Consider the following 270,994-nt stretch of genomic DNA (forward strand, 5'->3'; position numbering starts at 1 on the left):
TCTGGGACCCCCACAGTTTTCCAGGCCAGACTTTCAAGGGGCTCATCTTCCCCCTGCAGGTCCCAGAGGTCAGATTGCCAGACCCTCACTCCTCCAGGAGAAGCACCTGTCTGGTGAGATCCCTCCCAATTTCATGTCCGTGAGCTGGGGTGGGCAGGGGAGGCGGGGGGGGGGGGGGGGGGGTTGCCAGCCTGTGCTCCTGCCTGTCCTATAAGTCTCAATGAGGTCATTTTATTTGTTGTGGAGCAGTTCAGCCAGTTTCAAGATCTTTTCCAGAGAGAAATAATCCATATGTAGCTGTGGTGTGTGGGAGAAGGTGAGTTCACGATTCTCCTACACCACCATCTTGGACGCCCTCCATGTTTACTAACATCAGTGTATAATTTCTGCATCAATATTAATAAATGACAGATGATATTGCGAGTTTTCTATCTTGGTGTGACCTTTCTCAAGTTTAGGGATCAGAGTATACTTGCTTCATGAAACTGGTTTGGAAGTTCTCCTTCTGCGCACTGAAAGAGCTTAAGAGGCATTAGGATTGTTGGGAATTTAAAGGCTTAGTAAAATCTTGAGACATTATCTGGGCCTCATTCTTCCTGTTCAGTTCACTGCCTTGATTTCCTTCTTCAAAGTTTTTTACTGTATTTGTGTTCAACTCCAGCCTATTTTCTGTATCCATCACATTCTCTTCAACCTTTTACATCTTTTTTTATTAAAAAAAAAAAAAAGCTTTCCTCTTTACATCTTACCTTTCTATTAAGTTATCTGTTATATATATATTTTTTTCCTAGTTTGTCTTCATTTCTGAATCCTAAATCCTTCCTGAGTGTTGGAAACTCTCATTTGAAATCTTCCTTTTGGGGCACCTGGGTGGTTCAGTCCATTGAGTGTCCGACACTTAATTTTGGCTCAAGTCCCAATCTCATGGTTCATGAGTTCAAGCCCTGCATCAGGCTCTGCACTGACAGCGTGGAGCCTGCATGGGATTCTCACTCCCCCTCTCTCTCTGCCCCTCCCCTGCTCATGCTCTCTCTCTTAAAGTAAATAAATAATCATGTAAAATCTTCCTTTCCTCACTTCATCTCTGAGGTTTTTTTTAACAGTCCTAATATATGCTGTTTGTTCTTCATACATTATATCATTTTCTTAAATTTTTAAGCTAATTTTGAACTACGGAGTTATGGTTTTCATCAGTTTGAAGACATATCTATCTGTGAGCTCTGTCTATAGGAATACTGTTTGGTTCCTAATCTCTCACATTTATTCCATGAAAACTTCGCATGGGATTTAACCGAGATTATCTCCTGTCACTTACTGTTTTGGATGAAGACAGTCGGCCTCTACTTTCAGAGGCAGTGAACATGCCAGAGTAGCTCTTTATTTCTTTTAACTTCACAGCCATCAGATGCCATCAGACTCAACCCAACTGGGATTGTTTCCAATTTCGGCTGCTCTTTTCAGACTAAGTTGTCAGGCTTTACAGTAAGCACTTTTTGGCAATTTAGGGTTCTTTTGTACCTGGGGACATTAAAAGGCCATGTGTTTTCCCTCCACTCTCTCTTGTGCAGATGCTGATATTGCTCAGAGGCTATGAATGTTGGCAGTCTGTCCCTACAAGCATACTATAATTGGGGGCTATGGGAATACTCTCTTTTGAAGATGGTTTCTGTGGGTCTTCAGTTTTGCATTTTAGTTGCTTTGCTATTTATAGCATTTAGTGAGGTTCAAAAACTCACTGTCACTACCATCATCCCCAAGGTACTTTTGAACTGTCACTCATCTAAGAAGATTACTGACTTGGCCGCAGCAACTTCCTACTCAACGCATCTCCAGAGACAAGGGAAACAAAAGCAAAAATGAACTACTGGGACCTCATCAAAATAAAAAGCTTCTGCACAGTGAAGGAAACAATTAGCAAAACTAAAAGGCAACCGACAGAATGGGAGAAGATATTTGCAAACAACATATCAGATAAAGGGTTAGTATCCAAAATTTATAAAGAACATATCAAACTCAACACCCAAAAAACAAATAATCCCGTGAAGAAATGGGCAAAAGACATCAATAGACACTTCTCCAAAGAAGACATCCAGATGGCCAACTGACACATGAAAAAACGCTCCACATCACTCATCATCAGGGAAATACAAATCAAAACCACAATGAGATACCACCTGACACCTGTCAGAATGGCTAACATTAACAACTCAGGCAACAAGAGATGTTGGCGAGGATGTGGAGAAAGAGAATCTCTTTTGCATTGTTGGTGGGAATGCAAGCTGGTGCAGCCACTCTGGAAAACAGTATGGAGGTTCCTCAAAAAATTAAAAATAGAACTACCCTATGACCCAGCAACTGCACTACTAGGCATTTATCCAAGGGATACAGGTGTGCTGTTTCGAAGGGACACGTGCACCCCCATGTTTATAGCAGCACTATCGACAATAGCCAAAGTATGGAAAGAGCCCAGATGTCCATCGATGGATGAATGGATAAAGAAGATGTGATATATAGATACAATGGAGTATTACTCAGCAATCAAAAAGAATGAAATCTTGCCATTTGCAACCACGTGGATGGAACTGGAGGGTATTATGCTAAGTGAAATTAGAGAAAGACAAAAATCCTATGACTTCACTCATATGAGGACTTTAAGAGACAAAACAGATGAACATAAGGGAAAGGAAACAAAAATAATATAAAACAGGGAGGGGGACAAAACACAAGAGACTCTTAAATATGGAGAACAGAGGGTTACTGGAGAGGGGATGCACTAAATGGGTAAGAGGCATTAAGGAATCTACTCCTGAAATCACTGTTGCACTATATGCTAACTAATTTGGATGTTAATTAATTAATTAATTAATTCCTGAGGAAAATGTGAGGGTAAAAAATGGGTAAAATTAATTAGCTGACTTAAGTAGTATACTACTTACATTTGCTATTGACTTGTGTTATGATATCCCGGAAGGAATCTAAAGTTTCCTTGAAGAGCAAATGCTTTTTATCATCAGTAGGTACTCCAGGAATTGTTGTTTAACCAAATTAATCACCAAGATGACATTTCAGTAATGACTAATTTCATAGTCTTCCCTTTTGTATATCTTTTTCATTTCCAGGAAAAATAGCACAACTTATGAGAGCACAATAAAAACACAGAGGTGCCTGGGTGGCTCAGTCGGTCAAGCATCCAATTTCAGCTTGGGTCATGATCTCACAGTTCCTGAGTTTGAGCCCCACGTCCAGCTCTACGCTGACAGCTCAGAGCCTGGAGCCTGCTTCAGTTTCTGTGTCTTCCTCTCTCTCTGCCTGCCCCCCTCAAAAATAAATATTAAAAACATTTTTTTCATGAAACAAAAATTAACAAAGAATCACTAGTAATTCCAAAGGGATTCACAAAACAAAAACTTAACGTTTCTACTGTTTGAAAAAATGAGTAAGATTCCTTTTTAACTATCTGTAAACCAAAACACGTTCCAGCAAAATCCTACATCATCTAGAGCAGCAGCCTAAAGACTTAAGCGTTATCTGGCTAACACTGACGTGATGGGACTCTAATTTTTCATTTCTCTCTTTACATCATGTGTCTATGTCTTTAAAGGTTCTTAAAAGGACACTCATAATTCCATTTGGAGAAAGTTCTCCCTTTTGACACCCATTTAAATGGTTTTTCACACACTGCTTAGCATTCCCTTTAAAAACCTAACACTATATTAACACGTAAAAAACTGTTTTCACAGCTGACATTTTAATGATAATATTTATTTTACCGAGTTCCTTTAATGAGCACTAAGTAGCTGTCACAACTGGCAACCCAGTGGACAAGTCGGAACTGATTATTCAAGCGAGCGACACCAAATAAATGGATGAACTGACATCATGTGATCTCTACACACCTTATGGGTAACAATTCATGTTCAGAGAATACAAACACATCAGAACCAGAGTTCCCTACACTTACTTTCATATTATAAGGACTATCCACACACAAGGAACCTGGGTGCTAAAAATAGAAGGCTGAACTTGAACCAATGCCACATATCTTAAATGCTTTTGTTTAGAAGCTCCTGATTTTCAGAGTGCCAATTTCTATAGTAGCTCAGGCTGCTTCAACAAAAATTTAAAATTTCTAATGACTCTAAAAGGTAGAGTCTATTCACCGCTCTTATAAAATCCAAACCAGATGTTACTAATGGGTTGGCAGTATTCCTACAAGAGGTGATTCAGGAGCCTAGGGCTGCTCCCTGTTTAATGCTGAAAGCCACAATTCACAATAAAAAATAAATTACGCTGATGAATATTTATGTACCAAACAACACTGTAACTATCATCATGAAGCACAGACCTCCAAGCGTGAGCTGATGAAAAGAAACACTGTGGCAACTCTGTATACACACCCTGGCAAAACAATAGTAAAAGAATAAATGTATAAATGAGTTCAAACAAAACACGCAAACTAAAAAGAACCCAGTTAGAAGAAACATCAACCACAAAAGAAAGACATTTCTATAAACTGCGTCTTGAGAAGCCTGATGAAAATCTCATGTCCAGAGCTCAAAAACAAGATGATTTAAAAAAAAAAAAAAAAATAGAACTAGGGAGATCACTTGGATATAAAAACATGAGCAAGCAAGGGGGGAAAAGAAAACAAAAATCACTACAGAATCGATCAACAATTCAGAAACCTCAGGAAACAGAAAAGGCAAGCCTGAAAAAAACCTCAAACTGACTTTACATGCACAGTGACTCAGGGGACACTAAATGAGAATGTGAATCAACTCAAAGGCATGCAGAGTACGGAAAACAGCAAATATTTGAACAAATATAAAAAGCTCTTTTTCTCATTAAAAATACCTTAGAATTGGGTGTTTAAAGCAAAAGAATGCATTCTGCGGATTACGATAGACACATTAGTAAAATTCAAGACAAAGAAGAAGATGGGAGAAATGTACGAATTCAGTCCAAGTCTCTTCAGATGTGAAGTGGCACATTCTTCGGGGGCCTCCGGGGTGTTCCGATCCTGCTTGGGGCTCACGTCCTGGTGTGACCCCACCCCTGCGTGCGGGCAGGACCTGTGATGTGCTTCCAGTGACACCCTAAGGCAAGGGGTGTGTGTAATTTTGTGTGATGACGTTACTGTGTCGTGTAAGATGTCAGTGGTCACCTTGTCACCATCTCCCTCTTCCTCGCCGGTGGTGAGGGAACAAGGGGCTGTGTCGGGGAAGCTCATGTGGGAAGGGACACGGGGCCGCCAGCAAGGAGGTGAGGGGTGCCAGGAACCACGTGGGCGGGGAAATGGGTCTTTTCCCAGCTCAGCGTGGGAATGAGTCAAGCTGTACCTGAACTCCAGGCCCACAGAAGCCGAGAAATAATAAATGTGTGCTGCTTTCAACTGCCAAGCAGCTATACAAAATGAGTATTATTGATAGAATGTTTTGGCTTAAATCCATCATCTTGCTGCTCATTTTCTATCTGTACCACCTGTAGTGTTTCCTCTTTCTGCCTTCATTTAGATTGAGTATTATTTCATGCTCCACTTTATCTTCTTTATTGGATTAGTGCTATAAATCTCTATTTGCTTTTTTTTTAATCGTAAGGCCTGCTTTACAGCTCAGAATTCTACATCTTAAAATTGTTCTTAACATTTATTTTTGAGAGAGAGAGAGAGAGAGAGCGCACAAGCAGGGCTGGGGCAGACAGAGGAAGACACAGAATCCAAAGCAGGCTCCAGGTTCTGAGCTGTGAGCACAGAGCCAGACGTGGGGCTTGAACTGACAAGCGGTGAGACCACTACCTGAGCCTACTGAGCCACCCAGGTGCCCCAGAATTCTCCATCTTTATCACAGTCTGTGCTCAAGTCCCACCACCCCACTTCAAGTAGAGTACAGCGACCTTATAACAGTATACTTCCATTTGTCCCCATCCCACCTTCATTATATTATCGTCATTTAGTTTTTACATATGTTATAAACCTCATACTAATTGTTCTTGCTTGAACAATAAAGTATCTTTTAAATAAACGTAATAAATAAGAAAAATCTTATATATTTACCCATGTAGTTACCATCTTGTGCTTTTTGGTACTCCAGACACTTTTTATGTTGTGACTACTGGATATAGTTTTATTCCTATGTGTTGTCGAGCTTTGTTCTGGGACACAGTGAAGTTACTTGGAAACAGCTTGATCCTTTTGCCTCTTGCATGTAAGATTTGTTTGTCAAGGTTAGATGAGGGCTAACTCTTGAGATTTCATCACTCCACACTACTCACCACCATTGTGGGTACTCGCACTCCCCAGTCTTGACACCCTCCATTCTAGCTAGTGGGAAGTGTGACCTCTAACCTCTCGGGTAGGTCAACCTTTGCTTGGCCCCAGGTAGCCTCCGCACCTGCACGTAATTCCCTACTAACCCGCCCTGTGGCTCTGAGCCCCCAAGATTCCTAAGTCTATGTCCTTAACTCAGCCTGTTCTATAAGCTCTGACTGGGGTCCCACACCTGGTACCATGAGATGAGGACAGTCTCAGAGCAAGAGGGCAGGGCCATCACAAAGCTTATTTCACTTGTTTCCCGTCACTTAGGGATCATTATACTTTCTTGCTTGATACCCATGTCTTAAAAACCATCACTACATGTATGTTGTCAATTCTTTGGTCGTTTGAGGCTGGAAGATAACGTGGCTCGTTGGTCTCAGGTGGAAACATGAGTCTTCGGCTATTTATGAGGGGAAAAAAAAAGGCTGATTCAGGGATGAACTAAGAGTATGCAGGGCAGAGCACAAAGCCCCACAGAATCACCTCCAAGAAGCAGGACTGCAGTCCTAATCAAGAAACTGGCAACATACACTCGACTTGATGCTGGAACTAGTCAACAGTGATGGCAATGTGTCTCGAATTTTCCATCTTTTTCAGTGAAGGTGCCTAGACTGAAGTTATTGTGTGCTTTTCTCACTATTGTGTGTTTGGGTTGCAGATAATTTGTCTCTTAAACTCACACATCTTCAGACTGAAGCATCTGAAGGGCCTCGTGTATCTGAGCCTGGGTAGATGGGATCCTGAATCTCCAGCCCAGGCCTAGTGCATTCCTGGGATAAGGCTTCCTTGGGAGGACTTGAATGTATTTTTAATGTGGGAGAGTATAAATTGGTGGCCAGAGGGCAGACTGTGGTGGATGAAGGGGGGCCACCAATGATTTGACACGACTCTCAACAAGAGGTAGAGGTATGACCCCTCTTTTGGAATGTCGGTGGGTTCTGTGACAACTTTGACAGACAAAACACAGCAAAATGACACGGTGCTGATTTCCGGTCCCAGGCCCTAACTAAGAGAGTGGCACCTTCCACCTCTTCTCTCTTGGAGGCATCTTTTGGAACAGAAGTCAGAAGTCATATGGTAAAGCCCAACTACACTGAAACTGCCATACGAGAAGAGAGTGTCATCAGTCTGTCCCCAAGCTGTCCCAGGCACCAGACATGTGAGTGAAAGACTATTTCGACTATTCCAGCTCCACGCACACATGGCCCATGTGAAGAACAGAGGCCCTACACGTGTGGCCCCAGTCATCTCCAGACGCTTGAGTCACTCCAGCTGAGGCCCCAGACATCAGGAAACAGAGGCAAATCATCCAGCTGAGCCCTAAACAAAGTCCTCATCTATACAACCACATGGTGTAATGAAATGGTTGTTATAAATACCTGGAACGAGAGGGAAATCAGGAGTTCAGGTAGGATGTCCATCTCACAGATTAGATACAGTAGAGATGTCACCTTGGTATCTGTTTCCGGAGTTCGCTGAAGAGGTCCAGGATGAAGGCATAAATTTGAGAGGCGTCTTCCTTGTCCTGTTCTACTTTTCCTTTTTCCATAGCACTTACCACCTCTGACATTTTCTGGATAATTTATTTACTACGTTTGTCTTCCTTGATACAATATGAACTCCTCAAAGGAGGCATTTTTGTTTTATTCATAGTGTATTCCCTGCACTCAGAACAGTAACCGGCACAAGGAAAACACTCAAATATTTGTTGAATAAATGAGCCAACCTAAAGGTGGTCCATAGGACCATTTTAAGTATGACATCACCTTGAGAGACAGCATGTAACAGCGAACAGATAAGAAGTGAGGATGTGCATTTCAACACGTGACTGGCTGGAGAGGAACCAGCAAAGGAGGCTGGGAGGACGGAGCCAGCAGTGAAGGAGGAGAAATAAGAAACTGCACTCTGGAAGCAGAGAAAGTGTCTCGAGTCTGTCAGTGACGCCGACAGGCGAGCAAGAGGAACATGGGCAGTAATTACGTGATTTACTGATGTGGCAGGTTCACAGAGGACCTTGACACAAGCAGTTTAGAACGAGGCGGGGGGGGGGGGGGGGGGGGGCGGGGTTTAAGCATACTGAGAACAGGAGGAGGAGGGAAGGAGAGGACACAAATATTATTTAAATGAGCTTTGCTGTCAAGCAGAGAAGGAAAATGGCTAGAGGGGATGTGATGGGGGGGTCTGTGATGGACTGTTACAAGATGTTTTCATATGCTAATAGGAACTCACTTCTACAGAGAGAGGAAAATCCTAGTAATAGGGAGAGAGTAGGGCCAACTGAGTAGGTGAGGGGGGTGAAATCCAGGACATAATGGCGTGGATGAGCCCTAGAGAAGAAGAACAAAATAATTTATCTATAGTTAGCAAGAGGGCACGCAGAGCCCATGGGTGCACATGGAGGACTACTGGGAGATGTGGTGGAAAATCTCGTCTCTGCGGTTCTACAATCTCAGTAAAACGAGCAGCAAAGTCACCCACCCAGACAGACAGAGGAGGTGTGACGAGTCCTTCAGCATGGCGCTCGGATACACCTGACACATACCTCGCGTTAGAACTTACACTGTGCTATATCATTGACGCAAGTCTCCTCGTCCGCTAGACTGTAAAATAATTTAAAGTAGGGGAAGTACTTTTTATTTTTGCACTCTACCAGCACAAAACCAAAATTCCCCACGAACTGTTACCTCACTGATTACATAAATGTCATAGATTCCTCTGTGTCTCTGTAATACAGCTTAGCAAGTTTGAAAATAGCAGTTTAAAAAAAATACTATCAAGTATCTGATAATTATACTTAAATTCAATTTGCAAATACTGAGAAAATGAAACCAGTAAACTTCAACTCATATGCGAAATTTTAAAACTACAGGTAGAATATAAACATTTTGTGCCTTACTAAAGAAATAACGAGATGCCGATATTAAAAAAAATAACTGTGTAGAGTTAGGAGTTTCTCCAGAGTATGCATCACACTGATTCTACGTATTCAACATTTCATGACAAAATGTCAAGGATCTTTGAGAAGGGGTTACATCAAAAACATCTCCCATATTAAAAAAATAGGAGCACTCTTACCCCATGGTCATATTTTTTAAATATATGGTTTCGAAACCCCTTGATACCAAGCGTAAGAACAAAGAAAAAGGAAGCTTCGGTCAAGTGCCGAGCAACGGAACGTGCTCTAGACATTCAGAATACTCTAATTACTTAAGCTTTTGTAATACTACAAACCCAAAATGACAATTTGGCTAAATTTTTCAACTTTCAAAACCCAAACAGCTGTAAATTGTGTCATCTGGAACAATGACTTTCAACATCCCGCAAATTCAAAGACACTATCTAAAAATCCAGAATTAAGGGGCGTCTGGGTGGCTCAGTCGGTTGAGGATCCGACTTCAGCTCAGGTCATGATCTCCCAGTTCGTGAGTTTGAGCCCCGCGTCAGGTTCTGTGCTGACACCTCAGAGCCTGGAGCCTGCTTCGGATTCTGTGTCTCCCTCTCTCTATGTCCCTCCCCCGCTCAGGCTCGCTCGCTCTCTCTCTCTCTCTCTCTCTCTCTCAAAAACAAACATAAAAAAAATTTTTTTAATCCAGAAATAGAAACCAACAAATCATGAACATGTGATGCTTTATTTAATTTATTATTCTCGAACATTCTTCTTCCTTTAATAAAAAGAATAGCAGTGATATATCTGCTACTGGTAGAAAATGAAGAGCTCTTCTATAAAAGGCTACAAAGAGAAGTTGCAATTATTACTGAACATGCCAACTCAGTTTAAAATATTCAAGAGAAGCTGGTCAACAGTGTTCACCACCTTGAAGCACCCCCACCTCCCTCTGAACCAGTGATCTGCTATCCCTCCTCGGCAATCCTTCAGGAAAGTCCTTCCCCAACTTAACTGTACTGGTCAGAACACAAAGACGTAGGGACAGAGCGGGAACGCAGGGTCACCCCGTATCTGGTCCTGCTCCCCAATGACAACAGGGAAGGGCGCAGGACAAGGTAGGAAAGGAAACAATCCGGTGATGCACAGGCATCCGAGACCCAGAGCAGGACTTTCTCTCCCTATGGCCTGAGGGTCAGTTGTTGAGACAGAATAGAAATAAAAGTGAAAGGAATCTGAAGAAGACATTTAAAAACTGAAAGGCTTGACTCAACATTTTTTACTTTTGGTGAAGTCGAATGGTTTCCACCACTGAGCGAACTGCAGTGCCTTCTTCCTCTGATCCTCAAAGCTTTCCCGGATCCCTTTCCTCCACAGCCTGGGTTCTATATCCAACATCCCACCAATGATTTCCTTTTAAAGAATGAGAGAAATACAGACACATATATGTATAAATGCTGAAAACAGAATGAAACTATTTATATTTATATTTATACTAAGTATAAAAGTCAGTAGTTCTCCAAGATGATACTCAAATTCTACACACATACTAGTTTCAAGTTAAAAAATCTTACTTTCCAGTATGGAGGTTCCTCAAAAAGTTAAAAACAGAACTACCCTATGACCCAACAATTACACTACTAGGTATTTACCCAAAGGATACAAAAATACAGATTCAAAGGGTACATGTATCCCAATGTTTACAGCAGCGCTATCTACAATAGCCAATTATGGAAAGACCCCAAGTGTCCACTGGCTGATGAATGGATAAAGAACATGTGGTATATATACAATGGAATATTAGTTGGCCATCAAAAAGAATGAAATCTTGCCATTTGCAACGACGCAGATAGAGCTAGAGAGTATAATGCTAAGTGAAGTAAGTCAGGCAGAGAAAGACAAATGGCTACAATTTCATTCATATGTGGGATTTAAGAAACACAACAAATGAGCAGGGGGGGGAAAAAAGAGAGGCAAACCAAGAAACAGATTCTTAACCACAGAGATCACACTGATGGTTACAGCGGAGAGGTGGGCGAGGGATGGGAGAAACAGGTGATGGGGATTAAGGAGGGCATTTGCTGGGATGAGCACAGGGTGCTGTCTGTAAATGATCAATCACTAAACTCTACACCTAAAACTATTATTGCACGTGTATGTTAACAAGCTGGACTTTAAATGAAAACTTGGGGAAAAAAATCTTGTTTTCAGTTAGTTCTAACTATGCAAGCCCTAGAATTCTAGCAGTGCTAGTTTTGTCTCTTGTCCTGTTCTTTGTCCGTTTTGTTGCTTGTTAGCACATCTACCAGAGAGGTGCAAAGGGGAGGAAGGGAGCGTGACATTTAATTAATTTGGTCCTCATGAGCTGTTCTGGTAACCAGCATGGATAAAAAGTTGGCCGACATGCAACAATTATTAACTCTGGTGTCGGACTGCAGTTGAATCTCAGGCCAACATTCTCTCCACTACCCCTTATATTTATAAGCCAGTTTCTTCTACTATTAGCTGGAGATCTTTATTCAGGAAATAGAATATTTTATTTTATTTTATTTTATTTTATTTTATTTTTAATGTTTTATTTATTTTTGACAGAGAGAGAGAGAGAGAGAGACAGAGCATGAGCGGGGGAGGGGCAGAGAGGGAGGGAGACACAGAATCCGAAGCAGGCTCCAGGCTCTGAGCTGTCAGCACAGAGCCCCACGTGGGGCTCCAACTCACAGACCTCGAGATCATGACCTGAGCGAAGTCGGACGCTCAACCGACTGAGCCACCCAGGCATCCCTAGAATCATATTTTAATACTAATAATCCAAATAAACAAAGAATTAAAAATTATAAACCACCTTCTTTTAAGAGTCACATTCCAAACTCCTGTAAGAAATGGATTTTGATTTGACTGCTTTCATTATCCTAGATTACTTCCCTCATGATTCTCTTCCTGTGCTGTTAGCTACAGAAAGTAATGCAATTTATGCCTGTGAGTATCCACGTACACAAGGATACGGGGGAAACGTGCAATGCTTACGGGAGGGCAGTATGGCAACACAGGACAACACTGGGCTGAGGGTCAAACTCTGCATGTTCAGTCTACTTCCACAGGGCTGTGTGGTGAGATCCTGGACACGCTCTTAACATTTTTACCAAGGGGACATACTGTGTACAAGCAAGTACCAAATGTTGTTGGGGATACAAAGATAATTAACATACATCGACCTGTCTTCAGAGAACTAACAGAATATGGGCCTGTGGTAGGAACAGAAGAATGACCAACTACACAAAGAACTCTCTTAAAGAGCAGAATAAGGTAAATGCCATTGCAGACTACATGGAGACTCAAAAAAAAGAAGATTCTAGTTATTGGATACATCAAAAAAGGCTTAGTGTAAGCTCCTTCACTGAGAAACAGAAATAAAGGGCCCAACAAAGAGAGTAATTTTAGAAAACATCAAGACTAAATTTAGATTTAATGCGAGAGTTTTCTTGGCATCAGCCCAAGTAAGCAATGTAGTTTAAGCAAGCCTAGTTTATGAACTGGCCTAACACTGTCTCTGTAAAATACCAAGTTTTGTCTTATGGGTACCATACAGGTACCACTGAGTCTCGGTAACAGAAGCAGCTGTGAATGGAAAGAGACCATCCCCCTCCTGCTCTCTGAACACTCGCTTAGGCAGCAGGCTGAAGGGAGTTCTTGGGCTCACAGGCTGCTTCTTGAGAAGCAAATTTGGGGGGAAACGGATCAGCGATGCCATGCTGAGGAAGATTTCTTTTTAAACAGTATCATTACACATATTTGTTCAGGACTGCAATCTCCCAATTAAATTTACAAAATTAAAAAAAAATGGGTATTTCACTTTGTTTTCAAAAAAATCAGGTTGGAAGGAAGGAAGGAAGGAAGGAAGGAAGGAAGGAAGGAAGGAAGGAAGGAATCCAGAGTCTGAGAGCCTTCAGTTATAGAGTTCTATTGATTAAAACAACAGGGGTTTTCAGAGCAATGAAAACAAACTTCTTTCTAATTAACTCCGTGAAAAAACATTTTGAAAATTTCTCAAACACGTTTCTGTACTATATCTCAACAGTTCAAAAATGCATGTGATTTGGGGCCTCTAACATTTTAAAGGCAACAGAATAAATAGTTCTGAATCCGAACCTCTGGGGTCGAGATTCCTCCTGACGCGAGCCTACTCACTGTAGAGGACGGCCATACAGGGGAGATGAGAGTGAGGAGGGAGACAGGGGCCCCAGGGCAGAGTTCACGAGGGCTCCTCTAGTCAGAGGACGGTATGAGCAGGAAAGCCTGAGCCAGACTCGATTCAAAGGCCACTTCTAGAACTACTACTGCCCAGACTTCTTTTGACTGTTGCAGCGGCCACGTTAGTTTCGTTCCAGCGCCTGACACTACCTCACGTACTTCCCAGATACGCAGTGGACCCTACTTTGTGGCTGCACCCCCAGCAGTGAAACAAATGGCGATCTACGATCGCCACGCAGACATCTGCCCAGAAACCATGTGAAATGACTCAGTCATATACTCTTCTCGGACCACATGGTGCTTCGTCATAAGTGCAGACATGAGGTCATCCGTTCTCAGGTTCAACCAGGAATGAGAGGTACATGGACCAGTTCTGTCCCTTAGAAGCGCGTGACTGGGTCACATAACCTGTCTGCAGCCCCGCTCCCCCATCGGTGAGATGAAAGGAAGGACAGCCTCCACAAAGCGGAGTCACCGTGAGCAAACTCACTGCGGGTGTCTAGAGTGTCACCCTTGTGGCACAAGGCCGGCTGCCTCCATAGGAAAACGGCTACCCTCCCTCTCGACGGTGTCAGAAAATGGTGGGTTCCAAAGGGACATTCCTGACTGTTAGCAACGGTCTGAGGAATTTTTATTGGCAGCTTTGAGGTTCTCTCTCTAAAACTGGGTAGAAGAGCACTCACCAACTTCACTCTATATTGTGCCCCAAGTTTTGATTTCCCTTTGAAAGGAAAGTGTTATTACCAAACTGCTACAACACTCTGGAATTTTATTAAACTTGTGAGCTTACCTTCCCAAAGTAATGAGGGAATTTATGTTGATCTTCAATGACGTGGGCAAACCCTCCTTGGAGGCCAAAATCTACAGAGAAGTAAGGTAAGCCCCTGGGTACCTAAATAAACAGATAAATCACACATGAGTACAGCCTGGAATCGGCAAGTTCTGTGCGATCCCTTCTCCTGCTCTAGGATATAACGGAAGTTAGGCAACCCTTCACAACAAGAGCATATAATAAATTTCCAATTCAAGAATACGTAGTGACATAACTTTCAGAGTCAAACATTTCATTTGGTAGCCTTTCAGCCAGATAGCTCTTTAGCTATAATCAAAACCAATTCTTTTCCTGTCTTTGAGGAAAACAGCAAGAAAAGGTACTGTTTTTATATAGATAACAGTAGAATAATTTTCTTTAAACTACACAGAGAATAAGGGTATCAGTCCTATATTTCCCTCAGAAAACAGAACAGGAAGAGAGGCCTAACCATATACTTAGAGCTTTGCTCATAATATTTTTATTACCATTTATTTATCAAAAATAAATTAAACCCAATCATAATTTTTTCTTAACTGGTCAGGTGGGTATAACAATATTTAGTTAACCAACCTCATTTCAAAGTATCTCCAGGACTAACTATGATCTTTTCCTCTCTCCTTTCTACACACACACACACACACACACACACACACACACACACGCAAATGCACAAACGCGCAAACACGCACGCACGCACGTGCTCATTCTGGCCCTGAATCCCACATGTCTATTTCACTATAAGTAGTTAATGTTGTAAAAAAATCAGTTTATAAAATAGTATATAACATCAAATAGTAGAATATAACATCAAATATATATATATAACATATATATATTATATATATACACACACTATATAATAGTATATAACATCAAATGCAGGGAAAACAGGTTACTGTTTCGTGGCTTTATTTATTTTTCTTACTTTCACATTTTCAGAACAGGATAAACAAGTACACGACCTAGACAGTCAGGAAAAAATAAAGTCAAGAGACTGAGAAGGCCTCTAATCAAAGCTCTGAACCTTCTGCCTATGTAGCCCCAGGCCAGTCATTTACCACCTCTGGGTCTCCTGAGAAATATGAAGAACTGAGAGGTTTGCTGCAAGGATGAACTAGAAGCTGCGCACCCAGGGTAAGCCCGATGCCTCACACAGAGAAGGTCATTCAAATATTACTGTCTTTCCTGGTTCCCAAACAACACGGCTTTGTGCAAACATGGTGGTCAAAGCAAAAAGGATAGAGGACTCCCTAAGAATATTTTTGGTAGGTGACGCAGAGCGTTGTACGTGAGGCATGAACGGGAATGGCTAAAACAAAGTTACGGAACTATGCTGACTACCAGACAGCACTTCAAGGGAGAGGGAACTTGAGGAAGCAATCTGTAAGGATGGGGGCCATGCCCTTTGTCTGTAACATATTGTACCTGGCAGGAAAATGGCCCTTGAAATGTATGCTAATCCTCTATTTGCCATGAATATACTACCTTATACGGCAGAGGGACTTCACACATGCAATTAGTTTATGGATATTCAAATGAGGAGATATCCTGTGTTATCCTCGTGGGCCCAATACAATCACAAGGATACTTATAAGTAAGAGTCAGGAGAGTCAGCATCAGAGAAAAACTGGAAGATCCCACACCGCTGGAACTGAAGGTGAAGGAAGGAATCTCGAGTGGCTTCTAGAAAAGGGAAGGGAACAGATTCTTCCCTAGAGTGTCCAGAAGGAACGCACACCTGCTAACACCCTGATTTGCGTCCAGTGCAGCACATTTCGTATTTGTGACCTCCAGAACTGCGAAACAAATCTGTGTCCTTCCTCCGCCGGTAGGAAACGAACATCCATGCCAAGTGACTGACTCAACAACTCAGGACGTAAGTGCCGAGACGGCACAGTAAACACACCACTGCTCTGCAAGGAGCGGGGGCTGCCACGAGCTTGTCTGTCCTCTCCCTGTGGCTACTGGGGACAACCGGCTGTCTCATCAGGACGGTGGCTCGTCAGCAGGCGCCATGAAGGCTCTAGTATCAAAGCAGGTGCACACTTACCACTTGGCTTTTCCTGCCTTGGCCAGACAGAGGGAACGACCTCTGGTATCGCTCTTGAAAGACACTGACAGAACTATGGCAAAACATTTTATTGATGGTAAACAACAACAACAACAACAAAACAGTAATATTTGAATCTGCCCCTTTCAATATTTCCAGGTATTACTCCTGACTTGCTCTAATTGTCCTTGAGCTTGAAGGTCTCTGGGTGAACCCAAATTTTCCTTGACATGGACTTTCCTCAGTCTTAAAAATCCCTAAATGTGTTAGGTGTTTTTTAATTATAGCTATCACAAAATTAAACTTAAAATCATCACATTAAAAGTTGAGAAAGAATTCACATGAAATCTCAATGTCACAGCCTTGTGAAAACCGAGCAGTGTTGTTGACAAGTTAGTTGATAACACACAAGTGCTCTGCACTGAGCACACAGAGAGATGTGTTTCCCTGTGTACTGCCACGAACTTCACACAACTACAGAGAAATCAGGACCCAGAAAGGGAGCAAGGGGGCACAAAAAGAGAAGCTCATACTCACAGCAGAAAAACATAAATCAACAAAGAATCAGAATAAATCACCAGAAGCCAAGAATTTACTTGAATAAAAAAAATCACCCCACCCCACAAAGCAGGTAAAACACTTTATGAAACTACCAAGGACACAGAGTTTTAAAAATAAGTATAATGAGGTTCTTCCAGAATAGAAATAACATTAAAATAAGTCAAGATTGTTCACTTTGTGCTCAGAAACACTTTTATCATTTTAAAAAGCCACTGAAACGCTTATTAACCTAAAAAGTGACCTCCTTTAGAATTAGTCCTAATACTCAAGTTCTCTTCACAATTCCATCCACATAATTATCGAATCCTAAAGCTAAAAGGGACCAGAGATGTCATCTGGCCCACTCCCTGTCTGCTGTGACTCTCAGATACTATGTGATGACTTAGAAAGGCAACTCTTGGGATCCCGGCAATGCTTCCAAGTAGAATATACAACTACTATTCCTACAAAGGTCTGTATCTGTTTCAGATTTTCCATATTAGTTAAAATATTAAAACTCCCTAGGCATTTGACTCAAGTACTGAGCACGTTTTAAAAAACAAACTTAAAATAGGTACTAGATGGTTCACCAGGAAGAAAACTGCATATGCAGGATAGCAAATAGAGAATAATACATATCTTTAAAAACTTCTACTTAGAAATACTTTCAAATGCCATTAAAATCATGTTATAAAAGAATATTTAATGGCAGGGCACCTGGGTGGCTCAGTCGGTTAAGCGTCTGACTTCGGCTCAGGTCACGATCTCACGGTTTGTGAGTTCGGGCCCCGCATCGGGCTCTGTGCTAACAGCTCGGAGCCTGGAACCTGCTTCGGATTCTGTGTCTCCTTCACTCTCTGCCCCTCCCCAACTTGTGCTCTGTCTCTCTATGTCTCTCAAAAAATAAATAAATGTAGAAAAAAAAAAGAAAAAAAAGAATATTTAATGGCAATGGAGATTATGAGAAGTGAAAAACTCAGGCCTAATAGGTATGTGTATGTTAGGTATTGTTTTCTTTTTTTCTTTTTTAGAGACAGAGGGAGCATGTAAGCAGGGGAGAAGGGCAGAGAGAAAGAAGCAGAGAGAAAGAGAGAGAGAGAGAGAGAGAGAGAGAATTCCAAACAGGCTCCACATTCAGTGCAGAGCCCAACACGTGGCTTGATCCCATGACCTTGGAAACATGACCTGAGACAAAACCAAGAGTCAGACACTCAACTGAATGAACCCCTCAGCTGCCCCCTAGATACGTTTTACTATAGGCTCAGAGAAGACAGAAATGAAAAGGACATTTGTTAAGGGGGGAGTTAATATACTGTCTGGTCAAATTCGCCAGCAAGGGGAGAAAAGAAGACTATAGACAATGTTTTACCTTTGTATTAAACCTATCTTCAGTAAGGCAATGAAATTTCAATCTCTTGAGTAGGACATAATAAATGCAATGAGATATCTTACCAGTCACCTGTATCAGGAGTCTGGCTTTCCAAAAAGAATATACGGAAGAAAAGAGCCTAGTGTCATCTATTAGAACAAGGGTCAGCAAACTTAAGAAAACATAAAAGTCTGAATTTAAATAAAATGTTCTCGGCTTTGAAGATTACATAGTCTCTGCTGCAACTTTCCACTATGCCCTTGCTGCATGAACGCTTCCAAAAGCAGCACCTAACAAACTGGTGTAGCTGCACTCGAATAACGTTATTTACACACGAGGGCAGAGGGATGACCTAGCACACAGGCTGAAGTGCCTGCCCCGCCCCCTGAGTCCACATCCCTGTTCTGTTCCAGCACGTGCAATGCACATAGAAGAGTGCCTGGTAAACAGCTCTCACTCAGTGAACGGCTGTACAGCAAAGTGTGTTTTGAACAGAAAACCAAAAAGGAATCCACAGTTCTAGTATATCTCTATTCCAGTTCATTTAGACGTCTAGAAAAGAGAGAGGTCCTTGTGACAGTACTCAACTTGTGTAACGTGTCTAAGAGTGAGTCTGTGGATCGACTAAGCTGTGAAGCTCGGTTGGGAAACTCCCCTAAAGAAATATGAACCCATAATCTAACTTAGCCACTGTTTTAACGTTTATTTATTTTTGAGACAGAGACAGAGCATGAATGGGGGAGGGTCAGAGAGAGAGGGAGACACAGAATCTGAAACAGGCTCCAGGCTCTGAGCAGTCAGCACAGAGCCTGACACAGGGCTTGAACTCACGGACCGCGAGATCGTGACCTGGCTGAAGTCGGACGCTTAACCGACTGAGCCACCCAGGTGCCCCTAGCCACTGTTTTAAAGATTGTAACAGGTAATCTTTATATGGGGGGGGGGGGGGGGGGGGGGAGCGCGCAGGGAGGGAAGAACTCCAAAATCAAATAGAGCCTCTAGGAAAATGTTATCCTCCTTATAATTTGAGTAACAAGAGGGCCCCTCTCCCTACTTCCACAGAGGCTGAGAAGCCCATTACAGGAGCTCCTACAGCAGAGTCTGATGTGGTCACAGCCAACTGTAGGCACCACAATGGCACAGTGCCAGAAGGTGAGGAAGGCACAGCTCCAGAAGGTGGGGAAGGCACAAGGCCAGAAGGTCAGGAATAAATATTCACATAAGCGTCTGAACAAAGGAGCATTTGCTAGACCAAGTAGAATGAAAAGAATTTCTTATTCATAGAATTACTTACTTCACCTTGGGTCACTCAGCCAAATGGTCTCTTTCTTTCTTTTTTTTAATTTTTTTTTTTTTGATGTTTATTTATTTTTGAGAGACACAGTGTGAGCGGGGGAAGGGCAGAGAGAGAGACAGAAAGACACAGAATCTAAAGAGGCTCCAGGCTCTGAGCTGTCAGCACAGAGCCCGACACGGGGCTTGAACTCACAGATCATGATCTGAGCCGAAGTCAGACGCATAAACGACTGAGCCACCCAGGAGCCCCAAATGGTCTCTTTCTGAAGTAAGATGTGACAATTAATGATCCTAAACATCAGGATCATTTCTTATACCAAGGGCAAGAAAAAGATACTTACAGACTTTCTGATGTCTTTCGAAGAGAGATCGATCAATTTCTTGTTCATAGACCATTCTTCATCAGATTCCATTATGGCTTTCTAAGAAATAGCCATTTATTAATGAAAAAATAGTTTATAAGCAAACACAAAGAGACTGTTTAAAAATAAAGTAATACAGTGAATTAATCACAGATATAGTATACATGGTAGGTGGTTCATTATTTAAAATGGGTTAAGGCTTTAATTCGTTATTTAAAATTGGACCTTAGTTTTCTTTAAAGTCCTATCTTTAGGAAAAAGGAAATATTATTTACTCATTCTTAATTCTTGTACTAACTTCAGCCCAACTTTACACCACAAATACAATCCTTAATAAGTCTAAGCAATTTAATTTAAACGTAAGTTTGTGAACATAAAAGTTCACAACTTCCTTATCCCATTCATAGAAACCTACTCAAATAAATTTGTTTAGTTTTACTGCCCTTTTTGCAAAAGAGTAATTTCTGACAACCAAGTACTTGAACTATTTGGCCCTATAACAAAGAAGTAAAAATGAAGGGGAAAAATACATAGATATGGCATTGTAAGACCTCCGAGCCTAAGCAACAGAACTAGTATTTATGGTAAAGAAATATTTAATAGAAAAACCAGGATGATGAGTATCAAGTACTCTCATTTTTGTACAGTTGTCATCATTAATGAAGCAAATTTTAAACATAAAATTAGCATTCAAATAAGCACAGTTTAAAAGCATCAGATACACTGCTGGTCCATATTTAAAAGGCATATGGGGCACTGGGGCTGATACTGTAACGTAGCACATTCAGTATAAAACTGAAGGCAAATCAAATAAAAGGTTTAGGGTAGAAAAGTGACACACCATTCTAAGTGATGACATTTCTGTCACCCAACATGAGCAACAGTGGCTGCTTACATTCCTATTACCTCAATGCCTGTGGTCACAATCACCTAAGACTCTACTGAGAAGATACAAAAAAAAAGAAAGAAAAAAAAAATGAAGAAAAGAATAATAATCTCTTTCCCAACTGATTTTGCTTAACACACAACTGGCAAGTTGGCTCTTTCTCCTACTTTACTAGTATATTTCTTAAAATCAAATAATCAAATTGTTTTTAGAAATCTGTAGAGAGAAAGCGTATTTTTCACCACCTCATTAACCTCGACAAGTCTCACCATCCTTTGTACTGGGTTGTCCAGTCCACGAATAAACTCTCCCATCCTGTATCGTCTAAATGTTGCATGGGAAAGTCTCCGTGCATCACTTCATAAAACACTGCCTCCATTTTTCACTTTACATGTTACTATTTCATATACGTTTCTACACATGCATTTATATTAGCCTATAAATTATAATGTATTCAGCTCAGCCTCAAAACCATGCTATCTTGTAAAAGCTGCCTGAATATTATAATGACACTTAACTGATTAAAAACTCTAGTAATTATGTCCAAAAACGTATGTCAAGGTTAGATACTAGTTTCTTCTTACAAATAGCATCATGAGGTATTAAATACTAAAAGAACAGTAACTTGTCTCAGCAATTGTAACATGGACTATTTGTATGTAACTCTCTCCAGCTCTTGTGAATTTCAGTGAGTTTTCTAGAATTACGACTATAATTTTGACCGCAAAGGAGTTCAAGGTAAAACACTGATTTTTCATTTTAGAACTGAAAAATTAAAATAGAAATCATAAACTGCCATTCAACAGTATATTCATACTTACAAATAAGCATGCTTTTTTTTTTCCAATGTTTATTTATTTTTGAGAGAGAGAGACAGAGTGTGAGCAGGGGAGGGGGAAAGAGAGAGGGAAACAGAGAATCCAAAGCAGGCTCCAGGCTCCGAGCTGTCTGCACAGCACCAGATGTGGGACTCAAACTCACAAGCTGTGCGACCACGACCTGAGCTGAAGTTGGACACTCAACCGACTGAGCCACCCAGGCACTCCCAAATAAGCATGCTTTTTAAAGGTCAAAATCCCAAATTTCTCTCTACAGAAATTTACAAAGAATTTTTTTGTGTGCTTTACTGCATTTCTTTATATAAAGTTTGATATTAGCATATAAGGACAAAAAATACAAGAAAAAAGATAACCGTATTCATAAAACAGCACTGTTGTGAAACAGGATGCATGCAAAAGTATCCAGAAATACCTTAAAGTAGATGGGAGCCATGTCACCCACTTCCTTCGGGAGAGGAATGCACTCGTAAACCATATGGTACTGCTTCTTCATGTTCATGTTGGTTTCTAAAAAGATGCAGTCCAACCCTTTATCTTCAAACATCTTTACCAATGATTTCCTAAACATCTGAAGAAAATAAAATGATGAGGTAACTAAAAGACTTACAGACAAAATATGGAAAATAATAAAAGGTACACTAAATCCCTTTAAAATAAAAAATAAATGGTCAACAATGTTTAGATTCCGTACTGTTACCTTACCATTACTTTACTTTCTAAATCTACTATAACATTTCACATATTTAAGCAACTTTTCTTTTTTTTTTTTTTATTAACATTTATTTATTTTTTGAGAGTCAGAGAGAGACAGAGCACGAGCAGGGGAGGTGCAGAGAGAGGGAGACACAGAATCAGAAGCAGGCTCCAGGCTCTGAGCTGTCAGCACAGAGTCCCATGCGGGGCTCGAACCCACGAACCGTGAGATCATGACCTGAGCTGAAGTCAGTCAGCCCAAGCGACTGAGCCACCCAGGCGCCCCTAACCAACTTTTCTTTTGAAACTGAAACTTACTCTGCGGAGTTTTGTGTACATATTGGAAATGTTCCAATAGACTACAATAAGACAAGGAAGAGATAAAATCAAACTCAAGGAGTAAAATAGGCAGAACAGATGGTAAAATCAGAGGAAAATAACCACAAAACACAGAAGGTACTTACTCCTGGAAGGTGGGTGTGGAACCCACTTCCAAGTATCTCCCTAGGCTCACAGCATCTTCATCCACTGGCTCCCACACACGTCTGCTGACCCTGCACTTGGACCTTGTATACTCAAGCATCCCCTATTTTCACGTACAATCATGTCCCACCGAGTGTATCAAAGTCAAATGTACTACGGTGGAACAGTAAGAGTGTTTTCTTTTCCCAAAGAACTCAGCGTTATTATAAAATCCCTACTTTTTATTCTTTTCTACTTACTTACATATTTATTATTTCACACCCTGAGTCCTGGAGCACAGACACGCCGTCCAGACGCTCACAGGTATGCACAGGACATCCCCTGTGGTACAGGATGATGTCAGGGCTTAGAAGAAAGGGGACCAGGCTGAAGGCTGTAGCCAGAAGCTGACTCTCCCCACACCACCAAGGTGTCTAAGAATTCAAAATTCAAACTTGGCCTTGTAGAGTATCATATATTTATTCTATCTTTATTAAGTGTTAGTATATTTGTCTAAGTAGGAGGAAGAAAGATTTTTTTTTATTTTTTTTTTAAGTTTATTTATTTTTGAGAGAGAGACAGAGAGTGCACAAGAGGTAGAGAGGCAGAGAGAGAATCCCAAGCAGGCTCCCCACTGTTAGCACAGAGGCCAACACGGGACTCGATCTCATGAACCGTGACATCGTGACGTGAGCCGAAACCAAGATTCAGACACTTAACTGACTGAGCCACCCAGGCGCGCCCCCCCCCCCACCTTATTAAATTTACTTTTGAAACACTTTTTAATCTAGATTTGTCAGCTAATTTATAACTTTCAAATATCTTAATTAAATTGTTCAATTAGGACTATAGATCACATGTAGAAAATAGAGAGATCCCATACACCTCTACCCCACTTTCCCCCGATGGTAGCATCTTACAAAACCACAGTACAGCATCACAACCAGGATATTAACAGGGACACGGTGAAGGCACAGAGCAATCCCAACGCTCCCAGCCACACTCCCTCTCATCACATGGGCAAAACCGCCACTGTGTTCTCCATTTCTTTAATCCTACCATTTCAAGCATGTCGTACAGGTGCAATCACACCACCTTTTGAGGTTCCTGGTCTTAGCTCAGCCTAACTCCCTGGAGATTCAGCCAGGTTGTGGCTCAGACACTGCCTGGCGACTGCCACGTGCAGACAGCTGTTCAGCTTCCCCACTCAGCCTCCACGGACACCCCAAAAGGGGAGAAGCTACTTGTCACTGCTGCCTGGGGGATGGGGGTCCTGGGACTCCGCCAGGCCTCCGATGATCACTTGTCAGTAAAAACTTGTCACGCTTCCGTTTTGTACTCATTTCACAAAACAAGAACAAGTAGGAAAAAAGGAAATCAAATAATTATACATTGATATAAACTACAAAGATACCTAGTAAGCAACAGACACAGGATTTGCTTTTCATTTCTGACCAGAGCTGTAGAGAAGTTCAGCAAAGCCTCTTTTAAAGACTCCATTTGTTGTCAAAGTCTTGGCTAATAGTCTAATAATCTCATTGTCAGGTGACTTGTTAGCTAAATCATTAGAGATGACTATATAGGATTGCTTCCCCTTTAAAAATCCTCTGAATCTTGTACTACATTTCATAAAATCAAATTAACAGTGCACACACAATTGAGGTTAAATTATGGTAAAAAATCACAAAATATAAAATACTGGTATAGGTATCTACATGGTGAAAGTGGTCAAATTTTATAGTTGCCATGGCCCCAATCTGATTTCCGCAGACAACAAACCTTCCCAAGAAAAGCCATGTTCACTAAACGGTTTCATTTTCCTCTTCCTGGGCAAACAAGACTAGATTTCCCAGCCTCTCTGGGACTTAGATGGGGACATATTTAATTCTGGGCAAAGGAATGTATCTAGAAATGATAGGTGTCACTTGTGACAAGTGACTTATGTGTCCCTTGAAACAGTGAAGGGGCAGTGTGCCTTCTTGTATTCATTTTCTTCCATCCAAGGTCCTGAAAGAGGACCCCACCACAGGAGAGCCTGATGATGGAAGGAGCCTGGATACCCAATTAAATGCCTGGGGGCGATCTGCCTTGGGAACTGCCCAACCCACACTGGACCGTGACATAAGAAATGAACTTTTCCTGTCTTGAGCACTGTGAGTTCGGTTCTGTTTGCAACAGCAGTGACCACAATTCGATGGACGATTCAGACATCGGTGCTAAGACTGACACGGCTCACGAGCCAGGAAGTGATAACCGTTCATCCATTCCCGCCTCTACCCTGTCGTTTTTCCCAAAAGTTACCTTCGAAGGCCTAGTAAACACTTAGAAAACAAACACACTTGCACAAAACACTTAGAAAACAAAATGGGGAAAATATACAAAGCTGGTTTTGTAAGATAGTTTTTTAGACTGTCTCTATGTTGTTAACTGCTACCGTTTGTGAATTTTTATTTATTATGAATATTTTCGATGAACTGTTATTTATTTCATTACCTAGTGCAGTGGTAACATAATCTCACCGGCTAGAAAAAGGAAAACCATTGCTGGAGTAGAACTCCGTATTTGAAAACTAAGCTTCTTTGAAGAAAGGAGAAAATGGATATAAAGCAGCAGCAGCACCGACAATGTAACATTGTCTCACAAACTTCCTTGCTTTCCTGTTGATCCACAGCCCTTTCCTGGTTTAACTGTTTTGATGCTTGTTCTAGATACTATGTGGATGACAGTGAGGAAGACAGACTCCAGACGTCATGAATTACAAATGCAAACTTAAAGGTACTAAATTAATAGTGATGCAAGAATAGTTCACCATGATAATATAAACATCAAACAAGCAGGGCACACACAAACACTCAAGTACTTCTCTCTGCATAAAAAAACTGTACTTGAAAAACACGAGTTCAGGGGCGCCTGGGTGGCTCAGTCGGTTAAGCGGCCGACTTAGGCTCAGGTCATGATCTCGCGGTCCGTGAGTTCGAGCCCCGCGTCGGGCTCTGTGCTGACAGCTCAGAGCCTGGAGCCTGTTTCCGATTCTGTGTCTCCCTCTCTCTGCCCCTCCCCCGTTCATGCTCTGTCTCTCTCTGTCTCAAAAATAAATAAATGTTAAAAAATTAAAAAAAACAAAAACAAAAACACAAGTTCAATGAAAGAATTTGAGGTTACCCGCTCCACTAAAGAAGGATCTTCCCGAAGCTCAGTATAACACATACACTATACGTATTTAAATAACATTCATACTTTAAGTTATATGACAACCGAACACTGAAGAAAGGTTTTTAGTTCATTATTATAACATACCAAAACTATTTTATGCTTCACAGAGATATAGATCCCCATATTATGGGGATTATAGAACATTCCCATTTTTCTAGTAGAAAAAACTCTACCCATTGGGTAATCACTATTTTCCACATTTCTAAACTATGACTACTCACCTACATGCCATTCCTCATTTTAGTTAACACATCTAGACTAAAATTCCTTACAATATATTTAAGTAAGCTATACTAGAGTGTTGCAATTCTTAATTTGTATCAAGTCACATTATAACAATTCAGTTGTATATAAGTAAAACTTTTTGAAATGAAAATTAAAGTATTATACTTGGAAATATCAAAGCTATGTAAGATTGATCATATAATATTAATACTATAATTTATTCAGATTTTCTAAATAGAACATGTCCAAAGGTAAAGTTATCCAGAGATAAATGTTATGAGATAGAATACATATATTTAACTCTGTGCCCACCATGGAGTAGCCACTCAGAAATGACATTAAAGTAATTTTTAAAACAGCCCAAATTACTGGAACAAAGAGAACGAGAGAAGCCTCACTGGAAATCAGATCACTCCATAATAAGTGACTTAAACATCAGCAAGCTGGCTCATCCCTGGCAGGTGTGGCGGGAGGGGATCGGCAGGGGTAGCGGAGAAGACAGCCATCCCGCACTAGAGAAAGAACCCTCACAAGGCTCAAGAACTGGTAAGCACCAAGCGGTTACAGAAGGAGAGTGAAGGTGTAGCAAAAAGCAAATGGCATAGATAGAAGTCTTTTGAAAAAAGCAATTAACACGCTGATACCCTCAACACCAGCAGAACGCTGTCGGATTATTCTCTGTAGAAGGTCAACAGTAAGTTTGCTGGGCTGGCAAAACCTGACACAGCTGGAGTCTGAAAACGGGGGCATTACAGGAAATGTTACAGAGTGTTGAAATTCTGCTGCCCCAGCCTTCTTCTCCCACTCCTCTGGCAGAACAGGAGCAAACCGTCTCAGATGCACCAGGTGAGAGATGGGAAGAATTGTCTCTGGAGAGTCTGATCGCCCCCAGAAAAAGCCCTGAGGGTGCAATACTGGAGCTTTCCCAGGGAAATGGCCCCATCACACCGCTCAGCAGCAAAGCCCACTGTAGGCAATGGCCCCACCACCACACCGCTAATTTGGGATATTTAAATAATGGATCCATGGTGTCTGACGATAACATAAGCTCAAACCTATCTGTCAAACTGGTAAGAATAACTTTAAAGGGGACCAAGCTTCACTATATAGTTAATGAAACTAAAAAACCTGGCTTCTATTCACTCAAAATCTGTGATTATTCCCATATGCTGTGCTGAAACTTAGTTTTGCATTTTCTATTAAATATAAGATCCAAAATTAAATTTAAATGTTACTAGAGGATGGGCATAAACATCACTTAGAAAAAGTGGCTCCTGCATTTCCAAACATTATTTTTTCCTAAGTCAAATAATCTTTGTTAAATATTCTCTAGAAGGGGGGAATAACCATAAAGATATTTACCAGGGCGTGATTAACTTGAAGGTTTTTTTTTAAGATTATTTATTTATTTATTTATTATTTTTTTTTTTTAATGTTTATTTATTTTTGAGACAGAGAGAGAGAGACAGAGCATGAACGGGGGAGGAGCAGAGAGAGACGGAGACACAGAATCGGAAGCAGGCTCCAGGCTCTGAGCCATCAGCCCACAGCCCGACACCGGGCTCGAACTCACGGACCGCGAGATCGTGACCTGGCTGAAGTCGGACGCTTAACCGACTGAGCCACCCAGGCGCCCCTAAGATTTTTTATTTTTAAGTAATCTCTATACCCAACATGGGGCTCAAACTCAAACCCCAAGAGCAAGAGTCACATGCTCTTCTGACTGAGCCAGCCAGTCAGTATTGAACTTCTGAATATATTTGAAGGTAAGAACAAAAATCCCCAAAGCTACATTTCTTTAAATAAGCTAGAATTCAAATACTTTATTTGCTCACTGTCTTATACTAATTTACAACTTGTAACAACTAATTCTCTTATCACACAAAAAGCCATAATGCTATCCTCTGTGTAAGATAACTTGGCTTTCCTCCCTCATTCAATTTTCCATAGTGCATACGGCTCCCAAATCCACTGAAGTGCAATATAACCTGTACGAAAATACACCACACCTACGGGCAGAATTAATGATTTTATCTCTGTATTTCTCAGGACACCGGGATTATTGACATTCATGTCCTCAGTATCTACTGAATGAATACATTTCTTCTTTATCCACCTCAATGTTTTCCATCAAGTGGCTTAATTTCTTACAGAAATATAAAACACACAGACTAGATTCCTGTATTACTTAAAATCTTTTTGGCACTGTAGTTTGCTCTAAGTTAAATCAGTTTTGCATGCATAAGTTTTTAAAAAGACATTCCAGAAAAGTCTCAAAATAATTCCGAAAACCAAATTTGCATACTTCCACTTTAAATTATTTACTGCACTGGCATCCACTACTAGAAAAAATTTTTTTCCCACATCAAGTGTATTTGTCCACATTCTTACCCATGCCTGGGCACAGATGTATGGTAACAGTCTGCCCTTTACTTTCACAGCATAAACGTAAAGATTACAAGGAGTAAGAGACTGAATTTCACAATGTGTGGTCAAAATCTCTCCTCTTTTGGCATCTTTATCAACATGATGCAAAGACCAGTACACAGTGTCTTTTACAGTCTTACAATTTTCACATTTTCTAACTAGGGGTCCCTGTAACCCCTATTCAACTGTCAAGTGTTAGAAAAATGAAGAGTTTTATTTTTTTCTTTTTTGGTCATTATGAGGTCTTGAAATAATTCAGCAGCAATTTCACCCCTGTCGTGCCTTCCAGTTTCTTGCAGAATCAGCCACAAAAAGAAGGGGACGGGAAGGGAGGGGAAGGGAGGGGAGGGGAGGGAAGAAAAATCCTGAATCTAAAAGTTGGGCCAGGTAATAAAGGGAAAAGTATAAAAGTAAGGGCTGATAGCAAAATCACAGCAGCAGAGACCAATTCCATTACAGGAAAATATGGCAAATGCTGAATATGAACCTCTGGCTTCCAAAATCTATTTTTTATTATCTGAAAATCTCTTTTCCTTTATTACCTTACTTTGTCAAGAATGGCTATCTCCTGCTCTACAAAAGTAGAGATTAGAAATCTTACATTGATATTTTAAGTACAAATACTTATTACTTTGCCACAGTTTGTTTAGTACACAAAAGCTTTCAGTTGTACACCTGAAACTAGTAAGGCTATACATCAATTGTATCTCAGTAAAAAATTAAAAAAAAAAAAAAAACCTTCAAAACAGGGAGTACATAAGGGAAATAAACTAAAAAGGGAGTGAGTGGTGAAAACATGATCTGGAGATGTACACAACTAGGGAAATGTATACACATGTGTAAGTTCAGAAAGCAAAATCACTGGACAAAGGTGATAAAGAAACCCACTGGCAATTATTTTGTAAAAACTGCTCCTGCGCATTACAATGATGAGATTACCATGCTGACCTGAATTTCCTCCCAGATGTCTTCGTCCAGTAAGGTGGAAGCCCTGTGGTGTTGCAAAGGGACTATCAGGCAGTGTCCCTCAGTAAGAGATCGGACGTTGGGTAAACATAAATAAACCTATGGGGGAAAAGTTGCAAAGAGAAATGTTACTGTATTTATTCTCAGTTGCGACCAATGAGCCATGGGAAACATGGCTGACACCTAATAAAGCACACTTGTTTACAAGCAATATATTTTATTTTAATATTTTTAAAGATAGCTGATATTTTCAAAATACTTTTAAAAGCCATGAACGCAGATTCTAATAAAATGGAAATTTACAGCACAAGTCTCAACTTTAACTGTTCTATGTATTTCAGAGATTGAGTGTACCCAAGGGCAAAATGAATGACACACTTTATCCTTGATCTGAGAAAGTTATATGCTTTCAAAGCCCTTGAAACAACACAATTTGGGGCAAGAATGAAAAGATATATGGCTTGGTAATGAAAGAGAAGTCTAACTGGTGCCTATCAATCAGGTTTTCCTTATCATACTGCCTAAGCAAAGAGAATTAACCCAAGTAAGAGAGAAAGGAAATGTTCTCTGTATGGTTTTACTGCTCTGCTTAAGTTCCATCCGTTTAAATACATGTGTTACCTACAAACTGGTGCTATTTTTCCACTATATACAACTGTCTTAAAAAAGAAAAAAAGTCAATTAGCCTATATATAGTGAGCAAAGAGTGCTCATGAGGAACATTAAAAATATTCTGCAAAGGGGCTCACTCTTATTTTCTACTATTTTTTGTTAGGTTTTAGATAGAAGTATTTTGTATGGCAGACAATATTATTTCACAAAATAATGCAAACTTTTTAAAACTCTGCTGAGAGAGGACAAAGAAGGAATGGATATGGAAATTCACCTAAGTTTATAGTGAGATCATAACCATATTCAAAATATTTTTAAAAATAACATCAGTACTGATTCATTAATTGTAACAAATTTACAACTTGTAAATTTGCTTACTAACGTCAGGTGGTTAGTAAGAGAAGACACTGGATACAGCGTACATGGAACTGTCTTCTTAATTTTTCTGTAAATCTAAAACTGTTCTAAAAAAGAAACAAAGTCTAGTTTTTAAAAAAAAAGTAAAGCACAGTGTTAAGATGAGGGAGACAGATAACTTTTATTTTTAAAAAAAGGAGGAAGAAAGCACGAAAAGCTGACACTCAGAAGTTATTTAACTCTGTGATTCTAATGAGTATTAATATAGTTTCACTAATACATTTGGATTTAAAACATTCACTTTAAATATTAGAAATTCAAGCTGAGTGAGAATTACTGAATTGCTGTGGAATGTGATTTGTCATTTCCACTGAATGGCAAAATAATTCCTTAGAAACTCAAAACCATCTAAGATTAACTTAGGTAATGACTGAAAGGAGTAATTTCTTCTTGTTTATTCAGATTAATTAAATGGCCTATTAGCTACAGTGGATGGGATAGGTAGTAAGATGACGGATAAGGTTCCTTCTAATCAATATTTCAAATATTTCTGTATTAACATAGTCACAGCCGAAAGGCTGGAGGTAGATGGTAGTTTTTAGAGCATATAACGCACAGATGCAGAAAGGAGAGACTCCAGTGGTTTTTTAAGTTAAACTAGAATGAAAAGACTGAGTCCCAAAGGGAAGAAACAGGTCAGCCAACTCTCAGGAAGTGAAAGGCAAAAAGAATTTAATACCATGAGGAAAGACTAGTGGGAAAGAGTGGATTACCTGACAGTGGAAGAGGACCACCGACAAGAACAGGGAAAGACGTGTATGACAAATAGGAGGGGTGGAAGATAAGAACCAGAAAGTGTCTGTTCACAGGCCAGCAGTTCACTTTCACGAGTGAACTGAGAAACGCCTCCTTGGGGAAGCAGCCTACAAGGCAGGAGGTGAACAGAAGGTCTGTGCCCCCCTGGGCCCAGCCTGTCTCCAGTGCACTGGGGAAAACAAAAAACCCCAATGAAAATTCTCCAAACTTCTAAAGCACAGCAGGAAAAATTTACTTTGTTTAATTTGCTCTTACGTGTTTAAAAGGTAGGGATCGGACTGAAGAGGAATGAAATATTTATAACGTCGTAACTAGAAAAATGTAAATGTTTATAAAAGTCTGGAAAAGAATTCAGAAAAATTGATACAAGTAATTGGTTATGGTGGGGTTTTTTTAATTGAATAAATTTTATTTTTTTTAAGTGAATAAATTTTAAATGGAACTTTTACATTTACCTCTTTGATAGTTTGGAAGGGGGAAAAAAGAAGAGTGAAAAAATAAAGTTAAAGAAACCCTAACGTGAACTGATAAGTTGACTGTCTTAACAACAACCTAAAGATACTAAAGGCTAGAGTAGGAATGGAAAAGCCCACACCAGTTCTCTGGACACACAGGTGTGTGTGGAGAGGGGCGGGACATACACAAGAAACAAAAAACTAGCAAATAAACACGTATATGCACAGTCCCTGAACTATGAGTTCCTGAACTAGCATGGCACTCATTCATTCCTCTCCTCTCCTTTTCTCACTCCCTCTGCCCTGGGCCACACTCTGCTCCACGAACCAGCTCTTTCCTCCTCATGGCTCTTCACCTGCTGACGCCCCTTCCTGAAATATCAGTCAGTCATTCACATCCTCATGTTGCTTGCTCCTTCCATCTTTCATACCTGCCCTAAAATACCTCCTTACAGGGGGCCTTCTAGATCACCTTCTCAAAACATACTCTCCCATCATTTTGTCCCATTCCCTTGCTCTATTTGCTTTCTGACAACACTTTCTTCAATCAGGGCAATTATTACTTTATTTTCTGCCTTATTTTACTAGAATACAAGCTCCACAAGTACTTCTGATTCTGAGTCTACTTTTCTCTAGAAACTAATTACGGTATGGTGTATGTCGGGTACACAATAATTAATCAATACAAGAATTAACTCACTGAATATTTATTGAAATAAGTGACAATTATCAGTAATTAAGCAATCATTAATATTTATTAAAATAAGTGACTACGAACATACACTCTTGATATACAATGGGATATATGTTTGGTCAACAATGGAATTCATGCTTGGTGCACAATGATGAGTGAGAGTTATCTAGGTGCTCACAGAACTTACAGCCTATCAGAAGAGGGACTTAATACACAAGTAAAATAAAGTAAAAATTTTCAAATTATCAGATATTCTAAGAAGAAACAAATAGGTTCTATGAGAAAGTAAGGGAAGAAGCAGCAACTGCTTTAGACGGAGTATTTCTGAAGTGACTTGAATACTAAGAATCAAGTGCCAACCATGAAAATGAGGTCCCACGGCTGGCCAATGCCAGGGCCAGAACCTGGGTTCAGGCGGTTGGGCTCCCAAGTTCAGGCCCAGTGCTGTTCCTCTAAAGAGGAGAATCATACAAAATGTGAGCTTCAAGTCACCTAAATTTTTATGCTGCTCTAGGGAAGAGTCTAAGAATCACAGGAAGTCAGAAAAGAAAACTATTTGCAACACAGAGTAAGAGAAGACCAGACATGTTAGAATCCTGTAAGGGTCTGAAGAAAGAGGCAAATCTGGACACAGCACTACGTCACTTCCTCAGGGCCATGAGTGTGGTATTTCTTACCTTAACACCTATTGCAACAATAAGGTGCTTGGGAAACTGAGAGCTGTCAAAACAGTAGGGACATTTTTCCATTCGGGCAGCGAGACTCTGATGCTCGGCAATGGCTTTTTTCCTCTGGTTCTCTTCCTCTGCACCGAAACGTTCTCTCTCAGCTGCTTTGGAGACAAACATGTCATCTAGGGTATAATAGTCTCCATCTGTTCTTCCCATAAACTGAAAAACCAAAATAACAGTAGTGGGGAGAAGGGAGGTGGTTAACGTTTTATTGTATTGCAGCTACCAAAGACATATCTGTAAGTTCCATGGTACAACTTTTAAATTTAAAAAAAGAAGAAGAAAAACGTGATTAAACATTTAAGCTTGATTTTCAAGTCAATCAATCAATCATCATCATCATCATCACAGCTGAAGTTGACTGAGTATTTACCATGTACAATTTTATGCAATTTGTTTTATGCTCCTGTGAGAATGAGACCATCATCATTTCCATTTACCAGATCAGGAAACTGAACCACAGAGGGGTTAAGAACTACTTTCATTTTAAAATTAGCATACGCTCCACAGAGAACATAAACATTTTTCAACTGTTCTCTCCAGGCAGCTTCTCCCCATCTCCCCCAACATAAACTGTAGCCAGGGGGATGCTTTTAAAACACAAATTTTACTTACTTATTTTATTTATGTCCCTGCTTAAAATCCTCAGAGAACTCCACATTGTGAACAGGATCAAGTTCAAACTCTAGTTTGCCTACTACATCATAGACATAGATAGAATGACCCTGGCAAAGTTCTGTCTCCTGTAGGTAGAGCCTTGGGCAAGTTACTTAATCTCTCTGTGCTCTCCGCACGCTTTATTTCCTCATTTCACAATGGTTGTAACAATACTATCTACCGAACAGGGCTATCTTGCTTAATCCTCTCAACGCATGCCTGACACACAATAAGGACTCACAAATGTGGGCCCCCATTATTATTACAATTTTCTTCATAATCTGGCATTGATGACCTTTCCAGTCACATCCAATCACACCCTTACTTGAACTTTATGCTCTGGTCTTCCTGTTTTCAACCCAAAAGTACTGTTACCTTCAGGCTTTGCACATACTGCTCTCTGACCAATTTCTGCCTTCAGTTTAGCCATTTGCTACTCATTTTCCAACCTGAGGCTTAGATTTAGCTGTCACCTCCACAAAAGAACATCCCCGGATCTCCCAAGACCCTCTAGTACTGCACTCCTATCAGTTTCATGACCACACTGTATCATAATTGCTCACTAACTTCTGTTTTTCTCTCATTAGGCTAAGTTCAAAGTTCTATTTAGTCTACTAAGTACCCAAAGTGAACTCTTTTTCTTTTTCATCATCAAATACAAAGCAATAGCAGGATGCTTGGATCTTATCAGACAGTTAAAAAGATTTGAAGACAGCTAGAATGGCTGCATTTATGTCAGAGAAAGTAGAATTCAAAGCAAAGAAATGAAGGACACAAAAGATCATTTCATAAGGATAAGGGGGTCATACCATCAAGAAGACATAACAATAGCAAAATTTATGCACCTAATTACAGAGTTTCAAAATACATGAAGCCAAAACTTGACAGAACTGCAGAAAACTATGCGTCCACAACTGTAGTCAGAGAATTAAACACATTCTCCCAATAACTGATGGAACAAGGAGAAAATCAACAGGCACACAAGACTTGAACAAACTATCCAAAACTCTGACCTAACTGACATCGACAGAAATTCTATCTAACATCCGCAAAATAAACATTCTTCTCAAGTGCACAAAGAACATTTACCAAGATAGAGGGCATTCTTAGTTATAGCACAATTCCTAATAAATTTAAAAGGATTCAGGAAACGTACAGTATGTGCCCTGAACACAATGGAATTAAATTAGAAATCCCAGCAGAAATACATTTGGAAAATTGCCAAGTACTTGGAAATTAAATAGCCCAGGTCCAAATAACACATGTATGGAAGGAAGGAAGGAAGGAAGGAAGGAAGGAAGGAAGGAAAAATCAGAAAGTATTTTGAACTGCCATTAAAAAAAATGAGAATTTGTGGGATGGTGCTAAAGCAGTATTTAAAGTGATAATTACAGCACCAAACACCTATATCGGAAGACAAAAAAAAGAAAGAAAAAAGAAGAAAGGCCTCATGCGAATTAATGATGTCAACATCCACCTTAAGAAATTTAAAAAAAGAATAGAAAAGAGAACAGAATGTAAACAGAAGAAGATTTCTAAGATGTCATTATTGATAGAACTAGGTAAAAATCAGAAACCAGGTACTAATTATTAGTAATAAGGTATCTGTCTGAGCACAATAGTTTCCTTTTCTATACTAGAATTTATTTTTTATCTTCTACTTTTTCTCCATTATTGATCCTTGTTTATACCTCTCTATTGTGTCAACTTTGTCTATTTATGTGAACTGCCCTGACTTACAAATTATTATTTTAACTTCAGACCTTTATCTCAACCGTAACACATAACATTTTCATAATAGTGACCAACTATGTGCTAGGTACTAATAGAGACCTTAAGTACTCTCTCATCCAAATATCCCTACAACATAGGAATGAATTGTCACTGTCACTTGTTAGATTACAATACAAAGCTTAAGGTGCCTGCGTGGCTCAGTCGGTGGAGCATCCGGCTTGGGCTCAGGTCATGGTCTCATGCTTCATGAGTTTGAGCCCCATACTGGGCTCGCTGCTGTCAGCACGGAGCCAGTTTTGGGTCCTTTGTCCCCTTCTCTCTCTGCCGCTCCCCCATTTGTGCTCTCTCTCTCAAAAATAAATAAACATTAAAAAAAAAAAAAAAAGCTTAGGAGAGACTAAATAATCAAAATCACACAGCTATTAAGAGACAGGAGCAGGAATCCAATGTAGGCCTATCTGACTATAAAAACGAAGAGTGTATGACATTCAGGGAGCCCCTCTCACTTAAGAAATCCACCTTTAGGGGCACCTGGGTGGCTCAGTCAGTTAAGCGTCTGACTTCAGCTCAGGTCATGATCTCGCAGTTTATGAGTTCGAGCCCCGTGTTGGGATCTGTGCTGACAGTTCAGAGCCTGGAGCCTGCTTCGGGTTCTGTGTCTCCCTCTCTCTCTCTGCCCCTCCCCTGCTCAAGCTCTGTCTCTGTCTCAAAAATAAATAAAACATTTAAAAAAAAAAGAAAAGAAATCCACCTTTAAAAGACAGAAAGGGTGTATTTTAAATATAGTCTATGAAGCAGAACAGAGAATTCGAAGAAATCTTAAATGTCATCTAGAATAAATACACCCAAATGACTTAAGGTACTTATCAGAGACAACACAGACATCTAACAGGTATCGATCTTTTCTAAAGTATATTAATGAAGCAGAATACATACCTCCACATGCAACTGTCCCTTCACATGTACACTGTTATAAAAACACTGTTATTAAAAACCAGTTCATGAGTGATCAGGGAATTTATTCAATTCAAATCAAATCTTTTGTATACAGAAGATAGTGCTTCTATACTTTAAATCTATGTTTCGTGGACGTGGCCAAACTTCTCTGATTGATTCATAGTATTGAATTAAATAGAGGACAGTCTTGTCTGTTAAATCTGCATAATTTTTTAACACAATACAAAACTGATGCTTCAACACAGCTACAATCCTCTCCTCCTACAGCCTCTAATTATTTGAATTTTTCCCATTATCTTCTCTGTGGGATTTGATCCAAAATGTTTTCAACTTATTAATCATGTACACATCTCCTGTGATCTTCAGCCCACCATCTTCCTATTTGACAACAAAAAAATGTTTTAATGGACAGAATGTTAACACAGAGTGGAGAATTGAGTCTAAGAAGGAAAAAAAGCAAAAACCTTGTCAGAAGAAAGGAGGTGAAGAAAGAAAAGAAGGTATGAAAATAAAACTCTTCATCATTTAAAAAGTCCTAAAGAAAGCGGATGGGATGATTCGAGCTCAAGTTCATACATCATAAATTTTACAACTCTGAGAACCTCTTCCAAATAAATGAGAAAAATGTGGTAAAAGTTACAACATTAAAAAACATAAGATAAAAGAAAGGAGGGGGAAGATTACCCAAGTGATTTAGAGATTCAACACAATGCTTATCAAAATCTCAATAATGTTTTTTGCAGGAAGAGAAAAATCTAGCTTAAAATTCACATACGATGGGTCTCAAGGGACTACAAACAGACAAAATAATCTTGAAAATGAACAAAGGTAGAGGTCTCACACTTCCTGATTAAAAAAAAAAAATTAACATTTATTCATTTTTGAGAGACAGAGAGAATAGAGCATGAGCTGGAGAAGGGCAGAGAGAGAGGGACACAGAATCCAAAGCAAGCTCCAGGCTCTGAGCTGTCAGCACAGAGCCCAATGCGGGGCTCCAACTCATGAACTGCGAGATCATGACCTGAGCTGAGGTCGGATGCTCAACCAACTGAGCCACCCAGGTGTCCCTCATACTTCCTGATTTTAAAATTTGCTGCAAAGCTACAGTAACCAAAACAATGTAATATTATCATAAAGATGGACAAACAGACTAACAGAATAGAACAGACAGATCAGAAATAAGCCCTCTCAAGTATGCTGAAAATACTCACAACAAGGATGCCAAGATCATTGAACAGGGAAATGACAGTCTCTTAAACAAATGGTGTTGGGAAAACTGGATGTTTACATGCCAAAAAAAAAAAAAAAAAAAAAAAGAAAAAAAAGAAAATGTGGACCTTTAATTTACACCATATATAAAAATGAACTGAAAACAGATCATAGACCTAAACCTAAGAATTAGAATTTTTAAACTCTTGGAAGAAATCATAGAGGAAAAGCTTCCTAACATTAAATTTGGTAATGATTTCTCAGTTATGATGACAAGTCACAGAAACAAAGAAAAAATAGATAGGATGGACTTCATCAAAACGAAAAACTTTTGTGTACCAAGGACACTGTCAACAGAAGGAAAGGCCGCCCACAGAATGGAAGTCTTTACAAATCATATATCCAAAATATATAAATAACTCCTAGAGCTCAACAACAACAAAAAACAAAACAAAAAAAACAAGCAACCCAATTTAAAACTAGGTAAAGGTTCTGAGCAGACATTTCTCCAAGGAAGCTACCCAAATGCCCAATTAGCACAGGGAAATGCAAAAAGCAAACCGACAATGAAGTTACCACTTGAGGCTCACTAGGATGGCTAGAATCAGAGTCAGAGGGGAGCCTGGGTGGCTCATTTGGTTAAGCGTCCGACTTGGGCTCAGGTCCTAATCTGAATATTCGTGACTTTGGGCCCCGTGCTGACAGCTCAAAACCTGGAGACTGCTTGGGATTCTGTATCTCCCTCTCTCTCTGCCCCTCCCCCATTCATTCTCTCTCTCTCTCTCTCTCTCTCTCTCTCTCTCTCTCTCTCTCTCAAAATAAACATTAAGAAAAATTTTTTAAAACAGAGTCAGATAATAACAAGTGTTGTCAAGAATGTGGAGACACTAGAACCCTCATGCAGTGTTGGTGGGAATGTGAAACAGTATAGTTTCTTTGGAAAACATTCTGGTAGTTCCTCAAACAATTAAATACAAACTAATAAATATGCAACTAAACATATGGATTACCACACAGCCCAGTAATTCCACTTCCAGGAGGAATGAATCTGGAACATGAATCTCTACAGCAGCATTATTCATAACAGCCAAAAGATGGACACAATGTGAATACCCATCAACTGATGAAGAGATCAACAACGTGTAAAATCTGTATGACAGAGTATTATTAGGCTACAAAAAAGAAATTAAGTACTGACACCTGCTACAACGTGAATTGTAAAAACATCATGCTAAGTGAAAGAAGCCAGTCACAAAATCACTATCAACATGAAATATCCAGAGAGAGGAAATTTACAGACACAGAAAACAGATCTGTGGCCCTTGAGGGTGGGGATGCAAGGGGGGCCGAAAGGGTTAGGGGGTGACAGCTAAAAGTTACACGATTCCTTCTTGAGGTGATAGAAATGTCCTAAAACTGACAGTCTCAAGGGACTAAATGTCTGTAAATATGCTAAAAACCACTGAATTGTACAGTTTAAATGGGTGAATTATACGGTATATGAATCATATCTCAATAAAGCTTTTATTTTTTTTTAATTTTTTTTTTCAACGTTTATTTATTTTTGGGACAGAGAGAGACAGAGCATGAACGGGGGAGGGGCAGAGACAGAGAGGGAGACACAGAATCGGAAACAGGCTCCAGGCTCTGAGCCATCAGCCCAGAGCCCGACGCGGGGCTCGAACTCACGGACCGCGAGATCGTGACCTGGCTGAAGTCAGACGCTTAACCGACTGCGCCACCCAGGCGCCCCTCAATAAAGCTTTTAAATAAAAAAGTCACCTTAACCAAAGAGAGGTCTGGCCTTTGTCTGTGCCCCTGGAAGGTTATCTTTAAACTCCTGGAATGTCCCTTCTGGTAAGAGCGGCTTTGTTTACCTGGGGGCTTTAGAAGTCACACCAGACAGTCTACACTAACAGTGTGATTTATGTTGGGGGCTTTGGGCCACACATCATCAACTCTACCTCAGGAGTGGCTGGAAACTAAGGTCATCCTCACAAGCAACAAACCATGTCTACATGATCAAACCCCAATAAAAACCCTGCATGCTAACACTTGGGTGCACTTCCCTAGTTGATAATACTCTGGCCACATTTCACACATCATTGTTGGGATAAGTTCGCACTGTCCACAACTCACTGGGACGGGACAAATGGAAGCTTCAGGCTTGGAACCTCCTAGAGCAGCTCCATACACCTCTTCCCTTGACTGAGTTTATATCTGTATTCTTTCAGCAAGTGTAACAGCTTTTAGTGAATTCCGTGACTCCCTGCAGTGAAATATCAAACCGAAGGGTAGCCCTGGAGATCCCAGAACTTGCAGCTGGTGTCTTGGGGAGTCTAACACCGTGGAGACATAATAACCAAATGCAATGTACAAACACTGGTCAGATTCTGGATCTCAAAAAAAAAAAAAAAAAATTACAAAAATTTAAATGCAGATCATAAATTTTTTTAATGTTTACTTATTTTTGAGAGAGAGAGAGAGACAGTGTGAGTGAGGGAGGGGCAGCGAGAGAGGGAGACATAGAATCCGAAGCAGGTTCCAGGCTCTGAGCTGTCAGCACAGAGCCTGAAGTGGGGCTCGAACCTACAAGCCGTGAGATCACGACCTGAGCCAAAGTCAGATGCTTAACCAACTGAGCCACCAAGGTGCCCCTAAATATAGGTTATAAATGAACACTTTTCAAGTAAACATATGGTTCTGCACAAGACACAGACACCACCCAACAGTGGACAGTGGCAGCACGGCAGCTCTACACCGAGACGGCCCTGAGGGCAGTGGGGACAGTGGGGCAAGGAAGTCCTCTCAGTGAGAAGAACTCTGAGCATCTGGTTCGTGCAGCCTGGAAGGAGGGATGGGCAGAGCCACAAGTCTGAACTAATCTGTCAACTAGGGCTGATGGTCTGGTTGGATGCTCAGGGACCTGGACGTAACACAATCAGAGAACTAGTAACAAGGTCTGGGGAAGAAATACGTGGACAGATCTCTCTCCAAACTGATACAGAGTACAAAGCCATTTCCAGCCTTTGTGAAAACATTTATGTCACTAGCCACTCCGACCTTTGTCCAAATAAGGTTATGAATGGGGTGACCAGGCTGGGACGGAAGTTGGGAGTGGGCTCAGCAACATGACCTTCCACTTATCAGAGCTGATCTGGCTACAGCCACTGCTTGAAGACCCAATCCATGAACAAGAGAGATCACACTGTGCCCCTGATCGGCACCAGTTACCTGATGACAGGTTGGGCACACTGGACTGCTTCTGTCATGGAAGGGGAAGGACCCTGTACTTGCTGGAAGAGACGCTTACTCTGGATATGCATGGATTTACATGCAATACTTTTGCCAAATATACTATCTCTGGACTCATGTCACCATGGTATCACACACATTCCTGTGACCAAGTAACTAATCTCCTAGCAAATGCACTGTGGCAATGGGTCCACGCCCACTGCATTCATTATGCAATGATGATCACCACATTCCCATCATGCCGAGGTAGCTAGCTGACTGAACAGTAAACTGGCCTTTTCAAGGTTTAACGAGAAATGCTGGCTAGATGGCCCCTAGGGGGCTAGGGCAACGTCCTCCAGAATGCAGTATGTGCTCTAAATCAACATCCAAACAATGATGGGATCTCTCTCACTGCCAGGATTCACAGGTCTGGGGAACTAGGGGAAAAAACAGGAGTGACCCATCTTATCATTACCCCTTATGATACACCAGCAAAACGTATGCTCCCATGCCTCCAACGTAAGGCCCTACTGGTATACAGGTGTCAGTTCCAAAGGGAGGAACACTTCTACCAAGGGACACAACAGTGACTCACTGCACCTGAAGGTGACACTGCCACGGGGCTGCTCTGACCCCTCATTCCACTAAACCAGAAGGCAACGAAGGCAGTTACCATCCTGCCTGGAGTGACTGATCCTGACCAAGGGCGAAATGGGTCGGGCACTACCTCACAGAGGCAAGGCGACGTGTATCTTGAATGTAGGAGATCTTTTAGGGCACCTCTTAGTATTCTCATGGCCTGTGATTCAAGTCACAGATAAACTACGACTCAAATTAAGGCCACTAGTAAATGGCTCAGACCTTCAGAATGAAGACTTGGGTCCACCCCGCCAGGCAAGGAACCTTGAGGGCAAAAGGAATATGGAACGGGTAGTGGAGGAACGTGGTTATACACACTAGCTAAAACCACATAACCAGCTTCAAAAGTTAATACTATAATAATTACAGTATCTCTTCACTACTTTGATACGAATATGTGTGAATCTACATTTAAATATTAACCAAATGTTTTCTTCTCTTCCCTCTCTCATCTCTTTACCATCTAACATAAGTATATTAAAAGTAGCTTTGTGGGGCGCCTGGGTGGGTCGGTCAGTTGGGTATCCAACTCTTGATTTCAGCTCAGGTCATGATCCCAGGGTTGTGGGATCCAGCCCAATGCTGGGCTCCACACTGAGCATGGAGCCTGCTTAAGATTCTCTCTTCCTCTCTCTCTGTCATGCTCTGTCTCTCTCTAAAAACATTTTTAAAAATTTAAACATGTAAAAATTTTTAAAAATCCAGGGGTGCCTGGGTGGCTCAGTCGGTTAGGCGTCCGACTTTGGCTCAGGTCATGATCTCACAGTTTGTGAGTTCAAGCCCTGTGTCGGGCTCTGAGCTGTCAGCTCAGAGCCTGGAGCCTGCTTTGGATTCTGTGTCTCCCTCTCTCTCTGCCCCTCCCCCACTTACACTGTCTCAAAAATAAACAAAAACTTAAAAAAAATTTTTTTTTTTTTTTTAGTTTTAAAAATCCAGAAGTAGCTTTGTGTTCTATTGTGGGGAAAGAGTTAGCATATTTTTGGTTGTATGTGGGACAGTTGTATCATGTTAGACAGAAGCACGATTTTGTTAACTTTCTTTGTTTGGAGATTAAATACAGCTTAAGGAGACATGCCGAAGTAAAAAGCCATGGGTTGTGGTTACTGTCAATTTGACTACTCTGAGAGACATTTTCCAGAATTCCCTTTCCTGTGTGTTTCTGGTCAAGGTGGGCAATGGGAGAAATTCTCACCGGAGACGTGGAAAACAGAGATGAAGTCCAGCCATTGTCCAGTATACACTGTCAACTTGTCTGCTGGTTCGCCTCCTGTATGGGGCAGCCGCTGGGTCTGCACCTGCTCCCCCATTGCCTCCCTTCCCTTCAGCTTCTCTGAGCTCTGAGCCAGATGTGTGTATGTAGCTCCTGGCCTAGTCTACAGGGTATCCACACTACCAAGGCCAGAGGCAACAAGAACGGACGTGTGTTTCCTGCCCACCCTTGAGAGCCCTGGCTCATGCTTATGGGTTCCAGCTTATTCTTGGTCTCAGTCTCTTTACATTCCTTTTTCCTTCCCAAGTGCCTGCCTCTGGCCTCAAAGACACAAAGACACAAACACAAGAGCCTGAAGTGGACTGCTTACCTAGCTCCCACAACTGTACAAGTTCAAATCCCTGTAAGAAGCCTGTGTCTCTGTCTTTTATTAGTTCTGTTTCTCTGACTGAAAAGTGACTGGTACAGATTTAACCTTCTATAAATAGCAGTAACAAGCTGCTTTTGTTCAGAGGCTCTGCTTGTACATTTTTTCAAGAATGTTCCAAGAATAATATTATTTTTTAAATATCATTAACCACTGTGCAAAAATAGGTATATAACAGTATACAGAATTCAGATATTTCAAATGTCAACTGCATAATATGTGATTGAAAATTAATAATAAAATAAAACCACTCCTTTTCAGCTCCAGTCCATTATCTCTAATGACTAAATCCAATAGTATTATTTTAGTCTGGTCTAATCTGAATGTGATCAACCACCTTCCTGCTCTGGTCGTATGCCCTGGTTGCTGTGTTATAGAAAAGTCATTAAATTTTGCAATCGGTTTCACTATAAACTCACAAGCGGAACTGGCTCTTCAACACCATTCTGAAAACCTCCCATTGTGCACAGTGGCTCGATCACCATCGAGCCCTGGATGCTCCACGAATCTTCCTCTCACTCTCGGTAGAAGACCTCAAAGAAAAGTCAGACAAGAACTTCCTCATCTTCCCACTAGTGGACCTACTGACCCCCAGGAAACGCTGGCTCCTCCTCCTTCCCCCCTGCCGCACTGGAGGGCACCTGTGCCTCTGTGGGAACAGCCCCGTCGTCCACTCGCTGGGCCCCGACCCCACTTCATATTCTCTGGGTATGACGCACCCTGCAGGGAGCTTACAGATGGCACTCAGGACTTCCTCTTCTCCCGCACCATTAGTCTTTCTTCCCCTCGCCAACAACTCTTCCAAACTAGAAAGTGTGTTTTAAGCATGTCACAGCTTCTTCTATTTTAATCATTCCTTTCAAATACTGATCACCTTCCCTCAGGAAGCTAAGCCTCCTGAATGAGTTGTCAAGGGAGGAAAAGAAAAAAGTCAGGGTTTTATTAGAGAGTGACTGGTAGTTGACAATAATGTGAGTGATAATCATATTATGACTGATGTTTAGAATACAACCATTATTATAAACTGCTAGAGTCAGCGTTTCTGAACAGGAAATTTCCAAGTAGGTAAGGGTTTTCCATTTAAGTATAAAAAACATTTCTCATTGCAGTCATTTTGAAAGGAAATTTCCCAAATAGTATTATCAACTTTCCTTCCATATAAAACATAATATACATTGACAATGAATTTCATATTTAAAAAAAAGAATGTTATTATGGAAAACAAATAAAACGTAATACATGGAACTTAATTTAATCTTTTCCTGATAATATAGAATAATTACTGGGATAAGTAATATAATGTATCATAACTGAGAAATGACCCTCTCGAGGGCTGGTAGCTTCTATGGTAGTTACATCGACAAAGAGGTCCATGATTTTTTATTCTTTCTCCCCATTCTTCCATCTCATTCTTTGCTCTCTATACTAAGCCAGCTGTCAATTCTCACTGCTATAAGCATTTTTTTTCCTTGTCGTTGTCTGTTTCCTCACTTCCAGTTTGCTTTTATTATTATACTTCTGGTCTAAAACTGTATAACCAAGTACATTAGCATTATTTGTAATATAAAAAAGTAGGGCTCGAGGGAAACCTGTAGGGAATCAATAAATAGCTGTTAAATTTAGAGTAAACATTAAAAAGCTAGCTTACGATCTATAAACGTGATTAGCATCAAGAGATGATACACAAAATGACTTTTAAAACCATGACAAATCATAGAAAAAGGGATTCATAGGTTTGTTTTATATTCTGGTACACAATGACATCCTGGCTAGAAGAAACTTTCTGAATCCTGTTTCTTCTACCACTAATTGCCATTCAAACAAGGCATTATTATGATGCTAAAATAGTCACAATAATTTGTTACAAGAAGAAAATAAGGAACCTGATTCCATACATTTTCAAAATTAATTTCAGATCACTCAAAACCAAGACTAACAAGGAAGTGTTTTTCACAGTGAAACTAAAGCCCATTGGCAAAGACAAAACAAATGACGTATTAAGACGAAATAAATGAACTGTGGTTTTGGCCTTCACCCGATCCTTTCGAACTATGTGAAAGACCATATTATCTACCTCTTTGACAATTAAAACCCTCAGAGTTCATAAAGAACCAATATTACTATCACCTAGCTTATTGAAAAGAACACTAATTTCAAGTATTAGCTTTATGCAATGATGAGAAATATACTCATGTTTCAGTTATTCACATAACCACCACCTAAGTACATACACAATAGAGTTAACACTCTTGATACACTGCCTCCTGATGATTACATAACCATTAAGTTTAAGTTTCAGTTGAGAGAAAAATCTCAAATGAAATACATCCCGCTATAGCAACTCAGCTGACAAACTCTATTTCTAAAAATTGCTCTCTCCGACACTAGAAAGTCAGCAGCTAAATAGATATGCTGAATAGATCATAATTTATCTAACAAAACCTGTTAAAAAAAAAAAAACAGGACAAGAAAACCCAACAGAATTCCATTAAAACCATATTAAAATCTTATGAAATAAAATAACAAATCATTCACTCCCAGATGATTTAATTCCTTATGTTGTTTTCTGACTCATCTTTGCCCCTCACGAAACATCTGAGGATTAAAACTAACTTATTAGAGATAAAAGCTTTTGTGAGACAAAAATGAGTCATTCTTTCATAAGCGATTGTTTTCTTCAAGGAAGAAAATACACATACACACAAGTTATCATGCCATCAGGAAAGAGAAGAAATCACGCTGAATCACATAATTAAGAAAACCTCATCTTAAACACTGAAAATTAAAGTGTGAATATTACTGATGCCATAAGAAGCACTAGAGATTTGACCTATCAGTGACCAAAATCCAGGACAGTTTTTAATTCCACATCCTTTTATTTACTATCCAAGTAAATAAACTTTAATGTTAGCTTTGACAGAAAACTGGCAACATTTTTCATTAGACTATTTCCATGTCTAAAATCTCTAAAAGATCAGGGAACATTTTAGTTACTCCTTGCCATTCTTCTTTTGCTATACAGGTAATTTATTATTAAACTACTGAGAAGCACAGGAACGGTGCTCTGTTTCATTTTGGTCTGTAAAACACCTTTCAGAAGACTATTCAACAAGGTTTGTTTGTTTGTTTGTTTATTTATTTTACAATATCGATATTGCCTAATTATAAGTTTACTTTTCCAGTGTTTCCATCTACAGCTTTCTTAGGTCATGCACACTATGCCAGGAAGTAAAAACTTCCTGATCCCTCCCTAAAGTCTTTGTTGCAAGAAGAACAATGGTAGGAATTACAGGCAGAAGTCAAGATTACTCTCCACTGTAGCAGTGGCTTATGTGTAATTCTAAGTATTTGATATTCAAATTACAAACAAATGTTTTTTTGAAGGTGCCATTAAAACCCTGCTAATTTTATTCAGCCAACTTAATAGTTAATATATTCTCATCATGCTATTTTTTTAAGCATCTGAACTTCCAAAAAAAAATCACTATTTCTGAAATTTAAAAACTTATATTTTAATTCTGGATCCTGCACACTACAAATTACCCACACATTCCAGGAAACCTGTCTCAGGATCTGACTATTTGAGTGACCACACGTCTCCTCTGATAAAACCTAAGCGACAGTTCTCTGCAGATCAATGTTAGGCCCACTATGAAATTTTTTCAAATGTGGTCTGTACTGGAACAAAGTGGAGAAGGTTGATGATAAAAAGGACAACAATTATAAGAGACGCGCTTGTTTTTAACATAATATTGTTGCAAAATCAAAACAATAGTCATTGATGAAAACAACAGAAAATATATGAATTTTCTATGCAATGTAGTATAGTGGTAAAAATGAGACTTCTACACTCAATTTCAAGCAAGCCTCAAGATATGTTATTCTACACAATAAATATTTATCAGGCGCTATCGTGTACTAAAATGTAGAACAGATAGTGAAGACACAATGGGGAGCAGAAGCAGACATGATTCCAATAACATGGAATGATATGAGAAAGACAGGCATTAACTACAGGGATGTTCAATAAAAAAAGTCGAGTTACAGTTGTGATGGCAATCTGAGGCCCTAACAGAGGGGATGACACAATCACAGAGGTAAAAAAGGCTTCCCTGAAAGAATGAGAAAGGTGAGACACGTACAAACAGGAAGTCAACTAGACAGAACAAAAACCGCACGTGTAAAGAGTCCATGTCAGGAGAAAGCACAGCACCCAGGAGGAACCGAAGCAAAGTCAGCATGGCTGACACAGAGGAGGCAAAGCCAAACAGAGCAAGATTTGAGACCAGACAGGAAACCTAAGAGACCACACCAGTCAAGGTCTTGTTAGGTCCTGTTAAAGAATCTGACAGCAACCAAATACCATAGGAAACATTTTCACATAGGGCCAAAGGGTCAGAGACACATTTGAGAAAAAGAAAAACCAATTACTCTGGTTTCAATGAGAATTAAAAAAGAAATGAAGGAAGATAAAAAGAAATGCCAGCAAACCGGTTACAAGCCTATTTTCACAGATCTAGCAGACTGAAGGGAAGCAGACTGACTGGATTGAGGGGAGAGCAGGACTGGCAACAGATCTGATGTGGAAAGGGAGGGAAGGAAAGGTATTGCTGAGGACTCCCAGCTCTCTGACCCAGGCTAGCTAGTAATATTACATACTGATAAAGGAAAAAATTAAAATGAACTGAGTCCAGGAAAGGGATATGTGATCATAAGAAAACCACAGAGTATCTCTGAACATAGGTTTACCATAAGGAGTTAACAATACCAATGCTGCCAGATAATTCTAAGCATCAACGTATGCAAAGAGCCTAACATGGAGCAGATCCTCACAAAATAGTAGTTTTTGTTATTCTCTCCCACACTGTCCCAGAGCAGCGTTCTCAACGGGGGCAACTTTCTCACTGGGAGACATTTGACAACATCTGGAGACATTTTTAGTTGTTCAAAACACAGGGTGGATGTGGATGCTACTGGCATCTACTGAGTACAGGACAGGAAGGCTGTGAAATATCCCATAATAGACGAAGAGCCCTCCCACAACAGTTAGCCAACCCAAACGTCAACAGGGCCACGGCTGAGAAACCCTGGTCCAGAGGGATTATGATCACATTATTGTAGCCTGGGAAGTTCTTCTGGATTCATTAATGGTAACCAGTGTCCACATGAATTGGAAGTTAAATGGAATTATTACTTAGATTCTGTTTAATCAAGCAAATAGTTTCCAAATTCAAGCCTGCCAATGGAAGATGTTAGTGAATTCACAGCCTAAATACTAAGTGTATGAAAATGTTAAATGTTTTCTAACCATGAACACTAATTTGCTTCACCATTTTGGTGTTTTAGTAGGAGAAAAAAAAAAAAAAAGCCTGAACTAAAAAAGACAAAAAAGATGCCATCTTATAAAAAATCAGACACTCAGAAAGACTGCATGAAAACTAAAAACTACGAGCTTTTTTTAGCATCATTATGTAGAAACAATGGTTTGCAACAAATCTGTCTAATTAGTATTGCATTATGACACAGAGATTATCAACAAGAAAAACAGACTGTGCCTAATTCTTAGACTTGAAAAAGCCTTTCAAGTTTTATGACAAACCTGTAATCAAAATTTTGATCAAAATCAAAGTTTTGAAATGATCCTTCAAATTCCAAGCCCTCAGTTTCATTGGAAAAAAGATTAATTAGCTAATGAAACAAAATTTCATACAATTTTAGACCTTATTCTTCTTTAGGAAGAAAAAAAGGATAAAGTACTTAACCAGCATACCCAGTGGCCAACAATTTCAACATAATAGGTCAAAATCTGGCAGGAATGCCTACAGTTCTCATAGAATCTCACAATGGTCAGGAACTGGGACACCTGCTACTGAAAGACAAATCAACAACAACAACAAAACACGAACAGTAAGAATTAGTGAGAATGTAGGGAGACTGGTGCCCTTGCGCATGACTGGTGGGAACGTGAAATGGAACACCTGCCATGGACATCAGTTTGGTGGCTCCTGAAAAGACACACAGGGGTGCGTGGGGGGTGCATTCGGTTGACTGTCTGACTCAGGTCATGATCTCTGGTTCATGAGATTCTCTCTCTCCCTCTCTCTGCACTTTCTCTCTCTCTCAAAATAAATTACATAATAAAGCAAAATAAATACAAAAAGAAAGCAATCAGATTAAAAAAAAAAAAAAAGAAAATCAAACACAGAATTAGCATTCAGCCTAGCAATTCTACACCCAGATAAAAACACAGTAGCATTGAAAGCAGGGACTCAGAAAGATACTTGTGCACCAATGCTCACAGCAGCACTACTCACAATAGCCAAAAGGTGGAAACAACCCAGATACACATCAACAGGTGAACAGATTGCTTTTATTTTTAAGTAGTATATACATATAATGGAATTCTGACTCCTGCTACAACATTGTGCTGAGTGAAGTAAGCCAGACACAAAAGGACAAATGGTATATGATTCCACTTATATGGGGTACCTAGAATAGGCCCATTCACAGAGACAAAAGTAGAAGAGAGGTTTCCAGGGTTGATGGAGATACAGGGGTGGGAAAGGGAGTTACTGTTTCATGGGTACAGGGATTCCGCTTGAGATGACAGAAGACATTCTGGAAACAGAGGATAGAGATGGGTGTACAACATTGTGAATGTACTTAAGGTCACTGAAATTGTACACTTGAAAATGGTTAAATTTCATGCATATCTTAGTATTAAAAAAAGAAATGGGACTTGAACTAAAGAAAGCTAGATAAATTACTTTTCTGGCGTTCTCACCCCTAAGTGATGCTCAGAAAACAAAACAAAACAAAACTATTTTGTTAGCAGCTTGGACTGAATTCAAACCTACATCTTCTGGAAAAATGAACAAACTACATCAGACTTGACTCAGTTACATACCAAAGCAAAATATCACTTCTATCATCTTTTGATGCCCAAATTCCAAACTTTCCGTAGAGGACGTCACAGGACAATATGCATAATTTCACATGCATGGATTAGCCTTTTCCCAGGCTAATTTCGCCCAGGTGAGAGAATGTCTACGAGGATGGGAGTGGCTGTCCTGAGCACCCACACAGCCGGTGGTCCTGCCAGGAGGTGGCAGTCTTGATTCTCCTCACCTTCTGATCGCTCCATTAACAAAGCTGAGCCCCCCAACCTCTCAAGACTTACCCTTACTAATACAGTTTACTGGAAGTTTTTTTAAAAAGGATTCCAAGTTCTACCATCTCTTATGGAAATACGTACTTCACATTTTCAAGACTACTCCATCAAAAAATTATCAAGCCTTGAGTGTCACAAATTCAGAAAAAAATGAACTTATCAACAGAAATGCAGGCATCTTTTATTAGACCATAAAATCATCTTGTTTTCTTACCATATTAAGGTAAAACCCTAATTACTTTTTGAGTCTTTCTCTCCGATCTTATTCTTCTCATGTACCTTCCATCTTCTCTCCCCTCCAGTCCATTTTTAATGCACCGTGAGTACAAAAAGGATAAAATTACTGCCCACGGTGCTAACAAAATTAATGAGCAAAGATGTACAGAGATCTCATGAAGATGCGCCTTAAGTTTATGTTGCCAAGGAAACACTGACGTCTTAGATTTTAAATGGAAAAGTTTATATTTAAAGAAAGTTGGAGTCGATAGGATGTATTTTAAGAAAGAGCAAAGCACACACCACTTATTCACAGACACCAATACATGACACATGGAAACTGTACAAAGACAACTAAACTTAAGCAACAACCAACAACTACCCGTTAACCCGAGTCACATGAAAGGCCGTAACCTTCCAGGGAAAAGCTGAACTGTGAGTCGAGGCTGAGGCTTGTGATACAAGCTCTGCCCCTCACTGGCTGTGGGGACTCGGACACATCACTCAGCCTGGCGCTGGCCATGTGATTCTCTTAATGTCCCCGGTTCCTCTTCAGTAACAGGTGAAAGGGTGAGCAAGATTCGCAAAATCTCTCCCCAGAGTCACATATGCTTCGGTTCTAGGATTCTAGAGGAAGAAACTTCCAAAAAGGAAGTTACTAGGTACCTACGGTCTCCTACCACATCGTAATGAACGTAGTACCAGCCATACTCTAAGACACATACATATGTACGGTAAGAGACGCACATACCCCTCTTTTTCAGGATTTCTGATCCCTTTTTTTTTTTATGAATTATGTAGTAAATATTCAGGAAAACTAAAAAATACAGATATAATTAAAAAAATCATAAATGTCCTATCCAAACACAAAAATATAATCAAATTTGTATTTGGCATGAGATTCCTTTCTTAACCTGGTTATAAGAAAGAAATACTATTAGAGACTTAATGCTAAAATATAAAAGAAAGTAAACATAATCTGAATTTCAGAATTGCCAAAAAAAAAAAAAAAGAAAGGAAAACAAAAGGATGGACAGTAAAAAATATACGATAGGGTAGGAATGAATACTGACCAGAAGCAGCATCAAAACTGCTGTCCAACCCGAAATACTTTCTGACTTCCCAATTTACATTAGGACCCCCTGGTGTTTCTCTCAAAAGACTTTCCACTTGTCTTTCACAGTAATTTGCACATCTATAATTACTGAATTCACTTCTCCAGCCTGTAAGCTCCCTAAAGGCAAAGGCCATGTCTTCCTAATGCACCAGTGAATCCTCAAAAGAACACCTCACACAACCAGTGCGATCAATTAGTATTTGTTGACGGAATAAATGGATAAAATGGATAAACAGGATCTTGATCTAATACCAACTATTCCTGACTGGTTACCTCTCCCAGGGCCTTTTAATATCCATTTTCAGGGTAACTACTGAGTAAGGAAAGTACCCAAATTCAAAGACATTTCCCATAGAAATAACTTATCATTTAGACTCCCAGACCAGTGACTGACAAACCATGGCCCACAAGCCAAATCAGGCCACCACGTGTGTATGTAAGTGAAGGTTTGTTGGAGTACCCCCATATCGCTCACTGCCACTCACTTACCGTACCACCTTCAGCCACCTCTGGTGGCTGCACCGGAAAGCTGAAAATATTTACTATCTGGTCCCGTAAGAAAAACTTTTCCAATCTCTATCCTAGACTAATGCCTTTCAACTAATAAAGGAAGAAATACAGATGAGCTTTTGTGTCTCTTGATGAAAATACTTAACATATCTAGACAATAAGGCAGTCATATGACTGGCTCTAAAAATGTAATAACACCTGTGAATTCAAGGTCTTTTAAGAGTAAAGAGATCAAGCATGGTATTGATAAAAATGGTTAACACCCAAATACTTTGGGGTTTTTTGATATTTTTTAAATGTTTCTTTATTTTGAGAGAGAGAGTGCCAGCAAGGAGAGAGGCAGAGAGAGAGAATCCCAAGCAGGCTCCGCAGTGACAGCATAGAGCCCGACATGGGGCTCGATCCCACGAACTACAAAATCAAGAGTCAGATGCTTAACTGACTGAGCCACCCAGGTGCCCTCAAATACTTTTTTTTAGTAAGCTTTTAGTACTACAGGTTTTTAGCAGAACTGATTTTAAGTGTCATACACACAAAATAAATTGTTACTATGCTAGGGTTAATTATCAGACACAACAAAAAACGGTGTTGGGTGGGTGGGGGAGGGAAATGGGTGATGCACATTGAGGAGGACACTTGTCGGGATGAGCACTGGGTGTTATATGTAAGTGATGAATCACTGGATTCTACTCCTGAAGCCAAGATTACACTGTACGTTATCTAACATAAGAATAAAAAAAAATTTTTTAAGTAATTTCAAAAAAGAAAAAAAAAATCACAGTGCCAAATCAGCATTTTTTTTTTTTACATTTATTTTTATTTTTGAGAGACAGAGCACAAGTGTGGGAGGGGCAGAGAGAGAAGGAGACACAGAATCGGATGCAGGCTCCAGGCTCTGGGCTGTCAGCACAGAGCCCGACGCGGGGCTCGAACTCACAAACCATGAGGTCATGACCTGAGCTGAAGTTGGACACTCAACCGACTGAGCCACCCAGGCTCAGCACCCCCAAACCAGTATTTTTATAGTAACTTGTCATTCCATTAGCTCTACTGCATATAGATAGGGTCTAGCATTACCTTGTGTATTTCTTAAAAAGCGTATCCTTTTCAGGGCGCCTAGGTGGCTTTAATAGGTTAAGCATCCAACTTCGGCTAAGGACATAATCTCAGGGTTTGTAGATTCGAGCTCCATGTCAGGCTCTGGGCTGACAGCTCAGAGCCTAGAGCCTGCTTCAAATTCTGTCTCCCTCTGTCCCTGCCCCTCCCCTGTCCATGCTCTGTCTCTCACTCCTCTCTCTCTCAAAAATAAACATGAAAAAATTTTAAAAAAAGCTTATCCTTTCCTATGAAAAGCCAACCTCTTCCTTCTGCTATCATATACAAATCAATCTTGAGCCAAAAAGAAAAAAAAAAAAAAACAGGAAAAAGCTAAAAGGATTGCGGGCAGGAGGGAGATGGGTGGGATGGTATCTCCTCAGCCGCTAGAACGAAATTAACACCTCCATCAAGTAATACACAGAAGACAATCTGCTCAGAGAAAAACGCCCATGTCACAATCTTAACACCACTACAAATTCAACAATACATAACTGATTTTTTTTTAAAAACCTGGGTTTTAAGTTTATCAGTTTCACACTCAAAAATGCATCTGGCTTGTAAGTTTACTTATTGTTATCAGTTCTGGCTGATTTCTACCAAAGACTATTTGGTAATATCTAAATCATATAATAAAAACAGTATTTATTTATGAAAAATGTAAAAAATGAACAGAAGGTAGGAAATAAACATTTATTATTGAATGCTAACTGTCTACCCTGGGAAGATTTATAAATCCATTTAATAAGGATGATTTTGTACGTCTATTAAATCCTAAATTTGTCATTTTATAAAATTGGGACATTATTTTGGAAGTCAAAAATTTCCATTGTAGCTAATGCAGACCAGGAATGGAATTTTCAAGGGAAATACAATTGATAAAATTCTTTCCCAGCTCTACTGAGATACAGTTCACACATACTGTGTAAGTTTAAGGTGTACAATGTGATGATCTGATACGTACATACTGCATAATGTTTACGACAATACGGTTAGTTAATACTGCACATCTCACGTCACTACCGTTGTTATTGCTGCAGTGAGGTCGTTAAAGCACTACTGTCACGACAGCTTTCACGTGTACAAACAATACTGTTAACTATAGTCACCATGCTGGACATTAGATCTCCAGAACTTATTCTTATAACTGAAACGTAGTATCTTTTGTTCAACCTCTCCTCTTCTTCCCCTACCCCTCAGCCCCTGGCAATCACCACTCTACTCTGCTTCTATGAGTTTGATGTTTTTAGAGCCCACTTACACATGAGATCATACACTATGTGTCTTTCTCTGCCTGATTTATTTCACTTAGAATAATGCCTTCAAGGTCCATTCAACATCACAAATGGCAGTAATGCCTTAGGGATTTTTCATGGCTGACTAATATTCCTCTGTGTGTGTGTGTGTGTGTGTGTGTGTGTGTGTGTGTAGACCAGGAATGAAATTTTTAAGGCAAATACCATTGATAATTTTTTCCCAGCTTTACTGAAACACACACACACACACACACACACACACACACACACACACACACACACAAATACATACACATCACATCTTCTTTATCCATTCATCCATCAATGTACCCTTAGGTTGTTTGCACGTCTTGGCTATGGTGAATGATGCTGCAGTGAATGTGAAGGTTGCAAATGTCTTCCAGAGAGTGATTTCATCTTCTTTGGATGAATACCCAGAAGCGTAATTACTGGGTCGTAGGATAGTTCTATTTTTATTTTTTTTAGGAACCTCCATACTGTTTTCCACAGCAGCTGCGCCAGTTTGCATTCCCACCAGCAGTGCACAGGGGTTCCTTTTTCGCCATATCCTCACCAACATTATCTCTTCTCCTTTCAATAAAGCCATTCTGACAGGTGTATGGTGATATCTCACTGTGGTTTTGATTTGCTTTTCCCTGATGACTACTGATGTTGAGCATCTTTCTGTGTACTTCTTAGACATTTAAAGGTCGTCTTTAGAAAAATTTTGTCTATTCAAGTCCTCTGTCCATTTTAAATTGAACTGTTTGTTATTTGGCTATTAAGTTGTATGAGCTCTTTATATATATTCTGGATAGTAATCCTTTATCAGAGCGATGGTTTGCAAATATTATCTCCCATTCTATAGGCTGCCTTTGTTCTGCTCCACAGAAGCTTTTTAGTTTGATGTAGTCCCACTTGCTAATTTTTTTGTTGTTGCTTGTGCTTTTGGTTTGTCTTATCAAAAACAAAAAAAAACAAAAAAACATCATTGCCAAGACCTACATCATGAAGCTTTTTCCCTACGTTTTCTTCCGGTAATTTTATGGTTTAAGTCTTAACATTTAAGTCCTTAATCTATTTCAAGTTAATTTTTGTGAAAAGTGCAAAACAGATGTCCAATTTCATTCTTTTGCATGTGGATATCCAGTTTTCTTAGCACTATTTTTTGAAGAGATTATTCTTTCCCCATCAAGTTTTTTTGGCTCTCTTGCCAAATAAAGTTGACCATATTATGTGAGGGTTTATTTCTAGGCTCTCAATTCTGTTCATTGGTCTGTGTTTCTTTTTATGTCAGTGCCAGATTGTTTTGACTATTATAGCTTTGTACTATAGTTTGAAATCAGGAAGTATGATGCCTCCAACTTTGTACTCTCAAAATTGCTTTGGCTACTTGGGGTCTTCTGTGATTTCATACAAATTTTAGGACTGCTTTTACAATTTTTGTGAAAAATGGTGATGGATTTTGCTAGAGACTACACTAAACCTATAGATGGTTTTAGTATGGAAAATTTAACATTAACCATTGTAATCCACGCACCTGGGGTATCTATTTATTTGTCCTCAATTTCTTCCATCAGTGTCTTATAGTTTTTAGTGTACAGATCTTTTACCTCCTTGGTTAAATTTATTCCCAAGTATTTCACCGCTCTTCGTGCTCCTGTAAATGAAAACTGTTTATTTCTTTTTCAGATAGTTCATTGTTAATTTATACAAATGCAACTGGTTTTTACATGCTGATTTTGTATCCTGAAATTTTACTGAACTGTTTATTAGTTTTAACAGTTTTTTGGTGGAGTCTTTAGCATTTTTTTTTTTTAATACATGATCACATCTTCAATGGAGAACACTTTAATTCTTCCTTTCCTATCTGAATGCCATTTCTTTCCTTTTCTGACCTACCCATTCCGGCTGGAATTGCCACTGCTATGTCAAATAGGAATGCTGAGAGTGAACCTTCTTGTCTTATCCTGATTATAGAAGGAAAACTGCCAACTTTTCAGTGTTAAGTATGAAGTTAGCTGTGGGTTTCTCGTATAGGAACTTAATTATGTTGAAGTATGTTCCTTCTATACCCAATTTCTTGAGAGTTTTTATCATAAAAGAGTGTTGAATTTTCTAATATGCTTTTTCTGATAGTTAATTATTACTGTATAGAAATGCAACTGATTTTATATATAGATTTTAGATCCTAAAACTTTATTGAATTTGTTGATTACCTGTAACACATTTTTGGTAGAATCTTTATGGTTTTCTATATATAATATGTCATCTGCAAATAACAGAGACAGTTTTACTTGTTCCTTTTCTTTTTCTGTTTGTTTTTTTTTCAAGTTTATTTATTTTGAGAGACAGAGAGAGGAGAGGAGGGGCAGAGAGAGGGGGAGAGAGAGAACCACAGTCAGACTCTGTACTGTCAGTGCAGAGTCCGATGCGGGGCTTGAACTCACGAACCTTGAGATCATGACCTGAGCTGAAACCTAGAGTTGGAAGCTTAACCGTCTGGGCCACCTAGGCGCCCACTTGTTCCTTTTCTTTCTGGCCTTGGGCTTTTAAAGGGAGGTTTTTGATAAATGAATTCAATTCCTTACTTTTTATTGATCTGTTCAGATTTTCTATTTCCTCACAATTCAGACATGGTAGGTTGCTTATTTCTAGGAATTTATCCATTTCATCTAGGTTGTCCAGTTTGTCGGCATGTAATTGTTCATATCAGTATCTGATTTATGATCTTTTATATTTCTGTGGCATCAGTTGAAAGGTCTCCTCTTGCATTTGTAATTAAAAAAAAATTTTTTTAACATTTTATTTTATTTTTTGAGAGACAGAGAGAGACAGAGTGCGAGCAGGGGAGGGGCAGAAAGAGAATGAGACACAGAATCTGAAGCAGGCTCCAGGCTCTAAGCTGCCAGCACAAAGCCGAACGCAGGGCTCGAACCACAAACACGAGATCATGACCTGAGCTGAAGTCAGACACTTAACCAACTGAGCCACTCAGGTGCCTTCATTTGTAATTTTACTTATTTGAGTCCTCTTTCTTTTTTCTTGCTAAGTCTAGCTAATTGCTGGTCAATTTTATTTATCTTAAAAAAAAAAAAAGTTAGTTTCCTTGCTCTTTTGTATTGTATTTCTATTCCCCAGCTCATTTATTTCTGCTCTGGTCTTTGCTATCTCCTTCTTCTCCTTTTAGTTCTTGAGGTATAAGAGGTAAGTTGTTATTTCTGATCTTTACTTTTTGTAACTATAGACGGTTTAGGACTATGAACCCCCTTCTTAGCACTGTTTTGGCTGCATCCCATCAGTTTTGGTATATTCTGTTTAGACTGTCATTTGTTTCCATATTTTTTTTTAATTTCCCTTTTGATTTCTGTTTGACCCATTCGTTGTTCAGGAGTGTGTTATTTCATTTTCACATATTTGTGAATTTTCTAGGTTTCCTCATTAGTGATTTCTAGTTTCATGCCACTGTGGTCTCAAAAGGTACTTGCCATCATTTCTATATTTTTCAATTTCTTAAGATTAACTTTGTGATATAACAATCTATGTTCCATCCTGGACAGTGTTCCATGTGTGCTTGAGAAGAATACATACTCTGTTGTTGTTGGATGAAATGTTCCGTATATGTCTCTTAGGTCCATTTGATCTAAAGTGTCGTTCAAGTTCAATGTCTTCTTCTTGTTTTTTTTTTTTTTTTTTTGGCTGGATGATCTGTTCACTGATTAAAGTGAGGTACTGAATGAAGTCCTCTAGTATTACTGTAGTGCTATCTAGCACTCTGAGATCTGTTATTATTTCCCTGACATATTTAGGGGTTCTGATGTTGGATGTTTATGTATTTACAATTATCTCCTTCTGATGAGTTGACTCCTTTATCATTTTATAATGACCTTATTCGTGTCCAGTTACAGTTTTTGACCTCAAGCCCATTTTGTCTGTAGAAGTAGAGCTACCCCTGCTTCTTTTAGTTCCCGTTTGCATGGACTATTCTTTCCCATGCCTTCACTTTGAACCTATCTGTGTTGTTAAAGCTGAAGTGGGTCTCTTACGGAAAGGAGATAGTTGAGTCTGGTTCTTTATCCATTCACCCACTTTCTGCCTTCTTGGTGGAACATTTAAGCCATTACATTCCGAGTAATTGTTCACAGGTGAGAGCTTGTATCATCATCTTGTGAATGGGTCTGGCTGTTTGGCAGTTCCTTTTTCTTTCCTTCCGTTCTTGCTGTCCTCCTCTGTGAATGGATGATTGGCCACAGGGGGACACACTGGTTCCCTTCATCTTTTCCACTGCAGGCTTCGGTTTATGGTTACCCTAAGGCTGACCTGAAACATCTTAGAGACAGAAGTCATTTTAAACTGCTAACAATTTCTATCTCACAGAAAAACTCTACCCTTTTATTTCCCACAACACCCACATTTCACGTTTTTGATGCCACACTTTACTTTTTATATTGTGTATCTACTGACGAATTATTGTCGCTATCACTATTTTTAACACTTTTGTCCTTCGACTTTTAGGCTTGAGTTAAGTGGTTAACACCCTTCTGTATCTGACTAGATTCTTACCTTTACTAGGGTGTTGTACATTTTCCTATGTTTTCATGTCACTAATTAGCAGCCTTCCCTAGAAGGCAGGCCTAGTGGTGACAAGCTCAAGTCTTTATCTTGCCCTTTCTGAAGGACAGCTTTGCTGCGTGAAATATTTTTGGTTGGTAGTTTCTTTCTTTCAGCGTTTGTACCAAACCCTTCTCTCCTGCCCTGAAAGGACTCTGCTGGGAAATCCACTGTACGACTTAAAGGGGTTCCTTGTAGGAGAGAATTTTTCTTTCTCTTATTGCTTTTAAAATTCTTTTTTTCTTCAATTTAAGTTTTAAATTGTGTCTTGGAGAAGATCACTTTGGATTGAAATTTTGGGGTGGCTTATTAGCTTCATGAACTTAAAAGTGCAAATCTCTCCCCAGCTTTGGGAGGTACTCAACCAGTATTTCTTTATGTAAGCTTTCTATCCCTTTCTCCCTCTCTTCTCCTTTGGGACTCCAGGGATGCAGATTATTTGTTAAGGTGTTCCTTAAGACCCATATGCCTTCTTCCTTTCCTTTTCATCCTTTTTCTTGATGCTCCTCTGATGGGATGATTTCAAACAAATTCTCTGTGAGCTGATTCTTTTTTCTGTTTGGTCTGGTCTGCGAGAGAAGCTCTTTACTGAATTTTTTACAGTTCACTCAGTGTATTCTTCCACTACAAATGTCTGGTTTATTTTTGTGTTCTGTTTCTTTGTTGAACTCCCTATTTTGTTCTTATATTGTTTTCCTGGTATCATTACACTGCTTATCAATGTCCTCACAGCTCTCTGAGCATCTTTAAAACGATTATTTTGAACTCTTCATCAGGTAATGCCTGTTATCTTCTTTTTTGGGGGGGTGATGGTAATTAGATATTTACTGTTGGAGTCATGTTTCTCTAATTATTTACAACCCTTACAACGTTGTGTAGATGTGCATTTGAAAAAGCAGTCCTCTCTTCCAGACTTTATGGACTGCAGTAAGGGAAAATGTCTATCTGCACGCAGGGGCATGCTGGGGTGTGTGGTGACCTCAGGTCTAAAGGTGTAGGGTGCCAAGTATGAGGGCATACGGTGGCAATAAGCCTGGGGAGGGCAGTGGCTCACTGGCTCAAGTCACCGGGGTCCACGCCATCAACAACCACGTGATCCTCGGCAGAATCTCCAGGGGGCCCACAGAGGCTGCAAGGGCTGTTGCAAGAGCTACACACCAGGGCAAGCGGCAGCACTCACTGTTCTCTCCAGAGGCAAATGCTGTTGGTTTGTCTGCAGGACAGACCCCTGGGAACCATAGTCACCCGCAGTGTGGCTGCTCCTGGGGGCCCCTACTTTTCTCCCCTGTTCCTAGCTGTCTCTCTGTCTCTGCTCTCGGCCCCTGGGTGGGCGGAAACTGAACTGGGAACTTCACATGGTGCCACGAAACACTAGGGAAGCTGGTCACTCACCCTGCTCTTTTCCCTGCCACAGGAACTCTTCCTAGCTGGAGCGTTCCCTCTCGGTGCTGAGCAACGCCAGCATGGGGACAGGACAGTCCAAGCAAAAGTGAAGCTGTCCTCTTTCCCATCTTGTGCAGTCATTCTCCTGTGTTTCTGTCCCACTGCGTTGCTGAAGGTTTTATGCAGACTCTAGAGCTCTCCTTGGTCACGTTAGCCACCTGATGGCTGATCTCTGTGAGGGGATGGAGGTGATGGCCATTACTCTGCCATTTGGTGACATCCCATTTGTGAATTTTTACAGTACCTATTATAACGTTCTAGCTTAGTAAACTCAAATTTTCAAAAAGTCAAAGATTTTAGATGTTCAGGGATCATGATCATTGTCAACTCAGTGAGTACTAAAAACAACCCTATCCAATACAAATATTTCTAAAAGATCTTATAATATACAAACAGAGAAAAAAAAAACATAAACATGGTCTAATATCTGCACCCTTAAAGCAAGATACAATGGTGGTAAAATCTGAAAAATACAAAACAAGTCATGATGACTATATCATGATTCAGTAAAACTAAGTCTCCAACCAAACATGATAGAAAAAAAACCACACGAACACCCTGCCATGTTCACTGTTAAATTTATAACTGTAAACCTCAGATGGACCTTCAGTACTGCTTGGCAATCCTGCTTTACTTCACACAGCTTCTCTCAAAAACCATTTCGCTCTTTCTTCTCGACCCTCTGATGTCCCCTTCTTCACCATGACTCCCAGCTGAAAACCTTAGTGTTCACTAAACTAAGGGGAACAGTAAGAAGGGGGGCCCCGTTCCTTCTTCTACCATATTTACAAGCCCATCTGCCTCCGCACATGGACACTCTGCCTTCCCTTTGAGTCTCCAGAAGCCCCCACAATGCCAAACCTAACGGTCACCTCCCCGGCTTCAAAGATCTGACTCAACCTCTCAGAAGCAACTGACAGTTATTCACAGGCTCCTTCCTATCTTCTCCCGCTTCTCAACCACCACGGCCTGTCTTCCTTGTACCTCAGTGGCTGCCCCTTCTCAGCATCAGTTGTGGAACCCTCCTCATCCCCTTCCACACAGTGCTCCAGAGCTCAGTCTTCAGAGCCACTTTAATAATTCCCTGGGTCCCATGGCTCTATATACATTTCAATGTTCAGAGCACCCAAGCGTCTGTGAGAGCCAACACAGACCCAGAGCTCCACGGCAATGAGCCCATGGCACCATGTGAATGTCTCATGGGCATTTCGTATATCACGTATATGTGAGAGAGTATTCCCCATCTCCTACCTCCAGCGATATGTGACCCCTGCAGGGTTTTCTATTTCAGTAAATAGCATCAGCACTGCCCCAAGGCCTAACACTTCTCACCAGTTTACACTCTAATCCCAGGCTCTATCTGAGTTAATGCGAGACCCTCCTAAAGTGATCTCCCTATTTCCACTCCTGCCTCCCTACATCATCTTCTTGAAAGAGCTGCCAGAAAAATCCTTTCAAAAATAAAACAGCAGTTTCCAGCCTGGCATTTAAAGAGCTGAGAAGCTGCCACTCTGCCCCAAAAACAAGTATAAAGCTGAAGAAGCTGAAAAATCAACACCTCTCCTTAGCCTCTCAGGAAAGCGACTCTACCCCAAAGTCAGGGAGCCAGTCAGGGGGGTACAGGGAACCACAATCTATCTGTGTGCACAGAGCAGGGCTCCGTGGGAACCACCGCCAGGCCAGGAAAACCTAAGCTTTAGCTGACAAATCGCTGGAGGCTCAGTGTGGACAAAATGGACAAGTCTGAGAGTTAAAAACTCCAGGGGGACCCAGTCATGGATAAAGTCCCCACAGTTGTGTGAGTTTTACCTCCAGGTGCTCTCTCGCTTCCAGCAGCAGGCAGGGAGAGGAGCACCACTGTGAAATACACCAGAACATTCTGTTCATCTTGAGCCCAGCTCTCAGGAGGAACAATGTTACCAGAGCTGTACCTGCTGGGGCTTCATCATGGCCTAACCCACCTGAAGTAAAGGGAGCCCGTGACTCCAGCCCCCCCAGCCATCCCTTCCCAACTAAGCAGGGAAAACAAACTGACAAGTACGGGTGAGGCTCACAGTCCAGGAGCGTAGGCTCACCAAGAACAGACAGGTAATGTAAGCTGAGAGGTGGAAACTCTAAGAGCCAGAAAGAAATCCTAGAGCCTAAAAACACTACAATGGAAATGAAGAAATGATGGGTTTATAAGCAGACCAGACACAGTGGAGGAAAGAACCTCGGAGCTGGAAGATGACAAGAGAAACTTCCACAAATGAAAAAAACAGAACAGAACACACAAGAATTGTGGGGCAACTACAAAACATAAGCCAAATCATGACACTGTCCTACTACGAAGCTTCACAATGGCGTCCCATCACTTAACAACGAAAGCGTGCGCTCCCACACCACAGCCTGTAAGACCTGGTGTGTCCCCCGCCTCTTCTGCTCCCCTGTCCCACCTCCCTGTGCCCCTGGTCAGGTCACACATGCTCCAAGCTCGCCTCTGCTGTGGACCCTTTGCATGTGCTGTTTCTTCTGCACGAATAACCCAGATATTCATGTGGACCCCACCCCCCGACTTTGTTCACAGGCTGCAGAAACACCACCTCCAGGGAGAGGCCTCACTTCAACTCTCTACTGAAAACACCAGACTATCACCTCCGATTATGCTTTATTTCCTACAAAAATATTTCCTATTTTGTGTAATATTACTTATGTTACATAGTATTTTATACCATCTATTTGTTCATTTTCTGTCTCATCCACTAGAAACATAAGCCTCGGGGGGGGGAGGAACTCATCGGATCCCTACTCACAGCACCAGCATAGGGACTACTGTGCACCCCTCAGCTGTTCAATGAACAAGTGAACAAATGACTATTACAATTTTTAACAAGGTTTTTTTTTAATCTTGTGTATACACCCGAACGTACTACGCTCAGATTACTAAAACTGTATTTAATTCAGAGTTCCACATAAAGTGGCATGCCCCATTTCTGAGAAGAAAACGTTCATAAAAATGAAATTCCAGACCCTAGGGGATTGATTTCTAGTCTTTCCCTCCAGATGAAGAGAAATGAAATGAGCCTATGGGCTAAATTTACAATTCTTAGTGATGGGAAGAATGACCATTTCTATTTAAACCCAAGTTTGTGTCACTCCTCCCAATACACATATACATACACAGATACTTCTAGTTATCTTTATTCTAGTTTCCATTAAGTTTTTCACCAGGCAGGAGAGTTTTCCTCCCGTACCTCAGATACCTGGTCCAAACGCCCACCACCAAAAAGTAACCAATGGTATCACAAAGTCATGGGCAAAGTATTTCAAATATTTCAACTTTGTGGGCTATAAGGTTTCTGTCACAACGATTCAACTCATTCAACTCGATTCAACTCACTCAACTCGGCTGTTATGGAGTGAAAACAATCTTCGACAATATGTAAACAAATGAAGACAGCTGTTTTCCAGGAAAACTGCATCTGCAAAGAGACAGCAAGCTGACGCTCCAGGGGAGTCAAACCCTGTTAGACAGCTGAGCTTAAATATCTCTTGTATCAAAAATGTTAGTGGGCAAGTTTGGAAGGGACTGCAACAAAGAATGCTATCTGCAACAAATATTAATCCTACTAACTATAATGATGTATTAATATACATTTTCATTTAAATATGAAATATAAACACAAGTGTTCAGGGGCACCTAGGTGGCTCAGTCGGTTAAGCATCCGACCTCAACTCAGGTCACGATCTCACAGCTCGTGAGTTCAAGCCCTGTGTCAGGCTCTGTGCTGACAGCTTGGAGCCTGGAGCCTACTTCGGATTCGGTGCCTCCCTCGCTCTTTCTCTCTCTCTCTCTCCTACCCCACCCCTGCTTGCACTCTGTTCTCTCTCTGTCAAAAATAAACATTAAAAAAATGTTTTCAAATACAAGTTTTCATATAAACAGACTTAAGATTATTCTAAAATGCCTCCTCTATAATCCGTAATACCTTACTTCAAATATATTCCTTGTGGTAAACATTATGAAGAACTGGAGGAACATTAAGACAAAACATACTGGTCACCTAACTAGCAGCATGTTGCTAACATTAAACTCTGGCCCAAGACTTTCCCTTAACTGGTAGATCAAATACACAATTAACGTTTTCATGGCATACATAAAAAAACTAAACCAGAGCTTATATTTAAAAACGAAATGGGGTGCCTGGGTGGCTAAGGCTCAGTTGGTTAAGCAATCTACTCTTGATTTCCAAGAGTTCAAGCCCCACATCGTGCTCTGCACTGGCAGCATGGAGCCTGCTTGGGATTCTCTCTCTCTTCCTCTCTCTGCCCCTCTGCTCGTGCACGTACCCTCTCTCTCTTTTTCTCTCTCTCTCAAAATAAATAAACTTCAAAGAAATAAATAAAGATAAAAAATAAAAACAAAATCAATCTCAAATATATACTTCCCAATCAATTCCAAAATGCATGTTCCTAACGTCTTACAAAGGGTTTGACTTATTCAAATAAATCAAGATCAGAAAGAACAGACCTCTGTGAAAAATACATCATTGCTAGATGGGAGTAACCAGCTTCTCAAAACTGAAAGATATCCTAGGAATATATCTTACCTTAGATGCCATTCTCATAAAAAGTTTGTTCTGATTTTCTGCTGTTCCCATCTTTTCGTTCTTGACTAAATCACTTAGGCTGAGATTATCATCATCGTGAAAGTATCTAACCCTTTCTTTTTCTTCGTGAGTTGAAGCCTATGAGAAAATGAACATTATTTAGTGAAAACATGGGTCTGGGTCTCTGAAGTATTTTTAATTACCTGTAAATCTCATATTAAATGCACAACATGCCACGACGTATCACAAGCTTTCCTTCCAGCTTATCCCTTTTCTATGTGTTTCCGGTTTGGAAGAATTTCCATTCAAATACCACTTCCTCTTTCTGCCCCATTACTCTCTTCTTCCCCAGGGATGGCATTATCTGACTTCCGGGTTTGGGGGAAAAGGCAGAATTGCTTTAACCTTCTTCCCTCCCGTCTGCTCTTGTCCTTGGAGTAACTCCTGACTGCTGTGGAGGGAAGCGCACAGCCATCCGGAGATAAAGTGAGCACACTGAAAACAGAGGGCAAGTATGAGCAAACTCATTTCACACAGCTCTGCCAGGGACAAGGCTGATACTCTGATTCTCATCTAAGTCAGTCCTGGGTCTTTCTATCAGTGGGTTCCATACCTACCTGTAGCAAAGAAAAGTGTCATGTATTTTCTCCTAAGTCACATCTCGCTTATCATCACACTCCCTTAGCCAAACAAAACCTGCTCTCCAACCTCTTTGAGACCTTTGGAAGCACATTCCCAGTACTTTTCCCAACATTCCTATTCCTGAAATCACTAGCTTAACTCTCACATTGCGTGGCTTCAATCACTCCTTGGTTCCAGACCCTTAATTTCTGGCCCTCCTATCCTGTCATTACACTCAAAAGGCAAACCTCGGTCCCACATGAATGTGTCTGCCCTCTTTACCCTGTACCTGAAAGTGTTCGGCCGCAGGCAACTCAAACAGAGCCCTTGATGCCATCGGATAATGCATCTATGGCTCCCTAGCCAGTTCTGTCATTCCACAGAATTCAAACCTTTACTATTCTCCTGCCCCATCTCTGCTCCAAACCCTTAATTCTTCCCATTTCATTAGAGGAGGGATCTATCCCGCTCTATTTGCTGAAGCAACTACTCTCTCCAGCAGCAAAGGCACTCAATAGACAAATAGTAAACATATGACAGAAAAATTATGAACAAACAAATCTTCTGTGGACCCAATTACCATTTGTATGATCTTCCAAATTTAAAACAAAAAATCTAACTTGGGAAAACTGAATACACTCTTTTTACCATCTCTAGAGCCTCAGGGTAGTGCTAAAAACTAATTGGTAGAGCTGGAAGATGGAAAAGAAAGTAAGGCTTATAACGGATCACAGGAACCACATAATTAAGACATTATTGTATATCGACACCCCATCACCAGGGCTCAAATTAGCTAATGCAAAATTTTCCCTAAGAGCTACGGTAAATATGTAAAAGGAAGTTAGAAACAATGGCAAAAACAACGTACACAAAATTAAAATTGCTTTAAACACTCCATGTTCGCATTTGAAACCCATAGTTGAATTAGATTCCATTTTGTAAAATGCAAAGGGATATACCTGAGAATAAAAGTAATACTATAACTTACTACCTTCTAATGCTTGTAGTATAAACCTACACTTTAGAAAATATTCTGAAGTAGTCTGATGCAAACAAAGCCAAGGAGGGGAAAGGAATTCCGAATTAAAAATGACATATGGTAAACACACCATCTGCCTCTTCCTTCTTCCTCCTGTAGATTCCAGAGGTTTTCCTGCTGTGCTCACAGGCCACACTCCTCCAGACCGATCTGTTCTGACCAGGACCACTTCTTGATCTTCATTCTATGGAAAGATGTAGAGAGAACTTTTGAAATTCTTGTGAAGAGTACTGAATATTTATATTTCATAATAAAAAACAGCATAAAAATTACAGTTTATCTTAAGTTGCCTGGAATTTCATTACCCACCGTAATGTAAAATGATCACGATCTTTTCAGAGAAAAGGGGGGGGGGAATATCCAAAGTCCATTTTATTTTTTTTTTTTTGAAAAGCAATCACAGAGGGAAAATTCAAATAACGTTTCCATCTAGACAATATTAAAGATGACCAAGTACCAATATTCACACATGCACTGGATAGGAGTGCCCATAATTTAGGCAATAGATATCATGTTTAATGCATGTTTCTTCAATTTAAAGATGCTACTAAAACTTGTTTCTAAGACATAAAGCAACTAAAGGACACAACAAACTGCTACATTAGCTGCTATAATGATGCTCCAGACAACTTCTATTCTTTCCATTAACAGCCCTCAAATGCTTTTCAGTTCCCTGACTCTTCAGAATTTATATCCCACATACTTTCAATCCATAATCTTTTTCCTACAAACTACTGGCCAAATACTTGCCTGGTACAGTACAGATTAAGATTAAACTTTATTCTATGATGAAAATAGAATGTTACTGGAAAGGTTCTAACAAAGAATCACATAAAAAATATTAGATAACTGCTTTATTAAAGATCAATTTGAAACAAGACCAACCAAATTATTCACATTTCAATTTTTTGCTCAACTCAGAACAAATTATTAAAAATCAATTTCGGGGCGCCTGGGTGGCGCAGTCGGTTAAGCGTCCGACTTCAGCCAGGTCACGATCTCGCGGTCTGTGAGTTCGAGCCCCGCGTCGGGCTCTGGGCTGATGGCTCAGAGCCTGGAGCCTGTTTCCGATTCTGTGCTCCCTCTCTCTCTGCCCCTCCCCCGTTCATGCTCTGTCTCTCTCTGTCCCAAAAATAAATAAACGTTGAAAAAAAAAAATTTTTAAAAAAAAAAAATCAATTTCAACTCCATTTAGAGACTTAGTTCCCTTTTTAAGATGGAAGAAAAAAATACAATACTGATCTTACATTCACATACAATACTAATTAAAGTTATCACTTTTCTTCTTCAAATAATTAGCATTAGTTAAGAATGTGTCATATTTTAAATATTTTTATTTATTTTTGAGAGAGAGTGAGAGAGTGAGAGAGAGAGAGAGAGGGAGAGAAAGTGAGCACATGCGCACACACAAGTTGCGGAGGGGCAGAGAGAGGGGATAGAGGATCCCAAGTGGGCTCTGCATTAACAGCAGAGAGTCCCACGGGGGGCTCAAACTCACAAACCATCAGATCATGACCTGAGCCAAAGTCGGATGCTCAACTGACAAAGCCACCCAGGCGCCCTAATGATGTGTCATATTTAAAGGGTATCTCTACCTTAAAAAAAAAATAAAAAAAAATAAAAAGGGAGGGGTGCATGGGTGGCTCAGTTGGTGAAGTGTCTGACTTTGGCTCAGGTCATGATCTCACGGTTCGTGGGTTCGAGCCTCACATTGGGCTCTGTGCTGACAGCTCAGAGCCTGGAGCCTGCTTCAGGGGCTTTCTCTGCCCCTCCCCTGCTCATTCTCTGTTTCTGTCTCTCAAAAATATATAAATGTTAGGGGCGCCTGGGTGGCTCAGTCGGTTGAGCGTCCGACTTGGGCTCAGGTCACGATCTCACGGTCTGTGAGTTCGAGCCCCGTGTCGGGCTCTGTGCTGACAGCTCAGAGCCTGGAGCCTGCTTCAGACTCTGTGTCTCCCTCTCTCTCTTCCCCTCCCCTGCTCATGCTCTATCTCTCTCTGTCTCAAAAATAAATAAACACACACACACACACACAAAATAAATAAATGTTTAAAAAAATTTTTGTTTTAAATACAGGGTATCTCTATTCATTCTCTTACTGGATAACAGAAATGGGAAACACATTTTTTATCTAAGTTTATCATGTCACTAAAGTGATCTCCCTAAGGACTTCCAAATTACTAAATCTAATAAATACTTATCAATTATCACCCTCGTTTATTTGAAAGTATTTGATTCTGTTCATTATATTCTCAGCCTGAAACCCTTCTTATTCTAGTTTTATACATACTCTACTCTTTCCTGGTTCTGCCTCACCTCTCTGACCCATTCATTCAGTCATTAAATATTCTGAAAAGTGCCTGCCTTACGTAGTTACTAAAAGAAATACAGTACCTGCCTACAAGAAGTTTATAGGCTACTGCAAGAATTATCCTGTACATGAATTAATGAGAATCAAGAGTCAATTTCACTTTCTCCTCCACTTAGAGCTACATTTCAAGCATTGATGACTCCAAGGCTCCTTGGTTTCCATCCTTCCACCCAGAAACCTAACTACCACTTGTGCTGACAAAAATTCATTATGCTAAACACAAAAATAACTATGTCATTGTTTGCTGAAAAATTGCAGAGACCCCATATTAGCTAGGAGAGATCAGTACCACTCAAAGTTGGCCCACAGACCAGTGACAGTGTGAGAACTGTCAGCCACGATATATTTGTTATCGGCCTGTGAGGAGTTAAGTACAAAACCTGGGTGCTTATAAATTTTTCCAGCAATCTTAAAGAGTAATTTTATGTTGGCTCAATCTAACTTAAAATTTGGACGTATATTTTATAATATCTTTATTTCATTTTTCTATAATTTTTATTGTATTTTATAAAACTATTAGTTCATAATGGGCTGGAAAATTTAAAAAAAAAAAAAAATCTGATCCTACAGCACAAAGAAACACTGTCCTAGACAGTGGGATAAAGGCCAAGCACCTTAACACAACACATAAGGCCCTTCAAATTCAAATACTATGGGCTTCCTGAAACACACTTCTCTAGTTCCTCATAATTTTTATAAATTTACCATCCAGCTGATAACTGTAGGCATAAGTCTGGGCATACTTGTATTGCCAGACCATCATCTTTTCAGTAACTATCTATTTATTTACAATGATCGGTCTTTGCCACTTTTCCAGGCCAAAGACCAAGCTACACACTACCTGTTGTCTACAGTACCTGGTACAGTGGCAAAAACAATGTGTACTTACTAAATGCCTCAGACAGATTAATTCTACCCCCATAGCTAACCCACTGCCCCATCTACAGTCTTCTTCTCCACGCTTTTCTACTCTCTGTTCCTCGGGCATGCCAGGGGACACCAGGTTTCCCCACTTTGGGTTCCCACGACAGAAACACAAGCAATTCCACATTGGCTACTACAATAATACAGAACACAGCGCTTATTTAAGAATCACACCAGTGCCAACAAACTAAGGCCTGTGGGCCAAATCCAGCAAGCTGCTTGTTTTTGTTTGGCCCACCAACTAAGGATGGTTTTTACACTATTAAATTGTTGAGGGAAAATCAAAAGAATATATTTCATGACAAATAAAAATTACATACAATTCTCATTTTAGTTCCCATAATGTTTTACTGGAACAGAGCCGTGTTCGCCCATTTATATACTGTCTGTAGCTGCTTTCATTCCATGACAGCTTAAGAGATATGTAATTGAGTTGCTGTGACAGAGACTGGATAGACCATAAGGCCTAAAACATTTACTATATGGTCTGTAGAGAAAAAGACTGCTAACCTTTGATCTCTATTGTTCTTCAAGGGATAAAACTAATTCAAAATCATTTAATGATTACTTTACCTGAGAACAGCAAGATAAAAACTTGCAACTGCTTGATAATATCACAGACAGAAAGAAAGGGACCCGGTACGCTTTCATTTTGTTAACATACGCTGGAAATCCATTTCTGGCCAGAAGGGCCACAAGGAAAACCAGATATAACCCGCCACAGTTAAGAAGCTAGACAATATGGAAAAATACATGAAACAACCAGGCCAGAAGAAAGAGCCAAGAACTAAAACTGGGATCTTAGGACCAGGATAAGGTCTGAAAAGGGCCCGAGGCACCGTCATTCTTTCATATCAACCTTTGAGCACTATTTGCATGTAACACGCTGATTAAAAAGAAAAGAAAAGGAAAAAGCATTCAGGGCCTTGCTTCAAAGCTGGTATTTAAAAATTCTAAATGTTTGCTTAAAATCCTTTTGTGGCATCTTGTAAATAAAGGAAAACTTTCACTACATCAGATTTTCCCACCAGTTGGCATTCGGCAAGTTTTTCATCACTGAAGGCCCTACAACACCTGTTTCCATTTTCTATCTTTTAACGTTTCAATAAATAAGCAGTAATTACAGTTCATGGTATTTTCATGCTTTCTAAACAATCCCTATTCTATCTCTAATTATGTCCATAGAGAGCAGGTTGCTCAGTACATACAAGCTCCCAACCACGGCAATGGGAGGATTGAACATCAAGCCGTTTTACATTCACCGACATGTGTATCCTGGTTCAAGGCTATTTTCCAATTGGTACAGACTTATTCACATGACTGCACAGGCTCAAGGGAAGCACCTTTTGCTAAGCGCATAATGGTACCAGACAGACTCCAAGCAGCCTCAGTTTTGTCCACCTTTCAGTAATTCTCAATTCTCTCTTTCTCAATTCTGAATACTCTTTGTGTGTTCTATTTTTCCCCCTTGATCAGCCTTCCTAAAGGCTTATCTATTAATTTCTTTCTTGGTTTTTTGATAACCTCTACTTACTTTTGGTTTGCTATTTCAGTAACTTCATTTGATATGTTTCAATACCTTTGATACGTTTTGTCTTATCTTTTCTGCAATGAGTTCCTGGCCAGAGCCCACCAGGAGAGCATGCGGGCGTGGATCCCAGGGTCAGGAGCCCACGCGCCAATCCTGCCTCATTAGAGAACCTTCCAAGAATACTTAATTACCTCACTTTCCTCCTTTGCAAAATAAAATAACAAGGTATTTATAGGATCAAACATGCAAAGTATTTAAAACAATGCCTAGGAGAATTTACCCAAGGGATATGAGAGTGCTGATACCAAGGGCACATGTACCCCAATGTTTACATCAATATTTTCAACAATAGCCAAATTATGGAAAGAGCCTAAATGTCCATCAACTGATGAATGGATAAAGAAGATGTGGTTTATATATATAATGGAATACTACTTGGCAATGAGAAAGAATGAAATCTGGCCATTTGCAGCAACGTGGATGGAACTGGAGGGTATTATGCTAAGCGAAATAAGGCAGAGAAAGATACCATATGTTTTCACGCATATGTGGATCTTGAGAAACTTAACAGACCATGGGGGAGGGGAAGGGGGAAAAAAAGTTACAGAGAGGAAAGGAGGCAAACCATAAGAGACTCTTAAGGACTGAGAACAACCTGAGGGTTGATGGGGGGTGGGGGAGAGGGAAAATGGGTGATGGGCATCGAGGAGGGCGCTTGTTGGGATGAGCACTGGGTGTTGTATGGAAACCAATTTGACAATGAATTATATTAAAAAAATGAAAATAAAAAAATAAAACAACGCCTAGGAATAAAGTGAGTGATCAATAAATATTAGCTATACTCTTTAGCTCACTTTCATTTATCCAGTCCTTTCTTTATCTGACTGAGGCCTTCCTAGGATTTACCCCTTCTCATCTCTAAAATTCCTAGGACATTATTTCTTCTCCACATTCATCTACTATTGTGTCACTTACTCTTCAGAATGTTATTCTGTACTTGTAAGCGAGGCTACTACACATACTTAGAGTCCTTTTAAGACTGCACTACCGTTTGAAATTTACTGGCAACGAGGGTTTACGTCCCAATTCTTTTCTACCGTCTGTCTGAGGGAAAACTAATGTTTTCTAGTACGCTAGCGCCCGGGGCTTCAGTGGGAGGTGCGTTTTCGTCCCTCCTGCCCCTCCGCCTCCTCTCACCCGTCAGTAATCGGTAGCTCTGACAGTGTGCGCCCCATGCATGGGGGTTCCCGGTTCTTACGATGACCTCGCGCCCTGTGATACTGGGCACGGTTCACAGAGTCCAAGCAAGGGCCGCGAGGCCACGTGTGTTTCTCCCACCGAGAACACCTCTCGCCTTCACAGTCTCCCGTGAGCTAACTAACGTCCGAGTACTCAAGGCCTTTTCAGCCTCCTTCGTCAGGAGGCCTCAGACCGGGATGAGGCAGGGAGAGGCCGGAAGGAGAACTTTAGGGCTCGGCCTCTCGGATGCGCTCAGCTCTCGGCCGCGCTGCCTGTTTGGGGAGTCGGATCCCTGCGAGCCCCAGCTCCTCACAGTTTCGGATTTCTGTTCAGCTTCTCGTCCACAGAGGGCCGTCTCAACTTCTAAGCGCCTTACACGCCGCCCAATTTTCTCTTTGCGTATTTTGTCTGCGATCGCTACCCTCTCGCACGGAGCGCAGGCCTCAAAGCACGACGCACGCGCGGTCGGAGCTCGGCAATGCCGCTCCGGGATCTCACACGCGGCGCCACAGGGGCCACCGGGAGGCGGCGCCTGGACGCCGAACTTCGGAAGACCCGGGAGGGCCCCACACAGACTGAAACGTGCTCCACGAGCGCGTCCCCCGGCTCCCCAAGGCACCCCGTTAATCGTGGAACTCTTCTAGAGCACGCTGTAGCATTAGACCAAAGGCACGTTTTTATCCCGGTTTTCTTTCCCGCCAAATTGGTACAGTAAAGAGGTGCCTAACCTCTTCGCCACGAAGCTGCTGGTGGGAGGGACACTAACCACGCACAAGCTGGAGAAAATCAAATATTAACGTGAAGGATCATTACTAAAAAACTGTAAGTAATACTTAAGACTAGACTCCAGTTCACAATTTCAGCAGTGGATTCTCTGGGACACATTTAACCACGAGTGATTTTAATTTTGTTAGGCACATATTTTGTACAGCCAGCGTGATATCTGGTGCCGGCGGATACGAAAGCCAATTCCGTTCTTCAGTCTCCTTTCCTTCTTTCATCGTTGCTTCTTTGTAAGCCTTACATGTGAAGCCAGCTAGGAAAAAAACACATGACTTTACGCTGTATTTTTAACCAGGTTCCTTTCAGCATTTGCCGGGGTGGGGAGGGATGAGAGGAGGAAAGGAGATTGAGAAATTTTTTTTTAACGTTGACTGACATTCTGGAATCTTTCCACACTAAAATGATAGAGTTCTTTCAGACGTAAGAAAAAAAAAATCTTTATTCTGACACTTATGAAATAGATAAATTTAAGGATAATATATGTGATTTAGTATATCAACAATAGCAAAAAAATCTAAACACTGCCTTAGATTTTTCCTCATTAAAAACAAACCAAGATGGGGCACCTGGGTGACTCAGTCAGTTAGGTGTCCAACACTTGATTTTGGCTCAGGTCATGATGTCATGCTTCATGACACTGAGCCCCATGTTGGGCTCTGTGCTGTCAGCTGAGAGCCTGCTCGGGATTTTCTCTCTCCCTCTCTCTCTGCCTCTCCCCTGCTCACACACTCTCTCTCAAAATAAATAAACTTAAAAAAAAAAAATCCAAGACAACTTTTCCAGATAGAAATTAATATTTATAGGGGCACCTGGGTGACTCAGTCAGTTAAGTGTCTGACTTCAGCTCAGCCCCACGTCCGACTCTGTGCTGACAGCTTGGAGCCTGAGCCTGCTTCGGATTCTGTTTCTCTCTCTCTATCCCTCCCCCCATTCATACTCTGTCACTCTCTCAAAAATAAACATTAAAAAAATTGTTTAAAAAAGAAATTAATATTCATATAATTTTATAAAGTTCTAAAATAGATCTCATGTGATTTCAAGAACCTTGTAACACGGCTATCACTGAGCTGTATTTTATAAGGGAGGATACTAAGGACCACGTAAAATAAATGATGAAGTTCTGGATCCAGTATAAATCTTTGGCTTTAAAATCCCATTTCCATTCCTTTACTAGTTCTATCACGTGCTATTTCTAATATTCCATTTCTCTAATAAAATGAGTCAGTAAAAAGGACATTTTAGGAGCACCCAGATAGCTCAGTCGGTTGGGCACCCAACTTCGGCTCACCTCATGATCTCACGGTTCGTGAGTTCAAGCCCCGCATCGGAATCTCTGATGTCAGCACAGAACCTGCTTCAGATCCTCTGTCCCCTTCTCTCTCTGCCTCTCTCCCACTCTCTCTCTCAATAACAAGTAAACATTTTTAAAAAAGAAGTGTTTTTAAAAAATGAAATTTTAGTAAACGCTAACACTTTAGTAAACACTGACACTTTTTCAAAGAAAAGGTAAGTTGGCAATGCTCCTTTAACTGAAAAAATGATAGGTTTTGTGATTACAAAAAATTTCTTTCCCCCAAATGAAAATCTGCACACTTCCTGAGAATGCCTGCGTACCTTATTAAGGACTTTGAGTACTGGCTTAATATATTTTATGATACTATCCAGCTTTTGGATAAAATTTTGGGCAATCTGAAAAGATACAGCCATAAGTGGCATAAAAAGTAAATCAAAAACATTGCAGACTTTTCATTTTTTTTAATATTCTATTTCATTCCATTCCATCTGATCAATGAATTCCTACCACTCAGAATAACTTTTATCATGATGTGATCCAACAGCATGAATGTGTGAATGTGTCTAATATGATGAACAAGATATGGTTCCAGCTGTTAAGGAATTCATAAATTAAATGTCAGGGAGAGGGGGAGAAAGATGAAACAGGGAGTTGATAGAAATTTCCACTAGACTATTAAGTAAGATAAAGTATAAATCAAGTGGTACCGGATCACACGGGATGGAGAAACAGATGTGTTCTTGGGTACAAATGAACTGCGTCTTTGGAAACAAAGATGAAATGGCAAAGGGTTAAGAAGTAAAGGAAACAACCACAACAAAGCGCAGAGATCCAGTATTGCTTAAAGATTTCTAAGTAAAGGCATATTCATGTTTTAGAGAAATTTTGTACCTATATTACATTTTAAAGTTCTCAAAATTATTTCAAATGCCCTTGTCTCAAGATAACTAACTTGGCTAAAGGAGTAAAGAAGGTCAAACATGACCTGAGGTTCTAACTCCCCAAACCCAGGGCTCTTTTTTTTTTTTTTTTTATGAAATTTATTGACAAATTGGTTTCCATACAACACCCAGTGCTCATCCCAAAAGGTGCCCTCCTCAATATGGGCTCTTTCAACTGTACCACAACTGCACTGAGATGAAGCCTGGTGGGAATCAAAAGGACACTGTGATAAGCAAAGGAATCATGGCAAGAAGATCACTTGGGATGCTACTGCCGTACTCGAAGCAAGAGACGACGGGGCAGTGAACTACGGCAGGGACAGGAGAAATGAAAAGGGTGAGGTGTGCACAGGAGGGAAGGTGGGGTAAAACGCTATTACTTGGTGAAATCTGAATGTGCTGCCAGAAGAAGGAATTAAGGACTTCGTGGCTTAAACTCAGAAAAACAGCAGGATGAGCATGCAATTAAGAGAAGGAAAACTCCATCCGAAAAGGGGATGGTTTTATAGGTTCTGAAGTCATGGTACATCCTTACAAGTCAGGCAGACAACTGAAAACGCGAGGTTAGAGCTCAGCCCAGAGTGCAGAGCTCCAGTGACAGATCATCCACAGAAAGATGAAAACTGGGACCACGAAGTGAAGAGACACAGCCAGGGCGAGAACAGGGATTTGATCCATGTTTATGACCCAACCTCTTCTTCCCCCTCCCTCGCTCCTAGCTCACTGTGCGGCCGTTCAGAACAACACACCGTCTTCAGATCGTACCACCTCGCTCTCACATCAGCACCCTCACCCATGCTCCTATGCCTGGACCTCCCTTCCCTGCTGGTTTGCGGGAGGAGGACAGTGAAGTCGCCAAGAAAAAAGGAAGCTGTTCGTGTCACAGGCCCAGCGAATGAAGGGCATCTGCCAATAACGAGAAAGGGGCCAACAGAGAGAAACTGAAGATCCCATACAAGACAAGGTGGGAACTGTTCCAGAGGCGGAACAGGAAGGAGACCATGAGCACTGGGAAGGAACCTACCCCAAAGGCAATGACAACACTGTCCCCACTGCCAGATGAGAGATACAGAAAGACTGGTTTTCTGGGGACAAGGACAACAGACAGACACTGAAGACATTCAACCCTGTAGTCAGGTACACAGCAAAGTGACTCCTAAGAATAAACCAGGGAATTCGGGGAGAATGGCAAAAATTTTGAGTAACTGCTAAGAGAAAAACGATTTTTTTTTTTTTGCAGGCAAATTTGCAGAGAGAAATAGGTCATTCTGAATTTCTTCAGTCTCCTTTTCTAAAATAAAATTTAGAAATTGTATTTTGGGGACACTAAATATGCTGATTAATTACAATTTAATTTAATAATAAATACTGTACAGCATGGAGAAGTGTTGACAGAATGAATTTTTAAAAAAAGACCAAAAAAGATTACAATTATGTAAATTATGCATGTGTTTACATAGTTATAATGGATAGAGACTTAAGGGAAACATTGAATATTTTTTAAATATAGATTTTTGTGTGTTTTTTGCATTGCTTGCCAATTGTACAAAAATATTTAACATGTCATTACAAAGGAAGGAAAGAAATCTAGAGGGAACTACTTTAAAGTATTTATCGGTGTATAATCACTAAGTGGTAGGATTTGGTGTGATTTTTATTTTCTCTTTTAAGTTTTTTTTGCATTTTCCATGCTTCTACAAAGAATACATATTATACTTTTACTTAGAAGTCACCTAACAATAAAAAAATAAAGAAAAATATACTTTATTTTTAATTTTTTTCTAGTTTATTATTTTAGATGGAAAGGAGTGTGAGCAGGGTAGAGGGACAGACGGGGAAACAGAGACAGAGAGAGAGAGTGAGAGAGAGAGAGAATCTTAAGCAGACTCACACTCAGTGTGGAGCCCGATGTGGGGCTCCATCCCACAACTCTGGGATCATGACCTGAGCTGAAATCAAAAGTCAGATGCTCAACTGACTGAGCGACCCATGCATCCTGAAAACATACTTTACTTTTTAAAGCACATATACAAAATATAGAGAAATTTTCTATTTAACTGTGTGAGCATTTCTAGGCAACTTAAATTTCCATGTTTAAAGTTTGCATAACCGGCACATATGATATCAGTTTCAACATCAGATTTTTTTTTTATATTTCAAACACCAGTTCATCAATTTACATCAAAGCAATTATTTTAAGTAATTATTATTTACTTTAAATAATTATAAATTGCACATACACCTAACCTCATTTCTTGCCACCAAATAAAAACTTAAATGAGACTCAGATCATCCTGCACTTAATTTACCCAAAGAAAATGAAGATAAATGACTTCATAGGATTTTAATGAGAATCAAATAAATTTCTATAAATAAAACAATCAAAACAAGTCCTGACACACAGGATGTCCTCAAAAAATATCCTCTATTACTATTAATAATGGCAGCAGTTATAATACTATACACATCAATCAATATTGCTGTCGTGAAAAATAAACTTCTATCTTGAAATTTAATTAAATAAATTTAGAAACAGAACCTAAATAAAAAATATTATTAAAGGAATTAGAAGCAAAGTGGTTTTCTTAACGTAATAATTCTTTATTACACATATCCTATAATGCTCAGGTGACAGAGACTTCTAAAACAAAATAGTTTATCACTTATTATTTAGACTTAATTCGGAGAATCTCACATGGATGAAACACTGGGTATTTCTGGGCAGACAGGAACATAACAAATACCATAAACTTTTTCTATGATTTTTCTATGATTTTTATTTTCTCTTTTTAAGTTTTTTTGCCTGTGAAAAACCTGTGAAGTGAGGTTTTTTTTGTTTTTTAGTGTTTAGTTCCATTCAACTCATTTTATTTTCTCTTCCACATAAATCTTTATTACCAACCGTCTACTATAATTATTGTATTCAGAATCTGAGTATGGTACATGCGCACTTATTATGCACTGCAAGATTGAAAAGTACACTTTGTTTTCAGGGACTATAAAGCAGGGGAGATCACAGCTGGGCCAAGGACATTGGCTCTCATCCTACCAGTTGTTTGGCCTTTCCCTGAAGCCCCTCAATAAAATGGTTTGATTATTAAAACAAAACAAAATCTTTATTTTTGGCTTTCCACATTAAATTTGACTTTCTTATAACTAACTTGTTATGCATACTACAAGAGTAGAATATAGAGTAATTTTTAAGTACATATAAGGATAAAATTTACTTTGGGGTTGATTTGTTTAACTTAAAATTGTACCCTTAAATTACAAATCTACCATATAAGTATGTGACGACATCTTCCCATCGCCACGCCCTGCCAAAATCTCGAAAACAATGTATTAGAATCAAGCCCTTCAAGAGAACACAGAAGTCTTAGGACTCACTATTGCCCATATGGAGTAGCATTTCATTTTTCCCTTAAATATAATTACACAACAGAAACAAAACAAAACAAAACACACAAAAACAATGAAACGCTGACGACAGCAGACTACTGAGTGTTTGAGGGAACAGAGGAGAATTGGTGCAGGGGAGCTTGTTCCTTGGTCATTCCTCCTTCTCCAAGAAAACCAACTAACTAGGTATGGCTTCGGTAACTTCTGGAGGGTCTTGGTTCAAAATATAAGAGAGTCTTCAAAAGAATTCTTCATATCAAAATTTAATCTGACACATATATGATCACAACTATCCAAAATAATTACAAGTTACTACATTTGGGAGAATACTCTGCACAAAACAATTAAACAAAACAAAACACCTACCTGGATGGCGCTTGTTAACAAATATGGCCGACAAGTCATTCAAGCGGGTGTTTCCTAATCAGTAAATGAAGCCTATGGGTCATCACTCCCAGCTAGGATAATACTTAACAGCCATGGTGAAGATTATTTCTGTGACCTAGTAGTAATTCTTACAGAGCACAGTCATAAAGAAAATAGCTTTTTCTTTGGCAAAGTTATAAAACTAAAGATAAGATCCAAAAATAATGGCTACAGCCTCAAAACATTCTCTGGATGCCCAGACTGCACTGGGCCCTCTTCAGTATCCCCATATTTCTATACTTCTCCTTTACATCAAAGCTGTAATAATATATTTGTATAACTGATCTTATTTATAAGATTTCTTTCCACAGAGAAGGCTTTCCAAAGGAAAATGTGGTATCTGAGTTAAGATGTAAAGGATGAATAGGAGGTAACTACAGGAACACAGGGAAAGAGGAATGACATTCTAAGCAAAGGAAAAACTCTGTGCAAAGACCCAGTGAGAATGGAGAGAAAAGTACTCAGAGGTCCACAGGATGATGATAAAGGGCTGATAGCCATAAAGAGCTGATGCAGTGATAAGAAAAGCAAACAGCAGATTTAGGAAATATTTAGCAAATAATGCTGACACTATTTCAAGAGGAAGTTGATGCAAGATGTAAGAAGAGTGAATAAATATAAGATTCTATGTTACTATAAAACGTGTTTGTATGTATGTATCATCTATGAAATTGTCTGGCTTTAATTTAGCTTAAAATGTTTGCTCTTTAGTAATAGTTTATTTAAAGAAATACGCTCTCTAGTAACGCACGGATGATATTTCTAAATGTAGAGCACAGAAATGACAGATAGTTTACGGAGGGTAAAAAAAGAGGTAGGAGTGTGTACAAAAGAGGTACAGCCACTGCCCTGCTTTGCTTGGCTAGGGAGGAAACCAGGCAAGTTACCAAAGGGATATGACCTCTCCGTGCTCCTGTTCTGTGGCAGGAAAGGCTAAACTACCAAGGAAAGTATATCCATGGTAATGTAACATGGTAAGTCATGGAATAAATGCAAGGCCGCAAAGTTTACTTTAGATTTAAAATATTTGATTCAGAAAACTGAGAACACATGTGACTTCTACAAAGAAAGCAGTGAAAGGTATTTGTTGAATGAAAGTCAAAGTTCACTGCTTAAAAATGAAAGGCAGCTTTTGGAACTACCAGGATGGAACTTGAGTGTATTACGCAAAGCGAAAGTAGTCAGTCAGAGAAAGACAAATATCATATGACTTCACTTACACATTGAATTTAAGATACAAAAGATGAACATAAGGGAAGGGAAGCAAAAATAATATAAAAACAAGGAGGGGGGCAAAACATGAGAGACTTAAATACAGACAACAAACTAAGGGCTGCTAGAGGGGTTGTAGGTGGGGAGATGGGCTAAATGGGTAAGGGGCATTAAGGAGGACACTTGTGATGAGCATTGGGTGTTATACATAGGGTGTGAATGACTGGATTCTACTCCTGAAATCATTATTGCACTATATGCTAACTAACTTGCATGTAAATTAAAACATACATACATAAATAAATAAATAAATAAATAAAATTTAAAAATAAAAAAAGTATATACTCAATTTTTAGTCTTCCTATAACCCAGAAGTTTTGTTTTGTTTTGTTTTTTAATATGAAATTTATTGTCAAATTGGTTTCCATACAGCACCCAGTGCTCATCCCAACAGGTGCCCTTTTCAATACCCATCACCCACCCACCCCTCCCTCCCACCCCCCATCAACCCTCAGTTTGTTCTCAGTTTTTAAGAGTCTCTTATGGTTTGGCTCCCTCCCTCTCTAACCATTTTTTTCCTTCCCCTCCCCATGGTCTTCTGTTAAGTTTCTCAGGATCCACATAAGAGTGAAAACATATGGAATCTGTCCTTCTCTGTAGGACTTATTTCACTTAGCATAACACTCTCCAGTTCTATCCACATTGCTACAAAAGGCCATATTTCATTCTTTCTCATTGCCAGGTAGTATTCCATTGTGTATATAAACCACAACTTCTTTATCCATTCATCAGTTGATGGACATTTAGGCTCTTTCCATAATTTAGCTATTATTGAGAGTGCTGCTATAAACGTTGGGGTACAAGTGCCCCTATGTATCAGGACTCCTGTATCCCTTGGGTAAATTCCTAGCAGTGCTACTGCTGGGTCATAGGGTAGCTCTATTTTTAATTTTCTGAGGAACCTCCACACTGTTTTCCAGAGCAGCTGCACCAGTTTGCATTCCCACCAACAGTGCAAGAGGGTTCCCGTTTCTCCACATCCTCTCCAGCATCTATAGTCTCCTGTTTTGTTCATTTTAGCCACGCTGACTAGTGTGAGGTGATATCTGAGTGTGGTTTTGATTTGTATTTCCCTGATGAGGAGTGATGTTGAGCATCTTTTCATGTGCCTGTTGTCCATCTGGATGTCTTCTTTAGAGAAGTGTCTATTCATGTTTTCTGCCCATTTATTCACTGGATTATTTGTTTTTCGGGTGTGGAGTTTGGTGAGCTCTTTATAGATTTTGGATACTAGCCCTTTGTCTGATATGTCATTTGCAAATATCTTTTCCCATTCCGTTGGTTGCCTTGTAGTGTTGTTGATTGTTTCCTTTGCTGTGCAGAAGCTTTTTATCTTCATGAGGTCCCAGTCGTTCATTTTTGCTTTGAATTCCCTTGCCTATGGGGATGTGTCAAGTAAGAAATTGCTGCGGCTGAGGTCAGAGAGGTCTTTTCCTGCTTTCTCCTCTAGGGATTTGATGGTTTCCTGTCTCACATTCAGGTCCTTTATCCATTTTGAGTTTGTTTTTGTGAATGGCCTAAGAAAGTGGTCTAGTTTCATCCTTCTGCATGTTGCTATTCAGTTCTCCCAGCACCATTTGTTAAAGAGACTGTCTTTTTTCCATTGGATATTCTTTCCTGCTTTGTCAAAGATTAGTTGGCCATACTTTTGTGGGTCTAGTTCTGGGGTTTCTGTTCTATGCCATTGGTCTATGTGTCTATTTTTGTGCCAATACCATGATGTCTTGATGATTACAGCTTTGTGGTAGAGGCTAAAGTCTGGGATTGTGATGCCTCCTGCTTTGGTCTTCTTCAAAATTACTTTGGCTATTCGGGGCCTTTTGTGGTTCCATACAAATTTTAGGATTGCTTGCTCTAGCTTCGAGAAGAATGCTGGTGCAAATTTGATTGGGATTGCATTGAATGTGTAGATAGCTTTGGGTGGTATTGACATTTTAACAATATTTATTTTTCCAATCCATGAGCATGGAATGTTTTCAACAGGGAAAAAATGCAGCCTAGAATCCTTTATCCAGCAAGTCTGTCATTTAGAATAGAGGGAGAGATAAAGGTCTTCCCAAACAAACAAAAACTGAAGGAATTCATCACCACTAAACTAGCCCTACAAGAGATCGTAAGGGGGATCCTGTGAGACAAAGTACCAGAGACATCACTACAGACATGAAACCTACAGACATCACAATGATTCTAAACCCATATATTTCCGTAATAACACTGAATGTAAATGGACTAAATGTTCCAACGAAAAGACATAGGGTATCAGAATGGATAAAAAAACAAGACCCATCTATTTGCTGTCTACAAGAGACTCATTTTAGACCTGAGGACACCTTCAGATTGAAAGTGAGGGGATGGAGAACTATCTATCATGCTACTGGAACTCAAAAGAAAGCTGGAGTAGCCATACTTATATCAGACAAACTAGACTTTAAATGAAAGGTTGTAACAAGAGATGAAGAAGGGCATTATATAATAATTACAGGGTCTATCCATCAGGAAGAGCTAACAATTATAAATGTCTATGCGCCAAATACAGGAGCCCCCAAATATATAAAACAGTTACTCACAAACGTAAGCAACCTTATTGATAAGAATGTGGCAATTGCAGGGGACTTTAATACTCTACTGACAACAGTGGATAGATCATCTAGACACAGGATCAATAAAGAAACAAGAGCCCTGAATGATACACTGGATCAGATGGACTTGACAGATATATTTAGAACTCTGCATCCCAAAGCAACAGAATATACTTTCTTCTCAAGTGCACATGGAACCTTCTCCAAGATAGATCACATACTAGGTCACAAAACAGCCCTTCATAAGTATAAAAGAATTAAGATCATACCATGCATACTTTCAGACCACAATGCGATGAAGCTTGAAATCAACCACAGGAAAAAGTCTGGAAAACCTCTAAAAGCATGGAGGTTAAAGAACACCCTACTAAAGAATGAATGGGTCAACCAGGCAATTAGAGAAGAAATTTAAAAATATATGGAAACAAATGAAAATGAAAATACAACAATCCAAATGCTTTGGGATGCAGTGAAGGTAGTCCTGAGAGGAAAATACATTGCAGTCCAGGCCTATCTCAAGAAACAAGAAAAATCCCAAATACAAATCTAACAGCACACCTAAAGGAAATAGAAGCAGAACAGCAAAGACACCCCAAACCCAGCAGAAGAAGAAAAATAATAAAGATCAGAGCAGAAATAAATATAGAATCTAAAAGAGCTGTAGAGCAGGTCAATGAAACCAAGAGTTGGTTTTTTGAAAAAATAAACAAAATTGATAAACCTCTAGCCAGACTTCTCAAAAAGAAAAGGGAGATGACCCAAATAGATAAAATCATGAATTAAAATGGAATATTACAACCAATCCCTCAGAAATACAAGCAATTATCAGGGAATACTATGAAAAATTATATGCCAACAAACTGGACAACCTGGAAGAAATGGTTAGGAATTTTCCTAAACACCCACACACTTCCAAAACTCAAACAGGAAGAAATAGAAAGCTTGAACAGACCCATAACCAGCGAAGCAATTGAATCAGTTATCAAAAATCTCCCAACAAATAAGAGTCCAGGACCAGATGGCTTCCCAGGGGAATTCTACCAGACATTTAAAGCAGAGATAATACCTATCCTTCTCAAGCTATTCCAAGAAATAGAAAAGGAAGGAAAACTTCCAGACTCATTCTATGAAGCCAGAATTACTTTGATTCCTAAACCAGACAGACACTCAGTAAAAAAAGAGAACTACAGGCCAATATCCCTGATGAATATGGATGCAAAAATTCTCAATAAGATACTAGCAAATCGAATTTAACAGTATATAAAAAGAATTATTCACCATGATCAAATGGGATTCATTCCTGGCCTGCAGGGCTGGTTCAACATTCACAAATCAATCAATGTGATACATCACATTAATAAAAGAAAAGGTAAGAACCATATGATCCTGTCAATCGATGCAGAAAAAGCATGTGACAAAATCCAGCATCCTTTTAAAAACCCTCGAGAAAGTCAGGATAGAAAGAACATACTTACATATCATAAAAGCCATTTATGAAAATTCCACAGCTAATTATCATCCTCAATGGGGAAAAACTGAGAGCTTTCTCCCTGAGGTCAGGAACACGACAGGGATGTCCATTCTCACCGCTGTTGTTTAACATAGTGTTGGAAGTGCCAGCATCAGCAATCAGACAACAAAAGGCAATCAAAGGCATCAAAATTGGCAAAGATGAAGTCAAGCTTTCACTTTTTGCAGATGGCATGATATTATACATCGAAAACCCGACAGACTCCACCAAAAGTCTGTTAGAACTGATACATGAAGTCAGCAAAGTCGTAGGATACAAAATTAATGTACAGAAATCAGGTGCATTCTTATACACTAATAATGAAGCAACAGAAAGACAAATAAAGAAACATCCCATTCACAATTGCACCAAGAAGCATAAAATACCTAGGAATAAACCTAACCAAAGATGTAAAAGTATGCTGAAAACTACAGAAAGCTTATGATGGAAATTGAAGAGGACATAAAGAAATGGAAAAACCCAGAAGTTTAAAATGAGGTTTTGAAATTTTTATCTATTTAAGGAAAAAATACATAGTTGTTAAATCCCAACTTTATTGCATTGTGGTTAGAAAATAAAAGCTTAGTTATAAACCTCCTACTTTGGGGCTTTATCAACATTTTGCCTAAGTAAAATTAATTTTTGTAAATATTCCATGGGTATTTGGAACAAGAGTGGATGCCATGTTTTGGGAATGAAGTTTTATGCAGATATTTTAAATCACACTTGTTAACACTGCTAGTAAAATATTCCCTATGTTTTCTTATCTGTTACATGTCAAAATCTGAAAAAAATCAACTAAAGTACTCACTCTTAGAAAGAAAGAAAGAAAGAAAGAAAGAAAGAAAGAAAGAAAGGCAAAATACTTATTTTAATCCTGTAATTAATTTTTTTAACTACGCCTGTGAGGATCAGGTGCAAAGACTGGGATGCCAATACACAGAAACACAGTCTAGGTGTGTACACACACACACACACACACACACACACACACACATTCTAGGAATCCCAGCAGTTGTAATAATAGACTCACAACATACTAAAGAATCAGAGTCAAAAGACAGTGTTAAGGCCAACTATGGCCAAACTACTCTTGGAAATATTTTAAATCACCAGTCACGTGCCTGACTTTATGTACAAAATGCCACAGATGAATTTATTGGTTTCTTCAATTATTTATTACTTAATGTTTCTCGACAGCCCTCCTAGGCCTTCCATTAATTCCTCAATTTCTTTCAAGAGAATGTCTATGAAACCCTCCCCACACAGCTGCCCAGAGACTATTACAATGTATTTCTCTTTTTTGCCAGTTGTGTAAACAAACTATAAAACTGTAAAGTCACTGCACCATCACACAATGATGATTTCATTATGTGTCATAAATGGGGAGCTGAATTTCGTGAACTACTGTGTAAAAAAAAAAAAAAAAACCTGGAAAGCTGAATTCCCTTAGATTAAATGTGTCCATGATGTGATTCCACTGAAGGATTATTAATAGGTAGAAGTTCTAGAAAGGCAGATTAGGATCTATTATATTAAAAAATTAGCATTCAATCTGTCCTGATAGAGAACTGGTGGTCTTCCAAAATCCATCACTTAGTGTAAAGCATAAGTTACATGGAGATACTGTGCAGCTGGGTTATTGTCTCACTAAGGAAGCTATACTCAGAGGAAGGCCAGACCAGAGAATTTTGAAGTTCATGGATCATTTTTAAGATTTACAACAGAAAACTCTAAGTGATAAAATAAATCAAAGACATTCATACAGCAAATATTTCAAGCACTTCTTGGCTGTCTACAGCCATGTACTACCCAAGGCACTAGATATGAAATGAAACAGTCCTTGTCCTAAATAATGAATAGTTCACCCTCTAACAGGGAAGAGAAATAAGCAAACTAATAATTACAAGTGCTGATGGTTTTTCACTAAAGGCAAAATAATACTCATAGATTGCTGAATCAAGATATTCACCTTGTTCACACAGCCTAACATTTCTAACAAACAAACCATGCAATAAAAGCTTTCCTCCTGGGGCTCCTGGGTGACTCAGTCATTTGAACATCCAACTCTTGATTTCAGTTCAGGTCATGATCTCAGAGTTTGTGAGATTGAGCCCTACATCGGGCTTTGTGCTGACAGCACAGATCTTGGATCCTGCTTGGGATTCTCTCTCTCTCCCTCTCTCTGCCCCTCTCTTGCTCATGCATGCTGTGTTTATTCTCTCCCTATCCTTAAGAGAAAGAGAAAGAGAAAGAGAAAGAGAAAGAGAAAGAGAAAGAGAAAGAAAGAAAGAAAGAAAGAAAAGAGAAAAGAAAGAAAAGAGAAAACAAAAGAAGAGAAAAGAAAAAAGAAAAGAAAAGTTTTCTTCCCTGTTCAACTGTTCTATGAATGGAATTTTCTTTTCTCTCAAAAAGCAAAATTTTTATCAGAAGTGTTTCAGGATTTTCCTCTAAAAAGTCAGGAAATTCCTGTGAGGTAGTAAACAACTTTGCATTCTACTGTCATTCCTAACAAAACTACACTGAAACAGGGCATAGAAGTCAAGGCCCTGGCCCTGAGAGAATCCACTGACTACTGGCAGCAGCGAATCCCTGTAGAGCTATGGGCAAAAGTCTGTTCCACACATATGCCGGGTAAAGCTTGAACAAAATCACAAGTCCATCATCTCTGCAGAGAAGATGAACCTTTTTCTCTGTGTTCAAAGAATCCTTGGAATAAAAATCTTTTTCTGTATGAAGCTTCATGGCTATTCATATAGCTTGGGATTCAAAAGAGTTTAGAAGTGGAAATACAACTTTGTGTACAACTCTGAATACAACTTTGAATCCTATTCCACTGGGTTATGAGGGCCACTGCTCAAAAGCTAGGAGGAGCTAAAAATCATGGACATCAGTAATATTATAAAGTGTGTGCTCAAGGGATGAGATATAGTCTGTCAGTCACTGTATGATATGCTTAAAACAGCAGGAAAAAACGTTATTCCAAAGAAGATCTGCTTCAGTTTTTTCAGTTGAATTGCTTTCAATTTCAAGAATCCCCGGAAGTCCAGCCACAGAGTTAGAACCCTTTCATATAAAGTGACAAGTGTCAGGAAAGAAACGCGTGGATTACAGGGTGATGACAAGAATACAAATATATACCATTTCAAAAGATAGATTCCACAGAGAATACTTCAAGGGTCTTTAAAGTTTCAAAACAAGAATAGGTTACAACTTTTTGAGAAGCTGAGAAAAGACACTTCAAGAAGGAGGTAAAGACAAAGTGAAAAGTGGACAGCACTCAAGAGGGTAGGATCTGGCATGGATAATTAAGAGCACATGTAAATGTCAAAGAGACACGCATGTTATGGATGAGAGAGCCTTGGAGGTGAGGCTGGAAAAGGGGGCTATTCTGTGGAAGGCCACACTGTGGGAAGATCAGTACATAATATGGTTAGCACAAAGAAACCACATGAGAGGTCAATCTCCCTAATCTGTGTAAGGAATTCTAACTTAACCACTTTTTTTAAAACATGAGCTAGCGAGGCACCTGGGTGGCTTCGTTGGTTAAGTGTCTGACTCTTGGTTTCCGCTCAGGTCATGACCTCATGGTTCATGAGTTCCAGTCCCGCATCAGGCTCTGCGCTGACAGTGTGGAGCCTGCTTGGGATTTCTCTCTCCCTCTCTCTCTGCCCCTCCCTGGCAAGTTCTCTCTTTCTCAAAAATAAATAAATAAATATTAAAAAATATCTTTTAAAACATGAGCTGGCACATAGTAGTAAAAACAGCCAATTTCACAAACATACTCTCTCTATATACTATTATCTAAATCATCAATAATGTTAGCTTGAAGACAATTCTATGGAACTTGACTTTGTACATTCTCATCTCACACACTGACATTAAAATGACATAAGTTAATCTTTGAGAACAGTTCTTTAAAATCACTTATAAACCTAATTATAATCCTCTCAACACTGTAATATACCCAATTCAGCCCTTTAACTTTTTCTATCTACCTTTACTCCTGGGCTGATTTCAAGCAGCATCAGGATTTAAATACTGTCTCTATGTTAAGAGCTCCCAAGTTTCCACCTCTAGCTCAGGCTTCCCTAAATTCCCAACATCCCCCTCCCTACCTGGCATCTCCTCCAGCCCCAAATCTAAAAGATACCCAAACGCCACATATCTACAAAAGAACTTGAACCCTCCGCCCCCAAATATACTCCTCCTGTTTCTACACTCCCAAGAATGGCTGCTGTATTCTTCCAGCTGCTCAGCCTAAAAACTTTGAAGTGACTTTGCCTCCCCTCCGTATCTCCTACATCCCCCAACCCATCCAAACCATCGAAAAAGTCCTGTCTGCTCTCCTTTCATAAAACACACAGGAAATATTTATGCATATAAAAACCTAACCACTTCTAACCATCTCCTTAGCTTCTGCCCTTACGATCCTTCAATGCACCCTTAGCAAGGAAGCCAGGACAGTCTCATCAAAATATATCTTCTACAGAAAACCCTCCAATGCCATCTCACCCAGAATAAAAACCCACTCCCTGACCCTGACTTTCAAGCCTCACATGGTCTAGCCTCCCACAGCCTCTCTAACCTGGATATTCCACCCGCCTCCCTTCCATTCATTCATTCCACTCTGGCGACACTGGGCCCCATGCTGTTCCTCCCACACATAAGACATGTTCCCATCTTTGGAACCTTACATCCTCCACTCCTCATGCCCAGAGTGCTCTTCACTCAGATACACAGATCTGCTGTTCCACGGCAAGCCTCTGCATCAAGGTCACTTTTTCAGTAATAACTAGCCTGTGCACCCAAAGCCACCAGCACTGGGCACTCAAGATCCCCTCTAGCCTGCCATAGGATGTATCAGTCTGTAACATGCTACACTATTTATTACTTTTGTTGTTTACTGTTCCTCCCTACCCAAATGAAACTCCATGCAGGCAGCCACTTCTATCTGTTTTGCTCACTAATAGATGGAGGAACGAATCCTGGAACAAAATAATTTGTTTTATGTGAAACACACCAAATTTAAGTCTCTCACTCTTTAAGAGAAGAATTTAAGGACAGTGTGATTTCTATGAAGTCAAACAGTCAGTAAATGGCACAGTCCAAAATAAAACCGGGTCTCTCTCTTTTCCCCTGGGACGCACTGGTGGAGCATAAGAGAATACATATGAAAATCCATTTTTAAAACAAGTAAACAAACAAGCAAACGCACGTATAAACACAGTAACACAGGTATAGAAACACCCTGCATTAAAATATCAGCACTGCCCAGTAGTAGTAGTATACAAACAAAGTTCCGTTAACTCACCTCCACCCCAGCGTTTTTGGATGACGTCTGTGTTACAGTTTCTTTGAATTTATTTGCCTTTGCAAGTTGAGCTTTAAGCTGTTCCGCTAATTCCTTCAGAGGGAAAGACAAGAACAATGAGTGTCATATATAGCTTTATTCCTCAGTGAAGAATACTTCAAATGTATATGCAGAAGGGAAAAGAACAGAGTGAACACTCATGCAGCAGTAAACCTAAATTCAGGGGACTGCTTTTTAATGAATTCATCTCAGTTACATATGTCTCAAATGCCCGTAGCATTCGTTTATGATTTGAGAGTAAACAATTACAAGGACATATATTCTAGGGGAGAGACAGGGATATGGGGAAAACAACCTCAAGAATGACATTTTTATAATTCCTCGGATATTATCACCATCCAGTACTCAAAATTTCAATTACTGTAATAAGAAAGCCATAATAAGATTTAACATATTACCTTCTTTATTGTTAAGTAATTTTAATAAGAACTCTGAACGTATCTCATTTTTACTCTAAGAAGTTTATAGAAATGTATAGAAAGCAAGTGACATGTAAAGAAATAAACAAAGAGGAGCATATGAACAGGCAAAGAACAGTGTTCTCCACTGCAGTGGCTCCGTGACCAAAGGAACAATTCTTTCAACATAAATTAACCTCCAAACTTGGTGGCCTCTCTTTCACTAGTGTGAACTAATTCCTTTGTGCTTTCAAAACTCAAACTTTATTTTCCTGCTTTTATTTCCTGGCGGGTTGTCTCTCTTACCAAACTTCAGGGTTGAGCTGCAGTTCAGTGTTACCAAGGACCAGATTCAATGAGAAAGTGCAGCATGTGCAAGATATGCCTTTTATCAGACACACAAACTAATAAAAAAGAAGCATCCTGTTTGGCAACTTTTATGCTACCAAACAGGGTCATACTGGCAGTACAACAAAAGGGAAGCCTACTTAGGGATCACTTATATTTGGTATTGAGATCAGTACATAATATGACCAGGAGGAAATCTATTCTGTCACACCATGCAAAGCTGTCTGGATTTGCTATTCTGTCATGTATGATGTCACACGTATTAGTATTATCAGAAATGTGATACTAAAATACAGCAATAATAAATAGAGATAGGTGTAGCTCGCACCAAATCATCCATATTTTCTATTCAGTTCTCAGGTCAATCAGTCTTACACCATAACATTATTATGGAAATTAAATGAGTTAATCTATACAATGCATCAAACACTTACCAGGCACAAACGTACAACATTAAAATATGCCTACATGAAACAGCTATCTTTTTTTAGGAGCTCATTTGTTAGGTACCTAAGTAAAGGAATTTAAGAAAGCAGTACATGCTCTCAATAATATGTGACAAAACAAGGGAAAGAAGACAATGACATCTTTATTTCCCTCAAATATGCCATGCTAGAATTGCAAAGTAGAAATTTTAAAAAACATGTCATACCCTGGGATCTCAGACTTCAGAGATCTGACAGAAAAAGTAGACAATTTATTTAGAATTGGGCAGTACAGGATTTAAGAATGTTCAAGAATTTTGTTAAAAGAATCAATAAGCAGCAGTTGGCTACAGCCAACATTGTGAAGAAACTTCCAAAATTACTGGTAAGAAGTTAAACAGTAAACTCCTATTCTCCTAGAAACACCACAGAAGACATACCATATTTCCCATCATCTCTGCCTTGATAATCTTGGCTCCCAGTTTGTTCTTCTCATCAACACTCAAAATGTGGATGGAATCATCTTCAAGACTGCCTCTGTTTGAACAGGACAGATTAAGAGCATATGAAACAGAGGGACACTGCAACTTACAACATCAAGACTCAAATGTGATTTTAATTGACCTCAACAAAATATTCAGCATCAAGAGATCATGATTCTAAAACCTTAAAATTTAAACAAAACAAAAAACAAAGGTTCAATATTCTACCAAAAATCACCAGTTTAAGGCTCTATGTCACAATACCACAATCAGGCAGTTATAATAACTGACCAAAGCCCCAGTAAGAATGAGATAAATACTATGTGAACTATTCTTTACTATCTAATATTCCCATACTCATTCTGAAAAGTAAACAAACAAGAGAAAATTAAAACACTACAATCAGGCCATAGTTCTACACAGCTGGGTGTGATAAATTACTGATAGTCTAAGAAACTAAACAGGAAATGGCATGCTTAACTGCAAAGAATGAAAACAATGAGCATGTGTTCTTTTTGCAACATAAATGCGAAATTACTGAATTAGACAACAAATACTAGTTTATGACTAAGGTCATGGGCCAAACCTAGACTCGCTGAAGACCAGAGAAATTTCCAGCCAAGGTTAGATTCCTGGCACATAAAAAGTTGTCCCAGCTTACTTCCCTAAGAAAGATCACTGCGGTACGGGGAAGGGATGTAGGCCGAGCCTGAAGGACTGACTCCTCAGTGAAGGAGACACAGCTAAGATTCCAAAACTCAAAGACAGACAGACAGAAGAAAGCTGCACAGTGAGAGAAGCTCACAAAACTAAACAGTTCCCCTTGAGTATTTAGCAAGAAACTGCCCGTGGCCGGAGAAAGTCCCATCCCAAAGAGAAGAGGAGCGACATCCAGCATTTCTGGGAAAAGTGCCTGATCTTGCTAGCCAGACGAGGAAAGCTTCAACTCAGAAAGCACTGGGGAGAGCATTAAAGGTCTCGCGTCATTACTGGGAAATAATAAGCTCTAGACTAAATGTTGATCTACGCCCAATGAACCAATGTTAAAAGCAAAAGTCTACAGGAGCAAAGAGTTTCCAATCAACTTAACCATGTTCCCCCAGGGCAAACATCAAGAATTAGTTACAGGAATGCAAAAATATCCCATGCTCAACACAGTAAAATTCATAGCATCTAGTAACCAAAGATAGCAGACGTGCCAAGATGTAGAAAAATAAGACCTACAATTAGGAGAAATAGCTATCAATCAAAATAAACCCAGAACTGACTCAGATGTAAGGAAAAGCAGATAAGAACATTAAAAGTTATTATTGTAACTGCATTCCATATGTTTGAAACGTTACAAACAAGTAAGACAAAATAGATCAGAACTCAATTTCTACAGTTGAACACTGGTGTCTCAGATTAAAAAAAAAAAAACAAAAAACAAAAAAAAAAAACACTAGATAGGATTCACAGGAGATTAAACTGCCAAGGAAAAAGTAGTGAATTTAAAATATTAGAAACTAGGGGGGCCTAGGTGGCTCAGTCAGTTGGGCGACTCTTGATCTCGACTCAGGTCACGATCTCGCAGTTGCTGAGTTCGGGACCCATGTCCCTGCGCTGTCAGCGCAGAGCCTGCTTGGGATTCTCTGTCTCTATCAAAAATAAACAAACAGGGGTGCCTGGGTGGCTCAGTCAGTTAAGCGTCCAATTTCGGCTCAGGTCATGATCTCACAGCTCGTGAGTTCGAGCCCCGCGTCGGGCTCTGTGCTGACAGCTCAGAGCCTGGAGCCTGCTTCGGATTCTGTGTCTCCCTCTCGCTCTGCCCCTAACCCACTTGCATTCTGTATCTGTTTCTCTCAAAAATAAATAAACATTAAAAAAAATTTTTTAATATAATAAATAAACATTAAAAACTATGCAAAATGAAACATACAGAAAAAAAAGAATTTTAAAAAATAAAAAGAGCATCAGAGAACTATGGGATAACCTTAAACCTGACTACTCATGCCATTGGAGTCCCCAAAAGAAATGGGAGACAGAAGAAACAAAGGCCAAATTTTCCAAACACCTGAAAAGCTGCTTAGAGAACTAAAAATTTCAGGGAATCCCAAGCACAAAAAAAAAAACAACAACAACAACACTACATTAAAAAAAAAAACCCTAGGGGCGCCTGGGTGGCGTAGTCGGTTAAGCGTCCGACTTCAGCCAGGTCACGATCTCGCGGTCCGGGAGTTCGAGCCCCGCGTCAGGCTCTGGGCTGATGGCTCGGAGCCTGGAGCCTGTTTCCGATTCTGTGTCTCCCTCTCTCTCTGCCCCTCCCCCGTTCATGCTCTGTCTCTCTCTGTCCCAAAAATAAATAAACGTTGAAAAAAAAATCAAAAAAAAAAAAAACAAAAAAAAACAAAACCCTATTCCCAGGGACATCATAATCAAATTGCTCAAAACTTGTGATAAAGAGAACAATGTTAAAGCAGCCACAGGGGGGATAAAAGAGAGACACACTTAGGCACACAAAAAAAAAGTAGTGTGACAGCAGATTTCTCATCAAAAACAATCCAAGCAAGAAAAGAGCAGCAACATTTCCAAAGTACTTTAAATTATCAACCAAAAATTCTATACCAAGTGAAGGTATCTTTCAAAAACAAATTGAAATGAAAACTCTTTCAGACAGAGTTGAAAGAATGTTAAAGAAAAGCCTTCAGGCAGAAGGAAAATCATACCAGACTGTAGTATGGATTAACTCAAAGAATGATGCCTACAAGGGTAAATGAAGAATACTTTCTCTTATTACATAAGTCTCTGTAAAATAATTATTTAAACAAAAATAATAACAATATATGAGAGGTTTATGACAAAGATAAGTAAAATGTATGACAACAATAAAAGACTGGAGGGGATAAATGTAAATAAACTATTGTAAAGTTCTTATGCCATACAGGAATGGCATAATGAAGTTGGAGAGGTTAAAAATGTATACTATCAAATCTAAAAACAAACAAAAAACCCCACAAAATACAAAAAAAATTATAACGAGAAATGAAACAAAATCATAAAAATATGTAATCTAAAATAAAACACATAAAGGGGCATCTGGGTGGCTCAGTCAGTTAAGCTGCTGACTTCAGCTCATGTCATGATCTCGCAGTTTGTGAGTTCAAGCCCCCCACTGGGCTCTGTGCTGACAGCTCAGAGCCTGGAGCCTACTAAGGATTCTGTTTCCCTCTCTTTCTGTCCCTCCCCCGTTCAGGCTGGGTCTCTGTCTCTGTCTCTGTCTCTGTCTCTCAAAAATAAACATTAAAAAACATTTTTTTTAATTAAAATAAGTCACATAAAGAGGAAAAAGGGAACAAAGAACACATAGGACAAGTAGAAAACAAAGAGCAAAATTAGACTTAAACCTTTATATCACATATATAAATAGTCCAAACGTGTGAGTTAAAAGGCAAAATTGTCAGATAAAAGAGCAAAACTCAATGACAAAAAACATACCATAAAGACAAACACGTCAAATATAAAAGGGGGGAGGGGAAGATATATCATGTTTTACACTAGTCAAAAGAAAGGTAAAGTGACTTCTTTACTATCAAACAAATTAGATTACAGAGCAATAAATATTACCAGGGACAAAGAAAGCTGTTTCACTTCATATGAAAAAGAGGTCAATCCATCAAGAGTACAAAAGAATCCCTAATGTAAGAGAGCTTCAAAATACACAAAGCAAAAACTGACATAATTGCAAAGAGAAAGAGACTAATTTTACAATTACAGTTGCAGATTTTAAGACCCCACTCCCAGTACTTAATATATTCTTCAAGAATATGGAAGACTTGAATAACACTATCACTACCACGACCTAATGGAAATTCAGAGAATACCCTACCACGTAAGAGAATACACATTCTTTCCTGTGCATGCCAACATTTACCAAGATAGATCATATTCTGAGCCATAAAGCAAGTCTCAATAAATTTAAAGGGATTTAAGTCATACAAACTGTGTTCTCTAACCCCAGTGAAATTAAATTAGAAATCATCAACAAAGATCTCTGAGAAATCCTCAACTATGTGGAAACTAAATAGCATATCTGGGAATAACCCATGGTCAATAACAAAATCAAAGAGAAATTAAAAAGTACTGCAAACCGAATAAAAATACAAACATAACAGGGCGTCTGAGTGGCTCTGTTGGTTAAACGCCCGACTTCACCTCAGGTCATGATCTAATGGTTTATGAGCTAGAGCCCCCATATTGGCCTCTGTGCTGACAACTCGGAGCCTGAAGCCTGCTTTGGATTCTGTGTCTCCCTCCCTCTCTCTCTCTGCCCCTTCCCCCACTCACACTCTGTCTCTCAAAAATAAACATGTGTATATGTATATACATATACATATATACACACACATACATACATATACATAACAAATCAGAATTTATAGAATGCTAGTAAAGCATTACTTAGGGAGAAGTTATAGCTCTAAATGCTTATATTAGAAAAGAAAGATCTCAAATCAATGATCTCAAATCTATGTAAAATGATACAATCAATGGGTAAACCATTTGGCAGTTTCTTAAAATTTAAAGATATAATTACCACATGATCTAGCCATTCCTCTCCTAGGTATTTACCCAAGAGAAAAGGAAGCATACATCCACACAAAGTTCTGTACATGAATATTCCAAGAAGCATTATGTACAATAGCTAAAAACTGGAAACATTCTATATGTTCACCAACAGGTGAATGGAAAAATTGTTTTATCTACCAATGGAAAACTACCCACCCATCAATAAAAAGGAATGAATTACTGCAACAACATGGATAAAGCTCAAAATAATTATGCACAGTGAAAGCCAGACAAAAAAAGAGTACATAACATATGATCCCACTTACATAAAACTCCAGAAAATGCAAACTAGTCTATAATTAAAGAAAGCAGATGAGTGAAATCTAGGGGGTTTGTAAAGGTGTGGGGAGAGGTGGGAGAGAATTATAAAAGGGTACCAGAAAACCCTGGGGGATGATGGTTTTGTGAGAACATACATACTTCTAAACTTACCAGATTGTACATTTCTATCTATGTGCAGTTTATTACATGTCAATTATACTTCAATAGTTGTTTTTCAAAACCCTCAAAGAGGAGTGATTTTAAATACTTTCAAGCTAAAAACCCTGTCAGAATCTCACATATCAAGGATGTATCTATGATATTTCTAGTTTTCCTGAATTAGCACATTTCATCAGACTCTACTGAAATCAACTTGCATTTTCAACATACATTCTGAGTGGGTAACAGCAAAATATATAAACAGATCTTCAAATCAAAACTTGACCTAACAAGCAATTATTTCTAAATAGCAAATTCCCTTTTGGAAAAAAAAAAAAAAAAAAAAAAGCAAATCTTTCAGGAGACAGCATGTGAATTTTTTGAAAAAAAGACATTAATATCTGCAGAAATTCTGAAGAACCATTTCTTCTCACAGAAAGAAAAAACACCCTGGTGCTCAGACTAAGAAACCTAAAATATTTTAGCACCATTAGAAATATTAGGTAAAGCACCATTAGAAAGGAAAATGTTTTTGTTCCTCTCAAACTCCTTCAGTCTACATTTTAAAAACCAATTAGGAAGAGCAGTAGGGACACTGCATTCATGTGAGCAGAACATCACTACCATTTACGTGCTGCTAGACGTGGAGGGATTGCTTGTCAGTTAGTTGGACTGTTTTGTATGGAAAATATTTTTCAGTAACTTTTTCCAAATTCAATTCTGAGGCACACATCATTTTTATTATAAATGTAATTTACTTTAATTTCAAGGGTCAATATGTCAACAGATTCATGCCTACAAATAGGGATAAAAATAAAGGTATAAACACCTAAAAACAGATTCAAATTCTAAGAGTTCTAAATGCAACCTTTTCATGAAGCACTAGAAGCCGTTTCTTTAAAATGCCAATGCAGGGGCACCTGGGTGGCTCAGTCGGTTAAGCATCTGACTGTGGCTCAGGTCATGATCTCAGTTTGTGGGTTCAAGCCACGCGTCGGGCTCTGTGCTGAGAGCTCAGATTCTGTGTCTCCCTCTCTCTCTGCCCCTCCCCCACTCACACTCTGTCTGTCTGTCTCTGTCTCTCTCTCTCCCTCCCTCAAAAATAAACATTAAAAAAATTTTTTTAATAAATAAATAAAGAGAATGCTAATCCTACTGTCGCATCATCATTGTAGAAATGAGAAATCCCTGTTAGTGTTACAAGAAAAGGAGTTCTGGAGTCAGACTGACATGGGTTCAAATCCAGACTCTGTCCTTTACAAGCTCTATGAGACTGGGCAAGTATCTTAACCTCTCTCAGGCTATAAAACCAAAAAGATGATCAATACCTACCCTCACATTATCAGAATCAAATGTGACAATGTATAAAATTATAATAAATTCAGTAATAGAATAAAATTCTAAACACAACACATAGCCTGATGCTCAATAATGGTAACTTTTGCCACTGAGAGCCAATTACTGAGTCAAAGAGGAATGTTCCAACCAGTCCTCCGTTCACCACGTTCAAAATCCAACAGTGAAATCTTTTCAAGAAAGGAAAGAGGGGTGCCTGGCTGGCTCAGTTGGAGAGGAATGCAATTCTTGATTTCAGGGTCATGGGTTTGAGCCCCGAGTCAGGTATAGAGATGACTTAAACAAATAAACTTAAGGAAAATTGTTTAAAAGAATGCCCAGAAATGGTACACAGTAAGTAAGCAAATCCTTCCAAGGGGCCACAGAAATAGATGCCTCATCACTGAGCCACAGAAGCCAACTCAAGCTCCCCCTTTCCTCTACATTCACTCCTTTGGTTCATGACTTCTTGTCTCTCAACTAGAGCTTCCTCGCCAATATTTCATCCTCAAATCTGTTCCATTTCCCAAACTGGCCTACACAGTATGTTGGAATCTTTCTAAAATAGAAATCTGGGGGCACCTGGGTGGCTCAGTCGGTTAAGCATCCGACTTCGGCTCAGGTCATGATCTTACAGTTCGTGGGTTCAAACCCCGCGTCAGGCTCTGTGCTGACAGCTCAGAGCCTGGAGCCTGCTTCGGATTCTGTGTCTCCCCCTCCCTCTGCCCCTTCCCCATTCACGCTCTGTCTCTCAAAAATAAATAAATGTGAAAACATTTTTAATAAATAAATAAATAAAATACAAATCTGATCTATTTCAAATCCTGGAGATACTTGTTTCCAATCACCAGAGAATACTGTCCAACTCGGGAGCATGACTTCTGGAGCTGTTTACAAGGCATGTGAGGCATACTCGCTATAACTGCCTACCCATTTTCCTCCCATTCAACTACATTCCACAAGTTATTGAGAGGTGAATTTGTGCTATGCGCTCTACCAGGATTCAGAGACGCAAAGACCATAAAAAGAAATATGCCCTCTCCTCAGGGAGTTACTGCATCTGACACTCCAAAATTCTACTCTCAAATGCTCAACTAGACCACGCTGACTTGTCTCCAAGTTATCTCCATGTCGATTACCCCTTCCCACTAATGAGTTCATCCCTCAAGACCCTATCTTTCCTGGATTCTGTTCCCCCAGTGAGATCTCAGAGGAGTTAATCATCCCTTGTTGTACACAGGAATTGTAATCATAAGGATCTATATTTAGACCTGCAACTAACTGTAAGTATCGTGGCGTTTATGTACGTATTTCTTCACATGCCTACATAACTGGCTCTTTGATACCGTGAGCTCCTTGAAAGCAGAAACTGTGTCATAACTGTTTTTATAGCACTAGACCTAAGAAGAAGGTGCTGAATTCAGTAAATGTAAGATGCACAGCAGAAAGAATCTGTCAAAGCCATCTAACTGAAGTTCCAAGGGACATGTCTGGTACAAAAATCACCTCCCCTCATCACTGCATTCCTGGTCATACCAGAACAGATACTTTTTCTTTTTTTTTCAAATCTGAATAAAAGAGAGTTTGTTTCTCAAACTTTCAACTTCCAAAGATCACTTAAAGAAAATATGACATGCACAGGGACCAGTAATTTTAACTGTTCATCAACATTTTGGTCAAAATAAAAAGCTAATATCACCTCATGCCAGTCAGAGTGGCTAAAATGAACAAATCAGGAGACTATAGATGCTGGCGAGGATGTGGAGAAACGGGAACCCTCTTGCTCTGTTGGTGGGAATGCAAACTGGTGCAGCCGCTCTGGAAAACAGTGTGGAGGTTCCTCAGAAAATTAAAAATAGACCTACCCTATGACCCAGCAATAGCACTGCTAGGAATTTACCCAAGGGATACAGGGGTGCTGACGCATAAGGGCACTTGTACCCCAATGTTTATAGCAGTACTATCAACAATAGCCAAATTATGGAAAGAGCCCAAATGTCCATCAACTGATGAATGGATAAAGAAATTGTGGTTTATATACACAATGGAATACTACAAGGCAATGAGAAAGAATGAAATATGGCCTTTTGTAGCAACGTGGATGGAACTGCAGAGTATGATGCTAAGGGAAGTAAGTCAGGCAGAGAAAGATACCATACATTCTCACTCATATGTGGATCCTGAGAAACTTTACAGAAGACCACAGGGGAGGGGAAGGAAAAAAAAAGTTAGAGACGGAGGGAGGCAAACCATAAGAGACTCTTAAAAATAGAATAAACTGAGGGTTGATGGGGAGTGGGAGGGAGGGGAGGGTGGGTGATGGGCATTGAGGAGGGCACCTGTTGGGATGAGCACTGGGTGTTGTATGGAAACCAATTTGACAACAAATTTTATATTAAAAAAAAAAGCTAATAGCAGTTAAGTCATAACAATGAGAGGACATTTCAACTTTGTGAGCTGTGTGTGAATTAAATTGTTCTGTCACTTTTTCTCTTCTGAAGCCACCAAACTCACTGTGGTGCATACAAAGACTAAAAAGGAACACCAATATTGTGGGGATCCTATGTTGAAAAACACTGACCTGAGTTGTCAAGAATTTCTGTAATTTTCTCCTGTCACTCACAAATTACAGCCACACTCTCCTCTTCTTCAACACCCCCGTCCAAGACCAATCCTTCCACTTGTCTGAGTATATCAGATCCTACATTTATCCACAGTACTCTTGGGATTTTGCCCATAAATTATGCCATCTATCATCACTCTTCTAAAATTGATACTTCTCCCTTAATATATAAACATATTCAAGTGTCTGCAACTTAAAAGAAAAAAAAGGGAAAGAGAAAGGAGGCACTTTACTTAACCCACGTTCCCCATGTACACTTTCCATCTCTACCACCTCATGACCCACAGTCATAACTTAGTCTATGAGATCTGGCTGATAAATCCTCTTTCACAATGATTTTTTTTTATTTTTTTTAATCTTTATTTATCTTTGAGAGAGACAGACAGACAGAACGCAAGCAGGGGAGGGGCAGAGGGAGAGAGAGACACAGAATCCGAAGCAGTCTCCAGGCTCCAGGCTCTGAGCTGTCAGCGCGGAGCCCAATGCAGGTTTCAAACTCAAGAGCCATGAGATCATGACCTGAGCTAAAGTCTGACGCTTATCCAACTGAGCTACCCAGGCACCCCTACAATGATAATATTTTTTATTAAACTGCCAAAGACCTCTATTATTTCTATCCAAAGGCATATCTTTGTCATTTTACTTGACTCTTCCCACCACTTCTTAGTATGCAAGGTTGAAGATTCAATCAAGAGAGGACAGTGAAGGGGCACGTGGGTGGCTCAGGTGGTTAAGCATCTGACTCTTGATTTCAGCTCAGGTCAGTTGTGAGATTAAGCCCTGTGTGGGGCTCTAAGCTGAGCATGAAGCCTGCTTGGAATTCTCTTTCTCTCTCTCTCATTCTCCCTGTCATTCTCCCTCTCTCAAAATAAACATTAAAAAAGAGAGAGAGGACAATGAAGGTATGCTAAACTCCAACCAAAGCTCCCAAGTTTCAAGAAGATAACTGAAATCCCAAGAAAGCTTTAAAAGCAACAACCTTCACTGTCATAAAATTCATACTCGTACATCTTTTTTTTTTTTTGGGGGGGGGTGTATTTTCTAACAGAAATTAAATTGTTTATTAGGAGACAAAAACTAGATAAGGATAAATTAGATGATATAACAAGAATTCTGAGCCTCTCTGATACTAATATTTTCAATATTAACATACACTTCAATTCACTTCATAGAATAACAGGTATCAAATAAAGACTAAAATGAGTTGCTGGGCACACAGTGAATACAGGACACATGATTTCATCTGGTTAACACCACAGCAAAGACACCCCTTGGCAGCAAATGCAAGGAATAGACTCTCCCTTACTTTCTCTTAACAATGACAATAATGAGCAAATGCCCTGAAAGAAACATCGCCATGACATCTGCAATCATCCTGTACGAAGGAAAAAGTACAAGCATTTCTCATTTTCCAGGATTACTGCTACATTTCAGAAGTCTTCTTCATAATTAATTTCTAAAAAACAAATCCCCTTTTCCCATTAAAATGTATTCTCTGTGCAGCACACACACACCCAACTCTGCCTAAAAACTTTTGAGGAAGAAGTAATTAAAAAACCTCCACCCCAATGACATTTCAGAAACCCTGAGTACACTGCAATTATTCTTTGCCTGCTGGCAGTGTTCATAGATCTCCTGCCCTTAATTACTCTCAACGCTTGTTCGCCAATTTTCTCCCTGTCCAAGGATCTCATGACTATACTCAAAACCTTCAGAACCTGTCATCCTTCTCTTGTCCTTCTGAGCTCCCACAGCAAACTCTGCCAAGAATTATACCCAAAGGCTAAGACAGTATATAAAATGGGTTAGTTCCTGATACTAACTTTATAAAATCTAAATTAAGGACAGCACACTAGTTTTTGTTCATATGGCATAATATTCTAGGTTTCAGAATCCAGAAAATACACAACTGATATATTTTTCAACAAAACAAAATTATCCACAAACGCATTTTATTTCTAGGAATAATAAGCTTAAAGTTCTTGGGCATATGGACACCTTCCTTCTAGAGGATGCTTTTCGCCTACTTGAGAAAAATGCAAGGCCTGAAGAGGACAAAGGAAAAGAATGAGAAATGTGATCACAGCAAGAATGAATGAAAAGTAAGGATGAAAAAGGAAAATGAAACAAGAAGAAAAAGGAAATCTACAAGTGATGTAAACACTATATATTACGTGAAAACTACAAAGAGTCTTTACAGAGAACTCAAAGAGTAGCCAAAACAGATGACTAGTTAACAAAAATAAAACAAACACTAACATTTATAAAGATAGCCAAACTTCACTCAGATTTAAAGAAATGCAAATCAAGCAAAGATTCTGTTTCTCAATGATGCATATGACAAAAGTTCAAGGCTAAAAAGTTCAATAATACTGATGGTAAGGAAGAGAAAAGTCATCCTAATATTTGGCTGGTAAGAGAGTAAACTGGCTAATATAACAAGATTTAGAAATATAATCCAACCGCTTGAATTTATTTTACAGCTATATTTAACCAATGTGCAAAGATACACATTGCTATTACTGCTGCACTTTTGTAAGGGCGACAAACTAGAAATCACCTAAAATCCACCAAGAGGGGACCCAGGAGAACTACTAGCTTATACCTCAGTTTTAATAGAATATTAAAGAGCCTTTAAAAAGTACATACATACGGGATGATGGGAAAACATCTTTAAGATATACTGATTAGGGAAAAAAAACACATCAAAGTTCAGAATGGTATATACATTGTGAAGCTATGTAACTTAGATAGGTAATTAAGTTTTTATATAATATTATCTCTACCAAAACAGTCACAAACCCAGAAAATGGCTAAGTGTTACATACAATTGTCAGATAAAAAACATGACACCCAGTCAAATTTGAATTTCAGGTAAACAAAAATTTTTTGGGGTCAGTCTGTCCGCATACTGCAAGGGACTTACTATTTTTATTTGCTCAACCTGGCAACTCTCTCAACACACCACTGTGTGAGCTACACCCTCAACGCCTCAGTTTCTGCATGTGGAAAATACAGGACAGACGATTATTTCTTCTAGTTGTACAATTATTTCTACGATTTTTTTCCCCTACTTCTAAAACTTACTCATTCTAGGGGCGGCTGGGTGGCTCAGTTGGCTGAGCGTCCGACTTCGGCTCAGATCATGATCTCGCAGTTTGTGGGTTCAAGCCCCACATCGGGCTCTGTGCTGATGGCTCAGAGCCTGTAGCCTGCTTCGGATTCTGTGTCTCCCTCTCTCCCTGCCCCTTCCCCACTCATGCTCTGTCTCTCTCTGTCTCTCAAAAATGAATAAACGTTTAAAAAAAAAAAAACTTATTCATTCTAAAGCTCCCTAGAATTCTAGCATTTTATAAAGAATTCAGCATATACCCATAATGTTCAAACTAACAGCTTCCCACAATACTTCAGTGAACCTCTTCAGTCCCTGGAAACAGACATTCCTCAACATGCTTCCTGGTCTCTGACTTTACACCACCCACACGGGCTCAGGAATCTTTTCTTTCACATATATGTAGATGATTTCTAGATTGTTCTTTCCTTCTCCAGTCAATCATGGAATTCATGGAAAGCTTCAAACCATCTGCAACACCAAAATGACACAGCTAACAAAAATACTGCCTTCATGGGGTGCCTGGGTGGCTCAGCTGGTTAAGCATCCGACTCTTGATTTTGGCTCAGGTCATGTTCTCACAGTTTGTGAGTTTGAGCACCTCATCAGGCTCTGTGCTGACAGCCTGCTTGGGATTCTCTCTCCCTCTCTCTGCCCCACCCCCAACCCCTGCCGCTCGTGTGTGCGCACTTGCTCTCTCTCAGAAAAAATAAACATTTAAAATATATACATGTACGTGTGTGTGTGTGTGTGCACGTGTATTGCCTTCAGACCAAAAAAATACAGCTTTTAGTGAGTACCTATATTACAGTATATCTATCGGAAATGTACAATTTAAATATGACCTACAAATATGAAGCAATTAGAGAACCAGATGAAATACTGAGTGTAAGGGTATTTCCCACGTAGCCAAAGTCACAGAAGTCAAGACCTACAGACTGCCCAAATGTTAAGCCAACCCTAAGGATAAAAGTAAGAGTCTCCTCTCATTTTATGAAGCCAGTATTACTTTGATTCCTAAATCAGACAGAGACCCAGTAAAAAAAGAGAACTACAGGCCAATATCCCTGATGAATATGGATGCAAAAATTCTCAATAAGATACTAGCAAATCAAATTCAACAGCATATAAAAAGAATTGTTCACCATGATCAAGTGGGATTCATTCCTGGCCTGCAGGGCTGGTTCAACATTCGCAAATCAATCAATTGATACATCACATTAATAAAAGAAAAGATAAGAACCATATGATCCTGTCAATCGATGCAGAAAAGGCCTTTGACAAAATTCAGCAACCTTTCTTAATAAAAACCCTCGAGAAAGTCAGGATAGAAGGAACATACTTACACATCATGAAAGCCATTTATGAAAAGCCCACAGCTAACATCATCCTCAATGGGGAAAAACTGAGAGCTTTTTCCCTGAGATCAGGAACACGACAGGGATGTCCACTGTCACCGCTGTTGTTTAACATAGTGTTGGAAGTTCTAGCATCAGCAATCAGACAACAAAAGGAAATCAAAGGCATCAAAATTGGCAAAGATGAAGTTAAGCTTTCACTTTTTGCAGATGACATGATATGATACATGGAAAATCCGACAGACTCCACCAAAAGTCTGCTAGAACTGATACATGAATTCAGCAAAGTTGCAGGATACAAAATCAATGTACAGAAATCAGTTGCATTCTTATACACTAACAATGAAGCAACAGAAAGACAAATAAAGAAACATCCCATTCACAATTGTGCCAAGAAGCATAAAATACCTAGGAATAAATCTAACCAAAGATGTAAAAGATCTGTATGCTGAAAACTATAGAAAGCTTATGAAGGAAATTGAAGAAGATATAAAGAATGGAAAAACATTCCGTGCTCATGGATTGGAAGAATAAATATTGTCAAAATGTCAATACTACCCAAAGCTATCTACACATTCAATGCAATCCCAATCAAAATTGCACCAGCATTCTTCTCAAAACTAGAACAAGCAATCCTAAAATTCATATGGAACCACAATACGCCCCGAATAGCCAAAGTAATTTTGAAGAAGAAGACCAAAGCAGGAGGCATCACAATCCCAGACTTTAGCCTCTACTACAAATCTGTAATCATCAAGACAGCATGGTATTGGCGCAAAAACAGACACATAGACCAATGGAATAGAATAGAAACCCCATAACTAGACCCACAAACGTATGGCCAACTCATCTTTGACAAAGCTGGAAATAATATCCAATGGAAAAAAGAGTCTTTTTAACAAATGGTGCTGGGAGAACTGGACAGCAACATGCAGAAGGTTGAAACTAGACCACTTTCTCACACCGTTCACAAAAATAAACTCAAAATGGATAAAGGACCTGAATGTGAGACAGGAAACCATCAAATCCCTAGAGGAGAAAGCAGGAAGAGACCTCTCTGACCTCAGCCGCAGCAATTTCTTACTTGACACATCCCCAAAGGCAAGGGAATTCAAAGCAAAAATGAACGACTGGGACCTCATGAAGATAAAAAGCTTCTGCACAGCAAAGGAAACAACCAACAAAACTAAAAGGCAACCAACGGAATGGGAAAAGATATTTGCAAATGACATATCGGACAAAGGGCTAGTATCCAAAATCTATAAAGAGCTCACCAAACTCCACACCCGAAAAACAAATAACCCAGTGAAGAAATGGGCAGAAAACATGAATAGACACTTCTCTAAAGAAGACATCCGGATGGCCAACAGGCACATGAAAAGATGCTCAACGTCACTCCTCATCAGGGAAATACAAATCAAAATCACACTCAGATATCACCTCACGCCAGTCAGAGTGGCTAAAATGAACAAATCAGGAGACTATAGATGCTGGAGAGGATGTGGAGAAACGGGAACCCTCTTGCACTGTTGGTGGGAATGCAAATTGGTGCAGCCACTCTGGAAAACAGTGTGGAGGTTCCTCAGAAAATTAAAAATAGACCTACCCTATGACCCAGCAATAGCACTGCTAGGAATTTACCTAAGGGATACAGGAGTCCTGATGCATAGGGGCACTTGTACCCCAATGTTTATAGCAGCACTCTCAACAATAGCCAAATTATGGAAAGAGCCTAAATGTCCATCAACTGATGAATGGATAAAAAAAATTGTGGTTTATATACACAATGGAGTACTATGTGGCAATGAGAAAGAGTGAAATATGGCCCTTTGTAGCAATGTGGATGGAACTGGAGAGTGTGATGCTAAATGTAATAAGCCATACAGAGAAAGACAGATACCATATGGTTTCACTCTTATGTGGATCCTGAGAAACTTAACAGAAACCCATGGGAGAGGGGAAGGAAAAAAAAAAAGAGGTTAGAATGGGAGAGAGCCAAAGCATAAGAGACTCTTAAAAACTGAGAACAAACTGAGGGTTGATGGGGGGTGGGAGGGAGGGGAGGGTGGGTGATGGTTATTGAGGAGGGCACCTTTTGGGATGAGCACTGGGTGTTGTATAGAAACCAATTTAACAATAAACTTCATATATTGAAAAAAAACAAAAAAAAAGTAAGAGTCTCCTAGTGCCAGCAGCTGGGGACTAGAAACAGTTACCTTCCAGAGTAGGTGGAGCAAAGCCTGGACAATTATATATGTAGACAGCATAAGACATTCTCTAATCCCTGTCCTGTTTATCCAGTCAGTACAACCAGATTTCTCCTTTGGTTTCCTGGGAACAAAACCCTGCCTTGAACCAGAGCCCATCTGACTGGGGCTCCCATCACTCAGTCCAGGTTTTGCCAGCTTCCTCCCACTGAAAGCTGCACATGGTGCTTTATAATCCACAGCTTCAGATGGGATTAAGAAAAATGATTTGCCATACTCATGACCCCAAACCACAACGTTTATACCTACAACTGCCACCAGTGATTTCTATTATTTCCTAAAACCTCTTCCTTGAGGGTCCTATTCATTTGGTGGTATTTTAAAACATATTTTTTTTTTTAGATAATTTTTTTTTTTAACGTTTATTTATTTTTGGGACAGAGAGAGACAGAGCATGAATGGGGGAGGGGCAGAGAGAGAGGGAGACACAGAATCAGAAACAGGCTCCAGGCTCTGAGCCATCAGCCCAGAGCCTGATGCGGGGCTCGAACTCACGGACCGTGAGATGGTGACCTGGCTGAAGTCGGACGCTTAACCGACTGCGCCACCCAGGCGCCCCTTAAAACATATTTTAATGATCATTCTAAGCTACTCATTATTCTTTGGACACTTTTTTCCCCACTTATGGCTATTTCCAATACAACCAACTCTATAGCTAAGTCAATTTTTCCTAGGTTTGATCCCACTCAACCTGGGTTTCCTGTTCTACTGACTCAACACTGTATATAAGTACAAGAGGTGCAAGAATAGTAACACCAGTGAGTGCTATGCCTAATTACTACAGGTACAACCACTAACCTACCTATAGTTCCCTTTTTTTTCTTTTGAGAGAAAGCATGGGTGCGCACATGCAGGCAGGGGATGGGCAGGGTGGAAGGGAGGAGGGAGGATGGAAGAAAGGGAGGGAGGGAGGGAGGGAGAGAGAGAGGGAGGGAGGGAGGGAGGGAGGGAGGGAGAGAATCTTAAGCAGGCTCCACACTCAGCACAGAGGCCAACGTGGGGCTTAATCTCAAGACCCTGGGATTATGACCTAAGCAGAAGTCAAGATTTGTAGTATGCTCAGCCAACTAAGCCACCCAGGCACCCTTTTTTTCTTTTTTTTTAATTTTTTTTTTTTTCCAACATTTATTTATTTTGGGGACAGAGAGAGACAGAGCATGAACGGGGGAGGGGCAGAGAGAGAGGGAGACAGAATCGGAAACAGGCTCCAGGCTCTGAGCCATCAGCCCACAGCCTGACGTGGGGCTCGAACTCACGGGCCGTGAGATCGTGACCTGGCTGAAGTCGGACGCTTAACCGACTGCGCCACCCAGGCGCCCCCAGGCACCCTTTTAAAACTCTAACATTATCTTTAAAACCAGTCAACTGTCCAAAGTGGATTATTTGTCTGCAAAACAGTCCATTAATTCATGCTTTCCTCTACAGGATCTTCTGTATATCTTTTTCACTTCATATGAGGGCTACCTCCAGACAGGAATGCCATATTTACAATTATGATTATGCTTTACAATTAAGTGATTTCCTTTGAAAGCAATTATGGCAGCAGGAACACAATCTACCAAAATACCTCCTGTGGCATATCCATTTCAAAGGATTATTAACTCATTTAATATTTTAATGTGCAAAAAAGCAACAGATTTTGAGCTAATATAGCTACTGAGTTCTTCCATTTATTAAATGAAACCATGAAATGAAATAAATGCAACCCATAAAACAAAACTACTGATTTGTTAAATGGGCAAATCTTATCTCTTCCACAAAATTTAAGAAACAGATTATAACTCACATCTCATTAATAACTGATTTCTTAAAAATACGGCTCAACTTCTTTGAATCTTCTAAAATTTAACATTTAACAGCTTAATAAACAAATGACAGAATACCCAGCAGAGGAAGACTTTGCGTCCTGCACATGCTCTTTCTTCACAGAATCACCTCTCAAGCTTTCGTCCCATGATTTTTCTCTTGTGTCTTCAGAAATGTGCCCATCGCTGACACTGCCACGGGTGTCCACTGACCGTTGATTTGAATGTTTCCTGTCTCCTTCTCTCCTACCAGATTGGCTCCATGACGATGAACTTTCTTCACTGTTTTCTGTGGGTTTTCGAAAAACACGATGCACAGAATCCTGAGTGACCGGTACTGAAGATGAACTAGATGGGTCAAAATTTCTGCCCCTGCTATGAAATGACAGTTCTTCATCATCAGAGGGTCTTAAAAATTTAGGTTTCAAATTTCCAAGAGAAGAAAACTCTTGATTTTGGCTCGGATTGGATTGTCTTCTATACGTTTCTGAAGACCCAGACCTATTATCTTTTTCATCACCACTAGACTTTTCTTTATTGACACTGTTTGTAATACTTGTTGAACTATATCTATCCCTTGAACTTTTATTATCTTTTACCAAGTCTGATTTTCTACTTTCTTGACTACTTTGTGCTTTATCTGAACATGTTGGTCTCCTCCACCGTTCTCGTTTACACTCTTCTTTTGTGGATGCAGTTTTTTCAGCTTCTTCTAATTTCGACTGAAATATTTCCATTGACTACAAAGGAGAGAAAGTAAACAAGATATCTGAAATTAAGAAAGGTTCAATGACTCGTACCCCCATTTGCCATTGTGCTGTGATACACCATCATGTGGCACAATGCAGAAAAAACCAATAAAGGAGAGAAGAAAGAACCCATACAATCATTCTACCCGATAAGGGCTTAAGTGTGCCCTCTCCCAACTCATATGTTGAAGCCCTAACCTCTGGTACCTCAGAACATGACAGCATCTAGAGACAGACGCTTGAAGTTCAGTTGGGTTGGGCCCTAATTCAACCTGATGGATGTTCTTATAAGAAGAAATATGGAAATACAAAGAGATATAGTAGATAAGTACACAAAGAGAAAATACCATGTGAGGACATAGAGAAGGCAGCCATTTATAAGCCAAAAAGAGATGCTCCAGAAGAAACCAAACATTGTAACACCTTAATCTTGGACTTCAATTTTCCTGAACTGTGAGAAAATAAATTTCTGTTGTTTAAACCACCTGGTCTGTGGAATTTTGTTATGGCAGCCCTAGCAAACTAATATATCATCCTAAGATAAATGCTTAAAAATATATGATTAAGCAACAAAAAATTACCAAACAATGAAAAAAATATAAGAACTCAAATGTGGGGCCACTTAGACCAACTGCCCAGCACTAAAACAAAATATAATACAGAAAACAGCGAAGATATCATTTATGAAAAATTAATTCCTACTGTCACTGAGATTCAAGAGGTCACAACATTACTAAAACAAAACAGATTTTCATGAAAAAAGAACAGTCCAAGAACAAGACAAACTTGTAAATGAAAACTACGTGTCCAAAAATATGCATATATATATAGTGAACAAAAGAAAAGAAAACATCCAAATTAGTGAACTCCACACTAGTCTGGGAATTCTGTCTACTTAAGAAAAGATGGTAAATAAATGTAAGTTATAAGGAAAAAAGACAAGGATAATTAACTCTAGAGAATCTAATATGCATATATGGGTACTTCCAGAAGGAAAGAGCAAAAATACAGCAAAGTAATAACAATATAACAATAATATCAGTAATAAGAATAATATAAGAAAATTTCCGGAGCGAATTTCCACATATGAAGGGCTTATCCAGGAGTGCCTGGGTGGCTCAGTCAGTTAAGCATCCGACTTTGGCTCAGGTCATGATCTCGCGGTCCATGAGTTCGAGCCCCACGTCAGGCTCTGTGCTGACAGCTCAGAGCCTGGAGCCTGTTTCAGATTCTGTGACTGCCTCTCTCTCTGCCCCTCCCCCGTTCATGCTCTGTCTCTCTCTCTCTCTCTGTCTCAGAAATAAACGTTAAAAAAATTTTTTTTTAAAAATGGAAGGAAAACTTCCAAATTCATTCTATGAGGCCAACATTACCATGATACCAAATCCAGATAAAGGCAACACCAAATAAGAGAACTACAGGCCAATATCCCTGATGAACACAGATGCGAAAATTCCCAATACAATACTAGCAAACCAGCAATCCCTATCAAAACAACACCAGCATTCTTCACAGAGCTAGAACAAACAATCCCAAAATTTGCATGGAACCAGAAAGACCCCAAATAGCCAAAGCAGTCCTGAAAAAGAAAACCAAAGCTGGAGGCATCACAATCACGGACTTTGAGCTGTATTACAAAGCTGTAATCATCAAGACAGTATGGTACTGGCACAAGAACAGACACTCAGATCAATGGAACAGAATAGAGAACCCAGAAATGGACCCACAAGTGTATGGCCAACTACTCTTTGACAAAGCAGGGAAGAGTATCCAGTGGAATAAAGACAGTCTCTTCAGCAAGTGGTACTGGGAAAACTGGACAGTGACATGCAGAAGAATGAACCTGGACCACTTTCTAACACCATACACAAAAATAAACTCAAAATGGATGAAAGACCTAAATGGAAGACAGGAAGCCATCAAAATCCTCGAGGAGAAAGCAGGAAAAAACCTCTTTGACCTCAGTCACAGCAACTTCTTACTCAACACGTCTCCAGAGGCAAGGGAATTAAAAGCAAAAATGAACTATTAGGACCTCATCAAAATAAAAACCTTCTGCACAGCAAAGGAACTAATCAGCAAAACAAAAGGAAACAAATAGAATGGGAGAAGATATTTGCCAACAACATATCAGATAAAGGGTTAGTATCCAAAATCTATAAAGAACTTATCAAACTCAACACCCAAAAAACAAACAATCCAGTGAAGAAATGGGCAAAAGACATGAATAGACACTTATCCAAAGAGACATCCAGATGGCCAACCGACACATGAAAAAATGCTCAACATCATTCATCATCAGGGAAATATAAATCAAAACTACAATGAGATACCACATCACCTTGTCAGAATGGCTAACGTTAACAACTCAGGCAACAACAGATGTTGGTGAGGATGTGGAAAAAAAGGATGTCTTTTGCACTGCTGGTGGGAATGCAAACTGGTGCAGCCACTCTGAAAAACAGTACAGAGGTTCCTCAAAAAATTAAAAACAGAACTACCCTACAACCCAGCAATTACACTACTAGGTATTTATTTATCCAAGGGATACAGGTGTGCTGTTTTGAAGGGGTACATGCATCCCAATGTTTATAGCAGCACTATCGACAACAGCCAAAGTATGGAAAGAGCCCAAATGTCCATCAACAGATGAATGGAGAAGAAGATATATACATATACAATGGAGTATTACTTGGCAATCAAAAAGAATGAAATCTTGTCATTTGCAACTATGTGGATGGAACTAGAGGATATTATGCCAAGCAAAATTAGTCAGTCAGAGAAAGACAAATATCATAAGACTTCACTCGTATGAGGAATTTTAGATACAAAACAGATGAACCTAAGGGAAGCAAAAATAATATAAAAACAGGGAGGGGGACAAAACATAGGTGACTCTTAAATATAGAGAACAAAGAGAGGGTTGCTGGAGGAGTTGTGGGAGGAGTGATGGGTTAAATGGGTAAGGGGCATTAAGGAATCTACTACTGAAATCATTGTTGCACTATATGCTACCAACTTGGAAGTAAATTAAAAAAAAAAAAAAATACCAGCAAACCACTTCCAATAGTACATTAACAAAAGCATTCACCACGACCAAATGGGATTTATTCCTGGACTGCAAGGGTGGTTCAATGTTTGCAAATCAATCAATGTGATAATATCAGTAAGAGAGAGGAAAAGAACCGTATGATCATTCCAACAGATTCAAAAAAGCATCTGACAAAGTACAACATCCATTCATGATAAAAACCCTCAACAAAGTACATTTACAGGGAACATACCTCATCATAATAAAGGCCATCTATGAAAAAACCACAGCTAATATCCTCAATGGTAAAACTGAGAATTTTTCCTCTATGGTCAGGAACAAGACAGGAATGTCCACTCTCACCACTGTTATTTAACATAGTACCTGAAGTCCTAGCCTCAGGAATTAGACAACAAAAAGAAAAGGCATCCAAATTGGCAAGGAAAAAGTCAAACTTTTGCTACTTGCACATGACAAGAAACTATATATTGAAAACCCACCAAAAAATGCTAGAAATGAAACACAAATTTAGCAAAGCTGCAGGACACAAAATGAACATAAAGAAATCTGTTGCATTCTATACATCAATAATAAAGCAGCAGTAAGAGATAGTAAGTAATCAATCCCACTCACAACTATACCAAAAACAATAAGATACCTAGGAATAAACCTAACCAAAGATATGAAAGACCTGTACTATGAAAAGCACTGATGAAAGAAATGGAAAGATGACACAAAAAAATGGAGAGAAATTCCATGCCCATGGATTGGAAGAACACTTTTAAAATGTCTATACCTCCAAGTGATCTACACATTTAATTCAATCCCTATCAAAACACCAACAGCATTTTTCACAGAGCTAGAACAAACAATTGTCAAATTTGTATGGAATCACAAAAGATCCAAAATAGGCAAAGCAATCCTGAAAAACAAAAGCAAAGCTGTAGGCAGGCATCATAATTCTGGACTTGAAGTTATATGACAAAGCTACAGTGATCAAACCAGTATGGTACTGGCACAAAAACAGACACACAGATCACTAGAACAGGATAGAAAACCAGAAATGAACCCACAACTATATGGTCAATTAATCTTCAATCAAAGCAGAGAAAAATATCCAATGCAAAAAAGATAGTCTCTTCAACAAATGGTGTTGGGAAAACTGGTCAGCTATAAGCAAAAGGTTGATCCTGGACCACTTTCTTACACTATACACAAAAAGACAAACTCAAAATGGAATAAACCTACATGTGACACATGAAACCATAAAAATCCTAGAAGAGAAGACAGACAAGAACTTCTTTGACATTGGCCCATTAATTTCTTACTAGATATGTCTCCTGAGGCAAGGGAAATAAAAGCAAAAATGAACTATTGGGACTACATCAAAATAAAAAGCTTCTGCACAGCAAAGGAAACAATCAACAAAACTAAAAGGCAGCTTACAGAATGGGAGAAATTACTTGCAAATGACATATCAGCTAAAAGATTAGTATCCAAAATATATAAAAAAAGAAAACTTCTAAAACTCAGGGCACCTGGGTGGTTTAGTTGGTTAAGCATCCAGCTTCAGCTCAGGTCGTGATCTTACAATGCATGAGTTCAAGCCTCACATTGGGCTCTCTGCTGTCAGCACAGAGCCCACTTCTGATCCTCTGTCCCCCCCACCCCCAGCCCTCTCTCTGCCCCTCCCCTGCTCATTCTCTCTCTCTTTCAAAATAAATAAACTTTAAATTAAAAAAAAAACAAAAACTCAACACCTAAAAACTGAATAATCCAATTAAAAAATGGGCAGAAGACCTGAACAGACATCTTTCCAAAGAAGACATCCAGATGGCCAACAGGCACACGAAAAGATGCTCAACATCACTGATCATCAGGGAAAAGCAAATCAAAGCTACAATGAGATATTACATTATTATCTATCAGAATGGTGAAAATCAACAACACAAGAAACAACAGGTATTGGTGAGAAGACAGAGGAAGGGAAACTCTCTTGCACTGTTAGTAGGAATACAAATTGGTGCAGCCACTGTGGAAAACAAAGGTTCCTTAAAAAGTTAAAAATAGGGGCGCCTGGGTGGCGCAGTCGGTTAAGCGTCCGACTTCAGCCAGGTCACTATCTCGCGGTCCGTGAGTTTGAGCCCTGCGTCAGGCTCTGGGCTGATGGCTCAGAGCCTGGAGCCTGTTTCTGATTCTGTGTCTCCCTCTCTCTCTGCCCCTCCCCCGTTCATGCTCTGTCTCTCTCTGTCCCAAAAATAAATAAACGTTGAAAAAAAAAATTAAAAAAAAAAAAAAGTTAAAAATAGAACTACCCTACGATCCAGCAATCACACCACCAGGAATTTACCCAAAGAATACAAAAATACAGATTCAAAGGGATACATGCACCCTGATGTGTATTGCATCATTATCTATAATAGCCAAATTATGAAAACAGCCCAAGTATCCACTGACTGATGAATGGAGGAAGAAGACGTGGTATACACACAATGGAGTATTACTCAGCCATAAAAAACAAAGAAATCTTGCAATTTGCAACAACATGGATGGAGCTAGAGAGTATTATGCTAAGCGAAATAAGTCAGTCAGAGAAAGATAAACACTATATGATTTCACTCATATGTGGAATTTAAGAAACAAAACCAACAAGCAACCGGGGCCAAAAAAAAAAAAAAAAAGAGAGACAGAGAGAGAAAATGAGGCAGACCAAGAACCAGACTCTCAACTATACTGAACACACTGATGGGTACCAGAGGGGAGGTAGGTGGGGTGATGGGGAAACAGGTGATGGGGATTAAGGAGAGCACTTGCTGTGATGAGCAGAGAGTGATGTCTGGAAGGGCTAAATCACTACATTGTACACCTGAAACTAATATTACACAATATGTTAACAAACTGAAATTTAAAACTTAAAATTTTTTTTTCAAATTATTTTAACCAAGTCTGAAAGGTGAGATGGGGGATCAAAATATGGTAAAATTATTATCTTAGCCTAAGCAGAGATAATCCCTAATGTTTCATTTTTTTTAATTATTTAAAATTATAGATTTGACATGTTTCTTAAATCAAGTAACAATATGAACAGAACAGAAATGATGGCAGCCAAGGGGGTTGGGGCAGGAGGGAGGGCAGTTTCATAATGAAAACATTGCCTTAAAGGCAGCTTTTTACTTTCTTATTGATACATGAAATAATGGTGTATCTACCATTAGTGGCTTCTTAGAGTCAATAAAGTATGGTAATGATAAAAAAAAAACACCAATTACCACAATTTATCCAATTCTCATTATATTACCTATTTTACATCATTTAAGTGAGTTTTAGGAGACAATACCTAGGGGTTCAAATCTACTGATTAACCATCTAATCTTGGTTAAGTTATTTAGCCTCTGTCTGCCTCAGTTTCCTCATTTGCAAAATAATAATAGTACTGTTGTGGTATTAAATTAATTATACATGAAGCACTTCAACAGTGTTTGGCACATGAAAAGGACCCAAATTATTATTAATGCTCACAAGAATCCTACGAGGTTGCTATTTAATAGAGGTGTTTTTATAACGGGGAGAAAAGGAAGCTAAGGCCACACACCAAAAGAGGAAGAAAACGTATATTGAAATTAAGGACTATTTGACTACAAAGCCAATGTTTTTACTGTTCTAAAGCATTCAGAAATTATAACAAACTTCACAATTCAAATAATAAACTTATAATAACCCTATCAAAATTTAATAAAAATAACATACGAAGAAAACTGAAGGCCATTACATATGTAAGTGAAGATATAAGTTCAAAATAAGATATTAACAAATTTAATTTAGTAGCATATTAAAGGAAATGCCATGATCAAATAGGAGTCAAAGAATGCAAGAGCAGTCTAACATTAGGAAATGTATTAACACAATTCATCTCATTATCAACTGAAAGAAAAAAATCCTATCATCTCAAAGGACATCACAACAGCTATTTCATAAAAATTAAGATACCCATTTATAATTTTAAAAAAGGAAACAAAAGAACACCTCTACTATCTACTAAACTCTGAATGCAAGGATACTTTTTACAGATGATAATCTTCATCTTAAATGCAAGAAGCTAGCATTTACATGGAAAAACAAGAGAACTAGCTTCCAGGGCTTCTATCAAAGTTCTGAAATTCTATTTTGAGAAGACAAAAAAGATCAAACATCATTAATAGTGAGGGGATAAAGCAAAGAAATCATTTGTATATAACTATCTTTCCAGATGACGCGAGTCTAATTTAAAAAATTAGATTTAATGACGCGAGTTTAGAATAATGGCCTTCTAGCACCAACAGCAAGCCTGAACCCACAAAGGAAAAAAGATTCAATATAAAATAGAAAAAAAGATTTTTAAACCTTAAGGACACATGCATAGTAATTACACAGAGAAATTTACTGAAGAATATAAATGAAAATTTGAATAAATGTCCAACATTTTAGGATGATTCAACATTATAAAGATATTAATCATCCCTGATTTAGTTAAATTTAGTTAAATTTAGTTAAATTCAAATCAAAATTCCAAAAAGATATGTAAGTTTATGATAAATTTTGGGAAAATGTTTCAGTTGAGCTTGAACTTGACAAAACAATTTCTATGCATTTTTTTAACAATTTTTTTACATTTAACAACAACCGAAAAATGTGTAAGAATGAAGAGCTAATTTTTTAATAACTAATAAAAAAAGACTGACCTTGCCACACAGTAGGTGTTCACTAATCATTTACTATCTGCATGAGTTACTGAAAACAACAATAATTATAAGAGTAGGATACTAATTCCAGGAAACAGCAGAAAAATCAACAGAATAGATTTGACAGTAAAATAGACTCATTTTATAAAAGACAAACTAATATATAATAAACGTGTCATTTCAAAGTACTGGGAAAACTTATTCAATATATTATAAATGACTATCTGAAGACATAAAGTTAGAAACCTACTTTACAACATACACAAATATATTCCAAAAAGATGAAAGATACCCATAAAAAATACTGAGCAAATACTCAAAGTAAATACAGACATACATTTTTATGATTTTTGGGGTAACAAAAGCCTTTCAGTGAATTATAGCAAGAATATTAAGTGATGAAAGAAAAACCTGATGGATTTTGTTAGGTAAAAATGTTCAAAACCTACCCATAGCAAATATAAACAAAGTAAAAACTAAACATGAAACTGAGAGAAAAATTTACAACAGATTAAAAGATCTTAAAGCAATCAATATCCCAAAGGGAAAATGGGTAAATGTCATCAACAATCGATTCACTTAAAAATAAAAGTGGCCAACACGCCGGGGGGCTGAGTCACTTGAGCATCTAGCTCTTAATTTCAGCCCAGGTCATGAGCTCACAGTCATGAGTTTGAGCCCCACATCACACTCTGCAATGTGGGATCCCCTCTCCCTCTCACTCTGTCCCTTCGCTAGTTCTATGCGTACTCTCATGCACCCTCTCTCAAAATAAATAAACATTAAAAAAAAAATACAAATGACCAAAAAAATATGAAAAAACATTCCAGTGCATTAGTAAGCAAAAATAAAAGCAAAAAAAAAAAAAAAATCTGCTTAGCACAGTAGCACACTATGAAGACTAACAAAATCATGTGATAAGAGTCATTGTAATGAAAATATAATTTGTTTGATCCTTTTTGTAGAGATATTTGTTAATATACAACTCACTTTAAGTATCCCTATCCTTCAAATAACAATTTTGTTTTTAGTAATTCATCTTAAGAAAGTAACCTGGTGAGTTTACAAAATGCATTAAACAAAGATGATGACTACAATATTATTTAACAGGGGAAAATAAAATAAAAATGTCACTCCATCATTAAGTAAATAAATACATGGCAAATCCATACAAATATATATTAAAATATTAAGGTCATTAAAATGTGTATTTACTGACATCCAACTATGCCTCTATTAGTACATTAAAAAACCCAGAATGTATTCCATGAGCCTGCTCTTAAAAAACTATTTTAAAAGTATATAAAAAACAGGAAAGAAATCTATAAAAATGAATACATTGAAATTTAACAAGCAATGTTTTTTTAATATGAAATTTATTGTCAAATTGGTTTCCATACAACACCCAGTGCTCATCCCAACAGGTGCCCTCCTCAATACCCATCACCCACCCTCCCCTCCTCCCACCCCCCATCAACCCTCAGTTCTCAGTTTTTAAGAGTCTCTTATGGTTTGGCTCCCTCCCTCTCTAACCTTTTTTTTTTTTCTTCCCCTCCCCCATGGGTTTCTGTTAAGTTTCTCAGGATCCACATAAGAGTGAAAACATATAGTATCTGTCTTTCTCTGTATGACTTATTTCACTTAGCATCACACTCTCCAGTTCCATCCTCGCTGCTACAAAAGGCCATATTTCATTCTTTCTCATTGCCACATGGTATTCCATTGTGTATATAAACCACAATTTCTTTATCCATTCATCAGTTGATGGACATTTAGGCTCTTGCCATAATTTGGCTATTGTTGAGAGTGCTGCTATAAACATTGGGGTACAAGTGCCCCTATGCATCAGGACTCCTGTATCCCTTGGGTAAATTCCTAGCAGTACTACTGCTGGGTCATAGGGGAGATATATTTTTAATTTTTTGAGGAACCTCCACACTGTTTCTCAGAGCGGCTGCACCAGTTTGCATTCCCACCAACAGTGTAAGAAGGTTCCCATTTCTCCACACCCTCACCAGCATCTATAATCTGATTTGTTCATTTTAGCCACTCTGACTGCCATGAGGTGATATCTGAGTGTGGTTTAGATTTGTATTTCCCTGATGAGGAGCGACGTTGAGCATCTTTTCATGGGCCTGTTGACCATCTGGATGCCTTCTTTAAAGAAGTGTCTATTCATGTCTTCTACCCATTTCTTCACTGGATTATTTGTTTTTGAGGCGTGGAGTTTGGTGAGTTCTTTATAGATTTTGCATACTAGCCCTTTGTCCAATATGTCATTTGCAAGTATCTTTTCCCATTCCATAGGTTGCCTTTTAGTGTTGTTGCTTGTTTCCTTTGCAGTGCAGAAGCTTTTTATCTTCATGAGGTCCTGATAGTTCATTTTTGCCTTTAATTCCCTTGCTTTTGGAGATGTGTCTTGTAAGAAATTGCTGCGGGTGAGGTCAAAGAGGCTTTTTCCTGCTTTCTCCTCTAGGATTTTGATGGTTTCCTATCTCCATTCAGGTCCTCCATCCATATTGAGTTTATTTTGGTGAATGGTCTGAGAAAGTGGTCTAGTTTCATTCTTCTACATGTTGCTGCCCAGTTCTCCCAGCACCATTTGTTAAAGAGACTGTCTTTTTTCCATTGGATATTCTTTCCTGCTTTGTCAAAGATCAGTTGGCCATACTTGTGTGGGTCCAATTCTAGGTTCTGTATTCTATTCCACTGGTCTATGTGTCTGTTTTTGTGCCAATACCATGCTGTCTTCATGATTACAGCTTTGTAGTAGAGGCTAAAGTCTGGGATTGTGATGCCTCCCACTTTGGTCTTCTTCAATGTTACTTTGGCTATTTGGGGTCTTTTGTGGCTCCATACAAATTTTAGGATTGCTTATTCTAGCTTCGAGAAGAATGCTGGTGAAATTTTGATTGGGATTGCATTGAATGTGTAGATTTCTTTGAGTAGTGTTGACATTTTAACAATATTATTCTTCCAATCCATGAGCACAGAATGTTTTTCCATTTCTTTGGATCTTCTTCAATTTCCTTCATAAGCTTCCTATAGTTTTCAGCATACAGATCTTTTATGTCTTTGGTTAGGTTTATTCCTAGCTATTTTATGCTTCTTGGTGCAATTGTGAATGGGATCAGTTTCTTTATTTGTCTTTCTGTTGCTTCATTATTAGTGTATAAGAATGCAACTGATTTCTGTAGATTGATTTTGTATCCTGCGACTTTGCTGAATTCATGTGTCAGTTCTAGCAGACTTTTGGTGGAGTCTATCGGTTTTCCAGGTATATCATGTCATCTGCAAAAAGTGAAAGCTTAACTTCATCTTTGCCAATTTTGATGCCTTTGATTTCCTTTTGTTGTCTGATTGCTGATGCTAGAACTTCCAACACCATTTAAACAACAGCGGTGAGGTGGACATCCCTGTCGTGTTCCTGATCTCAGGGAGAAAGCTCTCAGTTTTTCCCCATTGAGGATGATATTAGCTGTGAGCTTTTCATAAATGGCTTTTATGATGTTTAAGTATGTTCCTTCTAATCTGACTTTTGTGAGGGTTTTTTATTAAGAAACGATGCTGAATTTTGTCAAATGCTTTTTCTGCATTGATTGACAGGATCATATGGTTCTTTTCTTTTCTTTTATTAATGTGATGTATCAATTGATTGATTTGCGAATGTTGAACCAGCCCTGCAGGCCAGGAATGAATCCCACTTGATCATGGTGAACAATTCTTTTTATATGCTGTTGAATTCGATTTGCTAGTATCTTATTGAGAATTTTTGCATCCACATTCATCAGGGATATTGGCCTGTAGTTCTCTTTTTTTACTGGGTCTCTGTCTGGTTTAGGAATCAAAGTAATGCTGGCTTCATAGAATGAGTCTGGAAGTTTTCCTTCCTTTCTATTTTTGGAACAGCTTAAGAAGGATAGGTATTATCTCTGCTTTCTCTCTGGTAGAATTCCCCAGGGATGCCATCTGGTCCTGGAATCTTATTTGTTGGGAGATTTTTGATAAATGGTTCAATTTCTTCACTGGTTATGGGTCTGTTCAAGCTTTCTATTTCTTCCTGTTTGAGTTTTGGAAGTGTGTGGGTGCTTAGGAATTTGCCCATTTCTTCCAGGTTGTCCAGTTTGTTGGCATATAATTTTTCATAGTATTCCCTGATAATTGCTTGTATTTCTGAGGGGTTGGTTGTAATAATTCCATTTTCATTCATGATTTTATCTATGTGGGTCATCTCCCTTTTCTTTTTGAGAAGCCTGGCTAGAGGTTTATCAATTTCGTTTATTTTTTTCAAAAAACCAACTCTTGGTTTCATTGACCTGCCCTACAGTTCTTTGAGATTCTATATTGTTTATTTCTGCTCTGATCTTTATTTCTCTTCTTCTGCTGGGTTTGGGGTGTCTTTGCTGTTCTGCTTCTATTTCCTTTAGGTGTGCTGTTAGAGTTTGTATTTGGGATTTTTCTTATTTCTTAAGATAGGCCTGGATTGCAATGTATTTTCCTCTCAGGACTACCTTTGCTGTATCCCAAAGCGTTTGGATGGTTGTATTTTCATTTTCAGTTGTTTCCACATACTTTTAAATTTCTTCTCTAATTGCCTGGTTGACCCATTCATTCTTCAGTAGGGTGTTCTTTAACCTCCATGCTTTTGGAGGTTTTCCAGACTTTTTCCTGTGTTGATTTCAAGTTTCATAGCACTGTGGTCTGAAAGTGTGCATGGGATGATCTCAATTCTTTTATACTTATGAAGGGCTGTTTTGTGACCCAGTATGTGATCTATCTTGGAGAAGGTTCCATATGCACTCGAGAAGAAAGTATATTCTGTTGCTTTGGGATGCAGAGTTGTAAATGCATCTGTCAAGTCCATCTGATCCAGTGTATCATTCAGGGCTCTTGTTTCTTTATTGATCCTGTGTCTAGATGATCTATCCATTGCTGTCCGTGGAGTACAAAAGTCCCCTGCAATTACCACATTCTTATCAATAAGGTTGCTTACATTTGTGATGAATTGTTTTATATGTTTGGGGGTTCCCGTATTCGGCACATAGACATTTATAATTGTTAGCTTTTCCTGATGGATAGACCTCGTAATTATTATATAATGCCCTTCTTCATCTCTTGTTACAACCTTTCATTTAAAGTCTAGTTTGTCTGATATAAGTATGGCTACTCCAGCTTTCTTTTGAGTTCCAGTAGCATGATAGATAGTTCTCCATCCCCTCACTTTCAATCTGAAGGTGTCCTCAGGTCTAAAATGAGTCTCTTGTAGACAGCAAATAGATGGGTCTTGTTTTTTTTCATACATTCTGATGCCCTATATCTTTTGGTTGGCGCATTTAGTCCATTTACATTCAGTGTTATTATATGGGTTTAGTCATTGTGATGTCTGTAGGTTTCATGTTTGTAGTGATGTTTCTGGTACTTTGTGGTCCTTGCAACATTTCACTTACAGAATCCCCCTTAGGATCTCTTGTAGGGCTGGTTTAGTGGTGATGAATTCCATCAGTTTTTGTTTGTTTGGGAAAACCTTTATCTCTCCTTCTATTCTGAATGACAGACTTGCTGGGTAAAGGATTCTCGGCTCCATATTTTTTCTGTTCATCACAGTGAAGATTTCCTGCCATTACTTTCTGGCCTGCCGAGTTTCAGTAGATAGGTCTGCTACTACCCTTATGTGTCTACCTTTGTAAGTTAGGGCCGGTTTATCCCTAGTGCTTTCAGAATTCTCTCTTTATCCTTGTATTTTGCCAGTTTCACTATGATATGTCGTGCAGAAGATCGATTGAAGTTACGTCTGAACAGAGTTCTCTGTGCCTCTTGGATTTCAATGCCTTTTTCCTTCCCCAGATCAGGGAAGTTCTCAGCTTTGATTTCTTCAAGTACACCTTCAGCCCCTTTCTCTCTCTCTTCCTCCTCTGGCATCCCTATTATATGGATATTATTGTGCTTCATTGCATCACTTAGTTCTCAAATTCTCCCCTCATACTCCTGGATTTTTTTATCTTTTTCTCAGCTTCCTCTTTTTCCATAATTTTATATTCTAATTCACCTATTGTCTCCTCTGCCTCTTCAATCCATGCTATGGCCATCTCCTTTTTATTTTGCTCCTCATTTATACCATTTTTTTAGCTCCTCATAACTATTTCTTAGTCCCTTGATCTCTGTAGCAATAGATTCTCTGCTGTCCTCTATGCTTTTTTCAAGCCCAGCGATTAATTCTATGACTATTATTCTAAATTCTTGTGCCGTTATATTGCTTAAATCAGTTTTCATCAATTTGTTAGCTGTCGCTACTTCCTGGAGTTTCTTTTGAGAAGATTTCTTCCATTTTATCATTTTGGGTAGTTCCTGCGGTGGCTCCAAACTGTAGGGCACTTCCCCTGTGCTGTCTTGAGTAACTTGTGCTGGTGGGTGGGGCCACAGTCAGACCCGATGTCTGACTCCAGCCCACCGCTGGGGCCACAGACTGGTGTGTACCTTATCTTCCCCTTTCCGAGGGGCAGGACTCACTGTGGAGTGGAGTGGCCCCTGTCTGGACTGCTTGCACACTACCAGGCTTATAGTGCTGCTTGGATGGGACCTGGCCAAGGGCGTATTAGCTGTGATGGATCCGCAAGGTGCATAGGGGCGGGAGGGGCGGGCTTAGCTCGCTTTGCCATCGGTGGTCCACTGTGGGAGGGGCCCTGCAGCACTGGGAGGCAGGCAGGCAGACCCGTCGGAGGGACGGATCCACAGAAGCACAGCCTTGGGTGTTTGCGCAGTGCAAGCAAGTTCGGTGACGGGAACTGGTTCCCTTTGGGATTTCTGCTGGGGGATGGACAAGGGAGATGGCGCTTCCGAGTGCCTTTGTTCCCCGCAGAGCTGAGCTCTGTCTTCCAGGGCTCAACAACTCTCCTTTTGGTTGTCCTCCAGCCCTCCCGCTCTCTGAGCAGAGCTGTTGACTTATAACATTCCAGATGTTAAGTCCAGCTGGCTGTCAGAACACACTCCATCCAGCCCCTCTGCTTTTGCAAGTCAGAATTCGGGGGCTCTGCCTTGCAGGGCAGGCTGCCCCTCCACCATCCCGGCTCCCTCCCACCAGTCCGTGGAGCGCGCACTGCCTCTCCGCCCTTCCTACCCTCTTCCGTGGGCCTCTCGTCTACACTTGGCTCCGGAGAGTCCGTTCTGCTAGTCTTCTGGCGGTTTTCTGGGTTATTTAGGCAGGTGTAGGTGGAATCTATGTGATCAGCAGGACACGCGGTGAGCCCAGCGTCCTCCTACGCCGCCATCTTCCTCTATCCTCACAAGCATTCTTTTTTTTTAAAAAAAGGATGATTTGGGGGTACCCAGGTGGCTCAGCTGGTTGAGCCTCGGACTCTGGCTCAGGTTTTGATCTCCAGTTTGTCAGGGCAGAGCCTGCTTCGGAAGATCTGTCCCCTTCTCTCTTTGCCTCTCCCCCATTGGCACTATCTCAAAAATAAACAAACATTAAAAAAAAAAAAAAAAAATCTCCCAGCCACTGCCTGGCTCAGTGGGTTAAGCGGCTGACTTTGGCTCAGATGGTGATCTGAAAGGTGAGTTCAAGCCCCACACTGGGATTGCTGCTGTCAGCATGGAGCCTGCTTCAGATGCTCGGATCCTCTGTCCCCTTCTCAGCTCCCTCCCCGCTCATGTTTCCCTCAAAAATAAATAAAACATTTTTTAAAAATCTCCAGAATAAATATGATTTTTCTCTCACTTTTTTTTTACTTGCCCATAAATTTGAAATCTTACTACTTTCTACATCTGCTTTTGCTAGAAATTAAAAAACAAAAGGGCATTACTAACAACTGAAATAGAAAGATTATCCACACTTGGTAAATGGGGGAGCTGGTTCTAAAGAATCATGTGTGCACACACTCTCTCTCTTTAAAAAGAAAGCAGGGGCGCCTGGGTAGCTCAGTCAGTTAAGCGGCCGACTTCGGCTCAGGTCATGATCTGCTGGTTTGTTAGTGTGAGCCCCGCGTTGGGCTCTGTGCTGACAGCTCAGGGCCTGGAGCCTGCTTCAGATTCTGTGTCTCCCTCTCTCTGACCCTCCCCTGTTCATGCTCTGTCTCTCCCTGTCTCAAAAAAAAATGTTAAAATAAATAAATACATAAATAATAAAAAATAAATAAAAAGAAAGCAAAAAAACAAAAAACAAGAACAAAAAAAAAACTTGTATTTCAAAACTCTGGAAAATAAAATCTCTGGAATAAAGAAAAACTCTGAAATATACCAAAATTTCAACAGTGCTTATCTCAAGAGGCATATTGGGGGATTTCCTGCATTATTTAAATTTTCTCACAATGAGAAAATGTTATTTTTAGATTAAACACACACACTTAAGTTTTATGTTCATCATATCAATAAAAATATGCTACAGAAGTTTACACAATTAAAAAAAGGCAGAAAATGGCTTCAGCAGTAGACAGAGTTGAGATTTCATACCCATTTAATTCAGAAGAGCTTCATGGCACAAAACACTGACAAAGTTACAGACATTATTTCTCATATAACTTTGAATATAATACATGTCTCCTTAATGCCAGTACTTACCCCATATCTTTCAGCCACAATGTCTTCAAAACATCTGTTCTGTTTCTCAGCTTGTTCCTTCATTCTCTGGTAAGACTTCCTCAGCCAGCTCAATCCACCATCTTCTACCACTGAAACTAAATTCCAGTACTAAATGTCAGTTATACTTTTCATGTAGTTATAACAGAATTAATATTGCTTCTCTAACAATTTCTTAAAGTATAAGTTATTCTTCCTTGAACATAAAAGAACCATAAGTGCATTTAAAATTCAATATATTATTTACGTACCTATATATGCAAGGTACGTATTTTAGGGACTGAGGAAGGCAAAAATTAAACCATCCTCAAAAAAAGTGCAATCTAAAAGTATAAAGATAAAAGGATATAAACAATAACAATAAAGATAATATGTAGTAAAAATTATACAAAGATAAAGAATTATACAACAATGAGAGATGGATTATTTCTAAATGGAAGGTCACGTAAAATTTAAAGATCAGGCTTAAAACAAGGAGCTGGATGTCCACAAACAAAGATAAAAGCAGGGAGGGCATGCCCAGAAATAAAGGATGAAAGTACACACAGAGAAGAGGAAAAAGTTACCTCAGAAACAAAACAAAGAACAAATGAGGAAATTACAGAAGAGAATACTGAAAGGCAAACCAAAACAAATTATTCCATTATAGTCATGACTGCCAGCTATGAAAATCTGAATGCCTTCAACAAACTTTATTAAGCTGCTTGTATTTCCTTCTACACACATCACTTTTACGCGCATAAAATACACAGCAATGGAAATCAATGACTACAACAGTGCATAACATGGGTGATTCTGAAAATGGGAACACAGGAAGCAGGAAACCAAAGGGAACAATGGTACTTACTATGGGATTCCAGGGAAAATGGACTTTGGTGCTAGAAACCAAAGCAGTGGCTATTCTGACAGGAGCAGAGTGACCAGAAGCGCCACAAGGCAGCTTGTGGGATGCTAATGATGTTCTGTTTCTCAAAAGGTGTGCTGATTACACGGGTATTTTCACTTTGGAGTAATGATCAGACTGTATACTTAACGATTTGTGTACTTTTCTGTATGTGTTAGACTTTACTAAAAAGTTTAAAGGGAAAAAAAAAGATTTTTCAATCCTCTAACTGCAGTCTCACTCAAATCTCAAAAATCTATCTTTGTTAAGCAATCTCTTCTAAGAAAAGAAGTCTCTCTTTACAGATCTAAAATACTTCGTACTTCGAAACCTAGATGTCCAGTTAACTCAATGATTCACTTTTCTTTCAAGTTTATTTTGCTCTTACTCCTTTTTTATTTTATACAATGTATGAGTTCAAAATTAACAATGCAATTACTCAAGGAAGTTAGTCTAAATCCTCAATTTACACGAGGATAAGAGAAACCCATTATCAATAATACCTATATTAACATCCCAGTTACACAATTAAGTTTATTTCAAAGAATTATCTACGAAACTGAAAAAATGCTGACGGGCAGAGTGAAGACAAGATTTCCTTAACAATCACCAGTATATTAACACAGTTCAGAGAAAAAAAGCTCAGAGAAAAAGGAAGACTTTTATTCCTCTGTGTTGACATTTACCAAGAAACTCAAACAAGAAAAAAAACTTTTCAGGGCGCCTGGGTGGCTCAGTCAGTTAGGTATCCGGCTTTGGCTCTGGTCATGATCTCGCAGTTTGTGAGTTCGAGCCCCGCGTCCGGCTCTGTGCTGACAGCTCAGACCATGGAGCCTGCTTCGGATTCTGTCTCCCGGTCTCTCGGCCCCTCCCATGCTCATGCTCTGTCTCTCTCTCTCTCTCTCAATAACGTTAATAAACGTTAAAAAAATCTTTTTCTCTAAAAAGAATAAACCTTTCAATGAATTCAGGTATGAGTAAGACTCACAATTTTAGAAATATTTATACAATAATATCATCTTTAGGGGCGCCTGGGTGGCGTCCAACTTCAGCTCAGGTCATGATCTCACGGTTTGTGAGACTGAGCCCCACATCAGGCTCTGTGCTGACAGCTCGGAGCCTAGAGCCTGCTTCAGATCCTGTGTCTCCCTTTCTTTCTGCCCCTCCCCTATTCACACTCTGTCTCTCTCTCTCTCTCTCTCTCCTTCAAAAATATATAAACATTAAAAAAATTATTCAATAATATTACATCTTTAGTTGATTGTATGTTCTATTTCAATAGTCTTATTAATCTTATAATTAGAGATGACAATAATGAAATATTTTTAACAGTAAAAATCACCAAATATTTTAAAAACAAATAAAAAATACCAATTTGCAGCACCATCTATCATGAAATTCATTCTAACAAATATTTAGTGAATATTTACTATAAATATGAAAATGTGTTAAACACAGTAGGAAGTAAAAAATAAATAAAACATAGTCGCTAACCTTTATGCAGAGATAAAGATATATCAAATAATTATAATAAACTCACAGTATACAACATATATACACCTATATCTGAGGTCAAAATGTAAGAGACTAAAAGTACATGCTTCCATCATAATTAAAGGTTATTTGGTATACACAAAACACAACCAAATGAATCCAAGCTCCATTCCCCACATTTCTCATAAGACAAATATAAAATAGCAACAAACAAAATATCAGGAGACCAAGATATTAACCTCACTGTTCCTATAAACTAGTTGTAAGATCTTAACCAAGTCACTGACTGAATCATTGCTTCTTCATCTGTATTACAGGGCAGTTTTGATTTAAACTGCCTATGAAATTTCTTCCAACGCAGAAGATTCTAAAAGTCAAAAAACAGAGGGGAAAACATCCTGGAAAGAACAAAAATACATGAGAACAGTTTGTAAGCAAGAATGTCTACTAACTCCATGGTAACACATCCAGTCCTGTAGTGAAGAATCCAGAGCAACTCAACGTGGGCCAGCAATCAGAAGACCTGGTCCCAGGACCACCCCTCTGACTAGAGGAACGACCCGGCCACTCTGAGCCTTACTCTCCTGCGTTGTAACACTCAGGACAGTAACACCTACTCTGCTACCTTTACACGGTTGTTACGAAAATGAGCTCACGTGTAAATGTGCTGCAGGTACTTTAAAACTGTACAAATACTCCCACTGCTAAAATATGGTTAAAAATAATTTTGTATGAACGCTGAAAACAGTTTACTTACTTGTCCACTTAATTTTTTCTAAGGGGAAAAGATCAAGACTAATGAACTGATTTTTAAAAACATGGCACCTCAATCACTACCAAACCAAACCGTTGAAAACTTCATTTTCCCAAAACATTTCATCATAAGGACAAGTATTTGCCACTGTCATCATTATTTTACTGTATCCCAGATATTTTGCTGGAAGATCTCCTCCCTGGATCCTCACAGCACCCACCTAAGACCGGCCACCATGTTCCCGGGGTGATGGCACCAACAAGGCAAGTGATAAACTTCCTGTGCGTGTCCAAGGAGTAGGACACGCAGGTGCTGAGCAGTCCTAGCTGGTTGGCCCCGCACTGAGAGGTACACCTGTTCCAGTGCACCTGGCGCCACACCGCGCTCCCATGAAGGTGCCCTGGGCACCGCACCTGGCCCGAGACCTGCCGCAGTGGGCGGGGCTGGGCGCTTCTCTAGATTCACAAATATGGTGGTATGGGAAGCTCCCTTTCTAGCTGGCCTTGAAGGTCTCCTCAAAGGCAGCACCGACAACCTCTGATTCTGGACTTCCTGTGGGATTCCCACTGGTTTCCATTTGTATTCTACCCACACTGCCCTGGATGCCTTGAGAGGTCACTTCTGCCTTTCCAGTGGCAAAACGCTGTGCTACCTCTTAAAAACAAAAGCCACAGTAAATGCATCTCAGCTGGGTATTGACAACCTCTCTCTACCAGAAAAGGATGCAGAGCTGTAAGAGAAGATAACGTGAGTGCATACTTGCCTCAGTTCACTGATGAAGATTCTGAAGGAAGTGACTCCTGACCAGCCCAAGCCAGAAAACTGATCCAGAATCAAAGCTTAAGTATCAGGGTCAGGCCTTATTGCTATCTTCAGCAACAGGTGCTGTCTGATCAATTCTCAAGCAAGACTGGCTTCAAAAATGAATGGGAAATGTGGTTTATTATGATTACCCCTAGGTGGATTTTCCAAATGATTTGTGAGGCTATTTCTAGACGATGTGAAACTAAGGAGCCTTCTGTCCAGGTTTTATAGTTATTTGCCTTAAGAATTTACTGGAGCTTGTCAATTTCACAAACACTTATTTCTGAAAACAACTTTTACTGCAAATTTAGGTTAAGAGGTGATGTCCCGTGAATGTTCTGATATAAAGATGCACCATTTTTAAAAAATAGAGTTGTATTTAACATTGACTACTATTATTCCTACACAGAATGGGTATTATGTAAAGACTGAGAAACCCTTTTTTTTCTTACATAAAATACAGGTACATACATATTCTGTAGGTAATATTCAATAAGTTAACTGGATAATATACCATTTCCTTTCTATTTTCATTTCCAAACTGAGCTTAACTGGGTAATAATGGAAGGAATGATAAAACATCAAACATTCACCAAGATGCTGTTTTTCATATTTTGTTTCACATAGCACTTTGGCTCAGCGGCCTGTCACGTTATTCACTTGGGAAAGGTATTGTACTAGCTACTGGGGATAAAAGGTAAGCAAAACAGCCACCCTATCAGCACAGAGCTCATAATCTCATTACAGATGAGATGGACATTCAAATAACCACATGAGTCCATGTAAAATTGCTACCGTAATAGTAAGGGTCTTGAAGGGGACACAGAGCTAGCACACACAGCAGGGAACAGCCCTGGTCCGGGGGTCAGGAACAGTCTCGCAGAGGATGTCACAGCAGTGATGTGACAGAGGAGTAGGGGCTCTTTAGGTAATGGAGGGTAACCTGTCAAAGGCCCTGAGGCCCTTCAATGAAGGCTGCAGGAACTGCACCAGGGGCCAGAAAGCAGAGGGTGCAAGGAATCACTGGCCTCCAGAAGGGTGTTTGTTCTTACCCCAAGAACAATGGGAAGCCCTTGAAGAATGTTACAGGAGGAGGCCTATGACAGGATTGGTTTTACTTCTGTAGGACCTGCTTATGGTCGTCTTGGGGAGCATGGGCTACAGGGGTAGCAAGCAGATCACCGAAGAGCAGGCAAGAGCAGAATCAAGAGATAGCACAGCCAAGTGGTCGTGCAGAGAAAGGCAGACTTGATTCAGGTACAGATGACAAACTTTTTTTAATTCTTTCCATCTTATACTACATAAAGGACATTCCCCTTTAAAAATATTTTGAGCGAGAAAATTCTGATTAGCTTTCTACTTTTGAGATGCAAAATCTGGTTCCATACGCAAGGGTGAAGCCTTGGCAACTAACACCACCACAAAAACTCTTACTTTCTACCCCTAAAGAATGGGACCTGATGACTTAATACCATATTGAATCAGCCTAGGGTTTTTATTGTGTGCGGGTACGTCCTTATGCGGCTATCTTTCTTAACTTCAGGATTTGCCAATTTGGCAGAAAATTAAATGCATGAACTTGACACCAAGTTAAACTGGCTGGTTTCAAATAGTTTTTTTTTTCTTTTTTTCCAAATACAAAATACATGCTTACTCTAGAAAAAAATTCAGGCATAGATGTATGACCAAATAGAGGATGAAAGTACACTTCTGTCTCCAGCTTTGAGAGGCACAGAACAGCATGCTGGGAAGTGAGCGGGCTCTGGAGCCAAACTATCTGGATTCAAACTGTGGTTTGGATACTTACTAGCCATGAACTTGAGGAATTTACTTAAACTCTTACTGTAAAACAGGAATTAAAAACTAGGGCTGTAACTCTTGACTACAGAGAACACAATGATGGTCACCAGAGGGGAGGTGAGTGGGGTGGGGGGGGGGGGGGGGGGGGGACAGGTGATGGGGATTAAGAATGCACTTGCAGTGATGAGCACCGGGTGATGTACGCAAGTGTTGAGTCACTATATTGTACACCTGAAACTAATATTACTCTGCATGTTAGGCAAGTGAATTTAAATAAAAACTTCTTTAAAAATGAGTAAACTGGACTCAGAGAAGTCAAGAAACATTCCCCAAATCACAAAGCAGTAAGTGGAAATGCCAAAATTCCAATCTCAAACAGCCTAACTCCAAAATCTGAGTCCTTAACTCTAACACTGTGACCAACAAACACAACTCCCTAATATTAAAGTTACAACACTTCTGGGTGCCTAACCATTTCAGCCTTACCACTGGTCTAAACAGAATGACTATACTACCTGCATATGTGGTAAAACCCGCAGATCATTTAAAACTTAATTTTAACTCAAGGGTGCCTGGGTGTCTCAGGAGGTTAAGCATCTCACTTCCGCTCAGGTCATGATCTCATCGCTTTTGAGTTCCAGCCCCGCAATGGGCTCTGTGCTGACAGCTCAGAGCCTGGAACCTGCTTCGGATTCTGTGTCTCCCTCTCTCTCTGCTCCTCCCCTGCTTGCGCGCTTTCTCTCTCTCTCTCTCAAAAATAAATACACATTAAAAAAAGTTTTTAATTTAATTTCAACTCTGGGATCTGAACGTCTGATGGAAAGAAGCCTTCTGTCATTTTTCTTCCTTCTAAATAATATAGGAAAGGGGAGCAGTGAAAGCATATATGAAGAGGAAAGAAAGGCTTTCCAAAAGCTTCATATTAGGTCGTTTTTCTCCTAGCGTCTTTGATTATGCTGTTTCAACTGAAAGATACCACGTAAGGTAGAACTTTGAGTCTCCCACACTCAAGAAGTTAAGAACCTATTGACTGCAAAAAACCCAAAGATTAAGTCTGTCAGTTCTAAGTTTTCCCCAGAGATGAATTTATTGACTGCCCTCTGACAAGAGTGCTGGTAAAAGCCTGGATCGTAAAATTAGCCCAACACAATAATGGTTCAGGAAGCTAACTTACTGCCCTACGCTTTCGCTTTTAAGTGTCTAAAAAAAAAAAAAAAAAAAGTATCTCAAAGAGATTCCTGTGTGACTACACTTACTATGATATAACCCAGCAGAGACATTTCTACCAGTGCTGAAAGGCAATAAAGAAAATGCTACAATTACTAATAACTTCAGCAAAACTGCTAAAGAAAAAAATACAAATGAAACTGGAAGGGGGCTCTAGGGACATCTCTACATAAAATATAAGAAGAATTTTTATGAATGGCCACAATAAAAATAAAAGATATAACAAAAAGCAGGAACGTATTCTGGTAAATCACTAAGATGAAAAGATAACACCCTAACTTACAATGCCACTATCTGTACACTGGGTCAATTGTATTTGAATGAACTTTTCATGGAGGTGTCAATGAACACTTAATTGGCATATAAATATTTTTTAAATTATGGTTATCAAGTGTGATTATGTGACACTTAAATATTTTGTCTCCATCTGTTGGAAAATAACAGCACTATCCAAGGTAAATAACAAGTTTTATGAATGCTGGCAAAGTAGGAATTTCTAAAGAACATATGAAATCACATCTTTAATATTTATACGTTATTTTCATAAAAGGTCAGACATACCGCTTTTTTACATTTTGTTACAGGATGTAACAACCCAAAGCATTATTATATCCTCACAAAATCATACTTTGTATTAATCCATTCAAAACAGACACTGAAATATGAAAACATTATCAAGTATAAAAATATAGATTTAATCAATTTCCTCCCCAACATATATAATTAACATAATCAATCTTTCCAGGTACTAAATTTAAACAAGGCCTCAAAAGACCGCACACATTTTATTTACTTTGTCCTATGTAATCTGAACCTTCAATAATAATCCATAGAGGCTCATAATATGAAACCACCGGATTCCACATCAGATGATCAGTAAACTTACAGTTGTTTTTCAAATACAGAAATAAGCACAGATAATTACAGACTTAAAACCACCGCACTACACAGAAACACGTGATATTTAAATAATCAGATCTTCCCAATCTACCAACAAACTCTGGTCATTCCCTTAGGAATACCAAGTTACAAGAAACGCCTGTGTGGCTACAACCAAAATGTAGAGATACCTTTAGTAACTGATGACACGTTACAGTCTTCTGGGGGAAGACCTGTACCACCATCTTTCCAGTATGGATTCAGTTCTCTTTCCAGCAGTCTGGACTAGAACAAAACGTTTTCAGAGGTCATAATTTTTTTAAAAAGCCGCCATAAAATACATTAATCAATAATATATGAGACTCAGTTAACAAGTGTAAACCTGGACAAATAATGAAAACACTCCTAAGACACACTCTTCTGCAACTTGCAAAAATAATGCCTAAATTAACATTCGTCCCATGCTTCCAATGAACGCCTACTATGAATCAAAACTGTGGTAGATGCAGAAGATATAATAATCTGCCTAACTCGTCCCTGGCGAGATTAGGAGATAGTGAGGAATGGAGACAATTAACAAGTAACTGACAAGTGTTTTGAGGACCAAGTGCAGAGTGCTATAGCCACACATTACTTAAACCCCTCTCACACTGGCAAATCAAAGACTTCCTAGAGGAAGTAGTACATGCAGTCTGAGACCTAAAGAGGAGCAGGGATTAGCCAAATCCTCTTTTGTGGGGGAAGAAGGCACAGAGATGCTCCAGCGAGGAGTAGCAGCATATTTATAAAATCCTAGAGGAAACAGAAAACATAACACTTCCAAGGAACTTAAAATAATTGAGACTGTCTAAAACCTAGAAGCATAAGTGAGTAGTGATAAGACATTAGGTTGTAGAATAACCAGGGACAAGGGCCACGTAAGCCAGTTGAAACTGCTACTGGGCTCTCATAGTAGGGCGGTGGTGAATCATGGAAGTGATCGGCTTTGAATTACACAAAGAGCAAACTGGGTTCAGAGTAGAGGAAAGAGTACAGGAAAGCAAGATCAGAGGCAGGAATCCAGTCAGACGACTGTGGTAATAATCAGCAAAGAGATGACAGTAGCCCTGTCGCAAACCAAGTGCCTTCCGAGTCCCAAGCACGGTGGTGGGCCCTGGGGCTGCAATGAAGAAGCCAGAGTCCTTTCCCTCAAAGAAAGGACCGTCTAGAGAAAGGAGAGAGACAATTAAGCAATTCCAATACAGGAAGTGCTATGAAGGTAAAGGGCGCTATAGAACCACATACAAGGGGTACCTGACTTGACCTGAGGAGGCCAGAAAATGTTTTCCAGGACTAACAACAATAATTATTAGAATTAATAATGGCAACTCGATGGAGAAGAATGAAGAGAGTTCAATGTCAGTTTCTAGTAATATGAGCCAACCATATTATTGAAAACAAAAAAATGGTGAATAAAACTTTTTTAAAGCTTTTAAAATACATTCATGAGTTGACAAAAAAAGTAGAGAATCTTCAAAGTACAAAATTTAAGTTCAAGGTTAACGTGGAAGGATAGGCAAAAACATAAGAATTTGACTTCTTAGAGTAGTTTGTACCAAAAAAATAAGAAAAATTAAAAAAAGATTCTGAGGGCGCCTGGGTGGCTCCGTTGGTTGGGCGTCTGACCTCAGCTCAGGTCATGGTCTCATGGTTGGTGGGTTCGAGCCCCGCGTTGGGCTCTGTGCTGACAGCTCGGAGCCTGGAGCCTGCTTCTGATTCTGTGTCTCCCTCTCGCTCAGCCCCTACCCCAACTCATGCTCTGTTTCTCTCTGTCTCAAAAATAAATGAACATAAAAAATTAAAAAAAAAAAAAGATTCTGTCACCTCCCTTGTTAGACTACTACAAAATCTCAAAGCATCTAAAATCAAGGTGTTTCTTCCAGTGGTCTTGTGCAGACACTCAAAGATCCACATCAAAGTCTCAAAAGGCTGACAGCATGAAGCCTCCTTAGGATATTCTGTCTCCTGCTCTGTCTGCCCCTCCCCCACTTGCTCTCTATCTCTCTCTCAAAATAAATAAAAATAAACTTAAAAAAAAAAAAAAAAAAAAAAAAACAAGAGAGGCACCTGGGGGGCTCAGTAGGTTAAGCATCCAACTTCGGCTCAGGTCATGATCTCAACGGTTTGTGGGTTTGAGCCCCACATCAAGCCCTGTGCTGACAGCTCAGAGCCCACTTGGGATTCTCTCTCTTGCTCTCTCTGTCCCTCCTCCAGTCACACTCTCTCTTTCTCTCTCAAAACAAATAAATATTAAAAAGAAAAAACAATGAAATGCCATCTCTCGCTATTAATTAGCATGATGAAAATTTACAAGTCTGACAATACAGATGCTAAGGACGGTAAAGAAACGCACACTGTCAGGGCAGTGTAAGCGACCATCTACACAAGACAGGTGAGTACCTTATAACCTGGCAACAACTCTTCTAGGTGTGCACCAAGGAGAAGTCCACACAAGGACCTTCGTCTGGCACCGTGTGTAACACTGAAAGACAGCAACCAGTGCCAATGTCCACAGATAACCACAAGAAACGGACAGCTACAGGATGGCACAGTTAGATGATGAAAGACTGCACGGTGATTAGAAGGAATGAACCAAAATATGATTCAATCTCTAAAACACACTCAAGCCTTCAAGTCAAAATGGCCTATAAAGGTTCCATTCACTCATCACAACCTCCCTGCTCAGGACAAACAGAAAAGAAACATAAAATATAAAACATACTTCAGTTCAAGACAAGATAAACACCTCCATGGACCAGAAAGGTAATGCAAAGTGGAAACCCAGGCCTTACTGGGCTCTATGTGCAGGCAGAAAGCAACAGCCCTTCCTCAGTTTGTGTAAGATAATAAACACTACGAGTGCCACAGTGAGATGGGGACGGAGCCAGCTTCAGCACACAAAGCTCAGGACTGGGGTGGGACACCTCCTGCTGGCAAAAGAAGGCTGAAAAGTGGGTATTTGTCTGTACAATGCTCTACAGACGAGGTCTACAAATACATGCCACAGGTAGACAGCGTATAGCACAGTGCAGGCAGAGGCGGCCCAGAGGACAAAGACACAGCCGTGAGCATTTGTTTTCACACTTTTTTGTGACCTTCACCCAAAGAGAGATTGTATGTGTGTGTTTATACACAGTCTGTGTGTGTGTGCGTGTGTGTCCAAAATAAAGGTTTTAGGAAACAAAATGTATATTTATCACATGTAAAACTGCTGACATTTTATATTTTAAGTGCTGACTGCAATAGGTCAATTACATGACCCACTTTTGAAGAACACCAGGCTGGAACACCAAAGAAATGACATCCTCAAAAACAAGAAAAGACATAAAATCAACATGCTTCACACTGAAGCTTCCATTCAGGACCATCATTTTAGACTCCTTCCCACTGTCTTCATGTTATCCACACTCTCATTACTAGAGTCAACATCTGATTCTAAGACAAGGGCCTTTTTTTTCCTCAAAATAAACCAAATGTTTATCACATGTTAAGAATATAATCATGTGCAGAGAACAGTACACTCAGACTGATGTCCAGGTGTTTGAAAACTGGCTGTTGTCACTCAATAGTCTAGATGATCTACTTGTGCTCCCAACAGTCTGAATTGTTACCTAAACAAAAATCAGAAACTACTACAGGCTTTAAACATCCGAACTAAATCCAAGGATTTACAGAGCAGCAAGGTAAGTTCACAGGGAAAGGAATAATAAATCTTCTATACTTTCAAATATATTAAAAAAAAAAAAAAGGCACTACACATGGAGTTCTCTTCTAGCTGCTAAGGAAGATATAAACAACACAGTTTCTCAAGAAGTATATAATCTCATAAGGGAAATCAGAGAAAACTACTAAATCACAGTACTTTACAGAAATCTACAAGTACTATAAAGTAAAGGAACAAAGTGCTATGGAAACATAAAGACAGAAGAGATTTATTTCAGTTAAGGCAAACAGGAAAAATTTCATAGTACACATCAAGTTAGGCCTTGAAGGATAAACAAGATGCAGACATATAGACTTTCTAATTCACTTAGAAAGAACCAGATGAGGGGTGCCTGTGTAGCTTGGTCGGTTATGCATCTGACTCTTGATCTTGCCTCAGGTATGATCTCATAGTTCGTGAGATCGACTCCCACATCAGGCTCTGAGCTGACAGTGCAGAGCCTGCTTGGGATTCTCTCTCCCTCTCTCTCTCTCAAAAATAAATAAACTTAGAAAGAAAGAAACAAAGAAACAAAGGAAGGAAAGAAGGAAAGAAGGGAAGGAGGGAGGGAAGGAGGGAGGGAGGGAGGAAAGAAGGAAGGAAGGAAGGAAGGAAGGAGGAAAGAAAGAACCAAATGAATAAAAATACAGAGATAGGAATTTGCAGAGAAATATGAGGGACAGTGGTTAAACTAGCCTAGTTGAGGTACAAATTACCTAAGAGAAAGAGTCCAATCCAATGTGTCTGAATTCTATTTACAGCAGCTTTTGAGGGACAGGGTCTTTAGGGGAGAAGAATAAATACAGCACCTTATTTTTTCAGCCCAGCCTCTGAGCAAGTTAAGAAATGCAATAAAAACATAAGGAGATAAATGACAAAAACTACCTTTATTGCTGGTGAAGGCTAATCGGAAGAGAATTTTTCTTTCAGTAAAAACCAAACGGGCCTGTTAAGTGAACCCCACAATGAGGCACTTTCCCAGGTACGATCAGCACCGAACCCACAGCAACCGATTCCCCACATGGTCCCTGCAGGCAGCCTGTTCCATAAGCAGGCAAGGCTGGGCTAGGCCAAGTATGCCAGGTATATTCTTTCCAAATTCTCCAGAAGAATATTTACTGCAGAGCCTCAAGGACAGAATGAGGAAAGAGGGTGACGTGAGATAACCACTAGTGGAGCTTCTTCCACCCAAAAAGAAACATGAGAAATGGTGAAGACATTCCCCTCAACTCGCATCACTGAAGACTTCTACACAGAGTAACGCCATGACCAGAGCTGTCCTGTCAAACACTTGACCTGACATCATTGTAGGATGCGGAGTGAAAAATGAAGAGGGCACTGAAACTGCCCACGCAAGAGTAAATCAGGGCCGGAACCATAATAACATCTAACCACGAATGGCTCTTAGTCCCAGAGGCTGTCCTCAGTTCGTCACACGCATTAACTCAGCTCCAGGAGAGAGGAGGTAAATGAGGAACGAGAGGCCAAGTCAGACATACAGCTGATTAAGCGGCAACTCAACTCAAGCAGGAGCAGCAGGAATGAAAAACACGGTACAGAGACACAGGACAAGATGTGGGCACAGCAACAGATGCAGACGTAATTGAATCAGAGAAGTTTATAGAAGAATTTGTAAGAAAAGATTATGTTAGTGAGAAATCCTGAAGACAAAGCTGAAAAGGGGGGGAGATAAGCAAGAAAAAACTATTACCATTTCATAGGAAAATGAAGATAGCTTTATGGGACAGAATTTCTAAGAATAACCGATCACTATTTCACTCTGTAAAGATAGTCAAGGGTTTACTATGTTCTGTTGTCTGATATGGAGAATAGGCCAGAATAGGATATGAACAAAACAGAAGACCACAAGCCAGGGTTGCCCCAACATGCCAAAACGTTCGTGCCTGCAAACAGCGGAGCACGATTTCAGAAGCAAGCCTGTAATGACAATGGGTACTACCGGTTCCAGACTTTGCAGGCTCCACTGTCCACGGATTACCTCCCTACTGCTACATGCACTAACCCTTTCCTCTTTTGATACCATGACTCCAACTCCTTCAGGTCTCAAAGACAAAGATATTTTACAGAGCTCAGCCAAGATGCTCCAAAACTCCCTGGACTTCAATGTTCCGTGTGGAGAGCTGCTTAGCTAATAAGCCATTACCACGTGCCACACCCACACTTTCAGAATTAAAATTAGACTGGACAGTAGGACGAGGGAGAAAACAACACCGATCACAGGACTCTCACCATCACTCTCACATTTTTTGTTCATTTGTCTCTCTATGATGTGTTCAAGGTAAATTCTTAAGGATGATCTTCTTGTTCACTAATTCTCTCTTCAGCTGTATTCAATCTGTTGATAACTCATCTACTGAGTTTCTAATTCCAACGGTAGTGTTTTTCACTTCTACAAGTTCTTGTTGGCTCTTTCTCATATCTGCCTTCATAATAATCTTTTCCTTCTTACATTTTCCACATCTACTGGTACTGTATACTGCTATTAAATATCCCAACAGATAAAGCCTTCATGTGTCTGATTCTACTGCTCATTACCTCAGAAGCCTCTCATTCATGGACCAGCCTTGTATTTTCATGTATTTTGTGATTTCACATTATGAGCTTGTTTCTGGAAAACCCGTGGTGCCCACAGCGACACTGCGGTCCTCCAGAGAGCCCCAGGGTTCACCACTGCCAAGCACTTCAAGGCACTACCAACACAAGAGAGCTTTAAAAGAAATTCTCACCTTGAAGATTCTCAGACCACACAGGCAGCAGTGAAACCATTACAAATCCATGCCGTGAACCAAACTCAATACTCAGGCAATGATACATGCCTGGGATTTATAAATCTAGCATAGCATTCAGCTGACTTCCTACAGAAGATTCATTTCACTAGAACTTCTATCACACTTCATAGCTGTTCCCACTAATATTATTAACTACCACAGCAGAGAAAATAATACTTCACAAGCAAAACTGCATTTACCTAAATGTCTCACTGGTTAGTAAAGGTAAACTACAAGTTACAGCATTTGAAATATTCTCTTACCTGTTCTAGCGCTTGGGTTTTCTCTCGCTCTATTTTCCTGACAGTTTCCTTTGCAGCTTTGAGCGACGATGATGACACAGTTTTAACAGACATAAAATCAACAGTCATCCACTCATCTCTCTGTTTAAAAAAAAAAAAAAGTCACTTCAATCTAAATTGATTAGAAGTGAAAATAAACACTTGGTAATAACAGCAGGGATTCTGGGGGCACTGAAACCTGGATCATATCCTACATTCGCCTAACTTAAAACAAGTTTTTTAGTCTCTGTATGCCTTAATCTCTCTCCTGTAAAGTGGAATAAATTCTTACCTTTTAGGACGGTTTCAAGGGCTGTTTCAAGGTAAATTCTTACCTTTTAGGACTGTTCTTTCCACCCCTCTTCGCTGTGGCTCGATGCATTCGCACGTAGGCGGGTGAACTAGGGCCCCAAATTTGTGAACTACCCAACTCTAAATACTGCTGAGAGAAATGATGACATGGTGTGGCAAAGGGAAACTACTCAGTGGAGAAAAGTCACATACAGGTAACAGCACAGAGCTGCCAGGGCAGGAGGACAAAGGGCTGCGTTTCTAGCAACAACTGGAAGCAGGAAACCCTCTGTGGGACTCAAACAGAGGGAAGTACTCACTTTCTCACAGAAGAAGAATGGAAGTCTAAAGACTAAGCAAACGGTACCACTGCCAGAATTATTTGTAAAAGTATACTGTTTTCACAGTCTCATTTTTCTCCCGAAGCAATTCGATCCATCTGTCATTTTAGCATCCATCTATTTTTAGAAGTCCATACTTCTTTCTTTAAAATCGGGTGACTTACCTGGACAACTTGGTTGCCTTCCCTTTCCGTATTTTCACCTTTCGCTTTCCAGGCCTTCTCCCTGCCAGGAGCCTGGGGCGGGACAGCCTCCACCCACTCGTCTTCAGAGCTCTAGGAACAGGCGGCATAGAAGAGAAGTTCTCAAACGCACACTTCCACATAAAAATTCTGTGCTGTTGTTAAATGGTAAATTATTCAGTTTCCTAGAGAAAATTCTTAGAGTATACTTCCCCTTGAAAAAGCTACACTGAAAATCTGAACAAAGAACCTGTAAACCCACTCTTTTGGGACAAGCCCATGAAACACCAAGACTGTTTTCCTGCCAGGGGAAAGCAAAAACAAAAGATCAGAAGTGACAGCAGAGAACTCACTTCAACACAGAGCTGCGGTTCCTACCAACATTAAGTGATATCGACATCTTTGTTTAACTACAACAAGGGAAACAACACCCAAGTAAATGACTCTGCCTCTAAGTTTCGAGTTTTTGGATTTCCCTGGGTTTAAAAATGCAGAGATCGCAGTGAACAGCCAGACTGGTAAGGCACTTTGTTAATGTGTTTAAATACCAGATTATTAAATCAGCTAGGAGGTATTTAGCCAACATCCCCTATGTGCTCAGCATTATGCCAAGTTCTGGATTTTGTTTTCCACAAATACATCAATCAACTCCTTCTATGTTAAGCACTGTAATAAGTACGTTCACATATGTTCTCAAGCTGACTCCTTAAAACAACCCTACATAAAATACTATTTGGTTTTACAAATAAGAAAAAGCTTCCCCAAATTAGGTAACTTGCCCAAGTTCCACGGTATCCAAGCAGGAGAACCAGAATAGAAACCTAGATGTGTCTGGCTCTAAAATCTCTTTGGAGCTATACAATGGAAGTGTAGGAGAGACCCTAGAAATCACCTAGCACAGAACACTTGCTAATGTCCCACAGAGAAACCTGGAGGCCAAGGGAAGCAAAGGTGGGTCTCCTGAATGAGAACAATATTTTTTCATTCCACAAAGTTCTTTTTTTTTTTTTTAATGTTTATTTATTTTTGAGAGAGAGAGACAGAGCATGAGCAGGGGAGAGGCAGAGAGAGAGGGGGACACAGAATCTGAAGCAGGCTCCAGGCTCTGAGCTGTCAGCACAGAGCCCGATGCGGGGCTCAAACTCACAGACCACGAGATCATGACCTGAGCCGAAGTCAGATGCTCAACTGACTGAGCCACCCAGGCGCCCCCTATCTACACAAAGTTCTTGATAATTACCTAACCACAGAACAAACATATGTCTGGTAAAAGGTATAATCTACTCAGAGAAAACATATTTGTCTCTGGCATTTCAAGTGCCAACTGTTTCCCAATACAAAGCAGACTTCATTCATTCATTCATTCAGACCTTGATTTGGACTTACAGAAACATTAGAGCTACTTACTGACATATATACTTAAAACTTTTTAAGATAACCACTATGAACATATTTCTGGTCTAGTCATATTTACATCATCAAACCAACTTAGAAAGGAGTGCACTTGTCGTAATGAGCACAGGGTGCTGTATGGAAGTGTTGAATCACTATATTGTACACCTGAAACTAACAGAACACTGTATGTTAACTAACTGAAGTTTAAATAAAAACTTTTTAAAAAGATCAATTTAGCAGCCTGGTTCCTACCACTTGCTGTTACCCGCTGAAAGGAAGTTTATAATCTGAAAGCACATCCCTTGGGTGCCAATTTGCTAACATCAAGCTAAAAAAAAAAAAAAAAATGTTTACATTAGCTTTCCACAGGATTCTGTTAAAGGCTTTCCTTTAAAAAAAAAAAAAAATTGTTGAAAAAAAAAAAAATTTAGGGGCGCCTGGGTGGCGCAGTCAGTTAAGCGTCCGACTTCAGCCAGGTCACGATCTCGCGGTCCGTGAGTTCGAGCCCCGCGTCAGGCTCTGGGCTGATGGCTCAGAGCCTGGAGCCTGTTTCCGATTCTGTGTCTCCCTCTCTCTCTGCCCCTCCCCCGTTCATGCTCTGTCTCTCTCTGTCCCAAAAATAAATAAACGTTGAAAAAAAAAAAAAAATAGGGGTGCCTGGGTGGCTCAGTCAGTTAAGTGTCTGACTTCAGCTCAGGTCATGATCTCGCACTGAGTTCAAGCCCCGCGTCGGGCTCTGTGCTGACAGCTGGGAGCCTGGAGCCTGCTTTGGATTCTGTGTCTCCCTCTCACTCTGCCCCTCCCCCGTTCACACTCTGTCTCTCTCTTTCTCAAAAATAAATAAATGTTAGGGAAAAAAAATTTTTTTAAATAAAAAAGTATATATAATTTATCGTCAAACTGGTTTCCATACAACACCCAGTGCTCATCCCTACAGGTGCCTTCCTCAATGCCCATCACCCACTTTCCCCTCTCCCCCACCCCCCAAAAACCCTCAGTTTGTTCTCTGTATGTAAGAGTCTTATGATTTGCCTCCCTCCCTCTCTGTTTGCAACTATTTCTCCCCCTTCTCTTCCCCTGTGGTCTTCTGTTCAATTTCTCAAGATCCACATATGAGTGAAAACATATGGTATCTGTCTTTCTCTGCCTGACTTACTTCACTCAGCTTAATACCCTCCAGTTCCATCCACGTTGCTGCAAATGGCCAGATTTCATTCTTTCTCATTGCCAAGTAGTGTTCCATTGTATATATAAACCACAACTTACTTATCCATTCATCAGTTGATGGACATTTAGGCCTTCCTTTTAAGATTTATATTTTTAAGTAATCTCTACACTCAGTGTGGGGCTCGAACTCACAACCCCGAGATCAAGAGTCACACACTCCAGCGGCGAAGCCAGCCTGGCGCCCCTCGAAGGCCCTCCTCTAAAACCACAAATTTTCTGTATCCTACTAGCTGCTAACCAATCACCTGCGAGTCAGTGATCAGAGCCACCAGCTGCTTCACCACAGCTGCAACCGGTGGCCACTCCATATCATGACCTACAACTTCAGTTGAGCTACACTCTCACTCACAACCAGTATTCCTCTTACTGGCCCCTGGTCAGTTCTGCCTTTCATTCCCCTGGCTCACTCCCCTTTGAAGATGTATCACTCTTACATTTACTTGTGTAACTATCTGATTGATGTCTCACTCTCCCACTGGGCAGTAAGTTCTAGGAGGACAAAAACCGCTTCTGCTCTCACCTAGCTCGTATCCCCAAGGACATAGCTTAACACCTTAGCAGAGAGGTGATGCTTATTATATTCTTCAACATCTTCCTCAAGTTTTCTATCAAACCCCATTCACCACATACTCAGCTAGTGGATCTCTCCTCCTCCTTGACCAAGCAAAATGATGCCACCTTAACTTCCTACCCAACCCCCAACAAAATTATGTACACTTGTGCCTCTCCTTTCTTCCTGTTAATTCTTCCTATTCAAGGCAGGTGCTCCTCCAAAGATCTTGGTCCCAACCATTCCTGTTCCTCCAGGACCATGGACCATCAATTATCTCCTTTTCTTGTAGCTTGGTCTACAAGAAGCACTCTATTGGCCTAGAAATATGCTCAAGCATTTTCCATCCTGTGTGTGTGTGTGTGTGTGTGTGTGTGTGTGTGTGTGTGCGTGTGTGCATGTGTGTGGGTATGTGTGTGTAAATGAGTGAAGAAGAGGAACCTCTGTTGACCTTATGTCTCCCCCTGGCAGCAATTTATCTTCCAACTTTTACTCTAAGCCAAAATTTTCAAAGAGTAGTCTGTAGCCACTGCCTTCACATCCCCACAAAACTCTACAATATGGCTAAGGTTCTCACTAATCTGCTGAAATTTCTTCAAAGGTCACCACCGGCTGCCACTTTGTCCAATGCAGCAGAACGTTTCTGAATACAACTCTTGATAACTCAACTTCCTTGATTTCCAGGACCTTTCCCAGTTCTGCTTCCATTCTTGCTTTCTTCTCCATTTCCCTTATGCATTTTTCCTCCTTTGCTCAGCCCCTAAATATCAATGCTGTGTGGGGTTCCTTTCTTGGCACACTAATTTTTTAATCTCTAAACATTCCCCTTTGGCCATTAAATCCACTCTCATGCCTTGAACTACCATCAATTGTGCTGATATCTTTCAAATTGGTCTACCCAAAGTGTCGGTGATTTAACCAACTACCTACCATATTTGGATACCAAGCTGAACTCAATAAACACAAAACATACACCCATAGTCTTCTTCCACAAAACCTGTTCCTCCTCCTGAATTGCTGAACTGAATCACCTGGTACCACCAACCACCCACTTAACCAAGTCAACAATCTTAGGATCAATTTTTCCCCTCCCATCAAAACCTACTATTTTCATTTCCAAAATATTTTCTCAAATACATCATCCAGTGAACACCACATGCCTACCATGGGACCCCACTTCCACCCCTGGCCATAACTGACTGGTTCAAAGGTTAGGATTCTGACCCAGTTGATATCAATCTGAGTTACTCTCCAGGAATTTGAAATCAAAACGAAATGGGGCTGCTCTAAACTAAAGAGAGCTGGAAATGCATTGGCAGAAGCCATTTTTGCCATGAGGATAGAATTCAGCAAAAAACTGATCTGTTACCAAGAAAAAAAGTGAACTCGGAGAAAAACAAAAATGGAAGATGGCAAGACAACTCATAAAAGCATTACAACTCTAGTTCCAGCCATTCCTGAAGGCCAGCTGCAGTCCCACACCTAGAGGTACTACGAGACTTTTGTACTCTAATAATAAATTGCCCCCCTGGAGCACCTGAGTGGCTCAGTCGGTTAAGCGTCCAACTTCGGCTCGGGTCATGATCTTGGGGTCTGTGAGTTCAAGCCCCTACATCAGGCTCTGTGCTGGCAGCTCGGAGCCCGGAGCCTGCTTCAGATTCTGTGTGTCCCTCTCTCTCTGCCCCTGCCCCGCTCGCTCTCTCTCTCTCAAAAACAAATATTTTTAAAAATTAAAAAAAAATAAAATAAAGTGTCCCCCCCTTTTCTGGATAAGCCAATTTGTTCTATCTCTATTGCCTGCAACCAAAAGCCCCAACTAATACACACCTCTCCTGTCCATCCTTGAAGCATCCTAGGTCAGATCTTATCTCACACCCAGACAACTGCAATAACCTGGACGCGGGTCCTTCCTTCTCCAATCTCCAGCCTAGACACATCTGGAGAAACAGAAAGGGCACATATGACCCCTTCTACGGCTCCCTGTCACAAAGCTCCTCTTCTTTCTTACCAACGGAACCCAATCTTATTGGGAGACCTACCGCGCCTCCCTTGCTGCAAAGCAAAGCCCTATGGTCAAGTGTCCAATGACACTGAAATGAAGGTATTATGTGGGACTTTCTGGAAGACAAATTATGAAAGAGAGGGTCCCCTTTCTTGTTACCTAGATGAACAGGTAATGCTATAAAGATGAGGGACGGGCAAAACAGAAGAAGCCTTAGTCCCGGAAGACCACACGAGTCCCAGACTGCCTACCTGATTCTTTCATGAGAGAGAAAAGTTAACTATCTTGTTTAACCTATGGCTACTCTCAGATTTTCTGGTAAATGCAACTGAACCTAATTAGAGGACACACTTCCTACTGAATAGCGCCAGAGCTCTTGGTTTACAGGCCCTATCAACTCTTCCATTTTCATCCCCATCCACTCCCCCCTTGTTTTGTAACCTAGTGCTATCATATTGTTCGTAGTTCTATTTACTGACATATACACATACACACATACACCATGTTATCTCACTTCCAGGCCTCTGCTCTCACAATTCCTTGTGCATGAAATGCCAATAACCTTCTGTGCCTGGCTAATTCTTAGTCATTATTCAGGTCTCAACTCAAATATTATCTCCCCAACAAGTCTGCAGATGAAATCCTCTTTCCCTTAATACATTGTTCTGTCTTGGCATCAGGAGACTGCATATTGAAATTATGTATCTATTTATCTAGCTACAAAATGAGTTCTCCAAAGGCCTGAAAAAAAAACATATTTTTACATTCCGTGTGTCTGTACCAGTGTCTGACAGAGTTGGCATGCAATAAAGGTGAACCTAAAATTAACTAAATCCTCTTTTCCTACCCTTCCAATAGCCCTAATCAGAAACATTAATCGGCAGCCAGCATTCAAGCATTAAATACCAGGCACTGAAGGAAAGAAGCATCAATGATACACTTAGTATTCTTGTTATTTGTTTACAGAAGGGTGATACCTGCACCATTGTGTACAAAGCGCCTGCCTTCATTCCCTGTCTGTTAACTTTGTTTCTCACTTTCACCATTGCACAGTCAGCTCACTACTTCAGCATGGCTGCTATTTCCCTCTCCCCAATATGCTATGACCTCAGTCCTTCTGCGGATTTCAGTGTTTCAATCCTCCATTTTACCTTGAAGAACTCCTACACCATCAAGCTTAATGTGCTTGACCTAACAGAGCTCCCAGAACTCTTGTTCTCATATGCAGCCTTTATAATAACCATACCCCTGATCCTATCAGCCAAAATCTCTAAGATGGAACCCAGACAGCAAAGTGCTACCAGTAAAAATCAAAGGAACTTAAGGACTTCTGTCTCTGTCCGTGACAAAATAAATGGCATCAAAATAGAAATACACAGAAATAGAAATAATAATGGAAAATGTTTGAAGCTGTATTCGGAACACTGAATCTCAGTAATACCAGGCCGTGATCCCTGAAAAGGGAAACAAATGAGGTGAATGTTATCATTACTATCTCCACAGCTTTTTGCCTCAAAGCACTTTCCAGACCAAGGCACAAGAAAGGGTTGACTCGAGCTGAATATGACAATCTTACTGAGCTAAGGAAACAGAATTTGTGTTAGATGATTTTGCCCAACTATTGGCTAATGTTAAGCGCTGTGAGCACATTTAAGGTGGGCTAGACTTAACCGTAACAATCAGTAGGTTAGGTGTATAGAGTGCATTTTTGACTTACGATATTTTTAATTTACAGTGGGTTTGTTGGGACATAACCCAACTGTAAGTCAAGAAAGATCTATAATCACATTAAACATAAGTGATCTAAACCACTGTTATCCAATAGAATTTTTCTATACTACACTGCCCAATACAGTGGGCATAACCTAGCCATAAGTGATAACTAAATACTTAAAATATTTGGCAGAACACCTGGGTGGCTCAATTGGTTAGGCATCGGACTTCGGCTCAGGTCATGATCTCACAGTTCATGAGTTCAAGCCCCACCTCGGGCTCTGTGCTGATAGTTCAGAGCCTGGAGCCTGCTTGGGATTCTGTGTGTCCCTCTCTCCCTGTCCCTCCCCTGCTCGCATTCTCTCTCTCTTTCTCAGAAATAAATAAACATTAAAAAAAAATTACAAAAAATATTTGGCAAATGAGAATGAAGAAATGAATTTTCAATCTAATATTACTTTAATGAATTTTAATTAAAAATTTAAAAACCACATATGGCTACTATATTAGATAGTGCAGAAAAGCCTCTAATTAAAAAGGAAGAAATTGATAGGTTAGATAAAAAAGCAAGACCCAAATATACACTGTCTACAAGAATACTTTCAATAAAAACAAAAGAAATTAAAAATAAAGGAATAAAAAATGAAAAAACAAATAACAAAACTGAAGTTTATTAACATGAAACAAAGTTACCTACAACAAAAGTATTACTAGAGATAAAAAGAAACATTTCACAAAAATATAATGGCCAGTTCATCAAAAAGATATAACAATCCTAAATGTGTACATACTTAGTAAACTTCAAAATACATAAGACAAAAACTGACAAAACTGAAGGAGAAATAGACAAAAATCTACTACAGTTAGAGATTTTAATACTGCTCTCTCAATAACTGACAGAAGAGAAAAATCAAAAATCAGTAAAAATATAAAATACTTAACACTATTAATCAACTTTCCCAAACTGGCATTTATAGAATACTACACCTACCAACAGCTGAATTCACACTTGTTTCAAATACACATGGAATTTTCATCAAGATAGATCACAGGCTGGGCCCAAAAATAAGTCACAGTAATTTTTTTTTTTTCAAAGTCCAAGATTCAAAGGATATTTATTGTTAACCTACACATGAGGGTTTTTTTCTCTTTCTTTTTTGAGTACAGTTGACCTACCATGTTACATTAGTCTCAGGTGTGCAACTTAGTGACTTGACAAGTTTATACATTATGCTGTGCTCACCACAATGTGGCTACCATCCGCCTGGTTACGCTGCTTTTACATCACTGCCTATATTCCTTACGCTCTGCTTTTGATTCCCGTGACTTACTCATTCCTTAACTGGAGGCCTGTACCTCCCTCTTCTATTCACCCATTTTACCCAACCCCCCTACACCCCTCCCCTCTGGCAGCTATCAGTTTGGTCTCCATATTTACAGTTCTTACTCTTTTTGTGTATTCATTCATCTTTTTCAGGTCCCATTTATGAGTAGAACCATACGGTATTTGTCTCTCTCAGTCTGACTTATTTCACTTACTGTCATACCCTCCAGGTCCTTCCATGTTGTCTCAAATGGCACAATCGCATCCTTTTTTTAAGGCTGTGCAATATTCCTCTGTGTGTGTGTGTGTGTGTGTGTGTGTGTGTGTGTGTGTACCACATCTTCCTTATCCAGTCATCCGCTGATGGACACTTGGGCTGCTTCCAAGTCTTAGCTGTTGTTAATAATGCTGCAGTAAACACAGTGGTACATGTATCTTTTCAAGTTAGTGTTTTCATTTTCCCTGGGTAAATACCCAATAGTGGAATCACTAGATAATCACTATGTAATGCCCTTGTCTCTGTTGTAGTCTTTGTTTTAATGTCTATTTTATCGGATATAAATATTGCTACCCCAGTTTTCTTTTCCACTTCCATTTGCACGGTGAATCTTTAGGCCTGAGGTGAGTCTCTTGCAGATGGCACACAGATGGCTCTTGGTATTTTATGCACTCCACCACTCTGTCTTTTGATTAGAGCATTTAGGCCATTTACTTTTAAAGTAATTATTGACGGATATGTACTTACGGCCATTTTTAAAATTTGTTTTCTATTGTTTTCATAGTTCTTTCCTTTCTTCTCTTGCTCTTTCTTTGTGATCAAATGATTGTTTATAGTCTTTTGTTTGGCTTTCTTTCTCTTCACTTTTTGAGTCTATCATAGGTTTCAGGTTTGCGGTTAGCATGAGGTTCATACATAGCATCCTAAGTAAACAGCTGTCTATATTAATTGGATGGTCATCTAAGTTCAAACATTTTCTTAAAAATAATCTTTTTCTCCGTCTCTTCCCTTTCTACACCCTTCCCCACATTTTACGTACGTGCTGTCCTATTTCACATCTTTTTATTCATATTAATCTTATGACTAAGTATGGCCATTTCTTTTCCACTTAAAGAAGTCCCCTTGGGGCACCTGGGTGGCTCAGTCGGCTGGGCTGCTGACTCCAGCTCAGGTCATGATCTCACGGTTTGTGAGTTCAAGTCCCACATCGGGCTCTGTGCTGATAGCTCAGAGCCTGGAGCCTGCTTTGGATTCTGTGTCTCTGTCTCTCTGCCTCTTCCCCACTCATTCTCTCTCTCAAAAATAAATAAACATTAAAAAAAAAAAAAAAAGAAGAAGAAGAAGTCCCCTTAACATTTCTGGTAAGGCTGGTTTAGTAGTGATAAACTCCTCTATCTTTTGTTTGTCTAGGAAACTCTTCATCTCTCCTTCAAATCTGAATGAAAACCTTGCCAGGGAGAATGTTGTTGGTTGTAGGCATTTTCCTTCCAGCACTTTGACTATGTCATGCCACTCCCTTCTGGCCTGCAAAGTTTCTGAGGAAAAAATCAGCTGATAGATAGCCTTATAGGTTTTACCCTGGTAGGTAACTTTTTGTTTCTCTCTTGATGTTTTTAAGATTCTCTTTTTATCTTTAACCTTTGACCCTTTAATTATTTGGTGCCATGGTGTAGACACCATCCTGTGTTCATCTTGTTTGGAACTCTCTGTGCTTTCACTGACCTTTCACTCAAACAACTCTCTCCAAGATATAGTTACACAACTTATTATATATGTAAAAGTGTACACGTTGTATGTTGCAACAAAAAGACTTATCTATTCAGCTGACCATTGAATGACATGACGAGGGGATTATGGGTGCTGACTCCCCACATACTCAAAAATCCACATACAACTTTCACTCCCCAAAAATGTAACTACTAATAGCCTATGGGTGCACTTGAAGACTTACCGAGAACATAATCAGCGAACATGTATTTTGTACGTTATATGAATTATGCACCTATTCGTACAATAAAGTAAGTTAGAGAAAAGGAAATCATAAGGAAGAAAAAATAGAGTACTGTATTATATTTATCTAAAACACATCTGCTTGTAAGTGGATGCACAAAGTTCAAGCCCATGCTGTTCAAGGGGCAACTGTATTTCTAGGGAAGAACAAAGAGAAATAACAGGCAGTGTGCCTCTAAAAGGAAGCAAGCACCCTGAGTCCGATTATTAAATGTTTACTCTGCCTGCCAGATGCATCCCCATGGGTCAGGGATGCCGAACCTGTGATCTCTGCGTAAACCCCAGGGAGTTTCATAAATCCCACTGAAATAAACAACTTTAAATACAAACTTCTTTTCACAAAGAGGATCACTCACTTCTTTCAGTTTCTCAACAGGACCAGCAACTCAACACAGAGCTGTGGAAACACCGTTTCTACCTTCTTTCTGCTCTAAGACTTTCCAACTCACTTCATCCTGAATTATATTTAACAATTTTTTTTCTGTAAAACCTAAATATTCCTACCACTACAAAATATGCTGGCTACCTGACCAAAGTATCCAGCTGTGGATAAAGTATCCACTGTGAATTAATAAACCGCATTCTCACATAAGACAGGCTTCCACGAGCCATTTATCATCTCAAGGGGTACCACCACACGCTCAGTTTCTGAAATGGCAAGAGGGCTACACTTGGGAATTTGGTGATTCACCTGCACATACAACCCTCTGAAGATCAGACCAGAAAACCGAACTATCCCTCAACATCTATAGCCCATAGCTCTCTAAGCACCATGTACCTCTTTCTTCCTGAAAATACTCATGAGAGGCTTTCCCTTCCTCTGTGAGTCCTCCCATCCCAGAACTGGCTAGAGACACAGTGGGGCCACATCCTTTTGACCATGAAGATAAATATATTACCATGTCCTATTTTAAAGAATTGTTAATTTCTATTAAAAAAAATAAACAAGAGTAGTAGACCCACAAATGTCTTAAAACTCTTTTCTCTTATGTGTACACAACTGCTCTTTCCCTGCAGCTCCTTCCAATTTCCAGCTACTTCTACTGAACAGCCTTTACTCCCGCCTGGCTCTTCAGTGTTGTGCCCCCCTTTTTCTTCAGTGTCCCTGGACAATTCATCTATTCTCATGGCTTCACGGAGCAATGACTCCCAAATTCTAACTCCATCCTCCTACCTTTCTCTGTAACCTAAGATCCATGTTTCCAGCATTTCCTAGACATCTCCAAGTCGATGTTTCCCAGGCGTTTTCATACCCTAACTAGTCATGTTTTTTAAGTTCTCATATATTTTAAGTTCCTAAACATCATTCCTTCAAATACAATTTTCTCAAGCAGCTGCTTTGGCTGGCTTTAATACATACTTACTGATGAACTTTCAGTCGACTCCTTGCTTTTTTCATACTTCTGTTTCTTACTCTTTTTTTTCTTCTCTTTCTTTACTTTTTTTGAGTGCTTGTCTTTTTTCTTCTTTTTCTTCACAGAGTGTTCCTATAAATAATCATTTTAAAGAGGTGAGAAAGGAATTTAGTTTTATCTTACTTTAAAACGAGCATTTTGAAAAATCACCCAGTAGAGGAGGGGCCAACATGGCGGAGAAGTAGGGGGATCCCAAGTTCCCTCGTCTATCAAACAAAGCAGTGTTGAAACTAAAGGACTTTGAATTCTGAGAGTCCGGGAGGAAAAGAGACAGTTGCTTCCAGGGACCCACAGGGACAATCTGATGGACCGTAAGTGCGTGATTCTGAACTGGGAGACATGAAACGAACGGAGGAGAGGGATCCCCTTCTGCAGAGACACAAAGGGAAGAGAAAGTGCAGCTGGGGAAGCATAGGACTGTATCTGGACAAGAGAAAAACCTCAAACCAGGACGGAGAAAGAGCCCATCTCTAACTGCAGGGCTTGCCGGGGACTGGGCCAGCTGTCCAGATCAGGCGACTGAGGAGGAGGGGAGCCAGCCCCAGGCTCGGGGACTAGGTCGCGGGTGCAGTCCGCAGCAGGAGAAAGCGATCCCCTCCCTGGAGTGCTGCAGGAGAGGACGAAGCCTGCTGCGCCCGCCAGTCGGGGACCACATATCCAGCAGCGTGCCAGGCGCACGGAGCAGTTTGAGTCCCAGCCAAGCGCCAGGCACGGGAGTCGGCAGAGCAGGACAAACCACCTTGTTTGCATCCACAGCACAGTGAGAACGGCTGGAACAGAGTGGTTTGGGACACTCAGTCAGTGGAGGAGAGACTGGGGTGTCGATATTTTTCTCCCCACCACCACCAAGGGGAGACTGTCTCTCCAAGGGGAGAAATACAAATCAAAGCCTCACACCGGTCAGAGTGGCTAAGAAGAACAACTCAGGAAACAACAGGTGCTGGTGAGGATGTGGAGAAACAGGAACCCTCTTGCACTGTTGGTGGGAATGCAAACTGGTGCAGCCACTCTGGAAAACAGTGTGGAGGTTCCCCAAGATATTAAAAATAGACCTACCCTATGACCCAGCAGTAGCACTGGTAGGAATTTACCTAAGGGATACAGGAGTGCTGATGCACAGGGGCCCGTGCACCCCAATGTTTATAGCAGCACTTTCAACAATAGCCAAATTATGGAAAGAGCCTAAATGTCCATCAACTGACGAATGGATAAAGAAAATGTGGTTTATATATTCAATGGAATACTACTTGGCAATAAGAATGAAATCATGCCATTTGCAGCAAAGTGGATTGAACTGGAAGGTATTATGCTGAGTGAAACAAGTCAGTCAGAGAAGGACAGATATCATGTTTTCACTCATATGTGGATCTTGAGAAATTGAACAGAAGACCATGGGGGAAAGAAAAGGGGGAAAAATCAGTACAAATAGGGAGAGAGGCAAACCACAAGAGACTCTTAAATACAGAGAACAAACTGAGGGGTAAAGGGGGTGGGGGAGCGGGGAAAGTGGGTGACGGGCATTGAGGAGGTCACCTGTTCGGATAAACACTGGGTGTTGTATGTTAGCCAATTTGACAATAAATTATATTCATTAAATAAATAAATATATAAATAAATAAAAGCATCAGAGGTAATTTGAGCAAATGGATCATGGGGAAAAAATTAATTAAAAAAAATAAAACAAGCATTTTGAGGAAAAACAAATCTGTATTCCAAAAACCATATTTTCATGAAATGAGACAATACATTGAAATAAAATCCTCTGAGATTTAGATGTGGGAATCTATTATATATGCCCCACAAATAAGTCACAGAGCTGAGATACCTTATCAGGAAAATATGGGGGATGTTTTAGTTTTAATTTATTTGTAGATTCATCTGACAGATATAATCAAATAAATACATTTATACACAAACTGTGTGTGTGTGTGTGTGTGTGTGTGTGTGTGTGTGTATGTATATATATATATATATATATATATATATATATATATATATATATATATATATTATTCTATGGCCCTGTAAGAATTTATAGAAGATTATTAGGCCATATAAAATGTAGGAGCACCTGGGTGACTCAGTCAGCTAAGCATCTGACTTCCACTCTAGTCATGATCTCACAGTTCATGAGTTTGAGCCCCATGTCAGGTTTTGTACTGAAAGCATGGAGCCTGCTTGGGATTCTCTCTATGCCTCTCCCTCTGCCCCTCTCCTGCTCAGACGTTTTCTCTCTCTCCCACTATCTTTCCCTCAAAATAAATAAACTTAAATAAATTTTAAAAAAATATTAAAGAGTATAATTTTTTAGATCCACAAGCTTGATATAAGTGGGCCAGAAATTTGTTAAGCTTCCTACCCATCAACTCAAGTAACAAAATCTGTCTGTTATAATGTCCAAAAATATTAAAATATATTATTTCTGCCAGGGAGATAAAACCAGTCAGTAATGCCAACTATGTAATACTCATTCTGTAACTTGTGAAAACTGTATATAAAGTTGCTTTTCCACAATCCTAAAATTCATATGGAACCACAATACGCCCCGAATAGCCAAAGTAATTTTGAAGAAGAAGACCAAAGCAGGAGGCATCACAATCCCAGACTTTAGCCTCTACTACAAAGCTGTAATCATGAAGACAGCATGGTATTGGCACAAAAACAGACACATAGACCAATGGAATAGAATAGAAACCCCAGAACTAGACCCACAAATGTATGGCCAACTCATCTTTGACAAAGCAGGAAAGAACAGCCAATGGAAAAAAGACAGTCTCTTTAACGAATGGTGCTGGGAGAACTGGACAGCAACATGCAGAAGGTTGAAACTAGACCACTTTCTCACACCATTCACAAAAATAAACTCAAAATGGATAAAGGACCTGAATGTGAGACAGGAAACCATCAAAACCCTAGAGGAGAAAGCAGGAAAAGACCTCTCTGACCTCAGCCATAGCAATCTCTTACTTGACACATCCCCAAAGGCAAGGGAATTAAAAGCAAAAGTGAATTACTGGGACCTTATGAAGATAAAAAGCTTCTGCACAGCAAAGGAAACAACCAACAAAACTAAAAGGCAACCAACGGAATGGGAAAAGATATTCTCAAATGACATATCGGACAAAGGGCTAGTATCCAAAATCTATAAAGAGCTCACCAAACTCCACACCCAAAAAACAAATAATCCAGTGAAGAAATGGGCAGAAAACATGAATAGACACTTCTCTAAAGAAGACATCCGGATGGCCAACAGGCACATGAAAAGATGCTCAACGTCGCTCCTTATCAGGGAAATACAAATCAAAACCACACTCAGATATCACCTCACGCCACTCAGAGTGGCTAAAATGAACAAATCAAGAGACTATAGATGCTGGAGAGGATGTGGAGAAACGGGAACCCTCTTGCACTGTTGGTGGGAATGCAAATTGGTGCAGCCACTCTGGAAAACAGTGTGGAGGTTCCTCAGAAAATTAAAAATAGACCTACCCTATGACCCAGCAATTGCACTGCTAGGAATTTACCCAAGGGATACAGGAGTACTGATGCATAGGGGCACTTGTACCCCAATGTTTATAGCAGCAGCCTCAACAATAGCCAAATTATGGAAAGAGCCTAAATGTCCATCAACTGATGAATGGATAAAGAAACTGTGATTTATATACACAATGGAGTACTACATGGCAATGAGAAAGAATGAAATATGGCCCTTTGTAGCAACATGGATGGAACTGGAGAGTGTGATGCTAAGTGAAACAAGTCATACAGAGAAAGACAGATACTGTGTGTTTTCACTCTTATGTGGATCCTGAGAAACTTAACAGAAACCCATGGGTGAGAGGAAGGAAAAAAAAAAAAAAACAAGGTTAGAGAGGGAGGGAGCCAAAACATAAGAGACTCTTAAAAACTGAGAACAAACTGAGGGTTGATGGGGGGTGGGAGGGAGGGGAGGGTGGGTGATGGGCATTGAGGAGGGCACCTTTTGGGATGAGCACTGGGTGTTGTATGGAAACCAATTTGACAATAAACTTCATATATTGAAAAATAAAAAATAAAAAAAAATAAAGTTGCTTTTCCAATATTAACTTGAATAAGAGCAAAAAAAAAGACAGATTTGTTACATCAAGTAAACCTATTAGTACTCACCTGTGAGAACTGTTCAATTCGCTCATTCACATCAGGTAGCATCCATGTATCCTCACCCCGAAGTCGTTTAAGTTCTTTACGCCTCTCTTCCTTTTCAAAATTTGCTTTAGCCTAAAACAATGAAAAAAGAAAAATTAACAAATGATCCAATTATTTTTCGCAAAAAAAAGTAAAACAAAGTCATTTTCCACTTTCATATAAAGTCTCATAAATCACTGTCTGTCCCTGACAGGAATTTGCTTCTACCAAAGTATATGTATGTATGTATGTATGTGTATATATATATATATATATATATATATATATATATATATATATACATATATACATATATATATATATATATATATATTTTTTTTTTTTTTTTTTTTAAACCCTCTCCTTCCACATTACTAATCACATCACCAGTCTCTAATGAATCAGGGACAGAATGTTGGGATCTATAGTAGACCGCCCCCTCTGCCCAAGCTCCCTGTCTTAAACAGCACTTGAATCTCTTTTTCTTTCACCATCCCACTGCTACTGCCTGGGACTTCAGTGACTGTTAGGAGAATGGCAATGCCTTCAATCTGCAAAGTCATATTCTTCTACCCATGCCCTCAAATGCTTCAGGAAGAATCATCTTTCTAAAAGCAAATGATCGTGTTGCTAATGTATATTCATCTCAACAATTAGTCAAATAAAATAAGTTCTTCCTAGGAGGTTGCTTTTGCCTTTTCATTCTCTCTCCAAACTCCAAAGCTGGTTTTGTCCTTCTCAAACTCTATGGGTATCTCTACTACAAAAAAGTTTAAGTTTATTTATGTATTTTGAGAGAGAGCGAGCAAGAGAGCATGAGCAGGGGAGGGACAGACAGAGAGAGGGAAAGAGAGAATCACAAGCAGGCTTCACACTGCCAGCAGAGAGCCCAACATGGGGCTCAAATTCACGAACCTGTGAGATCACGACCTGAGCCAAAATCAAGAGTCAGAAGTTTAACCGACTGAAGTCATCCAGAGTCCCCTTTACTATAAAGTTTATCCTAGCTTACAAATCCTACTCCCTCCAAAAACTGCCCGAAATACCAAAAAAGCAAGGATGAAGAATGTTTATTATACATGTATGTTACAGTATGCTGAAATCAGAGAACAATACCAACCATTCACCTGTCCAACACTAATCGCCTACTCTTCCCCTTGACATCCGGCTATAGTCATTATGCCTTTCCCCTCTACCAGCTCTTTCTCATCGGTATTTATTTAAAAGTATTCCATCTTAAGCAAAAACAAAAACGCCCACTTGTACCCCATGCTGCTCTCCAGTCACAACTTTTCCCCTTCATTCTTACATCTTGTCAGATAATACAGTTTACTTCCTCCATTCTTTACAGGTTACCCTCTATGCATCTCAACCTTAGAAATACAATGTGTCTTAACTTTTTTCGAGTCTCTCCTGTCAATCCTTGCATTGATCAGTAAGGATTTACAATAACCCTGCAACTAATATCAACAGTAAGACAAGAGCGTGAAACAGTCTGTTGCAATGTGCCTCACAAGTATTTCTGAAAACGGGAATTTTTATTTCAGATACAAGAGGGGCGAGGACCGAGGCTGTGAAACGCGCTGGGAGAGCCGTCATTAGTGGCAGAGTACCTCAAAAGGGCGCTGCCCCTGGTAGCCAAGTGATGGAAATATCAAGAATGGAGAAATTCAAAAGTAAGTAAACTCAGGAAAGAAACAGGTCTTCCTAAAAAGAGAATGAGCAACTAGAGACTGCCAACGCATCTCCGAGGCGGGAGATAACCAAGACTTTTTGCGCATCCCAAAGGGAGACCCTCACCCAGATTAGGTGAGACATTGAGGTGGCGAAAGAAGAGAGGGGGTTAGGAAGACAGCCAGAGGCCTAGTTCCCAGGAACCGTCCACTCCCAATTCTAAATGACTCCAAAACCCCCAAAACGGAGATACCTGGCGCAACACCTCGGCCCTGGCAATCCTGGTCTGTTCTTTACGTTCTTCAATACTTCTCTCACTTTCAAACCTGCCACTGGTGGCCGCCATTATTGCTGTCGTCGTAAAACTAGGAAGCCGGCACAAAAATCTCAGTTTACGACTGTCGTAATTTAATAAACAAACGGGACTTCCTCCTGGCGGAAAAGGAGGGGCGCTGCTACACCAACGGAGCATGCGCGCGTGTGAGCGTCAGTTAAGGCTCCGGTGCTGACGCAGATTTCAGGTTTCAGGGGAGACTTTGCAGAGTGAAGTTACGACCTGTGCTCTCTTCGCAAATTGGAATCTCCTCGAGCAGGAGAAATGTCACACTGCGTTTGTTACGCGCTTCGCACGACACCAACGGCATTCTCCTCGATTTCCTCTTAAAATCTACGGGTTAAAAGCTCATAGAAGCCTCTACATCTCGAAATTTCCCACCAAAGTGCCCTTGTGGGCAAAGAATTTCCCTGTGCAGGAGGGATGGCCTGAAAGGGGGCAGGAAAGACCAGTTGCTGTGCAGTTTCGGTGCTTTGCTATACAATTCAAGAAAACTTCTTTTTAATAAAAAAGCCATAAACCTACTTACTAAAAGTACGCGCTGTGTACTTGGGAAAATCAACCCAAAACAGCGAGCAATGAGACCTATTATAGGAAAACTATTGGGATTTTAAAGGGAAAACAGTATCTGGAGAATACAGGCAGAAAGATCGATTCAATTGCGTTTTTCTGTTTTGTTTTGTTTTTTATAAATATAAATAAGTGTGGCATCAGTAATCAAACACATGGAGATTAGTCTCTAAAAGGTTGCTGAGGACAAAAAATAGGTTTTCTTCTATGACTTAAGTGAATATGTTTAGTGTTTTTAAATCGTGTTCACCTGTTCATTGTTCGTATATTCCATTAAATAAAAGCAACAATTTCACCTATAAAATAAACTAAAATAATGATAATAAAATGGAATTCGTGTGTGTTATAGAACAAATAGAATGAAGGAAGATTGATTCCGTTTTAAGAGAAAGGAAATCAGATTCGCATCGGGTTTATTAGATCATCTTTCTTTTCCAATTCCTCTCCTTTTCACTCCCTTCCTGTACATGTCAGCCCAGAAGTCATTCATTGGGTGGGCTAAGTAAGGTGTGCATACTTAGGGGGGGCAATGGGAAGGAATGCTCCCAGCACAAGAGGGTTGAGAAGAATGCTGCTGTGACAGAGGGACAGCTGAGACCGGGGTGTCAGGACCCAAGCAGGTGAGGAAGGAGTACATCTGTGTTGGAGGGTGGCCTACTTAACACTGTTGGAACCTGAGTGGTATACCTAGCACAGGATGTCAGGGCTCGAGTGGGGTGAGGAGGGCCTCCATGCCAGGAAGGGAACCATGATGGCAACAAATACTCATTATATCTTGGATACTTGCACAAAGATGTTAATATAGTAGCTTTATCCCTGTTGTAGAATGGAGTTTCAAATATGGAAATGAAGGGGTGCCTGGGTGGCTCAGTCAGTTGAGCCACCAGTTCTTGATTTCAGCTCAGGTCATGGTACCAGGATTGTGGGATTGAGCCCTGGGTGGGGCCCTGGGGTTGAGCACGAAACCTGCTTTGGGTTCTCTCTCTCTCTCTCCCTTTGCCCCTCTCCCCCACTCACACTCTCTCTGTCTCAAATTTTAAAAATACAGTAAAACCTTGGATTGTGAGTAACGTGTTCTGCAAGATGAGCAAACACTGCTCATCAATTTTAATGTGACAAACTAGCAGTGTCTTGGAATACGAATAGTATGTGATGCCAAATGTCACATGATCACAACTGAGCCAATGGTTTTCTCTCTCTCTCTCTCTCTCGCTCTCTCGCTCTCTCGCTCTCTCGCTCTCTCTCTCTGCAGGAATGGGCAATCATCTCCCATGCTCAATTGCTCGGTCTCAGGCCACAGTGTTTGTCAGAAATCAGTGATTTTTTCCAGAACGTTGGAAGGTGTCCACACGGGCACTATTGTATTTTTTGTCACTTCAAAGCACCTATGGGGTTGCCTGGGTGGCTCAGTCAACTAAGCGTCCGACTTGGGCTCAGGTCATGTCATGATCTCACAGTTCGTGGGTTCCAGCCCCATGTTGAACTCTGTGCTGACAGCTCAGAGCCTGGAGCCTGCTTCAGATTCTGTGTCTCCCTCTCTCTGCCCCTCCCTCACTCATGCTCTGTCTCTCTCTCTCTCTCTCTCTCTCTCTCTCTCTCTCTCTCTCAAAAATAAATAACCATTTTAAAGAAAAAATTTTTAAGTAAAAAGAAAAGCACCTATGGACAGAACCTTTGCTTTTCCATACAAGAGTAAGCTTAGGAATGCATTGCTTCATTCTAGGTTATTGGTTCCTTGTTAAAGTTTCACTAAAAGAAAAAGATTCCATTGAGCCAATAGACAGCAGTGATTCCGTTGGTGATAGTGAAAGTCATCCTACACTCTCTTGTCTCCCTCACACCACCCACGTTTTCAAAGGCAAGTTCAGATTAATTTATTTGTTTTTCTTTATATTTTCCATTTTCTTTATTTTTTGTATTATATTACAATATTGTAATCATTTTTATATGGATATTTTTGGGTTGTGGAACAAATCATCTGAGTTTTCATTATTTCTTATGGGGAAATTCGCTTTAATATACAAGAGCTTTGGATTACAAGCATGTTTCCAGAACGAGTTAGGCTCACAAACCAAGGTTTTACTGTGCATGGAAATGAAGCAAACTCTAATGGACACTGTGGTGTTGAATTGGATTTGGAGTTATCTGTAAGCATTCGTGTTGTTAGTATTTATAGGTAGATATAGAAATACAAACATTTCTGTGTATCTATATCACCTGTCTCCCCAGCTCTGTCCATTAAGAGGACCTAGAAACAGCAATCCCCCAATGTTAATGATCATATCTAATGCCCAGATCTTCACTTTGACCATTTTCAGGTTTACCTGAGCCCTGTGCTCCTGGACACAGCTGTCGTTTTAGAGGTCAGGAGTAGGAATCCACCTATCCATTTGTGTGCCAGGAAATGGCTTGCTGTAAAGAACCATCCTTCCCATGTGATTTAGATGAGACTTGCTCATGACATCCTTATTTACAAATAAGACTACAATTTCTCTCCAAATTCTCTTTTTAAAAAATAATAAATGATTAGCTGGACTGTTTGTTCCCACTCACCGATCTGCACAATCTACCCGCTAAGCTGACTTGACCAAACTTAAGTCAGGCTTCTCCCCTCTGCATAGGTCCTTGGACCCTTGTTTGTTTTGTGCCATTGCTTTGACTTTTCTCTTTGGATTCCTTTCGACTCTTCCTTGACTCTCATCTATAACTATCACTTCCAAAAACTTTTATTCCCTTCATTTCTGTTTGATTTTTTTTTTCACTTTTCTTCTTCCTCTGCTTTCCTTATACTTTCCAGGTACCTCTTTCTGAAATGTTTTCTTTGATTTCTGATTTTCTCCAAAGTTCTCTGAGCATTCTTTTTATAGCTTCTGTTTTTCTTTAATTTCCTACAGCTTTGTTTAAAACAACGAATTACTATTTTCTTCTGTTTTATAGCTCTATTTCTCCAATATATCATTCTCTGTGAATATGATAGTCCCATCATTCTATTTTTTCCCCTTTACAATATCTTATCTGGGAGATGGGTTATCTAGGAATTTTAGAAGGAGGATGTGTGGGGCCAGGATTACTTATTTCACGGCCTTTTGTTACTGTTTCCATCACATGAAAAATGTAGTTTCTACATCTTCACCAGCTTTCCCTCAGGTTTTTATACTTCCATTCTCTGACACCTCTTACAGTCTTATCTGACCCTTCTGTCTCCTTTACCAGAAGAGTTCTTGCCCTGATCAGTGTGTTCTATTATCAGAAGCGTCTCCTACATCTTGGCTCTATGTTTTCTGGGTGTTTCTGAGAGCCTTGAGCACCCAGGCCACCTCAGCTCAGCTCTTACTTAAGCCTCTGTCTACTCACTTACAGATGGGAGTGTGTAAAGCCCTTCCTAGGTTAAACTATTCCTTCCCTCGGCGTTGGATGCCCTCATGTTGAAGTGAGCACTTGTTGCAGATCTCCGGGTCATGGTTCTTGGGACACTCAGAAGTGCCCTCTATCCCTCCTCCCTTTGCTCCCATACACCTGTGCTTCCTCGTAGCTCTTGAAGTTGTAGATGATTTGGCCTAACCCACTCAAATTCTCCATTGTTGGGATATTTTCTTGCCTATTTGGGTTGAAGTGTTGCTTTCCTAGTTGTTGTCTATATTCGTGTTCGGAGATTTCAAGGAATTCAAAAACTATGCCACCTCTGCTGAGATTCCACAATCATTTTTTTTTTCAGTTCATGCTCTCTTGTTGGGTTGTACCTTTTATTAACACATAATATCTCTTGTTGATAGTGCCTCAAGAGCCCACATGTCTATCAACTGATGAATGGATAAAGAAGATATGATATATATGCACAATGGAACATCAGCCATCAAAAGGAATGAAATCGTCCCATGTGCAATGATGTGGATGGAGCTAGAGTATATTATGCTAAGCAAAATAAGTCAGAGAAGGCAAATACCATATGATTTCACTCATAAGTGGAACTTAAGAAACAAAACAAATGAACATAAGGGAAGGGAAGGGGAAATAATATAAAAACAGAGAGGGAAACAAACCACAAGAGATTCAATGATAGAGAACAAACTGACGGTTGATGGAGGGAGGAGGGTGGGGGATGGGCTGGATAGGGGATGGGCATTAAGGAGGGCACCTGTTGGGATGGGCACTGGGTGTTGTATGTAGGTGATGAATCACTAAATTCTACTCCTGAAACCGATACAACACTATACGTTAACTTGAATTTAAATAAAATCTTGAAAAAAAACACATAATGTCTCTAATTACTCTATTTAATTGCTCTGTTTAAAGCATATTTAATGTTCCTCACCTTGAATGGATATTAGTATTACCACTGCTAGCTTTGTTTCTGTGTACTTTCCTGGTATAGCTTCCTTGCCTATATCTTTATTTTTTCAACACTTGGGGGGTGGGCAGGCCATGTTTTATAGACATATTTCTTTTATTCTATATGTAACTGGATGTTGATTTTTTAAAACCCTGTCTTTTGGGAGAAATGAGTTCACTCAAATTTGGTGTAATGACTGATAAACCAGATATTGGCCTTCCTTGTTTTATGCTTCTCTTAAATTTTATTTTGTTCTATTTATTTTATTGTTTCTTTTTTCACCTGTTAATTACTTTCACTGCCTTGGGCAAGGTTTCCCTCATTGATTTGATAATCCTTGGTATGTATTCTAGCTCTCTTGTTATCTCACTGCTCTCCCATGATATAATTAAACATTTATATCTTCATTATTATGTAAAAAATAATATCTATTTGTACATCCTCATCTGGATCATCTATTAGCCCAACCCTCTCATTTCCATCGAAATCAAAATGCCTTCTGGACATCCTTTCCCTGTCATCTCTAAACCCACCTCCATACACATGCTTGAGTTTTCTAAATCTTAACAAGTTATTTGTAGGATGTTTTTCCCTTATATTATACCTCTTTGGCTTCAAAAACTTCTTTCTCAGCATTTATAAACTTCATTATCACCAATATGGATTAATTTTATACTGCAAGTTTCCTTGCTTACCAATGTTTCCTTCTCTTTCCAAATATGTTTTGTTATTATACAAAACTGCAATGATATATTTTCCACTGTAAGGAATATTGATATAAATTCTCCCGCTATGTCCCTCCCCGCTAGGAAGCACATTGCTGACAAGGCATTTTTGCCAACAAACAAACAAACAAACAAACCTGTGAATTCAATCCAACTTCTAGATCTAACTAGTTTATTGAAAACACAGGAGCTAGAGAAACAGGCTCAGTGACACAGAAGTGATCCAACCCACCAAGTCCAGAATTTTACTAGACAAGTTATACATCCTAGAGGCCATAGCAAGCTACATATCTCTTCCTGATTCTTTTTCACAGCAGCATAGTATCCAATTATAGGAATTTATTCATCCACTTACAGCCTGTTTTCCCCCATCAAAAACAAATTCTATTAGAGCAGAGATTTTAGTCTGCTCTTTTTTCAGTGCCCACAACAATGCCTACTGTAAATACACATTGTATTTTCTTGTTGTTTCTGTCAGGAGAATTTCAAGGCATGTGGTTGCTCTGCTGGAGGAACCCCTACGTGATCATGACTGTAGGTGGTGGGGAGGGGAGAGGGATGATCTGAGGTCAGCGTTGAGGTTTCTGAAAAGGCTTCCCATAGGCAACAATCCTAAACTGAATCTCGACACACCTTTAAGAACAGAGGACAGGGCATGGGGGGAGAGGGCGACTTCAGGGCAGAGAGCACATTGTAATGAAATGTACAGAAGCACAAGAGAAATGACACCTTGGCAGGGGGAGGGAGGTGAACTGCAGACCCAAAGGTAACAAAAGTAGCTAGGAGCCAATTAGAATGATCCTTTTTTCTAATGTAGCCACTTTGGGAGAATGCTGCCTCTTTGAATAGCACACTGATGCTTGATTCTACTCCTGGGCTTCTTGAAAAATCTACAGAAGTGGAAGGTCTTCTCAAGCCTGGATATGAAAGGAGTTTCCATCGCCTTGAGGAAATATAGCTCAGTTATGAGATTAGCTCCCGCCTGGGGCCTCCTTCTTTGTCTTCTTTACATCTCCAAGAAATAGGTCTTTGCACAGGAGGTCCAGCAGTGTGCTTAGCTGGGCTGGTTCACCTAAAGGTGAGGCCTGCCGCCTGCCCAATGCAGACATTACTGGGTCCCGATCCACACTAAACACAGCCAGTGCTCAAGGGACGACAGAGATGGAAATCTGGTCTCTGAGCGACAGACGGAGATGCGCAGGGCGTGGGAGCTGCAGTGCCCCTATCCCTTCTCTCCCTCTGCACCTCCCACCCCTGCGCACGAGTTCAGGCTTTTTTGCACGTGCTGTTGCCTCTTCTGGGGACTCATGTAACTGGCAACTTTTTGTCATGGATGTCTCAGATCCAATGTCCCTTCCTCGAGGAAGACTTCCCTGACCACACTCGAATTCCCCTGTCCTGACACTGCTCCCCGGTTACTCCATTACACCCTCTATTTTATTTCCAACATAGCTCTTGTCTCCACCTGTAACTGTCTCCACTTGTTTGGGGAGGTTTTGTTTGAGATTTTTTTTTTTTTCTTTTTGCCAATTTGTTTCCTGCTGTCTCTGCAGCATTTAGCAAAGTGTGACAGGGCAGCTCAGCAAATTCAGGGAAGGGATGAATTTATATTTTAAAAAAGTGTATTAATCTATTGCAGTTTTAAAAAAAACTCTTTGCAAACCTCATTTATTTGGAATTTGTATTAATTCTTGCAGGAAAATCAAAAGCTATCAGTTCATACAGAGTCTCTCAAAAGCATCTTTCTGCAAGTTGGCTAACCTGCTAGATAAGAGAACTTGTTTGAAAAATCCTTCACCTAACTGTATAGGGTGGTTTCTTTGTAGGGGTTAAATTCTACCACCCTTGGGTAAGGCAGGCACAGTCAAAATTATCCATCAAAACCTTCAAATTGCCCATGAAATACAGGCACCTCATTTCGTGAAAACAACCGTAAACAGTAATATACACGTATTTGTGTGTGTCAGATTCAGGTTTCTACAACTTCTCCAATACTCTGCAGGTCTTGAAAGTTGAAACTTACCTTGTGAGTAGTCTGACCATATGTCCCAGTTTTCCTGGTGAGGTTATTAATAGTTTCTGACTTTTGGAAGTGTTCCAGTTTGGATGATATATCATACGGCCACTCTACCGTGAAGATCTTACTCCTGCCTATCTTCAGAAGAAGGTAGAGTTGAAGGAAAGGGAAAGAGTCTTCTAACAATATGCTGCAGTCGATCACACAGATTTAAAAGTCCCTGTCCTCCAGCCATGACTGTAATAATTTAAAGGAATTAGCTGGGTGTTAAATGCTCAGGTTCCGAAGCCAGTGTTCTGGGTTAGATACGAACCCTGCCACTGACTAGCTGTGTCAGTTTATATCACCTGTGAAATGGGAATAACGGTCACATATACCTCGCAGAACTTCAGCGAGAATTAGACGGGTTGAAACGTACAATAAGTTAAACCTTAGAACAGTATGACAAGGGGCATCTGGGTGGCTCAGTTGGCTGAGGTCCGACTTTGGCTCAGGTCATGATCCCACGGGTAGTGAGTTTGAGCCCTGCCTGTGTCAGGCTCTGTGCTGTCAGCACTGAGCCCGCTTCGGATCTTCTGTCTCCCTCTCTCTCTCTGCACCTCCCCCACTCAGGCTCTCTCAAAGTAAACATTAAAAAAGAAAAAAAGAACAAGGTGTCAAAACTGCAAGCGCTCAGAGCATGTCAGCAATAATCTTTTCAGACTTCATCCTATCCTTGTCTATTACCTGACGCCACACTAAACCATTCTTTTCTCTCTAATCTTTACTGCATGGGTGCCGGCTAGATTTATCGCATGCACATTTTCGAGTCATACAGGAAACGAAGAGAACCATTTCTTAGTGAGTCCACCCTGCCAGTACTTGTCCAGAACTGGCAGATCACTGTTCACCTGGTGGGGCACCAGACAAAGCGCTACCATGTGGTCCAAAATCACTTCACCTCACCTGGCCCTCGTTAGTTAAATGCTGATGTGTTTCATTTTACTTCATTGATTCTCAATTAATAATTGATTTTTAAGGTGAGAGATGTCACCATGATGAACTCTTTCACTACTGTCTGATGTCTCAGTAGAATTGCTTTGAAAGTATTCAAACACATCTGTCTGATGCGTTCTGACTACCATGAACCCCAGAGCTCTGCGACCTGACAAGTTCATTTCCACCCAGTGGAAAACTAAAGTCTAAATTAGCAGGATACTGGGAGTGCTTCATGTACTAGGGAATTAGGTAGTTACTTTTTGACCCAGCATTTGGTGCTCTTGGGGGTGAATCCGGGACAATGGGTGTTTTGCATTCATCCCCCCACTTGCTGTGGTCTATCTGCATGACTAGTCTGCAGTTTCTGGTTTTCCTCTACTGGGATAAAACTGGAGCTGGATTCTAGGACTGGAGCCTGGTTCTGCACCTCAGCTCAGCCGGAGGGGGCTCTAGGATCTCCCTTACCTGCCAGCCTCTTTCCTGGGGCTCGACCCTGTTTTTGTTATCTCACACTATTTTGCAAGGATCCCCCGGCCTGTAGGATTCTGATCTCTCTACCAGATAACTAAGATTCCCCACAGTCTTCCCGTTGGCCCAGCCCTCTTGGATATTGACCCTTGCTCTAGGCAGAGCAGAACTGGTTATAGTTCCTTATTCTTAGTGATTTAAGAATGCTGTTTCTCCATGGAGGTCACCATATCTTCTGCCCCTGTTACAGTTTCTCCCAATTCCTCCTACTATTCACTTGTGCCCCCCACTTGATGGAAACACTGGTGTACTGTGTGACTAGGGGTCAGGATACCGATCCCACCCATGTCAGCGGGCTTTGGACTTTCACTGTTTTGTCACATGAGGTTTTCATGGGTTTGGGACCTGGGTTGGCTGAGCCTACAGTCAGCAGATTTTTAGTCCTGTAAGCAACAAAGGCAGGGAATAACAAAATATTAATTTCTATTTCCCATGCATAAAGTTCATTGTGTTTTAAATACCAATCAACACTTCATTATCCACAGTAATAGAAGGGAGGAATGACATATTTCTGTAGAGCACTGTCCTAAATAGCATATGCTTTGGAGCTTCATTATTCTCCCCAACGGCAGATGTACTTTGCTAGTTATCTTGCGTTTGTAATTTTATTGAAATGAGTCTGCTTTCCCTGAGCACCGAGCCTTAAAATCATAGGAGAAGACATCACAAAAGCTTTTTTCAGTGGCAGAGGCCAGACTTGGCTTAGATATTTAGACGAGATGCTTACTATAGGAAAATCCCATGCATCTGTGAAGAGTCTGTTATGAGCACTTGAGACATCACGTAACAAGAGCATATGGTGGAATCAGGGGCGCAGGTGGGGTGTAATTTAGAACGAGGCATTGAATATGTGGACAGTTATGCCAATGGAATACTCATGGAATAACACAGGCAGAAAAAAGAGAGAGAACACATTTATCAGCGACGACCTGTTGCGATGGGGACATGTTCAAGCACTATGCTTGTTTACCTCACACTGAAAATAATTTTATAATAAAATAGGTAGTCAAGACGTGGAGAGAGGGCAGGGAAAGAAAAGAAAGAGAAAAAGAGGAGGGGGAAGGAGAGAGGAAAAGCTCCCACTTGCTAAGTGTATCGCCAAGAATTGTGCTAAGCAATTTATGTGTATTAGCTCTGTGAGTCCTTGCCACGACCCTGTGAGGAAGGTACCATCACTGTCCTCATTTCACAGGTGGGCAATGCAGAGAGGTTAGGTTGCATAAGAACCCAAGACAATCTGATTTCAACAGCAGTATTATTCCTTATTTATTTTTTACCACCTTTCACAGTAGAAAGGGCAGTGATGTTAAGTATAACTTGAACAGAACATCAAAGAAGAGGAAACATTGCTTGCAGTGATTGAGATTTTTTTAATCTTGGACAAAAGATGGTGATGGTTTGAGTGTTAAACAGAAACTAGGGGTAGTTCGTGGAGATATATTTATATTTTTGTTTTCTTGATATCCACATTTGTTTATCTGCTTTTATTTCCCATACACTACTTTTGAATTTTTTTTAATGTTTACTTATTTTTGAGACAGAGAGAGACAGAGAACGAGAGAGAGAGAACATGAGTAGGGGAGGGGCAGAGAGAGGGGGAGACACAGAATCTGAAGCAAGTTCCAGGCTCTGGGCACAGCCCAGACCCCTACACAGGGCTCGAACTCACGAACCGTAAGATCATGACCTGAGCCAAAGTCGGACGCTTAACCAGCTGAGCCACCCAGGCACCCCTCCCATACAGCACTTTTTAAAGCTAGGTGCTTTAATCTTTTTTTATTCCAAGATTTTATTTAAATTGAAGTTAGGTAACATATAGTATAGTATTGGATTCAGAAGTAGAGTTGAGTGATTCATCACTTACGTATAATACCCAGTGTTCATCCCAACAAGTGCCCTCCTTAAGGCTGATCATTCATTTAGCCCATCCTCCACTCACCTCCCCTCCACCAACTCCCAGTTTGTTCTCTATAGTTAAGAGTCTCTTATGGTTTGCCTCCGTGTGTTTTTTTATCTTATTTTATTTTTCGTTCCCTTCTCCTATGTTAATCTGTTTTATTTTTAAATTCCACATGAGTGAAATCATATGGTATTGTCTTTCTCCGACTGACTTATTTCACTTAGCACTAATACATTCCATCTAGCACCATCCAGGTCATTGGAAAGGGCAAGATTTAATTCTTTTTGATGCCCAAGTAATATTCCATTGTGTGTGTGTGTGCGTACCACATCTTCTTTATCCAGTTCTACCTCCATTTTAGTTCAATCTGCATTATGTACAACAGTAGGTCAATGCAGATTATGTTTTCTATAAATGCCCCTGCTTCAGCAGAGGTGAACTGAGGGCACCTGGGTGGCTCAGTTGGTTGAGCATCCAACTCTTGGTTTCAGCTCAGGTCATGATCTCATGGTTCATGGGTTCAAGCCCTGCGTTGGGCTCTGCACTGACAGTGCGAAACCTGCTCGGGATTTTCTCTCTCTACCCTCCCCCCCCCCCCGCCACTGCCCCACTCAAGCTATCACTGTCTCTCTCAAAATAAATAAATAAACTTAAAAAAAAAAAACAGAGGGGAACTACATCTGAGGAAAACCACACGATAGAAAGGGAAGAGTCTTTGGGAGCCTAGAAGAGGAAAAAGCTAAGAACACATATCAGCTATTGTTCAAGAGGAAAAAGCAGATAACACTTTGACATGCCAATCACCAGAGTGATGTGACCTGTCAACGTTTTGTCAATTCTTATCATGGCTGTAATATTATCTGGGCTGTGATTCCCAGGCCATCACGAGGCACACATCTAGGAGCCACCGTGTCCATGTTATTCTAGGGATTCCACAAGCATCATTTTAAGACTAACTCTACCTCCCAGGAACGTCAATTCTGACAAGGGAGTGTCTGGAAATACAAGTAAGAACATATAACAAATGTTTTTGGTTGAAGTTTAGGTTCTAGAAAGAAAAGTCTTCCATTAGACAGGAACAAGAGGGGACTTGATCAGCCTCTTATGACCTTGGGTACTGAGACTCAGTCTGCTCCTCCTGATCAACCCTGGCCTTCTGGTCAAAACTGAGTTTCAGGATCTGCAAGCCTGAGGCCAAAACCCGGACAGTGATGATCACCAGCCCATCTGCCACGTCATGCAGACGGCCCTGTCTGGAAGGCAGCAGGTCTCATTGCTTTGTAACTGCAGCAACTTTTATAATTCCCCATGTTGTACTGGTTTATATTAACTGAGCACCGTTAGTGAACAGGTGCAAGGCTTCTTGTAAAGTGAACACGGTCATTCCCCGGTGAGTTCATAATCTAAAGAGGCGACTGTCCAAGGACAGGACGGCAGGAGAAACACAAGAGTCACACGCTAGGAGGCCCTGGTGGAGGAGCTTGAGCTCCACTTCTCTATAGCTTCTCCTCCTCCTTTCCTCCAGCTCTAGCTTCCTTTTTATCATGACCCACCTTCTTGAAGGGAAGTCCCAAGGTCTGCATTGTTTTCCTTTTACCTAATTTCTTACAGAACGATTTCCTATAGGCCCCCCCAAACCCGCCTAATTCATGGTGCCAGTGTATCTTCACAAAATAAATGCAACGCATTTGATAAGAATAACCGAACCCGCTATTGAGAGATTCTGCATCCGATGTGCTAGGGTATCACACATGTTCCCTTCCAAATGCCCTCACTGCATGGGCTGGCTGTGTTGCAGACCAGAATTCAGATTGCAGTCAATACCCAAGCACTTTCATGAAGAAGCGTCTCTGCAGAAGATAGCGTTTACCAAAGCAGGGGTGGGGCAGGGCAGGGGGATATACAACACGGCACGGGGTAGGGTAAGGATGCCTTTTAAAATATTTTCATCCTTCAAGACGGACTTCCAAAGAAGTACTCCTGGGATCGTGGCATCCGGCTTTACTGTAGATTTTCACCGAAGGTTGAAATTTCCTTGACCAGTGCTGTCCAACAGGACTTTCGGTGATGATATAAATGTTCTATATCTTCACTCTCAAATGTATAGTAGCCACCACTAGCCACATGTGGCTACTGAGCACTTGAAATGTGACCGGTCCAAGTGAGGAACTGAATTTTAAGTTTCATTTCATTTTAATTAATGTTAATAACCATGTGTAGTTAGTGGCTACCATAATGGACAACGCAATTCCAGAAGACAGAAATGGTTAAGCCATTGTCTGTGCCAGAGAACTATTGAAAAAAGTCCTCTCCCTGCTTCCACAGCACTCAGCATTGGAGAATAATGACAGTGTGACTCATGGTGATCGGGACCAGGGGGTGACGATTTGTAATTTCTTTCTGTCATTCAGTAAACTGTAGGAGATCAACAGCCGACAAAGGCCTACATATGTTTATGACCCATGGATGTTACCTCATAAGCAAAAGCTTGACCTACATAAAACAGGCATTTGTCTTTCTCTGATTGACCTATTTCACTTAGCATAATACTCTCCAGCTCCATCCCTGTGGTTGCACATGGCAAGATTGCATTCTTTTTTACGGCTGAGTAATATTCCATTATGTATGTGTGTATATATATGTATATATGCATATAGATATATACATATATATATATGTATATATCCAACATCTTCCTTATCCATATATCAGTTGATGGACACTTGCATTGCTTCCATGATTTGCCTTTTGTAGATAATGTTGCTATAAACACCAGGGTGCATCTGTCCCTCTGAATTAGTGTTCCTGTGTTCTTTGGGTAAATACCCAGTATTGCGATTCTTGGATCATAGGGTGGTTCTATTTTTAACTCTTTTGAGACACTTCCACTGTTTTCCAGAGTGGCTGCACACATTTGCATTCCCAGAAACAGGAGGGCAATGACATTGTAATCTTTGGAGTCATCTTCTCCACCTGTCCAAAGAAGGAGGAGGAGGTGGTGGGAGGGAGGGAGGCAGGCATCTCAGACTGTCGAGTCAGTGATGCTGGATTTATCTTTCCCAAGAGCTGGCTTCTCTTTCAGGACGTCTCTCCAGGACTCCCACAAGGGCAATTTTCTTTTGCCCTTGCTCCCGCCCATCAAGGCAGTTGCTGTATCTTCTTTTAGGGGATTCCTCCCATTGATTGCTACCCAACTGCTACATTTTCTTATCACGTGACTGTCAAAGACAATTAGGCAAACAAAACTGTTCTGCACTGTTTAAGATTCAGGAAAACTTTTCAAATCACCTTTGACAACCACTGTGGTAGTTGTACACTGAACACCAACAAGAGAGATGAAACTCATGAGCTATGAATGCCGGCCTCTTAAAGAAAAAGAGTACGTTTTTATATCTTTTAATAAATACATTTTTAAGTCACCTTTAATATTCACACCTACAACTGGTTCCTGAAGTAGAATTATCTGAACAGTGTATAAGAAGCATTGGAAACATTTAAAAGGCCCAAGAGACGCAAGGTCTTTAATCTGTTGGAAGGGAGGAAGGAAAAACAAAAGCAGTGAATCACGAAGCTTCTAAGCGCTGGAAGCTTCTTTTCTTTCTGAGTTAGGCGGTTACAGATCAATTATTATAGTGAAAAAAGGAACCAAAAATACACTGGCGTCGACTCCTTTCCTTTAACCTCCCATCTAGCCAACAAGCACCACAGGGCCTTGAAGCTGCACATCTTCCTTAAAGAAGAAATTCGTTTTTCTGATCTCACCTTTTGTCAAGACAGGCTTATTTGTCTTTCTTTCACATCATTCAGGGACCAGTCTGCTGCGGCCAAACCCCTGCACCCTACTCTGGCCCCCTCCCACCCCAGCCTGATCCAAACACCACCACAGGATACCTCTTCCTGAATTGCTGCTCAGAAAACTATTAGGACTCAGTTCCTATTATATATAAGCTCCACTTTCCTTAATGAGCATTTGAAGCCCACTGTATCCTTATCCCAACCTCTCTCTCCAGCCTCACCACCGGTGCCCCTCCCTCCACGCAGACAACACTGTGTAAAATAGCACTTCTCCACCTACAAGCGCCTGAGCATGCCTACGCCCAGTCCTCAGAGGTTCTTCTCTAGCTGGCCTGGGGTAGCTCAGACCTCTGTATTTAAAAAAAAAAAAGAAAAAATTTTTAATGATTATTTCTTTTTGAGAGAGAGAGAGAGAGACAGAGTACAAGTGGGAGAAGGGCAGAGAGAGAAGGAGACACAGAATCCGAAGCAGGTTCCAGGCTCTGAGCTGTCAGCCCAGAGCCCATTGCGGGGCTTGAACTCAAAAGCAATGAGATCATGACCTGAGCGGAAGTGAGATGCTTAACCAGCTGAGCCACCCAGGTGCCCCATCAGACCTCTGTATTTTTAAAGGCTGCCCAAGTGATGCTAGCGTACAGGGAGGTAGAGAAGCCCTGGTCTACTCAAACCAGACTCTGAAAATGACAGTGTGGACATTTCTGCTTTCACCTCTTTGTGATTAATTAGCCCCTTTACGGCTGTGGAAATCCTACCCGTTCTTTATTGTGCCCCTAAAACACCACCCCTCCATGAATCTCTGTCAGGGTTCCCCTAGCCCGAGGTTATCTCAGACTTTCTCCAAATTCTTACACCAATCTGCTCCACCTACACAATCTCTCATTGTGATAAGTAATCAATTATCACTGATTTCAGGTCTGGCAGTACACAAAGTTCTTCTGCAAATCTCTCCTAATCTTTTCAGTTTACCATATAATGGAGGTTTTATCTCCCCCAAGTTATAGATGAAGAAACTCTGGTTCAGAGAGTGTGGTTTTTTTCCCCAAGCTCACACAGTTGGTAAATGACAAAGTAGCACGCTGAGCCTGGGTCTTCTGAGCATCATGACCTGGTCAGAAATATTTAAAACAGGAACGGAATCAAATCCCTTGCCGTGCACAAACATCACTCCAGGAGCCTGTTAAAACGCACACACCTGAGTCCCAGCCTCAGCGATTCTAGCTTGTCTACCTGCACAGATCTCCTTGGGCACAACCAGGTAATTCTTAGGCAGGTGTTAAGGAGCCACATTTTGAGGAAAACTGCTCTAGGTGAATATACACCATATGGAGATGGTAGGAAAACTTCCAAAGGGCCATATTACCCATGTAAAATGATAATTCTACAATAATTAAGAATTAATTGAGGGAAAAACACTTTTTGGCCAGTTGAGATCACAGCCCTTTTGCCCAAGAGTGTTTTCTTTGTAATTGTGAAAGTTGTTTCTTAAAACCACAGCTGTCAGTCTTCCAGACCAGCAGACAGTGGGTTGACCAGATGACTGCTTGGCGGCCACTGCAAACCTCCTCCCCCTGAATTATGACAGGTGCACTGGCTTTATATTTGTCCTTGGGGAAGCACAGACGTCGCATGCAGCACTTCTCATTCCAGAAGGGCTTTGGAGGAGTTTATTTGGCTTGGAGCTTTCAAACCAAATTTCCCTCATGAGAGACGCTTCACTGACATTCTGCTCAGTTGACCAGGGTAATGTTCTATGGCTTCCTGGAAAAAAAACCCAAAAAACAAAAAAAAAAACAAAAAACTCTGCCTAGATTAGAAACAGAACCACCTGCTTCTGTGGAAAATGTTTCCATTATTTTAAATGAGACCATTTTACAACAACCTTGACATTCTGAAGAAAATGTATCACCAAGAATAAAAACTGACACTTGGCCTTTTGGCATGAAACTTCTTCTGCAGGTCAAATATGTCAACAATATCCTGACTTACCTGTGCGAACTTTGTGTCGTCCAAGACTACTTGGGTCTATTCATTTCTCCAGCAGGACTTTTATCAAGGTTATTCTCTAACTGGAGGAAATAGATCTTTCATTCCTTCAGGGAATCTTCCCTCACCTATGCAGCGTCATGTAGAGAAAGGAGAGAACACTGTATCCGATGAGCCCTTGTGTCTAGTTTAAACTGAATTTTAAAAGAAGGCTCTCTATTCTCTTGAGCACCACTTGATTTTAGAGCTCAAAGAACTTCTGTCTTTTGCCCTTCCCAGTCCTCTGCTTTCTGATGAAGGTCAGGAGTATCTGGCCAGTAATAACAATAATACCGAGGATAAGCCTACAGGGTATTGGCAAATTACCCAGGGCTGTGTCTTGCTCTCTGAAAAGAATTTTTTCCCACTCTCAAAACAATATTGAGGCCTTCTAGTGCTTTGGAAAGGGGAGTGGGAAACTAATTAACTTTCTGATTTCAAGCCAAAAGGGAGTTAGTTGTAGGTCAGACGTGGCAAAATCCAATCCACATCTTTCTTCCCATGCCCCGGGAAGCTGCCCTTCATGGACTGTATCACCGGGCTCCTTTGCTTTCTGGTTTCCTCTTCAGTTCAGCCAGTGAGGGACACAGGCAGAAGACTGCAGACAGGAAAAGAAAGAAGTAGGGGTATTTATTCCCCTGACTCCCTACCTGCTTGGCTGTAGATTAAATAGTCTGTGTTCTTCTATCAAAGGCCACTGCTGCTGTCAAGCAGCCCTCTCCCACGGCCACCCTCTCCTGGTTCCAGAAACTATCCCCTCCCTCTGGTCTTGCTACTTCATGCCTGGAGAGTGTTACGGCTCCCAGCTGTTGCCAGCTATGGGGTACTTCTCTCCGATGGTTTCCCTTAACCTTGCCCACACTTTTGTCACCAGCCCCTTCAGTAAACTTTCCCCCATTACCTAATTAGAGTATGTCATCTGTGCTGTTTGCTGGACCCCAACTTATACAGAGAGTAACCCTTAAATAGGCCATAACAATACTGAACTTCTTAGTAACCTTGGTGTAAAGACACTGGGGCTGCATTGATTCAAATTTGGAAAGTAAAGAAAGAGAGCTCTCAAATAAGGTGATAAATAAGGCAGATCTGACTGGTACAGATCTAACCTTATATCCCTAAAATAAACGCCTTCTTTTCAGATGCTGCGACATTCACAAAAACTAACCGTATGCTAGGCCACAAACCAAGCCTCAGTAAATTATTAAAAAGTAGAAACAGTACGGACAACATTCTATGATCATAAATGCAGTAAGAGGAGAAAAGTAAGGGAACTTTTGTAAAAATTTATTATAAAAGCAGAAAATAAATGTTTCCACTGTGCCTGGGAAATTTAAAGGTCTTTTTTGTAATTAACACTTTGACAAATGCAAGTTGCCAGATTTCTTAAAATCAACCATGATGGAAACGTGACGTTATCAGAATCTAAGGAAGAGCTTAGAGGACAAGGGAAATCAATACAAAAGGAAAATGAAAATAAATGAATTAAGCATGTGTCTCAAAAAGGAAAGCAGAAAGATGTCAGTGAGTTACGAAATAGAAAAACAGTATTAAAGAATAAGTCCAGGGGCGCCTGGGTGGCGCAGTCGGTTAAGCGTCCGACTTCAGCCAGGTCACGATCTCGCGGTCCGTGAGTTCGAGCCCCGCGTCGGGCTCTGGGCTGATGGCTCAGAGCCTGGAGCCTGTTTCCCATTCTGTGTCTCCCTCTCTCTCTGCCCCTCCCCCGTTCATGCTCTGTCTCTCTCTGTCCCAAAAATAAATAAATAAAAAAAAAAGAAAGAAAAAAAAAAAAAAAAAAAAGAATAAGTCCAATAGCTAATTCTTTAGAGAGAGAGAGAGTGTGTGAGCAGCAGAGGGGCAGAAAGAGGGAGATCCAGAATCCCAAGCAGGCTCCAGGCTCTGAGCTGTCAGCACAGGGCCTGACACATGGCTCGAACCCATGAACCGTGAGATCATGACCTGAGCCGAAGTCGGACGCTTAACCCACTGAGCCACCCGACACCCCCCGATAGCTAATTCTTTTAATTTTTTTAATGTTTAGTTTTGACACAGAGAGAGAGACAGAGCAAGAGCGGGGGAGGGGCAGATAGTGAGGGAGACAGAGAATCTGAAGCAGGCTCCAGGCTCTGGGCTGTCAGCACAGAGCCCGATGTGGGGCTCAAACCTGTGAACCACAAGATCACGACCTGAGCTGAAGACAGTCGCTTAACTGACTGAGCCACCCAGGCACCCCCCCAAAATTTTAAAATAACAAAAAGGTTATCAGTGAAAAGGTACTTGGTAGTGAAGCAACCAAACACCTTTTTTGTATTTAAATTTTTCTGAACCATGTGACTATATTACTTAAGATTTCTTGTTTTTTCTTTTTTTAAGTTTATTATTATTTTTTTTAGTAATCTCTGCACCCAAAGTGCAGCTCGAACTCATGACCCCAAGATCAAGAGTCTCATGCCAGGTGTCCCTTATTTAAGTTTTCAAATTAAAAATGCATTTACTTTTTTGGTAATCTCATCATTCTGCAGGAGCTCTCCTGCTTTTATTCTCTATCAGTAAATCCAATTTACTTCTTTTTTATTTTTTTTAAAGATTTTTTTAAATGTTTTTTATTTGTTTTGAGAGAGAGAGAGAGAGAGAGCATGCACGAAGGCAAGTTGGGGAGGGGCAGAGAGAGGGAGAGAGAATCCCAAGCAGGCTCTGCGCTGTCAGCACTGAGTCCGACTTGGGGCTCCATGTCACAAACTGGGAGATCATGACCTGAGCTGTAATCAAGAGTCAGACGCTTAACTGACTGAGCCACCCAGGCTCCCCAAATCAGATTTATTTCTTTAGAGCACTTACAGGATTTGTAATTTATGTAATGACTTGCATCTTAACTTGTTTGTTGTTTTTCTTTTCTCAATACTTTAAACTTGAGGAAGGCAAGGGCAGGTGTGTTTCATTCCCAGTGTAGTACCCAGGACCACCACAGGACCTGGCACACAGCAAGCGTTCGGTAATTATTTGTTGCATTACAAACAAACCAATGAATGATACAAGCATTAAGCGTGACAGTGTACACAGGACAAGAAGAGAATAGATTTGATTACACATATCTTCATATCACAAGGAAGTGAAATAAAGTTGAGAATGAAGTAAAAAAAAAAAAGTGACAATTTATCAACCCAATGGCATGATATAGCTCTTATCCCATTACTCTACTTCTAACCAGATTGTTTTTCCACACCTGTGAGCTTCTTGAGAGATAATTAAACTTTATACAAGTATAACAGGTTTCAGGGCACCCGGGTGGCTCAGTCAGTTAAATGTCCGACTCTTGACGTCGGCTCAGATCATGATCTCATGGTTCTGTAAGCTCGAGCCCCACATCAGGCTCTGCACGAACAGCTCAGAGCCTGGAGCCTACTTCAGATGATGTGTCTCCCTCTCTCTCTGCCCCTCCCCGACTCATGCTCTGTCTCTGTCTCTCTCTCTCAAAAATAAACATTTAAAAATTTTAATAAAAAACAAGTATAATAGGTATCAGATTTATTAATATTTCCTTCCAAAATTTAGCTTCAATATCTTTATTACTTAAAAAAATTTTTTTAATGTTTATTTTTAAGAGAGACAGAACACGAGTTGGGAAAGGGCAGAGAGAGAGGGAGACACAGAATCTGAAGCAGGTTCCAGGCTCTGAGCTGTCAGCACAGAGCCCGACGCAGGGCTCAAACAAACCCATGAACCACGAGATCATGACCTTAGCTGAAGTCTGATGCTTAATCGACTGGGCCCCCCAGACACCTCTAGCTCTAATACCTTTAATTATGACATTTCTTTCAACAAAGAATTACCGATTCCCTACTATGTTCTTATTCCCTACATTCTAAAATAAAGATGGTAATTCATATATACAAATGAATATAATAAGGTACAAAAGAATAAACAGGAGCATCTCAGGTAAAATGCTTTGGAGATTGGAAGAAAAAGATATTATTCCCAACTGGGGTAGGGGAATGGGAAAAAGCTTTACAGAGGAGACAGCACTCAAAGTAGGTCTTAAATAATGGATAAGATTTGAGCGTCTGAAAATAACAGAAAAGAACATCTCGGGAGCAGGAAGAGAAAGAATCAGTAAACAACACAGGGAAAGTGTGAAGCATGCATGGAAATGACCAAGTGGCTTGGTATGAATGGGGCCCTAGGTGGAGGTGGGGAGCAGAGAGAAGTGAGGGGCACACCTAGCAGAGCACTGTTCGATGAAGAGTCACGTCCGACATTCACAGTGGTTGAATTTCATCGCTGGGAAGTAAAAGTCACGATGGAGTTAGGGACAAACAGCTTCAGATGTTATAAAATTCACTTTGGCAGCAGTGTAGAAAATCAAAGAGAGGTGAGGCATGGGGCAGGGGAGAAATCAATGCATGAAATATTCAGGAGTAGGAATCAGTGGAACTTGGCGACGTAAAATGCAAGAAATGACTGAACAGCATGAGACAGAATCTCTCACAGTACTAAATCTGGAGGTTCAGGCAGTGTGTGGAATGGAGTCCAGGGTGGGGAGTAGTTTAAAAGGGCCGGAGAGGGACGCCTGGGTGGCTCAGTCGGTTGAGCATCGGACTTCAGCTCAGGCCATGACTTCACGGCTCGTGAGTTCGAGCCCCGCGTTGGACTCTGTGCTGACATCTCAGAGTCTGGAGCCCGCTTCAGATTCTGTCTCTCCCTCTCTCTCTCTGCCCCTCCCCCACTCGCGCTCTGTCTCTCTCTCAAAAATAAACATTAAAAAAAATTAAAAATAACAAAATTAAAGGGCTGGAGAGGCCAGAGTAGATGTTTGAATACCTAGTTATGAGGTCGTGCCTTCTGGGAGTCCTCGAGGAGCTGTGACTTTGCTGCTAAAGAAGTCACAAGTCCGTGTGGTGTTCTTGGTGTGAAAGACCTATGCTTTTTATTTAAGGGCAGATTGAGAATCCAAAACATGGCTTGCTCCTCATTACTAAAAGAACTAAGTCACTAAGTATTTTTCATTATTCAAACAATACAGTACTGAGCTAGAGTAATTGAAGAAAAACTAAAAAGCGTTGGCAATGTGTTCTGGTGGTTGACCCAGCTGCACGCCAGCAACCAGGGGACAGGTTCAGTGGCCTGAGCACTTAGACCGTGTCTGAATTGGCAGCTGCCATTGCAGTCATGACCTGGGCACGTTTATGACCATCCCCCGTCATCTGTCAAGGTCCGCCTGTTTTCTGCACCAGCCAAAGAAAGGCCAGTGGAATGGGGATGTGGCTCGAGCCCTCGATGGTGACACTGATCTGCGCGGTGCCTTCAGGAATGTGCTGCTGCCTTGGGCTCATTATTTTCCTTAGGGAGGCAGTTCTAGTGGCTTCCACTTGGCCTTTCCTACAATCATAGCCCTCACTCCAGAGGGCAGGGAACCCACACAGGGATTGTGGCAGCTGAATATTCCAATTATTCATTCTGGAACCAGGGAAGTAACTGCAAGTTGGGTTCGGGGGCCCTCTGGGCTCACTGTGAGATGGACCTGAGCTAAAACTCCAATGATCACCTGACCTCCGTGAGCACCTGCTCTTCCTGCTGGACCACGTGCCATCTTGGGTCTCCCAGAGCTATAGCGTCGTGTCCAGTGATCCCCACAAGGTCTGATTATTTTCTTTTTCCCAGTGCGCAGTCGCCCGGTCAAGGCCAGTGTGTCCCTTTGAGGAAGGCTGAGAGAAAGGTTCACAAATATAAATTTTTAGCAGGGGACCAGCATCCTTCCTCAAGGGGAGCTGGCTTCCTCTTAATTCAAGGAGTTCTGGTCTGTAAACTGGCTCATGCCTGGGAACTGACTGAACAGCTGTGACTCTTTGTTTTGGTGATTCAAGTTAGTCTTCAACTGGAACTTTCCTGCTTCTACTGTTCAAGTAAAAATTTAGTAGATTCTCATCCAACTGTCTTATAGGGACAGAATAGTCAACCAGCCAGCACCTGGTCTCCTGCAGCCAGACTCTGACTGCTGCTTCCACTCTGCTGTCCTTCATGGTAACTGTGCCCACCTTGCTTTGGCGGTCAAGGGCAGCCACTGAGCCCCTGCCTCCCAAGAATCCCCTTGCCCCCATTGCTTTGGGGGTCCTAGTTTGTTGGCAGCTCTCACTGTAATTTCAGAGAAGAGTGAGCACAGAGCTCTTCAAGGATCCTCGGGACTCCTCACAAACTTGAGATCTCCTCGGAGGTCCCCAGCCACCAACACTCTTCCTGACGCCATCGTTGCTCCACATGGTTCTGAGGTCTCTCTGGCTGCTGCTTGGATAGTCCCTCTTGCTCTGCCTGTCATTGGGAGACATTGCTATTGTCCCACGGGTATGATGGTCCTGGCCAGAAGATGCTGCGATACCATTTCTGCCCCGCCAGAAAGCCTGATGGTGCCAAGGCTACAAAACCTTATATGATGTAGGTTCACCTGCACCCTTTTCTGGAGGGGTAACGGTAAAATCCTTGTTATGTGCAGCCCAGCATCTATGGTCATTCAGGTTAGTACAGGCCAAATTCCCTTCGGGAAACCTTCTCCCCATTCCCAGCCCCATAGTTTGTGTAGTACTGGTGCTACCCAAAGATACACAGGAGGGTCCTGACTCCTTAAGCCAATCAAGGTACCCCAGTCCTCCGGCTACAGTGATGGGTGTAGAGAATTGCACACAACCCAGGCCTGAGCCAATCAGCACCTCATTCCCCTGGCCACAGTGATAGTGCAACAGATCAGAGACAATCCTACACCACCAGTCTTATGACTGTACAGCCCAGTAGCCACTGATAATCTGTAGGGGAATAGTTTTTGTTTTCTTTTAAAAAAAATATTTATTTTGAGAGATGGAGAGAATGCAAGTGGAGTAGGGGAGGGGCAGAGAGAGTGGGAGAAAGAGACAGAATCCCAATTAGATTCTCAACAGCACAGAGCCTGACGCGGGGCATGATCTTATGAACCCGTGAGATCAGGACCTGAGCCGAAATCAAGAGTCAGACGCTCAACCAATTTGAGCCAACCAGGTGCCCCAGTTTCATCTTTTTCTATAATTGGCTAATGTTGCCACGGGTCTGTCTGAAAGTGGGAGGGTTCCATTACTATTGGTTCAATCGCTCTATTTAACAAGGAAATGTACTAGTCTGGCTTGTTTTATCGTCCAAGAGCAAAAATGGGAGTTTTCTGTAGGAAAATACCCACTATCCTGGTTAATACTTATCATGTCTCTCCTATTCCTGCCCCAAGGTCAATCACAAATTAAAGAACATACCATGTACTCTCTTCATTTTTGCTTACAGTCTTTTCTCCACATAGGACCTAAATATGTATTCAAAAGGGTTGGATCAAGGACTGATTCAAGTAATAAGTAATAATCTTATAGACATACTACCGCCTACACACACACACACACACACACACACACACACACACACACACACCCCTTGGGGGCACCTTTATATCCGAATCTATCAGTGCCTCTGGTGCTTGGACTTTGGGCTGTCTTTAAAATCTCATGAGCATAAGCAAGGTGGAGGGAGGGGGTCACTGCCTAGAGTCTATAGCTTGTGAGTTTTAACTTTTTTTAGAAAAAAAAAATGGACCCTCTCCTAAGAAGATGTGTACATGCACGTGCCCACAGTTATGTACACAATTGTGGGTCACTCACAAACACTCTGAAGCTTAGTCATGGACCACAGGTTAAGAATTCCTTCCTGAACTCTATATAGACCTCTCTTAGCCCTTTATGCTGAACCTTTAAAATGGGTTTTAAAAGCTTTTATTTCCTTACCTGCCCTTTTTTCCTTGCTGGAAACTACAAAAGCCAGAATGGACATTCTTTAAAATTGCATGACAGGCTTATTCACCATTTCTCGTTAATCAATAACCAACTCCACTGGCTTCTTCTGTAAGAGGGAAGAAAACGAGACTTTGCACATGAGAGAGTATCTATCGTTGTTCTTCTTTCACATTTGCTTTTCAGGGTTTTGGGGAACCTGTTGACAGAGGTGCAACAGAAGCAAGGCAGCAACAAAGCTCTTAACTCCCTCTTTCCATCGCTGTTTATTCCCCTTGCTTCTGCAAAGGGCATTGGAAGGTTATGGTCCTGCATGCCTGGCTCTTCTTGGGGAAGCAATTTCTCCTTAGCAACTTACTAAAAATAAAGTGCCCTCCATCACCTGCCTTTCTATTGCTTACACTACTTTGGAATCCCTGGGTGTGTGTGTTTACCTCGATCTAATGGTCCCTAAAGGAGTTTATGATCACAATCCTTGTGCTGCCTTCTATTTCTGTTTTCACACACTGACTGAACATCGAGCTTCTCGGGAGCCTAAAGTACCTGCTGGGTTTATCTGCAGATGTTACCAGGACGACATGCTGGGGGCAGTGCCACGATGGATCTGTGCCCACGACCGAGGAGGGGAAGAATAGGACAAGCAGAAACTGCCTCTGAACGACAGGGCCCACGGGACAGATGGGAATCGCTGTGCAGTGGCTGCCCTCTCACGGGGATGGGGGCATCACTGACGCCTCCTACTCTCCACACCCCACATCGAACCCGTCAGAAACACTGATGCCTCTACCTCCAAATCACACAATCACCAGCCTGTTATTTTTGCCCCCACCTCCACTGCCACCACGCTGTGGCACGCCAGCTGTCATCTCCCATCTGGATTATGGCCACAGCCCTCCATCCTGTCTCCCCGCACCACCTGCATCCTCTTGTCTAATCTCCACCCAGTGGCCGGAGCATCTCTCTTAAAATGGAGCTGAGAACGTGTGGCTGGTCCACCCAAAGCCACTCCAAACAGCTCACTGTCTGAGAGCAAAATCCGGAGACGTTCTGGCACGTCCCGCTTGGTAAGCCTCACCTCTCCAGCAACTCTCGGACCTCACTCACCTCCACCAGCTCTCACACAGTCCCCTGGCCACACCGGCCTCCCGGCGCTCCTTCGTCTCAGGCCTTTGCATTGGTCTCTCCTTCTCTCTGGAATGTTCTTTCCCAGATAAGTACACAGTTAATCCTCCCCCTTTACAAGTCTTCACTCAGACGTCATCTTCTCAGAGACAACTGTCCTGACCACCCTTTTAGAAGCTGGAACTCATGTGCCCTCCCACCATTAACCTCCTTCTCTGCTCTGCTTCTTTTCTCGATGGAGGAAATCAACATAATACACGGTTGACTTACTATGCTTATCGTCCGTTCCACCACAGGCCATGATACTACTCCCTCCAACTAGACTCTAAGCTCCGTGGGCACAGGATCCTTTCATGTTCACTGATGTATCCATTATTTAAAATAGTGCCTGGCACATAGTAAGCGATCGATAAATGAGCCCTGAACTCATCAATGCCTGTGTCAAATTGACCACACACATACACATAAACACACAGGTTAGGGAAGGTAAAGACCAGATTGTTTGCTCTCAGGGATGCGATGAAGCGAAAGATGGGGAAGGAATGACCTGGCATTTACTGACTGTCTAGTATGTAGTAAGTGCCATGAGTATTTTACACGCAATCTCACATAATCCACCCAACAGCCTGCAGGTGGGTATTATTGTTCTCTCTTTGCGGACACATGTTTCCCCAGGGTCTTATGGCTAGTAAGTAGTGGAGTTCAGTTTCAAATCCACGTCTGGCTTAAAAACATTTTATTCATTCTAGAACCACTAAACCAATTTGCCTCAGGTCAGAAGGACACTAGGGAAGAGTATTTAGCAAGGCAGATGCTGAAAAGTAAAGCAGCCATAGTCTCCACCATACTCTGCTATTCACAACTAATTTTCAAAGAGCCAGCTATAGAAACTATGATTCCTATCACATGAGAGCCCTATTCTTATTTCTTATACTTGGGTCTTATCTTATCCAGTGCTGATTTAAACAGGTTATTATTTCTTCTTTTCTAACAAAGGCACTTAGGTTATCTTCCATACCATAAATAGGGTTTTGAAGCCACACGTGGGGAGCTAATATTTCTAACCCTACCTGCAGCCCCCAGACACTTTAATTCAAAGACTAATCAAACAGCAGAGGGAAGAATTATGAGTCGCAGTATATCCTGATCCCCCAACGCCCTCTATTAAAACTTGAGATTCTTCCTCTCATTAACTAAAGAATGATAACTCTTCAAAACTATAGGGTCATAACCACAAAAGCGAATTGAAAATCTTAGTGTATGCGCTCTCTTCCTATATGGGGATTCTTTTATGGCAAGATCAAGACTTTTACTAAAGAAGGTTCTTCAGGAGAATGCCAACAAGTCTGTACCTTGAATGTTCCTCTTCCACTTCAAGTGAAGACAAAATAACCAGACGAAGCTAGGAACCGAGAAGAAGCCGGGAATGCGAGGCGTAGAGAGAAGTAATACATTCTCTGCCCGCTGTGAGTGGAAAACATTCAGGAGGCTGACTTGAGGCTATTGGCAAGAACAAGGGACTCACTTAGTAAACTCCTAATGTGGCCAACAGCACACATTTGCTATTTGAAAGTAGAAAAGCAATGAAGGGAATATTTCAATGAAAGAATTTCTCTTAATTTTTTTTAAATGTCAAGGAATAGAGAAATACTCAAAGTGGCAAAAAGAATAAATAATATGTTTTAAGAATTTTTATCCTTGCAGCTCCTGGGTGGCTCAGTCGGTTAAGCGTCCACTGTCGGCTCAGGTCCTGATCTCAAGGTTCATGGGTTTGAGCCCCACATCTGGCTCTGTGCTGACAGCTCAGAGCCTGGAGCCTGCTTCGGATTCTGTGTGTCCCTCTCTCTCTGCCCCTCCCTCACTTGTGCTCTGTCTCTCTCTCACTCTCAAAAATAAACATTAAAAAAAATTTTTTTAATAAAAAAAGAATTTTTATCCTTATAGTCAGTCAATATGGCTTACTTGCTCTACCCAGAATCTCAAATTCTCAAACACAATTTCCAAACATATTTAGGAACTGGCTAAGATCATGCTTCTTTCATATACAAACAATGTCTTATTTCTCTCAACAGATCATAGAAAAACTGCATAATTAAATTAATTGGAATTTGAAGTAATCCTACTGTAAATATTTTTTGAAAAATAAGCATTATGAATACAATAATAAACCCTTTTCAACCATTAGGCTTAAAAAGTGAGTACATGAGAATTTTAATTTTTTTTATTAATTGAATTTTCCAATTATAAAATTCACAGAATTGTCTCCCTGGTCAACTCAGATGGGCTAGAGGTTTATCAATGTCATTAGTCTCCAAGAACATGCTTTTGGTTTCACTGCTTTTCTCTACCGTTGTTCTGTGTGTCTGATTCCTGCTCTGATTGTTACCACTTCATCTGCATACTGTGCACTGCATTCGCTCCTCCTTTTCTAGTTTCTTAAGAAGAAAGCTGAGGTGCTTGTACTTGAGACCTTTCTTCTTTTCTAACATAGGCAATTAGTGCAGTACGCTTCCCCCTCAGTACTACTCTGAGCAATGTGCTGGGAGTCCCCAAGTCGGTTCCCAGGTTTGGTGATTCTCTAGGAGGATTCACAGGACTGAGCATATGATTGTTCTCAGGGCTAAGATTTATGATAGCAAAACACAACTCAGTCAGCAAAGGGAGAGGCACACGGGACGAAGTCCAGGGGAAACCAGGTATAAGCTTCCAAGAGTCTTCTCCCAGTACAGTCACGTAGGACATGCCTAATCCCTCCAGCATGAAATGCTGCCAACCAGGGAAGCTACAGACTTAGCGCCCACGTTTATTGAGAGCTGGTCACGTAGGCACTCTCTGCTGGCACGCAGCCCAACTCCAGACTCCCAAAAGGGAAGCAGGCGTTCGGCATAAACCATAGCATTTGTAGAAACATGTTAGGCACAGGGAGCTACTCTTATCAGTTAGGGCAGTGGGAATCCCACGCCCTGAAAGCCAAATTCCCGGACACCAGCTAAGGGCTAACCTTCTAAGCAGGTCTTTCTAAGGACAGCAATGTCAAGCCTGGTATACTTTTGTTTTTGTGCACAAATTTTGATAGGCTGTGCTTTTATTTTCATTCAGTTCAAAATACTTTCTGTTTTCCCTTTTGAATTCTTGCTGAATCTATGGGTTATTTCCACTGTGTCCAGACAGCATATTTTGTGACTTTAATACTATTAAATTCCTGAGGCTTGTTTTATGGCCTAGAAGATGGTCTTAATAAATGTTCTTGTGTATTCTGCTGTTGTTGGCTGGGCTGTTCTAAAATGCCAATAAGGCTGAGGTTAATACTACCCTTACTGACTTTCTAGGTACTTGTTCTATCAATTATTGAAATTTCCCTCTGTAATTATACATTTGTCTATGTTTCTATACTTACATCAGTTTTTGCTTTGTGTATTTTGAAGCTGTTATTAAGTGCATAGAAGAACAAAGTTGGAAACCTTATTCCAAAACTTACTATTAAGCTACAGTAGCCAAAACAGTATTGGCATAAAATAGACACACAAATTAAAAAAAAACTATGCAGAAATAGATCCACATATGTATGGCCAATTGGTTTTCCACAAAGGTGTCAAGCAATTCACTTGGGGAAAAGAACAATCTTTTCAAAATGATATTGGAACGACTGGATAGCAGCATGCAGAAAGGTAAGCCAACCCTCACAACATGTACACAAAACTTAATTTGAAATGGATCATGGACCTAAATGTAAGGGGGAAAGCTATAAAACTTCTAGATGACAACATAAAAGAAAATCTTAGTGATTTGGTTTAGGCAAAAATTTCTTAAACAGAACACAAGAAGCACAATCTTTAAAATTAAAAAATAATTGACAGGGGGTGCCTGGCTGGCTCAGTCAGTAGAGCATGCAACTCTTGATCTCAGGGTAATGAGTTCAAGCTCCATGGTGAGTGTAGAGATTATTTCATAAAAAAAAGTTTGATTTGGGGCACCTGGGTGGCTCAGTCAGTTAAGCATCTGACTTCGGCTCAGGTCATGATCTCACAGTTCATGTGTTCAAGCCTCACACTGGGCTCTGTGCTGACAGCTCAGAGCCTGGAGCCTGCTTTGGATTCTGTGTCTCCCTCTCTCTGCCCTTCCCCCACTTGTACTCTGTTTCTCTCCCTCAAAATTTAAAAAAAAAAAAACACTGAATTTTTTTTAATATTTAAAATATTTCACTGCATGTTTAGAACTTTCTTTTACAAACTGTTTTAAATTTTGAAGTTTATATTACACATAAAGGTAACAAATCCTAAGTGCTTTATCACACACTCAATGTTAGTGAATTAACACAAAGCAAGCGCCCATGTACATACCACCCCGAGAAATAAACTGTGAGCACCCCAGAAGGCCTTGAACTCATTCCTTCCTTTCAAAAGTTCACCATTATCCAGTCTTGTAAAAGTATAATATTGCTTGTTTATAAACTCTCACTTAAAAAAAACTATGTAGTAGAGTTGACCTTATCCAAGAAGAGGTCTGGCCTTTGTCTTAGGCTCCTGGGAGTTAATCTCTAAGCCTTTGCAATATCCTGCCTGAGAAGGATCTGTTTACCTGGGGGGGCCTCCAGACGAGCTAGAGATGAAAGGTCAGCCATATGGGTGGTCAACCATGTGCGTGTAGTTAAGCCCTCAGTTAAAAATCTGAACCCAAGCCTCATGTGAGCCTCCGTGGCTGGCAACACTCCATGTGTATTATCCTACCCGCTGCTGGGAGAAGTCAGCTCCATCCAGATTTCACCGGGAGGTGGCAACAGAAAGTTCCATGCGTGTAACTCTCCTGCACCTCTTCCCTTGGCTGATTTTAACCTGTAGCCTTTTGCTGTAATAAACAATGGTCATGAGTATGACAGTTTCCGTGAGTCCTGTGAATCCTTCTAGCAAATGACCAAACCTGAGGATACTCTTGGGAGCCCCTGAACTTGCAGTCAGTGTCAGAAGCGAAGGTAGTCTCAGAGACACCTGCACTCTGAAGGATTGTATGGTCTTACTCTGTGGGGTTTGTTACTCAGCATTATGGTCCTGAGATCTATTCACAGTGTACCTTGTGAAGATGATTTATTCACTTCCATTGCTTAGGTAGTAACATTCGATTCACTTACTCTACTGCTGATGGACATTGGGATTTTCCTTCCAGTTCTGCCTTATAATTATTGATAGATCTGGAAGGAAAAATAGAGAAATCCACAATCATAGCACGAAATTGTGATGTATCTGTTGCAACTAATAAGAGCAAACAAAAAGACAAAAAATCAGTAAAACCATAGGTTTTTAATACACAATTAACAAATTAGATTTGATGTCATTCAATTCCTGAAACTCTTGAGGGCTTTCTCTGGGACTAATGATAATAAACATGTTTCACACACACACACTCTATTCTTGCACTGCTCTGAGAGCTGTTATCCCAGCTAATTGCAGAACAACTCCTCCAGCACTACAGCTGAGAAAACTGGAGCACAGACAAGGGAGGGAGTTTGTCCAGAGTCTCCGGCTAAAACTAATGGCAGATCGAGAATTCAATTTCCAGTCTGAATCAAGAGCCAAGTTCTGAATTCCTATGCGGCTTTTTCAACACCTTCCATTTTCTGCCTCTTCTTGAGTTCATGTATTTGCATCCTCCTTGAAAATCGCCCATTTCATCTAGATTTTAAAAGTTATTAGCAGGAGCTGAGCTTCACATTGCAATGTGAAGTTCTAGAATTTCTGTCAGAATAAAACTGCTTTTTTTTAGCCCCATAATTTGTCTTTTCATATCATGAACCTTATACATTCATCTGGAGGGAACAGTTACAATCTTGCAGTGAAGATTCCACGACAAAAACAATCGTCGTCTCATCCGAGACCTATTCATCACGGCCGGTTTCGGAAAGCTTGACGCTAGAAAATAAACATCTCAACAATAACAACAGACACAATTGTCTGGGCGTCATCGTTCACAGGAAGCAATTTTTCTTGAAGTAGTCTTAAGCATAACTGCTATAAAAGCAATGCATGTTTTAAAAAGTACTTTCCTTTTGCGTGATCATCTGAGCTACGGTTGACTTTCTACCTTTGTTCTTCCTGGAAACTTGACCTGAGTGGTAAGTTGACTGAGTGTGAAGTATTTGGAGGTAAAAACTGCTGACTGCGCCCAGACTGGTACAAACCATGAAGGAACTGGAGACAGCCGGTAGTGACACCACAGCTGTGGCTGTAAGGGCATAATTAAGTCTGACCGACCATTCTAACTTTTGCTACTTAAACAAAGGAGTTATAAGAGCCCACTGGGGTTGCCTTTAACACCTGGTCAATACATCTGGAATACCAACTAATTCTCGGTAACCAACTACAGTCAGGATTCGTGGTTACAGCACTTTGGAAATGATCCTTTGTTCCCGGGGAAAACCTCCAAGTCCTGTTTCACTTCTCACTACCTGGCACATTGGATCAATTTCATTTGCATACCGGCTGTCCTTCTTCCACAATGGAAGTTCCAGGAGGGCAGGAGCTTTCACTCTTGTTCACAGCTCCACTCACAGTACTTAAATACATAGTAGGGGTTCTGTAAGTATTTGTGGGATGAACGACCTGACGGGCTGAAATTCTACTGAGCACCTACTACGTGTCAAGCCTGCGTTAGGACGGTGAGGGGGGAGAGGTCATCGCCTGTGACTTTACAGAGCTAAGAGTCAAAGTCTTCAGACAATTCTCTACTGTCCAGAAATACTTCTTTATTAAAATGTTGTATGATTGCATCACTAAGATTCTACATGATTTAGTTTGCTGAGTAACCTTAATACCAAAACTTTGTCTTTAGAATGCTGCATTCTTATGCTGGGACCCCAAAAACTTCACAAACTACTTCAGTCACTTTTAAAATCCCTCCCTATGCCTCCCTATTTAAGAGAACCGTTCCCACATTTATGGATAAAATGGCCATACTAGTAGCCCAAATGTGTCCTAACTAATCTCTACTTCCAATTTTCTCTCAGGCGTTCTCCTTTCTTTGATTCTTTTCCACACATTTTCTCTTTAAAAAGACAGTAAATTTAGAGTCCTTTAAAAAATAAAGCTGAGCCTTTCTTTCCGGTGTGTATGTTCAGAGACGTCAGACCTTCTCAAGAATCACACACCAGTTCCCCTGATCGTAGTAGCTTCGCAGGACGCGGACGTCACTCAGAGTCTGGCAGGCGGCTTCCAGCTCCCCCTCACGGAACACGTGGTAGAAACGATGAAACACAGGACTTGGGTCATGGGATCCTCCCGGACCAAACGGCTCAGCAGGTTTGTCTTTCCCAGGGTTGCCCTTAAGGTGCCAGGGAACCAGTACGTCTTGAGAATGAAAAGAAGTCCTATTAGTGTGAATGGGGAGCTTGGAATTAGTAACTTCCCTTGAATTCTGCCCTCCTTTCTGGAAGTCACTGATGGAGGGCATTTGACATGCTGGCTCCTTATGGCCTGTGTCAGGCACTTGCTCCACAAGCAACTCTGGGCCTGGCGTATCGCTGCTGACCTCCTCCTCCTTCCCCTGGCTCATTCTGTTTTCTCTAAGATACTTGGATTTCTTCTTATTATATTCTTGTTCCATTGCCCAGACATAAACGAGTGCCTTCCCGCCAGGTCTCAGGAGTCGAACGAGTTCTTGGAGAGCGGCTACTCTGCGCTCCTATGGAAAAAACACACATTGCCATTTATCAGCCAAGAGGAGATAGAGAGGAAACAGGAAGTTGGACCGGCGATAGCACGGCTTTTCATTACGACGAACAGCTCAGAAAATCTACCAAAATATAAATATAAAATAAAATAAAAAACAAAAAAGAAAAAGAAGAGACGGGAAATCTTCTGAGGGGAAAAAGTGTTGAAGAGATAAGGAAAAGGACATTTTTATTTGTGTTAATAAAATAGAGGCATAGAGGGTTTGCCACTTGGTTTTGTCCTGCGTTCAGTTCAGTCACAAGGTGCGTGGGGACTGCTGGTAATGCCAGCACAGGGCGATTTATAAAATTATCGCTGAGATTAAGGGAGAAACCACCCACCCACAGGAAAAATAAGATTCTGTTTTCTTATAATAAAAATATAAAATATTAAATTCACTTATTTTTTTTAAGTTTATTTATTTATTTTGGGGGGGGGGGGACAGTGCAAGCGGGAGACGGGCAGAGAGACATGAAGATGTGGAGGTCGATCCCACGAACCACGAGATCACGACCTGAGCCGAAATCAAGAGTCAGACAATGAACCAACTGACCCACCCCAGCGCCCCTAAATTCACTCATTTTAAAATTAGGGACCTGTGTGCCTAACTAAAAGCATGAGTAACATACCACCAGCAGCTAAATACCTGCGGAGAAGGGCCGGGAAAGGCAGGTGGGGCACGGACAGAGAAGAGGCTGAGAGGCCGAGGAGAGACTGCTGGGGAGGCGCAGGGCCGATGAGCGCCTCCAGCCCCTGACAGCCAGAGCGCCGTGGCCCCGGATTCGAGGACACAACGATGAGGAAGGCTCAGGGAGGGAGGTGGGCGGTGGGCAGAGGGCAGAGGCCCACCGCAGCAGGGCACCTCACCTCCTTCCACGAGCTTTCTCAGCAAAGGGGGCAAACCACATAACGAGGAAAGAGAAGGGAAAGAAAAGAAAAGCTAAAATAGGGTCCACGTGGGTGAAATCCATGAGCATTTCCTGCCACCACAGCCACGAGGTCTTGGAGAGAGAGACAGACAGACAGACAGCACTCACCGCTGTTGCAAAATGGTGAATAACAGCAATGGAGACGCAGGCATCACAGGCCCCGCCGCGGATGGGCACAGCCAGCGCGTCGCAGACGAAGGCCTGGAAGTGCCGCTCTCGACAGATGTCCACGAGGCTCTGGCTCCGATCACAACCGATCTGTAACAGGCAGAAGCGACGAATCTCACAATCCCTTGTTTAAACATCATGAGAAATTAAGAGCACTGGGCTTCTTCATTACCATAAAGTGAGGGCGCAGACCTCGTATGCACCGTGAAGCGGGTAAAGCCAGGGTTTACCAGTTCTTACAGCCGGCACAAAGTCAGATTCCGTCGTTTAGGAGGCAGCTTTTATTGTCTTACCAGGTACCAGACTGAGCTCAAAGTAGCGAACGGAAAGAAAACGACTAGTATAAATATGGCAGCAGTGGAAATGGAAAGGCCTAACTGCCCTCTAATCGATCACCCACCTAGATCCTTATGTGAGATCGCACGTATAAAAACGAAAACTATTCTGTAAACGCAGACATTCGGTCCTTTGTGGGGACCTACAGATGTCCCTCATCACTACATCAACGATACTGTGCTGGCCCAGATAGCAAGAGGGTGGCTGGGATTTGTGCCTGCTTCTTTTTACTTTTCAGTACATGTTACTGTACAATCAGAAAATAAAACCCCAAAACAACAAAAAAGTAAAATAACTTATTTCATTTTTTAAAGCTATTGAGTCTTGTTCTGCTAAACACCTAACCCATATAAATCAGGAATGAAGTGCTGAATTCAAAATCTGTCAAGTGCTATCTAATTACACCTTGCAGTCTAAGCGAACCGTCCCTAGGGAAAGGCAGCATGAAGGCAGCTCACAGCCTCCCTTCATGTCCCTGGGCAAGGACCTCACGTGCCTTTCTGCCTGTGTCTGCTTCTGTGGGAAGCATCTGGGCACCGCGGCAGCCTCTCTCCTCTCTACTTTGGTTGTTACTGTTGTGTTCAGTTTTGCTGTTTGATTCTGAGGGCACCATGTGTGTGCACACATGTGTGTGCATGTGTGCATGTGGAGGGGAGGGAGAGAGCATGTACGCAGTATGCACACGTGAAATGAGGGAGGACAGGGAAGGTGGGCAGGGCATCAGAAAGGTTAAACCACTAATTAATAATTATCCCCAGACAGTTCTTTACTCATTCTCTACAAAAGAGAAAAAGAAATGTGACAGCAGGTTTCATCAGATAGCAGTGGCCACCTCGACCTTGTGTTTACTCATCTGAATTTCTGATGCAGTGAGCACTGATTGTTAGGGTTCCCTTGGTCTATGTGAGAATAAGGAGCATGAGTCCTCATGTCAAAACAACTCTTTTTTTAAAGTTTTTTTTTTTTTTTAACATTTTTTCTTATTTATTTTTGAGACAGAGACAGACAGAGCATGAACGGGTGGAGGGCCAGAGAGAGAGGGAGACACAGAATCCGAAGCAGGCTCCAGACTCTGAGCTGTCAGCACAGAGCCGGGCCAGAGAGAGAGGGAGACACAGAATCCAAAGCAGGCTCCAGACTCTGAGCTGTCAGCACAGAGCCAGATGTGGGGCTCAAACTCATGGACCGCAAGATCATGACCTGAGCTGAAGTTGCATGCTTAACCGACTGAGCCACCCAGGTGCCCCTCAAAACAACTCTTATTAAGTTAATGGACACCGCCAGGCTACTCATACTTAATATGAATTTGCTCAATTTCTAATTGGTATTAAACAGCTTCTATATTCTATCCCAGAGCTGCATTTATTTTTGAAGCATAATAAAAGGTACCACACTAGAGGTAAAATATAGCAATTTCCCTTTGATATATTTTAAGACAAAAAAGTCCCAGGGTACCTGCGTGGCTCTGTAAGTAAAGCAACTGACTCTTAGTTTGGGCTCAGGTCACGATCACATGGTTCGTGGGTTCAAGCCCCACATCAGGCTCTGTGCTGACAGTGTGGAGCCTGCATGGGATTCTCTCTCTCCCTCTCTCTCTGCCCCCCAACCTGTACTCGCTTGCTCTCTTTCTCTCTCTCTGCCTCTCTCTCTCTCTCAAAATGAATTTTTAAAAAAAAATGAAAAAGTACCAAGGGCCCATTAATAACAGGGGCCCAATTCCCAAATGATTGCTGTCTTTAACTATGTAAGATACGTTAAGTGCTTTATTATTCCTTGTATTTATTTTCACCCATATTCTACACCACTGAGCTAGCAGTGACAACGTCAAGATGACATCACCACTGAAGTAATACGCATATTACATTCTAGAGTTTGCCACTGTTTTTATAATAAAATTCAGTTCACGGAATCAGAAGTTTCAAGTATGTCCGACCCTGACAGATTGCTATAAATCTAGCTGAAAGTCGACAGGAAAAAAGTGCAACTTTACTACAGAACAAATACCAGGAGATAGAGCTCAACATGGAAAGAAAGTTATTACCCAAGAACCATAGATAAAGCAGAACAGGGAGAAGAGCAGCCAAATAAAACAAGAGGAAATGTCCCTCTTCCCGCTGCCAGGCTGCTACCGTTACCTGTACAAAGTGCCCCTGTGTGGCAGTGTGAGGGATGGGACAGTCTCAGTCACAAAGCATCAGGTGTAGCGTAAACGTGATTCGTGCCTGGCTCAGAACTTTCATCCTGCACTTAACTGGCCTGAGTCTTTCATATACTACAGTCAAGTCATCACTATCTTTTTCTCTTTTCTCTTTTTAAATTTCCTTAAGTTTTTATACCAAGGATAGTACCCAGTACTTGAAATTCTCCTTAATGATGTTGCATAATGTCAACAATATGACAGAAAATGGCCTAATTATAAATACTAGCATTCATTAAAAGACTCACGTAAAGCTCTGTTAATTCTGTATGGCAGATGGAGATCAGTGACATAAAAACACATACAGGTTGGGCTTAAAATGTGTGCTTGTACTCCTCTATACTTAAAAAAATTTTTTCCTCACTTATTTTTTTTAAGTAGTCTCCATGCCCAGAGTGGCGCCCTAACACAAGACTTGAACCCACGACCCTGAGATCAAGATGTGAGCTGAGATCCAGTCAGACACTTAACCAACCGAGCCACCTAGTGCCTGAACTTGTTTATAATTTTTAAAATCTCCAACAAAACGTTAAACATGCAATTCTGGAAGGGCTGGTAAAAAAAAAAAGAAAAAGTATTCAAACTAGTAATCAAAGGGGCAAACTAGAAAACAAGATCTCGTTTTTCTCCCTCGAAGGTATCAAAAATATTTTAAAACCACAGTACACCATGGTGACGGCAGTAACAAAACTTGCTCTCAAAAGTGCTAGTGATGTTACAGATGGACTTCACCCATTTTCAAAAGCAGTTTGGCACACCGCTTTTCAAGGAAGATAAAAATGTTCACAACTTTTGACCCAATAATTGTTCTTCTAAAAATTCATCCTAAAAAAAGAAATAATCCAACATATGGAAAAAGCTAAACAGGATTTAAAAAAAGGGGGGGGGGGCTTTTACTGGGGCACCCGCTAAATCTTACAGCAGATTCTCTGTGCTAATGTACCCACCGCGAAGATACACCCTGAGTCAGGTACTGTTACTACACTGCAGATGAGGAAACCTCCTCTCAAAGCACGTAGGTAGTTTGGCTCAAGTAAGATAGTTAAGCGGCGGAGCAGAGATTTAAACCTGGGCGTCTCTCACTCCAAAAAGCCGCGTTCTTCCTTCTTGTCACAGTGTTTCTCAGGGTAGATTCTCATTACTGTGTTATTTATAACAACTTCACACTGAACATGAGGAACCATCAAGTAACTCAAAGAGCATCATAAAGTCCGGGAACCATGTAAGGCCACACAGCAAAATGGAAATATGAAGCAATACAAATGAGTTATTGAGCTGTACACATACTCATGACGATATAAACATTACAGGAAAACACTGGAACGATCTTTCTCACAACAAACTGGTTTATTAGGGTGTTAAGATTATAGGTAAACACCTTTCCTTCCATCTTCGGAACTGCAGCTACATTATTTTTATTACTTAGAAAATACAACATTTTTAAAACTACTAAGAAAACAAGCAATTACAGGGAGATCAGATGGGCAGTACACAGTTGAGAGAGTCAGGGAAGAGTCAAAGTCAGTCCAGTACAGTGAAAACAACACTCGGAACTCGCGAGCTGAAGTGTGACTCCAGCAGTAACTAGGCGAACAACCTAGGAAAGCCATATTGTATCTCAGAGCTTCTGTTTCCTCATCATAAAAATGCCTACTTCTCAAGGTTCATATGAGAATCAAACAAAATGATGTAAACTAAATACTTCACTAACCACAGCAGGGCTATGCAAATGCTATCATTATTATTATATGGAACAAAGAGTGGACAAAAACTCGCATCCCAGAGTCTAGATACAAAGAGAGATCCTTGTATCCTCAAGGTACATTACTCTGGGTGAAGGCCCACCCACTTTGATGTTGTCGCATTTCCTTCAAGATTGCACAACACGGCATTGTGTATACTCTGCTTTCCATGTAAGAAATTGAGGGTGAATTCACAGGTTTGCTCCTCACCATTCAACAAACCATTAATAAGCTTCTATCACGTGCCAAGCAAGTGGACAACAAAATAGACATGATTTCAGGGCACCTGGGTAGCTCAGTCGTTAAATGACTGACTCTTTTGATTTGGGCTCAGGTCACGATCTCATGGTTCGTGGGACTGAGTCACACGTTGGGCTCTGCACTGAAGGCACGGAGCCTGGTTGGGATTCTCTCTTTCCCTCTGTCTCTCCGCCCCCTCCCCCCTCCACATAAATAATTTTTTTTTTTTAATTTTATAAATCTCTCTTAGCAGAATGCCACAGAGTACAGACTGTGCAGCTGGAGATGAGGCTCTAATACTTGTCCTGACACCATGTAACCATGAGCCTGTCATAGCCTGACTGAGCATTCGGTTTCCCATTTGTAAAATGGAGGGAGTAATGCCAGTCTCCCACACTGTGTGAGAACACACAGCACAGCACTCAGCTCACGGGAGGAACCTGTCGATGTTAATATCCCTTCTGTTCTTTCCTTTATTGGCGTAGTCAACAGTTAAAACACAAAACCAAACCAAACCAGAAACGTGCAGAAGAGGTTTATATAAACATATCTCCAATTCTTCTAATTATAAATAGGTTCCTGGAGTTATTCTTATATTTGCAATCCAGACTATTTAAAGCAACCAAGAAAGTCCCTACAATGGATGAGTCAGGCTGAGCTCTGGGTTCATACCGTCTCACCTCTTATTGGTACTATTATAAAGGCAATAAATCTCTTGAAGGTCTCAAGTTTTGCTTACAAAATTTAACTCTGAAAATAAAGACAACAGCTAGTGCTGATGACAGAAATGAACAGTAACCGATGATGTTATAAAAAATGAAAAGCAGTTTATAAAAGTATCTACAAGAGAGCTTAAGCTACTATTTCAAAAATGCATTTTAGGGGCCCTGGGTGGCTCAGTCGGTTAATCATCTGACTTTGGCTCAAGTCATGATCTCAAGGTCCATGAGTTCATGAACCCTGCATTGGGCTCTGTGCTGGCAGCTCAGAGCCGAGAGCCTGCTTCAGATTCCGTGTCTCCCCCTCTCTCTGCCCCTCCCCCACTCATGCAGTCTCTCTCTCTCTCTAAGATTAATTTTAAAATAATAAATTAAATAAATAAATAAATAAATAAATAAATAAATAAATAAGGTGCTTTATTAAGGAAGTATGTACTAATAATATTAATGACTTTTTAAATTCTGAGACTATCCTATGTTTTAATACCTAGAATGAATGTCTCGGGTCACATTTCCTCATGAATGTCAAGAAACATACATATTTTCAGGCTCAAAGACAGCTGCTCAAAGTACATTCAAATACACAGGTTGGAGCCTCAGCAGCTTACAAGAGCAGGCTCCCCTATATTGTATATAATTTCATTTCTGGTGTAATGAAAACTGTAAGTCCAACCAGACTTGTACCTTTCATTCATTCACTGAACCAACACTTACTGAGCCTTCCCGAGAAGTCAGACAGTGCAGGAGGCTCTGGGAATAGCAGACAGGAAGGAATACACGCGGACAGCCACTGATAAAATGAATAGGAGCAATGGAAGGTAACAGTACTTGTGGGTTTCCCACTCTTCTAAATATATTCCTTCTCGAATAGCTTCAGATTTATACCTCAGTTTACCAAGAAGTCATTTTTCTCAATTGTAACAGGATAATGTTATCATCATGACTAAGTCAGTGTGGTTGACTTCAACCTAGCTTCTTGGTCACAGATGCTGCCTGACTAGATAAAGTTAAGGGTTATCATCAAGAAAGTGCAAAAGCAGGGGCGCCTGGGTGGCTCAGTCAGTTGAGCATCCGACTTCAGCTCAAGTCATGATCTCGCAGTCTGTGAGTTCGAGCCCCGCATCGGACTCTGTGCTGACAGCTCGGAGCCTGGAGCCTGCTTCAGATTCTGTGTCTCCCTCTCTCTCTGTCTCTCCCCCACTCATGCTCTGTCACTCTCTCCGTCAAAAATAAATAAACATTAAAAAAAAAAAAGAAAGTGCAAAAGCAGAGCTCATTGAGAAACATTTTGGACAGTGCCTTAAGATTACAAAATCAGAAATATCACTTTGATTTTAAGTGGCATATCAAAACCTACTTCTTCAACATGAAAAAACATAATTCATTCAATCTTTCTCTTTATAAACTAAAACTTCATCTAAACATAATGACAATATACAACTACTAACATTTTATCGTGATGAAAAGCTATGCTTTTATCTCTTAATGCACAAACCTTTCCTCAAGCACAGGAGTAACTTACTTTGTTGACATAGGTGTGTGATGTCAAGGATGAGGTGCAAACACATTACACACAATCTGATGTGCTACAGTAGCCCGTGCGCGTAGATGGCTCTCATTCTCCTCGCCTACTGTCCTCACTCTAGTCCTCCCTCCCTAGTTTGAGAAAGGGAAGCTTCAGTCCTCCCAGAACAGCGCTGATGTATTTATAATAATGCACTAGTGCAGAGAGAACTTTCTACTTCGCAGCATAGGAGAAAAAAAAGTCAACCTTAGAAAAAGGAAATTACAGCAACTGAAAACAGAAACCCTGGCATAAGAGACAGGTGAGTTCAGATTCTGGGCCTAGCACTGTAACCTCGGTCACATTTTTTAATCTACTTAAGCTTTAGTTTCCTCAACAGTAAGACACCAATAAATAGTAACCTTTATATTTTCCTACTATGAATAAAAGCACACTATATTTGGCGTCAGAGGCATGGGTTTAAATCCCAGTTATATTCCCTAATTCTACAACATTAGGGAAGAATACAGTCTGTGAGCCTCCGTTTCTTCATTAGTAAAAAACCAGATGAAAATATCTTCTTGACAACCGACAGAATCGGAGAAGATATTTGCAAATGACATATCAGGTAAAGGGTTAGTATCCAAAATCTATAAAGAACTTATCAAACTCAACACCCAAAAAACAAATAATCCAGTGAAGAAATGGGCAAAAGACATGAATAGACACTTTTCCAAAGAAGATATCAAGATGGCTAGCAGACACATGAAAAGATGGTCAACATCACTCATCATCAGGGAAATATAAATCAAAACCACACTGAGATACCACCTCACACCTGTCAGAATGGCTAAAATTAATAACTCAGGCAACAACAGAGGCTGGTGGGGATGTGTAGAAAGGGAACCCTTTTGCATTGCTGACGGGAATGCAAACTGGTGCAGCCACTCTGGAAAACAGTATTTTCCAGAGTTTTTTTCCTCAAAAAGTTAAAAATAGAACTACCCTATGACCCAGCAATTGCACTACTAGGTATTTACCCAAAGGATACAGGAGTGCTGTTTCAACGGGGCACATGCACCCTAATGTTTATAGCAGCACTATCGACAACAGCCAAAATATGGAAAGAGCCTAAATGTCCATCGACAGATAAATGGATAAAGATGTGTTGTGTGTGTGCATGTATGTGTATGTATATATGTATATGTGTGTGTGTATATACATATATATACATGTATATTGCTGAGTAATATTCCATTGTGTGTGTATATGTGTATATACATATATATACATATATATGTACATATATATACATACATACACACACACACACACACACACACACACACACACAATGGAATATTACTCAGCAATCACAAAGAATGAAATCTTGCCATTTGTAACAACGTGGATGGAACTAGAGTATATTATGCTAACTGAAATTAGTCAGAAAAAGACAAATATCATAGGAATTCACTCATGTGGAATTTAAGATACAAAACAGAGGAACATAAGGGAAGGGAAGCAAAAATAATATAAAAACAGGGCGGGGACAAAACATAAGAGAGTCTTAAATACAGAGAACAAACTGAGGTTAGCTGGAGGGATTGTGGGTGGAGGGATGGGCTAAATTGGCAAAGGGCACTGAGGAGGACACTTGTTAGGATGAGCACTGGGTGTTATATGTAGGGGATGAATCACTGGATTCTACTCCTGAAATCATTACTGCACTATATGCTAACTAAACTGGATGTAAGTAAATAAACAAACAAACAAACAAATAAATAAATAAATAACAGGATTAAAAAACCCAGAAAATATCTGCTTTAACTTTCTCATATTTAGGAGGATCAAAGCAAAGAAAATGGCTTCTATAAATATCCTTTCCAGGGGCACCTGGGGTGGCTCAGTTAGGTGTCCAACTCTTGATTTCCGCTCAGGTCATGATCTCATGGCTCATGGGATTGAGTCCCATATCAGGCTCTATGCCGACAGCACAGAGCCTGCTTGGGATTCTCTCTCTCTCTCTCTGTCTCTCTCTCTCTCTCTCTCTCTCTGCCCCTCCCCCACTTGCAAGCTCTTTCTCAGAATAAACATTAAAAAAAATGTAAATATCCTTTCTAACCTGTAAAGAGTTTTACAGATATAAGATAGTATTACCGATAAAATAATCTCAGGAAGCAAAATCTAAGGAAAGGGAAGGGGGGAATTACAAATAATGGCATGCATGCCCACAAATTCTCGGGGAATAAATAAGAATGAGTGCTCATTAATTTTCCATCTGTTGGTTATAACTTTTCTGTAATGGCCTAATCAACAAACAACATTATATCATAAGGCAGAAAGAAGGTGCTAACAGCCCTTACAAATAAAGCAAAAGAGAGCCAGAGGCAACAATTACTTGCCATATATAACTCCTTATTGATGCCAAGATACTTTCCGTTTCCACAGCCAACATCAGCCACTAACGAACCACGGGGCAAAGCTTTCAAAAACTCCACCACATGTGGCCAAGGGGTATGTCTTGTGCTGCTGAAGTGCCCAGCAATCTCCTCATAGACTCGGTGGACATACTCTTGCTCCAGTTGGGAGGCTTCTCTTTCGCTCTCTGGAAATGATGGGGGGGTCGCCTTCATCTGGCTGTCACAGACCAAAGGGTAACCTAATGCAAAAATTAAGCAATAAAAACCTTTCATTTTTATCCAAGTGGTTCATAAGGTATCATGTTTTCTTAAAAGAACAAGCAAATCAATCCAAATTTGGTGACGGGGGCTAAGCAGGCTCTGATTTATCAGTTTAAAAATAGCTGGTACCTAACAAGTCTAATTATATGTGCAAGGGTCTAACACACACAGAAGGGGAAAAATCCATGTGCGACAGAAATGACTGCAAGTCTGCAGGCCATATAATGCAGGTGCCTATCACCTCTCAGGATTAAGGGTCCTCTCATTCAGGAAAGCTTCCTGATGGGCCTGGCCCAAACAGAAGAAATTTAGCTGAACCAACATGACGTAGGGTTTTTCTCTTGGTGGGCAGAGGAGATAGGACTCCTGGGGCCCTCAGACTCTCAGAAAAACAAGCCCTAGCAGCAAAGTGCATCATTTGGTAATGATCACAGGCAGTTAAACGAGCATGCTTTGAAACAGTTCATATGTGTGTTCTCAGTTCTCACAGGAACATCGTGAGCTGGTACTATTGCATCCACTTTACAGATGAGGCAACTGAAGCAGAGAACATCAAATAACAATCCTCAAGGAACAAAGATGGCAAGTCATAGAGCCCGAACTGCACCCAGCCGGGGGGAACACCGGAGCCCACATTCTCAGTGACTACAGGTGTCGCCTCCTTCAGTCGAATCAGCCAACTCCAAGGAGAACACCATCAAGTCAAGATGACGAAGGAAATTTAGGATACACTGTTATTCTAATTAACTGAATTCTGAAGTTGTCCTTTGTTCTCTGCAATCATGTCTAATACTCATTTTAAATCCTTGTCTGTTCTCTGCTGTCCTATAATTTCCCTTTATCTTCGGCCAAAGTCCATGATACACATCGTTTTATTCTGGAAAATAAAGGAAAAAGGAGTGGTGTCCCTGGAGAGACCACAGTCAGGACAAAGGAAATAATCAGAAATCATGAGGCAGCTAAGAATTGGGCTGCAGTGTTCACGGCTTCAGGAATTCTCCTTGCCTATAGTTTGAGGGTGCTGAACCTTGAGCAATGGGGCAGGAGATAGCTCATCTATGCTAATGTGTGAGGTGGAGCTCTAAACAGTTTATGTGGACGTTTCAGAAAAGGGCAGCCACAGAAAGCCTGAGGGCTCTAAAATGTACAGGTGAAAACAGACAGGTTACCTTATCTTGGTCACATCAGAATCCGACACAATATACATTAGAATTATCCTAAACTGATCTTAGGAACATTTTTATTCTCTTGGAAATTATAAACATCTAAGTTAGCTAAAGGGAGGAGCAACCCTTATCCTTAAAAACCCACACATTTTGACAAAGAGTGTCTAAAAGATGGCCTTGAACGTGAAAATCATCTGTAAACTGAATATACATTCAGAGCTTCTACAATACGCCTTACATTTAATTAATGTCCACAACAAAGAAACATTTGCATAAGAAAACCGGCTTGTCTTTCCAACTAGACTTCAGTTCCTGGAGAACATGAGCCATGCTTTATTTTTCAGTATCTTATAAAACTACTGGCAGTTTACAGGGCGCCTATCTGACTTCAGCTCAGGTCATGATCTCGCAGTTCATGAGTTCAAGCCCCCCATCGGGCTCTGTGTTGACAGCTCGGAGCTTGGAGCCTGCTTCCGATTCTGTGTCTCCCTCTCTCTCTCTGCTCTTCCCCTGCTCATGCTCTCTCCCTTCTTCAAACATAAATAAACATTAAAAAAAATTTTTTTTAATAAAAAAATAAATAAATAAACTACTGGCAGTTTAGACACTCAACAAATACTAAATAAGCTTTTTTTTAATTGATAAAAATTTTGATGTTTTAAGGTAGCAATGACACTTTTAGCAAAAGAAACAAAAATCTGAAGTTTCACTAGATATCAAATATAGCAATTTCAAGTTTTCTAACAGATACTATTTACAAAATGAAAGGGATTTTTATTCACTGAGTCTAAGAAATACAGGTCATGATGTACTTGTATAGATAAGTAGAAATAACATACTCCTGACATGTTTTTGAGCACTTCTTTTATTCCCTTCTAGATTTCCAAACTGACCAAAACACAAACCACTGTTTATCCCCCTAGAGTTACCTACTTACTAAGGAACAATCTGTCATCTCTAACTTCCTCACTGGGTTAATGAGAAGTAATTTAGAAACAAGACAAGCTGTTTCCAATAAAAACTATTTTTGTATAAGTGATATTTTAATGTACTACAAGTGTGACTCCAATAAATAAAATATTTATTCGGCATCCAACTATGCTCAATTACTATATTTAGGAAAAATAAAGATGAATAAAATGCAGTCCCTGCCTTCAAGGAATATAAACTCTAATGGGGATGGGTTAAGAAAAGTCTACATTAAGTACAACACTAAGCAAAATATGGAAAATACCCTTAGTGAAGTTAAGAACGAGCTCTCCTTGGTCCTAATGGGACTTCAAAAGATTTTTACACTTGATTTACTCCATTGTACAGTGGAACCAAAATTATATACTTACTACAATTACAAGGTGTTTGCCTCACTTTCCTAAATGTAAATGATGTCCTTATTCCCCTCTTGCTTAAAGTTAAGTCTCCAACATCACTGGTGATAATTCCACTTTTGTGACCCTTGGATGCTTGAACAGTATCAAATTTTCTGGGTGTGATTCTAAAAACAACAGTCAAAATAATTTATTTAACACTGCATTCATAAAAGTATTTCAGGTCCTTTTAAAAACAGTAAGGGAACAGAGCAAATTTAGAAGAATTTATTGCAAATATCTACTGGATTTCCTGAATTGTTAAGCATTGTAGAGAAAACAAAAAATAGAAGTCTCTATCTTTTAAAAAGTTATCCTCAGGGTAATCATATTAAAAGAATGTACAACTAACAAATTATTCAAGAGATACAAACAGAATAACTAATATTTAATTAACACCAATTATGAGAGAAAAAAAAAAGGAACAGATGGAGCAAAGAGGAAACAAACAGTAAAAAAAAAACCAAAAACAACAAAAAAAAACCCATTTAAATCCAATCAACAATTACGTCAAATGTAAAAGGACTAACATATCCAACTAAACAAAGAATGTCAAACTGGATTAAAAAAATAAAGTCCAACTCTATGTCAATTATAAGAGATGCATACCTTAAAATAAGGACAGATAATGGTTGAAAAGAAAGACTGAAAAACAGGATAGAACAGCACTTTCAACAATAGCCAAATTATGGAAAGAGCCTAAATATCCATCAACTGATGAATGGATAAAGAAATTGTGGTTTATACACACAATGGAATAGTATGTGGCGATGAGAAAGAATGAAATATGGCCATTTGCAGCAACATGAATGGAACTGGAGGGTATTATGCTAAGGGAAGTAAGTCAGGCAGAGAAAGATACCATATGTTCTCACTCTTATGTGGATCCTGAGAAACTTAACAGAAGACCATGGAGGGGAAGGGGAAAAAAAAAAAGTTAGAGAGGGAGGGAGCCAAAACATAAGAGACTCCTAAAAACTGAGAACAATCTGAGGGTTGATAGGGGGGGTGGGAGGGAGGGGAGGCTGGGTGACGGGTATTGAAGAGGGCACCTGTTGGGATAAGCATTGGGTGTTGTGTGGAAACCAATTTGACAATAAATTTCATATTAAAAAAATATTTTTTTTTAAATGTCTTTTCCACCCTGAATTATACTGGGGTCTTTGTCAAAAATCAACTGATCTTATATATGTGGATGTATTCTGCCCCAATGGTCTGTCTATACACCAACACTATACTCTTTTGATTATGTAGCTTCAGTAAATTTTAAAAACTGGGTAAAATAAATCCTCTAAAACTGTTTGTCTGTTTCAAGATTGTTTTGATTATTCTAGATCCTTCCTATTTCCTTATAAATTTTAGAATCTGCTCATCAGTTTATATAAAAAGAGTCTTAAGATTTTAACTGGAATTACACTGAAACATTAGATCAACTTGGGACAACCTCTGAACAATATTAAGTTTCTATCCATGATCATGGCATCTCTATCTCTTCGTTCTTGCTGGTCTTCTTTAATTGCTCTCAGCAGTGTTTCATAATTTTCAGTGTATATGTGTTGCATATCTTTTGTTAAGTTATTCCTAAGACTTAAAACTTTTTTTAAAAAAATGTTTATTTATTCATTTTGAGAGAAAGAGTGGAAGCAACCTGGGGGAGGGGCAGAGAGAGAGAATCCCAGGTAGGTTCAGCACTATCAGCACAGAGCCTGATGTGGGACTTGAACCCATGAACTGTGAGATCATGACCTGAGCCAAAATCAAGAGTCAGACACTTAACTGACTGAGCCACTCAGGTGCCCCAAGATTTAAATCTGAGGCCAAGTTTTCTGCTTGATTTACCCTAGCAAGTTTATCTCCCTACAGAGGTGGGTTTTACATTCAGAGAGAATGTGCTAAGCCTCAAAGGTCTGAGCAAATTATACAAAAGCATAATTTTATACTTAATGTGTTGATTTCTCTTTACTAAGAGCCAGATACGTTTTTTCTACACACCTAAGAGAAAGTTCAACTATATTATTAAAATGGATTTGATCCCGAAGTGAAAATAATGTATTTCAGCTCTGTTTTCGTTTTGTCACTGCTATACTGTTTCTTCAATTTGTTGCTAGAACCAGAATTCTCAAAAGGCAACAAAAGCAAAAATAAACAACTGGGACTACATCAAACTGAAAACCTTCTGCACAGTGAAGGAAACCATCAACAAAATGAAATGGCCAGGTACAGAATGAAAAAAAACATTTCAAATTATATTGGTAAGGGGCTAGTATCTAAAATATATAAACAACTCATACAACTCAATAGCAAAAAAACAGTCCATTTAAAAATGGGCAGAGGATCCTGATGAGGCATTTTTCCTAAGACATACAGATGGTCAACAGGTACATGACAATGTGTTCAGTATCACTCATCATCAGGGGAATACAAATCAAAACCACAATGAGATATCACCTCATACCTGTTAGAATGGCTCTTACCAAAAAGATAAGAAATTACAAGTGTCGGCGAGCAGGCAGAGAAAAGAGAACCCATGTGCACTGTTGGTTGGAATATAAACTGGTGCAGCCACTGCAGAAAACAGTATGAAGGTCCTCAAAAAATTAAAAGTAGAACTATCCTATGATCCAGCAACTTCACTTCTGGATTTTTTGTTTCCAAAGGAAACAACTTGAAAAGATATCTGCACTCCATGGTCACTGCAGCATTACTTACAACAGCCAAGACTTGGAAACAACCTAAGTGCTCATCAATGAATGAATGAAGAAAACGTGTGTGTGTGTGTGTGTGTGTGTGTGTAAGGGAGAGGGAAGGGTAATGAAATATTATTCAGCCATAAAAAAGAAAGAAATCTTTCCATTTGCAACAATGTAAATGGACCTTGAGGGTACTATGCTAAGTGAAATAAGTCTGGCAAAGAGAAACAAATCCCATATGATCTCATGTATATATGGAATGTAAAACAAAAACAAAGCAAACTTGGAACACGTGGGTGGCTCACTTGGTTAAGCATCTGACTCTTGATTTCCGCTCAGGTCATGATCTCACTTGACTGTGAGATCAAACCCTGCATAGAGGTCTGTGCTGACTGTGCGGAGCCTGCTCGGGATTCTCTCTCTTTCCCTCTATCTCTGCCCCTCCCCGACTCGTGTTCTTTCTCACAATAAATAAATAAACATTGTTAAAAAACCTTAAATGTGGGGCTGTGGGGCTGGTGGGGGCGGGCCAGGGTAGGCAGAGCTGTGCAAAATGGGTGAAAGTGGTCAAAGGTACAAATTTCCAGTTACATAAATAAATCCTGGGCATGCAGTGTATAACATGGTGACTACAGTGAATAACACTGAACCGCATATTTGGAAGTTGCTAACAGTAAATCTTAAAAGTTCTCATCCCAACAAAAAAAGCCTGTAACTACATGTGGTGATGGATGTTAACCAGACTTACTGTGATGATCATTTCACAACACATACAGATAAAGAATCATTATGTTGTACACTTGAAACTAACACAATTTATATGTGAATTATATCTCAATTTAAAAAAGAATCAGAATTCCCAGGCTAGTATCTTTTTAAACCACATCATAATTAACTAATTCGGGTACTAAAACGAAGTATTTTACAGGTCTTGATGCTATTTTAAAAAGAATTTTATTTCAGGGGCACTTGGGTGGCTCAGTCGGTTAAGCGTCCCACTTCAGCTTAGGTCATGATCTCGTGGTTCTTGCATTCAAGCCCCACATCTGGCTCTGTGCTGACAGCTCAGAGCCTGGAACCTGCTTTGGATTCTGTGTCTCCCTCTCTCTCTGCCCCTCCCCAATTCTCTCTCTCTCTCTCTGTCTCAAAAGTAAATAAATATTTTTAAAAAATTTTTAAGTATTCTATTTCATTTTCCAAAAATTAATTTTTGAATCTTGACCTAGTATGCTACAACTTTACTGTATTCACGGTTTAGTTCTAACATTCGTTTAGATTTCCTAGGATTTTCCTACATCCACAATCATAAAGAGTTTTACTTCTTCCTTTCGAATCTCAATGATCTTTACATCTTTTTCTCGACCTACTATACTATGTAAAACACCCACTATAATATTCAATAGAGGTAGTGAGAGCAGACATCCCTGCCTTGTGCAGAATCTTAGGAAAAAGCATTCCATATTTCACCATTCGATAAAACGTTAGCTGTGGGTTCCTCACAGATAGCCTTTATCCGACTGAAGATGTTTCCTTCTTGTCCTAGTTTGCCAAGTTTTTATCATGAATGGATGCTGAATTCCGTCAAATACAATTTCTGCATCAATCAAGATGATTAAATATTTTTTTTTCTCCTTTGTTCTTTTAATGTCATGAATTACACGTTTTGGTTTCCAAATGTTAAACCAATTTTGCAATCCAGGGATAAACTCTACTTGGTCATGATGTATTTATGTATATATCTCATACAATCGGATTTTCTAATATTTTTTTAAGAATGTTTTCTCAAAAAAAAAAAAAAAAAGGGGGCGCCTGGGTGGCGCAGTCGGTTAAGCGGCCGACTTCAGCCAGGTCACGATCTCGCGGTCTGTGAGTTCGAGCCCCGCGTCGGGCTCTGGGCTGATGGCTCAGAGCCTGGAGCCTGTTTCCGATTCTGTGTCTCCCTCTCTCTCTGCCCTTCCCCCGTTCATGCTCTGTCTCTCTCTGTCCCAAAAATAAAAAAACGTTGAAAAAAAAAATTAAAAAAAAAAAAAAAAAGAATGTTTTCTCATCTCTGTTATGACAGATATTGGTCTGTAATTTTCTTTTGTTGTAATGTCCTTGACATGTTTTCGTGTCAGGGTAATGCTGGTCTCATAAAACAAGTTAGGAGAGTGGCTCTTGGAAAACAGCTTGCACTGAAGGCAATTTTTTAGAAGCAAAAGCAAGCAATCATTGCCTGATTTTATATGATTGTTACCCTGATAGCTGAAAATGATTAAAGCTATGGTATTAAATGCAGTCAAGATATTTTAGTACAATGAGGATCTTGAAACTCTTATTAGCAAGTAAATTTCTCTATTGAGGACTAAGTACTTCTCTGTTATGGCTCTTTTCTTTTTTTTTTTCTTAAATATGAAATGTATTGTCAAATTGGTTTCCATACAACACCCAGTGCTCATCCCAACAGGTGCCCTCCTCAATGCCCATCACCCACTTTCCCCTCTCCTCTACCCCCATCAACCCTCAGTTTATTCTCAGTTTTAAAGAGTCTCTTATGATTTGCCTCCCTCCTTCTCTAACTTTTTTTTCCCCTTCCCCTCCCCCATGGTCTCCTGTTAAGTTTCTCAGGATCCACATAAGAGTGAAAACATATGGTATCTGTCTTTCTCTGTATGACTTATTTCACTTAGCATAACACTCTCCAGTTCTATCCAGTTATGGCTCTTTTAAGTCAATTACTTCACTTGCCTACAATTAAAGCTTAGACAAAGGCCAAGCAATACTTAACTGCTTTTCGGAGATTTTCCGCAATGGGTAATCCATAGGTTAAGAATAATGAATTCTTGGGGCTTTTGGGTGGCTCAGTCAGTTAAGCATCTGACTTCGGCTCAGGTCATGATCTTGCCGTTCATAGGCTCAAGCCCTGCATCAGGTTCTGTGCTGACAGCTCAGAGCCTGAAGCCTGCTTCAGATTCTGTGTTTTCCTCCTCTCTGGCTCTCTCCTGCTTACATTCTGTCTATCCCTCTCTCAAAAATAAATAAACATTAAAAAAAAATTTTTTTAAAGAATGAATTCTTTAAACAGTACTGAACATCCTTTTTTTCCTTCTGTACTCAAATTATAATCTAGTTGAAAAAATCTTAAAAAGATAAAAACATTTTTTAGATTTAAATAATAGTTCAATAGAAGAGACATCTCAAGGATCAAACAATCTTTAGGAGTTTAAGGGAGAAATTATTTCAGGCTAATGTACCCAGAAGTTTTATAAATCATAAAGGAAGTCAAGGTTGAGCTTTACTGTAAAAACAAAGGAAAGGAAGCTTACTGCACTGAGGGCTGGCGCAAGTGGAAAGGCTAGAGGGTACAGAGGGCACCATATAAATTCGGAAGAAAGAGAGCAATCGAGTCCAGCTGGACCATCATGGTTAAGGGCACAGATCCTGAAGCCAGACTGCCTGGCTTCTCATCTTGGCCCTGACACTTAATGGTTCTATGACTCTGTACAAACTCCATAAGCTCTTTATGTTCCAATTTCCTTTAAAAATGGGACAAAGCATGGAACAAACTTTCCACTGTGACAGGATGAGTTAAGTCAGCAAACTGTGTGAAACTCTAAGCACAAGGGCCAGCACAAAGAAAACGCTCCAAAAGTAATTTAAAAGAAGAATCAAAGAAATGTATAAATAAGGGCCTCCCCAGACAGTCAAATACCCTCATGGAGTGAAGCAGGTGGGCTTGTTTAGAAATGTGTCATTTGAAGGGGCGCCTGGGTGGCTCAGTCGGTTGAGCATCCAACTTCAGCTCAGGTCAGGATCTCACAGTCCATGAGTTCGAGCCCCGCGTCAGGCTCTGTGCTGACAGCTCAGAGCCTGGAGCCTGCTTCGGATTCTGTGTCTCCCTCTCTCTCTGACCCTCCCCTGTTCATGCTCTCTGTCTGTCTCAAAAATAAATAAACATTAAAAACAATAATAAAAAGAAATGCGTCGTTTGCTGTTAAACACATTGGAATCGTTTCATTTCAAAACAACAAAGTGTTCTCTTCCACCCATTCTAGCTTTCCATTCTCTACTTGTAACACAGACGAGATCTATTTAGTTTTCAGGTGACTCTGTCACAAGATAAACACAACAGTGCAAGCACAGTGGTAAGTGACAGGTGATGCTCAGCCTCAGTGTAGGGAACCACAGAACCAGGCAGGAACTGCAGAGAACTTGAGAACGTCCCCCTCATCTAAAGAAGGCCACTGACTTAATAAAACCACGGCCAAGGGCTGCTAGGGCCCATTGTTGTCACATTTCCCAATTTTCTTTTTTTTTTTTTAATTTTTTTTTTTAATTTTTTTTTTCAACGTTTATTTATTTTTGGGACAGAGAGAGACAGAGCATGAATGGGGGAGGGGCAGAGAGAGAGGGAGACACAGAATCGGAAACAGGCTCCAGGCTCTGAGCCATCAGCTCAGAGCCTGACGCGGGGCTCGAACTCACGGACCGCAAGATCGTGACCTGGCTGAAGTCGGACGCTTAACCGACTGCGCCACCCAGGCGCCCCAATTTTTTTTTTAAATGTTTATTCATTTTTGAGAGACAGAGAGAGACAAAGCATGTGTGGGGGCAGAGAGAGGGAGACACAGAAATCCAAACCAGGCTCCAGGCTCCGAGCTGTCAGCACAGAGCCCGATGCTGGGCTCGAACCCGTGAACTGTGAGATCATGACCTGAGCCGAAGTTGGATGCCCAAATGACTGAGCCACCCAGGCACCTCACATTTCCCAATTTTCGAAGGACGCTGAAGACTCAGATTTGTATGTGAAAGCACCTGATTTTCTTACGTACACAATTTTTTAACATGCTACCACACATACCACCACTACCCCAGCCAAAGAGAACATGCCTGACCACTGTATCTGACCCACATGCTGCCCATCTGCCGTAAAGAGCATGGTGACTAGAATAGGAAACCTGAACTAGATCAAATTAAGAATTTGTAAGTAACATTTTAGGGCAGACATAACTGCCCTCTGGTCAATCTTGCAGAGATAACTCTTCTTAACAATGAACAGCACAATATACTTTGGATGAGAAAATAATGTCATCAAAATGATGTTTAGGAGAATTAATCTGTACCATCACCCAGAATAGATTAAAATATGCTTATAACACAGGCTTATGAAAAGTCATTTTTCATTTTATATTTGCTGAAATACCACTGCTCTTAAGTTTAAATGTTACCAACAGTAAAAATGCTTAAACCTAAAAAAAAAGAAAATGTGAATATTCTCAAAATTCTAGAAATACTTGGGGCTCCTGGGTGGCGCAGTCGGTTAAGCGTCCAACTTCAGCCAGGTCACGATCTCGCGGTCCGTGAGTTCGAGCCCCGCGTCGGGCTCTGGGCTGATGGCTCAGAGCCTGGAGCCTGTTTCTGATTCTGTGTCTCCCTCTCTCTCTGCCCCTCGCCCGTTCATGCTCTGTCTCTCTCTGTCCCAAAAATAAATAAATGTTGAAAAAAAAAAATTCTAGGAATACTTGAAGCCATTGGATCACCTCACCTTTTTCATTTACTGTAAGTGAAAATATTTTAGATGGCCATGAAAAGAAAATCAGGTAAATTTAAGCCTCACTGCACAAAATCAGGCCATCCGTTTTTATGGTTCACATTCAAGACAGGTTACAAATTCCTTTACATGTTCATTTCCTTGAATTCTTATAAAAATGAATCAGTTAAAATCTTCAAGCAGGACATTATTAGTAAGTGAAGAACTCAGCAGTATTTTAAGTAGAATAGAAGTAAATTTTAATGGTATGATGTCTCCCTTCTCAAGACTAAAGACATATTCTTATCAAAAGTGCATAAACCCATTTCTTTGAGATTAGATTCAGTTAAACAAACTCAAAGTGAGGGACATTCTAGAAAACAACTGGCCCCTTAAATACGCCAAAATTATGAAACACAGAGAAGTTGAGGAACTGTTTCAAATTAAAGAAGACTAAAGAGAACTGACAAGTTAGCATGTCATAGGCAGAGTCCCAGATCAGAGGGGAAGGACACTGTGAACTCACAGACGGATCCCAGATCAGAGGGGAAGTGTACTATAAACCACTAGGAAAGATCCTCTGCTTGACCAAACTTTAGTTGGCCTTCTCTGAGCCTGATTCAACCCCATCCTTGGGCAAGAGCCCAATTTTAGAAAGAATCCTGCTGAGTCAGTTTAACCAGAATCCCCCACTCTAGATATCTGATTGTCCTCAATAACCAAACATATTCCTCACTCCCCAACTGGCACCCCCCGGTGACCTCTGATCTGCAAGCATCCTATGTGGATTTAGCCAGAAGTGCCCCCACCCCCGGCCCCCCGCTCTGGCCCCATCACTGATGTTTCCTCTCGTAATTTTCCCTCTACTGACACTGCCCCACTCCCATCCCAGCTCCTTGGCTATCAATCCTGACTTTTCCTTGTTGTATTTGGAATCCGGGCAAGTTCTATACTGTGGTCCCTTTTCTCCCACTGCAACAGTTTGAGTAAAATCTGGTTTTGCTACTTTAACTACTGGCAGTCTTTGACAGGACTGAACTATGAAGTACAACCAGCAAAATCTGTAGATGGTTTGTGTAAGACTGTGCTAAGAGTATTTTTATCAATGTTGAGTCTTCTGAATTTGAGTTGCACAGCAGACTTCTATCATAGGGTTTGGCAAACTTTTTCTGTAACAGGATCAAATAGCCAATATTTGAGGCATAGAGGGCCATGTACAGTTTCGGTGACATATTCTCTGTTGCTTTTGTTTCTTACACCCCTTTAAAAATGTAAAAACCAAAATAATAATCACAATCATAATAATCCTAAATTTTAAAAAAATAAAAATAAAAATGTAAAAACCATTCTTGGCTCAAGAGCTGCACAGAACAGGCTATGGGCTAAATCTGGCCAACAAGCCATAGGTTGCCAACCCCTGATGTAATAAATATACTTGCCCTTAGGAAAACTGCAATGAGGCATGGAAGAGTAAAGGATCATAATGTCTGCAACTTGTTCTCGAATGACTCAGCAATAACAATAATAATAATGATAATATGTACAAGAGAAATAAAACACACGGTAAAATGTTCACAAATGGTAAATCTAGGTGAAAGGTGAGGGGAGTTCATTATACCATGCTAGCAACTTTCCATTAAACTTGACTTTTATCAAAATAAAAGGTTTAGATTTACCAAAAAAGGGGCATAGATATCTCTGGGGATTTAAACCTGGACACCTCAATGTGCAGACATGGGGCCTGTTCTGGCAGCTCAAGCAGGAGAGAATGAGAACTGTCACAAAGGAAGAGGTATTCTGTCATCAAGGTCACTTCAATACATACCCATGTGTCCAGAGGTATCTAGATTCTCCAGTCATCACCAGCAAACTTCGACGAGGCAACATAACGGGCACCGTGATGCCGTCTGGGTGCTTAAAGTCCATGACAACCTTGAAGGAAAGACAAAAGCATAAAGATGAATCAAAAATGTCATGTACTCCAAGGGTGAGAATGATTAATTGATTCTGGCTTTCCAGGTTAACAGGGATTCAGACATGATAATGCTTACAGAAGAGTATAGCACGGTGGTCTTCAAACTTCTGTGCACATAAAAATCAACTGGATAGCTAAAAAACACTCTTCATCCATAGGCTCAAACTTAGCAGGTCTAGGATGAGGCCCAGGAATCTGTCACCCCAGGAAATTATGATGCAGGTGGTCTGAGGACCATACATACAATGCAAAACACGAAGGCAGTGGTCAAATGCTAGGACTGGGGGCTGAAACATTCATATCCTGACTCTTCCATTTACTTGCTATATGACCCAGGACAAGTCAGTTAACCCCTCCGTGCCTCAGTTTCCTCAGTCCTTATAGGATTGTTACATGAATTAAATATATAATGGACATAAAAGACACTATCTGGCACATAATATAAAAATTCTATAATATAATTATACACAGGATATTAATAATTCATAACACCCCCCGCAAACAACTATTAGATGCCTATTCTCATATAACCCATTTTGCCTTTAAAGTCATGCAACATTTTGGATACTGAAGGCTAATTTATAGGAGACAATCGAAGAACACAGGAACATTTTCAGCAACTCTTTCTAAGTTGTGCTCAAATATTATTATGAATAACAACCTATTAAGATACAACACCAGGAAACTATTTGTCCTCAGGAACCCAAATGCCAAAGAGTTCAGTCTAAACATAGCAGCAGCTGACAAAGGTGACTTTAAAAGGCACACCATGGGGCTAAAAAATATTTTTAAGTGAACAATTCAATCCACTTGAAAAATAAATATGACAATGAAGTATCAGCAGGATGAATGGAACTTAGCAAAGCATCTTTGTTAAAGGTGAACTTTTAGCACAGTACCTCACATAACAACTGTTACCGACTATTATCGGTTCAAAGTAGACAACAGACATGAAAATTCCTCGTAAACTACAAAGAATTATAAAGACCCAAGGTGCTTTTCTCCCTTTCGCATCTGTCCTGGGAAATTGGGAAAATAAAGCGAACTGACAGAATTTCATTTTCGAACAATTATCTGTTCCAAATGATCACTTTTGAAATCTCAAAAAACCATGCTCTAAAAATATTCTATTTATAAACACTGCAGATGAATTCTTAAGTTGTAGGGTGAAGTATAATGATACCTGCAACTTTCCAAAATGTATACGTAAGACGACGGACTGATAAAAGAATGGATAGACAGACAACTATTCGATAAAGCAAAAATGTTAAAAAGTTAACTGTAGAATCTAGGTGGTACATATATAGGTATTTGCTATACAATTCATTCTATTTTCCTACATGAAAATTTTCATACTTAAAAGTTGAGGGAAAGGGAGAAAAACCCACTCTGACCCATTTTTTTTTTAATTTTTTTTTAACATTTTTATTTATTTTTGAGACAGAGAGAGACAGAGCATGAACGGGCGAGGGGCAGAGAGAGAGGGAGACACAGAATCGGAAACAGGCTCCAGGCTCCGAGCCATCAGCCCAGAGCCCGACGCGGGGCTCGAACTCACAGACTGTGAGATCGTGACCCGAGCCGAAGTCGGATGCTCAACCGACTGAGCAACCCAGGCGCCCCTGACCCATTTTTAAACCAACACATGAAGGTTTCAATCTTCTGAAGAAAAACTAAGGTCCACGTAGAGGACAGAATGACAAGCAGATTTATTAATTTTTTTTTTATCAGAGAAAATCATTTGTGGCTTAAGGAAATGAAAACTGCTGACAGGGGCGCCTGGGTGGCGCAGTCGGTTAAGCGTCCGACTTCAGCTAGGTCACGATCTCGCGGTCCGTGAGTTCGAGCCCCGCGTCGGGCTCTGGGCTGATGACTCAGAGCCTGGAGCCTGTTTCCGATTCTGTCTCCCTCTCTCTCTGCCCCTCCCCCGTTCATGCTCTGTCTCTCTCTGTCCCAAAAATAAATAAACGTTGAAAAAAAAAATTAAAAAAAAAAAAAAAAGAAAACTGCTGACAAACTATTCTGAGAGACTAGACTCCCATTTATTCCTTAGATGAATATTTATTTTTCACTGTGTGAGCTTTCAAAGGCCACAATGGTAAGTGAGAAACATGTCCTTGCCTGCCCAGAGGTTACAGTTCCTGGCTAATTAACACTCAACATTTGTTACAAATCTACAGTGCCTATTTACTTGTAAAATGCAAACACATTTCCTTCCATCAACAGAGAGTAATGATCTTAAAATTCGGAAATCTCAGTTTAGACAAATGATCAGAACTAACAAGACAAGTATGAACTTGATGCTAATTATTTGGGAAATATTTGTCCTGAATACAGAAGCCAAGTTTCAAGGAAGAAAAATACACTACCAAATAAGTCAAATTTTATGGGAATTAGGTTAGAATATACATAATACTTATTATTATTATTGATGATAATCATTATTAGTTTGCTAGACAGGCTCACAGAACTCAGGAAAACAGTTCACCCACTGTTTACCAGTTGATTATAAAATGATATTCTAAAGGATCCAGATGAACATCCAGATGGAAGAGACGTGCAGGGCCGTGTGTGTGTGGGAAGGGGCACACAGCTTCCATACCCTCTCTACTGTGCCCTTCTTACAGCACCTCTGCATGTTCATCGACCCGGAAGCTCTCTGACCCCCAGACTATTGGGATTTTTACGGAGGCCTCATCATGTAGGCATGACCAGTTACTAACTCTATCTCCAGCCCCTCTCGCCTCTGGAAAACAGGGAACGGGACTGAAAATTCCAAGATTCTGACCTTGGCTTGGTCTTTCTGGTGACCAGCCACCATCCAGGAGCCCACGAGGAGTCATCTCACTAGGACAAGACACTGCCATTCCCCAGGGAATTCCAAAGGCCTTAGGAAGTCTGTGTCAGGAACCTGGGTGAGTTACCAAATATTAGAACAAAAAATGCTCCTAGTACTCTTCTTATTTAGGAAATTTAGAAGTGTTTTTGGAGTTCTGTGCCAGGAACTGGGGACACAGACTAATATACCTGTTTTCTATTACCTCACAGGTATACAATGTGAGAGTTTGTTTTTTTTTTTTAATTTAAGTAAGTAATTTTTATTTATAAAATTAAAAGAAAATTAAATTTTTCTTAAAACAGTCTATCATAAAAGACTGTCATTATCATCATATTTATTTAAAGTATCTGTATCTTAACTAAACAAGGCTTGTTAAGACTAAAAAAAAAAAAACTTTTTAAAAAATTCACAAAGGATTCACAATCAATAACGCTCCCTGCAACTGCTGAATCATTCTGCCAATGTGACAGCTTTGCTCCACAGGAGCTTTTTCCAATTATTCTTTTTGGTTTTACCTATTTTCCTTATTTTCCGAGATGGCAGAGTCAATAAAGATCAAGGTCCCAGCAAGCTCGTGGGGCATGATGGAGAATAACGTTCAGTTCAAAGCAAGCAAACAAAAAATCCTAGACTTTCTGATCTTATAAAACCTTTATGCATTCAAAGTACAATAGAAGTGAAAACCCCAGACACAGCCATCACTCTATCCTCAAGGAAAGATGACTCATGACAGAAAAGTACATGAAATAAATAGATCTCCGTGTCGGCTAAACAGGAAAATGAAGAGTACATTGCTACTGGGAGCATTTCCAAGAAAGAAGACAAACTTAATGTGGATCCTTACTGGTTAGAAAACTGGGTTGAGATCATGAACATTCTGAAACCCTGAACGGCATATGCACGAGAGACAATATGATGTAAAGCATGACATGTGAGTCACAGAGAACGATGAAGACTGATAGGATGGAAGTCACTATGTTTGACTGAAGAAAATATCCCACAGCTGAGAATGTAGCAGGAGCTAGAGAAGTCCACCTGTTCCCCATTTCCTGCCAAATATAAATCTTCTGTAATTGCACTGATGTTTTCATTGGATTCAAATGAAGCAAGAATTTGCTTATTTTAAATGGCAAACAAGGGGGCTCCTGGGAGGCTCAGCTGGTTAGGTGTCCGACTCTTGGGTTCAGCTGAGGTCACGATCTCATGGTTTGTGAGTTCAAGCCCCACATCGGGCTCTGAGATGACACCGTGAAGCCTGCTGACGATTCTCTTTCCCTATGTGTCTGCCCACTCAATCTCACCCCCACCTCTATCTCTCTAAAAAATAAATAAATGAATATTTTTTAAAAATGGCAAACAAGTGACTCTACGTGTTTCATCAGGGCCATGTCTACCACATTTGGACAAGTGGGAAAGGAGAAAAGGAAAAAGGGAGAGAGTCATGAATGCAAATATACAAGCTATAAAGTATTTACAAAGACTGAAGCTATAAAGTATTTACAAAGAAATACAGGTCATGTCAAAAATGTCTGTTTACATACTTTCCTTGGACCACAAATACAGAATCCCAGTGTATCATGAGATATATAGTCTATTGTGGGGGAGAAGAGGAACTTAGAACATTTTTAGTAAAACAAATAATAGTTTTTTGTCTCTCAAAAAACAATGACGCCCCTAAATGTGTACTTTGCTAAACTGAAAAGTAGCTGGAAGAAAAGCCTGCTGATACGCCATATTATTCCAGGGCAGAGGAACTAATAGGAATTTTGTCTGGGACACTTGGAGAACACTGGCTGATGTCAATGACCTTTCAATCTCTTACCCAAGCCATATAAGTCTGCTTAGTTTTCATCCTTTAAGGCAAGTTAAAATCAAAGACCAAAACAAACCTATTTCCCTTCCTGGACTCCTATTGGCAAGATAAGTTTCCAAACAACAACAAAAGCAGGAGCCTTGAAATTTGCTAAATTTCTTGAGAGCTGAGAAGTCAAGATTACCAAGTCTTGTGAAATTCAAAGGAAAGAAACTGTGGCAGCCACACACCCTGAACATACTAGACCCACGGTCTCCCATTTATAAATCGCTGAAAGAAAACAAACTCTACTTCCTTGTTGCACAGTCAGAAGCAATTTTGTAACGTCCAGGACTCAATATTCTTGTCGTGAGGGGAAAAGTCGCGCATTAGAACATATAGATGAGATGGTACTTTGTGGCACAGCAAAGTGGTCCTTCAAGAAGTACGTGCAGGAGAGAACTACCGCTGTGGCCCAAATGCCCTCGTTCCCCACTGCCTCTGAGAGAGGATGCGAGAAGCAGAGCATCATCTGAGCTTCTGGTGTGAAAACTTTCCCCGCTGGTCAGATACAACGTCTGCATTTAGGATCCATACCTGGGAACCTGCCTAGAGTAGTGGATGTGTGAAACAAGCAAAATCAGGCTAAAATTTCAGAAGAAAACACCACAAACAACTCTAGCGCGTATGTCAGCAAATTCCACCTTTCGAATACAACTCTGTCTTCCAAAACTAGGTCTCCACTGCTGAAAGAATAGAGGCTGGCATCTCTACATCTTCCCCAAATACACATGATTTTGAACCGTTTTGTCTGGCTGAGCTCAAGTAGAATATAAAACAAAAGTGGAAGCATTTTTTAGTTTAAATGGTCTAAATACATTTGCAAAAGGCACAAAAGAGAGCAAAGTAAACACTGCACAACAGAAGAATACACTGGAAAAAGAAAAGATGCTGAATTGGACACACTGTAGCCACCAGTGAATATTATAAATGCTTAGCTTAAATGTCTGTAATATATTCATGCTCACATGTTTGCACTGGGACCACTTGCTATCAGCTTTCATTTACCACACGGAGGCTTCATTCCTCTGCAGGAACTGTAAAGTGAAAATCCACATCCCCCAAAGTCGAAATCCAAAAACAAGAGACAATCACAAACCACTTCAGTAAAATTAAGCTTTGCTTTATATATGACAAAACTCCAAAGGTAATGAAACATTTTAGCTTTAAAAAACATTATTTGGGGGCACCTGGGTGGCTCAGTCGGTTAAGCATCCGACGTCCGCTCAGGTCATGATCTCACGGTTCATGGGTTCAAGTCCCACGTCGGGCTCTGTGCTGACAGCTCACAGCCTGGAGCCTGCTTTGAGTTCTCTCCCTCTCTCTGTTTCTCCCTCTCTCTGCCCCTCCCCACTCATGCTCTGCCTTTCTCTCTCAAAAACAAACAAAAATTTTTTAAAAAATTATTTGATATTTTATGCTTATTTACTTGTTACTTTCTGTCTAGTAGATTACACTCAACAAATATTTTTGAATGAATAAATGAATGAATAAATTCACCATCAACAATTTATTTGAAAAGAATAGGGTGATGTACCTTACATTTTTGGACAGAAAGCTTCCAAAATTCCATTTAATTCTTTTCTGAGCTTTCCTCCTTAGGCAAAATAAGTCAACAGATTCACATACACAGATAACCACAATGAGACAGCTAAAGCAAAAAGAACAATAGTAGTCACGAGTATATCTACTGCTGAGGCCCTAGCTTACTTCTCATGAAGCAAAACCCACTTATTAGAATAGCTTCCATAGGTACCATCATGAGGTACTACTTCACATCTCTTAGAGGGAAGGGAAGGGAAGGGAAGGGAAGGGAAGGGAAGGGAAGGGAAGGGAAGGGAAGAAGGAAGGGAAGGGAAGAAGGAAGGAAGGAAGGAAGGAAGGAAGGAAGGAAGGAAAGAAAGAAGGAAGAAAAAAATAAGGGGAGGGGAAGGGAGGGAAGGGAAAAGGGAAAGAAGGAAGGGGAAGAAAGGAAGGAAGAAAGAAAGGAAAAAAAATAAGGGAAGAGAAGGGAAGGGGAGGGGAGGAAGGAAGGAAGGAAAGCCAAACAAGTATTAAAGAGTTAAAGACGTGGAGAAAAGAGAACCCTTGTGCACTGCTGCTGGGAATGCAAACTGGTGCAGCCACTGTGAAAAACAGTGTGGAGGTTACTCAAAAAGTTAAAACTAGAATTACTCTCTGATCCAGCAATTCCACTTCTGGGTATTTACCCAAAAGAAATGAAAGCACTAACTCAAAAAGATATCTGCACCCCCATGTCCACAACAGCATTATATACAACAGTCAAGATAAGGAAACAATCTAAGTGTCCATCAAAAGATGAATGGATAAAGAAGGTGTGATATTTATACACAATGGAATATTATTCAGCCATTAAAAAGAAAGAAATCCTGCCATGTGTGACAACATGAATGGACTCGGACCAGGAGGGCATTATGCTGAGTAAAATAAGTCAGACAACGACATGCCATATGAGCTCACTTAGTATGTAGAATATAAAAAAATTAAAACACCAAACTCACAGATAGAGAACAGACTGGTGGTTGCCAAAGGCAGGGAGTGCAGAGTGGGTGAAATGGGTAAACACACTTCCAGTTATAGAACTAGTAAATCGTGGGGAGATAAGGTACAGTATGATGACTAATAGTAATACGGTGGTGTATATATGAAAGTTGCTGAGAGATTTTAAAAGCTCTCATCACAAGGGGAAAACACTGTAATCATATGCAGGGATAGATGCTCACTAGAGTTACTGGGACTTACTAGATTTACTGTGCTAATCATTCCGCAATATACACATATGCCAAGTCATTATGTTGTGCTCCCAAAACTAATACAATGTTATATGTCAATTACATCTCGATTACAAAACAAAAAACCCCAAAACTATGAAATATACACTAAAACAACAACAACTCACTGCTGGTGCAATGATTATGGTACATCAGTGTTGGCAATAGGGGTGGCAGCAACAGTAGCTGCCGTTATTGTTGAATTCTTCTCAATTCTGTACAATTAAAATTCAAAAATTATATGCCAACTTCAATCTGTGACAGAGAGCACAGAAAGGAGGTGACTTCTCCATGGTCCATTAAGAGTTACCAGTAGGGATGAGCTACAACCCAACTCTCCTGACTTGTCCAATGATGAACCCAATCCCTGTGTGCAAACGTAAGGATCTGGACACAAGACACACAGACTTTAACTTTTTCAGTTTCTAGCACTGCACTGGAACATTTGATTGAATGATGATTACAACTGCCATCGGGTGCCTATATTACCTCATTTCTATTTATTCTGTGAAAGATTAATATGAAATCCTACTGCCTTTGAAGTTGATATTGTACAGATATAGCATTTTAACATTTTCTAACTCAACGATTCAGAATTCTAGCTAAATACCATAATTGTCTGTAAGCCTTCTATAAATACAGAGAACTGGCCTTCATCTCAGACATTCTGAATCAGAATAAACCACAGTACCTGCTCTGGAAAAAGATAGTCTAGATAGTCTAGAGAAACATCTCTAGATATCTCTAAAGAACAGAAATGAACCACAGGGACCTCAAATATATAAATATCAGAAACAGGCTATAAAACAAAAATTCTTAACCAAGTTTACAGATATAAATGCTAAACCTGAAAATTTCAGCAGAGAACTGGAAATGATTTTTTTTAAAGACACTGTAAATTTGAAGAAAAACCAAGTAGATACTCTGAAACTGACAAATACCATGACTGAAACTAGGCCACTGATGAATGAGTTTAACAGCAATCAGACATGGTTGAAAAAAAGAATTAGTGACAGAAGAAAACTGTCTCTAGCAAAATACACTAAACACAGAAGAGAGGGCAAGCAAAATAAAGTCTATAGAAAATAGGCAGATGGACAGAGAACAGAACAGAGGCAAAAATCTACAGGGATAATGGCTCAGAGTTTTCCAAAATTGATGGGGAGTAAAAAATCCACAGGTTCAAGAAACCCAATAAGTCCCAAGAATAAATAAACCCATAAAAATAAACAGAATAATCAGGCACATCAAAATAAAAGTAGAGGAAACACAAGAGAAAGAAGAAAATCTGAAAAGAAGCCAGAGAAATAAACAAAGGTCATGGGAGTGATAATGTGAGCCACAAGGAAGTCAATGAAGTCTTGCACGCACTACAGGAACTGCCAACCTCAAATTCCATACCCAGTGAAAATAGCCTGAAGGATGAAGGTGAGGTGAAGACACCTGCAGACAGAATAACAGGGGCAGCCAGCAGTGCACCTGGACTCAAGAAAATTTAAAGGTTGTACATTGTGGAAAAGGAAAATGATCCCAGATGGGAGGTCTGAGATCAAGGAATGAAGAGAAAAGAAAATGGTAAGTATGTCTAAATGATCACTAATGGTATAAATCAGGGAAGTAGCTAAAAAAAAAATGAAGAGAATTCAACTGAACAGTAATAACCAGTATGAAAATTATAAGGGAGTCTCAGAGTTAAAGTGTTCTGAAGTTCTTATACTATTCAGCAAAAAAGTAAAGATTCCAATTAAGCTTCAACTCTGAATGAATCTCAAATAATTGTGATGAGTAAAAGAAACCATACAGGAAAGAGTACATACTGCATGACTACTGTATAAAAACTCTGGAAAATACTATGTAATCTAAGATATTAAGGAACAGGAGGACACAAGGAAACTCTTGGGGATGATGGATATGTTCATTATCTTGAGAGTGGTGAAGCTTTCATGAGTTTTTATTTTAATATGTGCAGCTATTGACAATTACACGTAGGAGCTGTTCTTGGAAGAAAATATTGTGGGGTGCAGTGAAAATAGTACTTGAAAGCAAAATTCACAATTTTAAAAATGTACATCAAGAATGTTTCCCAGGTTCTACACTGATCGACTGGAGGAAATTAAACAGAGCAGGGAACTGAGGAAGAGACAAAGTCTGTTTTGTTTTGTATGGGAGAATAGCAGTGGGTGGAAAATAGCTAAAGACAAAGATAACAAGTTCATATTTAGAAAAAAGAAAACATCTTTTAGAGAGCTGGATATTCACATCGAAAATCTGAGGTGGGGACGGGGTAGTCAAGGCTGGAAATGTTTTTCTGTCTCCCAAATTGCTTGTGAAAATGCTGTTCACATCAATAAAAGCTCTTTTTTTTTTTTTTTTTTTTTTTTAATTTTTTTTTTCAACGTTTATTTATTTTTGGGACAGAGAGAGACAGAGCATGAACGGGGGAGGGGCAGAGAGAGAGGGAGACACAGAATCGGAAACAGGCTCCAGGCTCTGAGCCATCAGCCCAGAGCCCGACGCGGGGCTCGAACCCACGGACCGCGAGATCGTGACCTGGCTGAAGTCGGACGCTTAACCGACTGCGCCACCCAGGCGCCCCAATAAAAGCTCTTTTAAGGAAGGAGCCAAGATGGCGTAACAGCATGGAAGCTTTTAGTGCATCTCGCGTCCATGAAATACAGCCAGACCAACACTAAACCATCCTACACACCTAGAAAACTGATTGGAAGATTAACACAACAATCTGCACAACCTGAACTACAGAATTCAGCAGGTATGCTACACAAAGAGCTGAACTTGGGGAGCAAGAAGCCCCGAAAGGTAGGAAACCCCTTTTGTGGACAGAGAGAGGACGAGACTGGGGAGGGGGGGAGCATACAGGAAAAGCACCCCTCCCCAAAAGCAACTGGAGAGAAAGTGGAAAATTGGAAACACCTGCAGCAACTCAACTAAAAAGGGAGAAAGGAGAAAGGAGAGGGTTTAAATTCCATTAAGACTGTGAACAAGGGGAGCGCAAAGGCTGCAACTCCACAGCTCGATACCTAGAGGTGCTCTGGTGGGAAGGGTGAATCCCCAGGAACAGAGCGGGGTCTGGGAGGTTCTCAGGCCACACAGGGAAAAGCAGTTCCACTGCTGGAAGGACATTTGGTAGAGACTGTTGAAGCCACCTGGTCCCAGAAGACCCCGGAAGGTGGCCACATTCGCTGGTGCTGGGACAAGGTCGTTAAGGGTACAGCCTGGTGCCAGATTTCGGTTGCGATTTTCCACAATCCCTGAGACGCTGCTGCTACGCTATATCTCATGAACTTTTTCTGGGGCGGGCTGGCATCTGCCTGCAGTCTCGGGGCACCAGCAACAACAGGGTCCAGCGGGCGTACCTGGGTACAGCCTATATTTGGCCGGTGCTTGGTGAAACCCTCCTGCAGAGGGGAGGAATGGGTCAAAGCCGCAGACCTTGGAAGTAAGGGGCCGGGGAAAACTGCTGCATCTGAGACAAGGCTTGGGAGAGAGGTACTGCCTGGGGTGTGGTCAGAGAGAGTAAAGAAGCGGGGAGTGAACGAGAGCTGAAGGCAGACGACGGTGCGCAATTGCCTATCCAGGAGAACACGCTGGGAAGCTGGGTGGCACCATTTTCACCGCTCCCGAGCATGTGAATACGCACCTATGAGCGCCGCAACAATCCACTCCAGTAGGCTAGCAGCGCCATCTAGTGGAGAGCGGAGCTGTTATACCAAGTCCCACCCAACTGGGACAGCTTCGCTCTTCAAGAACACAAACCTCACTGTCGGCTTAATTTATGGACTATAAAGAGCTATGCAGACTGACTTCTAGGGGAAAACGAAGCAATTTCAGTCCTACTTCAATCTGTTAGCAGGTTCATCTATTCAATTTTCTTTCTTTTTCCTTTTTCTCTTTTACAAATCTTTTCTTTTTCTTGAATACAGAAAGAGAAAAAATTCATTTTTATTTTCAATTTTCATTAAAAATGTCTTTAATTTTTATTACTATATTTTTTCTTTTGTGTAATTTTTTTCAAATTCTACTTTACTTCCATCATTTTATTTTAGTCTACTTCAGTGTATTCACCGTTTCAAATTTTCAAACAATTTCCTTTTTTTCCTTTCTTTTTCTTTATTGTTTCTTTTTTTTCTTGAATGAAGAGAAAAACTTCATTTTTACTTTCAATTTCTATTAAAAATATTCTTATTTAATTTTCATTACTATATTTTTTGCTTTTATGTAAATTTTTTCAAATTCTACTTTACTTCCATCATTTTATTTTAGTCTACTACACCATATTCACTTTTTCAAATTTTCAAACAATTTCTTTTTTCTTTTTCTTTTCTTTTTTTTATTTTTTTTCTCTTTTTTGTTTCTTTTCTTTTTTCTTAAATGCAGAAAACAAAAAAATTCATATTTATTTTTAATTTTTATTAAAAATATTTTTCTTTAATTTTTTCTACTATATTCTTTACTTCTGTGTATGTTTTTTCAAATTCTATTTTACCCCCATCATCTTGTTTTAGTCTACTTCAGTGTATTCATCTTTTCAAATTCTCAAACAATATCCTTTTTTTTTTCTCTCCCACCCCCCTTTTTTTTCTCTAATCTGTCAAACCACTTTCAACACCCAGACCAAAACACACCTAGGATCTAGCATCATCTATTCGATTTTTGTGTATGTGTGAGTTTTTAATTTCAACTTAATATTTTTAAAATTTTAATTTGTTAATTTCAATTTTTCTCACTCATTAATTCCTTTTCTCCATTCAAAATGACAACACGAGGGGCGCCTGGGTGGCGCAGTCGGTTAAGCGTCCGACTTCAGCCGGGTCACGATCTCGCGGTCCGTGAGTTCGAGCCCCGCGTCGGGCTCTGGGCTGATGGCTCAGAGCCTGGAGCCTGTTTCCGATTCTGTGTCTCCCTCTCTCTCTGCCCCTCCCCCGTTCATGCTCTGTCTCTCTCTGTCCCAAAAATAAATAAAAAAACAAAATGACAACACGAAAGAATTCACCCCAAAAGAAAGAGCACGAAGAAACGACAGCCAAGGATTTAACCAACACAGACATAAGCAAGATGTGTGAACCAGAATTTAGAATCACGATAATAAGAATACTAGCTGGAGTCAAAAATAGATTAGAATCCCTCACTGCAGAGATAAAAGAATAAACAATAGCCAGAATGAAGTTAAATATGCTATAACTGAGCTGCAATCACGGTTGGATGCAGCGGCAGCACGGATGGACAAGGCAGAACAGAGAATCAGTGATATAGAGGACAAAATTTATAGAGAATAACGAAGCAGGAAAAAAGAGGGAGATTAAGGCAAAAGAGCACGATTTAAGAATTAAAGAAATCAGTGACTCATTAAAAAGAAACAACATCAGAATCATAGGGGTCCCAGAAGAGGAAGAGAGAGAAATAGGGGTAGAAGGTTATGTGAGCAAATCATAGCAGAAAACTTTCCTAACCTGGGGAAAGACACAGACATCAAAATCCAGGACTCCCATTAGATTCAACAAAAACTGACCATCAACAAGGCAGATCATAGTCAAACTCACAAAATACTCAGGCAAGGAGAGGATCCTGAAGGCAGCAAGGGAAAAATGTCCCTAACATACAAGAGAAGACAGATCAGGTTTGCAGCAGACCTATCCACAGAAACTTGGCAGGCCAGAAGGGAGTGGAGGGATATATTCAGTGTGCTGAATCAGAAATATGCAGCCAAGAATTCTTTATCCAGCAAGGCTGTCATTCAAAACAGAAGGAGAGATAAAAAGTTTCCCAGACAAACAAAAATTAAAGGAGTTTGTGACCACTAAACCAGCCCTGCAAGAAATTTTAAGGGGGACTCTCTGAGAGAAAAGATGAAAAAAAAAAAAAATATATATATATATATATATAAATATCAAAAGCAACAAAAGATTAGAAAGGACCAGAGAACACCACCAGAAACTCCAACTCTACAAGCATCATAATGGCAATAAATTCATATCTTTCAGTATTCACTCTAAACGTCAATGGACTCAATGCTCCAATCAAAAGACATAGGGTAACAGAATGGTTAAAAGAACAAGATCCATCTATATGCTGTTTACAAGAGACCCACTTTAGACCTAAAGACACCTTCAGATGGAAAAGGGATAGAAAACCATCTATCATGCTAATGGTCAACAAAAGAAAGCTGGAGTAGCCATACTTATATCAGACAAGCTAGACTTTAAAATAAAGACTGTATCAAGGGATGCAGAAGGGCATTATATCATAATCAAGGGGTCTATAGACCAAGAAGACCTGACAATTGTAAACATTTATGTGCCAAATGTGAGAGCACCCAAATATATAAATCAATGAATCACAAACATCAAGGAACTCATCGATAGTAATACCATCACAGTAGGAGACTTCAACATCCCACTCACTGCAATGGACAGATCATCTAATCAGAAAACCAACAAGGAAACAATGGCTTTGAATGACACACTGGACCAGATGGACGTAACAGATATATTCAGAATATTTCATCCTAAAGCAGCAGAATACACATTCTTCTCCAGTGCACATGACACATTCTCCAGAATAGACCATATACTGGGACACAAATCAGCCCTAAGTACAAAAAGATCAAGATCATACCGTGCATATTTTCAGACCACAATGCTATGAAACAAGAAATCAACCACAAGAAAAAATTTGGAAAGGTAACAAATACTTGGAGACGGAAGAACATCCTCCTAAAGAATGAATGGACTAACCAAGCAGTTAAAGAGGAAAGCAAAAAGTATATGGAAGTCAATGAAAATGATAACACCACAACCCAAAACCTCCGGGACTCAGCAAAGGCAGTCATAAGAAGAAAGTATATAGCAATCCAGGCCTTCCTAAAGAAGGAAGAAAAATCTCAGATATACAACCTAATCTTACGCCTTAAGGAGCTGGAAAAAGAACAGCAAATAAAACCCAAAACAGGAAGAATACAGGAAATAATAAAGATTAGAGCAGAAATTAATGCTATCAAAACCAAAAAGACAGTAGAACATATCAAGGAAATGAGAAGCTGGTTCTTTGAAAGAATTAACAAAACTGATAAACCACTAGCCAGTTTGATCAAGAAGAAAAAGGAAAGGACCCAAATAAATAAAATCAAGAATGAAAGAGGAGAGATCACAACCAAAAAAACAGAAATAAAAACGATAATAAGAGAATATTATCGGGGCACCTGGGTGGCTCAGTCGGTTAAGTGTCCGACTGCCGTTCAGGTCATGATCTCGCTGTTTGTGGGTTCAAGCCCCACATCAGGCTCTGTGCTGACAGCACAGAGCCTGGAGCCTACTTCGGATTCTGTGTCTCCCTCTTTCTCTGCCCCTCCCCCGCTCATGCTGTGTGTCTCTCTTTGTGTCAAAAATAAATGAACATTAAAAAAAATTTTTTTTTAAAGAATATTATGGGGGCGCCTGGGTGGCGCAGTCGGTTAAGCGTCCGACTTCAGCCAGGTCACGATCTCGCGGTCCGTGAGTTCGAGCCCCGCGTCGGGCTCTGGGCTGATGGCTCAGAGCCTGGAGCCTGTTTCCGATTCTGTGTCTCCCTCTCTCTCTGCCCCTCCCCCGTTCATGCTCTGTCTCTCTCTGTCCCAAAAATAAATAAACTTTGAAAAAAAAAATTAAAAAAAAAAATAAATAAAGAATATTATGAGCAATTGTATGCCAATAAAATGGGTAATCTGAAAGAAATGGACAAATTCCTAGAAACATATATACTACCAAAACTGAAGCAGGAAGAAAAAGAAAACTTGAACAGACCCATAACCAGTAAGGAAATCGAATTAATAATCAAAAATCTGCCAAAAAACAAGAGTCCAGGGCCAGATGGCTTTCCAGGGGAATTCTACCAAACATTTAAGGAAGAGTTAACCTATTCTCTTGAAGCTGTTCCAAAAAATAGAAATGGAAGGAAAACTTCCAAACTCTTTCTATGAAGCCAGCCTTACCTTGATTCCAAAACCAGACAGATACCCACTAAAAAGGAGAACTATAGACCAATTTCCCTGATGAACATGGATGCAAAAATCCTCAACAAGGTATCAGTCAATGGGATCCAACAATACATTAAAAAAAATATTCACCACGACCAAGTGGGATTTATACCTGGGATGCAGGGCTGGTTCAATATCTGCAAAACAATTAACATGATGCATCACATCAATAAAAGAAAGGACAAGAACCATATGATCCTCTCAATAGATGCACAGGAAGCATTTGACAAAATACAGTATCCTTTCTTGATAAAAACCCTCAAGAGGGGTGCCTGGGTGACTCAGTTGGTTAAGCGTCCGACTTCAGCTCAGGTCATGATCTCACGGTTTGTGAGTTCAAGCCCTGCGTCGGGCTCTGTGCTGACAGCTTGAAGCCTGGAGCCTGCTTCGGATTCTGTGTCTCCCTCTCTCTGCCCCTCCCCTGCTCATGCTCTGTCTCTCTCTGTCTCAAAATAAATAAAAAGCATTAAAAAAAATGTTTTTTTAATAAATAAATAAAAATAAAAACCTTCAAGAAAGTAGGGATAGAAGGATCATACCTCGAGATCATAAAAGCCATATATGAATGACCCAACGCTAATATCATCCTCAATGGGGAAAAACTGAGAGCTTCCCCCTAAGGTCAGGAACAAGACAGGGATGTCCACTCTCGCCACTGTTATTCAACATAGTATTGGAAGTCTTAGCCTCTGCAATCAGACAACACAAAGAAATAAAAGGCATCCAAATCGGCCAGGAGGAAGACAAACTTTCACTCTTCGCAGATGACATGATACTCTATATGGAAAACCCAAAAGATTCCACCAAAAAACTGCTAGAACTGATTCATGAATTCGGCAAAGTGGCAGGGTATAAAATCAATGCACAGAAATCGGCTGCATTCCTATACACGAACAATGAAGCGACAGAAAGAGAAATCAAGGAATCAATTCCACTTACAGTTGCACAAAAAACTCATAAAATACCTAGGAATAAATCTAACCAGAGAGGTGAAAAATCTATACACTGAAAACTATAGAAAGCTTATGAAAGAAATTGAAGAAGACACCAAAAAATGGAAAAAGATTCCATGCTCCTGGATAGGAAGAACAAATATTGTTAAAATGGCGTTACTACCCAAAGCAATCTACACATTTAATGCAATCCCTATCAAAATAACACCAGCATTCTTCACAGAGCTAGAACAAACAATCCTAAAATTTGTATGGAACCAGAAAAGACTCTGAATAGCCAAAGCAATCTTGAAAAAGAAAACCAAAGCAGGAAGCATCACAATCCCAGACTTCAAGCTATACTACAAAGCCGTAATCATCAAGACAGTATGGTACTGGCACAAGAACAGACACTCAGATCAACAGAACAGAATAGAGAGCCCAGAAATGGACCCACAACTGTATGGCCAACTAATCTTTGACAAAACAGGAAAGAATATTCAATGGAATAAAGACAGTCTCTTCAGCAAGTGGTGCTGGGAAAACTGGACAGTGACATGCAGAAGAATGAACCTGGACCACTTTCTTACACCATACACAAAAATAAACTCAAAATGGATGAAAGACCTAAATGTAAGACAGAAAGCCATCGGGCGCGCCTGGGTGGCTCAGTCAGTTGAGCCTCCGACTTCGGCTCAGGTCATGATCTCGCTGTCCGTGAGTTCGAGCCCTGCGTCGGGCTCTGTGCTGACAGCTCAGAGCCTGGAACCTGTTTCGGATGCTGTGTCTCCCTCTCTCTCTGCCCCTCCCCCACTCATGCTCTGTCTCTCTCTGTCAATAATAAACATTAAATATTAAAAAAAAAAAAAAAAGACAGAAAGCCATCAAAATCCTCGAGGAAAAAGCAGGAAAAAATCTCTTAGATCTTGCCCGCAGCAACTTCTTACTCAACACATCTCCGGAGGCAAGGGAAACAAAAGCAAAAATGAACTATTGGGACCTCATCAAAATAAAAAACTTCTGCAAAGCAAAGGAAACAATCAGAAAGACTAAAAGGCAACCGACAGAATGGGAGAAGATATTTGCAAATGACATATCAGATAAAGGGTTAGTATCCAAAATCTATAAAGAACTTATCAAACTCAACACCCAAAAAACAAATAATCCCGTGAAGAAATGGGCAAAAGACATGAATAGACGCTTCTCCAAAGAAGACATCCAGATGGCCAACCGACACAAGAAAAAATGCTCCACAACACTCATCACCAGGGAAATACAAATCAAAACCACAATGAGATACCACCTTACACCTGTCAGAATGTCTAACATGAACAACTGAGGCAACAACAGATGTTGGCGAGGATGCGGAGAAAGAGGATCTCTTTTGCATTGTTGGTGGCAGTGCAAGCTGGTGCAGCCACTCTGGAAAACAGTATGGAGGGTCCTCAAAAAACTAAAAATAGAACTACCCTATGACCCAGCAATTGCACTACTAGGCATTTATCCAAGGGATACAGGTGTGCTCTTTCGAAGGGACACGTGCACCCCCATGTTTATAGCAGCACTATCGACAATAGCCAAAGTATGGAAAGAGCCCAGATGTCCATCGATGGAGGAGTGGAAAAAGAAGATGTGGTATATATATACAATGGAGTAGTACTCGGCAATCAAAAAGAATGAAATCTTGCCATCTGCAACTACGTGGATGGAACTGGAGGGTATTATGCTAAGTGAAATTAGTCCATCAGAAAAAGACAAATACCAGATGACTTCACTCATATGAGGCCTTTAAGAGACAAAACAGATGAACATAAAGGAAGGGAAACAAAAATAATATAAAAACAGGGAGGAGGACAAAACAGAAGAGACTCATAAATATGGAGAACAAACAGAAGGTTACTAGAAGGGTTGTGGGAGGGGGGATGGCCTAAATGAGTGAGGGGCACTAAGGAATCTACTCTTGAAATCATTGTTGCACTACATGCTAACTAATTTGGATGTAAAGTTTAAAAAATAAAAAACAAAATTTAAAAAAATAAAAATAAAAGCTCTTTTAAGAGGTTATCTATTTGACCAACCAACTGGCTCCATTACTTCTAGAAAGTACACTCACGCCCTGAGTGTCTGCTGATCCTCGGCCACTCTCCAACACGCTCTCGGACCTCTACTCTCACCGGCTGGGCTGTACCTGAGCAAGTGAAGCACTCTGTGCCATCCACAAATGTTCTGTGGTTACTCGATTTAATCATCTGTTATGCAAACCGATGAAACTGACTTAAGAGAAGATAGGTTTTTTTCTCTATAAATCAGGTTGAATGCTGTTGAAAGACTCAGTAGAAGTGGGCAAAATAATAAACGTTGTAACAGATGTGACAGTTCAATAATAAAACCTTAGAAATAAAAACATCAAAACCTAAAACTTTAAAAAAACTAAAACCTATGGAAGGTTCCATAGATGTCTTCAAGCTTTTGCTTCACTTTAAAGGAATGAAAACTGTAAAGACAAGGCAGACCGTGGACTCTCACAGAAAGGACCTACGTCAAAATACTGGTGAGTAAATTTATATGTGAGGTAAAACAAAACGTTTACAATACATATGTATCTTTACTAATATTATCCCCAAATCAGTGACTTCTCAATAAGCAGGCAACCAGTGGATCCAACTACATCTCCTAAAATTGACTCTATTGTAGTTTTCTGCACTCAACTGATAAATTTTATTCTAGTTCTACATACCTGGAGTGACAATAATGCTGCTATCTTGCTACAAAGCAAATGTACGAATTCTACCTGAAAAGATCCAAGAATTGGTACTTAGAAGACCTCGAATACAACAAAATATTCTATTTTATGATGTCGCACCACGAAACAGACTCTGTTAGCAGATTACTGGCCAAAATAGACATATCTCTTTGCCATTATCCTTACTGTAAGGGCATGAATATTACTGCATATAAAGGAGATAAAGAGTACACTTTAAAAACTGTCAGCAGACCCTCATTTGCCCAACTGACACAAAAGGGAATTTTGGCTCCCAAGAGACCTTGTAAGATGAGAAAATTACACAAATACAGGAAATCTTCCGAACACAAGTTTGAGAAAATACTTAAGTGAAAACAGAATTTGATTATAAAAATGAACATGACCAAGTAAGGGAAAGCATTTATTTCTGGCCCACAAACCAGCAGACCTACTCATCCACAGAAGTTCTGAATGTTAGGGACACACTGGATAAAAAGAAAAATGAAGATGTGGCCCAATGCCATGTTGACTGTACTATAACGAAAATAACTGTCCAGGGCGCCTGGGTGGCTCAGTCGGTTGAGCGTCCGACTTTGGCTCAGGTCATGCTCTCACAGTCCGTGGGTTTGAGCCCTTCATCGGGCTGTGCTGACAGCTCAGAGCCTGGAGCCTGCTTTAGATTCTGTCTCTCTCCGTCTCTCTCTCTGCCCCTCCCCTGCTCACATGTGCTCTCTCTCCCTCTCTCTCCCCCTCTCTCAAAATAAACAAATAAACTTTGAAAAAAATGTTAAAAATTTTTAAAATAAGATAAAAATCTTGAAAAAAAGAAACCAATGTGAAAAATATTTACGGATAAACCAACTTCTTATAAAATTAGTACTTCTCTAAAGATCTCTGTGTTTAATTCCAGCAGCGATCTGTGCCCACTGTGGTAACCGTCTGGACAGTCTTTCCATGAATCTTGATGTGATACATACGGACTTGGCAGGGTGACAGAAGGTAACCAGACTTGCTATGGCTGATCAGTTTGTAATATATGTAAATATCAAATCATTACATCACACCTGAACTCAATATAATATTGTAAGTCAATTATACTCAAAAAAATTAGGAGTTCTCAGAAATTTTCTAGGAAAAGCAAGCAAGTCAAGAGCTAAATATAATCTCAAAGATTTTGGGCAAGGAGAAACAAACAAAACAAACACTAAAAAAAAAAAAAAAAGGTTATGCTGACAAATTATTACTGGGATAGACACTGTAATAAATTTCTTACAACAATTAAGGATGTCAAGGCTGAGAACATAGAGAAAAAAAGGACAGAAGTCTGGGAGCCAGTTCCAGGTCGGGGGTAAAGAACCAGCAATTGCACAGTAGGAAAAAGCAAACAGCACACGGCCCAGGTGTGACAGTGGGTACATTCAAGAGGAAAAGCTGAGGTCACTTTTCTGGTGACCACTGGAAATCTTATTTTGAGGCCATGGGAATGTAACCTTCCTTTTGATACACCTTCCAGGAAGGAGCCCCAGAAGTAGCTCCCCCTTAGTAAGACGTCTCTACATGTACCCAGTGCTCAGAGTTAGAACGCAGTCCGCATACGCTAGCCCCCAATCCTTCAGCCAGGCAAGAGCTGATGTTAATGCCATTTTTCATATGAGACAAAGGGCTCCAAATACAGTCAACTTTTTAAATAGCATGACAAACTTATCTGTCGAGTGAATATTTTTCCCCAAGTTAGAAAGATTCTCTACCCCTCAAAAACTCATTTACAAGAAAATCTGCTGTTCTTGTCATAATGTATAACATGGATGTTTTCCTGCTCTTACCAGGCCAGCTGTAACCAAAATCCCCACCATGCAAACTGGCAGCTAACAGTTATGTGCCTTCAGAGACACCAAGTGGAGACAACAATTACAGCAGATTATCGGTGCAGGTAAGGGGCACGTTGTCCCTTCTCTACAACTTTCGGCTGTGGGGGGACACTTAGTTCCCAGTCCTCCTATTTCCCCAGGAGGGGAGGGAATGTCCCCTGGAGTGAAAGTACAGAACATAGCAGGCTTTCCTCCCCACCCCACTCCCACCCCTAACTTCCCGGGAGAGAAGGCCTGGCTTCCACTGAGTGGCTTGCCTGGGGCCATGCATCTGGCTGAGCTCTTCCCTCTCTCTTTCAGATCTACCTGGCTTGCAGAACCTAATATATGCTCCTCCAAGTCCTGTTTTAGGGGAAGTCTCTGCCTCTATGAGGACAGTGTCCAGCCATCTGGCTGTGCCAGGGACAAGGACGACGTGTCTCTTAACTCAAAGGGGAAGTATTAACACGAACACGGCTACAGATCTAGGGCAGTCTGATCTCCAGTTATGTCTCCTTTCTCAGGTCAGTACACAGTTGAGAGGAAAGGACAAAGATGTTCTTTACTGACCCCCTAGAGCCATAAGCCAGTATTAAGAAGATAAAAATAAGCTAGACAAAGAAGACCTTTTTTTTTTCCTACCCATCCTCATTACTTTTTAAAGCATTTAATAAAAAATCCACACATGTAGCTGATACAATGGTTCTGTCTCATCAAATGACACCAGCTTGCTTGTCCCAGAATCAACATGATCACACGAGCTCAGCATGGGTTAACAAGCCAAAGCACTTGGGGCACCTGGGTGGCTCAGTCAGTTAAGTGTCTGACTCTTGGTTTTGGCCCAGGTCATGATCTCACAGTTCATGAGTTCCAGCCCCGCATCAGGCTCTGTGCTGACAGCCTGGAGCCTGCTTGGGATTCTCGCTCACTCACTCTCTCTCTCTCTTAAAATAAATATCCTTTAAACAAACAAACAAACAAACAAACAAACAAACAAACCCCCTAGTCAATAGTATCGGCCCTCAGCAACAAGATTAGATTTTGAGGCAACCTCTAGTTAGATCAGATGACCTCATATGTTAAGGGTTCTTCTGGACTTAAAGTTCTGATTTTTAACTAAAACTCTATCTGCAGTTTGCAACCATCACTGGAAATCACACTTTTCACATCTTCTTTAGTAGTTCAAGTAAAGTGCAGCGATACGAACAAGTCAATGAATACACATGAGCCACTTATTCTTTATCTGTAAAAATGAGGATATTACCGTGTACTGCTCAGGTGTCGTGAAGAGACCAAATCACTTAATATATGTGAAAAAGCATCAAAATTCTGGACACGCACATTTCTGTTTTGTTTCCTTTCTGCGTGGCCGGCAGCTACCGCCTTCCGCCACTAGATGGCAGTGCTGCATGGGTAAGGCCAGTCTGGATTGTAGTCAAGGGCTTCAGGTGAAATGTGTGAAAAATCAAATTACAGGGGTTTTCCTGGCATCCGATAAGGTAATAGAGTTGTAGATAGCTAATAAAAATGTGTGAACGTTTACCTCTGACCCCAGACTGAGAGAAACAATCTCATCCTCAAAAGCAGAATGTGTGTCAATATGAGCAGGAATTCCTGGGACAGAAAATAAAATAACATGTCACTTCATTTTTCCTTTTAGCAGATTTAAGATGACTCTAAATACAGCCTCTCATTACTATGGTTGAGAACACTGTGTGATAATCGGGAGTGGAGGATAATTTTAGTTAAAAGGAAACATTTAGGGTGAATGTGACTAAACAAAATCAAACTAAATCTCAACTAAAAATATCTTAACTTCATGATGAAGTGCCACTGGCACTCAATTTTGAAACCAAAACGTGAGAGTCACTGCTGACCTAGGACGATGACCCGGTCCCAGCCCGAGAGAAAGGTGTGAAAGATAAATACCAAAGTCACGTTCTCCTTGAACACTGGATCCCCAAGTACACGCAGGGCAAAAGCGACAGCCGGGTGTGAGGACCAAGCCTGTCAATAATTAACATGCGGCTTCCTCTACCCATTTCCCATCTATGTTAACTGAGTATTTCCTAGAAAAAGGAACTTTGCCACATGGTATGAGTACATAAAACAAGTAAGATGTACCCGTCCTCAAGGAACATACAGACCAAGAACACTGATAGGTAAACAGGCAATTATAATACATTGTGATAAAAGCAGGAAAAAAAACAAAACCCCACAATGTCTGACATTAGTCAGATCCTTAAGACCATTTCGTTACTACAAACATCAAATGGAGATGCTAATAAATGCAAAAAAATCAGGACCCTAAAGATTTTTTCACTGACGTACCATCCTAGAATTGTCTTCACCTTCTGAGGGGAAAGGAGAGACCAGGTATCTGTAAATTATTTGGATCCTCTATGACACTTGTCTCCTATGTCCTTAAAACAATCTCCCCCCTCTCTCAATGAAACGTAGAGAAGTGAACAAAAAAAGAAATCACAAAAAAAAAAAAAAAAAAAAAAAATCACACAGCAACTATGTCAGCCTGCTTACCTACATTTTGAGAAGCAAGTTCCTCAAGGGATTAACGTTTGCCTTACATGTAACAAACACAAGCAAATTACTGTGAAGAGATAGTTTGAGATAAAAAATAGTATCTTTGATTTTAGGGAGTTGCATACTCTACTTCATTATGAAATATGTGGTTGGAGTATTAAAAGAAGAAGCACTCACCATGTCCAGGTTCATACTGGTTTACAGTCAACTGATCGGGTTTGTGTTTAATGTGACCTTCTTTCAACCATTTCTCCAAAATGCTATCACAAATGTCAGGAAGACCTGATGTCGGTAATCATAAAGGTGAAACATATTAAAATATTTACTTTGCATGTTTTACTCAAGAATAAAGTCACTGTGAGAAAAATCACGCAGCTTTTAATTTCGCAGTCAGATCCAAATGCAGCAATAGACCCATAACGCAGAACAAAATAAAAGCAAAACCTTCTTGAGAAGCTTCTGAAGTTATTTTGTTGATTTTAATCAATAAAGTATCCAAAAGAACACTTGTGCTGACTGAAAGGGCAGGCCTACGCCAGCCGACTCCATCTTGTTCTGTGTCCTTCACCTTGACCACACCTCCTCCCCTTGAGTAAACCCTCCCTCACCTGCCGGACCCTTCCCCAGGACCCCTCCCCAGCCAATCGGCTGAGGCCACAGCCATTACCTCACCAACTGCCCCCAGGCCCCAATAAAACCTTTGTCCTTTTGAAACTCGCACTCTTTCCCTGGTATCTCACCGCTGCGTCGGTGCAGGTAGGGGATTGAGCTCGAGCTAGCTCGAATAAAGGCTCTTTGCTTTTGCATCGGACTCGGCTCCCTAGTGGTCTTTGGGGATCACGAATTCTGGGCATAACACTGACAATTTTGGTATTTTGTAAAACAGCAATAAGATTATAAAAGTCACTATTATATACTAGACATTAGCCTGACCGCTCTTTTTAAATTATTTTAATTATTTTAAATTAAATTTAAATCTAACTTAGTTATTCCAAGTCATTTCCCTTTAGAAAAACACAGTTTTCAGGGCACCTGGCTGCTTCAGCTGATAAGACCATGAGACTCTTAATCTCCGGGTTGTGAGTTCAAGCCCCATGTTAGGTACAGAGATTACTTTAAAAAATAAAATATTAAAAAAAAAAAACACAAAACACAGCTTTCAAAGTAGAACCAACTTACTTTCACTGGAGTCAAAAATAACAGAAAGTTAAAAGTTTTACAGCATCAAATGTTGGCGTGGCGGGTGGGAGAGGAGGTACACGCTTGGTAAGAATATGTCGACACAGCTGCTTTAGGGGGCAATTTTTCAGTGTCTACTAACATTTTTAAATGAACACAACCTTGATCTAACTATTCTACTTCTCCTGGCTAACTGCATAACAGGCGGGCACAAAGACACTCACAGCAGCACTATTTATAACAGCTAACAACTAGAAACAACCTAAATGTCTACCAACAGGGAACTAACTGAATAAGCTACCGCTAAACACTGAATAAAATTAAAAAGCTGTATTAGATCTCCCAGACATTTAACGAAGGGAAAAGAACAAGCAGAAGGATACACACAATATGTGAACATACTACATATAACCACAACATAGTGAGTATGACATACTAACAACTTTACAGGTGTCCCTGGTGGGATGTAAAGTCATTTGTTACAGGACTGGAATAAAATGTACTAGCCGATTAACAGTACTACTTCTGAGAAGTATGCGACTAAGGATGGTGTTCAAGAGGGACTTCAGCCTTGGCTATATGTATCCCGTTTTGATAACAAAACTGCACTACGTATGCAATTTAAATGTTTTAAATTTAACCAGTTATCTCACCAGTTTACCTAGAAATGACAAATGAAACATACTATGACATCCTTCCAATAGATTAAATCTTTCTTTTCTGACTCAGCATTTGTCACCGATTCACAATTACTTACCCCCAGGTAATGGCTTGCCTCTATCCACATTGTTGTTTTCATAGTGGAATTCATAACCAAAGTGCTTTACTCTTCTGTGCTTTAAAGATTTTTGAACTATACGAAGAGAAGAAAATAAACTACTTGAGAGAAAAAGAATTGCATTTCTTTGTATATTCAAAGTCAAAATTGTGAGTAAAGATTCCCTTAGTAATAGTAATTTTTGCTAACTGCTAAATTATTGTCGTTAATAAAATTAACCACTCTACCTCATCTCTGCTACATTTTCAGTCTAAAATTGTGACAATCCCTTTTTTCACTCCAGTCAACTTTAAAGAGTTAAACACAAACACTGCCAATCACAAGACCATTAAAGATCCGGAAAGAGGGTAACTAATTTGCAAGACTCTCCAGGAGGCTTTTACTGCATTGTGAACTGGTGATTCCTCACAGGAAATGTGCCTTAGAGGGGAGAGGATCAACTAAGATAATACAGGTGAAAGGGCTTATCTGTGTTAGCTCTACAAAAGTTAGCTAATAAATATTAATTAGTTTGGAGCTTAAAATTGATAGTTATATAAATGTCATTTATGATTAATGCTCCTAAGAATTATTGGTATGACTTGCCTAATATTAGATCTAGGCTACTCCCAATAATTTTGAGGAAATATTAGAAGTTTTAATAAAGCAAAGGAGGAGGAGGAAAGAAGGAGCAGTAACGTGGTATTTTGCAGAGACACTGAACACATTTTAAAAGTTTTACTTACCATTTTGATTGCCTGTATCTTCTGTCCAGTTAATACTTTCCAAAAGCATTTTCTCATCCTCAGAAGAAATAATTTCTTCTACTACCATGAGGCCTGGAGGTAAGGCCTGAAGCCCCAACTCTTTCCATTGTGCTGTGGGAAACCAAATTAAAACAGTCACATACAAAACTTACAGTTTCTAAATACAAATAATTCTATCCATAGCCATTTATGAGATCCTAAAATTCCCAATCCTTATATTCATAAATAAGAACACTAGAGGCACATGACATAGGAAAATATAAAAATAAAGACCAAGATAAAAATCATGGTACATTTTATCCACTACAGTTACCAACAGCAAATAAAACAATATTTACTTCAATATTATTTGAACACAATTGAGTTTTTTTTTTTAATTTTTTTTAACATTTATTTATTTTTGAGAGACAGAGCATGAGCAGGGGAGGGACAGACAGAGAGGGAGACACAGAAACCGAAGCAGGTTCCAGGCTCTGAGCTGTCAGCACAGAGCCCCACGTGGAGCTCTAACTCACAAACCGCAAATTCATGAGCAAAGTCAGATGCTTAACCAACTGAGCCACCCAGGCACCCCACGATTGAGCTTTTTAAATCTCACTAGGAAACAAGGTTTTTCATAATATCTACAATATGCTCCTCGATTTAAAAGCTAGATTGTCTGTAAATATTGAAAACACAAATTTAAATGCTCATTTTGGCCCTTAGGTTCTTGATACTAACTATGGTCAAGTAACAGAAAAAGGTAAAACAACAAAAAACTTATTCTAAAGAAATAAAAATATCATTGTAGAATTGATGCATTAAGGAATTATTTGGTATATATTAAAATAATTTAAGTCCTTGTGTCCTTAAAGTTTAAGATAGATGCAACCGTGAAAGAAAAAAAAAGATAGAATTTATGATTAAAGGGAACAGTGCAATTCACATTTATCATTAGGGATCTCATTGTTCATGTTAGACGTGATTTCTAAAGCTTTTCTGCTGAAGAGTTTTCATCTTTGAATCATATAATATAAAAATTCACAACAATAATATAAATGTCTACTAGATTTTATTACTATTTCAGAAATACAAATAGTGAATAACCCGATAAATATTTACCAAAGTGTTTACTGTATGTCAGGCATTATATTATTTGTTTAAATTATGTAAGAAACACTTGGGGAAAATTCCTTAAAGATGGGCAATTTATAGTATAAGACATTCATACTTAGTTTTCTTTTTTTTTTTTTTAAAGGTTTGATTTTTTTTTAACATTTATTTATTTTTGAGACAGAGAGAGAGAAAGCATGAATGGGGGAGGGGCAGAGAGAGAGGGAGACACAGAATCCGAAACAGGCTCCAGGCTCTGAGCGGTCAGCACAGAGCCTGACGCGGGGCTCGAACTCACGAACCGCGAGATCATGACCTGAGCCGAAGTCGGCCGCTTAACCGACTGAGCCACCCAGGCGCCCCCATACTTAGTTTTCTAAAAATACATTTAAAAAAAGATTAAAAATACCCCTTGTATTTGTTACTCAGTGGCTCTCTGGTGGTGATTATCAGAACATCTGTGACACAACTCTATTGTCTATTCATTTCTACCAAGAATTATCTCCAAGGTGGGGGCATCTGGGTGGCTCATTCGGTTAAGTGCCCAACTCTTCATTTGGGTTCAGGTCATGATCTCACAGTTCCCGAGTTCAAGCCCCACATCAGGCTCTCCACTGACAGCATGTAGCCTGCTTGGCATTCTCTCTCTTCTCTCCCCCTTCGCCCCTCTCCTGCTCATACTCTCTCTCAAAATAAACTTAAAAAAAAAGTTTTAAAAAGATTTTTTTCCAAGGTTATACACATGATAACAACAGTCTTGAAAGTACATCTGTATCTAATACGGGATTTCAAATAAAGAACACTCTAGAACTCACTTTGGGCAATTTCTTACAGGGTGTTCAACATACTGACTAGGAGAAAACCCAAAGACAGTATTTTCTAATTAAAACTTACTCCCAAACCATTCAGTTTTCAAAAGCCAATCATAAACACATACTAGATATAATATGTTTTTTTTTCAATCTGCAAAGCTTAAGCCAGATTTTAAACACATACAGATACTGAAAATTATAACACCTAAAATAGATCTTTAAAAAGTTTTAAAAAGTTTCCTTTGAGTCTTACTTTACCAACACATAAATTTGGTCAGATTATGCTCACCTACCAGTCCCCAGGATACCTGAACAAAACATGACATTGTCTGAAGAGGTGACAAGTTAGGGGCACGTGGGTGGCTCAATAACATAAGTGTCCAATTCTTGGTTTCAGCTCAGGTCATGATCTCATGGTTCGTGAGATCGAGCCCCATGTCGGGCTCCTCGCTGCAGTGTGAAGCCTGCTTGGGATTCTCTCTCTCTCTGTCTGTCTCTGGCCCTCCCCTGCTTGCACTCTCTCCCTCTCTCAAAATAAATAAATAGACTTAAAAAAAAAAAAAAAAGAGGTGGCAAGTGAATTTAATAGGAGATCAGATGTCTAAGTCAAAGTTCATCTCATTTCCATGGGACAAGGGTGAAGAGACATAATGATCTCCCTAGCAGTTTTGTAAATCAGCCTATAAAGCTTTTATTTAAATTAGTTACCTTAAATAAAATTAAATTAAAAAATCAGTTCCTCAATCCCACAATCATGTTGGACAGTGCCACTATGAACGTGTGAACATCTGCATCATCACAGCGAGTTCTACTGGACGCTGCCACTATAAAGCTTTAGGGGTCTGGCGGCTAACGGGTAGCCTCCGTAAATGGACGTCTGGCACACAGTCATCTGGATCACAATTAATTCTAAAGTGATAAACTGAAAGCATCTGGGTAGATTGCAAAACTGGTCATCTGAATCCTCACCATTAAATTTTGAAAAACACAGCAGGATTCCAAACTACGTGACATACATAATACACACACTGTTGGGCTGGTAGGCCCAGCTCCTTAAAGGGAGGCTATGTCTAATTCACGTCCCTTCAGCTACTTACCCCATGCCTGGAACAAACTAGGTGCGTAAAGAGGGTTTGAAAAGAGAGAGGGGGCACTTAACTGATGTCCTGTTTGGTTTCACAAAAACCACACCTCCTCACTTAGGTATGAAAAGAAAACTCACCCAAAAGCAACAACTATGTTTTACAAGATGCCCATATGCTAATACCTTTTTCCACAAAATTGAAGTACAGAATGATCTTTTGTCCTAAATCATCCACTATTTCTTTTCCGTTGAGGGTGACATAGGCTTTCTTGGATTCTTCTGCAGTTTTGTAGCTCACAAATGAGTAGGGCTTGTTAGGAGGCATTAAGAGAGCATCTACTGGTCCACACTTCTCTAACACTGGGAGCAGTTGGTTCCTACTCACACCATTACCCAATCCACCATTGGCCACAACCAGGCTCTTTGAAACACACACACACACACACAAACAAAAACAAAAACAAAAAAACAGGAGCAATTAGTATCAACCCATTTATTTTCAAATAAAAATAAGGCTATTTTTAAATTAGATTTCTACAAAGGTGTAATTAAGATGGAAAAAAAGGTCTCCTTATGGCGGTTATTTGGTTTTCTAATTTCATACACAGTATGTAAAACAATTTATTAAACACTGAGGATTAAAAAGTACACCTAGGGGCGCCTGGGTGGCGCAGTCGGTTAAGCGTCCGACTTCAGCCAGGTCACGATCTCGCGGTCCGTGAGTTCGAGCCCCGTGTGGGGCTCTGGGCTGATGGCTCAGAGCCTGGAGCCCGTTTCCGATTCTGTGCCTCCCTCTCTCTCTGCCCCTCCCCCGTTCATGCTCTGTCTCTCTCTGTCCCAAAAAAATAAATAAACGTTGAAAAAAAAATTTAAAAAAAAAGTACACCTATGTGTAAATAATAGATGATTTTTATTTTTTTTTTCAACGTTTATTTATTTTTTTGGGACAGAGAGAGACAGAGCATGAATGGGGGAGGGGCAGAGAGAGAGGGAGGCACAGAATCGGAAACAGGCTCCAGGCTCTGAGCCATCAGTCCAGAGCCCCACACGGGGCTCGAACTCACTGACCGCGAGATCGTGACCTGGCTGAAGTCGGACGCTTAACCGACTGCGCCACCCAGGCGTCCCAATAGATGATTTTTAAATAGCCCTTTCAGCAAAATATTCCTTTTTTAATGGCCATACAAATTAAAATAACATTACTGTTTATAAGTTTAACACAATGAAACAGAAAGGAGGTAGAGAAGGAATAAGAAGTTACATAATACTTTTTGCCAGACCTTACACCATGGATGCTTTTACCCACTTAATCCTCGTTAACATAAGCTTCACAACAAGCCTACAAGGTGGTTAATGTTAACCCCGCTTCACAAAGGAAGAAATTGAAGAGATGAAAAACTAGGTTAAGATAGTGATTAGGGGGAGCTGTGTTTCCAACCTACTTCTGTCATTTTCCAGAATCCACACTTTTGACATAATCATGCTACAATGTTTACTAAAAACTGAAGTAAAGGTACTGACTCAAGGAAAAATCAACCACAGCTTCTACTGAACATAAACAGCAAAATTTTCCTCTGTGTCTGAGTAATTCAGCCATTTTACAATTAAAACTTTTTCCTTAGTAAGCTTCATGATTCCTGCCTGTTATTTGCAGTCCTGCGTTAAACTTTATTTCAGGGATTTGTTTGAGGGCTGGGAGTGGGTGGGGGGGGAGAAGTTTCCTGTTTTTATTCTGATGCTTATTGGCCCAGCACCTCTTATAATCACAGCACCCCTTAAAAAACATTCTTCTGGGGCGCCTGGGTGGCTCAGTTGGTTAAGCAACCAACTTTGGCTCAGGTCATGATCTCACAGTCCGTGAGTTCGAGCCCTGCGTTGGGCCCTGTGCTGACAGCTCGGAGCCTGGAGCCTGCTTCAGATTCTGTGTCTCCCTCTCTCTCTCTGCCCCTCCCCTGCTTGCACTCTGTCTGTCTCCCAAAAATAAATAAATATTTAAAAAATAAAAATAAAAAATACCGTGGAGAAAAAATAAGCAAGCCCAAATAAGAACACATTTTGGAAGCCATAAATGTGGGATTAAAGCTTCTAGAAATCCTAAGAAAACAGATCTACTAGGAACAAGCCTCCAAGGCAGGAAAGAAACTTAACCCATTTCTTTCCTTAGCACTTCTCTTCACGACCCCGGAAGGAAAAGAAAGCAAGTTGCACTTGGGAGGCGATGAGACGAGAGCAAGCCAGCTTCATCTTCTGAGCGTCCCACAGCCTCGGTGGCTCTTGGCACAAACGGTAAAGTGTGTGCAGGCAAACCACTTGAAATGTTATGTATTTTATCCTCTTTACAGGATTTTAGTTTAATTCTCTGAAGTCACTGATATGGTGCTTAATGAAATCTAAGCAGGGGCCTTTTCCTTGCTAATTTAAATCCCCCTCAACAGAGCACTCGTTTGTCAACCTTAACTCGTCACAGGACACAGCGTGATCATGACGTAAGGGAGGAGAACTGGTCTGAGAGTCAAGAAACCCAACTTTTAATCCCAGCTTCATCTTCTCAAAGACATGTCTCTCTCCTGCTTTCAGTTACATGATGGCTGAGCTTCCTTCCTAATGTTTACAACCAGAAAAGATACTTGATATTCACATGGAATTTTAATGACTAGTAAGTACCATCACATACATGTTCCCTTTAGCATCTAACAATCCAACAGAATAAAAAGGATGCGGGAACAGGTCTTTACAAATGAAGAGAGCTGAGATCAGAGGCACTGCCCGTGTCCAAGTAAGAGGAGAAGCTAAGAGTTAAAGTAAGTTCTTCTTAACCCACAGTCCAAGACGTCTCATAGTCCCATATATATATGGATATGGATATGATTGAATTATGGTCATCGGAAAATGAAAAGCCTTTGTAAATAAGGTCTAATAAGTTAAAAATGTTTTATAGCATATGATCAAAATACTTTATAACAAAAATGAAGTCAGGCACAGAGGGGAGAAGACTGAATTAGGTTACAAAAGACCTAGCTCTAGTTTCCTGTTCAGCCACACTATATCAAAGGATGCATCACAACCTCTCAGAACCTTAGTTTTCTCAACTATCATGTAAGAATTCTTAAGGAATTAAATATAATAATGAATGTAATGACACTCTGTAAACCATAAACAGTTATACAGTGTATATATACAGTGTATCATTAATATGCACCCATAATTCAACCAACACAATCAATGGAAATTCAAAGTATGTCCCCAAATCCAAGGTTAGCAGGTACTACCGTATGCGTATTTGGTAGAGATGTATCACATGACTGAACAATCATAGCCACCTTCTCTGAGCAATTACTAATGAATATTACTGTAACAATAACATGGCAATACGTTTACATTCAAATAATAGTTTTAGGTCACCTGGGTGGCATACGATACTGTCTCAATGCCTTCATGTCTCAGCAAAGTATGCCTGGCTTTAATCTGTTTCCTTAAGAACTTCTTCTCAGTTTTATTCAGTTTGTAATTACTTTGATGGTTGCTGTCCATGGCAGTACTAAAAAAAAAAAAAAAAAAAAAAAAAAAAGATACAAAATGTCAACCTTAAGAATCCCAAAGGGAATTCTAATGATGCTATTAGTATATTCTATAGTTTATAGATACTTCTATGTGACAATTTTTAAAAATGTTTACTTTACTTTTCACCAACCAAGAGAAATGAAAACAAACAGATGCCTGGACAACAAAGAAATATTTAAGAAGGTAACAAAGAAGCAAGAACACCTAAGAGTATCTCTGGAGGTTCTACAAAACTTTCCAATGCTTTAGCTCTATTAAATGCACTCTATCACCCACAGGTATATATCCCCTTACTTATGAAGGCCTAGGTAAAATGTGCCACAGACAAATTTCACAAACATAATGTTAGGAGAGAAGAAAAAAAAAAAAAGAAACAAATGAAACAAAAAAATTCACAGAATATATAGTACGATTCTACTGACATACCTTCGAAACCCAAAAGTAAGCCATATATTGTTTAGAAATACATACATAGCAAAATGCAAGGAAAAGCAAAGAAATAATAAACAGAAAATGCAGGAGAAAAGTTATTCCTGCGGGGGAGGAGAGGAAAGTGATATAAAAGGCACATATAAAGCATCAAGGTCTTTCTTAAGTTACATGGAGGTTCAGGTATATTTTATTTTTAAGCAGTACATGTTATATAATTCTATAGTTTTTAAATACAGACATAAGAACCCCTAGAACTGTGTTTGCCTTCTACTAAAATATGCCAGTCAGCAAGTCATTACCGAGCACTTTCCCAAAAAGGCCTTCACACGACCCAAATCAGGACCCTACGTCATGCTTTATTACAGTAGCCTACTTATTTCAGTCACAGAATTTAACATAAGTTGTGATGATTCCTTGGTTGGCTTAATTCCCCCCTCAGGAGGTAAACCCCAAGAGAGCAGGTGCTCAAGGAAAATGTGTGGAAGGGATAAACGGATGATGATGGGCAAATACACACGTGCCTACGGACGGTCTCAGCGCGTGCAGCCCACAACTATAACAGGCAGCTTACACGTAGCTGAGGAAAACACACAGACGCTAAGCAATGAAAGAATGACACATCTTTCTACAATTGTTAGCTGTACAGTCTTCAGATGTGCCGTGAATTAGAGGAAAAATAAGATTGACGTTAACTGGAAAAATCTGGGGGAACTTCAAATCAGAAGCCGACTTGAGCTGAGCGCTGAAGGACGGGAGGAACACAGAGCCATTCGGAAGGAGGGTATCGAGCGAGACAACAGAAGCTCAACACAGAACTGGATGCGTCTGGCAAAGGCAGTGAGAGGTAGGCAAAATTTTAGAGCAGGGAATGCTGGCTGATCCGCTGATCCCACTCGTCACCCACTTGAAAGCCTCCAAAGTTAGCAAACAACATAAATGTAGGAAGTTAAATAAAATCATGCTCCAAAACAGCTCATAAACAGCCCAAACTCTAATTAGCCATCTTTACGTCTAGAGAGAAAATGCTGAGTCAGCTGAAACAACAGCCAGGAAGGAGCTTACCTGGCACACGGAGTGCGCGTGAGAGAGGGAAGGCTGCGTCAACAGGCGGGCTGCACAGCGCAATAGGGGAGGGGGAGGCAGCAGGACCTTCGATAATCCAGCCCACCAGGTGGAAAGCGACAGGAGGATCGGGGTGGAGGAAGAAGAAAGGAAAGGAGGGAAGAAAGAAGAAAGGAAACAGGGACAGGAGAGGACACGGGGAAAGTTCTAGTACGATCAGGAGGGCCTGGTGACTCCCCAGACGTGAGGGAAAGAGGAAACACAGGCCACTCACTGACACGGCAGAGTCTCAGGCTAGTGATGGCACTCGGACACCGGGCTGACTCCAGACGTCAGAAGAAGGGCAGGACGAGACGGTAGTGGGTAGGATTTAGGACAGAACGTGTGTGAGGTCGTGGCGAGGTACGGAGTTGCGGTGCCTGGCTGGCGGGCGACAGTGTGAAGTGGCTAAAAGGAGAAGAAACCAGGTGAGAGAGAAAGCTTTTGGTGTCCTCAACAGACAGGCAGAGGACAGGTGAATGGGTATTTTTAAAACTGCACGAATTACAATGATCTGTTTCCAGCATCTGGTCCCTTCCACTGGACTACGCGCTCTTTGAGGACCAGGATTACATGGCCTCCCCGGAGCCTCTGTCACTGCTAAGGGACCGTGTAACACAGTGTTCAGGGGTCCCGGTTGTCCAGTCAAATCTCCGCTCTACCACTTATTACCAGTATGATCCTGGGTGAGTTACTCATTTCTGTGCTTAGGCTCCCCACCGGTAAAATGAGGATAACAGTGCCTGTTCCTGGCACGTAACCCCACCTAAACCCTGCACTAAAAAATCTGACCAAACTCTTCTATGGCTTCCAGCAGCATAAAGCCAGGATGTCCCCAGCACCCACATTAAAAGCCTGCCTGAGAAAACTAAAAATGCTGCCAGGAAAGTGTGCCATTTGTCCCAGCAACACCTGTCAACAGACCCCTACCTCCCCTTCTTAAAGTATTTATTGAAAGGGAATTACAGTTGTGACTATGTATCTCTTGCTGCTCGGAAGTGTTGCTCTCAAGGACCTAAGAGCCATTCCTTTGGAATGTAGTCATCGGGAAGGATGGGGCCTCTGTCCCGGTCTCCATGGTAGGACAGAATCCTAACTTCGATAACTGCTAGCAGCAAACACGGCTGGCTGGTACTGCATTTGCACGGACCAATCCTTTGTAATTCTTCTCTGGCCCTACAGAGTCCCTGCTCTGCTCTCCCTTCCTAGTCTCCCTTTAAAACATCCGAATCATTTCTCACAAACTGGAACGGAGCTGAGCTCTTTCTCCTACTGTCAGTAGTTACTAATTAAAACCTGTTTTCACCACTTTAACTAGTGTCTGGCTCTGTTAATCTCTGACACTATGTCACAAATTTCTTTAAAGGATTAAATACGCCTATTAGTAATTATTTGGTGACTTCCAGAAGAGCCAGATCAGAATGGTTTAAGAAGACAAAGGAAAGCTGAGGGCCCTCAAAGAACTATCTCATTGCCATTCTATCCCAAGATCATGATCTTTGGAACGGCATTTTTGCAGTGTGAAATGGAAAACAAGGGATGAACGCATTAAGATTTTTTTTTTTCTTAACATGCCACATGAGCAAAGACTGCAAAGTGGAAGAAATGAGAAAGAAAAGATGCTGGATACATGTTCGTAAAAGTATGACACTAAGAGCCCAGTGCCAGCAGATGGAGCCTCATGACCACACTCTGTCATCCTCTTTCCCTTCCTCCCTCAAACAACCTTATTACACGTGAAGAAAGACAAATCCAGGTAGCCACGGAGGCTCGTTTCTTCCCGTTACAGGGACGTGGCAACGCGCTGGCCCAGCAGGTCTGAGTCACCTCAACCAGGAGCAGGCTGCTAGCAGCTGCTGAGGTCTGGAGGTGCCCTCTTTCTAAAAAACCCACTTCCCTCACCAAGAGATTTCTACCACTGCACAAAGGTTTGGATGCTGCTTGCCATGTTGTGGGAGTGTGACGGGAGTGAGATCATGATTTACCAGACAGCCTACTAGCCATGGTGAGTCCAGTCTAATCAAAGTCTAAAGCACATTCTCTGTAGGACACAAGAGTTTGGAGATCACACAGACTCTGCTAGTAAGCTGAACCCCGACATATCCTATTGGATATCCCCCTAAGTGGTAACAGCAAGTATGTGTCATCCTTCTTGAACAACGGGGTGCCTATAATTAACCAAAGAAGTATAGAAAAATGCTCCTGGTGGCACGTGGGTGGCTCAGTCAGTTAAGCATCGGACTTTGAATCAGGTCATGATCTCATGCTTTGTGAGTTCAAGCCCTATGTCGGGCTCTGTGCTTACAGTTCAGAGCCTGGAGCCTGCTTCAGATTCTGTGTCTGTGTGTGTGTGTCTCTCTCTCTCTCTGTCCATCTCTGGCTCGCGCTCTGGCTCTCTTTCAAAAATAAAAACATGAGGGGCGCCTGGGTGGCGCAGTCGGTTAAGCGTCCGACTTCAGCCAGGTCACGATCTCGCGGTCCGTGAGTTCGAGCCCCGCGTCGGGCTCTGGGCTGATGGCTCAGAGCCTGGAGCCTGTTTCCGCTTCTGTGTCTCCCTCTCTCTCTGCCCCTCCCCCGCTCATGCTCTGTCTCTCTCTGTCCCAAAAATAAAAAATAAACGTTGAAAAAAAAATTTAAAAAAAAAAAAAATAAAAACATGAAAGAAAGAAAGAAAGAAAGAAAGAAAGAAAGAAAGAAAGAAAGAAAAAGACAGGGAGGGAGAGAGAAAGAAAGAAAGAAAAATGCTCCTGTGCTTGTAGGCAAATTCCTATCAAATGAGCCCTGTTTATAAACTACAGCACAGGTATATAGGCTGCACACACAAATCTCCAGAACATACAAGATTAGTGATAAGGGTTGCCTCCAGGAAGGGGAAGTGGGTAGATGGGTACAGGAATGAGAGGGAGCTTTCTTCTTTCAAAACTTTTGAATTTAGCAGCTATTCAAATTGCATTCCTATTAAAAAAGAAAATTAAAGGGACCCCCCAGGTGGCTCAGTCGGTTAAGTGTGGGACTTTGGCTCAGGTCATGATCTCACAATTTGTCAGTTCAAGCCCTGTGTCTGAGCTGACAGCTCAGAGCCTGGAGCCTGCTTCAGGCTCTGTGTTTCCCTCTCTCTCTGCCCCTCCCCTGCTTGCACTCTGTCTCTCTCTCAAAAATAAATAAACATTAAAAAAATTTTTTTTTAATAAAAAAGAAAATTAAAAACCTTTTTTTGAAAGAGTGAATGGGTAAGGGTGAGGGGAGACAGGAGGAATAGAGGGAAAAAAAGAGAACCTTAAGTACGTTGCATGCCCAGCACAGAGTCCAACTCAGGGCTCAGTCTCACCACTGTGAGATCCTGACCTGAGCCAAAATCAAGAGTAGGAGGCTTCACTGAGCCACCCAGGTGCCCTGAAAATTAAATTTTTATAATGTTTATTTTTGAGAGAGAAACTGTGAGTGGTGGAGGGGCAGAGAGAGACAGAGATCTCAAGCAGCCAGCCTGATGAGGGGCTCCAACTCACAAGATCATGACCTGAGACGAAACCAAGAGTCAGATGCTTAAATGACTGAGCCACCCAGGTGCCCCTGAAATTGTAAATGGTTGTCATTTCACTTGTCACTTGCCATTTTCACTGTTTCAATTCTTTGAAGAACACCTACTCTGTATTTTCTTACTTTGAAGAACAACTACTCATTATTTTCCTCTCTTCTTCCTCTAACTTAACAGAAAATAAAATAAATAAAGTAAGAAAAGTGGAGATTTTGTCTGTATTTCGTCCCTAGGATCTAGGGACACCTGGCTGGCTCAGTCAGTTCAGCGTCCCACTCTTGATTTTGGCTCAGGTCATGATCTCGCTGTTCATGAGACCCGGCCCCACATGGGGCTCTGTGCTGACAGCGAGGAACCTGCTTGGGATTCTTTCTCTCCCTCCCTCTTTCTCTCTCTCTCTGTCCCTCCTCCACTCGTCCCTCTCTCTGTGTCTCAAAATAAACTTAAAAAAAAAAAAAAAGTAAGAAAACCAACAACAACAAAAAACAGGATCTGGCAACAAGTAACCACCCAATAAACGTTTACTGAGTAAGCCTATACTCACTAAATTTACCTAACCTTGCCTTCTTCCCTCCCAAGCCACTCAGAATTCTGAGTCTGGCGGCCCTCTTCAATGTCTCACTAATGCGTAGTGTATCTCTATCTGTGCAGTTTTCAGATTGTATCACAACTACCCGTCAGCGTGATGGGCTCGCCCAGAAAAAATGCTGTCTACTTGGGGTCAAGGAGAAAGTGCCCGGCAGACAGCGGGAATCGGTAAACGCCCGTAAAACGAAATTAACTAAAACCAGAGCCTGGCACCAACGGCCAAAAGGCCTCCGGGATTGCTCAAACTGGAGCACAGGAAGAGCGAGCTGCGTGTGAGCCGCCCAACCCCACGAGCAATGCCCTTCTTTCAATGCACAGGTCGGACAAGCCCTAATCGCGCCGGACGAACACTCCCCAGGCCTCGACAGCCAGTCCCCAACCCCACGGCAAACCCAAGGGCGACACCGACGTCACGTGAGCATCCGCACCGCGCACACACACACGTGCACCTCACACAGCGGCACGACCAGACGACGCACAGACACCCCGCAGCCCACGGACCGTCCCAGGGGCCCGCTCCGGCCACCCCTCCCCTCCCTCCGTGCCGAGGCCCACGGGGTGAGGCGGTCAGAGGAGACCGGAAGAGGCCGACAGGAGAACGCGGGGTGGCCGCCACCCCTCCCGCCTCTGACAAGTGCCTCACATCTCCGCCACGGCCCAGGTTGGGCTCTCACCGCGCCGGCGCCCTCTCCTTCGCCAGCCTCACCGGTTTGTCCCCGAAAGCGGCGGCGGCTACAGGCGCATCCCCTCACCTGGGCGCAGCCATGTTGGAGGAAACTGCACTACATTTCCCGTGAGCCTGCGGGGCGGCGAGGAGCGCTCCCACAATCCCCTTCGCCGCCCCGAGGGCCTCGGCCACTCCCCCGGCCTAGATCCGCAGCCCGTAAATGGCTGTGTGGTACCGTCAAGGTGTGGTGGTCTTATTCTCTGGAATAGTGAGGGTTGGGAGTGCTCCTTACTTTGCATAGCTCCCCAGGTGGGCACTGCCAAGCCGGTTGTGTCCCTCGGTCCCTCAGTGATGCTCCCCTTGTCCCCCCTACTCCTTGGGCCTTGAGCACCTTTCCTCCCGAATCTAAGAGGGACGGGCGAGGACCCTGGGGTCTGGAAGGTGACATCGCGTGGGCCACAGAGAGGACAGGGAATATGCACGAACGTGCCCGGGGTTGGTGACTACCACACAGCGACAGGAAGACGTGTGGAAAAAGGCCGAGGTGGGTGCAGAGCAGGGAAGAGGGGCCGCCCCGAGTCAGGGAAGACGCTCTGTGATCACAGAAACCATCCTGTCCTGCGGGTCTGGGACCAGAGCTTCCGCTGGGAGGCGGGACGAGGAACTAAAGAAGACTGTTTAACAGGCTGTTGCACTGGTAAAAAAAATAATAAAAAATAAAAAATAAAAAAAATAAAAAAATAAAAAAAGGCTCGGTAGCAAACAGTTAACCAGGACCCAGGCTTGGCGCACGGAAAAGAAAAAGGTGTTAACAGGAGAGGATGAGGGTTAGCCATTGTTGCGGCTCCAGTGTTATCCGTGTGACACGACTGCACTGATCACCATTCAGCCCGCATTGTATTAGGAACCGCGTGAGCGCAGGGAAGGAAGTGGAGCCAGGAGCCAGGAGGAAATCACTTTCCGCAGCGGTGATGTGCTGCCCCCATCCGCACCCCAGCACAGTGGAGCGGCAGCAAAAGCTGAGGTTGGACCGGCCCAGGAAACATGGCCCCAACGAGAGTGTTGCTGAGCGGAGGAAGGGTTTTCACGGAGAGGAGGTTAGAAGCAGGAAAGAACAGAAGTCGGGAGGCAGAAAGGCAGCCACTGCAACAGTCAAGGAAAGAGTGTGAGGGGAAGTCCCAATTGCAAAAGTGAAGAGGCCAGGTGCAAGCTGGAGAGGTCAAGTCACCCTCACCACGGCCACTACCAAAGAGGGCATAAGGAACAACCTCTTCAGTCTCCCGCATTGCGTTCTTACTTCTGCACAACTGGATGCTTTCAAAAACACACTCCAGGGGGGCGCCTGGGTGGCGCAGTCGGTTAAGCGTCCGAGACTTCAGCCAGGTCACGATCTCGTGGTCCGTGAGTTCGAGCCCCGCGTCAGGCTCTGGGCTGATGGCTCGGAGCCTGGAGCCTGTTTCTGATTCTGTGTCTCCCTCTCTCTCTGCCCCTCCCCCGCTCATGCTCTGTCTCTCTCTCTGTCCCAAAAATAAATAAATATTGAAAAAAAAATTAAAAAAAAAAAACACACTCCAACAGGGCTTTGTGATGATGGCAATGTTGTAGGCGCCCGATATGTTAGCCACTAGCCATATGTGGCTTTTGAGCATTTCAAATGTGGCTAGTAAGTACAACTGAAGAACTGAATTTTTAGTTTTAAAAAATTTTATCGAGGGGCACCTGGGTGACTCAGTCAGTTAAGCGTCCAATTCTCGGTTTCAGCCAAGGTCATGATCTCACAGTTCATGGGTTCCAGCCCACCCCACCCCCCCCCCCCTTTCAGGCTCTGTGCTGACAGGGCAGAGGCTGCTTAGGATTTTCTCTCTCCCTCTTTCTCTGCCCCTCCCCTGCTCAAGTGCTCAATAAGTAAATAAGTAAATAAAAATTTTTATTGAGTTTTGATTCAATTTTAACAGCTGTGGGGTGCCTGGGTGGCTCATTCGATTGAGCGTCCAGCTTCGGCTCAGGTCATGGTTTCAGGACTCATGAGTTCGAGCCCCACATAGAGCACTGTGCTGGCAGCTCAGAGCCTGGAGCCTGGAGCCTGCTTCAGATTCTGTGTCCCCCTCTCTCTCTGCCCCTCCCCCCACTCATGCTCTGTCTCTCAAAAATAAACATTTAAAAAATTTAAACAGCTGCATGTGGCCAGTGGCTCCCAAATTGAACAACAACATAAAATATTTCCTGTTGGCCAAGTTCAATTGTTTCATGTGCTTATCCACCCAGCTGGAATGTGCTGAAGCTTTTAAAACTTTTGAGCTTCTTAGCCTCCATGAAACTTCTCTTTCTTAGGTCTCTACACATTCCGATCACTTGTTTTCAGGGTTTTTTGCTAGCTTGCCTTCATCTTTCCACAATTAAATGCAAGCAATCCTTCAGGTTGTGTATTTGACGCTTTTCTCTTCTTATTCTGTAGTCTTTCCCTACTTCCCCAGAGTTTGAAAGATTTGTGAATCATTCCTTCAACTTTTATCTTCACCCCTGACTTCCTTGTAGGAGGGAGTTTGGTTTAATGAAAACAACACAGGCATTGGGGAATGACCTGAAGTAGAAACTACAAGATGGCATTCACCTTTTGGGACTGATGTAATAATTACTATAAAGTAGCCATTAGATGGTTGTTTGTTCCTTTTCTACCCTTCAGACCTTAAGTTACAGACACAAATTTCTAACTACCTGCTGTCCATCCGTGACAATATATCCTTAGAAAGAGGTGGATACATATAAAATTATGCATGCAGTAGATCTTGGGTGGCTCAGTCAGTCAGGTGTCCGACTCGATTTCGGTCATGATCAGGTCATGGGATGGTCAGGTCATGATCTCATGGCTCATGGGATGGAGCCCCACATTAGGCTCTGTGCCAATGGCAGGGAGCCTGCTTGGGATTCTCGCTCTCCCTCTCTCTTCTGCTCCTCCCCTGCTCACGCTCACTCTCTCTCTCTCAAATAAGTAAACATTTTTTTAAATTTTGCATGCGATCCTTTTTATACTGGTCCTTATCTCTTGCTTGGAATACTGCATGGATCGTGTCTTCCAGAGAAGAGGACTCCCTGGAGCGATTTTCAGCTGCACTAAGACCCTGTTGTATTCATTATGTAACTCCAGGGTCTTCCATAGTCTTGTAATAATAGAAATCCAATCCATGTTGAGCTGAAAATAAACTTAATGTGAAGACAGAATTCATCCTTACCTGTGCGAAAAGCTTTACATGGTGATCTATGATCATTTCTCTAAGGCCTTAAATGCTGACCTAATGACTCTTTCCTTAGTAAACCTCATCTCAGCATCATGATTATTATTGTCCTCTGAGTGACTGATGCACAGGTGGCAACATTTTTCTGTAAAAGAACCAGAAAGTAAATATTTTCAGCTTTGTGGCCACCCATGGTCTCCGGTCACATATTCTTTTTTTGTCCTTTTTGTTTGTTTGCTTTTAAACAACCCTTTAAAAAATCTAAAAACCTTCCTTAACTCCCCTGGCTTATGCCAGCAGGATTTGGGTCATGGGTTATAGTTTTCTGACTCCTGGACCCTGTAATCCTGACCCCGGTCTCAAGGTGAAGCTAACACTGGCACCACCACTGAAGACATTTATAATGAATTAGTGTATAAATGAATTTTATCAGGCTAGTCACTACTACATTTTAAGCATGGAAAAGCAGAAGTCTGTCCCACAGTAGAGCTCTGGGAATTAAGGCTAGGAGCAACATATCACTCAGAATTGCTTTTAGTTGCCAGGGACAGAAACCTAGGCAGACTGCTTAAAAAGTATTTTTTCCCTCCACTGACAAGCCATCCAGACCAAAACAATCACTGGTTTTGGTCCTCCTGTTCCAAAATGTCATCAAGAACCCAGGTGCTTTCTACACTCCCACTCCACCATCCTTTGTATGTTCACTTTTTATCCTCATTCTTGATGTGTCCTGGTTACAAGGTGGCTGCTGCTGCTCCAGATATCTTGTCATCATACTAGTGTCTCTAGCTGGAAAAAAGGAGCAGAGTCTATGTCTTTTTCATTCAGGAAATGGAGTCCATTCAGTCCCAATGGACTCCCTCTTATTTCTTTGAGCAGACATGAGTTGCATACTGTGGTAGGAAGAATAATGGACCCCCAAAGATAACCACACTCTAAACATTGGAACCTGTGAATATGCAGGTATAATAAAGTTTGCAAACTTTAAAATAGAGTATCCAGGGGCCCAATATAACCACCCGAGTCGTTAAACAACAGAACATCTACTCCAGCCAGAGCAAGACAGTTCAAGTGGAAGAAATCAATAAGATTTCAGGTGTGAAGGATTTGATATGTTGTTGCTGTCTCCAAGAAGTAAGAGTCTGTGTGCAGCGTCTGGAGAGAGAGAGGCTTCTGTAAGCTAGAACCAGACCCCAGCTGGTAGCCAGCAAGGAAATGGGGACGTTAGTCCTACAGCCACAAGGAACTGGATTCTGCCCACAATCTGTATAGGCTTGGAAGCAAATCCTTCCTGGAGCATTGTAGTCAGGGCCCAGCCAGCTGACCCCTTGATTCTGTGCTTATGAAACTCAGAGAAGAGAAACCAAGTGAGCCAGCGCAAACTTAGGGCCTACAAAACTGTGAAGTAATAGATGTGTGCCTATGTGTTACAGCAGCAATAGAAAAACGTGTGTTTACCCTCTGACCGATCACTAGCATGGGATTTCCATGGCTGCTTTAGGCTAATCATCATTAATTCCATGGGGCTGGGATGAGGCCCATCCTCCCCGAGATCAAGAAACCTTGATGGCATAAACTCTAAAATTAGGTTTCTGTTAGCAAGAAATAAACAGGAAGACAACTGTTGGGTAGACAAGTGACAGCATATTCCATAAAAGGACAGAACAGTTGACCTGGCTGGATTTGTCTTAAAACCTAAGGGACAGCGTTGCTAGAAGGGTGAGTGCTGTGATAAACTAACACAGCATTCAAAGGTAGGATTCTTTTTTTTTTATAATTTTTCACACTTATTTATTTTTGAGAGACAGACAGAGCACAAGTGGGGAGGAGAGAGAATCCGAAGCAGGCTCCAGGCTCTGAGCTGTCAGCACAGAACCCGATGTGGGGCCCAAACTCACAAACCGTGAGATCATGACCTGAGCAGAAGTTGGACGCTCAACACACTGAGCCACCCAGGTGCCCCCAAAGGTAGGATTCTAATAGCATTACGTCTCTACTTCAAGACTCCTCAATCAGAAAGTATTTGAAGATGTTCCCAACAGACGCTGAGGCTTCTTACATTTTTACTATGGTTCCAAATTGTGATGCCATTTCACGGCACTTTCAAACTCAATTCCTATGCTTAGGAGTTTTCTCATTTCCCTTGCTCCCACCCCAGACCATTTGTTCCTGGCTACCTTCTGGCTTTTTCCCCGCTTGTCCCCACTGGCAAGTTTTATTATTTTTTTTTCCTCCTTATGGTTTTAAAAATACACTTTCATTTCTCAGTCTTTCCACTTACTCTTCTGCGTCTTATTTTATCCCTCCTAGGTAAATGACAAGTTTGTATCAAATTTCCTTTCCAAACTTTTGTCTCTGCTGCTTCCCAGATCGCTGGCTTCTTGAAACTCCAGCAAGAATGCATAATGGGAAAGCATTTGATGTTCACAGTGACATTTCAAGACTGAATGCATTATTCATGCTCTGGTGATAAAAATTCAATGAAAAGTTTGCGGGTTGTCATATGGTGAAATTCCCATGCAGTAATTAGAGGGGGAAAAAAAAAAGGAAAAGAAAAAAGGAAAGGGGCCAGCCTGCAATTTGTTATACAGAACGTAAAACACTGCTTGGAGGATTGTTTCTGGGATTTTTTTGGTCAGTTACAAAACATAACATTTTAGCTGTAAAACAATGTTTTAATTGCCCCTCCCACCCCCGCCAACACACACACAAAATGATTTGTTCTTGAGGCTGAAGACCTGCTTACTTCCCAGAATATTTTTTTTTTCCTGCAACATACTTTTCATAAATAGAATAAAGAGCAGACCACTCTGGGTACAGGAAAACCTTTGGGGTGGCCAGAGTACTGGGATTTATGGCTTTAAAAAGGTTAGGATTGAGGGGCACCTGGGTGGCTCAGTGGGTTAAGCATCTGACTCTTGATCTCAGCTCAGGTCGTGATCCCAAGTTTGCGATTCATGGGTTTGAGCCTGGCATCAGGCTCTGTGCTGACAGCATGGAGCCTGCTTGGGATCCTCTCTCTCCCTCTCTCTCTCTCTCTCTCTCTGCCCCTCCCCTGCTCACTTGCTCTTTGTCTCTCAAAATAAATAAGTAAACATTGAAAAACATAATTAAATAAAACGTGTCCCTTTACAGGACAAAAATTCTCTTAAAAATTTAAAAAACAATCCTTTAAAAATGTCTACCTCGATGGTTTCCTGTTATCATTAGTCTCTCAAAAACACACTGAAACAAAAAGATACTTGCCCAGAGACACTAAGCTTCCTCATTAACTGTGCTAGATATAAATCCACATTTCATATTCTCATGACGATTGCTTCTTGTTACATTTGGTTAAATGGTCTCGGGTTTCACTTTGTGGCTAATGACGACCTCAGGCTAGAAGCATCAATTCTGCCATTTTTCATTGGTGGGGCTGGACTTCTCTTTATTCCCCCTCACTGGAGGGAATTTAGAATTTTCTAGCCCACTTGTCCGTTTTGCAAAAATAGTTTTTGGATTACGTAAGCACTTACCAGGCACCCAAATCACACCGTGCTTAAGGCAAAGCAGGGAAGGCAGCCACAGCAGCCCCTGTGCCTGAGAACTCCCACACCGCTCCTCTTTTAGAGCATCTCTCCAAGTCCCGGACACGTGACGATCTGACGCGCAGGCCTGACGAAGCCTCCAGTAGATGAACCGTGAGTGGAGATTCACTTGCTTTATGTAACACGGTTAGCAGAATTTCCAGCGTCTTCCAGATACTCTCAGCCGTGCAAAGTGCACATTAGAGACCACAGCACGAGGGCATGTTTCTCCAGGCGTGGCCCTCAGACTGGCCGCCACCAGCATCACTGGAGTCCTTGTTAAAAATGAAGAGTTACAGGGGCGCCTGGGTGGCGCAGTCAGTTAAGCGTCCGACTTCAGCCAGGTCACGATCTCGCGGTCCGTGAGTTCGAGCCCCGCGTCGGGCTCTGGGCTGATGGCTCAGAGCCTGGAGCCTGTTTCTGATTCTGTGTCTCCCTCTCTCTCTGCCCCTCGCCCGTTCATGCTCTGTCTCTCTCTGTCCCAAAAATAAATAAACGTTGAAAAAAAATTAAAAAAAAAAAAATGAAGAGTTACAGACCCCACGAGACAACAGGAGTCAACTGAAAGCAAACCTGAGTTTAAATAGCTTCTCTGAGCCCCAGAGGAGTAGAGGGTGCATCTCAAAATCTCAGGGGGCTAGGGCCCAACAATCTGCACATTTCACAAGCCATCCTCCTGCTTGTGCAAACGCTCGACCATTGAAGAAAAATTCTACCAAGAAAAATTCCCAGAGTAACAGAGTGCCAGGGTTCTAATACATTTGGGATTTATTTTAGGTGAAACGTTTTCAATGTATAAGGTACAATGAGGGACCAAGAAACCAGATGATACAGCATTCAGATCGTCAAATTAGAGAACCCATCAAATGTCTATCTCAGAACAATTTTAATTATTGCCATCTCCACAGCCCATTTTATAGATGTAGGAACTGAGCCTTAAAGACAAAGTGTAAGCTGGTTAAATAGGGGACATTTTTAAGAGACTGATTTACATTCACGTCTGTGTTCTCACATGAATAAAAGAGCTCAGTTTTTTATATGTTAAAACATATCTATCTACTATTTTTTGGCAAGTACTAACACTTAACGTACATTATCATTTAATCCTAACAACAAAAACAACCCTAGGCATAAGTTTTATGTTCTCAATTTTACCAATGTGGAAACTAAGGCTCAGAGAGGCGAAGCAGTTTTCCCAAGATCACACAGTTAGTGACAGAGACACGAGTCAACACAGTGTCCCTCCTTTTCTATTTGTATGCATTAAGTTCAAGGACACTACTGTAGGAAAATGCCCATTGATATTCTGACAACTACCCAAGTGTTATTGAGACAAATATAGACAGGACAAACATGAAAAAATGTCTTGTCTAAATGGTTGCATCTTTTAAGCAGCCCATGCAAGAATAATTTACAGAGTATAACTTTTATCCTTCCATAAAGAGAGTGAGTCCAGAATCTTGATTGCAAGTTTAGATGCTCTATTACCAATTTTTTTTTTAATGTTTATTTTTGAGAGAGGGAGAGAGACAGCGTGAGTAGGGGAAGGGCCAAGAGACAAGAACAGAAAATCCAAAGCAGGCTCTGTGCTGACAGCAGACAGCCCGACACGGGGCTCAAACCCACACACTGTGAGATCATGACCTGAGCTTAAGTCAGATGCATGACCAACTGAGCCACCTAGGTGTCCCTCTATTCTCAAAATTTTTTTAAAAGACAAGCAGTATTAACTGTCTTGTTTATTCAGCTCCTCCAGCTTTCAGTGTCAGAAACAAAAGATTGGCTACTATCAGTTTCTCTCCCATTGAAAATCATGGCCTCAGAGACCATGTGGTTAATAGGAAGTTAACTAAACCTAGAATTTACTTTTCAACATCTCTAGGAAGCCTGTTGACAGTCTCAGGATGAGGAATTAATAATTAATTAGCACTGATTACGGAGTTCTTCGTGAAATTTAACACACCGTGATGGAAACAGATAGCTTTGAAAAATCATTTGAAACCAGAAACTTAGTGAAGTTGAATTATTAACGTGGGGATACAGGTGACCATGATCTCAAATTTTTAAAAAATGTTTTCTGTGCCTGCCAAAATCACTGTTGGAGGTTTAGGGGTCTCCGACAGATTTCTTGGGTCATCCCTCCTACTACAAATTCATCCATAGTTTTAAATGCTCTCTCGGTCCAACCACTGTAAATGTTATTGTGGCAGTGGCCTCGTGTTAACTGGCTCTAATCTAACCCGAGGAGACTGCATGGGGTGAAGCGGTCAGACAAGCCTCTGCTGGGAATTCAGCAATTCCAAACAAAAGGAGTTAGGAATGAATTGTTTAATGAATGGGCATCCAGGACCTAAAGAAACACAGGAAGCATGGAGCCATATGTAGTAGGTACCTCCAACCAGGAGATGGCAGCAGCAGAAGCGGGAACTTGTAGGGGGGAAAAAAATCAATGGAATCCTGAGCAAATCTCCACACTCTGAAATCAGGACCCTGCCTCAAGAACTCCGGAATCACTAGAGGCTCCTGGCAGGTACGGAAGCCTTTAGGAGGTGCCTTGTCACTGAAATGATCACAGGTTTCTCCATTCAGAGTCCCAGCAGAAAGGGTTGGGCATATTGAACAGATGCCACAAAGCCAGGGTAGCAAAGGGTCTCTCAGAAGTCAGCCCGGTTCCTACCAACAAAAATCAAGCAGAAGTAACAGAGATACCAAAGCATTTCAGTAAGAAGCAGAAATGATGAATAGGGATTTGGGTCCTAGAACAAAGCAGAAAAGCAAATCCTTTTTTTATTTTTTTAGTGTTTATTTATTTTTTGAAGGAGAGACAGAGAAAGTGCAAGCGGGCAAGAGGCAGAGAGAGAGGTGAGAGAGAATCCCAAGCAGGCTCCATACTGTCAGCACAGAGCCCAACGTGGGGCTCACTCTCACAAACCATGAGGTCAGGACCTGAGTCCTGATCAGAGTCAAGAGTCAGATGCTTCACTGACTGAGCCACCCAGGTGCCCCAGAAAAGCAAATCTGAATGGGAACACAAAATGTTGACAACACTGGCCAGAGCCAAAGATGTAGGCTGGGCATCTGGGTCTGTGAGTTCTTGAAGTAGTGGTGGGGAGCACCCCCAAGGGGGGAGTCTGGTCTGAGTTAGGTGGTATTTTGGCAACACACAGCCATCCTGTGTTTGGGGGTCCTTCAGTTTCTTGAGCCCTACTGAAGTGGTCTGTGAGAGCAGCTAAAATCAAATGGTGCAGATCACAAATGTCCCCTTACTTTTCATTAACTGTTAAAGTAAATACAGGAATAAGGAACGAAGCCAAGGTGTCATTTAGATAAACAAAGGCCAATGAATGTTTTTTCCCAGGATCTTGAAGAGATTGTTGTTGAGGCTGGGTCAGACCTCATCACCACAAGGAGAGACAGTATTACCGTGAGGAATTATGTCTAGCGCGATGCCTTGCATCCTTGGCTGTGCTATCTTATAAAGCACGGCTCAGTCACAACATGATCTAGAATGGGCATTAGGTCTAATCAAGTCGATGGCAGAAGGTGATGGCTGGAGCTTTAAGTTCCTAGGGATGTGGAAGGTAGAGAAATAGGGTCAAACGCCTAACTGAAGAAGAGCCAAGAAGCTTTGTTTGATGTTCTAAACAAAAACACTCAGATTTCAGCCACCATTGCCATTTCCTGAGGGAAAATGTGCTTCAGGAATACTCCCTCCCTTAGCCACACTTTTTGATTAAAGCAGGGTTTTACCAGGTTGTCTGTCTAGTCCAGAGCCCAGGATTAAGCACCAAATCAGTCACCTATCCTTATTTTAAGGAATAGGACCTTGTGCTGAGCCTCAGATACAGAGTTTGGCCTCAGCAGAGCTCCTGCTAGGTCCAACTCCCTGCTCCTTCACTTCAGATTCCAAGGTCCTATCTCCTGGTCAGTCAGGTTAGGAACAAGTGCTTGGCAGAGATGGTCCCCAGGTCAAGGATGATAAGCAAGCAAAACCAGAGTCAGAGGACCCTGGGTTTGTTTCTTGCACAAATGGGGCCAGAGAGCCTCCAAGGAAGTCTGATATATAGAAATTCCTTAGGAATTTGAGTTTCAGACTTTGATAACCATGATCTAGCCCCTGGGGCCATTAAAAAATAGTGAGAAGCCCCTCCTTGCTCCCATATACACTGTGGGGGAGACTGAGGACGTCATCCATTAGCTATGGAATGCTAAGAGATCACAGACCATGGAAGAGGTAGATTTCATGGAAGGCCCAATGCTCAGGTGTGTCAGGTTAGAATCAGGGTGTGCCACGCCAAATAAGAAGTGCTGGGACCACTCTCGCCACTGTTATTCAACATAGTATTAGAAGTCTTAGCCTCTGCAATCAGACAACACAAAGAAATAAAAGGCATCCAAATCAGCCAGGAGGAGGACAAACTTTCACTCTTCGCAGATGACATGATACTCTATATGGAAAACCCAAAAGATTCCACCAAAAAACTGCTAGAACTGATTCATGAATTCAGCAAAGTTGCAGGGTATAAAATCAATGCACAGGGGCGCCTGGGTGGCACAGTCGGTTAAGCGTCCGACTTCAGCCAGGTCACGATCTCGCGGTCCGTGAGTTCGAGCCCCGCGTCAGGCTCTGGGCTGATGGCTCAGAGCCTGGAGCCTGTTTCTGATTCAGTGTCTTCCTCTCTCTCTGCCCCTCCCCCGTTCATGCTCTGTCTCTCTCTGTCCCAAAAATAAATAAAAAACGTTGAAAAAAATTTAGAAAAAAATAAAATCAATGCACAGAAATCAGTTGCATTCCTATTCACCAACAATGAAGCGACAGAAAGAGAAATCAAGGAATCGATCCCACTTACAGTTGCAGAAAAAAACATAAAATACCTAGGAATAAATCTAACCAGAGAGGTGAAAAATCGATACACTGAAAACTATAGAAAGCTTATGAAAGAAATTGAAGAAGACACCAGAAAAATGGAAAATGATTCCATGCTCCTAGATAGGAAGAACAAATATTGTTAAAATGGCAATACTACCCAAAGCAATCTACATATTTAATGCAATCCCTGCCAAAACAACACGAGCATTCTTCACAGAGCTAGAACAAACAATCCTAAAATGTGTATGGAACCAGAAAAGACTCCGAATAGCCAAACCAATCTTGAAAAAGAAAACCAAAGCAGGAGGCATCACAATCCCGGACTTTAAGCTGTATTACAAAGCTGTAATCATCAAGACAGTATGGTACTGGCACAAAAACAGACACAAAGATCAATGGAACAGAATAGAGAACCCAGAAATGGACCCACCAACATATGGCCAACTAATCTTTGACAAAGCAGGAAAAAATATCCAATGGAATAAAGACAGTCTCTTCAGCAAGTGGTGCTGGGAACACTGGACAGCGACATGCAGAAGAATGAACCTGGACCACTTTCTCACAACATACACAAAAATAAACTCAAAATGGATGAAAGACCTCAATGTAAGACAGGAAGCCATCAAAAAACCTCTTTGATCTTGGCCGCAGCAACTTCTTACTCAACACATCTCCAGAGGCAAGGGAAACGAAAGCAAAAATGAACTACCGGGACCTCATCAAAATAAAAAGCTTCTGCATGGCAAAGGAAACAGTCAGTCAGCAAAACTAAAAGGCAACTGAAAGAACGAGAGAAGACATTTGCAAACAACATATCAGACAAAGGGTTAGTCTTCAAAATCTATAAAGAACTTATCAAACTCAACACCCAAAAAACAAATAATCTGGTGAAGAAATGGGCAAAACACATGAATAGACACTTCTCCAAAGAAGACATCCAGATGGCCAACCGACACATGAAAAAATGCCCCACATCACTCATCATCGGAGAAATACAAATCAAAACCACAATGAGATACCACCTTACACCTGTCAGAATGGCTAACATGAAGAACTCAGGCAACAACAGTTGGCAAGGATGTGGAGAGAGAGGATCTCTTTTGCACTGCTGGTGGGAATGCAAGCTGGTGCAGCCACTCTGGAAAACAGTATGAAGGTTCCTCAAAAAACTAAAAGTAGAACTACCCTACAACCCAGCAATTGTACTACTAGGTATTTATCCAAGGGATACGGGTATGCTGTTTTGAAAAGGCTCATGCACCCCCAGGTTTATAACAGCAATATCAACAATATCCAAAGTATGGAAAGAGTCCAAATGTCCATCGATGGATTAATGGATAAAGAAGATGTGATATATATATATATATATACACACACACACACACACACACACACACACACAATGGATTATTACTTGGCAATCAAAAAGAATGAAATCTTGCCATTTGCAACTACGTGGATGGAACTGGAGAGTATTATGCTAAGTGAAATTAGAGAGACAAATATCACACGACTTCACTCATATGAGGACTTTAAGAGACAAAACAGATGAACATAAGGGAAGGGAAGCAAAACTAATATAAAAACAGGGAGGGGGACAAAACATAAGAGACTCTTAACTATGGAAAACAGAGGGCTACTGGAGGGGGTCGGGGGTATGGGCTAAATGGGTAAGAGACATTAAGGAATCTATGCCTGACATCATTATTGCACTACATGTTAACTTGTATGTAAATTAAAAAAATAAATGAACCACAACAACAAAAAAGAAGTGCTGGGAGAAGTACAAGAAGTAAGTGCCTGTAGGTGAGGTTTTGTATGGTCCTGGGCACTGAGGCTCCAGCTCATAGTGTCACTAAAGAAGTAGTCAAGGTTGACAAAGGTCCAGTGCGATTAGAAGGGCAATTTCCATCCCGAGCACTGGCCAGGAAGCCAGAGTCCCAAGTGATATACAAATGCCACCAGTGGATAATACAAAGCAGCCCAGACAGGGGAGAGCCGTCAGCCCTTTGCTACTCAAATGAGCCACCCCCAGCTTGGGGCACACTGGACACACGGCTGGGAAATCCCCAGACTCCTACGGTTGACCTAGGTCCGCTGCAAACGCTGGGGGCTTGAGCTCCTCTGTGCCGCGATGCACTTCAGTTTCACCTGGAGAAAGACGTCTAACCCTGGATTTAAAAGCTGGTTTACTGCTTCTCTGGCACACCAGCTTCGTTTTTCTCCCCCAAGATTTGTCAGGGCCTTTTCCACAAATGCTGTCCTGGGGGCTGTTATTCACCCAGCAGGCTGCTTACCTTGAGGCTCTTGACCTTCGGCCGGATTTTTGTGTGATCAGATGAGCCCGCGACTGGATTCTAGGACCTAGAAAAATCGGAAAAGGTTAGGTCAGCGGCAAACAGCTAGTCAGACTTCTCTAACTCCTCCACACGTGTTGAACTGTCAGAGCGGTGGGTCGCACCCTGATGAGACGGCCCAGGTGCTGGGTCTTGAAGAGGTGATCCTTCTCGGTGAGGAAGGAGACGTAAGGCCTCAGAGCAGCATTCTCCCGCGGAGACCGCTGCTCTGGACCCCACAGAGCCAGGGTTCCCAGGGTGCACTCAGGGCCAGGAATGTCCAGGTGAGGCTGCTAGGACACTCCTGCCTTCTTTGCAAACCAGGTCGCCAAAAACAACTCTCCGGGCCCGCGGTGACACAAAGGCCTAAAAGATACACGTGCACGCAGGTGAGGACAGACCAGACTCAGTTAGTCTCATAGCAGCTAAGACCAGGAGAAGCCACCCGCAGGCAGAGACGGGACCTCTTCAGTCACTGTTGGCACGGGCTGCTTAAAGCCGAAGGGAAGAGGCAGAACCAGAACCGGCCCGGCAGGGAGGCCAGGAGACAGTGCACCCAGGAAGCCAGGCAGACCCATCGGTGACATGCAGGCAACGGGGTGGCAGAGTTGTCCCCAAACGGCGAGAAGGAGACAAAAATTCAACAGCAGGCAATTATCGGAAACCCACCGAACGTGTTCAGGGAAGTGGACCAGCAGGTAAAAGCCCTCAGTCACCGGCCTTGAAGGACAAAGTCGACTCCACAAGTTTCAGTTTCAGGAAAAGCGAGGTCCATGACGAGGTCTCAGAAGCAGCGGGCAGGAAGATCCCACAGGCGGGACGGACACGGAGCGGCCGGGAGGAGCCCTGGTGGGGGCTTTCACTCCCTCCAGGGGGAAGAGTGGGGGGCAGGTTTGAGCCTACAGGTGAGAGGTCAAGGACGGAGGGCATGTTCAGGAGGCTCCTGCCGTGGGAACGTCTGAGCGCCCGCAGGAAACAGAGGTGGATAG

At 40.6% G+C, this 270,994-nt stretch overlaps 2 protein-coding genes across 14 annotated transcripts; both read right to left on the minus strand.

The window, feature by feature from the left end:
- Positions 1 to 9,923: 9,923 nt before the first annotated feature.
- Positions 9,924 to 160,291, minus strand: CWF19L2 (CWF19 like cell cycle control factor 2). The gene is made up of 18 exons (XM_047878862.1): positions 160,073 to 160,291; positions 158,128 to 158,238; positions 153,931 to 154,053; positions 142,330 to 142,440; positions 141,516 to 141,635; positions 134,913 to 135,006; positions 126,863 to 126,978; positions 109,890 to 110,551; positions 92,245 to 92,341; positions 90,574 to 90,666; positions 67,061 to 67,174; positions 65,331 to 65,468; positions 33,199 to 33,411; positions 29,570 to 29,686; positions 22,014 to 22,169; positions 19,856 to 19,936; positions 14,236 to 14,337; positions 9,924 to 10,610 (listed from the first exon to the last, which is right to left on the minus strand). The coding sequence occupies exons 1-18, from the start codon at positions 160,289 to 160,291 to the stop codon at positions 10,467 to 10,469; spliced, it is 2,811 nt and encodes a 936-aa protein (XP_047734818.1). The 3' UTR covers positions 9,924 to 10,466.
- A 24,145-nt stretch (positions 160,292 to 184,436) lies between these two features.
- ALKBH8 (alkB homolog 8, tRNA methyltransferase) lies at positions 184,437 to 256,120 on the minus strand. 13 transcript variants are annotated; one of them, XR_007156388.1, is made up of 13 exons: positions 256,086 to 256,120; positions 249,519 to 249,654; positions 246,300 to 246,537; positions 243,108 to 243,239; positions 242,362 to 242,457; positions 240,603 to 240,707; positions 239,428 to 239,498; positions 216,701 to 216,807; positions 206,653 to 206,804; positions 203,868 to 204,151; positions 194,665 to 194,814; positions 191,229 to 193,598; positions 184,437 to 184,451 (listed from the first exon to the last, which is right to left on the minus strand). XR_007156388.1 is itself a non-coding variant. In XM_047878621.1 (13 exons), exons 3-13 carry the CDS (start codon positions 249,645 to 249,647, stop codon positions 193,041 to 193,043), a joined length of 2,022 nt encoding a protein of 673 aa, XP_047734577.1. In that variant the 5' UTR covers positions 249,648 to 249,654; positions 251,172 to 251,618; positions 256,086 to 256,103; the 3' UTR covers positions 191,202 to 193,040. The 13 variants fall into 13 exon arrangements, 12 of the variants coding, with proteins under 12 accessions (XP_047734577.1, XP_047734578.1, XP_047734576.1 ...); XM_047878621.1 differs by lacking the exon at positions 184,437 to 184,451 and adding an exon at positions 251,172 to 251,618 and having other exon boundaries at positions 191,202 to 193,598; positions 256,086 to 256,103; XM_047878622.1 differs by lacking the exons at positions 184,437 to 184,451; positions 256,086 to 256,120 and adding exons at positions 251,172 to 251,618; positions 255,783 to 255,815 and having other exon boundaries at positions 191,202 to 193,598.
- Positions 256,121 to 270,994: the final 14,874 nt, after the last annotated feature.

This window comes from Prionailurus viverrinus, chromosome D1 (assembly GCF_022837055.1).
Source record: "Prionailurus viverrinus isolate Anna chromosome D1, UM_Priviv_1.0, whole genome shotgun sequence".
In the NCBI taxonomy this organism is placed as follows: Eukaryota; Metazoa; Chordata; class Mammalia; order Carnivora; family Felidae; genus Prionailurus; species Prionailurus viverrinus.

Excerpts from the sequence above, each read along its gene's own strand:
- CWF19L2 (XM_047878862.1), bottom strand. The coding sequence starts at position 160,291 with ATGCTCCGTTGGTGTAGCAGCGCCCCTCCTTTTCCGCCAGGAGGAAGT. Across the intron at positions 158,239-160,072 it reads GGGCCGAGGTGTTGCGCCAG|GCTAAAGCAAATTTTGAAAA; the intron begins GTATCTCCGTTT and ends TCATTGTTTTAG. Across the intron at positions 29,687-33,198 it reads TTGTTGCAATAGGTGTTAAG|GTTTATTTATGTTTACCCAA; the intron begins GTAAGAAATACC and ends TTTCCCCCATAG.
- ALKBH8 (XM_047878616.1), bottom strand. Across the intron at positions 246,538-249,518 it reads CAGTATCGTATGCCACCCAG|AGCCTGGTTGTGGCCAATGG; the intron begins GTGACCTAAAAC and ends TGTGTTTCAAAG. Across the intron at positions 240,708-242,361 it reads AGGCAAGCCATTACCTGGGG|GTCTTCCTGACATTTGTGAT; the intron begins GTAAGTAATTGT and ends TACCGACATCAG.